The 215,329-nt window shown below is 39.2% G+C and overlaps 6 protein-coding genes across 11 annotated transcripts; 3 read left to right on the forward strand and 3 right to left on the reverse strand.

Annotated features, from left to right (window-relative positions):
• Nucleotides 1-7,014: 7,014 nt before the first annotated feature.
• On the forward strand, nucleotides 7,015-64,383 carry jag1b (jagged canonical Notch ligand 1b). 3 transcript variants are annotated; one of them, XM_057848146.1, is made up of 26 exons: nucleotides 7,015-7,389; nucleotides 7,498-7,803; nucleotides 20,093-20,144; nucleotides 26,677-26,928; nucleotides 27,308-27,368; nucleotides 32,307-32,437; nucleotides 32,631-32,750; nucleotides 34,560-34,673; nucleotides 37,582-37,695; nucleotides 37,808-37,921; nucleotides 38,301-38,347; nucleotides 39,373-39,546; nucleotides 39,863-40,013; nucleotides 45,097-45,261; nucleotides 45,551-45,664; nucleotides 45,755-45,868; nucleotides 46,034-46,147; nucleotides 46,489-46,605; nucleotides 48,873-48,900; nucleotides 50,875-50,960; nucleotides 51,532-51,645; nucleotides 53,888-53,997; nucleotides 54,792-55,031; nucleotides 57,501-57,641; nucleotides 60,032-60,173; nucleotides 61,863-64,383. In XM_057848146.1, exons 1-26 carry the CDS (start codon nucleotides 7,333-7,335, stop codon nucleotides 62,336-62,338), a joined length of 3,654 nt encoding a protein of 1,217 aa, XP_057704129.1. In that variant the 5' UTR covers nucleotides 7,015-7,332; the 3' UTR covers nucleotides 62,339-64,383. The 3 variants fall into 3 exon arrangements, with proteins under 3 accessions (XP_057704129.1, XP_057704127.1, XP_057704130.1); XM_057848144.1 differs by having other exon boundaries at nucleotides 7,016-7,389; nucleotides 26,671-26,928; nucleotides 61,863-64,381; XM_057848147.1 differs by lacking the exon at nucleotides 34,560-34,673 and having other exon boundaries at nucleotides 7,016-7,389; nucleotides 26,671-26,928; nucleotides 61,863-64,382.
• Nucleotides 64,384-76,071: 11,688 nt separating this feature from the next.
• slx4ip (SLX4 interacting protein) lies at nucleotides 76,072-133,457 on the reverse strand. Of its 2 annotated transcripts, none has more exons than XM_057848321.1 (8): nucleotides 130,086-130,127; nucleotides 129,957-130,011; nucleotides 107,483-107,572; nucleotides 107,164-107,290; nucleotides 91,251-91,328; nucleotides 90,424-90,512; nucleotides 77,988-78,094; nucleotides 76,072-77,911 (listed from the first exon to the last, which is right to left on the reverse strand). In XM_057848321.1, the coding sequence occupies exons 2-8, from the start codon at nucleotides 129,981-129,983 to the stop codon at nucleotides 77,269-77,271; spliced, it is 1,161 nt and encodes a 386-aa protein (XP_057704304.1). In that variant the 5' UTR covers nucleotides 129,984-130,011; nucleotides 130,086-130,127; the 3' UTR covers nucleotides 76,072-77,268. The 2 variants fall into 2 exon arrangements, with proteins under 2 accessions (XP_057704304.1, XP_057704302.1); XM_057848319.1 differs by lacking the exon at nucleotides 130,086-130,127 and adding an exon at nucleotides 130,144-133,457 and having other exon boundaries at nucleotides 76,074-77,911.
• Nucleotides 130,609-135,480, forward strand: mkks (MKKS centrosomal shuttling protein). The gene is made up of 4 exons (XM_057848318.1): nucleotides 130,609-131,641; nucleotides 131,810-131,991; nucleotides 132,942-133,052; nucleotides 133,122-135,480. Exons 1-4 carry the CDS (start codon nucleotides 130,669-130,671, stop codon nucleotides 133,542-133,544), a joined length of 1,689 nt encoding a protein of 562 aa, XP_057704301.1. The 5' UTR covers nucleotides 130,609-130,668; the 3' UTR covers nucleotides 133,545-135,480.
• srd5a2b (steroid-5-alpha-reductase, alpha polypeptide 2b) lies at nucleotides 133,597-143,256 on the reverse strand. Of its 2 annotated transcripts, none has more exons than XM_057848323.1 (6): nucleotides 143,137-143,254; nucleotides 141,497-141,820; nucleotides 141,245-141,405; nucleotides 140,619-140,720; nucleotides 138,781-138,931; nucleotides 133,597-134,019 (listed from the first exon to the last, which is right to left on the reverse strand). In XM_057848323.1, exons 2-6 carry the CDS (start codon nucleotides 141,766-141,768, stop codon nucleotides 133,953-133,955), a joined length of 753 nt encoding a protein of 250 aa, XP_057704306.1. In that variant the 5' UTR covers nucleotides 141,769-141,820; nucleotides 143,137-143,254; the 3' UTR covers nucleotides 133,597-133,952. The 2 variants fall into 2 exon arrangements, with proteins under 2 accessions (XP_057704306.1, XP_057704307.1); XM_057848324.1 differs by lacking the exon at nucleotides 133,597-134,019 and adding an exon at nucleotides 135,489-138,522 and having other exon boundaries at nucleotides 143,137-143,256.
• Nucleotides 143,257-143,413: 157 nt separating this feature from the next.
• On the reverse strand, nucleotides 143,414-161,298 carry memo1 (mediator of cell motility 1). Its single transcript, XM_057848322.1, has 9 exons — nucleotides 160,823-161,298; nucleotides 157,248-157,329; nucleotides 157,095-157,163; nucleotides 156,728-156,840; nucleotides 156,400-156,511; nucleotides 155,450-155,592; nucleotides 155,274-155,350; nucleotides 153,657-153,761; nucleotides 143,414-150,818 (listed from the first exon to the last, which is right to left on the reverse strand). The coding sequence occupies exons 1-9, from the start codon at nucleotides 160,881-160,883 to the stop codon at nucleotides 150,687-150,689; spliced, it is 894 nt and encodes a 297-aa protein (XP_057704305.1). The 5' UTR covers nucleotides 160,884-161,298; the 3' UTR covers nucleotides 143,414-150,686.
• A 7,168-nt stretch (nucleotides 161,299-168,466) lies between these two features.
• Nucleotides 168,467-180,910, forward strand: spast (spastin). Of its 2 annotated transcripts, XM_057848427.1 has the most exons (16): nucleotides 168,467-168,819; nucleotides 168,903-168,986; nucleotides 169,052-169,135; nucleotides 171,844-172,010; nucleotides 172,084-172,196; nucleotides 172,275-172,368; nucleotides 174,832-174,906; nucleotides 175,018-175,089; nucleotides 175,202-175,277; nucleotides 178,070-178,161; nucleotides 178,276-178,355; nucleotides 178,429-178,471; nucleotides 178,549-178,628; nucleotides 178,811-178,881; nucleotides 178,966-179,006; nucleotides 180,019-180,910. In XM_057848427.1, exons 1-16 carry the CDS (start codon nucleotides 168,714-168,716, stop codon nucleotides 180,142-180,144), a joined length of 1,404 nt encoding a protein of 467 aa, XP_057704410.1. In that variant the 5' UTR covers nucleotides 168,467-168,713; the 3' UTR covers nucleotides 180,145-180,910. The 2 variants fall into 2 exon arrangements, with proteins under 2 accessions (XP_057704410.1, XP_057704411.1); XM_057848428.1 differs by lacking the exons at nucleotides 178,966-179,006; nucleotides 180,019-180,910 and having other exon boundaries at nucleotides 178,717-178,845.
• Nucleotides 180,911-215,329: the final 34,419 nt, after the last annotated feature.

Here is a 215,329-nt window from a genome sequence, read left to right on the forward strand (position 1 = left end):
GGGTGCTGGCGAAGGTCTAAATTTTTATACTGTAAATGTTAAAGACCTTGCATGTTTGGTCCGTAGAACAATGACTATGTGTGCCTAATTTTACATTCTAAAAATACCCTAAAAGGGCATTCCAGTAACAAAATATGCAAGAACGAAGCAGGCATTGTGATTATTTCACTTATGGAATTTAGTGCATGCACTCCAAGGCTTACTGTTTACTGTACAAACAGATGGCATGAATATTTTTCATATATCAGAAAGGTCTTCCCACAGCCACTGGCCTTGAGAAATAAAAGTAGTAATTCTGAGAACATATAAACTTTTTTTTTTTTTTTTACACTAAAGTTGGCACTTAATGAGAATGAAGAGACTTTTAATTTATTGCGTCAATGTTTTCAGAGAAATAACAATGCAGATTTGGGTGTCATTGTGGACAGCCTCTAGTATGAGTCACTGAGTTCATGAAGTAGCCCGCAATTACTTTAGTGTCTGCGTCCATCCACAATACAAGGAGTCTAAATCTATCAGTACGGCCATTAATTTAAATTTTAAATAGCTTAGATTTATTTGAGTCCAAAAGTCATAAAGTGTTTGGGCCGTGATTCTGCATGGGCCCTGCTGATGATTTGACATGTTTTATCTCGAAAACACAAGACTTTATTTTGGAAAGAATGCTTTTTATTCAAATGTCTAAAATTTTTCAGCAACAAAATTGTCAGAAACCTCAACATTGCTTCTTTTTTATTGTTTTAGGTAAAATGGAACTGTTTTAAAGGGGTAAATAATGTTGTATGAAGTCGATCAAAGGCCCATGAATCGTGGCATATTGTATCATTGTTCAAAGAATCGATATCGTAGCATCGTGAAATTGGTCGTTTACACCTATACTAAAAGTTAGGGTGGCAGGGTTGCCTACATGTTATTGGACACACGTTCTGCGAGTAATAATTATTTGAACATTATTTTTGTTTAAACAAATGTCCCTACAATTTCAACATTATTTTTGTTTAAACAAATGTCCCTACAATTTCAAGAAACGGCAATGAAACAAATAAAAGCCTCGCAAGTTTTTTTTGTAATATTTTGTCACATTGAAGAGAAATTTTCATTTTAGACGCACTCCAGAATAGACATGTGCCGATTACTGGTTTTAAGGTACAGTATATACCGTGGTATGAAAACGTCATGGTTTAAAACAGCAAAAATTGTTCGTCGTACCATCCTTACGGTATTAGCTATTATTTATGTCCCAAAAATGAAGGGACAAGTCCTTCACTTGCAGATGCAAGGTTCAACCCTCCCCCACCAGTTGTTTCACAGTGTCAGTGAGTCAGCTGTGATCCACGATGGCTGGAGGAGGTGAAACTCCTGAACTTTTTCCCCCCACTGAAAAAAACGAAATCGCTGGTATGGGAATACTTCGGCTACAGAAAAGTTACAGACGGCCGCAGCATAGAAGAGGAGGGCCAACTGACATGTAATGCATGTTTGCAGAGGATGGCTGCCGAGAGGCAATGCCACCAATATGATTTCGCATTTTTACAAAATTAAACGTTAGTAAACCCTATCATGAACCTTTCCCACCAGCTACGAGAGTTAACTCCAGCGTGTTTAGTGTGTCTAGCAGTGGTAAAACGTGGTGTTTTTTTCTCTCTAGCAACTGTCTGTGTTGAGAGAGTGTGTGTAAAATGTAAATATGATACGAGTCATACACACGTGCTTTTAATGAAAAATATTTCAATTATTTTTGTTCAGAAGGTAATAATGTTGAGGTTTAGGATCACCTAAAGGGTTACATTTATTTTAATTGAATTTAATATTGATTTTATGTTATGTTAACATTATTCTTTTGTTCCAATTTGCTAATATGTTTTGAAAAATTAAAATCCTGTTCAATGGAAAAAAGTTTTTAGTTTTTTAAAACCCAGATATCTCAAAGTAAAACATTTTAGAACTGTAATTGCAATACTGTGAAACCGTGATATTTTGGCTTAAGGTTTTCATATTGTTAAAATCTCATACCAGCACATAACTACTTCAGACTTATTTGGTATTTTTAAAACTATTTTTCAAACATTTTTTTCCCTTATTTTGAATTTGAAATTACTCAAAAACATCGGTTGTAGTATTTAGCATGCGGAAATTTTTTTATTTGGGTGGGATGTTAGTAGTTAGTAGAAAAGACGGCACTGAGCGTAAACGATCATTATTCTTGTGCAGTTTATTAATTCGGATTCTTTCAGCTGACATGCACATTACAAAAGTGCTGTACTCATTGAACTCATTAGGTACCATTAATGGCACTAGACCTCCAATCCATTTTGACTGGAGGAGGCCCTCCCAACTTTAGAGAGTGACTTGGGGCTGTAACCAGTTTGTATTTCTGCTTTTTGCATTTTAATCTTATCAATTTAGATTTTTATTAACACTGTATTCATTCATAATTTTATTTATAAAGATTAAAATAAATATAAATACAGGTCTTCCCCGGGTTACGAACGAGTTACATTCCTACGCCGGTGACTTATCCCGAATTTCCACGTAAGTCGGAATTAACCCTTTAAGTACCCCTAAATACTCCCTAAATCTCAAAATAGCTAACAAAAACATGTAATATACGTCACTGTACTGTCCTTGCCAAGACGTTGGCGCTAGACAGCGAGCTAAGCTGTAATCTTCCCCTCCTCTTTTCCTGTGCTGCGTGACTTCTTCACAAAACAAAAGTCAACTTTATAGTAAAATACAGGTTTCGCCAAAGTGCAGAATGGAATATTGTTAAAATAAAAAATAAGATGCTGTGAGGCATTAAGTACTTTTAACGTGACGTAATAATAATAATAATAATAATAATAATAATAAATGACTGGAGAAAAAATGAAGGACTAGACTCCGGCGTCATAAAGTCAAAATCACGCATGTCGGGTAGGTCGTAACCCGGGGGCTACTTGTACAATAATAATGAATAATAAAATAATAATTGCTAATATTTAATTTTTAATAGACCAAAATAGTCACTTGACAGTTTCCCTATAATGGGTTAAAGGTCTTAAAGCAACACGTTGTCCCACTCTCCCTCCCTCTCCCTTCTCTTTGTTGTTCACACAATGCACTGGAGTTGCTCATTAAAGTTAACGACGATCGATAGAAGTCTTCTGTTTGATCTTGCCACAGATCCCTGGAAGCCTCAGCACCAAAGCGCTGCATGTGTCAATCATCGTTTAACTTGTTAAACAGTTGCTGTGGCAACTCATTGCGTGTAAGTGAGGAGATGGCGCGGAGCTGAGTGGACACCCTCAATGAAGCATTTAATAAAAAGCATTTTTATACTTTAGTCTTGTTTAAAAATAATTTGGTGGGACAGTAACAAGTTTAATACTTATAATTATTACATTTGAAGTGCTTAAAAACCATTTATTTAAATACAGTGGTATCTCGACATACGATCGCTTCGACACACAATCTTTTTGACATCCGATGTAAAATTTGACTCACCCTTTGTTTCTAGATCTGACGGCATGCTTGAAATACGACGATTTATGACAGCGCCACAGTTCCTTTGTTTTGCTGGAAGACGGACGCACGGGGGATTTTCTTGTGAGGGAAATCAACTCTGGTTCCAAGAAGGTTAGTGCAGGTGTGGGACAAAAGGAAAAGGTGATGCTTACCATTGAAATGAAAATGTGAACGATAGCAAAATGTGAGCATTTTGTGTGCATCTGTGAACTGGGCCGACAATACGGCCCTGGAATGTTTATCTCGGCAGTCCTCCTCAGACCTCCGTTCGCCAGTCTTTATAAGTTCAGGTGACAACTCTTATTGTGGTCACATCGCTAAAGAAATCGCCAGCCTCGTCAGGTTTGTAATCATTTATTCCATCGACTTATGCAACACAACAAGCCTAGTGTCCGTTGCAGTTGACACCAGCATCGAAACATTAAAAGAGAAAGTAAATAGAACCGCACTCTCTATCTCACAGTCATGTCAGCCCCGCGATGCGTTTAGGTACAACAAAAAACGTCCACCACATTAGATACCTTAGGTATTACTATTATTATTTTTCAGACTTTTTCATAATTTATTTGTTTTGCTCTTTGTAATTGGTATTTGCAATAGTAACAGCACTATTTATTGAGGATTTAGTGTAGGTTTTTGGGCTGTGGATCGAATTAATGGAATTATAATGTATTCTTATGGGAAAATCCTGCTCGACATACGACCATTTCCACTTACAAACAAGGTCCTGAAACGAGTTAACTTAGTATGTAGAGGTACCACTGTATACATCATATACTTCATTACCTATTGACATAACACTTCTTCATTCTTCATTCTAACGCCTTATCAGAGGGGGGCGAGCTTCATTTAGTAATAGCCAAAGACTGCACACGCTCATGTCGGATTTAAGCTTGGATTTCTGAAGAACTACGAAAGCTGTACCGCATACAAACAGGAAGGATTGTCTCAGGAGTGATTTGTTCGAGGATTCAAGGTAAATATTATATTTTTCGTACCATGCACGTGTGATTGAAGCATTTATTCGCAGGAATTTTCTTCTTTGTGTACACATGGAGGCGGCTAATTTTCGTAACTGACTAGCCTCATAGTTGGCAATATTTACATGAAATAAATGCTAGCTGCACGTTTTTTTTGCTTTTAACCAAGAATCGAGACTGTTTTACGTCCATATCTATAAATAATTCAGGGATTTAAGCATTTATTCACAAGAATTTTCACCAGGAAACTCTGTTCACGCCAGGCGGCCGCTAGCCTCTATGGCGAACAGGGTAGCATTGTATTTCGACAATATACGTAAACTGCACGGTTTCTTTAACCAAGAGTCGAGACGGTTTTATGTTCATATCTATGAAAAATTCGGGGATTTAAGCATTTATTCACAATAATTTTTGCCAGAAACTCTCTGTTTACGTCAGGTGGCCGCTAGCCTCATTCACTAACAGTATATAGTGTATAATTATCAGTGTTGGGAGTAACGCCGTTATAAATAACGCCGTTACGTAACGGCGTTATTTTTTCAGTAACGGGGTAATCTAACTAATTACCTTTTCCGCCGTTACAACGCCGTTACCATTACTGACAGTCAAAAGCGGTGCGTTACTTACTCTGAATAAATTGAAGAAACTACTAGCCGTGTCGAGTCGACTCTCTGCTCTGTTGATTTGTCATCCAAGACTTGGGGTGCGTTCAGGTTCGAGAATAGCGCACGTACTTCTGACTCCAAGCTGTTTGTCCCTGCTCATTCAATTAGACAATGCTTTCCAAAGTTTGGTAACATTTCTGTGTTTGCTACACCTGATGCTAGCCTCGTTCCCATCTCCCACTGTCAGCCAGCAATAATTCTGCTTCCATCTTGAGGACGGCAGGCGCTTTGAGGTGACGTGAATTGTCGGGAAACGAGCCTACCTAAATGCAGTCCCTCGAGAGATGCGATGGAAGTGATTGTGATTGGCTGAGGGTTAGATTCATGTGTCGTGGTAAGCCAATCAGAGCCGGTGATTTCACAAGCAAACCGGAACAGCGCGTGCGGCAAACACACATACGCAAAACAGATGCGGAGGGTTGGGATGGCAGAGCATTCAGAAGAAAAATTGTCCTTTAAGAGGTGGAGATATAGACACTATTTCAAGTTTGTCAAAATTAAAGGAAATTACCCGCATTTATGTCCCGGGGCAAAGCTTTTGTCGACATCTGTGGTAAGAAATTCAAATCTGCTGAAGCACCTAACAAGTTAACTACCTGTCTGTTCTTCTCTATTCCACTGACTCGAATACTGCTCACAAAATTTCAAATTCTTTGACATACAACAAGTTCTTTTTAAAGTAACGGAAATAGTTACTTTTCCCTGGTAACTAGTTACTTTTACTATAGAGTAATTCAGTTACTAACTCAGTTACTTTTTGGAAGAAGTAGTGAGCAATGTAACTAATTACTTTTTTAAAGTAACTTGCCCAACACTGATAATGATTATAAAGAGCTATTGATCCATTCCATACTAGTGATTTTATATAGAATTTATTAATAATCTATTTACATATTATTTATAATTGATTCTGCATGTTTTCCTCAAGTACTAAGTTTCTGATGTTAAATTGAGTGATTTATTAGCTGTTGATAAAAATGAAGTTGCTATTTTGGTCAAAAACTTATACGATATGTTAAATATTGCTATTGATCCTGAAAATATAGGTGATTATCTCTGCATTTTGTGATTTTTTTTTTTTTTTTTTTTTTTTGTGCATCTCGTGTAAAATCTGAGACTTTTATAGCTATTTTAAGTTGTGTTATACTTACATTAAAAAAATAATAAATAATAATCGGGATTTTATAAGGGAATGACTTTGAATTTTTTTATGTCGCTGCTCATGGAGACATATATGGCTAAGGTGCCTGTTTTGATTTTAGGTCGCTAGCAGCTTTGGTTTTGAAAAGTTTTTTAATATAGGCCCCCTACGAATCGGCCCGTTTCCCGTGTCATGTCAATAGGTTATGAAGTCTATGTACACATATACAAGTTTCTTTTTTAATTATACTTTGGGGGGCATGTCTTATATTTCCAATGCTAAATCTGAATAAATACATTGAAAACACACAAAAACAAAAACTTTTTTTGGGGGGGGGGGTGCTACTTCGCAGTTTTTCACTTATCGCGGTTGCGGTCCCCATTAACTGTGAAAAACGAGGAATCACTGTATTTTATAAAGGTTGAAAAGTTACCTAGTGTTGCTTTAAGTGTCAATTTTCTAATAGCTGTCCACTGTAGTGACCAATGTCCCTGAAAGAGTTAAATGTCCTACAGTTTTGGAATAGATCCTAGTAATTTCTCTCTGTTACTCAAGTAATTATTTGGATGACTACTTTAGATTTCTGTGGCTGCTCTCCCCACCTGTGACGGTTCGGAAGGTTTGATCATGTCAGGATGTTTGTTTAGAAGCGCCAACCTTTGCGGTTTTGATGAGCGTGATCGGCGTGCATTTAACTGTGGGCGGGCCCTGGTGTCGCTCATGAATATGATGAAGGTGGAGGGAAGGCACACTCAGACACTCCCTCTAGCTTGAACTTGTGCAGGCTGTCTCACTCTTCTCACCAGTCAGTCAGTCGGGCAGTCAGTTAACGTGCACCGCCGCATGGCTTGTGTTAGCGCCAACTTTCCTCACTAACAAGTGGAATCTTGTCTCGAGGAAGGAGGAGAGGGAAGAGGATCCGGAGCTCGGCTTGACTCGTGACGTCTTTTCTGGCGTGTCGTGCATGTTTAAATCGGAGCGCCGTGGTGCCGAGTGTCGGCCAGACGAGTAGTTCCAGCAGCGGCCACCTCAGTCCGCAGGCATGACTTGGAGACGGGCCGCCGTCCTCGGTGCCTTTTTACTCACTTTACTTTTAAAGGTACGCAAGTTTGGCGGGGGAGGGAACATGGGGTCACGGGGTTCAAGCTCCGTTAACTTCAAGTGAAGTTTCCAACATGCGCTGATTTGACTCTTCTTTCTCCAACAGGTGTCAGATGGATCGGGACAGTTCGAGTTGCAGATCTTATCCACGCACAACGCGAACGGAGAGTTGCTGAACGGCGCGTGCTGCCACGGCACACGGAGCACCGCGGACACCAAGTGCACGCGGGGAGAGTGTCGAACCTTTTTTAAAGTTTGCCTCAAGGAATACCAGTCGAGGGTTTCGGCGGCGGGGACCTGCAGTTTCGGAACGGGAACTACGCCTGTCCTCGGAGGGAATACATTTTCTTTTAGGAGCTCGGTCAGGAATGACAAGGCCAGGATAGTTTTGCCCTTCAGCTTCGCATGGCCGGTGAGTTGGAGGCTTTCTTTAAAAAAAATAAAATTAAAAAAAAAAAAAAAAAAAAAAAAAGCGGAATTGGGGGGGGGGGGGGGGGGTTGCAAGGCATTTGTATGCAATTACGGTCTGTCAATCACTTGCTTCTCTCAGAACGTTGGCAAGAAAGCAAAACAATGTGAATGTGCTGAAGAAGGACCCCTGGTCCCATTATCTGCCCCAATTAACCAGGTGCAGCGGTATTTATCTCGAGAAGGCCTAGACTGACAGGCTGCTGCTTCAAGGTTCATTTAAGATGGCCATAAATTCTGCGGTCTTCAAAGATGTTGATCGTTTTATAACTCACTGACAGCCAATGGCGGCGCTAGACGTTCAATCCATTTTGACTGTGGACGTCTAGCGCCGTCAATGGCACTGAAACATGGTTATTCTAGATTAAATGGATTTGATGCCTAACGCTGTCAATGGAAGTGACAAGTTAACCCTTTATAGCGCAAGTGATTATTTTTATTCATTTAAAAGCCTGTTTCCTAAAGCCCTGGGGTCACATTTTGGGTCTTGTAGGCCACAATATTAATATTTGGTATACAAGTGTGGCCTACATAGGATGTCTACATATTTTGATGGCAGGTCATATGAATAAATAGAATTGTAAATTAAAATTTTAACAAAAACAAAAAGTGAACAAAAACAGGTACTCTGGTTATAAGCCTGTTAAGTTGATAAATAATAAAATTAAATCCCACAACTAACAATGAAATCACTTTTTTCATTTAATAAAAAAAAAAAAAAAAAAAAAAAAAACTATAAATAGATAATATGGGCAGTTTGTTTTATTTTTTTTTGGAAAGAAATTACACATTTTTTCACCCTTTTTGATAAAATTGTTACAGAAAGCGTAAACATTTAGAAAAAATTAGCATATTTTTAACTCATTGCCTGCCATTGATAACGCTAGACGTCCCATTCATTTAGACTTGGAATACTGGCCGCGAGTACTGTTACACTTCCATTGAGCAAGTAATTGCTACCAGCCTTCCCAGTCAAAATAGATTGGATATCTCCAGCTGTCAGTGTAGCATTTTACATCTGGTTTCGAAATGGCAAACTTTTATTTGCAGAAAAAAAAAAAGAAACTCGCCATCAAAGCAAACGTTTGATAAGTTTCTTTTTCCCAACCTTAATTGAGCTAAATACATATTTGACATTAAATGGTCTCATGACATGCCACAAAACAAAAGCGTCACAAAAACTGGATATGCAGGTTTTGTATTCTGCCATCTAGTGGAAGAGAATGTCATTGTTGTCACTATACGTCATTGGCATAGATAGTAATACTTTGAATTATGTGATGTTGGACAATTTCCCTAGGTTGGCCTGCTGTGTTTCAGCCCCATTTACTCAGGATTTTCATTGCATTTTATTGCACCATTCAACAATGCAACAAAACTCCAGGTGTTGATAATATACTCGGATGTGTAACTGGTACTTTCTTTCCCTTGCGTTTTGCTGACTGGATAGCATTTCTCAGCAATTGCCGGCAATTTGTATTTAAAGAACAACATTGGTTTTCTACTGCCGTGTCGATCCCTTGCCTCCCTGGAAGCTGGTCATGTTCAAAACAGTAAAACCTCAATTCCTGGTTTCCTCAAGTGTCAGCTCTTTCTCACAGCTCGGCCTGTGGGAATGTTGTAGCTTTGTGCAAGATGATTTGCCATGCTGGAGTGCATTTGAATGTTGACTGCACAGACTGACTGGCCCCACCGCTTGGCCCGCAAACAACTCTGCACACACACTCACGGCCTGATGGGTGAAAGGACCAGAGGCTCTGTGTATGTGTCCAATTACTGTACATCCAACTTATTTTTGTCTCAATCGAAGTGAAAGTGGTATAATTTGTATGTGCGTGTTGAACACTGTGCATGCCGTTGAGTGAAGCGCGTTTTTCTCACGTCGTACATTTTTATGCATGTTTCAACAGTCAGCTTTCACTTGAATTACAGACATTTTCAATGATCTAATAGCAAGTTCAATAACTTTGCCAACATGGTAGTGTGCGATATACTATCTTCTGGCGCCTCACTCCCCCCTTCATAACTTTTTCCCAGTTTTAGTCTAAAACTATAACTTTTCACTAAGTCTATCCAACTGATAACACAAAGTTGCCTACTGAACCACAAATTGGTGTCAAAATGTATCTTAACACTTAAGCTTGTTCTGTTTGGTTCAAGAGTACGATTATATTAGAGGTTAAAATTCAACTGCAACTGCTTGGGTTCTGTATTCATCGTTGTTGAACGGTGCACTTTGGGAATGATGCTTTCGTCTGGAGGAACAGTTGAGAAAACAAGCAAGTCTCTTGATGGCTTCTTTCACCCATCATTTCCAGTGCTTTACATCAGTGCACTTAAACAATTGTCAGCCAAGGTATAATATCACACTCATCAAGTGACTGGGTGTTGTGAACGGATAGCACTATGGTGCAATCGGGTTGTTGGGAACCTCGGGTCATGAATTACCCTTCCTCCCCACTTCATTTTCTCTCAGAGCCACATGAAGTTGGCCTCTTGTCCGAGCAAGGGCTTTGTTTAAGTCACGCTCTGTTGGGCCCAAGGCATTTCATCACTTTAACCTTGCCACCCACAGCAACTGCTGCACTTAATGAGGCTGCACACATGTGCTGAGATCAGGTATGGTGAGAGCCAAACATCCAGCTGCATGCCATCGGCCGGACGTCTTTCGACCAGAGTTGCCATGCTGCCCCATGTTGATTCGACTGTTTTACGCCATGCTTTCATTCAGTGCCTGAGTCCAGCCAGCCGGACCCTTGCTGCGTATATCGCTGTGGGACAATTGTGTGTCCTTGGTGACTACAGTGAGGATTACAGAGCACAATGGTGGCAGTGCAGTTCTAATTCCAGTGCAGGACAAGCAACAGGAAGCAGTTGTCATGGACTCAGCAGTGATGATGTTTGCTGGCAAGCAAGCTGGAACCTTGACTCTAAAATCTCACTAGCATTTTGAGACATATCAGTAGAGTCAAGAAGACCTTTTTGATTAGCTGAGTTCAGCTTGAGTCAAACTGTTGTATACCTTGAAGTTGTTATTACTTATGCCAAAAATGATTGAGGAGATTCATACGGTCATCTCTAGTTTATGTTTTATCATATACATCCCTTGTGGCTCCAAAAGTCATGAAAAGATATTTTCATGCAAATAGTTTTGTATTTCCTTCTTTGGAAGATAAGCCAATATTGGAAAGCTGTTCAGCTAATTTTGAGTAATTATGCCTTTAACTTGAGCTTCATTTCATGCTGTAACATAATGTCACTCAGTCTTGTTTTGGCATTTTAGTGATTGATGAACTGGGACCAGCCAGTCAATAATCGGCTCAACCTTGGGAGTGACCAGCTTTTGCAGCTGGGGGGGTAATGATATTTTTGTTTTCTATTGGCTGGTCTGATGTGGCAATAAGTGCAAATGACTCAAATATAAGACTACTATTGTTCTTTAAGTTAGCGATTTTCATTGTGTGCTTGTGGTGTTGATAAAGTTACATAATGCACTTTACAGGGTGGCTTTAAACTGTATGGAAACGTGCATTGAAAACATGTTTAATTGGGTTCAGCTGTTTTTGTTTCCCTATAAGCGCAGTGACCCTCACAGAGGACCAAGGGCCACGCTGCTTGTTTTGGTTCAATCATTTATATGGCTTTCGTTCGTGCTTCTGGGTTCAGGGCTCCATGGCCTTTGGAGTCTCTTGTGCAGTTTTTGTTTTCGTTGGCACAAGTACAGATTCCTCATTTTCCCATCCCAGTTGGTATACCTTAACAGGATGTTTAGTAAGATGCTGATTGTACAACATTGTCTTCCTCCCATTTTCTTGTGATGAAAATCTTTGCAAACAACATAATCCTTCCAGCCAGGCCATCAGTGGCCTCTAATCATTGGTTTGATCTCAGGGTGATGCTTAAGTGATTGACTCAGGAAAACTGATAGAGGAGGTCAACATGTCTTTGTCGCAACTGTTTACATTTCCTCTTGTCTTATCTGTTCTTTATTTGGTCTTAGGATGTGAGCAGTAAGACATATGTTACCTTACTTTTATTTCAATAAACTAACCTGGGAGGTCAGCTTGCTCTAAGAGAAGCGCTGGACTTTCTGAAAATCCCTTTGTGGTAAGACTTGCGTTGTTTTTGTGATTTGAACTGAATGGTTCTTGGCTGCTTATGGTATGTAACTTGTCTTGTTGCATAGTGGCTGTTTGGCCAGGAAAGATAAGACTGCCTAACTCACTCACTTTGCTCGGGAGTGCGCACGCTACAGTTCAAAGACAAGCTACGAGTCAGCTGGGAGTCTGGGGAAAAGTGAACCTGGCAATGGCAGAGAAGCTGATAACGGCCTAAGAGTGATGGAGTGAGGGCCTTGTTCCTATCTTGGTTTTTAGCAAGCATTTGTTTGGCCTGGAACCACATGAATGGCAAACCTACTTAAGATTAAGGTACTGCTGACGTTGTTCACGTTGAACTTTGGCCATGCTTGTGTTATCATGGTTGTCAAGTAAAAGGTATCAACAGAAGAAACAAGAATTGTGAATTTGCCCTTAAATAGAAAAACCCTTTTGAGTGATTAACACATTTTCAAGGCAAAGTTGCTGAAGATTAGCATACATTTTTAAGCATTCTTGCTGTTAACATCACCAAAAAAAATCACTTGTTCCACTTGAACCACCTGTTGCTTTGGTAGACACTTGTCCCTCAGTCAATTTTTGGGTGACCTGCCTAACTGGACAAAGTGGGTGTTAGTGGATGAATATCAATGTTTTACTACAGCTCTAGTCTGTCTTTTTAATTCAAACGAATTAAACAACTTTTTACTGTCGGGGGGAGGGCTCAAGATCACACCTGTTTTGTTCTTCTTCTTGATGAGGACACCAACTACTGCTACTCCTCAGTTATTCATGGCTGGATCAAATTGAAATTTTGTAGTTATATTCTTGAGATGTATATGCCTCGAGTCCATTTTTTAAAATTATTTTTGATCATTTAATTTTAAATTTATTCTTTCCTTTTGGTTCCAAACTTGCCGGTAGAGAGCATACACGCTCTTTGTGTGTGTTTATCATTTCTCTGGTCTGATGAGATGTTTAAAGGCAGTCGTAGTTCATTTTTACTTGTTTAATAGGACTTTTTTTTTTTTTACATTTGGGCTGTTTACGGAGTCAAACTGTGAACCAAAATGGAAAATAAATGGAAATAAATCTTGTCAAATCACTCAAATACAAATAGCTCACAAAATGTGGAGTTGCATGATATTTTTCCTACCTAAAAGGATGATTTTTGTTGCTTCTCCTTGTGTTGGATCATCCTGGTAGGTCTGGCTAAGTGCCGGCCAGCTTTTAAAGCCATCTGTTTTTAATTAATAATGCTACCTGGTGCTATCATTATCCCAAACCATTGACTCAAACTTAATGTTGTATGACGTCAAAGTTTTGGCTGCAGTTGTATTAATATTCAGTGTGTGTTTCCAAAACCTTAAATCAGTTTGGTGAATAGTCAGCCTAATTTCGCTGGTTTGTCTTGGTTGCCCAAGGGCTCTTAGTACTTGCATGTTAAAGTGCTGTAAATTGATGGTAGCACAGTTCTCTTGCCTCCATGTTGAGGCAAGTCTTCAATCCCAAAAGAGAAGGGTGTGTTGAAGATCAGCCTTAAAAAGGAATTTCCCAGGAAAATTAAACATTGTACACCATTATGAAAATTGCATTCACTGTTAGCTTTTTTTTTTTTTTTTTTTTTTTTTATTAAGTGGAAATGGGAAGTTTCTGTTTGTGCACATCCTGCAGCCTCGGAGAAGTTTTGGGTTTGGCCTGTGTTGTGCTTTAGTAACATGATAGTCCCTTAAAACCAGATCCAAAAGATTTGTTTCAGAGCCACTTTAAGGTATAGAAAATCCAGCAGTCATTCCTGGTTTTTTTTCTATCAACCACAGCTACGTCAATGCTCATGTCGCAACCATGACTGATGTGGATATTTTTGGGAGATGGGAGATCTTCTTTGTTTCTGTGTTGATTTAAGTTTCGTGTTTTTTTAAGGGTACACTTGCATTGACAAAATGTGTCACAAATGTCATCAAAAGGGATAAAGCTTAGAAATGAGTAGTTAATTCGTTATAGGGCACTCACTTAACATATTGACAGCACTAGATGTCCAATTTGTTTTGGCTGGGAGAGGCTGGCAGCGAATCGCATGGATTCTCCCGAATCGCTGCCAGCCTCTCCCAACCAAAACAGATTGGACGTCTTGCACCGTCAATCGCACTGAAAAAAAAGAACACTTACAGCCACTCCTTCTAGTTTAGATAACTTGGATGTCTGTCATTGTCAATGGTTAGCAATGAATTAAATGTTATTGAGGGGGGTCAATTTTAGTTAATGGTGGCCACAGTGTGTTTATTAAAAGATTACCGTATTTTTCGGACTATAAGTCGCACCTGAGTATAACTCTCACCAGCCCCAAAATGCGCAATGAAGAGGGAAAAAAAAACATAAGTCGCACCGGAGTCACATTTTGGGGGGAAATTTACTTGATAAAATCCAACACATAGAAAGGATATGTCATCTTGAAAGGCAATTTAAAGTAAAAATACAATAGAGATCAACATGCTGAATAAAGGCAGAGTTATACTTCCGCGTCAGACCTGCGCCGTCAAGGAAGACCCGAGTTACGACCCTACGCCGTAGCCTGACGCGCGCCTCTCGAATTTTCTAACCTCCGCGTCGCGTAGACGTATATGACGTGGCGAAAACAGACCGTGATTGGTCCGCTCAGATTGTTGTTTCCGGTTTAGCGCGAAATCACCGCGATAGAAGAATAGAATCAAACATTATTTTCTACACGCAAAAATGGACCAAGCTGACGGGAGTATCATCGAAGAGCAAGTCTCGCCAAGACATTATTGTAATTGCCAAATGGCAAGGTCGGCGATTGGGGGGGGGGGGGGGCCACCGAGACGTGTGTGTTCAGAATCAAGTGGCCACACGAAGCGGTGACCCAGTCAGCCAAAAACTGCCAACTTTTTATCACTATATGTCATATTTTTGGTTGGTGCACTTCATCATTTATTGTGTACATATGTTTGCTGTGAGTCTGACTTATTTATGTGTCACACTTCAAGTATATGAAGAATAAAGCACAGATTTGGTGTCAGAAGAGTTGTTTTGATCTTTAATTATCAATAACAGACAGTTCACACACGAGACATCATCACTGATTGAGAGTGCCTCGGTGCTTTTTATGATAACGTTAAAATCAAGGCTCCCAACGCAGTTTGGAAAGTTCCATAGACGCCAGAAATCTGCTATGGCTTCCCACTGGCTGGTTGTAGGCAAACAAATCGGGCTGGAGGGCTTTGCAGACCTTGAACGCAGTGCTCGACGCCAGATTCAAGCTAGCCGTCACAGCTAGCTGTCTCCACCCGAGTCTAAAACTCTCTGTGCGGCATCAAAAGTCAGCCAGACCACCTCGAAATCGTCTTCTGCGTCGCCTGCCCCTCAACATTTGTATGTTCAATATTTATTCAGTGTTGATGAGCAGAATATTTACTTTCAAGAGTTCTTCTTGCATTGTTTATTTTTTCTCCGACTAGCACAAGTCAAGAAGCATGCCCCAAAACCGTACAAACATAACGCCACATCCCTCTAGTGGCTTGGTGGTGAATTACAGAGCAACGCATTCCCTCACCGCAGAAGTATCGAATGTCGAATGACGCCGTAGTCGCTGCGCCGTCACCGCAACGCGGGAGGATAACTCGGGCTTAAGTGTACATACATGTATGATAATGTTACATGATGCATGAACAACGAAATGTGAATGTGGCCGGTATGTTATGTTATGTATCTTATGCTATTAAGAGTTATTCACATAATTATAGCATAAAGAACATGCTAACAAGTTTACCCAACCATTAGTGTCACACTAAACCACCAAAATAACATGCAAAATGATATAATAATTAGAGCTGGGAATCTTTGGGCACCTAACGATTCGATTACGATTACGATTCGGAGGCTCCGATTCGATTATAAAACGATTATTGATGCACCCCCCTCCTTTTTTATTTTTTATTTTTATTTTTTTATAAATGTTTTGTACATTAGTTCCAAAATAGTTCAAAAATACTCTCAGGCTAAACCAAACTACTATTTCAGTATCAAGTTAACATATAGCAGTAAACAAATATACAAAAATAACAGTAAATAAAAAAACTCCAGTCCCCATTCTGTATCAGCAGCTTTAAACTACATTCAATTAATTTAATGTTGTCAATCAACCGTTAAAGTTGTTAAAATTGCTCCTGTTATTCCATAATTTCCCTTTTGTCTACTTTCGGCATGTGAAACTCTTAAAACTATTTTAAAGATAGATTCAAGTCAATATTTTACCGATTTAGGAGTATTTTAGATAAAAAGGTAATTAGGTTTGCTTGGAAGGTTCGCTACAACAGCCTTGCAGGGAAGTGTACTGCTTTAAGATGGCGGCCGTTTACTAACGCCCGCATCTAGCTTTTTGTAGATGTGCTGCAACGCTACCGAATCAATGGTGCATCTAGTCCTATATAAATGATATCTATTATCCATTATGTGGCTGTACTTGTAGCAGCTTTTCGGCAGCAGTCAGGTATGTTGTTGTGTTTTTTTATCTCGTAGCATGAGTTGAGCTAGAGCCGTGAGTTGAGCATTGGCATTGCCCGAGGGGCCGGATAATGAGAAGCATGATGTTTAGCTACTCTCGCTCCGTTCTTCCTCATTGCGTACCGAAGAGCGCACGGCGCGCTGAGTGTGTTGTACTTCCTCTTTACTTGGCATATTTCAATAATCGGAATTTGGATGTTTGTGAATCGTTCTCGAATCTTCCACGGCCGAATCGCGAATAATCTAAGAATCGGAAATTTTGCACACCTCTAATAATAATGTGTTAATAATTTCACACATAAGTCGCTCCAGAGTATAAGTCACACCCCCAGCGAAACTAGGAAAAAAACTGCGACTTATAGTCCAAAAAATACGGTATATTAAATGGAGGCGTGCAAAATTTCCGATACTTAGATTATTCTCGATTCGGCCGTGGAAGATTCGAGAACGATTCACAAACATCCAAATTCCGATTATTGAAGTATACCAGGTAAAGCGGAAATAAAACTCAGTCAGCGCGGTCTTCGGGACGCAATGAGGAACGGACCGAGAGTAAATATCATGTGCAGCTAATGCCGCTAGGTAAAAATCCAATAATACCTGACTGCGGCCATCAGCTGCGACAAACAGCGTCCAGTTGCTAGTTGCTACAAACATACGGCAACATACGGCTATGGTAGATATCACATATATCTAGACTAGATGTGAAATGACACTTTCCTGTGCTAGTAAACAGGAGCCATTTTAAAGCAGTAGACTTCTCTAGAAGGCTTTGTTGTAGAGAACCTAATTACTTTTTATCTAAAATACCCCTAAATGGGCAAAATCTTGACTTGAATCTATCTTTAAATGATGAAACAGTTTTAAAACTTTCACATGTCGAAAGTAGACATGAGGGAAATTATGGAATAACGGGCACAATTTTAACAACTTTAACGGTTGATTCACAACATTAAATTAATTGAATGTAGTTTAAAGCTGCTGATACAGAATGGGGACTTTAATATTTTATTTACTGTTTTTAACCGGTAGCTTGATACTAAAATAGTTTGGTTTATTTAGCCTGAGAGGATTTTTGAACAATTTTGGAACAAATATACAAAACATAAAAAAAGAAAAAAATGGGGGGAGGGGGCATCAATAATCGATTTATAATCGAATCTGAGCCTCTGAATCGTAATCGAATTGTTAGGTGCCCAAAGATTCCCACCTCTAATATTAATGATCTAATCAGCCGAATTCAAAGCATTGCCACATTTCTGACCTGTGACCTTTGACCGTTTCTCTTCTCATCATCGCCTAAGCTGCAAATTTGAGGCAAATAGGCTAATCTCCTATCAAAGTATCACAAAATTCCTGACCCTTGACCTTTATTACTCCAAAATTGAGTCACATCTCCCATTTCATATTGCAGTAAAGACATATCTTGATAGTTTGATAATTACTTCATTATTCGTTCTTGATTTATCTTGAACACAAACACATACGGAACCAAATACATAATCTCTGCCTTCTATGTTTCACATACTGGTGGAAGTTAAAAAAAAAAAAAAAAAAAAAAAAAAAAACATGATTATTAAGTAAAAATATTAATAATAATGAGATTTGTCATCCACATATGTGACGTCTACGTATGTGGATGCCAGGTTTTTATGGGGTTCTGTTTTTCCATTGTTTTAATGATCAAAAATAGTCATGTGCCTTATAAACAGGTTAATTGAACAACCATACTTGTTTGCACCGCAATATAAATTTTAAGTCTCTGGTAAGGCTTAGCATAGTCATTATTTGATCATTAGGATTTATTCATTCATTTGTAAAGCTGCTAGCATTGTGCTTGAGAACAATCTGACATCAACTGGAGACATTTGAGTGAAATCTATGCAAGCCTCTGCTGAATCTCAATACAAGTTTGGGATTCAGAACAGTCAGATGTTCTACTAGTCAGTCAAAAAAAGTATGAATTCTTATAGTGCCATTTAGGAGGGTAGTTTTCCAATCAATCATGAATTAGTTTGTCGCTTGTAGATGTACAACTCATTTGAATTAAGAGGGCTGGCAGCGCTCCCAGTTTAGATGGATTGGACTTCAATTGCTGTCAATGACAGCCAATGAGTTTTCTCAATTGTTTTCACGGACATTTTGCCCATCCGTCGCACCTTTATTTATGAATGCATTGCTTCGATGCTCATGTTTGGTTGCAGAATGTCACCCATGATGAAAAAAGGACTTCTAGTCTAAGAGGCTAAGTAAGACCACATGAGGGGAACACCAAAGTAATAACCTTGTTAAATGTTAGAGTGTAGAAGTGAAAGCATCTACTGGGCCCTTGTTTCTAATAATGTAGCCCCTTGCTGGGCGGCAATATTTGTTGATTAGGCCTTGGATTTCCATTGTTACTTAGTTTCTGTGTGTTGTGCTGGCAGCCAAGTTGTGAGTCAGTCTGCCATGCATGGTGATGATGAGTGCTGTGTTTCAAATAATAGCCTCTCTGATTGCAGGATACGCTGGCACATGATGAGACAAATGTCTCCTGGAGAGACGGAAAGTTTAATAGCTGACAAAATGGGGCAAAGCTAAGGAAAAAAAGGGCTGGGTGACTCATTGCCACTCTGCCGCCGATCAGGGGTTTTCCTCTGAGCAGGTGTGTACGCCATGAGGTCATCGTAGCGTCGGCGTTTGCCTCCAAGAGGAGTTGTCGGCGTGAAAATGTGAGAATGAAACATGCCTTTGTGGACGGGAGATTACAGTGTTGTGAGCGCTTGCGGATGTGTTGTGCATGTGGTGCAGGGTGGTGACTCGTGAGAAAGTGTAAACTGATATTGGTGCGAGTGCTACTGACGCTGATCAGTCCTCGTGCTTTGGGAGTGCAGTCGAGCCGGCCAGAATGCAGCATTCTTTCACGGTCTTTACTCATTATCCACATTGTTATTATTTTGTCTGCCTGTCTTTTTGTGACGCTCATCTTAAAAAAACAATTGTCAAGTGTGGGTGGTTCCCAGCCTTCGTAGCGCCACATTTGAAATTAGCGTAAAATTACAGAACTGCAAAACAGACCTGCTTTCTCAGAACTTTGGAAATCATCCGCTGACGTCTCTGGCCACATTTTGTAAACATGTGGAAAACCTTATTTGGGGGGGGAATCTGTTTTCAAAAGCTAGCAAGCTTTCTGTGGCTGAGATGAAGACATATTTTTGGCATGGCTGTCCATATTATCCCTCTCTGTGTATTTTTTTTTCATATTATTATGATTTGTGAAGTCATTACCCTCGAGTCTGTGTCGTGTCATACGGCTGGGTCATTGGGGTAGAGGTTGGGAGGGGGCTGGTTTGGTTGCAGCGCATCAGACTCCCTCCTGCGGGGTTTGTCTGCTCATCTTTCCTGCCGTTTGTCTGCTTTTGTCCGTCACCCCCCCCTCCCAGGAAAACTGCAAGCTTATCCTTCCTTAATCAGATCAACATAACTGTTGTCGTTAGATACACAGGTGGATGCTTGGGAAGCTTATTTTAAACAAGTTTCATCATGTTTCGTTGTACGTAAACAACATTGACAAACCATGTCGGTAGAGATTTTTTTTTTTTCATTGCTAACAATCTTTTATTCTCTTTTCTACAGAGATCCTACACTTTGATAATACAAGCGTTGGACTTCAACAATGAAACCAGCGGTGAGTAAGATGTTTAGTTCCTCATTTCCTTCTTTTTGTCCTGCATGGCGTCTGAAAGGTCAGGAAAAGAAGTAAATTTTTTCAGTGCCCCCTACCAACCCGCTTTCCACACGGTCTCCTGTGTAAGCACGTGTCTGAAAGAAGAAAGTGTGTTGACAGGGAAGTGTCATAAGTGAGAGCAGGAAATGTGAAAGCAAAGAGGGGAGGTAAAAAAGAAGAAATGAAGTGAAAATGTTTGCATTCTGCCCCGATGACTGATGGCAGATGCTGCCCGCCAGGGTATGGGTCACGCCGTCTCACTGTCACCGGGGCGTGAAACGCGGAGTTCATCCGGCCTCCCGCTGGTCCGCCCCTGCTGCCAGCATACTCGCATAGAACAGAAAAAGCAGGGGGGGTCTTGATCTATAATACCAGCTTGTTTGTCAAGGTGGGTTACAGAAGGTGTAACTTGCAGTGAACCATCACCTTCCATGCTATTTACTGTTATTGCTTGTTTACGCAAATCTCTCAGTATGAGGTCAACAAGGTTTCGGTCTTTTCTGCCGTATTTGGCGCTTCCCAGAGAGCCATTAGGGCACTAGTGTGAAGAGCCCCCTTGAATGTACCTTGAGTGCTGGTGAAGCCCCTCTGCGAGCAGGTTATATTCCTACATCAAACCCAGTCAGAAGTACTTATTTCATTGCCACTCTTCAAATAGATTTCAATGAAGCATGTGGAAAAGCAAGTTCCTGTTTGCTGTGAAAAGTTAATATCTTCTGAGTGCTGTGATGTTTTGTTGGAGTGTGGCCTCAACAAATTTGTCTTGTCTATTTTACGCTCTGCCTCGAGCGGGGCAACACTTAGCGGGGATGTGCCAGCCCCAACACGGCAGGCCACCGCTCAGTAGAGAAGTGCCACATAGCTGAGGCACTAGATTCCAGGCCCGTGCGAAATGTTGCCGGTCACTGCGATTCCAGTACTCAAACACTGCCTCCATGCCATCCCATACACATCACTAACATGGTCAATAAATGACAGCGAGCCATGCTTTCTACTCTGGTTCAGCTACATTGCATCATACTACACACAGGAGTGACTCCTGGTCAATAGCCTCTGCTTGTGTGAGTGCAGTAAATAAAAATCTGACACATTTTTCATTCTATCCCAAGTGAAAGATTCACAAGATTTGTGTGTGTGCATGAGAGTCCTGTATGTGCTGTACAGTGTACTGTAATTTTTGCACTATAAAGCAAACCTGACTCTGAGCCACACCGCTCAAATTGTACAAGATTTAAGAAAAAATGCATAAATGCTGTACATTTACAAAGAGAGAAGTAACACCGAAATCAAAAATCTATTTTTCAAATTTTCATCAACAGTACAAGTTGTGTCCTTCTCTTTCATATGCAGCAGCCTGTCAGGGAAGGTCAAACGTTACCACAAGACACAAAATTGTCTGTCTGAGGGTGTCTGAAACAATAGAACACTTACCTCTAAATTAAAAAAAGTTACAAATATAAAATCCACTTTACCTTGGCTTCTTAGCTTGCAACCGATGGAGTCCTTCCTTTAGTGCTTGATGAGCTGTGTTTAGCATTAGCGTAATGCTTGCTAGCTGCCCAATTTCTATATTAAAGAAAAAAAAAAAAAAAAACAGATCTAACTGTTCAAACAAAGCCATGTCGTGGTCAAAGAGTAAACCGTAATGTGCATCATGGTCCCCGATGTGATATCACTTCGCCCTGCTTGCCCAGACTGTCTGTACCCTGCAGAGCTGCTGGATTACAAATGTTGCTGTTCATACTACAATTATTGACATGCAATGGTAAATTTTAATAACTTTATTCTGAAAACATAGCCAACACCAGTGATTGCATGGGTCATCGGTTATTCTCATGCGTGCATGTTTTTTATTGGCAAGCTAGTAAGCACCATTCACTCGAGCTAACTTTGCCACTCTGGAGTTCCGCAACTAATAAACTGCGCAGAATTTGTTGAAACCAACTCCACCGACTAATTAAACCCTCGCTAACTTGAAAATTAAGCCTGATTTCAAGAATTCTGAACGTTCAAACTATTTCTGTATTGGCATCAAGTTTCAAACAGAGCCGCCTTCTTCAGTAGCCGTGTGTTGGCGCTAGCATAGATGCATTTTGTAGCATATTCATTAGAGGTGCAACGATTTATCGATTAATCGACAACTATTTGATTAGCAATTAGTCGACAACTATTTTGATAACCAATTAAATGGTTAGGATCTTCACCTTAAACTTGTCTAAATACATGAAATTATAACATACAACTTCTCAGTGGTAAATATCAGATTTCTTCATTATATTTTTAAAGTCAAAGTAGGACATGAACAAAAATCTTTGGAAATCTTTGGTTTCCAACAAATTTGATAATCTATACAGTTGAAGATAAGTCAGGAAGCTGTAATAAAATATTATTTTTGAAGGAAGTAGTCATCCATTTTGTTTTCATTGTTACTTACTACATGCCTAAAACTTGCCTGGCACGGCCAGACTGTTCGCCCTGTATTTTTCAAACATTGTGAGAATAGTCTGGGACCCAGCCCATTAACGGCCTCTCGAGCAAGAACAGAATCAACCGTCCAATCAGATTCGTTTATTTGCGTCACGTGTTCTTAACGAGCAACGTCACTCTTCCACGTCGGAAGTAGTCTCCATAACAACCCAGATGGCAAACAGGAGAGCCGAGAATATGTTCCAACCCACGGTAAAATCAGTTTCAAATGACCAAAAACACATCGACACAAGTCATTGACAACAGTCTGTCTCGCGCTGGCCATGTTGAATAAACTCCGCTCTCTTCGTATGTTTACTTCCGCACGCAAGTCCCTCATCGCTTTACTAACGTCACGTCCGCCCATAGCTGATTGGTCCACTCCGCTGTCTGTTTGCTGTGGCTTGCTCCGCCCTGGAAATGTTATTCGCTGAATGGTGGCCAGTAGAGGTGGGAATCTTTGGGCACCTAGCGATTCGATTACGATTCAGAGACTCCGATTCGATTATAAATCGATTATTGATGCCCCCCTCTCCCCATTTTTAAATTAAAAAAAAATTTCTTTGTTTTGTATATTTGTTCCAAAATTGTTTAAAAATCCTCTCAGGCTAAATAAACCAAACTACTATTTTAGTATCAAGTTACCGGTTAAAAACAGCAAATAAAATGCTCAAGTCCCCATTCTGTATCAGCAGCTTTAAACTACATTCAATTAATTTAATGTTGAGAATCAACCGTTAAAGTTGTTAAAATTGCGCCCATTATTCCATAATTTCCCTCATGTCTACTTTCGACATATGAAAGGTTTAAAACTGTTTCATCATTTAAAGATAGATTCAAGTCAAGATTTTGCCGATTTAGGGGTATTTTAGATAAAAAGTAATTAGGTTCTCTACAACAGAGCCTTCTAGAGAAGTCTACTGCTTTAAGATGGCGCCTGTTTACTAGCGCGGGAAAGTCTATTATTGCGCTTCTAGTCTAGATATTTATGATATCTACCACAGCCGTATGTTGCCATATGTTTGTAGCAACTAGCAACTGGGCGCTGTTTGTAGCGGCTGACGGCCGCAGTCAGGTATTATTGTTTTTTTTTGTTTTTTTTACCTAGCGGCATTAGCTGCACATGATATTTACTCTCGGTCCGTTCCTCATTGCGTCCCAAAGACCGCGCTGACTGCGTTTTACAGTGCCTTGCAAAAGTATTCGGCCCCCTTGAACCTTTCAACCTTTCGCCACATTTCAGGCTTCAAACATAAAGATATAAAATTTTAATTTTTTGTCAAGAATCAACAACAAGTGGGACACAATCGTGAAGTGGAACAAAATTTATTGGATAATTTAAACTTTTTTAACAAATAAAAAACTGAAAAGTGGGGCGTGCAATATTATTCGGCCCCCTTGCGTTAATACTTTCTAGCGCCACCTTTTGCTCCAATTACAGCTGCAAGTCGCTTGGGGTATGTTTCTATCAGTTTTGCACATCGAGAGACTGACATTCTTGCCCATTCTTCCTTTCAAAACAGCTCGAGCTCAGTGAGGTTGGATGGAGAGTGTTTGTGAACAGCAGTCTTCAGCTCTTTCCACAGATTCTCGATTGGATTCAGGTCTGAACTTTGACTTGGCCATTCTAACACCTGGATACGTTTATTTTTGAACCATTCCATTGTAGATTTGGCTTTGTTTTGGATCATTGTCCTGTTGGAAGATAAATCTCCGTCCCAGTCTCAGGTCTTGTGCAGATACCAACAGGTTTTCTTCCAGAATGTTCCTGTATTTGGCTGCATCCATCTTCCCGTCAATTTTAAACATCTTCCCTGTCCCTGCTGAAGAAAAGCAGGCCCAAACCATGATGCTGCCACCACTATGTTTGACAGTGGGGATGGTGTGTTCAGGGTGATGAGCTGTGTTGCTTTTACGCCAAACATATCGTTTTGCATTGTGGCCAAAAAGTTCAATTTTGGTTTCATTTGACCAGAGCACCTTCCTCCACATGTTTGGTGTGTCTCCCAGGTGGCCTGTGGCAAACTTTAAACGAGACTTTTTATGGATATCTTTGAGAAATGGCTTTCTTCTTGCCACTCTTCCATAAAGGCCAGATTTGTGCAGTGTACAACTGATTGTTGTCCTATGGACAGACTCTCCCACCTCAGCTGTAGATCTCTGCAGTTCATCCAGAGTGATCATGGGCCTCTTGGCTGCATCTCTGATCAGTTTTCTCCTTGTTTGAGAAGAAAGTTTGGAAGGACGGCCGGGTCTTGGTAGATTTGCAGTGATCTGATGCTCCTTCCATTTCAATATGATGGCTTGCACAGTGCTCCTTGAGATGTTTAAAGCTTTGGAAATCTTTTTGTATCCAAATCCGGCTTTAAACTTCTCCACAACAGTATCTCGGACCTGCCCGGTGTGTTCCTTGGTTTTCATAATGCTCTCTGCACTTTAAACAGAACTCTGAGACTATCACAGAGCAGGGGCATTTATACGGAGACTTGATTACACACAGGTGGATTCTATTTATCATCGGTCATTTAGGACAACATTGGATCATTCAGAGATCCTCACTGAACTTCTGGAGTGAGTTTGCTGCACTGAAAGTAAAGGGGCCGAATAATATTGCACGCCCCGCTTTTCAGTTTTTTATTTATTAAAAAAGTTTAAATTATCCAATAAATGTTGTTCCACTTCACGATTGTGTCCCACTTGTTGTTGATTCGTGACAAAAAAATTACATTTCATATCTTTATGTTTGAAGCCTGAAATGTGGCGCAAGGTTGCAAGATTCAAGATTCCGCTTTACCTGGTATAATTCAATAATCGGAATTTGGATGTTTGTGAATCGTTCTCGAATCTACCACGGCCGAATCGCGAATAATCTAAGAATCGGAAATTGTGCACGCCTCTAGTGGCCAGACTCAAAAGCTGGAACAGTGGTGAGTCTGGTGTACCAGGCTAGCCTAAAACAACTTCTAAGTAAATTGTGAAGGTAATAGAAAAAAGTGAAATTTTTCCGATTAATCGACTATGAAAATAATCGTTAGTTGCAGCCCCAATAGTCATCCTTTTTACATCGGTCTACCCACCCATACAGTATTTAGCCTTAAATGGTTCTTCTGTCGTGGGACCCGGGGTCTTCACTTGACACCAAGTAGGTATTAACTGGAGGTTTTCTCATAAACGAAGCAACTAGCCAAGCGAAATATGTGGGAATGTTAATTTTTCATTTTTAACGAGACTGCATGTCCCCACGCCCCAACACACAATCCATAAATAAGTCTCTTCGTTATTAATGCTGCAGGGTTTAAATGGAGAGAAGTCGTGCTTTATAGTGCGAAAATTATGGTATTCTGTACTAAAGCTCCAGTTTAGAGTGTTTGTTTTGTGTGTGTGTGTGTGTGAAGTCCATTGGCCTACCTATGTCCTTGTACTTTTGACAGAGCCGTGACCCCCTCATGTTTGAACTAAAAGTCAGTGCGGTGTCGGTGTAATGTTGTAAACAACGCCGTCAGACACTTGTTCGAGAATATTGTGGGGGTGTTGACTAGAGACAATTTGAAAAATGTATATACTGTAAGCTTGGGGGAAAAAGTGCTGATGGGCACCCTGGCGTTCGCCCCAGTACTGAATGTTGCGTTGGTGTCTTCACACTATAATTTATGGCGACTGTGGTTCTGTCCTGGCCCGAGCAGATGCAAAGGGCAGCATGAAGCTGTAAACCTGAGTTTGAAAATGACTTGGGACGGTTGGTGAGGGAGTGTGAGTGAGGGAAAGAAGACGATTTAAAGTGCTTGTTAAAAGCCGCCTTCTCTTTTCTGCATTTCCTGTAACTGCTCTCGCTAACCAATACACATAGTTGCTTTGATGACATATAATCAGCTATCTTCTGCGATTTGTGCCAAGCATTTTCGGTTAGCCACTGCAAGATCCCGTTCTGCGCTTTGAAAATGCAGCGTGCATTCCAGCACGCTCGTAGCGAAACACGTCGGATTCCTCGGTGTTGATGCCGTCACTTGTTGTGGTGTTCAAGGTGCAGATGGGAGAGTGATAGAGAAATATTTGTACTCGGGCCAGATCAACCCGAGCCCAAACTGGCATAAGAAGACCCACAATGGCCCCGTCGCTCAGTTCGAGTACCAGATCCGGGTCAGCTGCGACGAGCACTACTACGGCTTCGGCTGCAACAAGTTCTGTCGACCCAGGGACGAGTTCTTTGGGCATTACACGTGCGACTACAACGGTAACAAGACTTGTCTGGAAGGCTGGTCGGGACCAGAATGCAACACTGGTAAGAAACTATAAATAATGGGTGAGTGACAACTGAATTCTGAAAGGAAGCTCGGGGAAAGTAGAAATTATTTGTTTTGTGAAAGCAGCCAGACTGCAGTGTGACTCATGCTGATACATGGTTGCTAGGTCATTGCTACTGAATAGATGACTTTGTTTATATAAATACCCCACCCCTTTTTTCTATTTCCATTCAAATGCTGTCATCAGCATGACTAAATAAACTTGTCCTCATTTTCTGCTGTTTTATGAATTCTAACTAATTGACATGTGCTGTAAGTATTTTATAATGACAAATGTTTAATACAGCTAAGCTAAAGCTGGAAAGTTTGTATTTATTTGTTAAGCAGCCGACATGAAAATTCTCCCTTCTCTTCTAGCAATATGCCGACAAGGCTGCAGTACTGAACACGGATCATGTCAGGAGCCCGGTGTTTGCACGTAAGTTGAACTGTTCTCTTCCATTTATTATTGTGTGACTGATATGTTCCCAAGGGTATTCAATTACTGTCATGTTTTACTGAGGTTGTAGTGCATAATACAGTGAGGCATTTGAACTATTGTGGTGACCTTATCTCTCTACATGCCACAGCAAAATGTGTACAATAGATCAGCACGGGAGATTTTTCTAACAAAACTCTTGTTTTATGTGTGGTAGTGGAATGATGTCTTTTTCAATGACGCTTGTGTCTTTCTGGGGAAGGTAAATTGGCAATTTTGTTTCACTTTAATGATTCAATTTTCTTTTATGCTCGTTTTCTGGTTAAGGTAGGTTGTAACAAACTGGAGTGGCTATTTCAGCAACACCAAAAAGGACACTGCAGTATTCAGTGAAAGTACAGTGCCACAAAGCCGAATTACTGGCATTAAACTAATAACAAAATCCCAGTTTTTAATAGAAAATTTATGTAAACCGCTGCAAAACCACGATCTAACAGGTCCATATCAAAGACAAAATGTTTAAAAGAACAAGTCACTCACGTGACATGATTTTTTTTTTCTTTAATTGCACAAAAAAAAAGTTTTAGTTATAATATTGGCAAAAGATTCCAGCACCATCTACCACTTCCGAGTCTATTGTGGCAAGCTGCTAAGCCCTAGCATGCTAACACAAGTAACAACAATAGAATTTAAACGTAACCAATTCCCTCATAGGAGTTGTGTTAACAGAAAATGACCTACCTGTGGTCGAGGCGCCTACAGGTTGACAACATATTAGATGTTGAGGTAAAATACCACTTCCCTCAGTGTTTAACATTGCCTATAGCTGCTCTGAATGCTGCAAGCATTTGTTAACACACTGTTGTGTGTTGCATTCGGGTGCAATTCCAAAAGGGGGGACAAATAAGTGTCCTGCTTGAGGCTGCGCTGTCAATGAAGGACGGTCTCTCATAAATCCGGACATATAATACAGTATTTTTCGGACTACAAGTAGCACCTGAGTATAAGTTGCACCAGCCATAAAATGCCCAACGAAGAGAAAAAAAACATATATAAGTCGCACCGGAGTATAAGTCGCATTTTGGTGGACATTTACTTGATTAAATCCAACACATAGAACAGATCTGTCATCTTGAAAGGCAATTTAATATAAAAATACAATCGAGAACAAAATTCTGAATAAGTGTACAGTGCATTAACCACGAAATGCGAATATACTGTCCTCACCAGGACGTTACGGCTAGGTCCTGGCTATACATCGAGCTAAACTCCCAAATGATGATGCTTGACGTCCGTATAATTTGCGGAATCAATTTCGTCCTCGATACCAAACAGGTTCGCGTCAACGTAAATAAATGATAATTAGGTGCTGTTAGAGCAATGACACAGGTTAGCATTCGTTCGCTAGCATTAGCACATCGTTCAAACAACCACACAACTGGCTTTAAGTGTCCGATCGCGGGTGGAAAACACAACAACAACAGAAAAGATGATACACACAGGTGTTGCCTCTGTAGAGATATTTTACAAGCATAAACTATGAACGTAGTTTCGCAGCCGTGTTTCTCGCTAACTCGCCCACTCACTCAAGCTGCGTAGCTGTCAGTCTTCTTCTGGCTTGTGAGCGGTCTTCTTCACGTAAACAAGTGCGAGTGCGCCCTCACGTGGGCATGAAAGCGCCACAAACTTTCAATATAAAAGCGTCAATAAATAATACAACTGAACACACATTGCCAAAGGCAGAACGCGAACTTGACCATAGCTATTAAGTTATTCAGATAACTATAGCATAAAGAACATGCTAACAAGTTTACCAAACCATCAGTGTCACTCCAAAACACCATAATAACATGTGAAATGATATCATAAAATGTGTTAATAATTTCACACATAAGTCGTTCCTGAGTATGTCGCACCCCCAGCCAAACTTTTGGGGCAGGGGACTGCGACTCATAGTCCGAAAAATACGGTAACTACCCAGTTACAAAGATGAGCTACTTGTAACGCATCCTGCTAAAGGAAAAATGTGCTAATGCTAATAACCCAAAGTTTTTTTTCCTCCCCTTCTAATTAGGCTGACATTATCAGTCAAATCGTGTGTAACATTTGGGGTGAGCTTTTTTAAAAGCGTATTGTTTGTGTAGCTAATGGCTTCCTTAATGCTGTTTATACACACAGCCAGAGGAAAAGACAGGCACAGATGGGTATCGTGCATGGGCATTGTGTGCATCATCCTGTACGAGGCCCCCTGCTCCGTCCCAACAGTTGCTTTCTTAGTCGTCTGCATTGGCTCCAAATCAAGTACAGGGAGTGTGCGGTCGGTTGAATTTCTGCACAAGTGTTTGTTTTTCCTCAAGCTTTTGAACTCAATCGGGTTTCTTGTAAGTGCTTGTGTGGCCACTGGCTGAACAAGAGGTTGAAATGTTTTCCTGCACAGGTGTGGCTCTGTTTGGATCTGACTTGCTCATGTTTCTCATCACAGCTTGTATCAAACCTGCCTTCAGGCAGGGGCAGTCACCAATGCTAATGACACTGTGGGAATCTTGTGTAGTCGCTTAATAGATTGGAAACGGTGTGCCTGTAAACATCTGGTTTGCTAAGCATTATCCGTAGCATTTTAGTGGTCTGCATTCCCAGGTTGAGTAGTTTTCTGCACAAAGTCATGCTGCATTCCCCAGTAATTTAGCTGCGTAATAGCAAAATCATTTGGGAGCCTTCTGGGGAATCCTCCGCCACCACTCATTGAAAGAAGATTAGCACACTTTTAAGAATAGCCTCTTTAATCACAGAGTGAGGTTTACTTAACCACAGGTTTATTTTTACAGTCCATTTCTGGGGGCTAATCACAATGCGGCCCTTAGAGATGACGGTCTCCTGTCGCCACTCGGCCATCTTTTTAAGGAGTGTACTTATCAGCCGGATTTTATCATGAAGCCCGGGAAGAAAAAAAGTGCAGCGTTATTTGTGTAATTATGGATCTGGACATGCTGGCGGTCAGCAAGAAGGAACGCTTTTCTCCTCGTCTGCCTTGAGACAAAAGCCTAACTCCTGACTCATGGGAACCAGAACCATGAAGAGCCCGGTGGGATCAACGCTGTTCTGTGCTGCTGCCAAGCCGCAAGCACACTGTTGGTCAGAAGGATGTGTTGTGATGCTAATGTTAGCCACGGAAAAAGTCTTTGGAAGTAGAATTTAGCGTCAAGCATTGTTGAGTTGTTGCATTATGCTGCTTCAATATGATATATACAGTGTAATTATCAATATTTTAAAATTGACTGAACAGAAATATTAGTGTAATATAAAAAAATAATAAGGAAACAGCTTTTAAAAAAAAAAAATATCAGTGTCGTAGAGACATGAGTCAGTAAAGGCTAACAATTTCAGACTAGCAGCAACATGATCAAGTGTCTTTCTCTGAGAGAAGTACAGTGGTACCTCAACATACGATCGCTTCGACACACGATCTTTTCAACATCCGACATAACATTTGACCCGCCATTTGTTTCTACATCTGACCACATGCTCAAAATACAACGATATATGACGGCGCCGCAGTTTCTTTGTTTTGCCGAAAGACTGACGCATGGTGGATTTTCTTGTGAGAGAACTTAACACTGGTTGCAAGAAGGTTACAGCAGGTGGTGAAAAAAGGAAAAGGTGACGCTTACCCCATTGAAATGAAGATGGAAATGATAGGAAAATATGAACATGGTGTGTGCATCCATGAACTGGTTTACAATACGGCCATAGAATGTTCATCTCGACGGCACTCCTCCGACCTCCGTTCGCCAGTCTTTATAAGTTAAGGTGACAATTATTATTGTGGTAACATCGCCAAAGAAATCGCCAGCTACGTCAGGTTTCTAATCATTTATTCCATCAACTTGTGCAACACAACAGGCCTACTGTCAGCTGCAGTTGATGCCAGCAACAAAACATTAAAAGAGACGGTAAAATAGAAACGTACCGTTCTCCATCTCACCAACAGTCATGCGATGCGTTCAGGTACAGCAAAATACGTCCGCCACATTAGCGCCCGATTCGTTACTTTATTACGGGAATTATTATTATTCAGATTGTTTTTTTTGTTTTTTTTTGTTTTTATAATTTGTTTTACTATGTGTAATTGCCATTTGTAATAGCACCAGCAGTATTTATTAAGGATTTAGTGTAGGTTTTCGGGCTGTTGAACGAATTAATGGAATTATAATGTATTCTTATGGGAAAATCATGCTCGACATACGACCATTTCGACTTACAAACAAGATCCTGGAACGAATTGACGTCGCATGTGGAGGTACCACTGTAATTCATTTACGCTCATCTGAAAAACGTAGTCAACAGTTACATAATTGTGTGCAGATATTAACATTAGCCCAATGCTATCAGTTGGCTTACTCACTATGGCGACACAGAGTTGGCACTGGGTGAAATTAACTTAAACTACAGAGTTACATAATGTCACAATGTACTGTGAACCGTGTCAAAATGAGTCCAGCCCACATGTGTTTAGCAGCATTTATGCTGCTTGCTACCACAGTTAGCCGATATTCTCCTAGACAATAGGCGGTAGTAAAGCTTCTACTGCATAAGAACAACACTACATTGTAACAGGAAAAAAGCGACGACTCTCGCTATTGCCAGTAGCTTGTCTGTGTGGTTAAGAAAAAATAATAGGCATGCAGTGTCTCAATAATGAATTTAAAAAATTAAATGTATTCAAACAACCGGCGGCTAGGATTTCGTAGGGACGGAAACACTGTGCTTCTTTGTTTGCTGTGGATCACTAGTTAAATCCAGATTAGTTTTGCTTAAGTAATGTGAACTAAACAAATGATTAAACTGGTTTTTAGACCGTGCCTTGATCATTGTTGCCAATAACTGTTACGTGCATGTCTGCGCGAGAGTCTAATAGCTTGTCTTGTGTTTACTTTGCAGGTGTTTGTACGGCTGGCAAGGCCAATACTGTGACAAGTGTATCCCCCACCCCGGCTGTGTACATGGCACATGTGTGGAACCTTGGCAGTGCCTCTGCGACACCAACTGGGGTGGACATCTTTGCGACAAAGGTTTGTGTTGATGGTTGAAGCACCTTTAACTCATTGGCGGCGAAAGAACTCCAATCCATTTTGACCGGGATCGCTGCCAGCCCCCAGTCAAGTTGGATTGGACCTCTATCACAGTCAATGGCAGTGAATAAGTTCATTAGAAGCCTTTTGTGCCAGAACAAACTAAATTGCCGTCAAACCCCTCATATTGCAGATCTCAACTACTGTGGCACTCACCAGCCGTGTATTAACGGAGGGACTTGCAGCAACACTGGACCGGACAAGTACCAGTGTTCGTGTGCTGAAGGTTATTCAGGAGCCAACTGTGAGAGAGGTGAGTGCCACCAGATTACTTGTGAGAAATGCTGCTCAGACGGTGTTAGAATATTATGTAATGTCTAAACACTTACTGTTCTTATAAAGATCGTAATGAGCAGTTTTGTTTTGTTACGTTAAGAATTACAGTACTGCATTACTGGCAGGGAGGTGTTTTTTAACGTCTTGATTTTTTTATTTATTTTAATCTTTTTGTGTCGGAAGACCACAATTTAAGATGCAAAATGGTTTTGACAAAAGGAACATTTCTTAGTATTGTATGTTTTGTTATTGAAGAAAATACAGAGCTATTTTTTTTTTTTTTAAACGGTTGTCTTTTTGCATTGGGTTTGGACAGATTTATGTCCTTTAAATGGGAAAACATTGCTACATGATTAAATGCAGTTACGAGCTTGCACACAGAACCAATTAAAAAGTCAAGACTCAAGGCAACTTTGTTATGCTTTCCAACATTTGGCTTCATGAAAGAAAGGCAGATAAGAAACCTAAAAGGTGTTTTCTTTAAGTAATAATTGTGATAATTTCCACTTCATAAAAAAGCAAGCATGCAAGGGTGGGGTTTTTGACATTTGAAAGTCTGAAAGCTATAATAATTATTATCTTGCAATGTTCAAATACTGTAATTGTGGACCCTGCCTGATCTTGTCTAATATTTTAAGTCATAATCTTGAAATCCCTCCATTCTTATTCTGTCAGTGACTCTTGTATGATTTCCCCTTTGAAAGTGTCAATAAACTGTTAGTTGGCAAACTAAAAGGAAAGGATAACAACAACACTTTTGGAATGAAGTTTATATTTCGGAGAATACAGTGGTGGTGTTGATGTCAAAAAGTATTAATACATTTTTTTCTCCTTTTCCCCGCCGGTTTCATTCAAGTTTAAAGTGCAATGTTAGAAGTTGCTCTACCGTGTTACTCAGATCACTTAAACGGCTGCCATTTTATAGTTTTTATGATTGGAATTTGTTTTTGCATATTCCTGCTAGCAAACTAATTGGTAAATAAATATTTACTAACAGAGAGGATGAATGACTTGAACCCACGTAGGTGTGAGAAGGGTGTACTGGCGTCATTTCTAAAGGTGCCCAGAGCCTGGAATCAGTCCCATGTCAATCCAGAGTTTGATCTCCTGTGGCCGATCATCTCGTTTACCCCTTCCCTCCCCCTTATAAGCAGACAGCAATGCTAATGTTCAGCTGCTGCAAACACTTACCACGGAGATGATGGTTCTTTGCTCATTAAATGTAAGCCTCGCGGGGTGCTGACAGCTTAACTGCAGACATGTCAGGAAACCGTGCCCTCCGTGACGGGAGGTGTAGAGGGGAAGGGGGCGACGTCGACATGTCGGAGCAGAGAGGATGTCCTCGTTCATCTTGATTGCTTAGTCATCCCTTAGTAAATCATTTGGGGTTAATTTAGTGACTCGCTCATGGCAAACTTGCTCATAATGTAGTAAGATTGCACTCATCCTTTCCCCCCCCACTCTGGAAAAGATTGGCAGGGAGTCATTGGGAAGTCACACTGTGTTGGTTGGGGTCAATATACCATGAAGGATGATTTCCTGCCTGTTGGGTGGAAGATTTGAGAGGGGGGTAAGGTGATAAGTGAAGGTCACTGTCAAGGACTGTGCAGATGATTTTTTTGGATCCCCAAATCTGATGTTTTGGGTGGAATGGGTCTTGTTTTTGAATGCAGCTATCCATTCAAAGAGATGTAATTACAGAAACGAAAGGCTTAATTGAAGGTGGGGTATAATGAGTCAGAAGGGTGTATTCTGCTTGTGTGTGATTGTGATTTTTGCTCTCTAGCGGAACATGCCTGTTTGTCCAATCCCTGCTCAAATGGCGGCAGCTGCTCAGAAACCAGTCACGGTTATGAATGTCACTGTGTGCCAGGCTGGAGCGGCCCTTCCTGCACTCTCAGTGAGTAAGATTTCCACTCGCAGCCTTGGAGCACCCTGCCTACGGATAGGAATAAGTCTTTTTGAGATGAGAGGTCGCACTTGCGTATAAGTTGCACCAGCCCAAAAAAAAAAAGAAAAGTCAAAAGTCATTCAGACTGGAACTATGCAACTCTTAACCAATTAAAATTTGTAATTTTTAAATTTTCTCTAAAAAAATTACAGTAACCATCGCGATTTCTGTAACGTAAAGCGTAAATAACGTAACTTATATAGGAACATCTATTGCTGTCAGCCGCACTGAAATATGATTCAATTACAGCCATCAGTTAACCCAACCCCCACCCCCCTTTTTTTTTTTTTTTTGTGTAATTTTTTTTAAACCCCTTATAGAGCAATCATTTAACTAATTGGCTGGCACTACCAGTCAAAATGGATTGGATGTCTAGCACCGTCAATGGCATTGAAACATTGGCAGTCCTCCCAGTTTAAATAAATTGGACATCTATCGCCGTCAATGGAATGCAATGAGTTAATTACAATGAAAAACTGTGTTACTTGAGGCCGTAACCAGAGTATTTTTTTATTCATGTTTATTTAATTTGCTTTTATTAATGTTGTATTAATTTATAAATATAATCGTAATTATACAAAAATACAATAATTACTAATAATTAACTGTGTAATAATTAACCTGACCTCTAAGAAGCGTGAGAAGATGTAGAAAAATATGTATAATACTGTAGTTGCTTGTATTAATTAATTTTTTTGGTTAGCAACAAAAATAGTCACAAGGGATCCAGGGATAGAAAGACTTGCAGTGCTTAAAAGATCAACGTTATTATGAGTTAAAATAATTTGATATCTAAACCCCTCTTGATGTTTTCATATTTATACAATTTGTAAAATTAACTAGTGGGTCGCCATTGTTGTTGACGTCGCAGGGTGGTGATGTCATATAGTTATGCTGCATGGCTTCCAGAGTATGACTCAAGTGACATAAACATGTCATCTGTTCAACCCTTGCAGGTTGAACACAAGAGGAACATTAATGAGCATGACAGCACTGTCGATATTTCACAAAATGAGCAGCAAAGGCAAAATGAACAGGAAAGACGGGATGAGACGAGAGTAGGGGAAAAAAAATATTTTCAGCCAAAATATGCGACACCGGAGAAACATCCTACAAGAGGCAAATTTGACACCCAAAGTACTACAGTGCACTTTCAGCTTTTGTTTAGATGCATAGAGACAGAACATACTAAAGATGCCTGAAGAAAATACTTAAACGTAGTACAGTGATCCCTCGTTTTTCTCGGTTAATGGGGACCAGAACACGCTGCGATAAGTGCGAAGTAGTAAAAGACTTTTTTTTTTTTTGTTTTTTTGTTTTTTCGGGCGTGTTCAATGTATTCATTCAGATTTAGCATTGGAAAAAGATACATATAAGAAATGTTTTTTCACTTTTTTTTCCTAAAGTAAAATTTAAAAAAATCCTTAATTACGCTAAGTTTTAAACATGTTACTGTCCCACTGAATGATTCTTAAACAAGAATAAAGTTATAGGAAAATGCTTGGCTTTATTAAATGCTCCATAGTGAGTCTTCTCAAATCCTCTCAACCTGCTCACTTACAATGAGTTGCCACAGCAATTGCTTAACAAGTTAAACGATGATTGACGCATGCGGTGGTTTTGAAGTACGTGACTCTGGCAAGATCAAAGGCAAACATCTGTCAACATCGTTAACTTTAATAAGCAACTCAAGTGATGTGCCTGACGAACAAAGAGCAGGGAGAGGGAGGGGCGGAGCGAGCGAGCGTGAGACTGCGATCGACTAGGGAGATCTCATCTGTATTTTATTTTTATATTTTTTTTGTAATTGAAAAAAAATCTGCAATGGACTGAGGTTGCGAAGTATTGATGCTTCACTGTAATATCAAATAAGACTGGTTTAAATATGCTACGTGACTAATGTGGTTAACAGATCAACAATCTGCTTTAAACCTACCACAAGAAAACACAATGCTTAAAAGTATGACAGGGAAACACATGCAAAACGTATTTTAGGCAATGAAAAGGTAATAAAAGACTCAATAAACACAGTACTTGCCACTTTTAATCGATGAGCACATATGTTGGACGTCTCCCTGTGTAGACGGAATTGCAGTAACCAGGTAGTATTCGTCGAGTGACAGTGACTAAGTCATCACCCAGAGTGCCCATTGCAGGTATAAAAACATGGCGCCCTCCATACTAAATATTATAGATTTTTAAATCAATGGCAATAGTTTACGTGTTTCTAATTACATGTTTAAGTAAAAGAAAACAATTGTGGCTTATTAGAGCCTACAAGTCTTTAAGTATGAGGTTCCCTTTAAGTGTCAACTGTTTAATAGCTGTCCACTGTACTGAACACTCTGAAAGGGTTAATAGGATTTGCTGTCTATCGCTGTCTATAGCAGTGCACTTACATGATATTAAAAAAATAAATACATAAATATAGTGATCCCTTGCTAATTTGAGGCTCAACTTTTGCACCCTCAGTGCATTGCAGGTTTTTCTATCTTGGAATAAGATGTACACTTAGGCGCGCATGTTTCATATGAGGGAATGAATGTACAGTACATTTTTATACCCATACATTTTTTTATGTATTTTATATTTACATGTTTCAAACTATTTAATGTTCTAATGATAACATACGCATTTGTATGGTTTTATATACACTTATTGACATTATATACTGTATACACAAAAAATGTAGGGGGGTCGTGACACTACTTCGTAATTTTTTAACTTTAAGTGGTCTGTTCTGGTCCCCATTAACAGCAATAAGTGAGGCATCACTGTATATCGGGTCTCCATCAGTTTGAGTATTGTACTTTTTGTATTGTACCAGCTATTTAACTCAACTGTTCTCTCCATGCAGATATTGATGACTGCTCTCCAAACCATTGTAATCACGGAGGGACCTGCCAAGATCTTGTCAACGGCTACAAATGTCTTTGTCCCTCTCAGTGGACTGGAAAGACATGTTTGATAGGTGAGCCTTCCTGCCAAAGTCTTTTCCTTACCTCTGCCGCTACAAAGCTGTCAACTGCACATGTAAATACCGAGCTGACGACCTCTTTCTTCCCTCGCCCACCCCCCGCTAGATGCCAACGAATGTGACGCCAAACCCTGCGTAAATGCCAACTCGTGCCGCAACCTGATTGGCGGGTACTTCTGCGAATGCAGCCCCGGTTGGACGGGCCAGAACTGTGACGTCAGTAAGTTGACAGCTGTCGGCTGCAGCTGCGGACCCCGCCGACAGCCCTGCCTTTTTTTTAATTGCTTTCCGGGCGTGCCACAGTGGCTGAATAAAACTCCTGCCTTGTTCTAATAAAGAAAGCAACATACTAACACAAAAGCAGTCGGTCCCTGCAGCACAAATGAAGCTTTAGTATCGCTATCAGGCCCGTGTGTGGCCCAGATCTGTGGTGCTTTTAAAACAATCCCAGAAGTAGTTTTGCTTGGCCGCAAAACCGAATTGCTCAATACTCTGTGCTCTCTGCAGCCACGTTGCACTTCTACAATATCTTCAACTCCTTTTCACTTGAATCGATGAGTGCCAGTTTTACCAAACAAATGCTTTTTTTCCCCACGTAGATATAAACGACTGCATGGACCAATGCCAAAATGGGGGAATCTGCAAGGTATGAGTCAAAAACCATCTTGAGAGTTACCATCCTGATATTTATACTTTGTTGGCAAGGTTATGTTATCGCCATCCCACAATTTATTGATTATCAAATTAGTCAATGACTATTTTGATAGTCTGTTAAATATTTTTCAATATTGTTAACCTTGGCCTTGTCTAAAGACTCTTTGAGCCTCTTAACCCATTGGCTGCCATTGACGCCGATTGACTTGGACGTCTATGAATAGTCCATTTGTACTAAGAGGTCCTGGCAGCGATCTTTCGATCGGAGCCACCCTCATTCTATCATTGTAAGCTCCTCTCAGTCAAATGGATTGGATTTTTATTACAGTCATAGGGAGTGAATGAGTTCATTGAAAATACAGGTAGTCCCCGACTTACATAATTTTGACTCTTCATTTTGTCAACAGTAGTTTTTTTAAAGTCTCATGAGTGTCTCATCCGCCATTTTGTCGCCGGTTTTTACTTTATTTTATTATGATGTATAATACGTGTTTTTGGATCGTTATTTTGAGATTTTGGGGGTGGTTAGGGGTACTTAAAGGGTTAATTCTGACTTGTGCGGAAATTCAATGTTGCGTCGCCAGCGTAGGAATGGAACTCGCTCACTACCTGTATTCTCAAAAATTTTTTTTTTTTTTTTTTTTTAGAAGAAAAAAATATATTAAGTATTTATTAATTTATTTTTAAATTAGTTCGTCATATTTTTTAATCTAAAACATTTTGAAATTTGAGCTATATTTATAAAGATAAATCTGCAATTATCCTATTATATATAATATTAATATTATATATAAATATTTAAAAAAATGAAAATCGAAAACAAAGGTGTTGTTTAAAATATTATTAATTATTGCTTTTTTTTTTTTTTTTTTTTTAATTATTGATCAACGTTAGAGCATTTGTGAATGTGTGTGGCCTACATGACCCAAAATGATCTGATGTCTTTGTTATTTTAAATGACCAAAAATAATCTAGTGCCCTATAAAGGGTTAAAGGTGTTGCTTGTGAATTGTTTAGGACTTGGTGAATGGATATCGCTGTGTGTGTCCCCCCGGCTTCACCGGCGAGCACTGCGAGAGGGACATTGACGAGTGTGCCAGCTCGCCTTGTCTCAACGGCGGGCGCTGCCAGGACGACATCAACGGCTTCCACTGTCTCTGTCTGGCCAGATTTTCAGGGAATCTCTGCCAGGTAAGACGTCGCCGTGCGCACGTGAGCCATTCCCACCCTCCTACATGGCTGCCCTGCAGTATTATTTTTAAGAGAATGCTTTGTTGGAGCTTCCCCTAGCTTAAGAGGGATGCATTCCTTAGTGCTGAAGCCCAGACTCTGAGGACGGCTCCTATGTCTCTGGCTTGTTTTTCCCCCTTTCCTGCATGTACTTTTGTGTGTGTGTGTATTGTTTCCTGGCACGACCTGTAGGGAGGATGCTGCGGCTTTTTGCTCTGTTTAGTGTAGCAGAAAGTATGTCAGCTATCGGGTTTATACTATACTTTCCTTGCCATAGCTGGATATCGATTACTGCTCGCCCAACCCCTGTCAGAATGGAGCACCCTGTTTCAACTTGGCCACAGACTACTACTGCGCCTGCCCGGAGGACTACGAGGGCAAGAACTGCTCTCACCTCAAGGACCACTGTCGCACCACTACATGTAAAGGTAAGTCTTCTGGCCTCCCTTTCCCAAGAATTTCCTGTAAAATGATACACATTTTTATATTAAAAAAATTGGAGCACTTTAGCCGTATTCTTCCCATGAGTGTGATACCTGTTTTTTTGTTATTTTTTTAAGTTGCTCTGCTCAATTTTCTTGGCCAAGGTGAACATACCCCACCCCCTACCTCCACAAATCTTTTCCGTTGATTCCCCTCGGAGTTACAGAAAATCTGGCAAAAAGCACATCGTACTGTGTGTGTGAGTTCATGAGAATGACTTGGTGGGCGACTACCTCTATTTCCTCCTCAACGAATATGAACATTGTGTGTGCATGTGTATGTCTAATTGAGTGGGAGGACCAACCGCAGAGTCAGATACCAAACGGTGAGATTCTTACTGCTCTTGGCAAGAATTAAGTGATTACGGGGGAGCAAATTGAGTCCATTTTCTTAACCTGAGCAGACAAGGGGAAACAAAAGGCTTTCAGCACATTCACTATGAAATTGTTTGATAGCGTAACCATTTATTGCTCTTTGTCATAATCTTGTTTCCTTTCCACATTATGTGCAAAGAATGGATTAGAAAGAACTTTTTGAATTAAAACTACCATCATTTTCAGACAAAAAGCTGCTACTTTTTCCCCTCGTTTTGAACCCTGCAGCTAATAGTCCAGTGCAGGTTATTTGTTGATTTATTTGGGTTAATACATATGTAACATTTTATTTGACAGCGGCGTCATAAAACTGCCATAAGATGGTCATAATTGTGACATGACACTATCATGGGCAATAATGAATGCTTCTGACAGATGTCACTAACTATCATTCGGCAAATTATGTCACCAACTCCATTTATGTCCAGCTCAGATCTTTTATATCTATTCAAAAGTGAGATAATTTGGCGGATGACACAAAAAGACATCTGTCATAAGCATTCATTAATCCTCATGGCAGTGTCATGTCATAATTATGATGGTCTTATGACAGTTCTGTGGCGCCACTGTCAAGTAAAGTGTCACCGAATACTAGAGCTAGCAATTAATGAAACAACTGGAAGAGTAACTGAAGAAATAATTAGCACAGAACATGAATTTTGGATTATTTCTATCTGTAGTGGTGCAATGCATGCTAGGAGGCATGTTGGACAGCAACAGTGTTGACAGCAGGTGGCAGCAGAGGTCGACTGTCTCCTCCAAGTAACCAGTGATGGCCAAATGAAGCTTCTTGAAGCAATAAAGCTTTGCAGCCAATTGGTTCTCAAAGCTTCATGGTGGTTCGTTTGGTCTTATAACAGTCTTGTGATACCACTGGCAAATAAAGTGTTCCCGGTAATATCATTTGGTGTAAATATCCCATAATACAGTGAGGACAGCTGCGATTTATAGTCCAGTGCGGATTATCGATGAACAAATGCCGTTTACATGTCAAATTTGGTGGGTGGCAGTTTATAGTCAGGTTTGCCCTATAGTCCGAAAATTGCGGTAGCTCAACCCAATATACTATTGGAATAGTTTTCCAATTGGTCTCACAAAGTTGGACATTTACTATTGACCAATATGGGAATGAAGGGGTTCATGTGACTCTTGATTCAAGCGTTCCCAATCTCATAAATCCTTTGTCATTTTATCAGGTTTGCAAAACAATTTGCTTTGAAAATGCAAAAAATGTCATTTGTCAAACTATCGTAATTTTAGGACAAACCCACGATCCCCCCCACCCCCATTTTGAACTTTGCAGTTCATAGTCCAGTGTAGTTTATATAAATATCTCAAAAATTACTTTATACGTCGCAATTTCAAAATGTAACTTTGTAGGTTAATTTCCAGTAACTATATACAATATTTTGCGACCTATAAGTCGTACTTTTTTTTTCATACATGTATGTTACACCTGCGACTTATATGGAGGTATGACATACATGTTGATACTGTACTTGAGGCGTGCCCTCAACTTCGAGATGGTGCGGCTGTTCAAAAGTGATGCTGAAGATAGACTTGAATGATTTGGTAGAGATTTGGAGTGAGATTGAGAGGTTTGTTAACTGAATAACCGTAACAGATACCTATTTAGCATTGTGTTCAGTTTTCTTACAGTTATAATGTTAAACGTTTGTGCTTGGTCTCTGATTAAATAAAATGACCTCCCCAAAACCACACATTAAATACTGCATTACATGTAGGCAACTGGCAGGTGTAAATACATGCAGTAACATAAAATCACTATACATAAAGATTGTTAAAGGTCTTTGCCAGAATACCAATGTCATTCCATGTTTGTAATATTTCTAAAAAGTACTATTTATTGAGCCTTGAGAATTTTTTTTAAAAATGTAAAATGGTTTGTCTAATGTGCAAGGTGTGCATGGACTCACCCCCCTCCCACTTAAAAAAAAAAAAACGGCGGTCTCAAGGCCTCAGCTAGAGAGGGTTGTGAGGTCCGACTCAGGAAAAACAGCCTTTTGTCAAAAGTCTCTCTGTACAGGGCCAGTTAGATCTGGAATAGTTTACCACTTGCCATCAGGGAGTGTCCCACAATACGAACCTTCAAAACTCACCTCAAGCAGTGGTTGAAAGTAAACCAGTCCTGTAGCCACTAACCTCAGTTCTTAGTAACCTACTGTACTCTGCTGTTTTATTTTCACTTCTTGTTCTTTTCTGACTTTTTGTGTCCTTCTGTTCCGGTACCTGCCGATGTAAATTAGCTATTTTGCTACAATATTTACGTCTTTTAGATGTTTCTAATAGATGTTCATCGATGCGCACGGTCCCTATCAGATAAATAAAATTCAACTTTTAATCAGTGTTGTCACAGACTACTTGAAAAAGTAATTTATTACTGATTACGCCTCAAAAAAGTAATTACAGTAACTAAGCTACTTTAGTAATTTATCGGTTACTTTTAACAAATTTTTCTCCCTTTGCTGCCTCAACATAAGAATGACAACAGAAAAATGTCATCGCGTGCAATCGACTTTCCAATAATTTAATTTAAAGGGGAAGATCAGAATTTTTCACATAAGGTTAATCTTCGAGTTAGCAGGGATTTAATTAGTCGATGGAGTTGATTTCAACCGCAACTGACACACACTAGCTTAGCCACTCCGGAGCCCTAAAACTAACAAATAACTGACAAACTGCTTGGAATTTGTTGAAATCAACTCCACTGACTAATTAAACCCCCACTAACTCAAAGATTACGCCTAATGTCAAAAATTCTGAACTTAAGGTTAGGGTTTAGGGTTAACAGCATATCAGTGCCAATGTAAAACAATGCAAATTGACTGCAAAATAACCAACAACACACAAATGAATTTAGAGTTGTCCCGACGAGTTGACATAGTCGACGTCATCGATGACGTAAATCCGTCGACAAGCACAACATCCCGTCGACGGTTAATGAAGGCTTAAAAAAATATATGCGTGGAAAGTTCAGAAAGCTCTGTATGCAAGCGGGGAAAGCAGCACAAAGCCAAAAAAAGCGCACCAAAGTGTCCAAAACATTGACTTATTTCAAAGAAACAAAGGAGGGTACACTCTTCTGTCCTGTCCCTTCAATGCCAAGCTTGGCTGCACGTCGGCCGTGAATAAACACCTCAAGCGCCGTCACCCCGTTGTAAATTTGTTTTTGTTTTTTCATTTTTTGTACACCAGAGGGTGCTGTCGCCTTACTAAATAATGATGTTTCATTGACAATAGGCCTATAAGTGCTATTAGTATTGTTCTTAATGCTAATTGAAAGGTTTTTCATGTTATGGTTTATTTTATGGTATAGAAAATTATATAAGGTTAAAAGGTCATAAATATATACAGTATATACAGTGATTACACTCAAGGGAGAGATTGTCAATGATAAGGTAATAATTTAAGGTAAAGGCAATTCATATAGGCAATTCATTGATGTACAAATAAGGTTTAAAAGGAAAAAAGTTTTTGTAAATTTCTAATTGTGTTGTTTTATTTGTGTGCACCAAGGATGGAATTAAAGTTGTAAACCATCAGTTTAAGAGACCATCTTTCCAATCGGGATGCTACACTAGTTAATTCTGTCAGCATTTGAACTCATTGTTTATTTGTGATTTATTATTGTTATTTATGTGTTTATTTGTACTTTGATAAATAATTTAAGTGTTCCAATTTGTTTTTTGTGAATTGATAAGCGTCAACAAAAATTTCATTGCTAAAAAAAAAATTTTTTTTAAATTATTAGATTAGTCAACTAATCGTAAAAATAGTCGGCTGACTAATCGGGAGAAAATTAGTCATTTGGGACAGCCCTAAATGAATTACATAGTGCAATAAACACAAAGGTGGGGATGGGCGCAGAAACGTGCGCACAACCCGGAAGTACGCCGTACACACACGCAGTAAATTTGGCCACGAAACGTGGCGGCAACTACACTTGATCGAACTTGCAACACATCCCATAGATGCTAAATGAACACGTCACCTCACGGCATGAATGTGCGACAGGATTATATGATGTAAACAAAGCTCATTGACTCCCCGCCGTTGCAACGGCAAAGCTACGAAACGGCTGCGCATGTAGCGACTCCAACCTATTGCTGGAACCTTCCAGAATGAAGGAAAAATACGTTCATTCATGGACGCTCCACACACCTTTCTCAGTCCCGAAACACTTAGCGCATGTGACTCGAGACAAAAACAGGAAGTAACTATGAGCGTTTACCACGAAAACGAACACAAAGTTGGAACCTTTCTAACATTTTCTATTCAAAATGCTCTTCGTACATGACTACAATATTCTAAATACATTATGAGGCATTAACAAAATAGTAATGCAAAAACACTAAGGAAACTAACTTTAATCAGATTACTGATTTGGAAAAAAGAACGCGTTGGATTGCTCATTACTGAGAGCAAGTAATCAGATTAGTGACAACACTGCTTATACGCCAGTGCGACTCATGTTTTTTTCTTTTTGCGCATTTGTTTGGCTGGTGCCACTTATGGTACCGCATTTTCGGATTATTTTATTGTTATAAATACTGGAACCACAAGGTATCCATTCATGCTGGTTTGTTGTTTATCAAATGTTTTTTCAATCATGACGGTCTCTCACTGTGTGCAGTAATTGACAGTTGCACGGTTGCGGTGGCATCTAACAGTACGCCTGGAGGAGAGCGCTACATTTCGTCCAATGTGTGCGGGCCTCATGGGCGGTGCCGGAGCCAAGCCGCTGGCCAGTTCAGTTGCGAATGTCAAGAAGGCTTCAGAGGAACCTACTGCCATGAAAGTAAGACCTCATAACTCATTTGCATTTTTGTTCTATTTTATTTTTAAAGGAAACTTTGTCTACTGGCGTCAATGGCAGCCAATGAGTTCATTTATGAAATAATATTAAAGTCGTTAGAACAGTAGGAAGGTTACGTTTCCATAGTGGTAATATGCCAAAGTTACGATTTGTTTAATGCAATAAAAATTGCAAGCAACTCAGATTCGTCTATCACTGTCAATAGCAGCCATTTAGCTAATATATCGTCAACCAAATCCAACTTTTATGTATTTAATTTTTTAAATCCCAGATATCAACGACTGCGAGAGCAGCCCGTGTCGCAACGGTGGCACCTGTATCGACAAAGTTAGCGTGTACCAGTGTATCTGTGCTGACGGCTGGGAGGGCGACCACTGTGAGATCAGTAAGTACCTAACGGCAACACCAAAGCTTATTTAATGATGCTTCTGGAGGTGCGCCGCATTAATTCTGCTTGTCTTCCGCCCGGCACCAGACATTGACGACTGCAGCGCCAACCCCTGTCATAATGGTGGGACGTGTCGGGACCTGGTGACTGATTTCTTTTGCGAGTGCAAGAATGGCTGGAAGGGGAAAACGTGCCACTCCCGTAAGGACCCGCCCTCCTTTTTTTGTTGTTGTTGTTCCCCTTTACTGTTGTGTAGTCTGCCTGTGCAAACTTGTGGTATGTGCTGATGGCTGTATAAGAGCTTTGTGTACAATACAGTGTATGTTTATCTGGTACCTGCAACCATTTTTTATATTCTCCCTCTAGGCGAAAGTCAGTGCGATGAAGCCACTTGCAACAACGGAGGCACCTGCCATGATGAGGGCAATGCCTTCCAGTGCAAGTGCTCCCCAGGGTGGGAGGGGACAACATGCAACATAGGTGAGCCCCACCTTCACATCACTCTTGTGTGGTAGAGGTCTGTCTTCTAGTTAGATTCAAAAGCAGATTTTAGCCCTTCACTCTGTCAACACTGTGTCTCTGCCCATTTTGCCCTCCCACGAGTGCTGACAGACAGATGCTTAAATACCCCCATTGCGTTGACAATACCCTTTAATGTTTTGGAATGTAGACAACCCACAGAAAATGGATCCCTGGCTAAAAAAATAGTCTAAAGCAATAGCGATGCACCGTGATGTTGAAATTGGTACAGCTCATCCCACTGATAAGCATGGAAGTGCTTCCAGACATAACTATATGCTTAATTTGTTGTTTTCATACAGCCAAAAATTCGAGCTGTCTTCCAAACCCTTGTGAGAATGGAGGTACCTGCGTGGTGACGGGGGAGTCTTTCTCCTGTGTCTGCAAGGAGGGCTGGGAGGGTCCCACGTGCACCCAAAGTAAGGCAGTGTTCTCATTACTTATACCAATCACCCCCCCCATTGGCTCACTGGTCTGCACATTGCAGCACTATTCATGTTTTTGAAGGTCTCTATTTAACAAAAGATGTACTCCGAATGTAAAACAAAAAAATCATGGAAGAAAAATGTTCACATATACAGGGGTTGGACAAAACAAAGGAAGCACCTTAAAACAATCAACAAAAACTAATATGTTGTTGGCCCGCCTTTTGCGACACTTACAGCCTCAATTCTCTGAGGTATTGATTCATACAACTTGTGAATTGTTTTCAAATGAATTTTAAGCCATTCTTCTGTTAAAATACCCTCTTACCCATTTAGAGACGATGGCGGTGGAATCGACGTCTTAATTGAATCTCTAAAACTGACTATAAATGCTCAATAATGTTGAGGTATGGGGATTTTGCCGGCCATACGAAATGCTCAACTTCATTAGAATGTTCCTCAAGTGTTTCCATTATTTTGTCCAATCCCTGTACATAACAAGTTGCAAAGAATATGATGAGACCGACAAGAGAGATGGAGTGGACCCAAAAAGTAATCACAGAGCCTGAAAATAAACCAAGAAATTGCGCATTGTTCACATACAGTACTTTGTTTGATGCTCTGTTGAGTCACATTTAGCAGCAGTTTCAGGCTTAAGTACTTTGAATGTTGAATGTCCCAAGTTTGGCCTACTTGTCTTTGGTCAGTTTTGCCTGAGGACATTTGATAGTTTGTCTGTGTATTTAGGATTATTTACCCTCCCAATAAACGGAAATTAGAGCATGTGGACTCCAGTAAAAATGAATAATCAGACGAAACAGGATTAACCAAAGGTCAAAGGGAGCATCATGACAAAGGCTAAGATAGTTATTTGTTGTTGCTTTTATACTTTTGCAAATAGTACATATTGAAATTTGTTGACTTATCGGGTGTGTAGAATTTTAAGTAGAGTTGTCCGATATTATCGGGTAGCCAAAGGTGTCGGCTGATAATAGCATTTTAAACTAATAACTGATTTATCGACATTGTTTTCTCATTATCGGTTTTGGGCACTTGCATTTGATCCAAAAAACTGATGTTTGCACTATTTGGATTTCAACAGTAAATGTAGTGTTGCAATATAGGCACTTTTTCCATCTTCAGTTGTTCTCTTTTGTACATATTGTTTATTTGGAAAACCTTGAAGTTGTTACATTTATCATGATTATTATTATATAAGCATCCAGTGGGGCATCACTATACAATTCACCATCATATGTTAGGTACACGACCGGATATATCCTTATTGGTTTGTTATCTATATCGGATTTTTGGAGTTGGACAATATCGGGTTATACAGTAGGTTAAAAAAGTCATTATCAGACAACCCTAATTTAAAGTTTTTTTTTTTTTTTTTTTTTTTCCAAACAAATTCTTTTGTTTTCATAATATTTAACTAATGATCTGCCATTAACAACAATAGAAGTCCAATTCATGTGTCAGTGACATTGACGGATCCATTTTGACTTTTCATTTCACCCTTCCCAGTCAAAATGGATTGGACAACTAGCTCTGTCAACGGCTGCTAATAAGTAAGATGAATACCGAAACATGGTGAACTGTGGAATTTTAGTATTACTGAAATTAATTAAATAAAAATCATAATAAATCATAGGAATTCTAATGGCAGTACTACAATCTGTAATGATGTTGAATTGGCACTCAGACAAATAGCATACGCCCAGTGAGATGCAAGCCCTTTATGTTGTTTGTATAAATAAATGTTCAAGTCAATCGTCCCCTGGCTGCGGCCAGCCGGCCACGAGAGTAGAGAGAGAAAGGGGTTCAAGCTTAGGAAAGTGGAGACAGATGTTTCTCCCCCTTGTCCAAATCACACCCCTCTCCTTGTTGCATTCCTGTCCAAACAGTGACATGTCTGCTTGTTCTGCAGCAGTGCTCTCTTTCACCGGCCGCCCAGCCCCTCAAACTCATGCACTCCAAAAGAGAAATTCCCCGACATTTGGGGGGGGGGGATAAAACAAAAGGAGGCGGGGGAGAGTGCGGTTGTGAATATGGGTGTGTGGAGTTGTTGTGGTGATGGCGGTGGAAGGGAGGGGTGCTGTGTGGTTAATAAGGCGCAACCATTGGGCGGCATGGGAGCCGGAACCCAATGTACACGCAAGCCTGGACGCGTTCTTTGCTATTATTACCAAACATTCTGACGTGAGCAAAGGAGGGGGAAAAAAAAAAAAAACACCCTCATTAATTTCTCTCTTTTTCAGACACCAACGACTGCAGTCCACACCCATGGTAAGTTGATGTTAAACTAAGAGGCATGTGACTGCCTATCCACCAGCACCTGAAATGTCCAATGTAAAAATGCATAAAAATGAATGTTAAATTAAGATAAACTACTGGCAAATTAATAAGAATTAAAAAAAACAACTACATTTTATCTTTTTACGGCAAACAACTGTAAAAAGTATGCATGCCTTACCTGTCAGATGGTGGGGGGTGACATCACTGCGCTCCCCTTTCTCATTTACGTCATGTCAACACGGCAGTTAAGCGCACTTACTGCAGAGCTAACAGTCCAGTCTAGTTCCAGCTGCTGGTACGCTCTTTTAAGTTTCATTTTATTCGAACATGAAAAAAAGGTCAAACATATACATGTATACATATTCACAACATAAAGGCTAATTTACTTCGCTACTGCAGCATTTCTACTCCACTACCAGCAACTTATCCAAAATAAAATTCCGTTTGAAAAGGTGTACAACAACTTATCCAGTCCCACACCTTTTTCTTCACCGTAATGTCGTTTTAAGTGACCCTGAAACCCTGTTCAGCTTTTAACCAATTACAGGTAGTCCCCAGTTTACGAACGAGTTCCGTTCCTGCACTGGCGATGTAACCCGGATTTCCGCGCAAGTTGGAATTAACTCTTTAAATACCTCAAAACAACCTTCAAATATATATATATATATATATTTTTTTTTTTTTAAAATCCAAAAGCATTTATTATATGTCATTGTACTCTCCTGCCCAATACGTTGGAGCTAAATCCTAGCTAGCTAGACCGTGAACTAAGCTCCAAAATGACTGTCAGACGTCCGTGAAGATTGCTGACTTTATTCAGCTGCTCATGACATCAGCACTTGCAGAATAAAACTAAAATAAAATGAATTTAAATCAGTCTCATCTTCAATAACAACAATTTAAATTTGTGTTTACAAGTAGCTGCTGATACAGCAATAACAAACGATTGGCATGTATCAGTTAGCGTCCGCACATCATCAAAAACAATCGCATAATCTCGCCCCAAGTATTCGACCACAATTGAAAACTCACAATAAACAGTACAAAAGGGACAGAAGTACAACCTGCTCTATGCTTCCAGCACCAAAATTAAAGCATGCGTCACAAAACAAAAGTTAACATTAAAAAGGAAAAAAAAAAAAGATGGGACGCAGGCGTCGTAAAGTCGAAATCGTGTTAGTTGGGTCCGTCGTAACTTGGAGACTACCAGCATTTCACACCATAAACCAGAAAATAACAAACATAACTGAATAAAAAATAAACAAAATGATGCTTATTTTCCTATTGTCCATTTCTTCTATGTCTACTTAGTATTTCCATTTCAAATATACATTTCAGTTGACTTATACAGTAGTTTTATATGGTTTCAGTTCATCAATATAGCCACAGTTCCACAGTGTATTTCCTTTCATTGAGACGTGAAATTTTGTATTCATTCTAACTGGTAGTTTTTGTTTTTTTTTTAAATACAAATTCCTCTGAGGTGGTGGTTGCTATTTCTCAATTGGAAAAAGCTTAGGATGTTCTTTGGTAAGTATAGAGAGTTAACTCATTAAAGGCCACTCGATTAACTCGTTGGCTGCCATGGACGGCATTAGATGTCCAGATATTTGGACATGCCCCCTCATATGAATGCGAAGTCCTCATTGGGTTTAAGTTATTTATTTGTATTACCAAAAACAATGGCTTGCCCAGTAAAGTGTTAACCTTACATATGCACAGCACCTCCTCCAACCGGTCTTCAGTAGCTTTGTAGTCTGCACGTTTGATTACTGGGATGACAGTGTAGGTTCGAATCCCATTTGGAAAAGGAGCACAGTGACTTCACCACCACCATCATCAAGACCGATTACTTATCTGATAACGCTTATGTGCAAAATTGTGATTAGTACATTCTGGTTTAACAATAGAAGCATAAAACAAGCATCGTCTGTAGGAAGTAACGACCTTCTGTCTCTTTTACAGCTACAACAGTGGAACCTGTGTTGACGGAGACAACTGGTACCGCTGCGAGTGCGCCCCAGGCTTCGCAGGCCCAGACTGTCGGATCAGTGAGTATTAAGACCTGCGTTCACCCACCTAGGCACTGTTCGCGTTTGTAGCGGGCATGCGAAAGGACAGCTACAAAACGGCAGGTCTAGCCGGCCAATTATCTAGGCGCTGGGCTGCGAGCCAGTCCGAGCCATTTCGGTGTCACTCCACCAGGCCCCATTGCAGTCCCCGGGGGAAAGCGGCTTAGTGTGCCAACAGCTAATCAGCCATGCTCTCTGACACTGATTACACAGATTGTTTTCCCTCTTAAAGGCTTTCAGATGGCCACATTCTTTCCCATTGCGAGCCCTTTGTTCCGTTAAGTCCGGCTTGTAACTCCTGCAATCTTGCGAGTGACGCTGCCTTTTAAAGCTCAATAAGGTGGGAAGGGGGGGTTGAGCCCATTTTATACACGTTTTTCATCTTTAATTAAGTATTATGCTGTGGTTTGTGCTGTTTAAATGACACATGACCTTCGTGAACTTAGTCAGTGAATTAGAGTTGTTTGCTGACTGATTATCCCCAAATGTTTGCATTCTGTCTGAATGTCTTAAATCCACTAAGGAGGCTTTTCGTCTTTCCCTGCTGCAGATATCAATGAATGCCAGTCCTCCCCGTGCTCTTTCGGATCCACTTGTGTCGATGAAATTAACGGCTACCGCTGTCTGTGCCCACCAGACAGAAGTGGGGCGCACTGTCAAGAAGGTAGGAGATAATGGACCTATTGTCAAAAGCAGGGTGCTATTTACAGTACTGTTAGAGAGAATGGGGTTGGTTGTCACAAGTTGTACTCTTTCATGAATATCGTCCCAACAACACATCTTGGAATAGTCCATCTATCACGGGGAGGCTTAATGCATTGGCTGCCATTAATGGATATCCAATCCATTTTGACGGGGAGGTATCTGCAACAGATAAGGCTGTTTTAGGAGTATGGGATTTGGTCACAAGCTTGGATCTATGCCACTATTTATGGTTGTTTTCAGCACTGTCGCGCTTTTCAGCTGTTGTATATCAAATCACTAGGCAAATGTCAACTGTGTGTGACTATTTAAAAACCAATGATGGTAAAAGAGCATTGTGTAAAATACAGTGGGGCAAATAAGTATTTAGTCAACCACCAATTGTGCAAGTTCTCCTACTTGAAAAGATTAGAGAGGCCTGTAATTGTCAACATGGGTAAACCTCAACCATGAGAGACAGAATGTGTGAAAAAAAAAAAAAAAAAACAGAAAATCACATTGTTTGATTTTTAAACAATTTATTTCCAAATTAGAGTGGAAAATAAGTATTTGGTCACCTACAAACAAGCAAGATTTCTGGCTGTCAAAGAGGTCTAACGAGGCTCCACTCGTTACCTGTATTAATGGCACCTGTTTTAACTCATTATCGGTATAAAAGACACCTGTCCACAAACTCAGTCAGTCACACTCCAAACTTCACTATGGCCAAGACCAAAGAGCTGTTAAAGAACACCAGAGACAAAATTGTAGACCTGCACCAGGCTGGGAAGACTGAATCTGCAATAGGTAAAACGCTTGGTGTAAAGAAATCAACTGTGGAAGCAATTATTAGAAAATGGAAGACATACAAGACCACGGATAATCTCCCTCGATCTGGGGCTCCATGCAAGATCTCACCCCGTGGCATCAAAATGATAACAAGAATGGTGAGCAAAAATCCCAGAACCATACGGGGGGACCTAGTGAATGACCTACAGAGAGCTGGGACCACAGTAGCAAAGGCTAATATCAGTAACACAATGCGCCACCAGGGACTCAAATCCTTCACTGCCAGACGTGTCCCCCTGCTGAAGAAAGTACACGTCCAGGCCCGTCTGCGGTTCGCTAGAGAGCATTTGGATGATCTAGAAGAGGACTGGGAGAATGTGTTATTGTCAGATGAAACCAAAATAGAACTTTTTGGTAGAAACACAGGTTCTCATGTTTGGAGGAGAAAGAATACTGAATTGCATCCGAAGAACACCATACCCACTGGGAAGCATGGGGGTGGAAATATCATGCTTTGGGGCTGTTTTTCTGCAAAGGGACCAGGACGACTGATCTGTGCAAAGGAAAGAATTAATGGGGCCATGTATCGAGAGATTTTGAGTGAAAATCTCCTTCCATCAGCAAGGGCATTGAAGATGTCGTGGCTGGGTCTTTCAGCATGACAATGATCCCAAACACACAGCCGGGGCAACAAAGGAGTGGCTTCGTAAGAAGCATTTCAAGGTTCTGGAGTGGCCTAGCCATTCTCCAGATCTCAACCCCATAGAAAATCTGTGGAGGGAGTTGAAAGTCCGTGTTGCCCAATGACAGCCCCAAATCACTGCTCTAGAGGAGATCTGCATGGAGGAATGGGCCAAAATACCCGCAACAGTGTGTGAGAAGCTTGTGAAGAGTTACAGAAAACATTTGGCCTCCGTTATTGCCAACAAAGGGTACATAACAAAGTATTGAGATGAACTTTTGGTGTTGACCAAATACTTATTTTCCACCATGATTTGCAAATAAATTCTTTAAAAATCAAACAATGTGATTTTCTGTTTTTTTTTTTTCCACATTCTGTCTCTCAAGGTTGAGGTTCACCCATGTTGACAATTGCAGGCCTCTAATATTTTCAAGTGGGAGAACTTGCACAATTAGTGGTTGACTAAATACTTATTTGCCCCACTGTAGGTTAACAGCAGTACAAAAAATATATTATTTACTGGTTGCATCATTTTTAATTGCCTAAACGATAGAAGGTATTAGCTTGGGATCAGATTAGTATCAGGAAAACATATCTTGAATAATCAGATCACAAGTTTAAAAAAAAAAAAAAAAAATGTATCCAGGCATCACTAGTGACAACTAACTTGTGTTTTTGGCTTAAAGATAAACGGCTTGCAAGCGAATGTGAAGCAAAACTATATTTAAATTGTGCTTGTTTTATTCAAACACAGTGACAAGAAAAGCCTGCTCAGTTAATGGACGCGTGATATCTGACGGGGTCAAATGGGATGAAGACTGCAACACTTGCCACTGTTTCAATGGGAAAGTCATATGCACAAAGGTATGTAAAGCATGGACCGTGTGTGTCACCAAGTGTTAATGTTGTCTATTGGGAGTGTGTGGGTGTGCATGTAAGTGTGTGAACAATGACAGGATTAGAAGCAGACTCGGTGTGGGTGTGTGGAAGCATGAAAAGATCTTGGGTCGGGCCACTAATATTCAGTCATGTGCAGCAGCTTTGCTCTGCGGTGTCACGTTCTCAACTGGGATGATGTCGTTTGTTTTGAAAGGAAAATTTGCTTATTGGTCATGTGCCAGTTTCTCGCGCACACGCATTGCAGGAGGACAAGTCATTTGATAACAGATGAGGCCTCGGGTGCCGTTCTTGTTTCCGTATGAACATTAAATAAAACAATGCTGCCATTTCCCCTCAGGAGGAATTGCGGAATCATGAGGCATTAGGAAGTGAAATAGGATTTTTGTAAACCACAAAAATTTTGTAAACCACAAAATGATTCAATGTACACTAAACATACTATCCACTATTCACAACCACAAACAGTGAAAATGTGCATGTGATGATGCTCATCATAATACAAGTTTACGAAAAAAGGGTTCTTAAAAAATAACAATAATTAATGTTTGAATACTGTATACAGGGCCCCGCTATATTTAATGTATTACTTTACAGCTGTAATTTGCCCCACAGGGACAATAATAAAGTAAATGAATGAATGTACGGCATTTCACATTCACCAAAGTTTCAAAGGTGTATGTGGAACGGAAGAGACAGGAAAACACAAGATTTTGAAACACCTCTGATGTACCTAATGTTATTGCTGCTATTCTGTCCAGATGTTGTGTGGTCCAGTAGCATGCCACCTCGGTACCAAAGGCCGAAGCGGCTGTCCTTCAGGCCAGAGCTGCTTCCCCATCAGAGAGGGCCACTGTTTCGTCAAACCCTGCCTCGGACTCGGGGAGTGCTGGCGCCCTGGTCCGATTCCGCCGACCCCCAAATGTCACCCAAGCTCTAGCTACGAGGATAATAGCTGCACCAACATCACCTTCACCTTCGACAAGGATATCTTGTCTAGGGTGGGTTATCAAGTCACATGAAGTTCGATTTTACAGGACACTTTTTATTGTCCGATAATGACTTTTAAACCGATATTCCGATATTGTCCAACTCCAAAAATCTGATATCCATATATGCGGCCGTGAACTTAACATATTATGGCAAATTATATTGTGATGCCCCACTGGATGCTTTATCAATAATGCTCAAACAACAAATCCCAAGCATCTTAGTTTGGAAATATCTAATGGTCAACAAGCATAACTGCTGTGCTAAGCTGTGACCAATCCTTGTACGAATGCAGGTTTCTACATTCACTTTGAAGGCAAAATGCATTTTGGCCCGAAACCGATAATAGAGAAACCAATGTCAATATTACCCGATATTTAACCCTTTATTGCCAAATGTATCACCTTTGATAAACACAAAATTTCATGATTTTGAAACAAATTCAGAATTTTGACATTTCTTTTTGGAAAAAATGATGGATCCGAGTCAACAAATGCATCTGCTGGTTCCATGAGAGAAAAAAAAACAGGATTTAGCTAGGGTTCATTTTGACTTTTCTTTTTACAAATTTGAATTTAAAAAAAAATTTTTATTAGGACCTTATTTTTCAAATTTTGGGATTCTGATAATTGCTTCATGTTGCAGGTATTTAAGGGTTAAAATGCTTTTATTGGCCAACTACTTTTTATTAATGTTTAACCGTTTATAGGGCACTCATTGAACTAATTGACAGCGCTAGATGACCAATCAATTTTGACTGGGGAGGCTGGCAACAATTATTCAATTGTTATACAGCCTGCCACTTCAACAGTCAATGGCGCTGAAACATGAGCAATCACCGCCAATTATCCCAGTTTAAAAAACTTGGATGCGTCTTTGACAATGACAGCCAATTAAATACTATGAAATTTTAAAAAATTAAATCTGGTTTGGTGTTATTGGAGGAAATAACCAGTGTATTTTTGTTTATTTTGGATTTATGAATATTTATGAATATTTATTTTATTTTATTCATTTTATATATATATATATATATATATATATATATATATACACACACACACCGTATTGGCCCGGATATAAGACGGCCATGATTATAAGACGGCCCAATCTTTTTCAAGACTCAAGTTTGGGGGAAAAAAAAGACTTTTTGAACACAAAATTATTTTTTATACAGAAAATAATTACAGTATATCTGAAACAAATGATTATAACAATATATTCGAGAGAAAAAGCATGTTATTTTGCCTCATTCAAATCTTAATATCCGAATATTTAAATATGTAAACTAAAGTGCAATCACATTCGTAAATGAATGGCTTCTGGTTTTTCAAATGTAAATAATCCAATCTATTGTGATAAAACAACAAATTACAATAACTGCATTAACCGTCAAAGTGAAGTCTAACTGTAACTGTAGTCTTGAAACAAATCTGAATGAGGAAAAACATTGCAATAAAATAATGCAAACTGGTTAAACTTGAGAGTAGCTGAGATCTGTCATGACAGAACATCGCTTCAATGATATCTGGCGCCATCTAGCGTCGTGAATGGGTATAATGTCTAGACCGCGAATATAAGACGACCCCCACCTTTTTAGTCTTATTTCAATGCAAAAAACAGTCTTATGTTCGGGCCAATACGGTGTATACCCTCAATGATTGGTAATTAAAATAATAATATAATGGTGATTTGGTGTCCGCATATGTGGACATCACATTTTGGGTCATGTAGGTGGCCAAATGTTGTTACCAAATGTAAATATTGTGGGTGCTAGGTCCTTATGGAGTTATTTTATTTATTTATTTATTTTTAACCAAAAAAAGCTGCTTGCCCTGTAACTGGTACATCCTATGCCATATCACTCAGTCCTAAGTCTCTTTGACAATGACCAAAATATATAAATATATTTAGATTCATACAATAAACAGCTACATTAGAGCAAAAGTTAAAACCTGTTTGGTTAAAAATAATAATTTTAGGTACAATATCACTGCTTTTGGGACCCGATTTAAAAACTTGAAAGGACTGCATAATACTTGAGCGCCCTTGCATTGTGTGGGTTAGACAGATTGCAAATACTTATTTATTTATTTTTTTCCCAAATGCAAATATTAATTTTTTTCCAAATATTGCAGCTTCAGAGCACTGTATTGCCAAGTTGCGGCATATCTCAAAAGTCAAAGCACCACCGAAAACCTGGATTTATTTTTTGGGGAGTTGGATTTTTGGGACTCTGCCAATACACACAAGCCAATGAGATTAGTTTCGGTATCACTTGGATTGAAGAGGAAGACTGGCGACTATCGCCACATGTGCTCATCACTCACAAACATGACAGCAGATAAAGGCTAGCGCCCAATTTGTGGTCTCCAATCTCCACTAGTTAGCTTGTAGAACATGTGCCAAGCCGCCTCCCACTTCCTGGTTGGGCCTCTGTTTTCTATTTGCCTTAACATTTGCCTCATTTTCTTCCCCAGGGTGTGCAGAGCTTGACTGTGGAGAATGTGTGTAACCAGCTGAGGCGCTTGTACGTGGTCAAGAATTTGTCTTTGGAGCATTCCGTGTCTATAACCTGTGACCCGTCATTCTCAGCCAGCAACGAGATCCACGTCTGCATCGTGAGTACAACTTCAAGTTATTAGTCCTATATGAGTGAAAGCAGTGTTATTTTCGTCGATGACTACAACGGAAATATTTTCTCAACGAATAATTTTTCCATGACGATGACGTGACAGTGATGAGCTAAAAATGTGTCTAGGGAGAACATAACATAACCAGACGGATGCCAGTTTTCATCTGACGAGACAAGATGAAAATTGGGCATAGTTTCCGTCATAAGTTCACAATGTGTGACATATTCTTATCGTATTTGTAGTTAGTACAGATCATAGCAGTTTTTGGTCGCCCCACACACAGCACATCCAGACTTTTGTGAAACCCATGTCAGGTATTGCTTGGTTAAGTTATCTTGACTAGATATGCCACGTTGCTTTAGCCTTTAAAGGTCTGTGCTGAGTGACCATCACTCACTAAATGTAATTTGTAGCATTCAGTGCTACAATTAATCAATTAACTGGAGTAATTCGATTAGGAAAAATCTTTGAATATAATTTTGCTGCCTCAAGTATTCCTTAAATTAGAGTGGCGTTGTAATGGTTTGTTTTGAAGGTGTTTGCAATTACTTTTATTGATTTGGGTGGATGCACTGCCCTACAGTGGCAACAATAAATATGACATAAATCATTTCACATGGCTGAATCCAGCTGCTCCCTGTTAAGAACAACATAACGTTCGTTTTTGTTTGAGCTAATGTTTTTTTTTTTTTTTTTTAATGCATTCGTAATCTAGTTTATAGGTATATTTAGCTGTTTTTGTGGGAACATATATTAAGAACATTGTTTAAAAAAATGAAAATAAATAAAAATTAGCATTTTATAGCATTTAAGCTAGTGGACTTTTGCTATGCATGCAGGTTAGCTAATTGTTCTTTTGTTGTACTTAAATCCTCATTATTTTATACCGTTTGAGGCTAAGCGCAGGTATTTTGATTTTTTTTTTTTTTTTTTAAATGAAAGTGCGATTCTGCATAGATGGAAGAAACACTCAGGAATTTTATTTTGTATTCACATTTAGTGCTCTCTTGAAAGTGCAGTCTTAGCAAGCCTTTGTTTTACATCTCTTAAAATGTATTCTGCATCGCATTAAATGTTCCTAATGCAGTTACCCGATTATTCGAACTAACTATTGATAGATTAATCGACTACTAAAATAATCGATATTTGCTACCCTAGTAGCATTTGCAGTAGGAGTGGGAACCTCTTGGTACCTTACGATACGATTTGCGATACAAAGCTCAAGATAACGATCATCTGACGATATAGCGAATAGCGATACAATTATTTTCGATATATTGGTCAGGAAATCCTTCTAGGATATTCTACAAAAAACTAATAAACAATAAAACAAGCATCTGCTGTGAATTGGAATGGGTTTATCACTAGTAAACGTCTAATTCATTTGAACTGGGAGGGTGGCAGCGAATTAACATTCGTTCATTCGCTGCCATCCCTCCCACTTCAAACTGATTGAACGTCTATGGCCGTCAGTGGCAGCCAATGCAAGGCAATGAGTAATTTTGGGCCATTTAACGTCATTTACCTGTTGATTTTCAGTTACTTCCTGTTGATTTTGGGGTATTTTATGGTTCACTTGCAGTTTATTTTGCGTTACGGAACAGGAAGTGAACTGGGAATCACCCAAATGAATAGGCAGTGACTCAAACTCAACAGGAAATGATCTGTAAATGCCCTAAAATGGAAAGCAAGTTACCTGTAAATGCCCTGAAAATCAGACCGAATGACTGTGAATGCTCTGGTTTTGAATGAATGAACGTTCCCAGTCTAAATGGATTGGGCGTCAAGCACAGTTAATGGAAGCCATTTTTTTATGTTTTATTTTTTTTTAATTGACACCTTTCTAAAACGATATCTCGATTCCTGACAGGAGCATATCGATAACCTTTTGGGATACAAGGTATCACGATATATCACCATTTCGATATTTTGTCACGTCCCTAATTTGCAGTGAGTGTCATTTTAAACTCTTGGAAAACTTTTTACATACAGTTCGTGGTGTCCAGGTAAGTTTAATTGATTCAAATAATGTACAGTTTCCCTAATGGGTGTGTATTTTCATGATGAAGATGGCGATGTCCTTGTAGACTCTACAATTATGTGCTCGTCCTTCACTGTTCATCCGAATTTGTTGGAAAACTTTTATTTATTCATGGACTAAAACTTTTGAAGTAGTTGACTAAAACTAGACAAAGACACATTTTCAAATGACAAAAAAATAAGACTAATAAGTATTTTCGTCCAAAAGACTACGACGAAAATTAAAAACTACACTGTATGCACGCTGAGTTAGTCTTCAGGTTTGAATGTGTTGCTTGGAAATCAAACACAATCATGTTCCCCATCCCCCCCCCCCCCTTTGTTTGCACGTGTAGTCAACAGAGGACCATCGTTTGGACCGGAGTCCTATAAAGGAGATCACCGAGCGGCTAATTGACCTGGTCAGCAAACGCAACGGGAACAACACTATCATCGCTTCCATCGTGGAAGTGTGCGTGCCGAGCCCCAGCAAAACTGGTAAGGACCTCAGTCAAACAAACACAAACATTTCAGAGACTTATTTGTCGTGCACGTACTCGCGTGTTAACTCATTCACTGCCATTGACCTACCTTTTTTTTTCTTTAATGTTTTCCTTCATTTAAAAAGTCTTTTGGTAAATTAAAAAAAAAAAAAGTTGAAAAAATAGGTCTTTTGGGTTCACTGTAATTTTTGTCTCATTTTTTACTTAAACAATTTAAAAATAAAATACTTTAAAAAATATATATTTTCATTAGGGCTGTCAAAATTATCGCGTTAACGGGCGGTAATTATTTTTTTTAAATTAATCACGTTAAAATATTTGACACATTTAACGCACATGCCCCGCTCAAACAGATTAAAATGACAGCACCGTGTCATGTCCATTTGTTACTTGTTTTTTGGTGTTTTGTCGCCCTCTGCTGGCGCTTTATGGGTTTCAGCACCACGAGCATTGCGTAATTATTGACATCAACAATGGCGAGCTACTAGTTTATTTTTTTGTTTGAAAATTTTACAAATTTTATTAAAACGAAAACAGTAAGAGGGGTTTTAATATAAAATTTCTGTAACTTGTACTAACATTTATCTTTTAAGAACTACAAGTCTTTCTATCCATGGATCGCTTTAACAGAATGTTAATAATGTTAATGCCATCTTGTTGATTTATTGTTATAATAAACAAATACAGTACTTATGTACAGTATGTTGAATATATATATATCTTTCCATTCCAACAATAATTTACATAAAAATATGGCATATTTTAGAGATGGTTTCAATTTCGATTAATTATGATTAATAAATTTTTAAGCTGTGATTAACTCGATGAAAAAATGTTAATCGTTTGACGGCCCTAATTTTTATTTAAAAAAATATATATATATGCAATCTGTTTTTTAAAAATCCCATTTATAGCTTTTATCTAATTTTTTTTAGGTTAACAATAGTTTTTAGCCAGTCATAAAATGAAAGATATCCACTGTAATTTTTCTTTTAAAAAATCATTTTAAAATTTCTAAAATCAAAAATTTACAGTATTTTTTTGTTTTAATCAATACATATTTATTTTTAATTAAAAAGTTAAAGAGCATATTTACTCTTCTTTCGTTTTTTCATTTTAAAAAATTAAAAATTTTCAAAACTAACAAATGAATCAAAAGATTTTTTTTGATCGCTGCCACCCCCTCCCAGTCAAAATGGATTGGACTGGTGTCATCATTAATGAATGAATTTAGAAGAAAACATTAAGGCCGTTAAAACAGTTGAAAGGATGTTGATCTGTTTCCTTAGTTTCAGTTGTGTTTTATAATGTAAGATACCAAAGTTATACAGTGTGGTCAACGTAAAAACAGCACATTTTTGAGCGACGCTAGTTCGTCTATCGGAGTTAAAAATAAAACTAATTCCTTACGCCGACTGCAACGTCACGTCAGGTGTAATTCAGTTAGACGAGAATGTCGTCCGAACTAGGGATGGAAAGAGCAGTGCTGCCAGGCTTTGTGCCTCGTAAGACTCCCACATGTCCGCCATTCATCAAATGGGTGACAGCTCAAAGAATCCCCTCCCCCACTCTGGGAGGTCAGGTTGCAATGGCGGGTTGGGGCAGTAATACATGAAAAGCCCCACCCGCTGTTATCCTTTTTCACTTTGGATCTCAGTGACCGTTAAATTTCCTGTCTCTCCAGACTACCTAGTGCCCCTCCTCAGCTCCATCTTCATCGTCCTGTGGGTCCTCCTTCTCATCTCCATCCTGCTTTGGTGCATGCGTCGCCGGCGGAAACAGAGTAGCCTCGGTGGCGGGGCGGCAGCGGCCGCCGGCTCCGATGATAATACCACCAACAACGTGCGCGAGCAGCTCAACCAGATCAAGAACCCCATCGAGAAGCACGTGGGCCTGTCGGTGGCCATCAAAGACTACGAGCACAAGAACTCCATCATCGCCAACATGAGGACAAATCACCCCGAGGGGGACGAGGACGACAAGGAGAGGCACCTCCAGAAGGGCCGCTTCGCCAAACAGCCGGCGTACACACTGGTGGAGCGGGACGAGAAGATCTCGGGCCCCAACTCGGCCGGCAAACACCCAAATTGGACTAATAAACAGGACAACAGAGACTTGGAGACGGCAAACAGCATAAACAGAATGGACTACATAGTATAGCGGACAGCTGCGTTGCTGTGCAACCGAGCCTGAGACGCGGTCACACCCCCGGTGGCGGGTGAACCAGGGGAGCTTCGGCATGCCGTGTCGGTCGCGGCCCCGCAGTATTTTCATATTTTCCCCGTGTTAATTTAAGTTTTTGACAAGCTGGCTTACACTGGCAGTGACGGTTGCTTTGGTTGGCTGGAAACACAAGGCACTGGTATACATTTCACTGTAGAATGTTAACTCATGGGCTGCCATTGACGGCAATAGACGTCCGATCCGTTTGAACCGGGAGGGTCGGCGGCGTCTACTAGTGATATTTGAAATTCACAACAGAAGGATGAAACAGTCACATTCGGACGTCTATCGTCGTCAGTGACACTGAAAGAGTTAGGTTTACTCCACCGCATTTCAGCCCCGCCCCCTTTTGTCTTTTTTTTTTTTTTAGTGGACACGTGGAACGGGCTCCTGTTGTAATTGTTGTACAATGACTAAAACAACCCTGTTGTGTTCAGCACTAGCGCTAATCATTTTAGTGAGTGAATTCTTTCTAGTACCGTTTCAGAAAAAGTGCCTTTTCAGCTTTAGACTTCGCCACTGTCAAATGAGGAAAACAAAAAAAGAGCAAGTTTATTATTTATTTTTATTTTGGGGAGGGGCGGGAGGCGGAGAGAGGGGCGGGGTGGGTTTAATGTCAGCAACGGCTGCCAATATGAAGAATTTATGTTGATTTAGAACATGTAGATATGTACATTTTTTTATTAATCATTGTGTATATTTGATTTATTAATTTAATAATCAAGAGCCTTAAGATATCATTCCTTTTTATTTATATGTTGTCTAGTTTGAAGGTTTTGATAGCTGTGGAAGCTTACCATTTCTTTCAATGACTGTTTTCTCCAATGCGTTCTATAAAGCCAAATGTCAGAATTTCAAAGACAAACAATGGGCACTTTTGGGCCTGAGACTTTTTTTTTTTCGTTTTGTTTTGTTTTTTAAACACAATTAGACATTTCATTTGTTGCCAGGACATTGACTGAATGCAAATGCTTGCTGCGAAGGATGGACATGTTGGCAGACATATTGCTTGCCATCAGACGGTAATTAAAATTAAGGGAACAAAAATGTCCTTGAAAGCAGCCTCAAAAGTTCGACTCACATTTCAAAGGTGACGAGGCAGGTGACGAGGCAGGTCACGTGACTGCGACGAGCGGGGATTCCCATCATAAGCTAGACCGTGAGTACTTGAAGAGCAGATTGGCGATGGGAACACTGTAGGAGCACGTGAAATATACTGCCTCCCTTGACAAGTCATTGTTTGCATCCTTTCTGTGCACATTTCTTTTTAATGAGGCTCTTAAAAAGACAAACATGGTTATCTCATCTGTTAAGGAGATCGTGGCAACATTTTTGTCCATTTTTGACTTGTTTGAACTTGAGAACAATGTGTTGATCTGGCAATATATTTTTTGAAAGTTGTATTTATTAAATATTTTGTATGAAAAGAGAATTAAAGAAGTCTTTGTTCTGGATTGTGTAGATAGCGTCGTTCTCTGAGATTCCGAATAGTCCAAACGTTCCTAAATCCGTGTTATCAATGTACATGTGGAAGTTGGGTTGGCAACTCGATGAAAAAGAAATAATGGACACCTCTGGCCAGCTGGCCCGATAGCCATCACCCTAGAATTATTTTTTTGTATGTGATTTTATTTTTTTATTTTTTTAGTGTATTAATAACAAGGTTATAATTTTACTCAAACCTGAATTAGGTACATATTTGAGTGGTATAAGCACATGGAAAAACAATAATTATCAGCAATTCATTTTTTAAGACAAAAAATACTAGAATAAAAACATGTTCTGCTAGATTTAAAACTATAACCCTTAAGGTCCTGAGCCTATTGTGTGTATGTGTTTTGTTGGCTGATTCCCCCCCCCCAACTTGGGTGCGTTCAAAGTCCCCTCAGCAATAACAATTTTGCAAATGATTACTCTCAAATTAACAGGACACAAAAATATACCGCTATTTTCGGGCTATAAGCTGCTCCTCTTTTCCCAAATTTTGAATCCTGCGGCTTGTGACAGATGTCATAAAGTGTCATCTGGCAAATTATGTCACTAATTCAATTTATGTCAAACTTAGATCTTTTATAACCATTCAAAAGTAGATTGTCAGATGATACTAAATGATATAAGCATTAATGCTCATGACAGTGTCGTCATAATTATGATTGTCTTAAGACAGTCTTTTAGCGTCACTATCAAAGTGTTACCAAATACCAGCAATTACTAGCAATTAGGAACAGTAACTGAAGAAGTAATTAGCACATAACATGAATTTTGATTGCTATTTAAATCTGTAGCGCTGCAATGCACGCTAGGAGGCATGTTGGACGACAAGTATTGACAGCCCGTGGCAGCAGAGGTTGACTGTCTCCCCCAAGGGATCAGTGATGGCCAAATGAACCTTATTGAAGCAATGAAGCTTGTAGCCAATTGGTTCAAAACTTCATGGTTGTTCATTTGGTCTTATGACAGTCTTATGATGCTCCTTTCAAATAAAGTGTTACCGGTTAATATCTTTTAGAGTAAATATCCTATAATACAGTGAGGACAGCTGCGGCGTATAATCCAGTGCGGCTTAGCCATGAAAAAAATGTTTTCATGTCAAATTTGGTGGGTGGCGGCTTATGGTCAGGAGCACTTTATAGTCCGAAAAGTACCGTAATTTCCCGAATATAACGCACACTTTTTGTTTTTCCCCAAAATCAACTCGTAAAATCATGGTGCGCATTATAAACGGGTACATGGATGGAGACAGAAATATATATATATATATATTATATATATATATATATATATATATATATATATATATATATATAAACCGATTTTTTTTTATTTTTATTGACACTGCCACGTTGTGTTGAAGAAACGTATGCGGCGACCCGTTGCCGACCATTACGGTACTTGACGTCACCATTTTGTTTCGGTAATTCTTCACTCTGATCGGCCGAATGATTTCGTCTCTGTTAAATTTTGCTTTTTTCACTCTTCATAAAGCACATAATTTAGTTTCTTGAACTCAATTGAGTCAATCTTTATTGCAGCTCCGCAATTCGGACCATAACAAACGTAACAACACAGACTTCCTGTGTGTGTCCGTCAACTATATCTATCCCTCGGGAAACTTAAACCCAAATAACAATAGTTCCTATTGTTACTGTCCTGTTCTGTTTTATCTTGTCTTGAAAAAAACTACAATATTTCAAGTGCCGTGTTCAACGTTTTATTTCTTGCTTTCAATGAACTTAAATGCCGACAGTCCGGCTATAATGCGGCGCTCGTTTGTCTAGCCTCAGCGGCCCTCTGGCTCATAGGCAATCACAACATAGATATGACAATACAGCAGCATGGATCCACCAGTGCCACAACATAGAACAACATAACATAGAATACCAATATGTCACAGTGTCGACAGCGATGAGCTCTCTCGGATTTCAGACTTACGTTCTCACTTTCATTTTACCATATCAATCCATGGAAGAAACATTTATTCATCATGATGCAACGAGCAAGTTATACAGCAGCCTTTAAAAGAAAAGTCACATCTGTTTTGTTTTCTCCTTGATTCTGGTAAATTGGAGAAATTGTCAAATCATATTATTACCATAAATATTGTCAGTTTATGGTAATGTTTTGAACTACCAATATGCTGCAATGCTTGTGCTGCGTTTCACCAGTCAGAAAAATGACATTTCTATATCTGTACACGAGCTCTGTTTTCTTGTATTGTTCTATTTATTGGTGCTAAAATTAGGGTGCGCGTTATAAACGGGTACAATAATTTTCCCTTAATTTTACAAGTAAATTAGGGGTGCGCATTATACACGGGTGCGCCTTATATTTGGGAAATTACGGTACTGTAATACAATTAATGAAAATAAAGTACACAGAGAAGAACAAGAAAACACATGATGCTTTGAACATGCTTTTTACTTCACATGAATATACAAACATGCTTCACTCACCGTTCCTTCTTTCACCTTATGTTTTCTTCCGTTATCATCATGGCAAGCAACAGTACCTAGACCAATGAGATGAGTGGGATTTCGAATTGTCATCGTTCCATCAGCTCATTGGTTAAAACGTAAGAGAGGCAGGGGGATGCATTTCCCTACATATTGTTCTCCAAATAAGGACTGATTGACAGTAGCACTGTTTGGTCCGTTTAAAACAGACCAGAGTTCTTTTTGTGAGATAGCCCACTAATGTGAATGCGCATTCAAACTCTAGTTCGGACCAAACAACCGAATTCTGGTCCATGTTTTGCTGTGACCAGGGGCGGACTGGGACTAAAAGTCAGCCCTGGACTTTGACTCGGCCCAGCCCACAAGAATCGCTATACGAAGGGAAACACAGACCTCCAGGGGGCATGCCCCCCCCCCGGGAGACTTTTTTTTTTTTTTTTTTAACATTTTATTGTAAAATGCATCAATTTCGTGCACTTTGAGAGAAAATGAAGAAAATGTGTCGAGACTGTGACTGTCTGACTTGGGGCGCTCAAAGTATTGCAAGGCTGAACTGGAGTTGGGTTCATTTTCTGTTCTAGCTCTATGATCAACCTGAAAAAACAAATGAAAGAATTTATTTTTCAAAGCAAGTTTTATGTATCCAATTGATTACAATATATCTCTATATACCTCTGTCTATAAAATGATTTCATTTCATTGTTTATGCCATAATTCAGTGGTCTCCAAACTATTCCACATAGGGCCGCAGCGGGCGCAGGATTTCATTCCAACAAAACAAGACAACACCTATGCTCCAATCTGGTGTCTTTCAAGTGTAATCAGTTGATTGCAGTCAGGTGCTGCTTGTTTTAGCAGAAACTTCATTGGTTCAACTGTCGGTTCTCGATCGGTTGAAACAAAAACCAGGCCCCACAGCGGCCCTTGAGGACCGGTTTGGAGACCCCTGCCATAATTAATCTTGCCATACAAATAATAAATTTCAATGAAAATACAATAAACATTTCAAGACAAATCCTGGATACATAACCTTCATTGGAAAGTATTAACCAGAAAACAAAACGATATATACATGATTAAAAATATATATATCAATTTAACTAACTAAACTTTAAAGTAAAACCATTCATTTTATTAATATTCTGTTATATTTCTTCTGAATTAATATTGCTGCTGCATGTGCATACGTTGTTTTACAGCTAAAATATTTTTCCTTAGGAGAGTGATAGTAGGACTACCATACTGTAACTAGACAACGGACTAGCTGGCACTAACCCTTTAATTGTCATTTATTTCATTTAAAATGTAGCTACCTGGTGGATAACAATTGCCAGTATAGACCCCACCCACCAACGTCACACAATGACGTGTCGCTGTATCATACCATATCGTCCGTCATTGTTTATCCGTATTCTCAATGGTTTCAATTTGTCATGCAATTTATTGTGCAATTCATGGAAGCCCCGGTGCTTTCAGACGCTGTAAACTCATTGGTTGCGTTGCATAAAAGGCGTTATGTGGAAAAGCTTCAGTTTATCCATTCGCCAGATCCATATTTGATGCCTAAATCGATATTTTCCGACCCGCTGTCTTCGCCGTCTCTGCCTGACATCTGCTACCCTGATATCTACAACTATCTTGTCCACAGAAACTCAGCCTATTCTCACGAAACTTTGAAAAACTTTAAAAGCAGCACTCTAAGCAACATTACCCCGTGTGACCCTTTACTTTCAATTTTCTAAAATGGCGACAATCAATGAAAAAAAAATTTGACTGCGATGGCCGACGCTTCAAGGATAGGTGGATATTGGACTATTTTTTCAACACAATACGCAACAACTGTGTCTGCCTCATTTGCAAAGAGACAGTCGCTGTTTTCAAAGACACGCTTACATGTACGACAACATTACAAGGAAGATACGCAGCGAGAAATTATAGCAACTTGAAGCTAGTTTAATTTCACAGCAGCGGTATTTCACAAGAGCCCGAGTGTCGAAGAGAACGCCACAAAGGTGAGATTGTTGAAATTATGAATTAAAAAAAATAATAATAAAGCAAATGTGACACACAGAAGGGCTTGCTAAAAATTGTTTAAATATATTGTTCTACGTAAATCAGCCAAGGTAGCCCCCTACATTTTACCACACCAAATCTGGCCCCCTTTGCGAAAAGTTTGGACATCCCTGTTTAACTGATGATCCGTAGACGAGGCCAGCTTCTTTCATTTGGTACCAGCTAAATATTATTCAAATAATAATCATGGCGGAAGAAATAAACATCTTGAATTTGAAACTGTATGTTGTTGGCGATTAGCCTCGCAATGATCTTAATTGTGGTTGTCAGCCCAAAACCCTCTAAATATATATAAATGCATCTTACCAGGTATAAAATGACTAATACATAGTCTGTGGTGATCGTTTGGTGCCCAGTTTTCTCGTCGAATTGCAGCAGTCCATCTCGCTCTCCTCTCCGGGTCTCTCGGAATACGGTAGAACTTCAAGTCTGTCCGTCTATCTTCTCTGTTACTGCAACCAACCGCCACACACGCCTTCGCCATTTTGATTATTAGTGTTAACGAGCAGAAAAACACGCCATAATAGGAGGAATTTACGTAGCGGTAATGCGTAAGCATGACTAGCTGACGGACAATATGGCGCGGAGGCGTGGTTGTCATGCGTCATGTGAGTAGGGTCTATACCGAGCAAGTGACCCTCTTCATCCCATTTTACTTGCCCTGCGCTTGTCTAGGGAACTTCCACCAGCGTATCATTACACCCTCACTCTTCTTTTCTCTCTCCCTGCACCGGCTGCACGTCAGAGTGGCTCGCGCTCCCCCTCTCACCATCGCCGGGGGCTGGGCTGCCGTTACCCGACGTGGCCGTTGCAGCCAGACTGCTGCTTGCGAAAATATTTGTCAACTTATGACATTTAAATGCTTCGCTCTCCAGTTTCTTTCTAATTTTTTTCTCCCTAACCTTCTCTGCGCCACCCTTCTCTTTTCTTTTTTGGCCACCACCATCCATATTGTGCATTGACGCTCGTCGCTAGTTTGCTTCCACAAAGAACCAATGAAGGTTACTTTGTGCTTTCTTCGTTCTTCTATCAGACTGGCGATGAACAGCCAGGCGCATTGCTGCCACCTGTCGGATTGGATGCGAACTGTAGATAATCAGAGGCTAGGGGGGATAAAAACAGTGATGTATAATGAATGGCGGACGTCGGACATCCAGGGCACCTAGCCGTTCTGTGATCCTCCAGAACCCACAGATTACCAGTCCGCCCCTTGCTGTGACGCTCCAGGCTGTGAACACGCATGCTATCCTTGGAAGCGGAAGTACAGTGTGGACGCAATTCAAACTCAACAATGGCAAGATGACAGACAATTAGCCAAGGCCAAATGTTGTTGTGCTGCGCTTAGCAGTAGCATTTCATACACAGAGTTGGGTTCTAATGTGGCGATTGTGTTTTGTATGCTGTTGCTGAACGTACCGTGTGAGAATGACTGGCCGAGAGAGGTGGAGCCCCTCGGGGCGGCCGTTTTGTGAGTCTCGCTCTTCTGGAAGCAGCGACAGTTTGATAGTCCAAAAAGTCAAGAAAGTGAAAGCGATGGCACTCCTGTGTGGCTTGGTTTCACTTTCGTGGTTAATTTTCCAATATGCATTTTTATGTTCGCCAGTTCGCTCGGGATTAAGTCAGGAGGGAGAGACCCCACCGCCGGCCGAGCGGCAACTTGCTAGTTACTATGTTAGGCTACATTGTTTTTTGTTTTTGTTTTTTAATTTATATGCATAACAACTTCTGCTTCACAAATCAGTTGGCAAAAAATTGACACATGCAGATGCACGGTTATATTACCATTGCAAAATAAAAGAGTAATTTAAAAATAAATAAATAAATACAGTTCAGCATATAAAAATTATGCTACGCTACTTTACGCAGGGTATGTTAGGAGCAACTTTTTATTCATTTCTGTGAGCTTCTTATACTTTGTCGTACGTCGTATTGTAAGACAAGTGGCTGATTAAAACTGAGGTTGAAAAATTCTTCAGCGTTGTACCCCCTCGAGACACTTCAGCTTAACATATTTTACAGACGGCTATCCGGTATATTTCTATGATATTTCAAAATACTTTGACATGTTGGCTTTGAGCCAGCAGTGTTTGCAAGACAGCAGCCGTCACCGTGTTGCTTCTCGCCATATTTTGATTATGTCATCACGAGAGGCCTAAGGTTATTCACACTATTGGGTGGTAAAAGTTCGGTCTTCAAAACATTTTAACCAAAAACCGCATAGTTAGCTATTTTCGGCCGATAGGTTTCAGTCACATCTCTAGTCGCAGCACTTCCCCTAAGTTGTGTGCCACCATTTTGGCTGTCAAACAAAATAAATACATAGACGCATTGCACTACACATTTATTACACTCTTTAAAAGTTCATAATTTTTTGCGGCTTTTGACATAAGCTCAGTCTGAAGAACATAAAATTCAGAACCCAAATGTGCCAACAATGAACAAATTCTAACGGTTGCCAGGACCAAAGTCAGAACCCCCTCGTTTTTTTCAAAATTCGTAGTCATTTTTAAAACAAAACTGCCTACTTAAGAACAGTGTACTGTATTTTAATAACTTCCTTTCACTAACAAGCAATCTAATGCGTGATTTTTCCAAACCAGAATCTGATTAAAGTTAGTTTCCTTAGGGTCTGTGCGTTACTATTTTTTTATTGCCTCTATTTTGTTATTGCCTCAAGATGTATGTAGAATGAAGAATATTGTAATCATGTACGAATAGTATTTTGAATAGCCAATGTTAGAAAGGTTCGTTTCCATGGTATCCGCTTATAGTTACTTCCTCTTTTGGTCTCAAGTCACACACGCTAAGTGTTTTGGGACTGAGAAAGACGTGACGAACGCGGGTGCAGATTCGAGTCGAGTGCAGCCACCTGTTGAGATGTTCTAGGAAATGTTGATTTATGTGCGTCCATGAATAGATGTATTTTTCCTTCATTCTAGAGGGTTCCGGTGACGGGTTGAAGCCGCTACATGCGCGGCCGCTTCGTAGCCTTGCCGTTGCAACGGCGGGTAGTCGGCGAGCTTTGTTTACATCCTATACGTGTTGCACATTTATGCCATGAGGTGACGTATTCGTTTAGCATCTTTGGGATGTGTTGTAAGTCTGATTGAGTGTAAATGGCTTGGTTGCCACCACATTTTGTGGATACATTGACCGTGTGTTTTTACGGCATACTTCCGGGGTATGCGCACGCATTCCCACCTGCCCCACCCTTTGTGTTTATTGCACTGTTTTTTGCACAGTTCATTTGTATGTTGTTGATTATTGTACAGTCAATTTGAATTATTTTACATTGGCACTGATATGATGTTAACCCTAAACACTAAACCGAAGTTCAGAATTTTTCACATGATGCTTAATCTAATCAAGATTAAGCCTTGTGTAAAAAATTCAATTATCTGAAAGTCAATTACATGTGAAGACACTTTCTGTTGTAATTCTCATGTTGAGGCAGCAATGGAAAAAGGTATTCGATAAATTACTTTTAAAGTAAGTTACTTTGATAATAAAGCAATCAGTAAAGTAACTAGATTACCTTTTTTGATGTGTAATCAGTAATCAATTAAATTACTTTTTAAAATAATCTGTGACAACACTGCTTCAGACATCCTAGTTTCGGAGCTATGTACACGTAACGAATGACATACAGGCAAAATGCGGCATTTTGGCAGCAATATGTGAGTCGTTGTAGTATACAGTGGGGAGAAGAAGTATTTGATACACTGCCGATTTTGCTGGTTTTCCCACTTGCAAAGCATGTAGAGGTCTGTAATTTGTAACATAAATTCTCTTCAACTGTGAGGGACGGAATCTAATACAAAAAACCAGAAAATCACGGAGGATGATTTTTAAATAATAAATTCGCATTTAATTGCATGAAATAAGTATTTGATACATCACAAAAATCGAACTTAATATTTGGTACAGAAACCTTTGTTTGCTATTACAGATACCAAACGTTTCCCGTAGTCCTTGACAAGATTTGCACACACTGCAGCAGGGATTTTGGCCCACTCCTCCATGCAGATCTTCTCCAGAGCCTTCAGGTTTCGGAGCTGCTGCCGGGCAACACGGACTTTCAGCTCCCTCCCTAGACTTTCTATCAGGTTCAGATCTGGTGACTGGCTAGGCCACTCCAGGACTTTAAGATGCTTCTTACGGAGCCACTCTTTAGTTGCCTTGGCTGTGTGCTTTGGGTCGTTGTCATGCTGTAAGACCCAGCCACGACCCATCTTCAGGGCTCTCACTGAAGGAAGGAGGTTGTCAGCCAAGATCTGGCGATACATAGCCCCATCCATCCTCCCCTCAATACGGTGCAGTCGTCCTGTACCCTTGGCAGAGAAGCAGCCCCAAAAAATGATGTTTCCTTCTCCATGTTTCACGGTTGGGATGGTGTTCTTGGGGTTGTACTCATCCTTCTTTTTCCTCCAAACACGACGAGCCGAGTTTAGACCAAAAAAGTTCCATTTTGGTCTCATCCGACCACATGACCTTCTCCCATTGCTCCTCTGAATCATCCAGATGGTCAGTGGCAAACTTCAGACGTGTCTGGACATGCACTGGCTTCAGCAGCGTGACCTTGCGTGCGCTGTAGGATTTTAATCCATGACGGCGTAATGTGTTTCCGATGGTTTTCTTCGAGACTGTGGTTCCAGCTCTCTTCAGGTCATTGACCAGGTCCTGCCGTGTAGTTCTGGGCTGATCCCTCACCTTCCTCATGATCACTGATGCCCCACGAGGTGAGATTTTGCATGGAGCCCCAGAACGAGGCAGATTGACTGTCAACTTGAACTTCTTCGATTTTCTATTAATCGCTCCAACAGTTGTTACCTTCTCACCAAGCTGCTTGCTTATTTTCCTGTAGCCCATCCCGGCCTTGTGCAGGTCTATTATTTTATCCCTGATGTCCTTACACAGCTCTTTGGTCTTGGCCATTGTGGAGAGGTTGGAGTTTGTTTGTTTGAGCATGTGAACAGGTGTCTTTTATACAGGTAACAAGTTCAAACAGGTGCAGTTACTTCCGGTAATGAGTGGAGAACAGGAGGGGTTCTTAAAAAAGAACTAAGACCCGAAATATTTACTTGTTGGTAATGTATCAAATACTTATTTCATGCAGTTAAATACAAATTTATTATTTAAACATTATACAATGTGATTTTCTGGATTTTTGTATTAGATTCCGTCCCTCACAGTTGAAGAGAACTTATGATACAAATTACAGACCTCTACATGGCTTTCAAGTGGGAAAACCAGCAAAATCGGCAGTGTATCAAATACTTGTTCTCCCCACTGTAGCTATTTGTTTAAAACATTGAACTTAAAGGTGTTTTTTTCTGTATGTTTTTAGCCATACAGGCATAGTTTACAGATGTCATCACCCACCGACTGCTTAGAAAATACAAACAATTCAAGCCCAACAAACATAAATGTAGACTGGTAAAGATATTTCGATAGCATTTACCAACATAATAATGGCCCATAATTTAACAAGAAAATATACCGTAATCAAGAAATCCAAGGACCTTTAGACCCTGCATCTCCAGTCATATTTCCATACGCTCATATATCATAGTTCTTTACAGGGCATCTGAGGCACAGTTGCTAGCTTGAGTAATCCTGGACCTAGGAGTCAGGGGTTTGATTCCTGGCTACGACAGCCCACTGTTGATGTGTCTTGGGCAAGACACTGAACCCTAATTTGCCCTCAGTGGGTTGGCAGTACGAAAATGCGGTCTAAAAGTATTCCCAATTTACCACTTTCATGAATTCAAGAATACAACTTATTACTGCCAAATGCAGAGGGCAAACGTCAAGAACAGTTCTAAATTTGCCTAAGACTAGATTTCTAGCTTTCTAGCTGTACCTCATACCCACTGTGAAGTATGGGGGTGGGTCAGTAATGCTGTGGGGCTGTTTCGCTTCCAAAGGCCTTGGGAACCTTGTTAGGGTGCATGGCATCATGAATGCTTTGAAATACCAGGACATTTTAAATCAAAATCTGTTGCCCTCTGCCCGAAAGCTGGAGTTGGGTCGTCACTGGGTCGTTCAGCAAGACAATGTCCCTAAACATATGGACAAATCTACACAGAAATGGTTTACCAGACACAAAATCAAGCTTGTGAAACATTATAGGAGAAGATTAGGTGCTGTTTTGTTGGCAAAAGGGGGTTGTACAAAGTATTAACACCAGGGGTGCTAATAATTGTGACACAATTATTATGATGTCAAATAATTATTTCTTTATGTGGGATTTTTTTCCCCACTGAATAAATGCACTTGAAGGTAGGATTTTTCTCTTTTTTTCCATTAAGATCCCATATTATTTGAATTTTTAAAAAAAATATTAGAAGCTAAAAAACACATCTTAACCAGGGGTGCCAATAATTATGGAGGGCACTGTACCGGTAATCCCCGGTTTACGAACGAGATCGGTTCCTGCGCTGGCGATGTAACCTGGATTTCTGCGCAAATTGGAATTAACCCTTTAAATACCTCAAAATACTCTCTAAAAAAAAATAATAATAAACTATCCAAAAACACACATTATATGTTGTTGTACTGTCCTCGGCAAGACATTGGAACGAAGTCCAAGCTAGACAACAAAAATGATGCTGTCAGACATCCGTGTGGTTTGCCGACTTTATTCAGCTGCTCATGACATAAACACTAGCAGAATGAAACTAAAATTAAATTTTAATCAGTCTCATCTTCAATAACAGCAATTCAAACTGGTGTTTACAAGTAGCTGCTGATGGAGCAATAACAAACGATTAGCATGTATCAGTTAGCAGCCGCACATCATCCAAAACAATCACATTAATTCGCCCTATGTATTCGACCTCAATTGAAAACGCACGAACAGTACAAAAGGGGTCATGGTAAATGGTGTTATACTTATATAGCGCTTTTCCACCTTTCAAGGCGCTCAAAGCGCTTTACACTATCTCACTATTCACCTACTGGTGCCGCAGCACCAGGAGCAACATGGGGTTCAGTATCTTGCTCAAGGATACTTAGGTGAGTTCATCAGGGCGAAGAATCGAACCCACAACCTCTGGGTTGGGGGACAACTACTCTACCATTGAGCCACGCCACCCCGTACAATTGTCGCATCTGGATGCTTCACAAGCAACAAATGTGCGCGCAGGCTATCACTTCTTCACTTGGCTGCGGCCTTCCTGATATCTGCATGCAGTGTGTGGGATTGGCAGTGTGTAAATGCTCTCGCATGCGGAAGTACAACCTGCTCTACGCTTCCTGTTCCAAAATAAAAGCGTAAATCACAAAACAAAAGTCAACGTTAAAAAAAAAAAAAAAAAAAATGACGAGACAGGTGTAAATTCATCCGGGGGACTACTTGTACAATGGTGGTATTAAAAAAAAAAAAAAAAAAACATAAAAAACAAGTTTTTTTTTTTTTTTTTTTTAAATTGTGAAAAAAATTGGACGGTAAGAAAACAAATTCGATATAATAAGATCTATAATATAATAAGAAAGAATATAATAACAATCATAGGATATACTGTATTTATTAAGATCGCCCGTCCATGTGTTTGATGGCCAATGTGGCAGATGTTTCTCATTGGGATGGAGTCGCGTGACAATCATGATGGTGAAAAATCTCCATAGCAACCAACAGTCTAAAATGTCTTTTGTTTTTATGTAGCTGTAAGAAATCATACATTATATAATGTATAAAGAATTTTGTGTGTAATAAAAAGAAAAAAGAAAAAAAAGCTCTTAGGCTCTCAAGCTTGAAAGACTTTGGGGGGTTGTTATGCTTCTACAGTTTCTGTAAAGGATTAAGAACCAACGTGAGAGATTATCACCACCTCTTGAAAACAATTTTAAAACATAAAACCTTTAAACATTTGGAAGAGTTACTCAAAGATTTCATCTTAGTTCTCTGTATTTTAGCTCCTTGTGAGGAAGCCACCACTGATCCGACAGTTAGTGTTGGACAGACTTTCCCAGTGAGCATCGGACTTCTGGCCCGCATGAGCGGACATTGAACAGATCTCAATCATATATCACCGAGGTTGTTTTCCAGCGACAACTGAGCAAATTGCGGGACTGTCAAAGACTCAGTGTTTTTTCCCCCCTGTGGAAAAAAATGAATTATTCAGATCATAAAATGTCTGTCCAGTAAAACCAAGGTTTATTAAAAGAGTATATTATGAGGTGACGTGTCATCAAGTAAAACATTGCCAAATAAACTGCCAATATTTCAGATCTTTGCATTTATCAAAGTCAAAAGTGAGAGGCTACCTTTTCTCACGCTGCACAATGTGGTGAAGATGCTTCAAATTTCATGCGCTTGGATTGTAAATCGAGAAATGAGCATGAATGGAAATCATCTATGAATGAAAACGCTCAAAGAATTAGAAAAAAGAAAAAACAAACAGATGAACTAGAGCTGGAAAGAGCTATCAATCAGAGCAGAGCTTGAGCGGGGAAAGTGGACAGTTTACAGACACATCGGAGCCAGTATTTCAGCCTAAAAGCCATGACGTACTGCGTGGCTCCTGCCTGTCTGAAATCCCCGATCTTTAACACAAAACCCGAGTCTAAACTCCAATTAAGGGTTTTCGACTTTCATTTGCAAGCCTCACTTGACCACCGCTACTTATGGGTGGAGGCGAAGTCTGTTTCAAGTATTTGACAAAACATAACTCAAAACTCTCATGTATCAATTATGTGCTCTGTACTGGAGCTGCATGTGTGGCTTTGTGTGAAAAGAATAGACATTGTAGTAAAAGGCCATGTGTGTGTTGCAATGACACCATTTCGTATGTATCTGGATGGCGTCAGGCATTTTGACGTTAAGCACTCTTGTCCCCCTCAGGACCTCTTGAGTCGTAATCTGGAGGTTCTGGGCACATTTTGCCTTTGCTCTGGCTCGCCTGTGGATCTGGAACTAATAGAGGAGCGGGAGGATGCGAGCTTGACAGATAGGCCCCTCCGACTTGCGGCCAGCCTGTTTTGCTTCGTCTGTGCTGTGTTATTGCTTGCCAGGGGGAGCCTCTGGTCCCGTTTCCCTGTAGTAAGCAGCTCCACTTCCACTGTGGTTTTCTTGTACTCGGAGACCGGGAAAGCCTTGGACGTCAGCTCGCTTTGGGCTGGAGGAAGAGGGTCGCGTTGGGATATTTGTATGGACTGAGGTTGCGTTGCGGCCGTAGGGCTAGCGAGGCCTGTCCTCTTGGCCTTAAGTGGGCGAGGGTCTTCTGAATCACTGGGTTTGGTCCTCTTACTCCGCTTGCTTCCTGGAAGGATTTCATGTGGGCGCAAACCTACTGAGGGCAGGTCTGGAGAATGAACAGCATTTGAGCTTGCAACCTGTTGCTCCGTCTTTATAGGTGAAGTCCTCCCAACACCTGTGACACTGTCCAAGGACCTTGTGTCTGGATTTCTGAGCCCACTTTGGTCTTCAACCTGGGCTATTTGCTCAATCTTCTGCTCTTGCTGGACATTGACGTTTTGGGCTCTGAACAAGACAAGCAGATACTCCAGCGTCCTGTCTGACCAAGGGGTCGGAAAGTTCTGAATTAGATCATACTCACATCTTTTGAAGCGCAGTCTTCTTTATTTTTGCGGCGCAGTTGAAAGACTCTTGGATTTCTCTGTCTCTGGAAAAATATTCCGATTTGCTTTGTTCGCTCAGCTCGGTCTAAGAGGACAAACAGAATCCATGTAAACAAAAAATATTATCCCTGGCATCCTTGGGAAAGTTTTGGCTCCACCGCAGACAGCTGTCATCTTCTGGCAGTGTCAGACAACATTCAACAGACTGCAGTAATAACAAAAAAATTTGAACGCAATTAGATTAATCGTAAAGGACTACAATACATGACTCTAATTTGATATACGTGCAGTACATTAAAAAAAGCTTGACATGCTGAGACAAAAGTGATAAAATGTTTACGTCACAACTCACCTCATGCAAATACTGTAATTTGTCCGGTGATCCTTCAAGGGGAAATTCAATTCCCACTCTGATGTATACCTTGTGTGGCTCACCATAAATAGGGCCAGATCCCACATGCAGCGATTCAACCATCATGAAGTAACTGGTGTACTTGTAGTTAAATGTCAAATTGTTCATTTGGAGAGTAAGAATCAAGCTTTTTCTTGGTGAAGAAGATATTGATATTGTAAATACATTGTAGCTTCAGAGTCTTCAGATGAATGTAGATGTTCAATATTCAATGAGAGTTAATTTATCTGTTGTCATGATTTTGGGTCCTCATACCAAACATAAAGCATACTACGTTTAAAACAACATTTTTCAGATCATCACTACTCTATGAAGTGGTTAGTAAAGCGATCAATCCGATATGTGAAAAGTCAATGTGGCGAGTTCTGGCTTGGCAACAGTCTACAAACACACCAGAGGAAAATGATTTGTGACAGTTACATGTAATGAAGGAATATGTGAGTGAGCGTTCAAGCATTGTTCTAAAACGTCTTTTCGGCAATGTTGTTTTTGTTGAATTAAACCAATTCGTTCTATCCAAACGTGCTCATAAACACAAGAACATCACAGATTGAGTCACGGGGTTGGACGCAAAACATCAGTCTTTTCAGCTCCTTCTGGTATATAATGGGTTTTAACTGCCTTTGAATAGGGGACAATGAGCCACATAAAAAAAAAATCTCCACAAAATACACACATAATTCTGAGAAAGGTGTGGGTGCATTCAATTGCCCTGCAATGCCTTGATATGCGATTTTGTCCCATGGCTATGAATAAGTGGCGCTTGAAAATAAACATGAAAGAAAAATCAACAAGAGGCCGATGGGAGGTTCTCTGAGAACATTTTAATTCTTGTCCGTTCCTGTCGGCGGAACTTCAAAGAGTGAGACAAAGGAAGGAAAGATGTTTGATATATAAAGAGAAAGAGAGAGAAGTGAAGCGGGATGGCCAAAGTGGGTTCCTCAGCAGGGGTGTTCAGGAATTGCACTTTGGAGCAACTGGAGAAGTGAGGGGAAAAACAAATGCTATGTAATGTGTGTCAAAAAAAAAAAAAAAGCATTTACAATCAGGAATGTTAGTTCAATTGCCTTTACTGAGGATCTTTAACTCATTTGCTCCCAAAAACGTATAAATACGTTCTATTTTTAATTGTTTCAGAGTCCCAAAGACGTATTTATACGTCTTTTACGTTTTTTTTTTCACAAGAGACATCTCTATGTTCTGATGCAACTTAGCTCCAAAGCACAATGCTGAAAATCCATTTTAAAGCAATAAAACTGGCCACTGGAGGGCAGTAGCGCATTTGGTAAGATCTGCAACCCAATTCAACGGAACGAGCGGCCGGGCCGCACGGCCGGGGCGCCGGCGGAAGATGACCGAATGGACGTCCAGGATTCCAGGCGGCGGACAACCAAGTAGAACAACCGGGAGGGCGCCCGGGATACCAGGCGCTGGACGACCGAGCACAACAACCAGGACCACCAGTGCAGCGGACGATGCCGTTGAGTCCGTGCTGCTCGCCGAGCAGAGCCCACGCCGCCGTGCTCGGCCGCTCGCATCCCCCGCACCCTCCAGTGTCCCGCGACTTAGCCGGAAACGCACACAGCCAAACTAGTTCCGTCCCAGGAACACAAGTTCCCCAGGCGAACTCCGCCAAGAGGCAGTGGTCACCACAAAAGAAAGATTAAAAAAAAAATCCATCTTGTTGAGACAGGCGGCGATGAGGGAAACGTTTACCCCGGCTGTCGCCGCCACAACAGCGTCATCTCTCAGTTCAATAGTTTAGTTATGTGTAAATAAATTGTTACTTTGCTATTAAAAGCTTTATTTGTATTGTTGTTTATGTTATTTTGTAGAAGGAAAACATTATTCAAATGTTTGGGATGTCGCAAAGCAAAAAAATAGCTGTGTTAAAGTCAATGTTTGAAATGTATGCTTTTACAAAAAGGTCAATTTCTCTGTTTTTTCATCAGAAATTGGAAAATTGCTCAAACTAAGCTATTTTCTAATACTGATTTCTAAAGAATGGAAAAAGATATGAACTAATTTTTTTCCTGCTGAAAGAAGAGAGTCTAATCTTTCTTTTGGTGGGTTCCATGTTTATATAGCAATAGAACAGAACCCTTGCAAAATCAGTCAAAATCAAGTAAAACGGCCGGGAGCGAAGGGGGTTGCACCGGTGAAAATGGCTGGGAGTGAATGAGGTAACAGCCCTTGGGCTTGCAAATTCAAAGGAAAACTCAAAACTTGGACCCAAACCTATTTGATGAAGATGATATAAAACAGGCAAGGAGAAAAACAGGAAATTGTCTAATACACAAACCTGCAGGCACACAATGAAACGAACTAAATATTGTAATGTTATAAGCCCTAATCCAATTGGAGTTTTGAAAATTTGTGTTTTTCATTCAAATGCCTAAGAGCGAAATTAGCATGACAACTGTAGAAAACGCTTGATTTGGCAAAAAACACTGCTGCTTTAGAAACTCTCCTGCAGAGAAAAGAGTCCACTGAATCCAACCCTAGCCCATCTAAAGAAGAATGCCCTGTTTGTCTAAGCTCACCACATCTCCGCTACAACAAGGTCCACGAACATGCACGGGCATGGAGTTGTTGAAAAATGAAGACAGTTCTTATCCCTTCAACAACGAGATTCGTGGATACACCCATATTGTATGGATTAACGTAAGCCGACCAGTATGCGCTCACGTTGGGCAAAACAATCGAGGCAGCGACATGAAACGGGACAAAACCACGTGTTATCTCGCCCTGCGCTCGGCCCAGGTGGAGAAAACGCATGTGCTGGTCCCTTGGGAAAGTTGCGGCGCTGGCTGTTGTTAGACTGGAACAACTGTGGCGTGCTGAGGTGATGAATAAACACAAAAGCACATCCAGAGCGCAAAAGAAGTAGGGAGGGGGACTGGAAACACATCTGCTCTGCCTTTGATCCAAACTTCTGCAGCCCAGCACGTCGCTCACCTCCGCTGCCCACTCTGCACCAGACTCCAAAACAACGGCCACAATCCTAAACACTTGCTCTTCCTTCCCATGCTGCCCTACCCACTGCCGGTGCTGACTCACCATAGGAGCGACTCTTTAAACAGGATTTGAGTGGAGAAAGGTCAAGGGAAACTCTCTCAACAAAGTCCTTGTCTCGCGTGCCCTAATAACCGCACTCGTGTAGAGCTTTTGCAGGAATCCAACCGAATAGATTCCCTACACAGAAGGAATGGCTTTCAGTCAACACCTCCAGGCAAGAAATTGAAACTGCTAAAATAACTGTCACATTCTGTGAATCCCTCATAATGAGTGTTACTTTTTTTGGCAGCCATATTAGTTTGAGTCTTGGTCACATCTCAGTCATCTCTCTGTCATACTTTTAGTCCACTTTTAGTCAATGAAAACTTAATTACCTCCACAAGTCAGTAAAACCTACAGAAGGGAAAATGCATTTGTGTCTGTCAGTATGTTTGCTTTGAAAATAACTCAAGAAAGAATAAAGGGATTGTTATCAAACTTACAGGATGTTTGTAATACAAAAAGGTGATTACATTTGGGGGCAATAAGCTCACAATGTCTGAAAAGGAATTTTGCGATAACTTGATAATGACTTAGCTTGTTGAGTTGAAATTTGCAGGATAGGTTATAGGATGAGGGGGAAGAGTGTATATTTTGGGGCATGAGACAAAGATAAAGAACTTGTCTGGCTAGGCAGAGGTCTGCTCTCTCAGAGAGCTCCTCTAGTTTTCTTCTATTTTTAGTAACAGATTCATATTACCGTAATTTTCTAACTATAAGGCACACCTGACTATAAGGCGCCAACCACCAAATTTTGACACGAAAACGACATTTGTTCATAGATAAGCTGCACTGGACTATAAGCCACAGCTGTCCACACTGTATTATGGGATATTTACAGCAAAAGATATTAACCGGTAGCACTTTATTTGACAGTGGCGTCATAAGACTATCATAAGACCAAATGAACCACCATGAAGCTTTGAACCAATTGACTTCAAAGTTTCATTTCTTCAAGAAGCTTCATTTGACCATCACTGCTCCCTTGGGGAGACAGGGTTGCACCCCCGTGAACCTCCTGAGGATAAACCACTCGGGAGGTGAATGAATGAATCACATGTCATGATCTTAACAAAATACTACAATTTTAACAAAATAGAATAGGGGTTAACCATCAAAGAAGAAAAACAAATAGGCTATATGACAGCATAAACATGTGTAACACCCACCCAATTAAAATGCTATTTCATGTTTTTCTCAAGCAATTACCAAAAATATCTGTACTATTGGGTTTGTTGTTTTTTGTGTGTGAATAGGAGCAGGTGTAAAAAAACACATTTGCCCCGAGGTTTCAGACAATCACTCAAAAATGTGTTAATACGACAGATTTGAAAGCACAATAAACTTGCTGCCCAGCCAAAAATCCCTGCATCCCAGCCATGCATCCCATGCATAACAGAATCGTAAACATTAGCATATCAAAGCTACCTTTAGCTTTAAAATAGCAAGTTGCCAAGTAAATACATAGAAGGTGGAAAAGCGCTATATAAGTATAACACCATTTACCAAATGACAAACCTTTTAATAAATTTAACACTCCGTGCACGTCACACAAAATTAGCGAATAAAAATGGTTCAAATACTGCATTAAAGTGCCTGTGACACGAAAAAGCATGTTTATTTCATAATACACGCGGTATTTTATGCCCCTGAATGATATGGACCGCTTGGATGTGTGTGGAAGCGATCGCTATATTTATTTAGTTTTTTGAATCCCGCGCCAGGAAAATGAGTGACTTCCGGCTTCGGTCTTGCATTAAGGAGGAGGGCGCTGTGACGTGTACGGTAGAAGACGTCCTCTTCACGCTACAGTGTACTGTTGTGTATGAGCACGAAGGATTCAGCTGATTTTGCGGATTAATACGTTTATTTTTCGCATCACGCCAGCCCAACGGCTGCAGAAAAATCATTCTTTATGAGGGAGAGGCGCCTTTTTAGAGTTTCAAAAGGTTCCCATTCACCGTGGATATTTACTGTGGGACCATTGGACTTACGAGGAAGTGAGTAAACATCTTGTTTTGTATTATGTAAAATACGAATACAGCGATTACAAAGTAAACACTACAAACTTCCTTTAAATGAAGGACTACTTACGTTTGATCATTGATAGGCATGTAAAAAGCTCTCCTAATGCATTAGCAGCAGCATGTTAGCTGCGTTAGCTCCAGCCGCCATCCTCCGGGGAACGAACTGTAAATTGCTCTCCGCCGGGCGGTTTGCCGTTCCGCTAAGACATTCGATAACCGGGTCGTCATGTCAAATAATCCAGGATAGCTATGTGTGATTTTCCGCTTTGAAGACTTTGAAACATCACTCGGTTCGGGTTAGCATGTCGGCTAGCTGTCACACCTTCTGGTTTGTTTACATTCTCCGAAGCCAGGGAAGGGAAATGACATATGTCCGATTTAAGTGTCATAAAATATCGTTCGGGAGGTGCGACAGTAAAGGTGAAGTCGACAGTTTTGACCATTATGGAGTAATTTTGCCATGTCCTGAATAAATGCATTTTTATTATTTCATATTCCATTCAGCACAAGACTGTTATTTGTCATGACCATGCCATTTATTTAGAAATTGGGGAAAATACTTGGATAAAAAGAGTATCCTGTAAAAATATTGAAGTAAAGAGACAGAAACAATTACATTTTGCCGCTCTCTTCGTCGCGTTTTCCTCGTTGTGAATAGTTCCCCCTCAACGGGCTGACTGGTCCTTCTCAAGCCATTTATATAGCTATTGGGGAAAAATACTTGGGTAAAAAGAATATCCTGTAAAAATATTGGAGTAGAGACACTGAAACAATGACATTTTGCGGCTTTCTTCGTCGCGTTTTCCTCGTTCTGAATAATTTCCCCTCAATGGGCTGAATAGTAAAATCGATGAGCCAAGTCTACCGCTGACGTCATCCACCTGTTGGGGACGCTAAAGCCCTATAATGGTAGGCGTGGCTAACCGGCAGATTAAAAGACTAATTTCTCGTCATCTGTGCTTTGCTAAATTGTTGTATATAGTCGAATCGTCTCAATATATGATTCTAATTCACATAATAATGACATTTTAGACTTTTTTTCTCGTGTCATATGCTCTTTAACTGCAATGTGCTAATGTGTTCACCAACAAATTGTATTGCTCATTATTACAAAAAAAATGCTCATAATTACCGGCATGCTAATATCAATATCGCTTATCTAATGTTGTATTTGTCAGCCAACCAATGACTGGTTGTTTTATGACATCTTGGGATAAACTACGCATTTTTCAATGAAACCAGACATTAATTCTAAATGTCGCTGTATTGTTAGCAACAGTGTTGTTTTCATCAACGATGACTATAACGAAAATATTTTATCAAAGAACACTTTTTTCGTGACGACGAGTCGATAATGAGCTAATATCGTGTTTTTGGAGACAAAAACATAACGAGCCTAATGCCAGTTTTCATCTGACGAGACGAGAACGAGACAAAAATACGCAATGGTTTTCCGGCACATGTTCACAATGTATGTCATTTTATGTGTAGTTAACCTGCATCGTGGGAGTGTCTGGTTGTGTCACTCACGTGATGTGCTGCACTCCCAACCCCATTCACCAGCGCAAAGCCCTCTCTGATCTCCAGGCACACACGGCAAGATTTGTTTTCTTATCTTGGCTAGCGAGAATATGCAATGTTGCTGTATAGCAGGGGTTCCCAAACTATTCCACGTCGGGCCGCTGGGTGCTGGATTTCTTTCCAACAAAACAGGACGACACACGTGTACCAATCTGGTGTTTTACAAGTGTAATCAGTTGATTGTAGTCAGGTGATGCTTGTTTTAGCATAAACCTCCTTGGTTAAACGGTCTGTGCTTGATCGGTAGGAACAAAAACCAGGACCCACAGGACTCCTTGAGGACCGGTTTGGGAACCACTGCTTTATAGCCTTTGAAGTAAATTTCTTTAATTTTACAGACAAAAACATTTTTAGCAAACGTTGACTAAAATTAGACTAAATTAGTCTTGAGTTTTTGGCAACAAAAACTAGACAAACACATTATGAGATGCCTAATATATGACTAAGACTACTAAGTATTATCGTCCAAAAGACTAAGACAGAAATTAAAAGGGCTGTCAAAAAAAAAAAAAAAAAAAAAAACACTGGTTTGAAATATATCTTAAACAGGCAAAAGATAAATGAAAGAACAGCCGTTGTGATGCAAACAAATCACTGATTTTGTCAACCATGTTGGAGGGTAACTGAGTGCGAGGTCCACCACAATACTACTAACATCCAATCCCACTTTAAGTACTGTATGAACCACATCCTGAGGGGAACACCATCGACAGCACTGTATCCTTGAGCTGAAAAAACTGGTTATACATTGAACCTTTCCCTGATGACTGAACCCCGCTAAAAATATTACAATTGCCGCTTTCATTGAAAGCCAAACTGCAGAGACGTTTCAAAGGGAAATAACAGAAAAAGAAGCTCATAGAAAGCAGCAGGCCATTGGTCATGGAATGTAATGAGAGAAATGGAAGTCCTTGATGTGAGTGCCAAGGTGAGAAGCTACACCAGCAATTCTCAGAATACACGAGGGAGTTAAGGATCAAATGAGTACTGGCTAGATGACTGCTGTCCCCAATATGAATGAACAAGAAAGAACTTGAGCGTAGGATACAGGCAAGAGTGCACCATGACATACGCTGCTTGCAGCATGAAAACACAGTACTCAAACCACTTGAAGTTTCATGTCAGCCGTTGAATTTGCCAAATTCCTCTTTACACTGGAGCATGTATTGTAAATTCAAAGTACATTTCATTTTTATAAGTGCTAAGTATCCTGTATAGGTTATGACAGTTCATGGGGTGGACTGACAGTTTTCTATTACTGTGTATAATACATAACAAATGTATTCCTGAATTGGTACCCTTGCATTACAGAACGAAAACCCACAATGGTTAGCGAAAGAATTTGAAACTGACACGAGTAATACAAAGAAATGTTCTTTTTTAAAACTATCGTGTTTCATTTTTTTTTTGTCTGTAAGAATGAAGCTGATGTGACTTGCCAAAATGCCCCCATTTTGTTTAATCTTTCAAAACGACATTCTCCCAGAAGTTTTGTGGCATGTCAACAAGCATGCTGGCAATTTCAGTCTCGTCAGTTTTATTTCAGTCTCCATTGTGAGTTATTCTTTGTTTTACAGAAGGCCACAAACAGTTTTTGCCTGAGCAGTGTGTACAAATAAAAAAACACTGCGAAAAATGGAGGAAGTTCAATTGGTTTCAGTCATATATCATTGGTAGGTACTCTGGAGTCGAACAAGTTAAAGACCCAAAACACAGAGATAAAAACACTCAAGAATGCTCAGAACAAAATATTGGAATGTATTGCTTTGGTGAGCCCTTATCTAAATCCTCATCCATTTCCCTATCTGTGGAAGGAGCTGAAAAAGCAGTCTGTAGAAAGCACGTTTCAAACGTTAAAAATAATACCCAACAACTGGTGCAGATATCTCCTGTTACAGAGATCATTTCATTGCAGCGGCTGTCTCAATAGGCTGTGCAACAGAATATTACACTGCTGGCCAAAAGTATTGGCACCCATGCAATTCTGTCAGATAATGCTCAATTTCTGCCAGAAAATGAATGAAATTACAAATAATTTGGTATCAATGGCGTCATTTATTTTGCTTGCAATGAAAAGACACAAAAGAGAATAGGATTTTTTTTTTTTTTAATCATCATTTTAAACAAAACTCCAAAAATGGGCCAGACAAAAGTATTGGCACCCTTTGAAAATTCATGTAATGCTTCTCTAATTTGTGTAATTAACAGAACCTGTAACTTACCTGTGGCACATAACAGGTGGTGGCAATAACTAAATCACACTTTTGTGATTGGATTAAAGTTGACTCAACCTCTGTCCTGTGTGGTTCTGTGTACCACATTGAGCATGGATAAAATAAAGAAGACCAAAGAACTGTCTGAGAACTTGAGAAGCAAAATTGTGAAGAAGCATGGTAAATCTAAGGCTACAATTCCATCTCCAAAGACCTGAATGGTCCTGTGTCTACCGTGTGCAGTGTCATCAATAAGTGTAAAGCCTATGGCACTGTGGCTAACCTCCCTAGATGTGGATGGAAAAGAAAATTGACGTGAGATTTCAATGAAAGATTGTGCGGATGGAGGATAAAGAACCTCGACTAACATCCAAACAAGTTCAAGGTGTCCTGCAGTCCGAGGGTACAACAGTGTCAACCTGTACTATCTGTCGGCGTCTGAATGAAAAGGGACTCTATTAGGGGTGTGACAAAATATCGAAATGGTGATATATCGTGATACTTTGTATCCCACAGGTTATCGATATGCTCCTGCCAAGAATCGAGATAACGTTTTTAAAAAGTTGTCAATGTCGAAAAAAAAATAAAAAGGAACCAACAAGTTGCTACCAAAATCTTCCACCATAATAGTGTCTCAGTTAACTCTAAGGCTGCATTGATTGTGCAAGACGCCCGATCCATTTAGACTGGGAACGTTCATTCGAAACCAGAGCATTCACAGTCATTCTGTCCGATTTTCAGGGCATTTACAGGTCACTTGCAGTTCATTTTAGGGCATTTACAGGTCATTTCCTGTTGAGTTTGAGTCACTGCCTATTCATTTGGGTGATTCCCAGATCACTTCCTGTTCTGTAACTCAAACAGGAAGTGACCCATAAAATACCCCAAAATCAACAGGAAGTAACTGAACATCAACAGGTAAATGACCTTAAATGGCCCAAAATTACCTCATTGCCTGGCATTGGCTGCCACTGACAGCCATAGACGTTTATTCCGTTTGAAGTGGGAGGGATGGCAGCATCCTTGCCAAACCGCATGGATGCAGTCCTTCAAGCCCATGGAAGTCATACAAAATATTAAATTTCGATCTCACAGCACCACTACTTAATTCGCTTATGTTATGTAACATATTTTTGTATTTGAAGCACATTTTTTGTTCAATTTTCGCACTACTTTCTGTAGGCGACAAAACTTTTGTCTTGCCAAAATTTGACCTTTATGTCTTCATTAAATGATAAATCTTTTTTCAGTGAAACAAATATATCCTTGTACATTCATCATCATTTGGGAGGGTCTTACCTTTCACATGAGCCATTTCTGAAACCAATTGAAAAATTAAAAGTCAGGTTATAGCAATTGTTTCTATAAAATGGATAAGCGACAAGACTTTTGTCAGGGACTGTACTAGCTATATACTCATTCCAATTCACAGCTAAAGCTTGTTTTTCTGTTTATTAGTTGTTTGTAGAATATTCTAGAATGATTTCCTAACCAGTGTATCGATAATCGTTGTATCGCCATATCGTCAGATCATTGTTATAGTGATCTTTGTATAGCAAATTGTATCGTATCGAGAGGTACCAAGAGATTCCCACTCCTCGACTCTATGGTAGGATACCCAGGAAGACCCCACTTCTGACCCAGAGACATTAAAAAAGCCATACTGGAGTATGCCAAAACTTACCTTAGAAAGCCAAAAACATTTTGGAAGAATGTTCTCTGGTCAGATGAGACAAAAGTAGAGCTTTTTGGGAAAAGGCATCAACATAGAGTTTAAAATAACAAGGCCTTCAAAGAAAAGAACACGGTCCCCACAGTCAAACATGGCAGAGGTTCCCCGATGCTTTGGGGTTGCTTTGCTGCCTCTGGCACTGGACAGCTTGACCGCTTGCATGGCATTATAAAGTCTGAAGACGACCAACAAATTTTGCAGCATAATGTAGGGCCTAGTGTGAGAAAACTGGGTCTCCCTCAGAGGTCATGTGTCTTCCAGCAGGACAATGACCCAAAACACACTTCAAAAAGCACTAGAAAATGGTTGGAGAGAAAGCACTGGAGACTTCTAAAGTGGCCAGCAATGAGTCCAGGCTTGAATCCCATAGAACACGTGTGGAGAGATCTGAAAATGGCAGTTTGGAGAAGTCATCCTTCAAATCTCAGAGACCTGGAGCAGTTGGCCAAAGAAGAATGGTCTAAAATTCCAGCAGAGCACTGTAAGAAACTCAATGATGTATACCGGAAGCGGTTGTTCGCAGTTATATCGTCTAAAGGTTGTGCTACCAAGTATTAGACTGAGTGTGCCAATACTTTTGTCCGGCCCATTTTTGGAGTTTTGTGTAAAATAAAAATGATTTTAAAAATTTTTTCAGTCTCTTTTGTGTTTTTTCATTGCAAGCAAAATAAATGAAACTATTAATACCAAAGCATTTGTAATTGCAATCATTTTCTGGGAGAAATAGAATATTATCTGACAGAATTGCAGGGGTGCCAACACCTTTGGCCAGCAATGGATGTCATGGGTTTGGTGTACGGTAATTTTTGCCCAGGCTAATTTCAAGTTATTTCCACAACCGTTACGTTTTTTCTGTGTTTTTATTTTCCTCTTGACTTGGAGACCATATGTTTCAAAACTACTTTGGATCAAACTATAGAACTAAGATGTCTCTGCATCAAAATACTACTTTGGTCCTTTGACCAAGGTGCCAAACATGAAATAAGATATAAAGCAAATAGAAAAACAAATTTTCCCTTTTCATGTATATGATCTGATATTATGAATATAACTTTAGCTTTACTGGTTCTTGATACAAGTTTCTTAGTAGGGTGCAAATTCCTCACATACCCAGAGTTTCTCCTTGGCAGAATTGGATTCAATTAAATTTCAGCCTTACTTCTGTCTGCCTAGTAAGGTTGTATTTTCAAGTTTAAGTTATGTATTTTAAAAAATGGTTGATTGGCAGGAGGGACTTTATACAAACAGTCTGACTCCAAATTATCTGTCAACGTTAACCCATGTTAAGACCGCCATATATAAAGTGAGAGCAATGATTGGCAACATTTTTTTTCTTTGCAGGATGTTCTGCCAGGCGCCTGGAAGAGGAAATATAGTATAAACAACACTCACTGCGGTTGAGCTTGGTTTTGTATAGTTCGCTGTGGCATCCTCTGGACGGCTCACACACACAACGTAGCGCTCAGGAAACACACGCAACTCTGCAGACAAGCAAAGTGGTAACATAATAGTAAATTTTGTGGTCGCTGCTTTAATCATGAATCCATGTCAGACACACAGAATTATGGTGATAGGGACAAGCCGATACTGGTTACTTTCCCTCAGAATGAATAGAAAATGACAGAGAAAGTCCAAAGCTGCAAACTTTATTAAGCATGAAAATACATGCTCTCGAGAGTGGAAAAAATATTGTATAACCACAACAGGATTAAATTCATTTCTGTTTGATTCAAATAATCAGTTTTGATATTGTACATTCATTATGGTTGTTTTATCTATGTACATCATTTTTGAGCCAATTAGAAAACCTGACTAATTTGATTTGGAACAGACTTGCTGAGAAACTCATAATCTCAGTCTGTAGAAGTTCAGCAATGTCTTAACATCCCTTCCCTGAGGGATCAGATATTAACTTTATTGACAGGAAGAGAACAGTGTTGGTCCCATGAAAAGGTGGCTAAGGGTCATGGAAACTAGATGGGCCACATTTCCCCATTTCTCCGACTTCCATTGGCTTCTCGCGGGAACTGCTTAATGTCTGCTAGTTCCCAACGACAACCAGAGCAGGTAAAGACATTACATAGAAATAAATTAGGGGAGAAACATCAACATATAGAGCAAAAAAGGCTTGGTTTTACTGTGGGAAATTTGTCTGAATCTCAGACATTGAAAGGTCAAATTCTGATTCAGTGGAAATCACAAACATAAAGGTCACATACCACCATGGTGCTGCTTGACAATACATCGAAGGTTGATGTGGCGCTTCAGAAAATTGGCAACTAGGTTGAAATATTTCCCTAAAAGAATAAGAAAACATTTGCAATGAACACATAGGGTCCATTTGAACAAAAGCCGATGATTTCATAGAATAGAGGAGTAGGTATGGAAAATCTGCGGTACTTGGGATCCGCATTATCTGCGGTTGAATGGACAGGATTGCTTAACTGACAGACTGAATGACAAAAGCAGTAGGAAACGAGAATAAATGGATGAATGCTTCATGCACTGAAACGGCACTCAGAACAGATTTTGCACAGTGAAATGGAATATATTTTGAAGCTCACGTAAACATTGACTGTTTGAATTATAAGGAAATCAATAAGTAGCCTAACATAAATGGACAAAAATAAGTCCAAAGTGCACATTGGCATGGAAGATGTTTTGCACCACCCCATCAGAGCAAATAAAACAAAATAAAAAAATAGTCTCTTCAACTCTTACCTTTCTTTTAAAGATCTGATCAATTTTCTGTTGCATTGCCACTTTTTTTTTTTTATTCACATTAATTGAACAAGTTTGTTCCTTTTTCTTTTTTTGTTTGCTGTTCCAGAAAACATGTGCATTTGAACCAATCAGAGCTAACCATCAATGCTAATCACATGTCAGTATGTCAGCCAATTGAACGGACAACTGAGTCCGGGGTAGTTTGCTGCGCGTATGTGCATACTGACGAGACTCATGAGACTCAGATACACTGCCGTGGAACAAATAAACAATAAATATCGGTGGGAATGGATTACACTAAATAAGCACTCTATTATGCTTGTTGTTAACACTTGTGTATGTAAATCTGACGTTGGTTGATTGTTTTCTTATTGGTGATGAGATGTGTGTGTGTGTGGCAGCCTGGCTTTTTTTTTTAACATTGGGTTTTGATAGTTGCTGTCATATTTTCGGGATCAAAGCACCGTTCTGCCCCGTTCCGGCCCTGAATCCTTTACCGGAATGGTGTTTTGGACTGTTCCGGCCCACTTTCACCCCTGGTCATAGGTGGTTTGTGATTTGATTGCAATTGCTTTTTTTCTGAATCAAACCGCATTTCCTAAAGACTGGCCGTAAACAATGTTCACATTTCCGATATAAACGCATACGTGTGCATTTGTTGTGGTTTACTATAATACTTTTGACTCACGGCCCCTTCCTATCTTTATTTATCACTTTTTTCCTATTTAATGGCTAACATTCTCTAATAATTACTGAAAGCTTTCGTTGTGATGTAAATTTGCCTCACTATATGCGCTGTAAGCAAAGAAACCTTTCCCAAGGCCTCAGCTCTGCTTTAATGGAATGTTTCTCATGGTATGCAAGATGCACTGGGTTGACACAATGGCATGTTGCCTAATCTGGTAGGAATTTGTTGACTAAAAGCATTGGTCCAGCTAATATGTTATTCAGTCATCTTTGTAAACTGTTCAATGGTTCAGGATATCAGAGTAAACTAGCTCATTTCATTGAAAAGACAAAGCGCTGAAGTGAGTTAACCTTTTTCCTAGTGAAAAAGCAGAACATTTTCTTTCCCCCAACCATAAAATACAATTAAGATGATAAGCCTTTACCATAAGGAAAGCAACTAATCCACTGTCCAAAAATGGCTGTAGCAATATTTAGCATAAAGCTGCTTAACACAATAGCACACCAAAGAATAATAAGAACGTTTCTCTGTCATTTGAGCTCAATTGCAGTACAAAACCTCTAATTATCATCTAACCAAAAAAAAAAAAAAAAAAATGAAAGAAAAATATTGTTATTCTTTAGGTAATTGTGTGCAATTACCCAGATCGCATACCACAGAATTGCCACAGGTTTATGGTTAAGTCTTCAGTGGAGTGATAAATGGCTGCTTTTTGCTTTTTTTCATTCATGAGTTTTGGGCCCGTCTCTAAGTAGTAAACAATGTTACAAAAAAAACAACATTGACATTTTAACCATGTACATTTTATTTTTTATTAATTCTAAATGGCTTTTTTCCTTGCTGAATCTCATTTGAAAGGAAAAATCACAACACTTAATAAATAAATAAATAATTTCGTCAAAATTATTTTATACTCCTATAATGAGTGAGCGCTAAACTTTCAAATGTCCCAACTTCAAGAGTTAACTGATAGTAACTTGTTGCTATACAGCAGGGGTTTCCAAACCGGTCCTCAAGGGCCGCTGTGGATCCTGGTTTTTGTTCCGACCGATCGAGCAAAGACCGTTTAACCAATGAGGTTTTTGCTTACACAAGCTTGACCTGACTACAATCAACTGATTACACTTGTGAGACACCAGATTGGTGTAAAGTTGTCCTGTTTTGTTGGAAAGAAATCCTGCACCCACTGCAGCCCGGTGTTTTGGGACCCCTGCTATACAGTGATGAATTACATTGTTTTCAAAAGAAAATTAATAATAATTACACCATCCATCAAACAGAAAGGAAAATTTGCCGTCAATATGTTTTGTTTTCCCTATGTGACAGCCTTGAACACGTCAGATTATTGCTCACTGGAATGTTTCTGATGCCTTCAAAGTTTTTAGTACAACTCACGCCTAGAGCCAAACTCAATTTGGACAGCTCAGTTGAGAATTATCAGCCTCCAAAAGCAGGAGGACTTCTTGGCTCTATTAAGATGAAATTCCCCTGAAATTTATGAAAACGTGACAGAAAAAAAATTGCATGTACAGTATATGTGTTTTGTGATGTAATGACAAGGAACCAGCACTTAAACTGGATGGATGGAAAACACCATTTTAATGACAAATAGTCTAGAGAAATTTGGATGGGTTGGAGAACTAAACATTTCAGTAAGTTGACTGAGCCATGCTTTATTTTCTGTTTTCAATACATCAATCCTTAAAATGACATTATGGAATACCAATAGCAATGTTATTGTACCCAAAGAAAAGTACGGTAGATTAAAGGTGGAGGCTACAATAATATAACGAAATGACAGCTTTGGATTCATTTTCCTAGGAGTGGCAAAAGGAAATAGCATGATCTCACACATAATATATGATAGATGGCATAGTTGCCCATAATATAAAGGTAAATGGGATTTAACCAAGTGGTAATCTTGGAAGCCTTAGCTATCATTAGTCTTAGTTCATTTCTAAGGCTGAAGTCTGATGATTTTGTAGTAGTTTTCCCTACCCTTGGAGGCAATTGGAATGTTTGGTAAGCAAGTTTCCTTGCAAATTCATGACTTCCTATGTTTGTAGAAGCTTTAATTTAATCCATTAGTTTTATGTTTAGTTCTACAAATATTCTCATCACGTTCCCTGGTGGGTTGAGTTTGCCAATTCCCAGGACAAGCTTGACGGGGATGTCTGGACACAGAGTTGGGAACCATTGAACCACCGTGGCCCGACACATCAGCTGTTTCTAACTTCATAACGTTCTGCACATCAGAGTTGCTCTTGGCCCTCTGCCTGCGTTCTCTCATGCAAAGCTTACATTCATGTTTCTCTCCCACAGATATTATTCTGGTGCCTCCTATTGACAATGTGGGGTCCCATTCTGTGGCAACTGTTCTGAAGAATACACAATTGCAAAGCATAGACTTTTCATTTGTAAATGAATCAAGAGACGATAGTGTTGTTTAATTTTTCTGAAACCCTGTACATAACAACATTATGCCGGGTTAATTAAACTATAAGCAATACATTGTTCCATGTTTTTAGATATGTGGTAGTTCTGTCATGGTGTAACATACCACAGGACAAATACAGAAAGTGCACTGGGGCCAAGGTTTGGAAATTGTACTTGAAGTACATATGCTGTACAACCCAGCAAGCACACATCCCTGCAGCTTTCACCACTTCCTTGAAGAACAATGAAAGGAAAGGAAAGTCAACAAACCCAGAGGCAAATAGACTGATTAGGGCAATATAATAAAACGGACATAAGACAGAGACACTTGCACTCTATCAAAAACTTGCAATGGGATCAAACTTACTTTGCATCATTCATATCCTGATGTATTTGAACACAGTAACCCCACAGCCTATATGTCACCACCCTCCTTTCTGCCAGATCCTGTTGCAGCAACAACCCTTTCTGTGAGTCTTGTGTAGTATAATCTTAACACTGTGTGTGTGTGTGTTTTTTTCTAAGGTTCTTTTTAGTTGTCCGTTTGCCATCTGCTTCAACTTATGTATGCTGCACAATCGGCATGAGTGATCATTTTTTACACACGTCTTATGATCAACATATAAGCACCCTTTAAATAGCACTATTTGGCCTCCTGCGCTAGTGACTGTTGGCAAATTTGGGGGGGTCAATGGCATAAATATTTTGCAATGCTGCAAGATACAATTGCACCACCAATGCAATGTGTCTGTCCAAACATTATTTTAAGATCAACACACCCATGAACAGTGAGATGATAGCAACAGCAATGTGGGTGCTAGGCAGAAAATGGCATGGTGCTTTAACTTTGTTGGCCTTTGATCTGGCCGTGAGTTTCTTTCACCTAATTAATGTACATGTGACGTAGGGCGTTGAGTTAAATCTGGCTGACAAACATTCTATATATCATTTAAATGCAGAAGTGGCTCTTTAGATTAAATATTACTTGCAAATTGGCTCAAATTTAAATATTACTTGCAAAAGAATGATCGTTCGAACCAATTCTTGAATATGATTGGAACTAAACAATTTTTTTCAAATGGGTGATTTTTTTTTTCAAATAGAAAAAACACCCAAATCGATATAAATGGAAGTAAAATGAAATGTTTCCAGAACATATGATTAATGCCATGACATGTTGAGCAAACAAAACCATGTGGATTTTATGGACAGGAGTTGAATCAGCAAGACAGTCAGACATCAGCGCTTAAGAATCCTGCTCTTTTGACACAGCAGCTTTGAAGTGGACCCCCTCCCTCAGCCCTGAAGTGTGGGTGGAGAGTTGGAGCTTACAACGAGTGAGAAATGACAGAGGGAAGGATGAGAGAACATGAGGAAGTTACCCACATGTAAGTGGGGGCTTTCCTGGAAGGACATCACCCTCTGTGTGCAACTGTGCTGTAGCAGAGCACTCTGCCTTATCATCCTGCACAACGACCACCTGAATCAATATTTGCACATGAGCGCTCAATTTAACATTTGGGTGACCCCATAGACGCAGTTACAAAATACGCCCCAGCATGGTAGCTCAGGCCAGCCTATAATGGAGCATATGACCAAAGTAGCATGAAACGATTTCACAAATTCTACATGATGAGTTTGGGTAACAATAGTTCATAGTATTGAGATACTTAAGTTTCATGGGTTTTCATGGACTGGGCACCAGTGTCAAACAGGAGTTGCCTTTAATTGAAGCACGGCCAGGCAATCTAGACTAAAAAAAAAAAAAAAAGAATCACAATCCCTAACCCATCCCAACCCCCATTTTGTCCGATCTCCATTATTTTTAAGATTTTTTTTTCAATTGGTTTAAATATTGTTGTTTATGACCTGACCGTTTATGTACGATGGCGTCTACCATCATATGTTAGCATAAAGTTAGCAGGCGCTCAAAAAATGACACGTTTTGTATTTTAGTCACAATATGTGTCATTTTCTTCGTTCAGTATGTTTAGCTTTAGAGTTAACCTCATCTGGAGTTAGACATGTGCCTGTTACCGGTTTCACGGTTTACAGTGGTGTGAAAACGTCGCGGTTTCAAAACCACTAAAATTTTCCGTCATACCTTAGTACGGTATTCGCTATTTTTCATGTGCTAAAATGCAGCCGAAGTGGCTTGGTGCGGCAGCGCTCACCCTTCCCGTTTGTTGACGTGAGTGTCAGTGACGCTATACTGCTAAACAGCCAGCAAACCCAAAAACAAACCTTCTAAACACAAGGCGTACTTTTCTTCAATTTATTGAGCTCTCAAATCGTGGTGAAATATACAAATGAATACATTTAAAACGTTGTACAATTCGATTTTTCCACGTGTGATTAGGTTCAACAGGATAGCAGTAGCAGCATTAAAAAGTTCGCCAAAAACAAAACACACATTTTCCTTTCAAATTCAATATACAAACTAACTAAAACTTACAAAGACGAATGTTAGCCTAGGCTAAGCTGGGAGAGCAGCTTTGTTGAGGTTTTATGTCTCACAGACGCTGAGTGAGAAACATGCTTGAACCAAGGGGGAAAGAAAAAGGACCGCGTCAAAGATCGCTAATTGTGAAAGGAGGTCTCCCTCCTCACTTTTTTTTTTTTTTTTTAGATGAAACCTTTCCTCAACAATATTTACATTTTAACTAATTTATAAAACTAACTTATACATTTTTAACTAACTTATTAACTTATGAATTCTTTGTTCTTTTTAACACAAAGGCATGGCATCATGTAGACTAGAGTTGACACAGTGGCTGAAAATGGCGAAACTTCACTTGTGCTTCCCCCCCTCAAAAAAAGTCATACAGTATATTTTTAATTTCATTTAGAAGTGTTTTTACTTTTTTACAGCAATTATTTTGTTCTTACTCTAATATTGAGCAACTTGAGCTGTGGCTGTGGGTATAGTCTAGGTTCTATTTATTTTAATTTTATATAAAATATTTGTTATTTTTTGTTAATTTTTTTATTTTCACATTATATTCATGTTCCAATTTGCAAATATGTTTTGGAAAAAATCCTGTTCAATGGGAATTTTTTTTTTTTTTTTTTTTTTTTTTTTTTAAACCCATACATCTCAAAATTTTGGAGCTATAATTGCAATACCGTGAAACCGCGGTATTCTTGCTCACAGTTATCGTACCGTCAAAATCTCATAGCGGCACATGCCTACCTGGAGTGTAACAGATTACATGAAAACCATCACCATCGGACTCTTTGAAGCACTGTTGAAAATCTGCCAAACTATTTTGCATCTTCATATGTTTGATCTTAAAATCATTAAATAGTCTTTGCAAAGAACACATGAACATAAAATGTTGTAATAATTTCAGTATTTGGTTTAAATTAGGCCTGCAGCTATCGATTATTTTAGTAGTCGATTAATCGATAAACCATTAGTTCGAATAATCGAGTAATCGGATAAGGAACATGAAAAATTAACTGAGCTGAGCCTCAAACGGTATAAAAAAGATAAATAAATGAGGATCTATGTACAACAAAAGAACAATTGGCTAACTTACATCGCAAAGGTCCGCTAGTTCAAATGCTATAAAATGCTAAAACTTTTTTACAAGGCTCTTAACAAATGGTTCAGACACATATTCCCACAAAAATAGGCTAAATATACCTATAAAATAAATTACGAATGCATTAAAAAAAAAAAAAATCCTCAAACAAAATTTTGCTTATGTTGGTCTTAACAGGGAGCACATGGATTCAGCCATGCGAATTGAGGCTGAATAGAAGGCAGTGTATCCACCCTAATCAATAAAACTAAATGCAAGCACTTTCAAAATAAACCATTACAACATCACTTTAATTAGACGAATACTCGAATCAGCAAAATTTAATTCAAATATTTTTTTCTAATCAAATACTCGAGTTAATCGATTAATCGTTGCAGCTCTAGTTTAAATATTTTCAATTATGCTGTTTCTTCAGTATTGTCTTGTGGAAATTAGCGCAAATTTGGCACGCTGCCCTGAAGTGACACCTGTCCAAAAACAAAGTCACGGGGCTGCAGGGAGCACATGACAGAGGGATATTTCTCCAGACCTTTAGTAATGGACGGAGAAGGAAAACAAGAAAACACTTAACTTTAGTTCAAGACAGCGTGTGCAATACACCCAGATAGTTTGTGGTGACCGGTCACATGAATGTGATTCGTGCTAAGGATCAAGCCCTAATTATATGGGAAAAGAGTGTAGTGTGACAGCTATGGTAGGGATTGTGGTTATGTGCTAAGAGAGTGCAGCTGACCCTGAGGACGAGGTTAAGAAGAAAAAGTGAGAAAATTTCAAGTAAGAACAAGAGAGGAACTTGGAAATACTGACTAGCGAGAGAAGTGCAAGTCACAAAAAAAAGTGAATTGTGCATCTTAATTTTTAAAGGGGAGTGGTCAACAGAGGAGTCTGACCGTCCAATTGGAAATAGTGCACATACAGGCGAGCTTAAAGAGCCACATCAAAACCACATAGCATTGTGAGGAAGAGGGTTGCCCAGCAGGGGCCAGAGACAGGAGGGTGAGAAGGAAGGAGGGAACGCTAGCTGCAGCGCCTACGCTGACCAAGATCCATTTTGAGCCCAGGCCTTGGAATTCCTTTGTTCCTGTCACAGGTCTCTGTTTCACCCTTGCCTTAATCCCAGGCTGCCATGCGCCTAGTAACATACAGCAGGGCAGGTAGAACTGCCACTGGCATGCCTCTCTATTTACGGATCAGTCCCTCACATTACAGCCACTCACATAAATAGTAAGTAGTTGTGATGGCAAAGGGAGAAGTGCTGAGTCTCAATTCTTTAGAAAACAGTACTCGACAAAGAAAGAACATGGATTACTGAATATTGCAGTATATCTTTTTAAAATTTGACAAATGATAACGACACATCCGCTGCCTTCAGTGTGGGCGAAATGGTCATTTGTAACACATTTTTCAGGAGTAAAGAAATCCTACAACACTTGTGCTTTTCCTACAGTGACCATGGTCAGGCTGCCTTAAGCCCCCTTCATAGGGCTGCCAAGAGGAGTCAGTGGTACACTGAGCAGCACTCGCAAAGCCCTCTCCCACGGCTATTAGTGACCATTCATCTGGGGAGCCTGGGAAAATGCCTTTCTAGCCTGTAGTGACCATGGGGAAAGAGACTGGCAGGTGTCCTAAGCCCTGGCACCTGTGCAGGAAGAGGAAGAAGTGCCCAGCTCTGCCATGGGATGAAATGAACTCTTCTGTAAGTACCACCAAGAGTCTCGTCGCACCACTCTTAACGCTGCTAGGACTGTTCTCAAAGGCAGGTTTACATGTACATAGAGAGCTTGTATTGAAATAGACTAAATCAACCTGGCAAGGTAGATATCAATGAAATCTTTGTTTGGCAGGCCTTCAAAAATGATAGCTGACATAACTAATGTTAAGATGTTTGAATGGACTTGGTAGTCTGGCATCCACACAAGGCTGGCCGTGAAACTCTCACCGTCACAGTTAATAATCACTAACGCCCTTCCTTACATATCATATCAGATAACAGAACAGTAATGCTAGAGATACAGAGATACACAAATTTTTAATGTGCAATTTCTCAATGAAATATTTTGTTCCCTATGGTGAACCAAGGAGATCGTCAGCCTCTCCCAGGATCTCATTTTCCTAACCTTATAAGAGTCTTGCATGTCCATTCTGCTTGCAGAGCCAAGCCTTTTGGTGGGAAAAGCTCCCCCTGTTCAGCTCTCTAAAAACATAAATAAATCACATCACTATGAGCTAATCATGGGGTCAAGTAGCCTGATGAAAAAAGATGGGTAATGCTCTCCGAATACATGGAAGGGATCTCATCACACACAATTTCATTGTCTACTTTTACAGCAAAATCCAAGAAAAAGAAAATATCCTAAATGTGGGATGAAATTAGTCATTGATTGTTGACCTGTTGTCCATTTTCAACACAATTGTCAAAAAGAGAAGGCAATTCTTTTGGAAGATTTTTGCTCAATCCAGAAAGGCTTAATGGAAATTTGGTTGAATCTCTACTTAAAACCATCAAAATGTTTGCTTTTTCATGGAAATCTGTCCTAATACCAAAACTCAGAAACACTGGCACTAGAACTTTTTTGAATGTTAAAGGCTGTTGATGGCTTATTTGAAGTGCCAGCAGCTGAAGTTGGTACACTGTCCTTATAGACGTAAGCTTAAATACTACCAGAACAGCAACCCTCCTTAATTGCCAACCTCCAGCTGCCTATTGTTGGCAACTCTGCAGTGTAATTCTACAGAACTGATTTTCTGTACATCAAAAGATACAACAATGTCCATGCGTGGCTTTTAGCATAGTATCCACCGAACAGCCGAACGGGCCGGAACGCGTACCGGCAAGAAATTTGGCGCCGGAACGGTGCTTTGATCCCAAAAATATGACAACAACTGACAAAACCCCATGCTAAAAACAACCTGCCTGGCTGCCACACAGGTATCTCCAAGAGTAAAACAATCTACTATTGTCAGATTTACATACACAAGTGTTAACAGCAAGCATTATAAAATTGTTTGGGTAGCGTCATCCATTTCCACCGATATCTACAATCTCTTTATGCCACGGACAGCACGGAGTTCTCCCAGCATGTGTCTGATAAGTCGTGTCGATGTTGTGCATGCGCTCAGCTAACCACCCTCCCTGGCTGGGACTCCAGTTGCCGGCTCAATTGGCTGACATACTGACATGCGATCAGCATGGATAGTTAGCTCTGATTGGTTCAAATACACATGTTTTCTGGGACAAAAAAAAAAGAATAAGCTTGTTGAATTATTGCAATAAAAAATGGCAATGCAACTGAAAATTGATCAGATCTATAAAAGAAAGGAAAGAGTGGTAGAGACTTATTATATTTTCTCTGATAGGGAGGTTCAGAACATCATGTTAATCCTATAATGCCAGATGAATGAACAGATAATTTGATTTTTTTCAATTTAAAAGCTTTATGTGGTCCTTAAACGTAATAAAAAAAACTTTTTTTTTCATAAATTTGTATACATATGTTCTCTAATTTGTATCATCAATGATACATTAAGCATTGCATGCAGTTCTTGTGGTAAAACAAATATAACTGAAGTGGGATTGAACACAATAAGGTTTTGAATATATATATCAGGCATGAAAATGGGTCAGGGGTTAAAAAGGTGAGAAGGGTGTGGAGGAAATATGTTCCAGTACACTGTACACCCCAACAAAACATTGAGCTCTGTCGACCCACACTGTGTTTCAGCAGGGCCATGCAGAGACCGGTGGAGGGGCGGGTGCTGGTAGATCAAAAGGGGCACATGAACAAGTATTTAATACACCTTAAAACAACATAACTTCAATTTTAACCAGCTTTAGATAATAATTGGCTGCGACTGTGACATACTTTAAATGGGAGGGGGCAACAGTGAATAGAAATTAAAACTGTCATCAACACTTTCTGGCTGTGACTCAGTCAGTCCGCCTCTTTTCTTCCTTCAACCTCTCCATCAAAACTTCCTTCCTCAACTTGTTCATCTGAGAACAAACCACATCAGATGGTCACTGAGCCACCAACAGCACAGTTTTCTTAAAACTATTTTTTCATTATCCATACTTAACAACTCTAGCACCTAATAATTAATAAAGCAATGACATAAAAATCTTATAGAAAAATAACATTGTAATTGTGTTTATAATTGTATTTAATACCCGACTATCCTTGCAAACTTGTTCTTACCAGGTCTGCTATTCACCCAGCTAATGAGGTATTCACTGCCTTTAGCAGCCTCATCTAACTCCTTTTTTTATCCCTCCTTTTTTTATCCCTCAATCTCCCTTCCCTACGACGCATGTCTATGTAATGAAATATAAATATTTAAAAAAACAGACTCCCCGGTGGCTTTTAGTTTTAAAGCTTTCTTAATTTCTTTCTCTCTCAATAACGATGGAGGTAGATTTGTGTTTTTATTATTCAATCAAAAAACAAAGTTACTTCTATCAAAAACAAAGTTGCTTCAATCAAAATACAGTATATACTTTTAATCCCCAAAAAGTCACTTCAATAAAAAAAAATTGTTTTTGATTGCAAAAATAAATTTGAGACAAAAAAGCATTTGAAAACTATTTTTCTTGATTGAAACAAATTTTTCCATTGAAGTAATGTTGTTTTGCATTTGGGCCACATTTTGGCTAGGACATTTGTGTCTTTATTATTCAATCAAAGAAGTTGCTTCAAACAAAAAAATATATATAAAAAGAAAAACTTTGCACATGTGTCAATCACCGTTTACCAAAGCCTGAGAGGGTTTGAGTAGACTCACTATGAAGTATTTAATAAAGCCAAGCATTTTCTTACTACTTTATTCTTGTTTAAAAATAATTCGGTGGGGCAGTAACATGTTTAAAACATCATAATTCTTACATTTTGAAGTGCTTGAAAACCATTTATAAATGATACTATGGTGAAAAAAGTGAAAAAACGTAATATATATGTATCTTTTTTCCAATGTAAAATCTGAATAAATGCATTGAACATGCACAAAAAAATGGGGGGGGGGGGCGCGGTTTTCACTTATTGCGGCGGGTTCTGGTCCCCATTAACCGCGAAAAACGAGGGATCCCTGTATTTCTGAAAAGCTTTAAGAAGCAGGACTCATTCCCACCACTCGTCAGTGTTGTGCCGACACCGGCCGTCAGCTCAAATCCAAACCGACAATAACGCGTCTCCGGCGGACGACGGGAGCGATGTGAGGCGCCCCCTCCATCCGAGAGCATGCCGCTTAATTTGACTCAACAGTGTGTTTCTTCGTTTGTATAACCGCTAAATACAAAAGCTTGACGCCAATTTAACGGGAGCTATTTTTTTTCATGGGAGATTTGGCTAGCTCTGGCAGTGTTCAACGCAAGCTGCAACGAATGGCAGTAACTTTTTTATATCGCAAAATGTGAAAACGATTGAAACCATTACTCACCAACTTCAATCTGCTGGCAAATACAGGCAAGTGTGTATGCTGCGCTCTGGTCTGCCCCGGTGTGGATAAGGCCTGCTTTTTGTTTTCGCAGCTTTGCAATGCAACCAAAGGCTCTCCGAGCACTCCATGTACAGTAAGGAGTGCGCGCGTTTGGAATAATGGAACGCAGCTTGGGCCGATGATTGGTTCTCGTCAGCGAAGCATCTAGAAGGATTTGCTGACTGTGCTCTTAAGTGCTCAGTTTACGTACTAAGTTAATCACATGATGATAATAATAATAATAATTAAATAAAACCTCCCAACCCCCCCCCCTCCCAAAAAGAATTTCTCCTCGGATCTACGCAATTCACGTAGGTCGCCCTTTTTGACTTCAAAACGGCGAATTTCGCCGAAAGGTGAGAGATTTTCATGCCTGATATATTTTTTTATTATTACTATAATTATTATTATTATTTTTTTTTTTTTTTACTGCAATGAGGTCCACACATGCTTGTCTCAAATGTGATACATTTGGCAGTATAGTTTATGTGCACTTTGGACTTATTTTTGTTCATTTACCTATGTTAAGCTACTCATTACCTTATAATATAAAAAAGTCAATGTTTGTGTAATCTTCAAAATACATTCCATTTTACTATGCGTAATTTAAGTCATTTGTACTTATTTTCTTAATGTATTTTACTTTAAAATACAATTTTGAATGAAAATCAGTTTCTCGTGTATGGCTTGTTACATACAGTAAGTGTAATGCAGTAGCCTAATGCATGTGTAAAACCTGTTTGTTTTTGTTTTGTTTTGTTTTTTGCATTTCTGTTTTTTTTAGGAGGTTTGAGGTCAGGTAAGTTGCGTTCTCAAATAAATTTACTTTAAGTAGGCTGTGTACTGAAACAGATATTTAAGAAACTAGTTTCCACTTTCGGCCACAGAATTGAAAGCACTTCTGAGAGAAGGCAGATTCTTCCGTTCTTTCTAGCATGGCTAGAAGAAGCTTAATCATTTTAACACATATTTCCCTGCTGACACTTTGTTCCTTCCCTTGTTCACACGATGGCTACTGTATTTGTGCCTGTTCGTTTGCAGGACCTCTGCCTATGATCTTCATCGTTAAAGATCTCTCTCCTAGTAAGTCATGAGGGATATGAGTTTCAGTAACCTTACACTGTGCTTCTGTTCACACCTTGCCCGGAGGGGGATATACTGCAACTTGTCAACTCATGAGCACTGTCCCTTGGATTCATAATTGTTCTGGAGAGCACACCTAAAGTTACATAAGCACATTACAATCATTATAATCCATTGCCTATTTAATTAATGTACTGTATGTTGCCTTACAGCGGGACCTCCAAAGGCAAATCCAATTGATTGTTGCACTGATTGACTTCCAAGATTTTTTTAATTTGAAACAATTACCAGAGTTTATTTCTGGTTTTATTGATTTTAATTTGATCAAATTTGTTTTAATTATTATTTTATGAATTTACAATTGTATTCATTCATAAAAAATATGCATAAAATAGTATAATAACATACAATGATGATTTTTAATAAATATATATATATATAATTTCATAATTGAGACCTGGCTTCCACATACATGGACTTCTTATCTTGGGTCAGGAAAGCCACACACGTCCTAATGGAGTTCAGTTTTTTTTCTTCTTCTTTTTTTAATGACAGAAATAGTCATTTGCCCTATAACAATAACTATAATTAACCCTATAAAGGGTTAATATTTGAATTTAAACTAAGGAAGCATAAAGTGAACTGGTACTTGCATACATATGAGATGGAGTATGACATCACACCATCACAATCTGAAATCTGCTCATTCACATAATTTACAAAAGCAGTTGCAATCAAATCATAAACCACATAGATACCAAACTTCAACCATGTCACACTCTCATTTAGAGTTTAAGCATGAAACAATGGGGGAAAAAATGTACTAGTTAGTTCGAATAATCGAGTAATCAGATTAGGAACATTTAATGCGCTGAAGAATACATTTTAGGAGATGCAAAACAAAGGCTTGCTAAGATGGGAACTGCATTGAAATGTCCGCTAGCTTAAATGCTACAAAATGCTAACTTTTTTTTTTCCAATGCACTTAACAAATCGTTCCAACACGTATTCCTACATGAAATGGCTGAATATACCTATAAACTAAATCACGAATGCATAAAAAAACAAAAACAAAAAAAACATTAGCTCAAACAAAAACTTACTTTATGTTGGTCTTAACAGGGAGCAGCTGGATTCATCCATGTTAAATCACTTATGTCATATTCACTGTTGCCACTAGAGGGCAGGGTATCCACCCAAATCAATAAAACTAAATGGAAACATTTTCAAAAGAAAACTTTACAACGCCACTCTAATTCAACAAATATTCGACACAGCAAAATTTGATTCGAAGCTTGTTTCTAATCGAATTACTTGAGTTAGTCGATTCATCGTTGCAGCACTAAATTCAACGAAAGTGAAATTGAGTAGAAATGGAAATATTTACTCCGCAAATCAATTTACATTATTTGCAGCTACGATTTCACGTTAAAGACTAATATATTCCTAGTAAAAGAGTTAGTGTGGAACCCTGCCAGAGCTTTGTCCTGGTGTCCTTTTAGCCAAACCTGGTGAAAGTGCTTCAACCTGTTCTATTAAATTTGGCATTTGTTTGCGCGAACACGTTACCACCTTCTAGTTGAATGAGACTACATTTCATGTGATGTCATGCACGATGAGGATTTGACCTCCTAGCTTTTATCTGAGTTTTTCAAGATTTATCTTATTTAATGGCATTTTAAAACAAAATTGTTTTGATCGTGAAACTTCAGTTAAGTTTGTGTTTACTACTTTCATATTTAGGAAAAAACAGTCAAGGATGAAAGTCGCATGAGAGGCTGTGCTGTGGCCACAGAGCAACTTTATGGTGCTTGCTGCTCTATAATCCCACTCTCACAATTGGTGTTGGCCTGCTGAGTGAGCTCGGTGAAACTCCCCTTAACTGCTACCTGTGAAAACCCAATCTGCAGTTTGACATGCAGCTGTGAGATTGGTGGGCTCCTCAGAAGGTAGTAGATCAAATATACAGTTATACTTGTATGTGTGGTGGTTGGCAACTGATTTTGATAAATATATACTAGTACAGTAAATCAAACCTGACAGCATCTTCCACATACACACACTCATAATTATTATTTTTTTTATTTGTTTCTATGATGGCTGTCAAACAAAAACACTGACATGGCAAACAAACAAAAAACAATAAGTATTTTACCATTGAAATGTCTGTCGAAAAATGATTACCTTTCACAATAAAAGCTGCAGCAGGTACTAGCTCCTTTTTGTGTTTTGGCTGTCTTCCGTTTTGAATGGACTCCATATACTGCTGAACTCTTACATCCACAGCACCACGAATCAGAGTTGTTACTTCCTACGTAACAAGGACTTTTCATTAAACTGTATGTTGTCATTGCACTTGTGACATTGGACAGCCAATAATGCCCCCCAAATTGAAAACATAAACCCCCATGCTGCAGTTTTTTTAAAGGCCCCAAGCCATACTGAATCTAAATATTCACTCACACGCTTAATCACACGCACACCCTTCTCATTGTGTCTCTACCTCGATGTGGCTTGTAGTAAACCAGCTGGCGTCCTCTTGGCTGCCCAGGGGCAGGACGTGAAGATCCACCAGCACAGCAAAGTTCCCACACTGTAACACAAAGACCAAGGACAGCCACAGGTTGCTGTGAGGCATTGAGCTAAGAGACAACAAAAGGAATCAGAATGTGAGTGATTGACAGCGAAACAAACCACGAATGACCCCCCTATGTACTCGAACATCACCCCGGGCCATTCAGAGTAGTCCCCTCAGAGCTCTTTCTCTCTCTGGCAAACTCTCGTCTAAATTTTAAACGCGAATTTTGGCGCTATCTGCCATCTTGTTTTCTCTCTAACAGGATAAAATGTTTGCTGCCGGTTTTACAACTCTGCAAAGTTTAACCAATGACATTTTTTTTTTCGAAGAAAATCTGAAAATGGGTGCTTTGCCTCAAAAAACGTTAAAACCATTTTCTTAAATGACAGTCTAATGCACATGTTGAGGTCTCTAGAGGGCTACTAAAAACATGGATTTAGAGTACATTTCAGAAGCTCTTCAAGTCTGTATCATTGTGTCAATGACAATAAGCTAAGAAAGACAGGGAGGCCAGAACTGACGCAGCTAGTTAACTAGCTGTTACATCTTTCTCAAACTGGCCTGATTATGGTTTACACATGAGTGCAAAATCTGCCTGCTGCAGAGAGTAACTGACTAGGAGTCTCGTGTGAACCTCGCCTTTCCCTGGACAAGCAAACCGAGGACTGAGACCACCCACGACATAAAACAGAGTAGTAAAATGACTGCCCTGTAACTGTCATATGCAAAAATGTATCAAACAAGGGAAAAAAATGTTTTTAGGTTTGTTGTGGAGAATTTAAATCTACTGTGTACAAACAGAAAATAGTATTCATTGAATAAATAGCATAAACAAAGACTTGTTTTGAGCTAGGCAAAACCCCTTTACTGAAGTTGCACACCGAATGACTTAACTTAATAACCTAGTCCTAAGGGATGTTCCCAAGGCCTTGTACTAAGAATGACGTGAGTGCAGAAAAATAACGGGGTAAGGTCCAAATTCTGGGCACCAGCCAATAGCAAACCCCGCATTTGTCTGGTTAAACTCAATACACTGTCAAAACTAAATGTGGCTGCTGGTCCTTCAAGGTTCCAATAATTTCCTGCCTCAATGATATCATTGATATTATAAACACGTCTCACAATGTACTTTGGCAGAGAATACTAATCTCTAAATGATAGTACCGTAGTAGATTACAAGACTGGTATTTTCAGTGGTCTGAACAAAATAATAAATCTGGTAAGCACAGCAAGTTGCAAGAATGATGATAAGAGTCCTGGAAATCCAGCAATTTGTGCACAGATTTGGGCAAATTTGGGGTCAACATTTTTTCCCCAGAGTTCAGTTCGGTCATGTGATGGAAAATACATTACCTTTATCTGTCTTCAAAATATTTTACACCCTAGGTTGTTAGCCCATCGAAAGGCATTCAAATCTAGTGTTAAAACCTATGCATGCTGCCGATCAGTGTCTGCTTTTCTCTACATATCAGTATTCTTTCCACCCAGTGCTCTTTGTCTCTCAGCAGTCCACGCTTGACTGGTGGTCTTAGCTGACTGCCTCCAACAATTACGAGTGCGTGGGAAAACCTAGCAACAGAGGGGCAGGCCTTGTCCCTCAAAAATGAAACAAAGACAGGTGGGGTTCCACAGTGGCTTCTTGAGCTGCATTTGACACCATGTCAGCTCGTTTGAATATCTAGCCTTAACTTTTCGGACCTTCACAGACATATATATATTATATATATATATATATATGGGTTTTCCCATTGGCAGTGTATCAAATACTTGTTCTCCCCACTGTATATACATATATATTATATATATATGGAGGACAATACAGAGAAGACTGAAAAAGCAGTTTCTGATCTTGCACTCCTCTATAAAAGAAACTGCTGTATTTTAAGCCAAGACAACTCTTGTGTTTGATAGAACAATATGTCAATATGCTGCCATAGCAGATTCATGGCGCATTAAGCCCCCAAAATATTTTTAATTTGTGCCTTTTACCCTGGAAACCCCCATTTACAGACGTCGCACAACCGCTTTTGTTTCAACCCAGCCATAAAAGGAAGGTAATTAATTATATTTTTTATTCAAAATGTTTGTCATGTTTAGCTTAGAATCATTATTTGATGTCTAATATTTCGTTTAAAAAAAAAAAAAACGACTTTAAAAAATTATTCACTCACATATTTTTAATTTATAAACAAATTACGTCATAATGAAAAAAATGGCGTCTGTAAAAAAGTCACGGATATCTACCCCATAACTATCGCTTAATTGTATTTTTTTGTTACTGTCGCATTTTCTCCGATATGTTAGATGATAAATAATTGATCCAAACAAAGAAAACATTGGGGGAAAAAACGTTTAAAAGGTTAAATATATGAAAAAGAAAATCTCGACCACTCCTTGATGTCTGCGATTTTTGCATAGCCACTTGTTATATTATCACGTTTCACCCATAAAATCCCCCCAAAAATCCAGCTGTGGCCATTCACATCTGTATCTTGACACTCGATAATACATGCTACATGGAGTTTTTGGATCGAAACAAGGTATGCAATAATATCTCGTTAAAATTATGGCGTCTTTAATTCTGCTCTTGCATGCTCTCACCTCCAGTTAGGGTTTTGCTGTTTAATTTTTTTTTTAAATGCCCTCTTGTTCAAAAATTTTCTTCCCCCAGAAAATTGAGATTTTAAGCTTTCCAATGATGTATCACACATTCATATAGGCCAATTTTGAAATTTGGCCAAATTGGGGGTCTCAGAGCAGTGGCCTATACTACGAACTGAGTTCAACCTCCCCAGAAGTAATCCAGTTTACCAGCGGGTAACCAGAGTTGACAAAACCTGGTTGTCTAGTTTGTGGTCAGTCGGTGCTACGACGCTGATTATGAGGTTGATTAGTCGAACCTGTGTCAACCCAGTCAGAGTTACTGCGCGTTCACATAAAAGGGGGCGGAGACCAGAGTCAAACACTACTTGTGACGATGGCACGGGCACCTTACTTCACGGAGGAGGAATGCGCGATGATCATGCGGAGTTATGAGGAATTAAAATCCACCCTCACCGTGAAATCGATCACCGTTTCAGCGAGTAGAGCGCGACGGGTCTGTTGACAGCGAATTTACAGATCGTGTGATTTGTGAATGCGTCAATATGCCAGTTTACTTATGTCCATGCAAAGAAATAAAGCCTGCTGTCAGGACAATAAAATAAGATTTGGTACGTTAACAGTAAGAAATAATTTATCGCGCATCACCACATGAAGCAGGATAATTGTATGTTTAGTCCCATTGACTGTATGAATACGTATGTCCTTTTTTTCCCCCCTTAGTTTGGGCCTAAAAAATCAAGCCCGACCCAACCCGAGCCCGATCAATTAACTTGATTTGCTGGCCCGAGCCCGACCCAACCCCCCCCCCCCTCCAAAATTTTATGTTATCTTTGTGAGGACTCAGGAGAAGAAGGAAATGCGGGGATGCCATGCGTTGTTGCGTGAATTAAAGCCCGTCTTTTGTAACGAATTTTCACAGTTAAACAAGACTGTAAGATGAGTATTCAATAAACATTTATATCTTTTATATTTGTGCATCTGTCCTATCAGTGGATTTGACATTTAATTTAATCTCTTCGAGTTGGCAGAAAAAAACGCAAGTTTTCTCAATGTTTAAATAGTCTACATATTTCTATGATTATTATTCATTATTCATCATTACTCATTTACACAACGAAATAAAGCTGGAAAAGTCCGTTAAATATATTTCTTGTATATGAGAGCAAAGCTCCGCATTCGTTTACATTCAGCAATTTCAACGATCAATTTGAAGCGTTTCCATACACCACTTCGAATCGCACGGCATACAGTGTTCTCACGCAGATATTCAGCATCACCATTGGAATGTATATATTGTCCCTGGCGAAAGAGCGCATGGAGAGGCACACAATCTGCCCGTTTGTGAGGGCCTGACTTCGGCGGGTTACATTATAGTGACGTCCGCCTCGATCAGTTGGCACAGGTAAAGAATTCCCTCAGCTGAAAATCTACATCTTTCATGGAGAACATCTTCCGGGTACACCAGCGGATTCTGGCGGTCTCCAAAAACCCGTGCACTCCGAAGAGAGCCCCTCACAATCCGCGCGCCAATGTCGTATGGGTCGTCCAGGTACGCTGTCATTGTCAGGAGGACACTTCCGCGGAGGAGTGCTGTTTAATTATAGCGTGGTTAATTAGAATTCTGGGGTTAAGCAAGATCTAACTCTGAGACGACCAGGTTTGGCGTGTGGCGTGTGTTGCCATGGCAACACTTCTCGGTTCCAACATATCCACCTTTCGTAGTCTCGCTTACAGTGCCTTGCAAAAGTATTCGGCCCCCTTGAATCTTGCAACCTTTCGCCACATTTCAGGCTTCAAACATAAAGATATGAAATTTAATTTTTTTGTCAAGAATCAACAACAAGTGGGACACAATCGTGAAGTGGAACAACATTTATTGGATAATTTAAACTTTTTTAACAAATAAAAAACTGAAAAGTGGGGCGTGCAATATTATTCGGCCCCTTTACTTTCAGTGCAGCAAACTCACTCCAGAAGTTCAGTGAGGATCTCTGAATGATCCAATGTTGTCCTAAATGACTGATGATGATAAATAGAATCCACCTGTGTGTAATCAAGTCTTTGTATAAATGCACCTGCTCTGTGATAGTCTCAGGGTTCTGTTTAACGTGCAGAGAGCATTATGAAAACCAAGGAACACACCAGGCAGGTCCGAGATACTGTTGTGGAGAAGTTTAAAGCCGGATTTGGATACAAAAAGATTTCGCAAGCTTTAAACATCTCAAGGAGCACTGTGCAAGCCATCATATTGAAATGGAAGGAGCATCAGACCACTGCAAATCTACCAAGACCCGGCCGTCCTTCCAAACTTTCTTCTCAAACAAGGAGAAAACTGATCAGAGATGCAGCCAAGAGGCCCATGATCACTCTGGATGAACTGCAGAGATCTACAGCTGAGGTGGGAGAGTCTGTCCATAGGACAACAATCAGTTGTACACTGCACAAATCTGGCCTTTATGGAAGAGTGGCAAGAAAAAAGCCATTTCTCAAAGATATCCATAAAAAGTCTCGTTTAAAGTTTGCCACAAGCCACCTGGGAGACACACCAAACATGTGGAAAAAGGTGCTCTGGTCAGATGAAACCAAAATTGAACTTTTTGGCCACAATGCAAAACGATATGTTTGGCGTAAAAGCAACACAGCTCATCACCCTGAACACACCATCCCCACTGTCAAACATGGTGGTGGCAGCATCATGGTTTGGGCCTGCTTTTCTTCAGCAGGGGCAGGGAAGATGGTTAAAACTGACGGGAAGATGGATGCAGCCAAATACAGGAACATTCTGGAAGAAAACCTGTTGGTATCTGCACAAGACCTGAGAAGACTGCTGTTCACAAACACTCTTCATCCAACCTCACTGAGCTCGAGCTGTTTTGCAAGGAAGAATGGGCAATAATGTCAGTCTCTCGATGTGCAAAACTGATAGAAACATACCCCAAGCGACTTGCAGCTGTAATTGGAGCAAAAGGTGGCGCTACAAAGTATTAACACAAGGGGGCCGAATAATATTGCACGCCCCACTTTTCAGTTTTTTATTTGTTAAAAAAGTTTAAATTATCCAATAAATTTTGTTCCACTTCACGATTGTGTCCCACTTGTTGTTGATTCTTGACAAAAAATTAAAATTTTATATCTTTATGTTTGAAGCCTGAAATGTGGCGAAAGGTTGCAAGGTTCAAGGTGGCCGAATACTTTTGCAAGGCACTGTAGCTGCGAACTTAGGTCGCACGTGATGAAGTTACTCTCGAAGTTACCCTGCTAAGCCAGAAAACTGGCTTCGTAGTATAGGCCACAGATTTTCAAGTCACCTGACTGTTTTCTTCCATTTATATATTAAAATTAAACCCAGATCCTTTTCACCCGATTCCAACGATCCTCTGAAAAATGGTGCGATCGGCTTGATTTCCAATCACGTGAGTGGATCAGGGATATCCCTAATAATAATTAAAATAATAATGATAAATCAAAAAATAAATAAGCATCTTTATTGTCACCTTGTATTGTTATTTACATAAATATCCCGCAGAACTATAGTTACGGTTATGATGTTCCGGGGGTAATGTTTTTGGTTAAGTAAAAAGCCGGCGGTTGTTAGTTTTTGCCTGTGTCCATGCTGATTGAGTTGTGTGTAACATTTCTGCTGGAATGTCAATAAATTATCACAGTTTGGCTGCGAATTTTGACACACCGCCTCAGACTGACGTCGTTGCTCTGCGCTACAACCATAACATATAGAGACTGGCGAACAGAGGTCGGAGGAGACGGCGGGTGGAGGTCTTTTTAGCCTTAATCCATATCAGCAAAAGGCTACGACGCTTATAGAGAATAGTCGTCCCCTTGGTTGCTTTGACTATTTTGATGGCCTCCATCTGCTAAAAGGACCATTGAGATCGTAGACATATTCCGGCCGTATTGTTGAGCCAGTTCACTGACGTACACACAACGCTCATATTTTTCTATCATTTCCCTCTCAATTTTGATAGGAACCATCACCTTTTTCCTTTTTTTACCACCTGCACTAAACTTCTTGGGACCCATTTTCATTTCTCTCACAACAAAATCCGCTGAGCTGCCCTCTTGCAAGAAAAAAATTGCAATGTTGTCATAAATCGTTGTCAAATTTTACGTCAGATGTCGAAAGGATTGCATGCTGATGCGTTCGTAGGTTGAGGTACCACTGTATCTATCTATATTATATACTGTATATATACATATATATAATATACACTACGGTTTAAAAGTTTGGGGTCGCTTGTATCATATGGGATTTTTCATTATGTACACGGTTGTATACGGTATGAGCAGGGGTCGCGTTAACCGAATATTTTCCGTCGTTGACCGGTTTTTTAAAACGGTGACGGAAAAAACTGAAGTCCATCCGTCATTTTGACAGGTTTCAATTCACACCCCAGACCACAGGGTGACCATATTAATTAGCTATTGTCTCTCTTGATGCATGTCGTCGTTGACCTTACTCGGAAAAATGTCAAGGCAACTGAGCGTCCGAACTAAGGCTATGTTCATACTACAGGTCTTAATGCACGAATCCGATTTTTTCGTGTTTTTCCGACTCGAGTGAGGCATTAACTTGACTGTCTGAACGTGACAAGTCGCATAGAACGGGACCATTTCAAATCCGATCTGGGTCACTTTCGTATGTGGTCTAAATTCGATCTGGGCCACATTTTTCCAGACTGTCGCGGCGGTCTGTACTGTCCAGTCCCGCAAATCGGATTTAATGCAGCAATTACGTCATCAAAAAGCGAGAGACGGTGCGGTAGCTACGGTAGCGATGCAGCTGTGCGTTATTAGCGCCTAGCTTGCCTTGAACACGGCTTTTTAGGAGGGGTTTTCTCTCTGCTCCATATAAGCAATATTTCAACATTGCTTACACGGCCGCGAGTCGGGGCAAACTGCCCGTATGTGTGTGTGACATGCACGAACAGTGCGTGCATGCTATCGATCCATATACTTTGAATATAAGCCTAAACAGGGATTATATATGCCTGTTATTTGTGTCCTCTTTTTAACAGCAACAAGCCTATGGCTACGTTCATACTACAGGTCTTAATGCAAGAATCCGATTTTTTGTCATATCTGTTTTTTTGGCGTGCCCGTTCAGACTGCCTTTGTCCATTGAGACCATTCAAGTATTATGCATGCGCACTAATTCGCAGTCCGACATGCGCTGAGCAAGACCACCCGCATGCGCAGAAGCATCAAAACAAATGACCATACAATCACACATGCTGGCTGTCATCCGTCATTCCAGGGATAGCATATTTTGCCTATTAAAAAGAGGACACAAATAACAGGCATAAATAATCCCTGTACAGGTTTACATTCAAAGTATATGGATCGATAGCATGCACGCACTGTTCGTGCATGTCACACACACACATGCTGGCTGCCATCCGTCATTCCAAGGATATCATATTTTGCTTATTAAAAAGAGGACACAAATAACAGGCATAAATAATCCCTCTACAGGTTTATAGTCAAAGTATATTGATCGATAGCATGCATGCACTGTTCGTGCATGTCACACACACATACGAGCAGTTTGCCCCGACTCTCGGCCGTGTGAGCAATGTTGGAATATTGCTTATATGGAGCAGAGAGAAAACCGATCATTCTCAGGCTTATCCTCAAACCCTTTTTTTTTTTTTTTTTTTTTTTTTTTTAAATGACTTGTCAAGTCCGACCCTTCCTAAAAAGCCGTGTTCAAGGCAAGCTAGGCGGTAATAACGCACAGCTGCTTGATGTGTGATGGCGCGTTGTGGATTCTCTGTTAAGCCTGTTCGGACAGAATATTAATTAAAGATGAATGAAAACTAAATACTATTGAATATGTCATTATTAACATTTTTAAAATTTAAGTGACGGGTAAAAATAGATTATGACCGGATTTTTATGACCCTGTCAGTCAAAATGACAGACAACGAAAAAGTGTAGCGCAACCTCTGGGTATGAGATATACTGATATATATATTCATACATATAAAGGTTTACCCTTATTGGAAAAAACTGACATACATTGCGACTTTTTAGGGGTTTGCGATAAATTGCAATACATATTGCGATATTAAAACTAGAGGAATTTTCACCAGATGACTTGAATAGCTCTGTTTGTGAAGACTTTGGATGACTGACCATACAACATTGTATTCCCATGATACCGGTTAATCCTGGCTAAGTGGGTTTATGTGTGAATGATGAAGATTGCTGCTTTTATGAAGCAAAACAAGTTTCCATGTACAAAAAAAAACAATCGCACAACCTGCGATGGGACTATTGCCAATGCGTACATCGCAATGGTGATGTTCAAACGATACATTGTACAGGTCTAATATACATATACTAGTATATATTAGTTGTTGACCGATATGTCGGCTGGCCGATATACTGGGCCGATATATGGACATTTTTCCAACATCAGCCATCAGCCAATTAACAAAAAAAAAAGGATTTTGATCAGACAATTGTGTGGGCAACTGCGGCCGCTGCAGACTGACGGTAGGACCATGTAAGGACCCTGCAGCAGCTTGAAGGCAGGCTGCTACAGCAAACTTCAGGCTTGCCTGATTTGTAAATATTGTAAAAAAAAAATTACAGTATATATATCTTGCATGAGAGAATATGCAATGTTGCTTTAGCCCAGGGGTGCCCAATCCCGGTCCTCAAGAGCCCCTATCCAGCTTGTTTTCCGTGTCTCCCTCCTTTAACACACCTGATTCAAATGATCAGCTCATCAGCAAGCTCTGCAGCAGCCTGATAACGATCCTGATTAGTTGATTCAGGTGTGTTAGAGGAGGGAGACGTGGAAAACAAGCTGGATAGGGGCTCTCGAGGACCGGGATTGGGCACCCCTGCTTTAGCCTTTTAAGGTGTTTACTGAGTGATCCTTACACTCTAAATATAACTCGTAGCATTAGCATAGCATTCGCATTAGCTTTGGCATGGCAAGTAGCCTTTTAAACTCTCGTTCTTGCTGAGTGTGTATAATCATAAAAAGAAGTGCTGCGTTCGTTGGTTGGTAGCACTAGACCGAATTAATCCTTTAAGTCTCAGGTCATCAATGTAAATTTGAATATGTTGAAGCAATTTTCTAAAAATTGCCTTTCATCATCTACGTGCTTTAAAAAAAAAAAAAAATTGATATCGGTATTTGAAAATCCTATATCGGTCGACCTCTAATACATATATAAATTTTTTCATAGAGACTTGTACTGTAGCACTGCATTAAATGCTGTACATCTGTGTTGGTTTACTCACTAACACAAGGAGCTGTACATATTTCCTACCAGGGATCACAAGATCTAGCCATTAGATGCATGGCTTCAATTTAAACACGCTAATATGAGCTCTGAGGGAGAACACAAGGTGAATTTGATCAATATCTTAGGGGAAGCAGTAGGGATTTTGGGGGAGGGGAGGGGCATTATTTTTAAAGACATAGCTGGGTGAATACCCTTAAGTAATTTCCTAAGCTTCTAAGCTTGAATATTTTACTTGGCCAGGTATCAAGCAAACATTATACAAAATAACTTTTATCATATTAAAAAAGCAGACAAGACGTGGTGTAAATAAGGCGTTCATGATAAGCATCAGTCTACCTTCACTTAAAAACAGCATGTGATTTCGTCTCTAGGGCACTGGAATGTAAACTAATGCAATCACACTAACGAGAAAACTATTAATTTACCAAGCAAAGCTTTTCAGCGGATGCACAAAATTCCCCTTCCAGTGACAAGGTTAACTCATTGGCTGCCATTGATGGCCAGTCATATCCAATCCATTTGAACTGGGAGAGGTTGGGATCAAATGATCACTTCCCTTCCAATATAAAATGTGGACTACATGATGCAAAATGTGGACATCAGGTCTTCTTTATGAGTTTAAGCTCTTTTTTTTAAATTACCAAAAACCATTAAATTGCCATTTAAAGGGTGAAATAATTGCACAAAAGAACCTGAAAGAAACCACGATATTTCAATATGCTTGTTGAATCCTCACAGTTTATTAGGAGCCATCTCAGATCTCAGACATCTTCAACAATCATTTCATTAAACCTGACAAACACATGAATCAAAGTCCCATTAACATTCTATATAAAAAAAAAATTCTTTATTAGACAATTTAAATGTAATTGAAGGCTGAGGTTGTTTCACTTGTTGGAAAGCAAGCTTTGATAAAGGGCCAAGTTCGACAGGAAGTTAATCTTTTCATGCATACTAAAGAGTGGCGGCACTGCTTTGTTCTCTGTCTTGCACCGGCCTTTTTAGCATTATGGACATAGTCTGAAGGCTGAATAAGAAGCGGGGGGAACGCTACTTAATACCAAATCCTTTGTTGTGCCATCTTTTGTGTGCTGACACAATGCCCATGAATAGGAGTGCGTCTTCCTGCAGGCAAGGCTAAAACTCTCTATCCTAATTCTCCCTGCTGCCAATCTTATAACCATGGTCTGGATAAAAAGGAAAACAAAGACAACAGAAATATCTTCAACATAAGCTCACCACTGTCCACCGCAGGCAAAACAAGAATCAAAACAACTCCATCATATTTTCTGCTCATAAATAAACAATTCTTGTCACGAAGCCGCTGATGGTTCCCTTCTGTTCTCCAGGGCTCTGGTCTATATCACTTTCAGTTCAAAAAACACTCTCTACCTCTTCTTATCTCTCTGTCCGATTCGGGCACGGGGCCCGAACACAACGAGCAGCTTCACCCGCCTCCCCACCTCTCTGCCCTTTGCCTTCGCTATCGCAGCATATAAGAGCCAGACCTTCTCAGACTGCACTTAGCTCAGAGGCTAACACTAACCAGCCACAGATGTTTACATTAGATGAGAAGGGGCAGCAAATGTGGTCTCATTCAGTAGAACTTGCATCGCTCCCTTTTTCGGACATTCTTTTTCTGTGGCCTGCAAACAATCCGGTGGGAGTTCGCTGCATTGGTGGGCGTGACAAGTTTTCTTTTTATTTTGACTCATTTTCAATGCTCTCTATGAGTCACCTGGGTTTCCCCTTGAAAAAAAACTAAATAAATAATTTCTACTCTAAACAGCCAGATACTGCTCAGGCTGAAGAATGTATGGCTGGACGAATGGACAACTAATTAATATTACTGACATCAGAATGGTCCCGAAAAAAATTTAATGAAGAATTTTACTATCTGAGCCTTTGCAAGGCAAACCCCATCTAATTATTGGCTGCCATTGACTGTCAATAGCAGCGTAAGAGCTAACAATAAAAAATAGATATTGTAAATTATATATATATCTATTTATTCAATATTATCGGGTGGCCGATAATATCAGCTGATAAAAGCATTTTAAAATGATATCAAATAATATCGACATAGGTTTTGGGCCAATATGCATGTTACCTTCAAAGTAAATGTAGAAGACTTTTTTTCAGCCATTGTACAAGGGCTGGTCTCTGCTTAGCACAGCAGTTATGCTAATTGACTATTAGATTATCTCCTAACTAGGATGCTGGGGATTTGTTATGTGAGCCGACCATTTGCATTCATGGTACAAAAATTAAACGAACAATAAATGATTGAAAAATAACTCATATGGTAAGTTCATGACCACATATATCGGCATCACTTTGATATCGGTATCAGATTTTTGCAGTTGGACAATATCGGGATATTTATTTACTTTTTAAAATATTTTAATACATTTTCTAAATAGTAAAAAAAACTGGAAACACAGTATTAATTTTACTTATTTAAAAGAATAAACAAAATGAGTGTTTTTTTTTACTTCTCAAGTTTGATTAAAAATATATATATTTTTGATAAAGAAACAAACAGAATATAAAAACCTGTAAATATTCTCAGAAAACTACATTAATAATGTGATTTGTATATATACATATATATATATATATATACAGTGGGGAGAACAAGTATTTGATACACTTTGGCAGTGTATCGAATACTTGTTCTCCCCACTGTATATATATATAATATATATATATATATATTAGGGCTGCAGCTATCGAATATTTTAGTAATCGAGTAATCGACTGAAAATTCTATCGATTAATCGAGTAATCGGATAAAACAAATATATTTTTAGGTGAAGAGCAATTATAAATATACATGAGAAAACAAGACATTTAATCTAATTTTGAACCATTTTCAGTCAATCAATGTCTTTATTTTCGATGTATATTGTTGAAAACAGCCAACAATTGCATCTCAGATGTAACTAGAATTAAAAAAAAAAAAAAAAAAAGACTAATTCACTGCTTTCACTCAAAAAACTTTAGATCTTATTACAAAAAAATATATATATATCTTACCTAAAAATGCCGTTACGCTTGATAACACACATCACTTAAAAGTTTGGATTTTTTCCCCACGTCTTTCAATTGAATTTCTCTTTGTGTCAAGCCATTTTTAAGTTCTAGTTAAGTTTTAAGTTAGTCTAAACTGTAAGTCCTGATAGGATTTAGAGTTTTTGCAGTGTTCAAAATAAATGTATGATACAGGCTGTATTGGAGCAAATTAGCACCAGTGCTACTTGGTGTTTTATCCAGCAATGACTACTGAGCTAAAATTGATAGTTAGCATGATTAAGTTTTTATTTTACACCCTCATCACTCCACAATGCTATGTTATGTTAAAGCCTGTATGTAAGACACGTTAGCCAAGCATCGACAGTGGTCATAATTAATAGAAACCTAGCCCTCCGCAGGGCTAACGTGACTTCAGAACAGGAACGTTACTCTTATTTATTAGCGCTTAGCGCTCTTTATTAGCGCTTAGCGCTCTTTATTAGCGCTTAGCGCTCTACTGCTTTAAGATGGCGGCTGTTTACTAAAGCTGCCCAGACGCGGCCGAGTCTGTCATTTAGCATCTAGTTCAACATACATGTGATCTCTATGAGACGCATGAGACGCTACCTGTACCAACGTAGCATCGTACGGGCTAGTATTTAGCAACGTCGGCGTCGTTTGTGGCGGCTGTCGGCTGCAGTAAGTTTTTTTTTCCCCCTTCTTCCTCTCCGCACGTGACAGCGCGTTGTCCCGCATTAAAAGTAGTCCGAGCAAAACGTGATGCTTAGAGCTGTCAAAATAAACGATTACTCGAGGTGAATAAAATTACTCGGATCAGTTTTTAAACTCGAGTTACTCGAGTTGCTCGAGTACTCGTTTCAGCTCTAATATATATATATATATATATATATATGTAAAAACCGACCTGTCGACTAATCACGGATTATTTTTGCGATTAGCCGATGATCAAAAATGGTTTGCAGCGGCCATTATTCCAGGATAGCAGACAGACGTTGAAATGATGATTTGTCATCACTTTTGCACCCTCGATTAATGTTGTTCCAAAGTTGAAAATCTTACAAAACACATACGTCATTTCAATTATTAATGATATTGGAACAACACTGAATCAATGTTATATTTTCCTTCATTTTCAGCCATGATGCAATTAATGCTTTCAAATATGCCCTTATTTAGTGGTCCTGCTTTATTTACAGACAGAAGAAACAGCTAGGCTGACTAATGAAATATTATACATGAACGATTAAAAAAAATACATATATATATTAGGGCTGTCAAAATTAACGCGTTAACGGGCGGTAATTAATGTTTTAAATTAATCACATTAAAATATTTAACGCAATTAACGCATGCGCGGAACGACCCACTCAAGCATCGCTGCAAACAGACTACAATGGCGCCGTTTGAAGTATATTGAGAGCTAAGGGCAGAGAAAAGCAAGTGGAGTTATTGCAGGTGTTACCGGCACCCGCCAAGGGGGCCGCTGTTATTTCCAATGTGACCGGCATTGTCAGATTGAGCAATGAGGAAGAAAGTGGTCGAGCAAGAGAGGGAGCGAGAGAGTAGAGAAAGTGAGCAGTTAGCGCAGGCCCGAGTGCTGCGTTCCCCACATGCTTTTGTTTTGTTAATAAAAGTATTCACATAAAGCCATCTGCCGCCTCTCAGTGTTTATACTGGACTGTCTCAGAAAATTAGAATACACAATATTCTAATTTTCTGAGACAGTCCTGTATATTGTTCTATGTAAAGGACGTCAGCCAAGGTCGGCCCCCCACATTTTTACCACGCCAAATCTGGTCCCCTTTGCAAAAAGTTTGGACACCCCTGCTTTAAATGGTGGATTAATGTACAGGACTGTCTCAGAAAATTAGAATATTGTGTATTCTAATTTTCTGAGACAGTCCAGTATGTTCGCCGCCGTCTTCCTCAGGAGGTAATCGGCCTAACTGGGCCATCTGACGACAATGAGCCAACATGATTCACCGGTCCAAGGGGGTCCATAGCACGACCAATTTCCTAGCAATTTGAATTGGTAACGCAGACATTTATTGGAACCGCGCTAATTAATGGGTTACGTAGTAGCATCCCTTCCACAATTGTTTAACTTTTGTGGCAAGCTACATGGGGAAGTATAAGTAGAGATTTGTACTCAACGCAGAGAAGATATATCCTTTGCAGCAACCACTGTGACTCATGGTTGCTCAAATTCCCATCATGCATTTGGGCAGTTAAGAACATTTAAATCGCTAATATTCCTATCTCTCAAAAATAAAATAATGTTAACAAAAAGAAAAGCACTCAATGCAAAGAGATCTGGCATTCCCAATCAAAATAGCTATGCAAAATAATACGCTATTCAAACATTAAGTTTAGCTCAAAAATACATGAGATGGCAATATTTAGTCACAATATACAAACTATCAAAATTACTATAACTTGTACTCACATTTATCCTTTAAGAATTAAAGGTCTTTCTGTCCGCGAATCCCTTTCACAGAAAGAATGATAATGCCGTCTTGTGGATTTATTGTTATAATAAACAAACACAGTACTTATGTACAGTATGTTGAATGTATATATCCGTCTTATCTTTCCATTCCAACAATAATTTACAGAAAAATATGGCATATTTTAGAGATGGTTTGAATTGCGATTAATTGCGATTAATTACGATCAATTAATTTTTAAGCTGTAATTAACTTGATTAAAAGTTTTAATCGTTCGACAGCCCTTACATATCATATATATATATCAAATAAATAATAAAAATAAAAATTTGGCTAGATTTCAAATTAGTTTGAAATGAATCACAACAATAAAAACTTAATCATCGTGCAGTAAAGTTATTTCAAACTTAAGCCTCCTCCTCAGTCAGACTAGCTTCGCTGCGAACTTTGCCACCAACGCGTTCTGGGGGATAGCGTAGCCACTTCAGCACAACAGGTGCAAATGCATATTGTGACGCGTCCATCCCTATCTGCCTATTAAGTGAATCTGAAAAATACAAACAAAACTGCATTCACTGTTAATTCATATCAATGAATTCGAGCAGATAACAGGGGTTAGTTTAACATGCTTCAGTGTTTTGTGGTGAAGTGAGTTTCTCAAACCAAATTAGGGTTACATATGGGAACGGAGCTAGCCAGTTAGCAAGCTACGATGGAAAAATGCCCGCACTGTCTTGGTTTTCAATAAAATAATTTAGACATGGCTCAATTGTGTCACATCTAGTGATTTTAGCGCTGTAATTGGAAAAAGAATTCTTTGCCTGAACTAAGTTCTACTTAGCTAACATCCAGGCTAAGTAGGTCTTCGCTTTTATGCCAATTACAGCAAATGCACCGGGTGTTACAATTTCGGCAACTTTGTCACGTTGTGTCAGGCAAACCGTTTTATATACATCTTTGATGACAAACGCGGTTTATTCTACCGTAACACATCATTGCTGATAAAGGCTCTGGAAAAAAAGCAACAGGCTTACCTTTAAATATGGCTATCCTTAAATGAGCCGTTTCTAGTGGAGTTCTTTTGAGGTGATACGCTGTCTTCAAGCTCAACCACGAACACAACTATTTTTTTACCATAACTTGCGCTCATCCATAATTCGAGGACTTTTCAATCATATTTCCCGGTCAATCAAAGATCAACTATTTGTAAATATCCTTTCATCAACTATAAAACAATGTTAACCCAACCACCGTCTGACACACCATAGAACAATGTTGTTTCAACGTAACTGTCAGGTGTCATCAGTATTTGCAACGTTGATTCAGCATTGTTTATTGTTTAAAGTTTCAATGTCAATCATACTGATGATTTTGATGGAAAATCAACGTTTATTATTATTAACGTCGGTATGCTATCTGAGATATTATTATTATTGATACAGTGCCTTGCAAAAGTATTCGGCCCCCTTGAATCTTGCAACCTTTCGCCACATTTCAGGCTTCAAACATAAAGATATGAAATTTAATTTTTTTGTCAAGCATCAACAACAAGTGGGACACAATCGTGAAGTGGAACAACATTTATTGGATAATTTAAACTTTTTTAACAAATAAAAAACTGAAAAGTGGGGCGTGCAATATTATTCGGCCGCTTTACTTTCAGTGCAGCAAACTCACTCCAGAAGTTCAGTGAGGATCTCTGAATGATCCAATGTTGTCCTAAATGACCGATGATGATAAATAGAATCCACCTGTGTGTAATCAAGTCTCCGTATAAATGCACCTGCTCTGTGATAGTCTCAGGGTTCTGTTTAAAGTGCAGAGAGCATTATGAAAACCAAGGAACACACTAGGCAGGTCCGAGATACTGTTGTGGAGAAGTTTAAAGCCAGATTTGGATACAAAAAGATTTCCCAAGCTTTAAACATCTCAAGGAGCACTGTGCAAGCCATCATATTGAAATGGAAGGAGCATCAGACCACTGCAAATCTACCAAGACCCGGCCGTCCTTCCAAACTTTCTTCTCAAACAAGGAGAAAACTAATCAGAGATGCAGCCAAGAGGCCCATGATCACTCTGGATGAACTGCAGAGATCTACAGCTGAGGTGGGAGAGCCTGTCCATAGGACAACAATCAGTCGTACACTGCACAAATCTGGCCTTTATGGAAGAGTGGCAAGAAAAAAGCCATTTCTCAAAGATATCCATAAAAAGTCTCGTTTAAAGTTTGCCACAAGCCACCTGGGAGACACACCAAACATGTGGAAGAAGGTGCTCTGGTCAGATGAAACCAAAATTGAACTTTTTGGCCACAATGCAAAACGATATGTTTGGCGTAAAAGCAACACAGCTCATCACCCTGAACACACCATCCCCACTGTCAAACATGGTGGTGGCAGCATCATGGTTTGGGCCTGCTTTTCTTCAGCAGGGGAAGGGAAGATGGTTAAAATTGACGGGAAGATGGATGCAGCCAAATACAGGAACATTCTGGAAGAAAACCTGTTGGTATCTGCACAAGACCTGAGACTGGGACGGAGATTTATCTTCCAACAGGACAATGATCCAAAACATAAAGCCAAATCTACAATGGAATGGTTCAAAAATAAACGTATCCAGGTGTTAGAATGGCCAAGTCAAAGTCCAGACCTGAATCCAATCGAGAATCTGTGGAAAGAGCTGAAGACTGCTGTTCACAAACACTCTTCATCCAACCTCACTGAGCTCGAGCTGTTTTGCAAGGAAGAATGGGCAAGAATGTCAAGTCTCTCGATGTGCAAAACTGATACAAACATACCCCAAGCGACTTGCAGCGGTAATTGGAGCAAAAGGTGGCGCTACAAAGTATTAACGCAAGGGGGCCGAATAATATTGCATGCCCCACTTTTCAGTTTTTTATTTGTTAAAAAAGTTTAAATTATCCAATAAATTTTGTTCCACTTCACGATTGTGTCCCACTTGTTGTTGATTCTTGACAAAAAATTAAAAATTAAATTTTATATCTTTATGTTTGAAGCCTGAAATGTGGCGAAAGGTTGCAAGGTTCAAGGGGGCCGAATACTTTTGCAAGGCACTGTAAGTAGGCACGTGTGGTCGTAGCACCCTTCAACGCAGGTGAATGTTATAGCACACCTGAGTCGTCTTTTTTGATAATAAAAAGGAGACACAACCCAGGAGTGGAATTCGAACAGCAAGAACGGACAGGAATATCTCCAGGAAACACAGCAAACAAAGCGCAGGGAGACACTGCCTCCAGAAATTGGTGGATACAAATTTCTGGCTTGGAGGTATTTGGTTTCTTCATGGAAACTAAATTACGTACACTGTAGGACAGTGCTAGATTCTTTTTTTCCTCTACCGATGTCCCCTTCTTAAGAAGGTCGGAAAATGTCCAAATGTTTGCCCTGATAGTGTACAGAGACTTGATGTGTGGTCCCACATGGGCTCATCTACAAAGTGACAACAACACTAAACAGTGCATAAACCCCTGACATGAAAATGTTCTGCAGTACCTCAAACCTTTTCTACTTAAAAACAACAACTGGGTTTTATGCCACCGCGTACTACATCAGATGTTTAGATGTCAGCGGTGCATTTTGCTAATAAAAGGCAGATTGCTGGGTTCTAGAGGGGTAATGTCCTGGCAGCCAGCACTTCAGTGGATCAGTGTTTTTGCCTGCAGGCCCTGTTCGGGAGGTCTATGAAGTGGTGGGTGACTACATGGTCTAGGCCTATAACAGTGCTCCCCCTTTAGTTCTGCAGACGAGGGAGGGAGTTGCTTTGTGAAAAAAAAAAAAAAAAAGGCTCATAAAACTCGCGGGTGAACAGCCTAGTAAACACAGCAGTGTGAATCAGAGAACATGGAGAAATGCTTTTACTATACGCGCAAAGGGCAGCGGGCAAGTGACTTACATGCGTTCCAAAATATAATGTTTCCATGGAAAATGTTGTCCGAGAAGTTGATCCACCCATTAAAAAGACGGTGACAGTGGTGTTGGTTTTGTGAAAGAGGAGCCAGATGAAGTGCCTTGAATGCTATTGTTTAGCCTGATCCCTTCTTACATGCTTGTTTGTGGTTAGTTGGTTGAGTGTGGTTGAGGCTCTGAGCATTTTCTCAAGCAGAATAACAAAACTGTGTCATTATGTGCCCAGTGGGAAGGAACCCGCCGTGAACCTCTAGCGTTTTACTCTCCCACAACCAACTGATGGTGGGGGGTGGCCTTTATGCAGGCATGCATATGAAACAAATAAGGGGGAGTCAATGCAATATCTGGTCAACAGGGCACACATGGAATGGAGGAGGATGTGGAGATCAGTGCAAAATGTCTGAAGCCCTTGTTCAAAACTCGCAATAAATGAAACATCAACAAAAGAGAGATCAACAGCTTTGCCTGCACTTAACAAAAACATCTGAGGTGCATTATACTGACAGAGAATCAGACTGAGGATGAACAGCAATGATTTTTCTCCAATAAGTGTTTCCTGCCCTGTACGTAATGACAATCATGTTAACAAAGACTCCGGGAGCCAAGCATATTTGACATTTGCTTCAATGTTGACAAGAAACTCCAAAGAAATTGCATTGACGTTAACAAATTCTTCAGTCTTAAACAATTAGTTATACAGGAACTCAATTTGCAGGAACAAAACCATCAGTCTGTTTTGGCAAGACTGTTAAACGTGCAGTTGTACTTCCCTCTAGTGGTAAAAGATGGTTACTATGATGTGTTTTGCCTGCTTTTAAGCCTTTTGCCTGCTTTGGCAGTGAAATAGACTTTGGGGTCTTGAGCAGGGGTGAAAGTGGCTAGAATTTCCCGACGTGAAGGAGCCAGAAATTTTGTTTATTTGTTTTCGGTTTTGTTTTGTTTTGTTTTTTTTGGGGGGGGGGGGGGGGGCAACCCCCATAAATCTACTGAAATCCAAAGACTGTTTTGGCTCAGGTATTTCTATAACACAAAAACTTATTTTCATTCAAAATTGTATTTTTTCAATGATTTGCAAAATAAAAGTAAAAAACAAAAACAGCAATAACCCCAACCTCCATCTCCTAATTTTTATTTTCCCTCATTTCCTCACTTACTAAATGTCAAATCTCAATTTTAACTACTTAAGAAAATAGGATGTATATTAAAATTGAAGTTAATGTAAAAAATTACTTTTGCTTTCTTTTTGTTTTTTTAATAATGAAGATATAAGTAACATACATTCAGAAAAATAAGTACAAATGACTGTTTTATGCACAGTGAAATGGAATATATTTTGAAGATCATGCAAACATTGCCTTTTTAAAATCATAAGTAAATGAATGAGTAGCCTCACAAAAATGAACAAATATACAGTGGGGAGAACAAGTATTTGATACACTCTCAATGGGAAAACCCATTGGCAGTGTATCAAATACTTGTTCTCCCCACTGTAAGTCCAAAGTGCACATTGACAGTTAAGATGTTCTGAACCTCCCCATCAGAGCAAATAAAACTATATATGATAAATAAGCCTCTTCAACTCTTTCCTTGCTCTTAAAGATTTGATCCATTTTCTGTTGCATTGCCCTTTTTTGTCGCATCAATTCAACAAGCTTTTTTTTTTTTTTTAAATTGCTTTTCCAGAAAACATGCACATTTGAACCAATCACAGTTAACCATCTCTGCTGATCACATATCAGTATGTCAGCCAATTGAACGGATAAATGAGTCCAGGCGTTTTGCTTTGCTGCGTGCATTCGCACATTGACATGACTCATCATCATCAGACTCAGATAACTGCAGCATCTGGGGAAACCTCCATGCCGTCTGTGGAATAAAATAAATAATAAATATCGGTGGAAACGGATTACGCTACACAAGCACTTTATTATGCTTGTTGTTAACACTTTTGTATGCAAATCTGATGTTGGTAGATTGTTTTCTTCTTGGAGATGAAAAGCATGTGTGGCAGCTTAGCATTTTTTTTATATATAGCGTTTTGACAGTTGTCGCCATATTTTTGGAATCAAAAAACCGTGTACCGGAACAGCATTCAGGCCCTGAATCTTATATCGAAACTGCGTTCCTAACCATTCTGGCCCACTTTCACCCCAGGTCTTGAGTATTATACTGTATATGTGGAACAGTCAAATGAACTACAAACAGTCGTGTGATATGCAACGCTTTTTGAAAGCTTCCATTGTAACAATACAGAGTGTCATTGACATAGACAGACATCTAATCGTGTGGCTCTTTTCATACTTCTGCTGTGAAGTTAAATTAGTTTGTTGTTGAACATTTGTTAATTCGCTGGCCACCCTCACAGTTCAAATGGATTGGACATCTATCACCCTCAATGGTAGCCAATGAGTTAACATCATTTAGAGAGTACTTTCTTTGATTATTACCACTAAGTGAATACACAGTGTATAATAAAAGATAATCTGAGCATATTCGTTCAGTTAGATTTGTGTATGAAATTGCTAGCACGTCACATTAAACAGTACCCAAGTAGCTCTCCTTTTTTTCTTTTTAGTTTACTTCAGTTTATTCACGCATCAGCCAGAAAATACAACACACGGGGATGGTGTAGACAAAAATAAAAGTTGGTGACTGATTCAAAGTTTTAAATTGCCTCCCTGCAGCTGGACAACACCTTGCTGCAAGTCAATAATTTCTATCCATATCTGAATACAGGATACAACACACATTTTCATATTGAACAATATATATTGATAAAGTCTAATAGGTCAAGAAATCTATTTTATACTGAAACATTTTTGAAAGATCCCAAATCCTAATACATTACAAGGCTTCCTAAACTCTGACACCAGGAACAGTAGTACCTGTGCACTCTCTAGTGGTCCAGAAAAGTAAAAGTAGCGATCCATACATCATCACTCTGCGACCAACCCGAACTGAAACGTTACAGTAGCTGTCAAAATACATTACCGTTGTTTGCGTGCCATTACACTGAAAATTATATTAGTCTTTTGCACTATTGGTAAATATGGTTTTTAGGAATAATTTTATAATATTTTACCCAAAAAAGAAACGACTCTCTTACCTTAATGACAAATTTGAGAGGCGCCATTGCAGTTATTGGAGTCTAGTCGTTTCGCCTGAAAGTTAACAGTGCAGTATTATTCATTTCTCCGAAATCCTTAATTTAGTAAAACCATGTCTCTTTTCATACTTTATACTTGTGCAGTTCTCCGTATTATCAATATTCAGTAACAAAGGCATGAACTTACTGTAAAATACGATGATTTCCTACCGCCAATAGTTTTGAATCTGTTGTTCACTGATTCGTCTGCTAAAGATGACGTCAAATGACTTAAATTAGCGTAATTTTGCTCGCATTTAACACAGTGAAGACCAGAAACCTGGACTTTTTCTTTGTAAACCTGATGTCATTGAAAGTTTAAATTACACGTGAAATCTATTTTAACTAACAAATTCGAAACATTTTCACCATGCGACCGCTGGACAAGTAGGACCAGTAAGACCCAACGCTTTCAACGCTGCTATGGAAACCAGTATTCCGTATAGAAGCCTGTACTGTATTTGATTAGAGAGTTCGTCTAAGTGATTATATTTTGACCTACTCTTACCACTGCTATGTTGAATTAAACATTTATATCATTATCTATGAATGGTTTTATTTATTGACCTGTACGAAAGATTTTTCCCCCCCAGATAGCGTGTTAATTTTGATCTGGCAAATCTCTCATTAATTGACCAGACTTGCGTAGTGCTCCAAAAATGCAGTGATTGCGATGTCTCGACTCGTTAAGAAATCACCAGCCCTTTGCACTGATCTACCACTGGAAAATAAGGAATTCTTGTATAAGCTTAATCTTTTGGGACAGCTTTTTCGATCATGTTATGGTCCTCTGGGTGGACTGAAAAGCATCCACAATAACATCGGAGGGCAAGTTGTTACCACGTCAACATCATCAGTGATACTTTCAGCCATTTATTCGTCGACACCAATTCTAAATCTGGTTTTAACCTCCATTCGCGGTCACATTTCTCGTTTTAGTGACTGCGGCTTGTTTGCAGCTATTCTTTGTGTGAGTCTCTTTGAACACATCAAGAAGATAGGTCTAAAAGGAAACAAAGCTATAAGGGTTAATAAACACCTGCTGGGCATGTGCATCAAATACCTTCACCAAGAAGAATGTGATTGTAAAGTAAAACTCGACTTTTGCACAACTCAGAACTTAATCACGTTGTCCCGCAGTATTCTCTGCAGCAAACCAGCCATAATGCTAAAAGATTATGAAGCACTTCACATCAGTGAGTTGGCTGTTCAGGCGTTTCTGTTGACAGTGCCATCCCACAGTGGTGTAGTTACTCTGGGAACGACAGTAATTGTGCCTATTGAAGGGCCTCCTGTAATGGACTCTGCAGTATTTCCAGGATTATTAGTTGATATTCCGTATGGTTTGGAGATGAAAAATGTTCCATCAAATACCCTGCGTGTGCTATTGTTCAGTACGTCCCTTGCTGGAGATCTTTCTGAAATAGGAGATGGACAGATTGAAGTCCTGTATGGTGCTGACATGGACTCTCAGATCCTTGATGTTCTCCTTGAGATTGGCAAACAGGCGTTAAGAGATGATGTGAAGCTATGCGTTTGTCAGAAAGTCATCCATCCAGTTCTTCAGCACTTCTTGAGGAATCATGGCATCTTAGTTGTGGAGAGAGTAGGGATCAACTATATGCAGCCTCTTATTCAACTAACAGGTATCCACAACCTGCACATCATTTTTAAAAAATGTCTTGGTTACTATTACATCTTTGTAATACTTCAATTTATGGTAAATGTTAATTACAGTTTCACTGTGTATTGCATGTGTAGCCTGTACTGAATCATTTCGTGGGACCTCACTCAACATGTCTTTACTTACACAGGTGCCCAGCCTGTGGCAACCTTACACACCAAAATCCCTCTAAATGCCTACGGAAAGGTGGGAAATGTCACATCTAGACGGATTGGATCTAAGATGATGCTGCATTTATATCCTGACGAGGAATCCACCATTTGTACTGCAGTTCTCTGCCACAGGAATGAGACTATGTTAAATGAATTGAAGGTATGATTAGATTAAAAAAAACATTACTGGTGACAAATAGGCATGATGATATTCTGACGGTATGATAACCTTAAGCCAAGATATCACGGTATTGCAAATACAGCTTTAAATGTGTTCCTTTGTGATATCTGGGTTTATAAAAAACTTTTTTCCATTCAACAGGATTTTTAACATATTACCAAATTGGAACATAAGTATAATGTTATAATTAAAAAACAAATCCAAATAAAATTAAAATAAATGCAGTCCTTTAGGTGAGCCTAAACCCACAGCCCAACATTATTACCATCAGAACAAATTTTCCATAAAAAGCATGTGTAAATGACATGTATCATAGTTACATTATACACACACTCTCTTTCTCAACACAAGAAAAGCCCGAGAAAAAAAAAAAAAAAAACACATATTTTACAACTGCTAGACACACTAAAAACGCTGGAGTTAACTCTCGTAGCTGGTGGGAAACGTTCATGCCAGTGTTTACTAGCCTTTAATTTTGTATAAATGCGAAATCATATAGGAGGTATTGCCTTCTCGGCAGCTACCCTCCTCAAACATGTTTTACATGCCGGTTGGCCCTCCTCCTCTATGCCGCAGCCATCTGTAACTTTTCTGTAGCCGAAGTATTCCCATACCAGTGATTTTGTTTTCTTCGATGGGGGAAAAAAGTTCAGGTGTTTCACCTCCTCCAGCCATCGTGTAGCACAGCTGCCTCACAGACACTGAGCAACAACAGGTGGGGGAGGGTTGAGCCTTACAGCTGCAAACAAGGGATTTCTCCATGCATTTTTGGGACATAAAAAATGGCTAATACCCTAGGGACGGTATGACGTTAAATTTTTGCGGTTTTGAAACCTTGATATTTTCATACCATGGTATACCTTGAAACCGGTAATCGGCACATCTATAGTGGAGGATAATTGTAATTTTTTTCTGTGTGACCCTGACAGGTGGCATGGCAAAAGACAGAACACATATTAAGACTTACCCTGAGGGAACCATTTGCATTACTTGGAGGTGGATGCACTGAGACCCATTTAGCTGCGTACATTAGACACCGAGTAAGTGCAAAACTTATTTAGGTTTATTTGTTATTTCTTAGCTTCTTAATGGTTTTATTTGAATCCTAGTGTGACACTACTGTAAGCGCCTCAGCGCTAGGCTACTCGCAAACAGAGTACCTGCTTGGTGTGGAGGCTTTCTGTAAATCTCTCGAGTCAGTGGCTGTGGCACTACAGCACGATGGTGGGGATTCTCTCATTGATATGACCCACGGTCACCACTGGACTCTTCCAAAAGATGTGATGCAAGACGACATCGGGACTTGCGTTAGCAGGTGTGGCTGTGGACTGATGGAGAATAGCAACACTAACAAGTGGTGTTACTTGAACACTAACTATCCGGTGTTCTCACCTGTGTCATCTTGTGAAAATGTTATCGTGCACGCGAGTGTGCTTGACTCCTTCACTGCAAAACTCAATGCTCTCCAAGTTGCGGTAGAAACTGTAAACGTTCTCCTCGATATACGATATTTAATACAAGATGTGAACTAAATCAAAATGTTAATAATTGTTTGTGAGCAGAAAAAATGTGGTTTTTACAATATATATTCAGTTCAAACTTTATTCAGGACACTTGGTCCAATTGACGACCATTAAAAATTTAGAAACATGCACAGAGTGAAGAAGAGGGACAATGACGAAGAGGAGGAGCTGGAAGACACAAATGAATCTGGGTAATCAAAAGACCGGAAAAAAATCAAGCAAACCTCAGGATTCCTTGCACAAATGTTTTGCAACATGATTTTAAGATCTACTAAATGTATTCAGCCCTGACTGCCAGCAAGACAGTTCTTGCCAATAAACTTACTTTTGAACATGAACAGAAAATATTGCAAATTCATAGTTCATATAAGTTCTGCTGGTCCGCCCATGGTTGTCATATCACAATGGGATGTTTTTTCAAAGTAAAAATGGAATCAAGGCCTTTCGAGACTTGGGGTAGTGCTTGAATTTCTTCTTGTAAAACCTTTAGGAGAAAAAAAGGGTGGGGGGCAAATGATTCAGTTGGTAGGGGAGAGCGGGGTTTGTTGTCCCATGAGTTGGTTGTCACTCTTTCCATAACTCCAGAGGACGGTGTTTAATCTCATAATATCAGTTCTAAAATAATATTTGTGTCCAGAAAAATATCAACCCAATTTTTAATGAAAATCACACATCACTTTGAAGTATAAGGCAAATAGTACTTTCAAAATGTTATGGTTCACTAATTCTTTTTAATGGCTTTTACATAATAGGTTTATAAATATGAAAGTGTTACCATAGAAAAGTATTAGGGCAAAGCTAAAAGTTAGCAAAAAAGTCCACCCTCGTTGTCGCAATTTGGATGGGGATGGTTGTCACATCAACCTATCCTAATTATTAACCCTATATTTTAGCCTACAATGAAGTTTTCAAAATATTATTAGCCATGGTGAGGAGTAATGCATCACATTTACTACGATACATTTACTTGAGTAACGTTTTGAGAAAAATGTACTTCAAAGAGTAGTTTTACTAAGCCATACTTTTTATTTGAGTAGGTTTGTAACAAAAAAAAAGCTACTCTTGCTCCAATACTTTGGGCTACACTAGTTGTTACTTTTTTGTCAACATGCCAAAAGTAGCTCTATGGGACATCGCAACAATAATCACATGAATCCATTATACCAATCAGACTCAAGCTTCCCGTTTATGATCACGCAGGCCTGTTCAATCACGTTTAAAGTGAAGTAAGAAATTATTTGAAAATTATTTGTCATCAACATGACTCGAACGTGCAGATTTTAACCTCTTTCCCAGTTTTTAATTGGCACCGATCAACCACAGAAAACTGGAGATATTATCCTTTTAATTTCATAATAGGAACTATTCACTATTCAAGAAACTATTTTCCCCACTAGAGGGCACACATGCTCTTTGGACGAATGGTGCTTCAGTTCTGTATTTTTTGTTTCTCTTCCTGGAATTCAATGTTTTTTTTTTGTTTTTGTTTTTTTTTTTTTTAAATTTGGTTTAATGTGGTTATGTAATGCGTTATTGTACAGAATAATAATAACAGTTCATATAGATAACTGTGCTGGGGGAAAAGTTACCATCGTTTAAAAAAATAAATAAACATCATATACAGTTACAACATTACCCATTGCTTGAGTATTCTTTTCACCAAATACGTCTATTACTTGTAGTTAAGTCGATTTTTTTGGATTACTACTTTTACTTGAGTAATATTTTGAAGTTACGCTAACGTTACTTGAGTAAAATTTTTGGCTACTCCACCCACCTCTGGTGACAAGTCTGACAACCATACCCATTCACAAAGTGTCAGGCTGTCAAGTGTACATACAGTATACACAGTATTACCTTTTATTCATATAAACATATACAGTGGGGAGGTCAAGTATTTGATACAATGCCGATTTTGCTGGTTTTCCCACTTGCAAAGCATGTAGAGGTCTGTAATTTGTATCATAAGTTCTCTTCAACTGTGAGGGACGGAATCTAATACAAAAAAAAATCACGGTGTATGATTTTTAAATAATAAATTTGCATTTAATTGCATGAAATAAGTATTTGATACATCACAAAAATCAAACTTAATATTTGGTACAGAAAACTTTGTTTGCTATTACAGATACCAAACGTTTCCTGTAGTCCTTGACAAGGTTTGCACACACTGCAGCAGGGATTTTGGCCCACTCCTCCAAGCAAATCTTCTCCAGAGCCTTCAGGTTTCGGGGCTGCTGCCGGGCAACACGGACTTTCAGCTCCCTCCATAGATTTTCTGTCGGGTTCAGATCTGGTGACTGGCTAGGCCACTCCAGGAGCTTAAGATGCTTCTTACGGAGCCACTCTTTAGTTGCCTTGGCTGTGTGCTTTGGGTCGTTGTCATGCTGGAAGACCCAGCCACGACCCATCTTCAGGGCTCTCACTGAAGGAAGGAGGTTGTCAGCCAAGATCTAGCGATACATAGCCCCATCCATCCTCCCCTCAATACGGTGCAGTCGTCCTGTACCCTTGGCAGAGAAGCAGCCCCAAAAAATGTTTCCTCCTCCATGTTTCACGGTTGGGATGGTGTTCTTGGGGTTGTAAGTGTCTACAATTTCTTGCTGGAACTCCTCGACGTGAAGGTCGCCACCGAGCAAGAAATTTAATTAATTAATTAATTTTCATTTTTGGGGGGCGGAGGGTCCAACCTCCTAAAACTACTGAAATGCAAAGAAAACTTTTGGCACAGTTATTTCTATAACACATACAAAAACTGATTTTTTTTTCAAAATTGTATTTTTTCAATGACTTGCAAAATAAAAGTTAACAAAAACAGCAATAACCCCAACCTCCATCTCCTAATTTTTATTTTCCCACATTTCCTCACATACTAAATGCCAAATCTCAATTTTAACTACTTAAGAACATAGGATGTATATTAAAATTGAACTTAATATAAACATTTACTTTTGCTTTGTTTTTTGTTTTTGGTTTTAATAATAAAGATATAAGTGACATACATTCAGAAAAATAAGTACAAATGACTTATATTATGTAAAGTGAAATGGAATATATTTTGAAGATCGCGTATAGACTTTTTTAAATCATAAGGAAATGAATAAGCCTAACATAAATGAACAAATATACAATGTCCAAAGTGCACATTGACAGCTAAGATGTTCTGAACATCCCCATCAGAGCAAATAAAACTAAATATGCTAAATAAGCCTCCTCAACTCTTTCCTTGCTCTTAAAGATTTGATCCATCTCCTGTTGCATTGCCCTTTTTTTGTTGCATCAATTCAACAAACTTTTTTGTTTGTTTTTTGCTGTTCCAGAAAACATGCACATTTGAACCAATCAGAGCTTACTATCTCTGTTGACCACATGTCAGTATGTCAGCCAGTTGAACAGATAAATGAGTCCAGGCATTTTGCTTTGCCGCGTGCATTCGCACATTGACGTGACTCATCATAATCTGATGTTAGCAGGTAGATTGTTTTCTTCTTGGAAATGAAATGCATGTGTGGCAGTTTAGCATTTTTTTTACATAAGTTTTGACAGTAGCAATCATATTTTTGGAATCAAAGCAGAGTGTACCGGAACAGCATTCAGGCCCTGAATCTTATACCGGAACTGCGTTCCTGCCCTGAATCTTATACCGGAACTGCCTTCCTGACCGTTCTGGCCCACTTTCACCCTTGGTTGTACTCATCCTTCTTTTTCCTCCAAACACGACGAGCCGAGTTTAGACCAAAAAGTTCAATTTTGGTCTCATCCGACCACATGACCTTCTCCCATTGCTCCTCTGGATCATCCAGATGGTCAGTGGCAAACTTCAGACGTGTCTGGACATGCACTGGCTTCAGCAGCGGGACCTTGCGTGCGCTGTAGGATTTTAATCCATGACGGCGTAATGTGTTTCCGATGGTTTTCTTCGAGACTGTGGTTCCAGCTCTCTTCAGGTCATTGACCAGGTCCTGCCGTGTAGTTCTGGGCTGATCCCTCACCTTCCTCATGATCAGTGATCCCCCACGAGGTGAGATCTTGCATGGAGCCCCAGAACGAGGCAGATTGACCGTCAACTTGAACTTCTTCCATTTTCTAATAATCGCTTCAACAGTTGTTACCTTCTCACCAAGCTGCTTGCTTATTTTCCTGTAGCCCATCATAGCCTTGTGCAGGTCTATTATTTTATCCCTGATGTCCTTACACAGCTCTTTGGTCTTGGCCATTGTGGAGAGGTTGGAGTTTGTTTGTTTGAGCATGTGAACAGGTGTCTTTTATACAGGTAACAAGTTCAAACAGGTGCAGTTACTTCCGGTAATGAGTGGAGAACAGGAGGGGTTCTTAAAAAAGAACTAAGAGCCGAAATATTTACTAGTTGGTAATGTATCAAATTCTTATTTCATGCAGTTAAATACAAATTTATTATTTAAAAATTATACAATGTGATTTTCGGGATTTTTGTATTAGATTCCGTCCCTCACAGTTGAAGAGAACTTATGATACAAATTACAGACCTCTACATGGCTTGCAAGTGGGAAAACCAGCAAAATCGGCAGTGTATCAAATACTTGTTCTCCCCACTGTATCTGTTCATTTCACAATGTCACACATAATCATTTATTGTTCCCATAACACTATGTTTTGTCCACTTTGTGGACACCGTGGACAAGTACTGTTTTCCTTACAAGGAGTCATTCTTTGTTCAAGGTTACTGATAAAGATGGACAGTGAATTTCTATTTTCCTTCTTTTCCCTGATGTCCACATTTTCTTCACTCGCTGTTTTTCTCATGAAGGGGCTGGCACTAGTCTGCCGCCTGGTATAACGACAAATATAAACTGCATGATCTCGAGGGTTCGAGACAGATCTTCTTGGGGGCACCTGCGTGGGGCTCTCGGAGCCTTTTGAAGACGAATAAAGTCGATTTTCTCTCTCTATTTTTTTTTTCCCCTAATTGTGTGTCATCATTTTCTGTTCATTAAGAGAATAAAATAACCTGTAAACAAAGAAAATTGACTTTTTTCTTCTTCACTAACAAAACAGTATTAAGAGAATGAAAAAAATAAATAAACTGGAAAATTAAAAGGATGTTAAATCCAAGCCAAAATACGAAGCTTCCCTATAATAAATGAATTATTGTTCTATTTCTATTATTTGGAAGATATTCATAAAAGAGAAAAATGTGGCAACCAGCCCTCTTCTCCCCTACATTATATAGTAACATTTGTTCTGTTGAGTTTCTAGTAATTGTCACCTGTGATGATAAATGGCTCTTGGACCAATGAAGCATGCAGCAAATACAGCAAAGGAGAGTGATGGAATGCTCCAAGTGGCTATGGCGTAGCCAAACCACTCAAGGATCTCTCCAAAGTAATTTGGAGCCGATATATATTCAAAAAGGCCTCCTGGAGGAAAAATGAAAACGTCAGTGATTCTATCCATACAGTGGGGCAAATAAGTATTTAGTCAACCACTAATTGTGCAAGTTCTCCCACTTGAAAATATTAGAGAGGCCTGTAATTGTCAACATGGGTAAACCTCAACCATAAGAGACAATGTGGATATAAAAAAAAAAAAAAAAAACAACAACAACGGAAAATCACATTGTTTGATTTTTAAAGAATTTATTTGCAAATCATGGCGGAAAATAAGTATTTGGTCAATACCAAAAGTTCATCTCAATTCTTTGTCTTGTACCCTTTGTTGGCTATAACGGAGGGCAAACGTTTTCTGTAACTCTTCACAAGCTTTTCACACACTGTTGCTGGTATTTTGGCCCATTCCTCCATGCAGATCCCCTCTAGAGCAGTGATGTTTTGAGGGCTTTCGTTGGGCAACACGGACTTTCAACTCCCTCCACAGATTTTCTATGGGGTTGAGATCTGGAGACTGGCTAGGCCACTCCAGGACCTTGAAATGCTTCTTACGAAGCCACTCCTTTGTTGCCCTGGCTGTGTGTTTGGGATCATTGTTATGCTGAAAGACCCAGCCACGTCTCATCTTGAATGCCCATGCTGATGGAAGGAGATTTTCACTCAAAATCTCTTGATACATGGCCCCGTTCATTCTTTCCTTTACAAAGATCAGTCGTCCTGGTCCCAAAGCATGTTTCCACCCCCATGCTTCACAGTGGGTATGGTGTTCTTTGGATGGAATTCAGTATTCCTTTTCCTCCAAATACGAGAACCTGAGTTTCTACCAAAAAGTTCCATTTTGGTTTTATCTGACCATAACACATTCTTCCAGTCCTCTTCTGGATCATCCAAATGCTTTCTAGCTAACCCCAGACGGGCCTGGATGTGTACTTTCTTCAGCAGGGGGACACGTCTGGCAGTGCAGGATTTGAGTCCCTGGCGGCGCATTGTGTTACTGATAGTAGCCTTTGTTACTGTGGTCCCAACTCTCTGTAGGTCATTCACTATAGGTCCCCCCGTATGGTTCTGGGATTTTTGCTCACCGTTCTTGTTATCATTTTGACGCCACGGGGTGAGATCTTGCATGGAGCCCCAGATCGAGGGAGATTATCAGTGATCCTGTATGTCTTCCATTTTTTAATAATTGCTCCCACAGTTGATTTCTTTACACCAAGCATTTTACCTATTGGAGATTCAGTCTTCCCAGCTTGGTGCAGGTCTACAATTTTGTCTCTGGTGTCCTTCGACAGCTCTTTGGTCTTGGCCATATTGGAGTTTGGAGTGTGACTGACTAAGGTTGTGGACAGGTGTCTTTTATACCGATAATGAGTTAAAACAGGTGCCATCAATACAGGTAACGAGTGGAGCCTCGTTAGACCTCGTTAGAAGACGTTAGACCTCTTTGACAGCCAGAAATCTTGCTTGTTTGTAGGTGACCAAATACCTATCTTCCAATCTAATTTGGAAATAAATTCTTTAAAAAACAAACAATGTGATTTTCTTTTTTTTTTTTTCCCTCATTCTGTCTCTCGTGGTTGAGGTTTACCCATGTTGACAATTACAGGCCTCTCTAATCTTTTCAAGTAGGAGAACTTGCACAATTGGTGGTTGACTAAATACTTATTTGCCCCACTGTAAGTATAACATGAGTTAATGGGAGAGTAATACTTTTTCTCACCTCGGGGAACCTTGTACTTCACTTCTCCCTTTTTCCTTAGTTTACGAAGGCAAATATCACTGTGTATGTTGATTGCCATTCCGATGTAAAATAGGAATAAACCTATGAAAAATCTTCATCAATTATTCATTGTAAAAAATATGCTATTAGTACACAGGTGGACAACATTAAAGCATTGGGTGCCTCTGACGGTGCCAGACTTCCAACCCATTTTGACTGGGAGAGGCTTATAGTGAATGATCCCTACTAAGCATCCCAGTCAAAACGGATTTGACGTCTAACCCCGTCAATGGCACTCAATCAGGAACATTCAGTCCATCCAGTCAAAATGAATTGGACATCTATCGACGTCAATGAGTTAATTCATGGAATAACATTAAATCCATTTTTAAAAAGTAGGAATGTTGTTGACCTCGTGCCTTTAGTTTCTGTATCGTGGGCTTTGATATTTCATGCATTACATTTTTACAGCAACTATGTTCATCCAGCTAGTAACATTAAAGCGGCCAGTGATTTAATTTTCATTTATATTCACTTTTCTCATTTTCTAGTTATTACAGCGATCATGTGTAATATGAAAGGAATGCATACATAATGTAAAAGCTTCATTATTGTTTGGAACCCACCAATTTTGAGGCAGTTGTAAGTTTCCCACTCCTCAATTTGAGCACAATGCAGCAGGTAGTGACCCTGCAAGAATCCATTCACCGAGCAAGACATAACTGCTTTTACCATGATGTCCAGAGGGTAAGGTTGTCCTTTGACCAGGAGTGAATAGATGAATGTTCTGGAAAGAAAGATCAATTACTGGCTGTGCAGATTATAACTAAACAAATGCAAATAGGTATCTGATCACTCGGAAAGTGTTTTTCCTTTACCTGTGAAAGTAGTGTGGGCAAAATGTTCCAAGCAGTAGCACCTTCCCCAAACTGTTACGTTCATGTGAAGTGAACATCAGTAGTAATGGGATTAGAAAAGACGGTAATTCTTGGATGAACCAAGCTAAGCGAGCAGGCACCATCTTGGTGTTTGTGGGTGCCATGTGGCGGCCATAGCTTTTTTGGCATTTCCTGTGGAGGTACAGATGCATTATACCTGCCAGGAACATGGCCAAGCTCAGATAGTCGAGTAAATCCTTGTTGCACTGCATCCTGGCAGTTTTCTTTCACTCTTAAGAAGTCATGAAAGATCTCTAACAGCCACTGTGGAGACGCAAAAGCAAAGAGAAAACTGTCTACCAGGAGTTTGTTGTTTGCATTAAACAAATGTGAATTTGTTAACTCATTGGCTGCCATTGACAGATGTCCAATCCATTTGAACTGGAAAGGCTACCAGCGAAGGAACGAACGCCAGCCCTTCCAGTTCAAATCGATATGACGTATACTCGTCAAAAAATAAGTTAAATTCACAGCAGTTTGGACGTCTATCATTGCCAATTGTGCTGAAAGTGAACATTTTTCCTCTTTGAAGGTGTATAGTGAATTATTGAGTACAACATTGATCTTCATTTTATGAATATATAGTGTAAGGCAAGTGTAATAAGTCTTTAGTCACACCAGTGGTATTGTTAGGATGGCGGAAGAATAAGTCATGGCTTCCAGTGAGTATATCAGCTTTGTGTCCAGTAAAAAGCCCTTTTGTTTGTACATGGAAACACCAGCATTATTTTTCAGTAATTTTATTTTGTGGTGTGCCATCACATTTTTCTTACGTATACGCAGAATTTAAGGAGGGACCAGGGAGGGGGGGGTGTTATAGTCCTCCCCTGGCGGCCGAAAAAGTCATTGCATGTAACTTTCCAGCATATGAATTTAAAATTGACTTTGCCGGTAAAATGCTGTCTATAAAAGTTGTAAAGCAATAAAACAAACAATCTTTTAAATCTGATTTTGAAGTTTTATTAAGTACGTTCAGTGTGGTTAATTATACTCTGTTCACTCTGTTAGTTATATAGCAAACAAATTAATTGAATTGAATAATTTCAAAAGGTTTATTCGTTAAAATTATAGATTATAAAAGTATTTAAAAAATCATGTTAGCTGTTATGCTGGCAAAGCTAAGCTGAGGGTTAACTTTAGCACAAAATGTCCTCTCTGTTAGTGTCTACTCTGCTATGTCCAAATGGCACCCTACAAAGACAACTCATTTCTTATAAAATGAAAAAGCATTTCACTCGTTAATATAGATCCGATCCAAGTTTGAATATGGGAATGACTGCAGCAAAGTTCTGTGTAATGATGCTTGTCTCCAAAACATTTTGTATTTGACTCTTCCTACTAGACACTTTTCAAATGGACTACAACTATAATCTTGGCCAATACTGTATCGCCATGGTTTCAATCCCAGAGCCAGTCCAGTTCTGGGGGCTTTGAAATCTCCAAATTTGTCTAGCAATCATCTTGATAAATAAAACTGTTTTTAGAAAACAAAACCAGGAGATGTATCAGAGCCAGTTCGGTAGATAACATTGGACAATCCCAAGACATGAACCTTTCATATAAATGATCCTATAAATTACCTTGGCAGTTGCACTGTTGATAGGCGGGTCAAACTACACTGTGTATTGTACAGTCAGATCAACAAGGAATACCCAAGTCTGAAGGCTATACTCCTCCCTGGCTCCCCCCAATGTAGCTATAATTCTTTTATTGAAAGCCTTTGTATTTTTTTCTGTTGGTTCACCAGGCTTTGAATCTAAGACAAAAGGGTTCAAAGCAACATTGACAAGCTCAATTTCTCCCTTGATTGTAACTATGTGCAAGCTTGCTCGTTCTTTATAGTTTGCAGAGGAGCTGATCTTATTCACGTATGATTTTCATGAGTGAAAAATAATAGGCCTACATACAAGCAATGTTCATTGCTCAAGACTTATTTGAGTCAAACTTTTATTTCAGAGAGGGTAATGATTAGAAAACGCCTTCCCAACCTTCAAGCCCAAAAAATATCTTTTTTTAAAAAATACTACGGTATGGCCAGCATACTACTTGTGCTGAGTTTTTGAAGCCAAGGTTTGTTAAATCCACACATAAGAAACCTCGAAATCAGGGCTTCCCCATGATTTTTTTCCTTTGTATGCTGGATGAATTTATTGCGCAGTATGACCCAGCGTTGTTCAGAGGAAAAAGTGAAAATTGGCATTATTTTCTGCTATGTTTTTGAGTTTCGAATTAATTTTCTGCACTAAATGGAGGCTTACATAGATCAAACCTACTGTATCTATGAACACTCTCAGACACATAAAGTACAACTGTGTAAAATTTCGTCAAAATCCGCCCAGCCTTTTCGGCGTCTATAAAACACAAACACATTGACCAGATCAAGATATCCAGCCTAAATGAATCCCTTATTAATATTCCGGAAAATTTTAATTTTTTTAAAAAATCCCATCATTTTGTTGTCGAATACTCAAAGCCACAGCGTATCATCACAGCACATTTTAAATTTTTACATGAAACTGTCAAGTGTGAAAGCCAACTGCGACATTGCAATCGCAAAAGACGTGTTTCTTGCCAAAAGGATGGCGCTATTGCCTACACAATCAATTTTTGATGTTTCAAATAAATTTCCACACTAAGTAGAAGCTTACTGATATCAAACCCATCTAAGAACACTCCAAGACACAAAGTAAAATTGTGTAAAATTTTGTCAAAATCCGTCCAGTCGTCTCGGAGACTGTAGAGAACAAATAGAAGTATATACAATATAAGTATAGACACGTGACTAGCAGCAAGTGGTAATATGAAAATATATGACAATTTAAAGTACTCGGACAAGGAGGCAGATGGCTGACTTATGATAGTGCAAATGGCAGTTTGTGCATATTGATGTAATAGTGCAAAAATGCTATAATGTAACTGCAAATATTGCAAATGCAGTACCCATATTATGCAGTACCCAGATTGAGACAGATGTCTGAGAACATATTAGTGACATGCATGTGACAATGTTGTGGCATTAGCAATGCAATGACAGTGACATTTAAGTGCAGCATTGAATTGACTATGTCTCATTCTGTTTGTTTTGGATGTTATGGCCCTGTAGCGCCTGCCAGATGGCAACAGGTTGAAGAAATGGACGCTTGGTTGTGTATAATCTTTTATGATGCTCCTTGGACACAGATTAAGATGGCATGCGCTCACATGTAATAAGAACACTCCCAGACACAAAGTACAACTGTGTAAAATTTAGTCAAAATCCACCCAGCCGTTTCAGCATAGATTTTCACGTGAAATACTGGCCTGTTTAATTGAACACTAAGTTGTAATTGTACAGGAATTCATGGCTGATATTGTATGAAATGGAACACGCAGTAAAGCTGAACCAACATATTCTTCCATTTTAATAATACTGGAAATTAGAATTTTTTTAGACATGGGGTTAACTCTACAAATAAAAATATTACCTGCCTTCACACAATGTTGTGAGCTCCTGCTACGTTTGCTCAAGTCATTTGCATCTACTAAGCTGCCTGTGTCCCAAGAAAGTCAAGATTTTTTTTGATGAATCGATTAAATCTTTCATAGTTGACTTTTGGCAATTGATACAACAGTCTCCCGCAGTCTTGCTAAATATATCATGCTGGTATTTCCTTTTCTGTAATAAGTCAAAGTAAGTATAAGAAAACACAGACAAACAGACTTGCTTTTCAGTATATTTTACTTGCTTTTTAACATAAATCCTCTGCCTCATCTGAAGAATCTCTTGCGATGCTTTGCCAGTGGAACCTGAGATCAAAAAACTCCGTTTATGGAGTAGTATATTTTCCGATAATGATGTAAGTTGCCAAGTTATAAGCAAGAAGAAAAAAAAAATACAAAATCTAGAATATAAATGAAGATAAAAACAAAAGAACAGTGTTGAGGTTCAGGCTTCCTTGGAAATAGGTGGGGATAAAAAGTAACCACCACTCAATTCTGGAGATGTAAAAACAGTAGATGCCATTGAATACCAATAAATGGGGGGTTCACACATTTTGGGGTAAAAGAGGGTAGAGGTGGGGCAGTAAACAATATGAAAGCAACTGAGAACAATATTTTCTAGATAAGACTACTTGTGAGAATATATGTACTTTAATGTGTTTGTGCAACGGTGATCAAAAGGCACAATAACACAGTGTGTCATGCTTTACTAGTTTGAAATTAACACCACGTCCAGAGAATTGGTGATTGAGTTTTCAGTCAGTCTCTATGTAGTTTAAACCTTAAATTTCTTGAAACACTTCAAAGGCGATGAGGATAACCAATGTCAAGAGGACAGCATTCTCTACGATGTTTGACATAAATGAGTAGACCCCAATTCAGATTTATTGGAAAACCTTCAGTTTACTTTGTTGGAAACATTATTTTCTACTATACTGCCACAAATGTGGGCCATCAATTGCACATGCACATCTGCATGTTTGTTTTTTTTTCAACAAAAAGGATCGGTACACACAAAATTAAAATTCCAGATTAGAAAAATATACAAATCACAAAAATTCCACCACATCAGCGTACTGTTGATCAAATCTGGAAAATTGTTGCAAAATCAGTGAAAAAAATGAAAAAAAGTGTACATTTGACAAGGGGTTACAGTTCTCATTTATGTTAAGCATGTTAAGAGAAAAAAGCCAGAGGAGAATCACCCCCAACAGTAATCATCCGGGGGGAAAAAAGGCATGAGCTGCTCAAAAATACTGCAATTAGGTCATGGTGTCATCCAAATTCATCAACTGCTGGCATTCAGTTTCTGTATGCACTTAACGCCCTCTTTATGATGCAAATTCCATTAAACAGTCAAAATTGCAGTATTCGAAATACAGGGAGTCCTCAGGTTACAATGTCCTCGACCTCCAACGTTTCGACTTCACGATGCCCGTGCCTCATCCGCCATTTAGTCCCAAGCATCAGTCTTTCTGCTAGCTAATGTTTAGCGCTTGTCTTTTTCTTTTGCGCCGGCAGGATATTTGCATTTTTTTTTTAACCTCTTTTGCCTTTTTTTGACCTCCTTTTTTACATTATAGCCCTAAATAAGAAAGCTAGTTCTTTGCATTGAAACGAAACAACATCATGAACAGATCAGCGAAAGGAGACACACCAACGAACATCGGTAAAGATATTCAGACCAAATGTCAGTGCACGTGCAAACGAGTCCTCTGGAACAGCTCTCACAGCCTCCTCCTCCTTCTCCATTCACCTCTTATCAGTAATAGTTATGTGCAGCATAATTTCTTTATTTTAATGTATTGTAGCATCTACAAGGACAATGGCAATTTCATTAAGAATTTTCAACGGTTTATTTGCAACACGCAAGCACGGAACACAAATACTGTAAGCAGTAGCCAGAGGTGGGTAGAGTAGCCAAATATTTTTACTCAAGAGTAGCATCACTTCAAAATAATATTACTCAAGTAAAAGACGTCATCCAAAAAATGTACTCCATTAAAAGTAAAAAGTAATGAGTAATATTGTGAGTGACTGCTTCCAATGTAATTTTAAAAACTTTTTTCAGCCCAACATTGTATGAACTGTTATTATACTGTACAATAACCTATTACATGACCATGTCAGGAGAAAGAAATACACAAAAATCCAATTCAGTCTAGAAAATTCTACAGAAATGAAACATCATCCATCCAAAGAGAATGAGTCCCCTCTAGTGGAGAAAATATTTTCTACCAGGAAATTGAAACTGGTATATCTCCTCCAGCTTTCCGTGACCTGTCTGTGCCAGATAAAAACTGGAAGAGGTTAAAAACTGCCACTTTCGTGTAAAGTTGATGCAATAATGTAGCGCTCTCTGCAAAATAGTTCATTCTTTACAGTGCTTTATCGACGCCACGAAATCGAACAGATCAGTGTTATCATAGGACTTCAGACTGCAAGCTTGCGTGTGGTTACTGGTCATGTGACTGTATTGTTACCTCTGATTGGTATAATGGAGTTGTAGTTATTGTTGCGACGTCTCATTGATGAAAATGGTAGAACTACCGTGGAAAGGAAAAATTAAAAAGTAACATCTAATATGTAGAATAAAGAGGAAAACTGTAACGACTCTAGTATTGCCCAAAGTAGAGAAATAGCAGAATTTCTTAACAAATCTGCTCAGGTAGAGTATTGCATGGTAAAACTAATCTTAGAAGTACATATTTCTCCAAAAGTTACTCAAGTAAATGTAACGAAGTAACTGTAACTCTTTACAACCCACCTCTGGCCTTAGGGGACGCCAACAAAAACAATAGCAAAAGAGCCTTTGCGCACCCCTCCCTCTCTTCTCTCCAGTAGTCACGCAGTGCATTTAAAACACTCCACACATCAACATTGCAACCTAAACACATGCAACTGACTCGTTACAGTCGTTTAGTTTTTTTATACCAAGTATTTTGACATAAATTTCCCCTTTAACAATGAAATCAGACTTGCGCGGAAAGTGATTACGTCGGCAGAGTTAGAATGGAACTTGTTCGTAACTTGAGGACTCCTCTTACAGCAAAGTATCATTTTGTGCAGATTAAAAAAAAAAAAAAAAAAAAAAAAAAACCTTCAATGCCACCAATTTTTCAATTTCTAATGCCTCGATTCTATTCTTCATGCAGAGCAAAACATCCATTGATAATTCCAGATTTGAAACTAGGGTTAATTTTTTTTTTTAAATAAACATGCTGATGACATGTTACAAGTTCCTACTGTTCGTGAGGAACATAACAAAAACTTTTTCTTAGCAAGGTTGGCAATTTTCAGTTTTGGTGTAAAGCACTTGGTTAAAGGGAACCTCAGACTTAAAGACTTGTAGGTTCTAATAAGCCACAATTGTTCTCTTTTACTAAAAATGTGTTATTAGAAACACATAAAATATTGCCATTGATTAAAAAATCTACAATATTTAGTACGTTTTGACCTATGGAGGGCACCATGTTTTAAGTGTGCAATGGTCGCTCGAGGTGATGACGTATTTGGCCTGGACTGGGAGAATAGCTGTGCTAGCGAGACGACTGGCGACCAGCATTATTTTGTCACATTCTGCTGCTGGTCAGATTGTTTTGTTACAGAGGTGTGGGATAAATTCCCAACGTCATATCTACACCAAGTCTAGTTCATCAGCAGCATCTTTAAACCGATCCTAGGCAGATTGCCGAGATATTGACTTGCTGCAATTGGACAGTTTGTATTCTCGATCCCTTAATTGCTGGCCTTGGATTTTTACGCAGCGAGTCGTCCAACACATGCGCATATCTAGCCTGGTACACCAGACTCAACGCTGTTCCAGCTATTGAGTCTGGCCACCATTCCCACGGAAACAATTTCCAGGGCGGAGCAAGCCACAGCAAACAGACAGCGGAGTGGACCAATCAGCGACGGGCAGACGTGACGTTATTAAATGGCGACGGCAGGACAAGGGACTTGCGCGCGGAAGTAAACATACAAAGAGAGCGGAGTTTATTCGACATGGCTAGCGCGAGACAGACTGTTGTCAATGACTCGTGTCGATGTGTTTTTGGTCATTTAAAACTGATTTTACCGTGGATTGGAACATATTCTTGGCTCTGCCGTTCACCATCTGTGTTGCTGAAGAGACGACTTTCGACGCGCAAGAGTGACGTTGCTCGTGAAGAACACGTCACGCAAATAAACGAATCTGATTTGTCGATTGATTTTGTATCTGCTCGAAAAGGCCGTTAATGGGATGGTTCCCAGACTATTTCTCTCAGTGTTTGAAAAATACAGGGAGAATAGTCTGACAGAGCCAGGCTAGCGCATATCAGTTAAAAGCTGTAAGTATTAACTATGTGTGTTTTTGTTGAGTCGTATTACCTTTTCAGTGCCTCAAAATACTTTTTGCATGCGTTTCCCTCTCATACTTTTAAGCATTGTGTTTTCTGGTGGTAGCTTTTAAAGCATATCGTTGACCTTACATTAATCACGTAGCGTATTTAAACCACCCTTATTTGATATCACTACTTTTAAGTATTTAAGTATTAAGGCATCTAGTCCAGTGACATCACCGCCCTGCGATGTCAACAACATTGGCGACCTACTAGTTAAACTAATTTTACAAATTGTTTAAAAACGAAAACATCAACAGGGGTTTTAATGTCATATTATTTTAAATGGTGTTATACTTCTCATACTAATTTTTATCCTTTAAGAACTACAAGTCTGTCCATGGTTCCCTTTAAAATCTATAAACAGGACATGTTACATCATGTTAATGGAACTTTTAAAATTTAGTGCGCTGCTAATTTACTGGTTAAATTATACTGATGACTAAAAAGCATCTGTAACAACACTGCTTGTGTCCAAATCCACACGGCACTTTGTTAAATATCACATCAACTAAAACGAGCTAAGAGTAAATAAGATTAACAATATGAATAAAATGTAAGTAATATGAGGTGTAACAGTTTTTGGTTTTGTAAAGCGAGGAGGGCGGGGTTAGTGAACATAACTGAATGCAGCCCTTTAGTTAGAAACTAACACTATGTCGACTCATTACTGAAGAAACTGTTATAATTAGTTACGTGTTGTTTGAAGCAGCCATTAAAAAGACTACCGGTTACTTTTATCCCGCAACATAACATTTATTTTGATTCCCATGAGGATCTGCAAATTTATTTTAATTCCTTTTCAGAGGAAGATAACATGAGCACAAAACACCAAGTGTGTGATGTAGATTGCTCATTAAAAATCAAAATCTATGATGTCATAAAACATCAACATGGGACAGGTTTGGCCCTATAAAGGGCGCATGTAACATCCCCACATAACTCCATTCATAATGTTCACCCTTTACAGTTCCTCTAAACTTTTCCACTGACCCATTGTCTCAAAAATACACTTTAAACTGAAATACTCCACCTAAAGTTTTGAGACTGACGGCAAACAGAGGAGTGGAAAAAGACAGGAGAGCTGGGAAGGTGACAAATAGTGGGGGACAATTGGCTTAACGTGGCTATGTCCTTCCTGCAAATAGAAGGCATTGGTTGTGGGGTCGGCGGGGCAGAGGTGGGGGAAGCGGGTACGGGTCAGGTTATGGCGATAGATAATAAATGGCAGGGCTGCGATGCTGCAGTGACCCCTGCGTACATCGACCTCAATGAACGATGAGCGCCCCCGCGGCGTAACTCACGGAGCTATCCTGCCAGTTTCTGCACTCACTCGACTGAGCATAGTTCAGAAAACTGAAGTTCATGTCTATACCACTCTTCCTCAGCTCAGCTACAGCCTGAAACAAAACAAATAAAACAGACAGTTCATTCTTAAACTTTTACAGAAATGTATGTTTTTTAGACATTAAAACTTATTTTAATGATTTGTTTCTAAATACATGAAATGTTTGTAGATGGAGAGGAAAACACTCAGGTGGCTTGAAGTTCTGTTTCGAGACCCACAATTTGTACTTCAACTAACTTTTTCTAACAGAAAAATATTCAAATCGACAAAGGGGAGATAATTGGACAATTTTGAAGCGGTGGAATTGTATTTATTTATTTTAAAAATACTTGAAAATGACATTCAAGGAACTTTTTTTGTGTTTTTTTTTTTTAAGCAGGAATGCCTTCACCCTTTTAACATCCGTCCATTCCTCTTCTCTTGTTACGTGTTTGTTCCGGTTGTCGGCATGAACCTCACAACAACTGCCACCGAGGCTACTGCAGGTGGCATTTCTCATGAGGCTAGTGACTGTTGTTGCCTTTGATCAATTTGAGCAATTGCATCTTCAAAACTACATACCGTAGAGTGGAATGGATAGTCTTGCTTCATGGCTTGTTTGCTCCGTAACGCTCAGTTCAGTTCTCTCCCAAAGCAGGGCCGGCCCAGCCTATACGCAGACTATGCAGCTGCTTAGGGCCCCTGACCACTAGGGGGCCCCCGATCTGGCAATTGTTTAATTTATATTCTATTTTGTTTACTGCAGTTTGCTTTATTTGACTTTTGTGAGTTTTGATACTTAAGCTTAAAAAAATAGAAGTTCTTCCTTAACTTCTTTCTTTCCTCTTTTAGAAAAAGGTTTGGCACTATCTACTGTAAGTACATACAATCATTTGGGGTGAGAAGTTTGAAGTATGCAGAGCAACAAAATCTGATTATTGTACAAAATATGGACATATGGGTTGGATTGCATGTATGGGTTTCACAGTACACTGTGACGAAATTGTGGGCCAAAAATATGGGCGCCTTTGCATTTTTTTGCTTAGGGCCCCCAAATGGCCCTATCCCCAAGTCAATGGCAAAGTGCAGTCAGACACACGGACGCGTCAGATTTCTTATTCCTTGGACACTTTATTTGAAACCGCCAAACAGGTGGATACAGCCAGCCAACACACCACTCTTTTTTCTGAACTGCCCACAACCTGCCTGCTCTCAATCTTGGTTGCCCTTCTTCTACACTCAGTAGTTCTGTGACAATGGTCCTAGTTGAAAAGAATAGCGGCCCTTGGTGGCACCGGTAACACAGTGTTCAGTTATGTTTTTGTGATTTCCCCGGCCAATACATCATATGGTGTCTTAAAGTGAATTGGCTGCCTTCTGATGCCAAGCCAATCTAGTGAAACAGGCGAGAGCTACAGATGTCACCAAGAAGCGACTATCTGCATGAAAGTCAAAGGATGGCCGCGTGCAAATCTGTTCTAGTTGATATGTCAATTTCCGAAGTTTTGTTAGAAATACACTTAATTTCCTTATCATGAAAGGAAGAAAAAACCTCACCAAAAGCTTTTTTCGAAATTTATAATTTTTAAAATGTTTTTGCTAGGGCTGTCAAACGATTAAAATTTTTAATCGAGTTAATCACAGCTTAAAAATGAATTATTCATAATTAATTGCAATTCAATCCATCTCTAAAATATGCCATATTTTTCTGTAAATTATTGTTGAAATGGAAAGAAAGATGTATACATTCAACATACTGTACATAAGTACTGTATTTGTTTATTATAACAATAAATCCACATGATGGCATTAACATTATAAACATTCTTTCTGTGAAAGGATCCACGGATAGAAAGACTTGAATTCTTAAAAGATAAATGTGAGTACAAGTTATATCAATTTTGATAGTTTGTATATCGTGACTAAATTTTGCCATCTAGTGTACTTGTTGAGCTAAACGAAATGTTTGAATAGAGTTTGACCAAACTGAGTATTATTTTGCATAGCTATTTTGATTGGGAATGCCAGTTCTCTTTGCATTGAGCACTTTTCTTCTTGTGAACATTATTTTTTTTTTGAGCGAGAGGAATATTATTTTTGTTGTGCTTTCACTAAATTATACTGTAGCGACTTAACTGTTATTAACTGCCCAAATGCATGATGGGAAGTTGGCAACCTTGACTGTCAGTGGTGGCTGCAAATGGTAATAATTTCAATAATTTATGGTGGTAATACTACTATACCACTTTCATTATATATGACGCAAAAACAGTCCTCACTGCAGCAACTGAGCATTGTTTTAGAAATTATAGTATTTTAAGCAAGAGCAGACCTCCTTTTTGGGTCACTTTAGAGTTGACTGTCTACAAAATTACTAATAACATCCAGGAAATTATGTTTGACCTTCATTCTTCTGGTGTTCTGGTAGCTTCTTGTGAGTAAAATCTGGTAACACTTTATTGGAACTCAACTCAGTCTCATAAGACTGTCATAAGACCATCATAATTGTGACATGACACTGCAGTGAACATTAATGAATAATTGTTATGATAGATGTCATTAGGTGTCCTAAACCTCACAGTTCTTAAACCATAATTCCAACCCGAAGACATTTGAAAAAATGTCAATAATGCATCAAAAGTGACGTAATATACTAAATGACACTCAGTGACATCGGTCATAAACTCTCATTCATATTCATGACAGGTGTCATGTCATCATTATGAGTCTTATGACACAGAGTTCAAATAAAGTGTAACCTAACAGGTACAATTCTCTTACTTTCAAGGTTCTACCGGTTGACACCAGCAGCCTAGTAGCTAAAATCAATAGAATCTTAAAGGCCAATAAACTGAAAGAGAGATCGATTTATCTGACTGTAGAAATAAAACTTTTGTTATGTAGTACTCACATTTAAGAGCACAGCAATGGGGTGACGTCCACAGATGGTATTGTGGTACTTTTTCAAGTAGTTTGTGAAAGACATGGGATCCAGCTGTTCTATAATGCCCATTCCCTTTAGAAACACAAACAAGTCAAACACAATCTTGGATTATGTTGGGGTTTCTCCATCCAAAGACGATGTGTGTTCTGTTTTGGACAAAAAACACCATATTTTCCGAACTATGAGTCGCACTACTTTTCCATGGTCCTGCGAGTGAGACTTGGAAGCGACTGATCTAATCTTAAAATATAGAATCTTACATTGTCAGAAATTTTATTCAACACCAGCCAATCATGGAGAAAACATTACCGACAACCACCTGTTTTTTTTTTTTGCAATTCTAGTGACTGTGCTAGTATATAGCTCAGGGGTCGGGAACCTTTTTGACCAAGGAATTTTTTATTTATTTTAAAATTTGATTCCATGAGAGCCATAGTGCGTGTGTGTGTATACTCTATACTGTATATAGTACACACACACTCTGTATATTCCTATGTTCTGTTGCCAGCTTGTTTGAGTCAGTTTTGTGAGCACTGTTTCTTTCATGAACGCATTTGAATGAATCACTCAGGAGGGAGAGCGTGGTCATGTTCTGCTTTTACGAGCAGTCGCCGAGTTGCCATCAAAATAAATCTTTAGAAAACGGCAAAGAAAGTCTAAAATCGTTACTTGGGATGTTACAATTATAGCGCAGTTGAGCACTCACCACTTGGGAAATAACAAATTGAAACATGGTGTGGCGCTGCGTATATTTACGTATATTTATACAGGCGGAGCTTCTCGGGGCGGCAGTTTCATGTGTCTCGCTCTTCTGGAAGTGGCGACAATTTGACAGTCCAAAAAGTCACAAAAGTGAAAGCAATTGCACGCCTGTGTGACATGGGGTACCACGCGATTCCCTTTCGTGGTTTAATTTTCCCCTATGTATTTTTTACACTCCGGTTTGGAGGGGCCGACCCCGCAGCTGGCCGAGCGGCGACTTAACACACAAGGCGATCTCAGCCATCTCCCTGCGACCCGCCGACGGGCACAGAGTTAAGGCATATTATTGTGACACACGTTTGAAGTGTCCATGATCAAATGCGAATGTGCCATGAACTCATCACCGCTCGTTCATGTCAAATGAGCCGGACAGTTCAACATTTAAGATGACGGGTTGGCAGAGAGCCAGCTGCGCTCATCAAAAGTCAGATATGGCTCATACATAGGTTCCTGACCCCTGGTATAGCTAGTTAGCGAATGACCTACGTTTTTTTCCAACTAGAGCATGGGTTTCCAAACCTGTCCTCAAGGGCCGTTGTGGGTCCTGGTTTTTGTTCCTACCAATCGATCACAGACAGTGTAACCAATGAAGTTTGTGCTAAGACGAGCAAGCACCTGACTGCATTTAACTGATTACACTGGTGAGACACCAGATTGGTGAAAAGATGCTCTTGTTTTGTAGGAATGAAATCCAGCACCCACTGCGGCCCTATGTGGAATAGTTTGGACACCACTGAACTAGAGTGACTTAAACTCAGTAGTGACGTATAGTCCGGAAAATATGGCATTTCAATAATTTTATAAAAAGCTGATGATCATTACCATTTTATCAAGATGTTCAATAGACCTATAGATTTCCCCTTGGGATTCATCATAGTACGTGTATCGGAACCGCTGACCTTCGGAAAAAAGAATCAAGTCATGCTCTTTTTAAAAAGCTTAATATCACGAAATGGCTGCCTGTGCCATTTTCACTTTTTGTGGTCATCGGAACTGACCCCAGTGGCAGAAGTCCGATGAGATGATGAAAAGGTTGGAAGGGTCTGCCAGGTACTTGCTGAGCAACTTCCCATATTCTTGTTCCTTGGATTCGCTCAGAGCGCCCACGAGCACCGGGACGATGCTGAATTCATCTTTGTGGCTGGCAAGAAATGGAATCGGTAAGTGAAAATGCCTAAAGTTCAGGGATTAGGTATACATGAATAAAGTTTTTTGGTATGCTAATGTGATTCACAGTTGCAGCATGTAAATATAACGCAGTGGTGTACATTAGCCAGATGTGGGTAACGTAATAAAAATTTTTACTCAAGTAAGAATAGCGTTACTTCAAATTAGTATTACTCAAGTAAAAGTCATCCCCAAAAAATACTCAAGTAAAAAAGTATTCAGTAGAAAAAAAAAAAAAAAAAAAGGTAATGGGTAACATTGTAACTGGTTACAATGTTTGATTTTTTTTTTCCCTCAGCACGCCGCCGTTGTCTGTACTCTAGTAGTGTTCATCAGATAATAAGCCAATGAAACGCTCAATAGTGCCCCCTGTCAACTCGCCATCTATATGAACTATTTTTGTAACCAGCCATGCCCTCTACTGGAGAAAATATATTTCCTACCATGAATTTAAAGCAATCAAATATCAGGTTTTCTGTGGTCTATTGATGCCCAATAAAAACTAGGGGAGAAGTTTTTACGACGCCAAAGTAGCAGAGTAAGAGCAGCGTTTCTTCTTCACAAATCTACTCAAGTAAAATGTATGCAACGGTAAAACTACTCTTAGAGGTACATTTTTCGCAAAATGTTAACCAAAGTAAATGTAACGCATTGCTACATACTTCTGATATTTGCTGACAACACAAAACCAGATTATGCCATTCGGGAGTTAACAAATCCTCAAAATTGCGTTCATTAACTTCAAGCCGGCCAAATTCTTGTGACGTGAACCTTGAATTACCTTTCCATGGCTTTAGCAGTATAAGGCAAGTGCATTTCAATACTGTGCTCATCTTCGTCTGTCTGCATGCTCATCCTTTCAAACAACCCTGTTTTCCAGAGGTCAGTATAAACTGTCAATGAAAATACATTTTAATTAGTACTTGTCCCAACAGCTTTTTTTTTCTTACACCAAATGATTGATAAGTGTCGAGCTGAAAAGAGGATCAACTATCTGTTATAGACCAAGGTTGTTTTCATATTTACCAATTAATTACCCATCTATGAGAAGGACTAGTAACAAAATAGTATTGTGTGTTGAAAAATAGGATTTGCAGGAATGAATATACCCTTCTGGTCGATTCTCAGATCATACAAAGGTGTTCTATAAACATCTGCTGTTGATAGGGCACAGCGGGAAAGGGGCACGTGGTGAGAAGGTCCCAGGATGAACACCCTACGACTGAAGGGTAACAGTCATGTCACTCCGCAGGTAGTATAATTCAGTGGCGTGTCAAAAACATTACTTTCATGCATGACTTTATACACGATGTCCCCACACTGAACGAGCCTTAATATATTGTATCTAACGATTTTGAAGTCCAACGGGCCTCAAACAGTGTATTTCATCACATTCATTTTAAATACTGCCAAAGTAATTAACTTGTTTCACTACACTTTCAAGCAAAAACATCTTCGGAGAGGTGTGAGACTTACGTAACAGAAGGGTCAACCTGCTTGTAGGCATGTGCGGCACACGCACCACAGTAGGTATACCCTGCATGCCTGCAAACAAAAAATATGTCACACTCAATTGAGATGTCTTAGATGTCTAGTCGACGTTCATAATGAATCTTTCAATGTGATTACGGAGCTATGATGGCTCTGGCGGGGTTGATTGTAGACTGTGCTTGAGACAGCCAACCTTCTAGTTGTGCATTCAACTGAGATCCTGAAAGTAATAAAATATTTGTTTTAATAACTTCAAACTCACAATACTGTAACACTGCTACTATACTGTATTAATCCATACAATCATCAGGAATTGGACCTCTATGACGACGCATTGATTCATGTCAAACTTACATTGGTATGAAAAAGTATCTGAACATTGTGGAATTTCTCACATTTTTGCATAAAATCACCATCAAATGTGATCTGATGTTTGTCATAATCACAAAAATGAAAGTACAGTGTCCGCTTAACTAATACAACCCAAAGATTTATAGGTTTTCATATTTTAATGAGGATAGCATGCAAACAATGACAGATTGGGGGGGGGGGTAAATAAGTGAACCCTCTGCCTAAAGAGACTTAAAGAGCAATTGAAACCACATTTTATCAAACATTATAAGTCAGGTGTGTGCCCTATAACTGATGAGTGGTTTAAAGCTGCCCTGACTACTATAAAACACACACCGGCTTCATGGCTCCGTCAAAAGAGCTGTCTGAAGACCTGCGATCAAGGATTGTTAATTTGTATAAAGCTGGGAATGGATACAAAACTATCTCTAAAAGTATGGATGTTCATCAATCGACAGAGAAGTTGTCTACAAATGGAGAGAGTTTGGCACTGTTGCTTCTCTCCCAAGGAGTGGCTGTCCACCAAAGATGACGCCAAGAGTTCAGCTCAGAATACTTAGAGGTAAAAAAAAAAAAAAGAACCCTAGCTTGTCTGCTAAAGACTTAAAGAAATAAATGGCACAGTCAAATATCTCTGTGCACCCATCAACTATGTGTAAAACAATGGCCAAAAATGGTGTTCATGGGAGGACTCCACAGAGGAAGCCACTGCTGTCTTAAAAAAAAAAAAAAAAAAAAAAAAAAAAAAACAATGATGCTCGTTTAATGTTCGCAAAAAGGCAGTTGGAAACTCCACAGAAACTTTGGCAAAATATTTTGTGGACTGATGAAACCAAAGTTGACTTGTTTGGGAGTAACACACAACGTCATGTGTGGGGTAAAAATGGAACAGCTCACCAACATCAACACCTCATCCCCACCGTGAAGCATGGTGGAGGGAGCATCATGATTTGGGGCTGCTATGCTACTTCAGGGCCTGGACATCTTGAAATAATTAATGGAAGAATGAATTCAAAAGTTTATCCAAACTCTGTCCACAATACTAAATAAGAATATTAGCATCAATCCTATCCTTGCTCTGTTTGGTATGTTTGGTGAAGATAATGGTCACTTGTCATTTAAAGAACACCGTTTGGTCACTTTCGCCCTGCTCCTGGCCAGATGCACTATTTTAATGAGATGGAAGGGTACTGCCCTGCCGACGCTTGACCAGTGGCTTCCTGACCTGATGTCTCGTCTCAAATTAGAAATGCTACGCCTCTCCACGGCTAAGTCAAGGAGAAGCTTTCATATGATGTGGGACCCTTTTTTGGATTATTTCCACAACACTCAAACAAAGCCTAGTTCTATACCAGATCTATGGTATGAGCTATGCCTAGATGTGCGGAGATGGCCCTCGAGTCGCTCTAAAGGCCAAGGTGTTTACATATACATACATTGACATTAATACAACAGCATTGATTTTGTGTAATGCACTGCGAGTATCCCACTATTGTCATGCATGGTTTGCCTAAATAATGTTGGTTTGTGTTTCTTTTACTTTATTTTTTGTTGTACATTTTCATGACTATTTTGTTTTTAATTTTTCCATCTATCTATGTACAATAAACTTGAATAAACATATCTGAAAGAAAAAAAGTTTATCAGGATGTTTTGCAGGAAAACCTGAAGCCTTCTGTCAGACAGTTGAAGCTAAAAAGAGGATGGATGCTGCAACAAGCACAGAGTAAATCAACTTCAGAATGGTTTCAGAAGAACAAAATACATGTTCTGGAGTGACCAAGTCAAAGTCCAGAGTTGAACCCTATTGTGATGATGTGGCATGACCGAAAGACCGCAATTCATGCCAGACATCCCAAGAATCTGACTGAACAACAGCAGTTTTGTAGAGAAGAATGGGCCAAGATTAGTCCAGATGGATGCGCCAGACTGATCTGGAGCTACAGGAAATATCTGGTTGAAGTTATTGCTGCCAAAGGGAGGGGGGGGCACAAAATATTAAATGTGATGCTTCACTTTCTTATTTTTCCTCCATTCTGTCATTGTTTGCATATTATCCTCATAAAAATATGAATACCTATAAATGTTTGGGTGGTTTTAGTTAAAGCAGATACTGTTCTTTTTTTCCATCTCTGTGATTTTGACAAAGATCAGATCACATTTGATGGTGAATTTATGCAGAAATGTGAGAAAATCCAAAAGGTTCAGATACTTTTCATACCACTTTAAGAATGTACGGCCATGTAACTTCTCATGTTTTAATGCTGGCTGATGTTATATCAATGACAATTAAAGGCAATATGCTGTAAAGACTAAAAATGTTATCTTCCCAATTTCACTTTGTTTCGTTTGTCCATATTAGAGCATGTAGCAGCTGATTTTAGGCAAAAGTTGGAGTGCAACCCTAACTGGTCGTCATTCATCACAGGACATATATAAAAAACTATTCACACTCACATTTACAACATGCATATTTTTGGAATGTGAGAGGAAGAAAACATGCAAAAAATGTCAACTGAAAGCAGTGGATGATCACTGCCACGCCTTCCTTTTCAAAAGAATTATGCATATACAGTATTGCTGTCAATGGAAGAAAATGAGTTGAAATGTTTTTTCCTCACAATCTTAACAATTAAGCAAAGAAAATAACTTATGATACGAGATGTATAGGAACATTCAAGTGACATTAAACAGTGCTGTGGTTGCATTAATTCTGAGCACGGTATTGATGCAGGTTTTCTTATCGAGCAATGGACAGGACCTATAAGGGCAAACAAACTAGCTATCATCACAATGCAGACTGGGAGGCTTAAAGGGATAACAGGCAAACGGCTGGCTGCTGAAATGGGGGAAGGGGGTGAAAGCGGATGCTCGATGTTATTACTCTACCTAGCTGTTTGATGCTAAGGTTAAACTGTTAAACAGCATTAACTAGAGCAATCGAGTGCAGAAACGAGACCACGACAACGCTTGCATCTTCATAAGAATTGCTGCCATAGTGGTTCCGGAATGTTTTATAAAGCTAAGCTAAGCAGATCTGTAACACTGGCCTTGTTTTTTAGCTTCGGCTTAACGGTACATGTATGCCTTGCTCAACACGAAAGCGAATATTCAACATAAATCACGGAAATAGAAGGAGTGACAATATTGAGCGAATTTTCTCTATCCATCAGCTGAATCGCAAACTGTCACTCGCTGTTAAAGGCTTCATAAAACGCTTTTTGGTTTCTGTCACTGGATATGAACGACGAAACCAAACGACATGTTAAGCAAACCCAAAATATTGAGTGCGAAAACAAAAATGCCAAAAGCCAGCAATCACACTGTGTGCTAACACGGCCGGTTGCTGCGTTGACAATTACCCGAAGCAGAGTACCAGCTCCCGGCGTGACTTGCTTCTCTGCACACCACTCGGTTGGACATCTTGCTTCCAAAGCCACCTATTTTGGTGTAGTTAAATCTTGTCAGTCAGGTTAAAATGAGATTGTAAGCCAGTGTCAGCGAACACGGCTTTGAATTGGCGGCTGTGGCTGACTGGTTCGTAGAGAAGAGACAAAGAACAGTTGGGACAGGAGGAACAGCCGGCTAAAAGGCTTGCAGGCTAAAGTGTTCCGTCAGCTGCTTGTTGTTGGTTAGAGGGAGAAGTTGGAGAACCTACGTTCACTCAGCGGTTCAAACTACAATGTACAAAGAGTGTGACGGAGAGGGTGCAATGAACAAAAAGAAAACTAGTCTTTCAGATAGTTGTCACGGTCTAAAACTGAAGAAAAATGTTGGTTTGATTGACTAGCAAATCGGCCAAGGGGCGTCACCGAAGTGCTCCTAAGGATGACTTTCAAGCATTTTGATTGGTTGAGGCAGATTACAGAAAATGAAAAGACCTCGTGGGGGGAAAGGTCATATGGGTGGTGCTCTTATAGGCATCATATATGAAGCTAGATGTATTACAAGGATTTGGTAGCGTGAATAACTGGTGGTCATCTTGCATCAGGAATCGTCTCCTCTCGAGGGCCTAAACTGAGTCATTTTCTTCTCTTAAATAGCATGAACTCACGGACTTCTTTACGAAGTAATTCGGTTCGTAACAAATCGTATTAAAGTGGCTATGATTCAGGTTGGATGTTTGGGGGGAAAAAACATTTATTGTTTTTATGCATGCAGTGATACTACTGCATCTCTGACGTTTATGATAATCCAAGCAGTTTGGAAGTAGGTTGAAATTGAGCAATTTATAGCTATGTCAAAGCACACGCTTTGTTCACTGTAACGTTACTTTTATTAAGTTCTCCGACGTAAAATGGCGAATAAGTGATGACGCGCATTAGTCATCTAGCCTTATACATATAATAATTATAGTGCCTCTACCGTTGCGTCAAAACTTCAACTTGTTCGAATATTTTTTAAATATAAATATTACGATAAGCACCAGTCTTTACTTTACTTGACATAGTCATATTTTAGATTAGTTTTCAAACAATTATTCCAATGCAATTTGTGTTTCATTTCATGTTTTGAGATTTAAAATATATATATATTTTGATGTAAGGCATGAAATGTCTTTATTTTAATGAAAGTTAGTAAAAATTTTGAATTTTTACTTTATGGTTTTGGTTTGTAAATAAAATTAAATAATTTTTGTTAATAGGGAATGGGACGTACTACGTCATTGTTTGGACGCGCCTCCATGCTGGTAATATGATTCACTTCCAGTCCGGCAGACTCAATGCGGATTGTAACGTGTGGTAGTGCTAAGCTAATTCCTTCGGTGTATTAGAAAGAAATTATGAGTGTGTATTGTTGTGTTACCGGGTGCAACAGCTTCTCCTACGACAAAAAAAAAGGGCGAGGAAAACTGGACTCACTTTTCACCGTTTTCCTGCATGGAGGACCAAATATCAGATCACGAAGGCACGACGGATGGCTGGGGCGCAGCGGTTCGTCGGAAAAGCATTTCTCTTGATCATATTTCTGCTGGAATGAGAGTGTGTTCCCGTCATCGCTACTCTTGTAAGTTGAACGATTTATCCTTTTTGGTTTCAATACGTTTTTTTTTTTTTTTTTTTTTTTTTTTTTACCATTGTGTAAATCTGCCTCGGTAGCAATGCTAACCTACTCCTCCTCCTCACCTACCTGTTGTGTTCCTAGGAAAACCTGCATATGAAATGCTGACAACACATCCCGATTGGTCACCATATCTCTTCTTGGGTTATTCTGAGGTCAAGCGCACCACATCGGAGCGTTATGAGAGGTTGGAAAGGCGAAGAGTGCGCGCTGAAACTTCTGTTTGCTGTGCTCTTACAAACACGAGCCCAAGTGTTGTTGTGAAAAGTCAATAAAATATGAATACCAAAACATGACTCGAACAACTTCTTGACAAACTGTAACTGCTTGTTGTTTACTTCAGGTCTTCATAATAAACAGGTGTAATAATTACAAAGTCAGGTGACTTAATTTTGTTATTCTATTTGGAATATGCATTGACAATTTTTGGACAGTGTTGTAGACAAGAATTGGGATTGATAAATTGCAATAGATTTATTTCAAGTAATGCAATTTCTTCAATACGATATTTGAATTGACAGTTTAAAATCTTTAAATTAGTGCAAACAAGGCCCACCCTCTGACGGGGGCAGCAAATACTATATAATAAATTATAAGTAATACACAAATACAAGATTACAATAAACGTGTCTTTGTCAAAGCAGTTTAAAACACTATTTACTGGCCTTGGGTAAATTGCCAGACAGAATAAATATGTGCTTTAAAGTTCTTGCATTTCCATTTTAAGTATTGCAAGTACTAGTCTCCAACACAGTATTTGAACTGACAATTTAAAATCCTTTTAGTACAAAATGGCCCACACTCTGGCAGGGGGCAGCAAATATTATAATACATAATATAATACATTATAAAAAGCTATATACTATATAAATACAAGATCACAACAAAACCTGTATTTTTCAAAGCAGTTAAAAAACATCCAGTGGCCTTAGGTAAATAATGGTGTATAAATATGTACTTTACAGTTCTTGCATTTCTATTTTAGATATTGCAACTTTTCCAACACTATTTGAATTGACAGTCTAAAGCAGGGGTCCCCAAACTTTTTCCTGTGAGGGCCACATAACCCTTCTCTTCTCTGATGAGGGGCCGGGGTCAGTTTGTAACAGAAAAAGTGTGACGATTGCAGGAGTGCCTAAATGTAAAAATGTATTGTTTTTCAGAAAGCCACAATCAAATAACCCTTTCTGGATTCTTCACGGAACCAAAGTAAATAAAATAAAAATGATATAATATAATATAGTATAATATAATATAATATAATATAATATAATATAATATAATATAATATAATATAATATAATATAATATAATATAATATAATGAGGGCTGTCAAACGATTACAATTTTTAAGCGAGTTAATCACAGCTTAAAAATTAATCGTAATTAATCGCAATTCAAACATCTCTAAAATATGCCTTATTTTTCTGTAAGTTATTGTTGGAATGGAAAGATAAGACACAAGACGGATATATACATTCAACATACTGTACATAAGTACTGTATTTGTTTATTATAACAATAAATCAACAAGATGGCATTAACATTAATATTCTGTCAAAGCAATCCCTGGATAGAAAGACTTGTAGTTCTTAAAAGATAGATTTTAGTACAAATTATAGAAATTTTATGTTAAAACCCCTCTTAATGTTTTCGTTTTAATAAAATTGGTAAAATTGTCAATCAAAAAAATTAACTAGTAGCTCACCATTGTTGATGTCAAGAATTACACAATGCTCATGGTGCATAAAATCAGTCGCACCCAAGCGCCAGCAGAGGGAGACAAAAAACACAAGTAACAAGTGGACATGACACTGCTGTCATTTTAATCTGTTTGAGCGGGGCATATGCGTTAATTGCGTCAAATATTTTAACGTGATTAATGAAAAAAAATAATTACCGCCCGTTAACGCGATAACTTTGACAGCCCTTAATATATAATATAATATAATATAATATAATATAATATAATATAATATAATATAATATAATATAATATAATATAATATAATATAATATAATCAGGGGTGCACATAATTTTTTTGCCCAGGTTCTCAGAGGAGGACCTGGAGATGTGACTTGGTCCTCATTGAGCTTGAGAGCCGACCCACCTGATGCAATAAATTTATGACAAGCTTTACTTAGAGCCAATTAACTTTGATTAATTATATTAACAGTTAATGCTTGATTAACATCAACTGGCACAACAAAATTGCCATTACTTTGAAGTGAAATGTAAAGAAATAAACATAAAAGCACCAATTCAAAATAAAGGGCATTATGCGGCTCCCACATTAACTCCAAGCCTTTTTAAAAGTGGGATGTCCTCCTCATAAGACCTCATTGAACGTGCATGTTTAGCTTTGTAAAATGCGAGCAAAAACACGTTTGTCAGTGCATGTCGCTGTTCATTACCTTTATTCCGCCCTATTCCGCCACATGTCCATAGGGCGAGTGGGGTCCTGTTTGACATCGATAGTTTGCTTAATTGCCACATGCTCTCTGTTTTTTTCGTGCTTTTCAAAGTTTGGATGGCTGAAATTCTTTGACCCTACATAAAATGCGTTGCTCTAATCGGCGACATTGGGATTCTCACGGCACATTTTGTACCGCATTTCCGTGCGAGCATCATTCCTGTAGCCACTTTTCAGCAAAAGTCCTTTTTTTCGGTAGCTCCGGTGACGTCTCTGTCATCTGTCTGTCTTTTGACGGGGGTGGGGGAACACGGAAGTAATTACTCAGTGTGGCCTGCCTCATCGACATTTTGAGAAGTTATTTTCTCGTGTCCGCCGCAAATAGAGTGGTCAGCCATCGGTACGCAAAAGCGTATGGAAGCCGTTGAGGGCCAGCGCGTTTGTCTACGTCCAGTACGCATGTGCGGACCACTTATGTGCACCCCTGAATATAATATAATATAATATAATATCATGTAATATAATATAATATAATAATACTGTATTAATTAAATAGATAATAACCAAATAACCATTGCTCAGTTCTTCACAGAAAAAAGCCAGGACATAAATAACTCTATTGGGAAAAAAAAAAAAAAAAAAAAAAAAAACTTTTTTTTTTTTTTTTTTTAAACAATTTTTTTTTTTTTTTTGTTCAGGGGGCCGGACCAAATGTGGCTGCGGGCCGTATCCGGCCCGCGGGCCGTAGTTTGGGGACCCCTGATCTAAAGTCTACATTAGTGCAAATAAGAATATTATAAATTAAAAATAATAATAGAATATATAAATTCAACATTACAATGAAACGTGTCTTTGTCAAAGTGGTTAAAAAAAAAAAAAAAAAAAACACTTCACTGGCCTTAGTTAAATAGCCAGGCAGAATAAATATGTGCATTAAAGTTCTTGCATTTTCACAAGTTAAAAGCCCGCAGATTTTCGACAAGAAGGGCAGACCCAGATGGCGTCTGCTGCAGGGGCTTGTTTGAGTCCGACACAGGACAAATGGAACCACTCCATTGAACAAATTTTCTATGTCAAATGATCCAAGAAGAGAGATGGTGACCAATCGGGATGTGTGGTCAGCAGGTTTACCTAGGAACACAACAGGTAGGTGAGTCGTAGTAGGCGAGCATTGCTACCGAGGCAGGTTTACACAACGGTGTAAAAAAACAAAAACGTATTGAAACCAAAAGTGGATAAATCGTTCAACTTACAAGCGTAGAGATGACAGGAACACACTCTCATTCCAGCAGAAATATGATCATAAGAAATGCTTTTCTGACGAACCGCTGCAATCCAGCCATCCGTCGTATCTTCGTGATCTGATATTTGGTCTTCCATGCAGGAAAACGGTGAAAAGTGAGTCCATTTTTCCTAACCCCTTTTTTTTGTCGTAGGAGACGCTGTTGCACCCGGTAACGCAACAATATGCACCCATTTTTTCTTTCTAAAACACCGAAGGAGTTAGCTTAGCACTACCACACGTTACAATCCGCATTGAGTCTGCCGGACCGGAAGTGAATCATATTACCAGCATGGAGGCGCATCCAAACAATGACGTAGTATGTCCCATTCCCTATTACAAGCGTCACCAACGCCCTTCAAATGCATAACTGTGCATTTTTATGCATCCGGTGCTCAAAAAAATACTAAAGCTGAAATCTTGCGCATGAAACGATTTGTTGTCTCAATGAATGAATGAATGAATATTGTTATTACGATGATGATTGTAATTGTGATGTTTAATATTATTTACTACAACTACTGTACTGCTTTGGCTGCAACACGTTATCTGCTGCTAGCCTGTTGCTAATCGGTACGTGTAGGATGGCACAATTATGTAAACGCATAAAACGCATAAATGCAAGTGTTACAAGTTTTTTGTTCATTTGTTTACAGGTGGAAAACGCTGTTAGGCAAGGGAAAACAAATTGATGTGCCTCACAACAACACTTACTGTACGTCGATGGACATATATCAAGACTTCGAGTGTTCTACTTTGTTGATGAAAGGCTGGACTTATACTCCACCTTTATTAATATTTTTCTAATAATTTTATAAATTGTAATTCATTGACCTGTTTTGTATATGCACCAATCTTTTTAAATAAAACAAGAAATGGAATTATGTTGTCCAAATATTTTATTGCGATCAATATCTGGAATATAAAAGAATGACATACTGTACTATTTTTCTTTATACATACCTTGTAGTGTTTCCTTGTGACGACAAAATCTGTGTAAGCCCTTCTGCATTCAGCAACTATAATATTATTTGTAATTTCACCTCATTTTGGTCACTCAAGTGGCCGGCGTATCAATCTATACCTCACGTCAACATAGACTGACAGGTTGTTATAATTTTGTCCACGAATGATCAACAAAGTGATAAGAACAAACATACAATCTTTTAGGTAGATCATTAGGTTTAAAGCACACCCTTAACTTATTCTCTGCAGCTGGGTTCGATTTAAGGTGTATGGCGAGGTAGATCCCCACTGGCACTTTGAAGCTGGATGTTGTTCAAAACATTCCACGTCCAACTATACAAATAGGCGCTTCCAGGAGTTCACGCACACCAGAGAAAGTGTCGGAGTCTCATCTACGTCGTGCTGAATCCATTTTTGGAGATTCCGTGGGTTGCTCTGATTTGATTTTGCGGTTTTAACTTTGTCAACACACTGCTCACTTCAACAGCACCTCATGTTGTTCTGTCTAAACTGGACGTTCAGAGCAAAAATTATCAAAGATGGTGCCACGGATGTTTTGCTCAGGAAACTTGTCTATAACAAATGTTTATATCATGGCCTATACATACCTAGGCTGTAGATGCCAGGTATCCTTTCATTCATTCATTTTCCATGCTGCTTCTCCTCACGAGGGTCGCGGAGGTGCTGGAGCCTATCCCAGCTAACTACTGGCAGAGGACACCCTGAACTGGTAACCAGCCAATCGCAGGGCACAAGGAGACATACAACCACGCACACACTCATACCTACGGACAATTTAGAGTATTCAATCAGCCTACCATGCATGTTTATGGGATGTGGGAGGAAACCGGAGTTCCCGGAGGAAACCCACGCAGGCACGGGGAGAACATGCAAACCCCACACAGGAAGGCCGATGCCCGGGATTGAACCCTTTATCTCGGAACTGTGAGGCAGACGTGCTAACCACTCAGCCACCGTGCCACCATGCCAGGTATCGATGAAGTTTATTTATTTATTTATTTTTAATACCACAACTATTTACTTGCCTTAATAATGGTTAAATGATCACAGAGGTGAAAAGGTATGTATATGTATATATATATATATATATATATATATATATATATATATGTATGTATACTGTATATTTAATAAATTGAACATATTGAGCGATCAAAAATAAAACGGGTTTGTTTTGAAGGACAAAATTGCTTTTATGTTGAAATTTAAAACGGAAGTAGCTCTACATATGTTTTCCTTCTGCAGCAAGAGGGCGGGGCTTGACATGCGAAAGCGGAAGCTAGGTATCATTTTCGGAATTGCAACTGTAGCAAACATATCCCGCCGACAAAAACATTGTTTTCGTAATCGTTGTCAGATGAGTAATACAATAATATATTGATTCTACCGTAGTTTGAAAGCTGCACGTCTCATCGATCCAAATTTGTATAATGGTTTAGTCCAGCTCTACCGCATAGCCTAAAATAACATGCTTAACTCAAAACTATAGAGTGCGATATCTGTGAAAAAATGAACGCGAGTAAAGGCAAAGACAGCGGCGAAGTGGTGAAGAATTACCATAAGCAAGCGTTCGAGTATATCTCTAAAGCACTGAAGATTGACGAAGACGATGCAGGTGTGTTTGCTGTGTCCATGGGTTGGTTACTAGCTGCGGTCCTGTGACAGCTTTGTAAGAACTCAACTCATCTGTGTTGGCAGGGGAGAAGGAGGAGGCTCTGCAGTGGTACAAAAGAGGGATTGTTGAGCTTGAAAGCGGCATCGCAGTGACGATCACAGGACAAGGTATGAGCCGAACGAACAGAACAGCTTTGGCTTGTGTTTATGCTAATTCAGCTGTTTGTTAACAGGAGACCAGTATGAGCGAGCCAAGAGACTCCAGGATAAAATGATCACCAACCTCACCATGGCTAAAGACAGACTTGCCATTTTAGGTAAGAAACAAATATGCTGACGTAGAACCGAACTAATAAATGTTTGGGGGATTCTTTTCTGTTTCACACTGAACTATTTCGGGGGTGTCCATTTTTGTCAAGGTCCACATGTTAGTTATGGTTACGGCCATCATGATTGCGAACCTAAATGTATGACCGCCTCATATTAGGCTCGAGCGTTTACGTCACAGCAGCACGGGATCATGCGAGATTTGCGACAATGCAGCCATTTCGGAAGCACGTCTGCATCACGGGACATTTAAACTTAACGGCAAATACAATTCAACTACGAGTGTCAAAGATGGAAAAAAGTAAGGAAAACTTGCCAGTTCGATACAGAGACAAACTTGTTACCACGGCGAAGGACAGATATGTGAGCAATTTTAAGGATGTGAACAATGTTGACCCTTACGAGCAAGCTGAACACAAATGGAATAAAGATGTCGACAAGCTTCCACCACTGCGCGAAATGGACATCATGCTGTATTTAGTGTTTGGTGTAAGTTACTACACTTTCAGCAATTCCAAAACTACAAATCGCTACAAAGCTACAAACAGTTTTGCTGCGGATGGGTGCAGGATCTGCACATTATGACCATAGTAAACGGCAACACCATCTTTCTAGCAAAGGTAGGCAATGTGTGTTTACATTAGTCTGTGACCACGGATGTACAAATTTTTTGTTGCAGAAAATGCAGCCTGTGTACAAATTCTTTGCCACTCTCTCACGTCAAAATATTACAGCTTTTTCATTTAGGAACGGCAGGAATTATGTCTTATGAAGACAATGCACATGTATGCATGCTAGTTGTTTAGCTGTAGCTATAGCTAACAACAGGCCGACTTAGGGCACAAAGTTACCGAAATTTGCGTAAACAAACGAAATTAACTTACCGGAGTGGAAGTGCATAGAGCAAACTCTGTGTGTAACTGGAGAATCAAACGTTATGCCCTTCCTTCTGATCGAAGCCACCCGTGCCATTCTTCGACGTTTGTTAAGTTCAGATATGACCTTTCCCTCGCCTTTTCTCCATGTAGGGATCCGGAAGAAACTCAATGGTGTTCCGTCGAGCTGTACGTTCTCCTTTCTATTCGATCGGTTGTTGCAATTCTTTACCGCACAATAATTTCCAACCATTTTTAAAGAGCGACCTGTGTTGAAATGCCTGACTGTTTATGTTTCCCCCTTCCAAAATGGCGATAGCGGCGGAAACCTCGCGAGTGCCACGTCATACGCTCGAGCCTAAATTCGATTAGAAAAAAAGCTTCAAATCAAATTTTGCTGGTTTGAAGATTCGTTTAATTTGTAGTAATGGTTTCGAAAGTGTTTGCGTTTAGTTTTATTGCTTTGGGTGGATACACTGCTCTCTAGTGGCAACAGTGAGTATGCCATAACTCGTCTAACATAGTGGAATCAAGCCGCTCCCTGTTAAGACCAGCATAATGTAAGTTTTTGTTTGAGCTAATATATTTGTCTATGCATTGAATATTGAGTTTAGAAGTATATTTAGCAGTTGTTTTTTTTTTTTTTTTTGTTAGGGTTGTGTTTGAATGATTTGTTAGCATTTTACTTTATAGCATTTAGGTTCGCAAACTTTTGCTATACTAGTACAAGTTGGCCAGTTGTGATTTTGTTGTACTCATTTATTTATTCATTTATTACGGGTTCTTTGAGGCTAAGCTCAGGTGTTTTTATGTTCAAATGCATTTATTGCTTTTGTGAAATGAAAGTGCCATTCTGCATAGTTTGAAGAAACACTCAGGAATGTTTGCATTTATTGCTCTGTTGACAGTGTGATCTTAGCAAGCCAAAATAAATATTATTGCAAGCATAAACACTTGTTGATTTGTTTTACATATCCGAAAATTTATTCTGCAACGCATTAAATGTTTGTAATCAGATTATTTGATCCAACTAATCGATAGATTAATCAATTATCTAAATAATTGATAGCTGCAGCCCCAATTACATAGTTCATTGAATGATACCTGGTTTTGACACCAGAAGCCACTTTTCAGGGTTCCCACAGAGTCTTGAATATGGAAAATGGTCTCAAAAGGGTCTTTAATAAATTACATTTTAAAATGCTCTGCATTCAATGAAATTGTGTCTGAGAAATATTCCGCCATGCCAACATGGTACTGATTTTTTTGGTGAGGTTGTTTATTAAAATTTGGCCAGGAAATGGCAATACATTCTTTTCTCAGGGTTCTTTAAAAATCTTAAATTACACTTAAAGAAACTTGTTGGAACCCTGTTTTTGGCGATTAACAATCACACCTCAAGATATTTTTCCTAATGGGGTCAGCCATAATTTCTGGTTTTTATTGTGTTGTTGTAATAAACAGGCCAGTAGATAAACTGTCAGAAAGAGCTCAGGACAAGCCAACTGATATAATTTGGTTATTGTGTTAAATTCATGTTTCTAATGATTTAATGTGCATAGTCCATAACAGTCCAGTCAACCTTTTGAGTTCCACAGCTGCAGCAGTCTGACATTAGACTGGCGAGTGGCGTGGCCAACATATTTATGGGAGGGTGTGGCCCTTGGCAATTAAGCACGAAAAATGAAATCCATGCATTTGCTTTAATGGACACACAAGATAATGTGGCAGGTCCTATCTGGCCCCCAGGCTTTAAGTTTGACACTTGAGTTCTACTTACTTGTACAAATTATTTATTACCACTCCTGATTCTGTTTGTACAGAGGCAACATTGGCTTCAAAAAGCAGGCTTCAACCCCAGAATGCTTCAAATAATGCTCAAAAACAAACAAAATCCTTTCCTAAAAGTCTGCCTCCAGTCCGAGGAGTAGCCAAAAACAACAGGCCCTCCACAGCAGGAAAACCACCTTGTCGAACCTCCGATTTCAAGGTAAAGAGCCTTCAAAACCATTTGTCCACTACAGGTCCTTTTACGATTGATGTATTCTTGCTGTGGTTCTAAGGTCACTCCCCAAGCGGGTAGACCTTCCAAACAGCCCCAGAAGAGGGAGTTGAAAAATTTCAAGAACGTGGACAGCAAACTGGCAAACATGATTCTGAATGAAATTGTAGACACGTAAGTTGAAATCAAGCACAAAACTTTTCGGGAGAAGATACTTTGGCATATTTCCATGTTTTTCTGTTGTCATTTCAGCGGAGTGTCTGTAACATTTAATGATATCGCGGGGCAGGACCTGGCTAAACAAGCACTACAGGAGATTGTCATTCTTCCTGCCTTAAGACCGGAGGTGAATTTTAATAGTTGTGTCATAATATATGCCACATTTAACCCTTTATAGGGTAGTCATTTAACTCATTGGCTGCCAATGATGGCGCTAGTCGTACAATCCATTTTGACTGGAAGAGGCTGGCAGCAAACTATTGCTGTCAGCCCTCCCAGTCAAGATGGTTTGAAAATTTAGCACCGTCAGTGGCACAGAAACGAGCATTCAAAGCCACTCCTACCAGTTTAAATGAGTTGGACGTCTATCGTTGCCAATGAGTTAATACTAGTACTATGAAATTAGAGTTAAAAAAAAAAAAACATGGTGTCCACTGGAAATACAATTAACTTACTACTATACTACTATATTCATAGTTAGTGTAGGCATTTAATGCATTTTCCTTTCTGTCCCCCTATAACCACTTTCTGCTCCCTGGTTTCTCCTAATAAATGAAACAGAATGAATAATTACAATGGGAGTATATCATACTTTCAGGTGATACATTTAAACTGTTCAGACCAATAGGACACTCAGATTCCCATTCTCTGTATCAAGCAGCTCAACAGGACACATTCCCATTCTCTGTATCAAGCAGCTCAACAGGACCGATTTAAAAACAACAACAACAAAAAAACAACCTCAAAGTATTATTGGGGGCCATAACTAGAGTGCATTTGTTTTTATTCATTTTATTTGTTATTATTTGATTTGTTTATAATGATTAATATATATAATTATTAAGACCTTGCGTCAGTTAGGCCACACTTGGCCAAATGTACACCAAATGTTAATATCGTGGCCTACATGACCCACAAGGGGAGTCTCTGTAAAGTTGCGGCCCCACCCCTGCAGACACAAATTTATATAAACATGATGTCAATCGCTTGTGCTGGGAAATGTTGTTTTTTTTTTGTGTGTGTGTGCTGCTATCCTTTTTGAGATTGCCAATCCTTTTATAGGTCAATCTGAAGTCAACCGGCCCGTCATTTTAGTTGAAATGGCTCAAAATGGTGTCAATTGTTTCTGCAGTAAAATCTTCTGTCTGTGCTGCTGCAACGATTTTGTAGATATTCAACTTTTAATTTGTAGTGATGACGTCACACAGCTCCCCATCTATGATGGAATGGAACCGTAATGTTGCTGTTTGTTTGTGCTATGTTTGTGTTGTAAAGTTTTTTTTCTGCTATCGGTTTTTAGATCTTTACAATATCTTCATAGTTCAATCAATATCTCAATACTTTATCGATAAAATGATAGCAGAGCAAATGAAATTTTTTACAGTACAAACATAGCACAAACAAACGTACCATTGTGAATCCGTTCCGCCATAGATAGGGGGGCTACAAGACACCAATACAAATTAAAAGCACAATATCTACAAAACCGTTGCAGCACATACATTTTTAGTGCACAAATGATTTGACAACATTTTTATTGAAAATGGGGGAGCTGGTAGACCTCAGATTGATCTATAAAAGATTTGTAAATTTTGGACTATAAAGCGCACCTGACTATAAGCCGCGACCCACCATATTTGACACGAAAATGGCATTTGTTCATACAAAAGCCGCACTGGACTATAAGCCACAGCTGTCCTCATTGTATTATGGGATATTTACACCAAAAGATATCAACCGATAACACTATATTTGACGGCGGCATCATAAGATCAAATGAACCACCATGAAGTTTTGAACCAATTGGCTGCAAAGCTCCATTGCTTCAAGAAGCTTCATTTGGCCATCACTGCTCCATTGGGGGAGACAGTCAACCTCTGCTGCCAACTGCTGTCAACACTGTTGTCGTCCAACATGCATCCTAACATGCATTGCAGCGCGACAGATGTAAATAACAATCAAACTCATGTTCTGTGTGTGCTTTTTTTTTCAGTTACTGTTCTAGTTAATTAATTAATTGATCGCTATCGTATTTGGTAACACCTTACTTGAGAATGGCGCCATAAGACTGTCATAAGACCATCATAATTATGACATGACACTGCCATGAGCATTAATGAATGCTTATGACATGTCATTTGTTGTCATCTGTTAAATTATCTCAGCTTTGAACGGATATAAAGAGCCGAGCTGGACATAAATGGAGTTAGTGACATAATTCAAAATGTCTTTATTGCCCATGATAGTCATGTCCCAATTATGACAGTCTTATGACGTCGTTGTCAAAGAAAGTGTACCTATTAACCCAAATAAATCAACAAATAAGCCACACTAGACTAAAAGCCGCAGGATTCAAAATGAAGGGAAAAAAGTAGCGGCTTATAGTCTGAAAATTACAGTACTTTATCTCAAAACCGATAGCAGTACAAATGATGGACATAAATTTGCGTCTGATGAGGGGGGGCATCTACACAGACGTAAAATGGGATGTCAACATATGTGAGCGTCAAGTCGTTATGTTTTCTTAATGACCAAAAATAGTCCCTTGCTCAATGAAGGGTTAATGATTTGACAATCTTTCCTTATGTAGCTTTTCACTGGTTTGAGAGCTCCAGCACGAGGTTTGCTCTTATTTGGCCCACCTGGAAACGGGAAAACCATGCTGGTGAGTGAAGGATTTCACTTCATCTCAATTTCGATTTCATGCTTGAAGAAGAATGAATTTGCTTGACTCCACATGATTACTTAATCAAAATATTTGCTTCCATCTTGCCAGGCCAAAGCGGTTGCGGCAGAGTCTAACAGCACCTTCTTCAACATGAGCGCAGCCAGTTTGACGTCTAAATTTGTAAACACAATCAGTTTGTTCATGTGATGATGTTAGTTTGTACATGTTTCTGTGGTATATTTAGTGGGATTAAACTGAATATGATCACTTTTTCACTGTCCCATCTTCCCAGGTGGGAGAGAGCGAGAAGCTAGTCCGAGCATTGTTTGCAGCTGCCAGGGAATTGCAGCCATCTGTCATCTTTATAGGTTTGTCTTGAGCACTTAAGATGGAAACTTGCACCCAAAACATTGTTGTTTTTGTTGAGGACGAAGATAACAAAAATTTCTTTGCCAAACATTTTTTTTCATGACAATGTCGTGACGATGACGCGCTGGTAACGTGTCGTGGGTGACTAAAACACAACAACACGAATGCCAGTTTTCTACTGGTGAGACGAGAACGAAATTGAAATGCTCACATGTTCACAATGTGTGACATGTTCTTATTGTATGCGTAGTTAGCCTGCATCGTAGCAATGTTTGATCATGACACTCATCTGACGTGCTGCGGCCCCCGCCCCATATACAAACACTCACCAGTATCTTCTCCAGGCTCCAGACTTGCTTGTTTTGAGACAAAAATATTTGTTTTCTTAGCTTGGCTAGAGAGAATATGCCATGTTTCCTTTGGCTTTAAAGGTCTGTGCTAAGTGATCATCACACACTAAATGTAACTTGTAGCGTTCGTGTAGCATTAGCATTTAGCGTGGTGAGCGTCTTAAGCTCTTGGACAACTTTTTTTTTTTTTTTTTTAAATCACACAGTCATGGGCATCGCCAGACATATTTCACCAGTAAAATTAATAGAAATACATTGTAGTTTTAAGTCTACATAGCATAAATCTATACATGGCTGCACATATAATCTGCACATGGCACCTTAATATGGTAATTTATGCACTTAATTTTGGCTGTGATGGGCAAATGAGTTGATACCCCCGCGAAGCACATTCGGGAGATATGATGCGTTAATATGTGTCAGGAGATCTGAGTTCCCAAGTTGGAAATTGTTCTAATGTCTTGCAAAGTCGTAATGTGGAAAAAAACATGGTTGCTACAGAGAGTACCCAATTTTAATGCTCCAACGAATCAACGATACATCACAAGTTGAGTGACTGTTTGGCGCGTTTTGTAGGCACTGTAATAGAGATTCATTTTTTTGATTACTCCAGCAACACATGAATGCAGCATCAATATTAAGGTGCATGTGCCAAACTGCCAATCATACAGTCGAAGGCGCTAATAACATCTTCCCACATGTTTTACATGTTAGTGCCAGATAACTGCCCATCCTTGTTATTCGTTTTTACATTTGTGTTGATGTTTGTTTGGTCGCTAATTCCCATGAATTGTGCATTTAAATGGTTCAACTCTACTCTTTACGCATCAGTCAGCTAACTGAAGTAAACTACTCTGGTCGCAGATTGAAGTGGCAGATTAGCTGCAGTTTTTTTTAAGCTAACTGGCTATGAATACAATGACAGTTAAATGTGTACATTTGAGTGAGAGGCTCACAAGAGCTTTGTCTAATATTTGTCATGAACGAGACGGAGGAATCAGTTGCACATAACAGACACAGGATTTTATTAATGTTGACAGGCAAATAAAACAATCACGTCAAGCGGTAATTGTTGGTTGGCATGCAAACGTATGATGAATCGCTGACGACCTGACACTGAATGCTGTGTTTTCGTGCCTTATATACTGGTCTGAGTTGTTCTTTGTAACACATTAAAGAGCAAACTGTCCTTGTGACGGAAACCTTTGTGATGCAATATGGTGGCACATGACAGAACAGACTTTGTGATGGAAGCCTGATGCAATATCAGGCAACATGCTAGCACATGAGCGCACGTTGAGCACACGTGACATTATTGTCTTCATATGATATGTGGTATTTGAACTGTATCAATACTGATGCTATTTATTGCTATTTGTTTAGATGACCAAAATGAATATAATCAATCTGTATGAATTAATTGCTTATCTTTGGGATATAACCTCTAACAATTTTGAATGGCTGCTCATCATAGTTTCCAGCTATTTTACAAGCGTTTTATTCGTTACTGCAGTCCCTGTAATCTGTAACAAGATGTCATCTTTTTTTTCTATTTGTCTCAAACAGCATTACTCTTGCAAATGGATATTAGAAAGTTATTTGCGCTTATCAAGGAGGAATGAGAGGGGTAAGCTAGGTAACCCACCCAGACAACATAAACCACTTTTAGGTCACAACCTACCAGTTGAGAAACTCTGATTAATTGCATAACAGTTAAAGTGATGTATCCCCATTTCTGTCCAGACAAAGTAGAGCAATAGAGTGTAGAAAGAGGTGAAGGAGTGATTGAAGTTGTTGAGCATGAGCAGAGGTGAATTGACTATGAACAAGGGATGTCCTAATTTTGATTTTGAATACCTGCAGGCTAAAAATAAAAAATCATTTTAAAGTCACTTTTTACAGAAACTTGTATTTTAGTTGTATTATATGTAGTTTAAAGCGCTATTTCTGACTTTTTATGATAGATAAGTGCTTAAAAATTTTTTTTGCTTATTCGCCAGTGTCCCAGTATTGTATTAGGTCTAGTGAAGCCCCTGCATCCAGGAGAGTTTAATTAATTGAAAATAATGTACTAGTGTTTTCCTGCTAAGTGTGTATTACCATCCCGAAGATGGCAATGTCCTTGTAGACACTATAATTATGTGCTCTTCTGTCATTGTTCATTTGAAATTTTTGGAAACTTTTATGTATTTTTGGACTAAAACTTTTGAATTTTACAAACTAAAAATCTTTTAATTAATTGTCGACTAAAACTTAGTTTTCATTGCCTAAAACTAAAGACAAACACATTTTGAAATGACTAAAATATGACTAAGACTAATAAGTATTTCCGTCCAAAAGACTAAGACAAAAATCAAAAGGGTTTCCAAAAACAATGCTGCACCCAAATTGTATTCCTTTATATTTCAACATCAATATTTAGTTTTTGTGTTCACTTTTAGATGAAGTCGACAGCTTGCTTTGTGAAAGGCGAGAGGGGGAACAGGAGTTCTCACGTCGATTAAAAACAGAGTTCCTCATTGAATTTGATGGGGTAAGAAGAGTACAGTGTTTTGTTTTTTTGGTATTTGAAATATAAAAACCTAAACACGTGGTTGAAAATGGTAAGTTTGAGCACTGACATTGGTGTGTTTTTTTTGTGGCTCAGGTACAGTCTGGAGGAGATGACAGGGTACTTGTTATGGGAGCTACCAACAGACCTCAGGAGCTAGATGAAGCAGTTTTAAGGTAACAGTACCTTTTTACCTTTTCTATTATTGCTAATTTTGGTTTGCTCACATAATCAAAGTGTTGTTTACAGGCGCTTTGCAAAAAGAGTCTATGTGTCATTGCCTGATGAGAAGGTATTTGCTGTTCCCTTTAGATTTTTTTTTTTTTTTTTTTTAATCAACCTTTAAAATATATTACAAACTCTTTTCAGACAAGGGCAACACTTCTGCAACATCTTTTAGCAAAGCAAGGAAGTCCGCTGAGCAAAAATGAATTGAGCCTTCTTGCAAAGTGAGTTTCTTATCATCAGCACATCTACGCTCACAACTTTACTCCTCATTTTTATGTTAACTTCCCCCTTGTGCTCTTCTCATATTAGAGCAACTGCAGGATATTCTGGAAGTGACATCTACGCTCACAACTTTACTCCTCATTTTTATGTTAACTTCCCCCTTGTGCTCTTCTCATATTAGAGCAACTGCAGGATATTCTGGAAGTGACCTGACATCCTTAGCTAAAGATGCTGCACTTGGGCCAATCAGGGGTAAGAAAGCTTTAACAATTGCATAAATTCATAAGTTTATAGGTTCATTCACGTTACTTAATGTGAATATATTTTCCTACTCAGAATTAGGACCAGATCAAGTTCGGCACATGTCGGCTAGTCAGGTGGGTTCACTGTTACTGTATATATCTTCCTTCTACTTGTTAGCATTGAAGTCAACCTTCTGAAACATGGATGTGAAATTCATCTTTGTTGCCGGCCACATCGTAGTTCTGATTTTGTCAGAAGGCCATAATGTCTGCCAACTACAGCTGCCATAAATTAATGACAATAGGGATGTCCGGATCGCATATTTTTGCACCCGAGTCAAGAGTCACCTGATTTTGAGAACATGCCAATACCGAGTACAGTGATACAGAATTTTTTTTGTTTTGTTTTTATTTGAACAAAAGTTCCAAACATGTTACAGTACTGTAGTGTGTACAGTACTTCCTCTTCCACTTTTTCCAAGAGTGTTGCAGAATATAAAAAATATATATTTTTGTATCTTTTGGCAATGCCATTGTATTTCTGGATTAGTTTGTTACTTTTTAGCCCTTTTTTTTTAACCCCAAAAATGGTCAAAATCCTTCTTTTTAAAGTTATTGACACCAGATATTCTATTCATTTATTGTGATACCTTTACATTTTTAGTTATATAAAAAACGAAAGGAGCGGAACAGTAAACATTCTTCTTTTGTTTGTATGTATACTGTATATTTTGATGATTTTTAAAAAACAAAAAATAGGAAAAACAATCATCCTTAATAATTTTTAAAAATTATCTTTCCTTTTTATTTTCCTATTCATTTAAATCTAAACTGAAAAATGAAAGAAACTGAAAAATTTTGGGGGTAATTTTTTTCAAATAAAACAAATAAACAAAAAAACGAATAGCTGAAATTCTGTATTTTTTAAGTTTAAAAAAATATTGTAAAAAAATATATAAAAGGCTAAAAAAAACATTCTCTGATTTCGCGAATCCTCAATCATTCATTGAGAGCTACAAATAATGTCTTAACATTTTATTTTAGTGAGAAGAATTAAGTCAATACACATGATTTACTTTTGTGAGGCCTCACAAAATGATGTGGCGTGCCGAGTTTGAGTTCTAAAATGTCCTCTACTCATTCACAGATGCGAAACATCAAGATGAAGGACTTTGAGGATTCCCTGAAGCGCATTAAGCCCAGCGTCAGCCCAGCAACTCTCAATATGTACAACCAATGGAACAACGACTTTGGTGACACAACTGCATTTTGAATTTAGTTCATTTAAATTAAAAAAAAGAAAAAAATCACAACACAATACTAACAACTGGGATTTTTTTTTAGCAAATCTTTTCTGTATTAACTGACTGGAAGTATTGTTTGAATTTCCTACTTTACTGGGAAAATTTGTCGATGCAAATTTCTATAATTGTCAATATTTGATTACAGCACTCCTCCTGTATATTACTCATATATATTTTTCAGCCTTACCTCAAAATGTCCTTTTACTTCTTGCCACGAGAGGGCAGCACACTGGCGTAATGCCTCGAGTAGCTTAGTGTTTCACTTCCATAAGCCACTGCTCAACAAAAAGCAATGTAATGTTTGATTTTATTATCATTTTTAGAATCAAGTACGACACCTTTCAGAGTAACTTTTTTTTTTTTAAATCATGTTTCCTTTGACCAGATATGTGTACAATTGTGGATCAAGAAGATAGATTTTAGCATTGAAATTTCAATTATTCCATTTCTGAGTCGGTGACATAAATAGAGCTGCTCTACAACTCTGAAGTGTTGCTGCATCTGGAATCAACCCATTTTACAAGCAGCCGCAGATGAGAGGAATGCTGTAAAACTGAAATAAATATATTCTTCTGCATTGTTGCCCATCATATTGATGAATTACTGTAAGTGTCAACTTTGTGTCTTGGGTGTTCACGCACATATGTATTTGTAAAGTTATGCACCTCTGGGCAAAACCTGAGGACCAGATAAAATGCTAACAACAAATTTGGAAATGAAGGTGCTTGTTTGCTGTTTAACTGTTGTGGGATCATTTACTAGGATGTAGTAAATGTGCATGTGTGGTCATAGATCTTTATTTCCGTGCTACTTTTCCTCCTCTTAAAACTTTAACAAATGTGACGTTATTCCCTTGGTTAATCTGTGGTTTTTAACTGTAGTTCGTGTGGCCCTAGCAGCTGCGTCGTCGTCCTTGCAGATGTTTTACTAACTGCAAAATAGAGCTGCCAGAAAAAGTCGACTAATCACCAATTATTTCTGCGGTCAATCAAATAATTGCCCCATATGTTAAATTTAAAAAATCTGGTTTATTGTTACAAGCATGAAAATCTCTCACCTTTCGGCGAAATTCGCCGTTTTGAAGTCAAAAAGGATGAGCTACGTGAATCGTGTAGATCCGAGGAGAAACTTTTTAAGGGAGGTTGGGGGGGGGGGGGGGGGGGTTGTCAGGTGTAGGCATGTGCCGGTTACCTTCACGGTTTACCATGCTATGAAAACGTCGCGGTTACAAAACCACTAAAAATTTTCCGTCATACAGTAGTACGTATTCGTTATTTTTCATGTGTCAAAAATGCAGCCAGCAGTGGCTTGGTGCGGCAGCGCTTACCCCTTCCCCTGTTTGATGCTGCGTGTGTCAGTGACGCTATTCCAGCAAACCCAAAAACAAACACTCCAAACACAACGCGTACTTTTTTTCAATTTATTGAGCCCAAATCGTGGTAACTGAAATATACCAAATGAATACATTTAAAACGTTGTACAATCGTATTTTCAACGTGTGAGTAGCTTCAACAGTTTAGCTTCATGAAAAAGTTCGCCAAAAACAAAACACACATTTTCCTTTCAAATTCAATACACAAAGTTACTAAAAACTTACAAAGACGAATGATAGGCAAGGCTTAGCTAGGAGAGCTTAGCTAGGAGAGCAACTTCATTGAGGTTAATCACAGCCGCTGAGAGAGAAGTTTGAATGCAGGGGGTAAAAAAAAGAGAGCGTCAAAGATCGCTAATTGCGACAGATGATCTTGTCCTAAGCACAAATTCACGTTCGCTGGACGAGGAGAGGTCTCACTCTCAATTTTTTTTTTAGATGAATGCATTTGCCAGCATATTGAAATTGGTGAGTAATGGTTTCAATCGTTTTCATATTTTGCGGTATGACAGCTAGCCAAATCTCCGGTGAAAAAATAGCTCCCGTTAAGTTAGCGTCAAGCTTGTGTATTTAATGATAATATAAAAGCAGTGCTGTCAGTAACGCGTTATGTGAGTAATGCGTAACTGTAATCTGATTACTTTCAGTAAAGAGCAATGTAACGCGTTCATTTTCTAAATCAGTAATCTTATTAAAGTAACTTTCCTTGATGCCTGTACGTTACTATTTTGTTATTGCCCCATTATATATGTAGAAAGAAGAATACTGTAGTCATGGGAGTGACATCACATGTCACATTTTCTAATCAGAGATGGAAAAAAAACGGGTCACGTGTATTACCATGATGCTTGAGCCATGAGCGCTGGGAGTTTGCGGCCAAAACAACATAGCCTTGCTACCTTTCCAGGATACAATGAAATAGGCGGGAGATATACTACAAACGGCTGCATTTGCACACTGGAAACACAGCCAGTACTTCACATTTTTGTCCAGTAAAGATGACAAAAATATCTCTGTGCGCTGCGAACTTTGCGCTAGGTCAAAAAGACTGTCGACCGCTAAAAGCATCCAATTCAAGCACCACTTGGAATTACAGCACAACAGGTAACAAGACAGCCAGGACTTTTAAATACTGCTCGTGCTCAATACTCGGTTCAAGCTCAGTTGTTGTTGAAGGTTTTGAAAGCTTAGGTATAAAGAAATTCTAAATATCCATCTTGCCTCCTCAGCTGTGGGTTTTGGCTAAGCAAAGCAAACGGCTGTCTCTAAGGTGCTATAGTAACATGATCTGTTCGAAAAATAATTTGGACCCATTATGAAATACTTTCAACGATTCTTGTTCATTTCATTCATTTTTGTTGTTTGTTTTATTGCTCTAAAACTTTTATAGACAAGATTTTAATGGCCATATTCAATGGTCTTTATTTTAAAGGGGAAGTTAAGAATTTTTTACATTAGGCTTAATCTTTGAGTTAGCTGGGGTTTAATTAGTTGTTGGAGTTGATTTGAAAAATTCTGTGCAGTTTGAATGTTATTTGTTAGTGTCAGGGCTCCGGAGTGGCTAAGCTAGCGCGAGTCAATGGTGGTTGAAATCAACTCCTTCAACTAATTAAACCCCCGCTAACTCGAATAATAAGCCATATGTGAAAAATGTAAATTTTCAAATTCGCCTCATGTAGGACGTTTTGCCGACGGAGGACATTTTGGCAGAACGCCGGAACATATTTCCTCCACACCCTACTCACCTTTTTAACCCCTGACCCATTTTCATGCTTGATTGTTATACTTTGTAATGCTCTTATTGGTTTGCAACGCAAATGTTTGCAACGATTTGTTATGAAGCTAATCGTCTGCTTTTGTCACGTAGTGCTATAAATAAATATTGCTTTTTTGCTTTTTTCATTACAAATTTAAAAAATAGACCAGTAAATATTTACTGTTTGTTTTCCTTTTTTTCCAAATTGAATATATTATTTCGAAAATAAATCCCCCCCCCCCATTTTTTTCCATTTGTAAAATACAAATAAAAAAGTTTAATAAAAAATGTTTTTATTAAAAAAATAACAGACAATAATTTAGTGGTTTTTTTTATTTTATTTTTTTTAATTTTTATTTATTTATTATTATTATGAATGAAAAGGAGAATATTTGTTTTTTCTCTTTTTCCTAATTTGAAGAAATAGTACTGGGGAAAAAAACATTTATTATTCACTCATTGCCAGTGACAGTTATAGGTGTTACACAAATATAACAAAGATAAGTAAAGGTAACTTTAATAATGATTTTATACACATTCATTGCCCTTGAACACGGCAGGGCCACTTCAAATGGATTGGATGTCTATTGCCGTCAATGGACTCCAATGAGTTTGGAGCATGGGAAAAAAATTATTTGGACAATTTTTAGTTCAACTATGTCTAAACAATTAATCGACTATTAAAATATCATCGATTATTTGATCATGGCAGACCTACCGGTATTTCAAATTTATCCTCAAATTAGTATTTGAACTCTATCTCACCTTTGCTTTTTTTTTTGTTTGTTTTCTTTTTAACATTTCATGCCTGAAGAGCTTCTTTCATGTTGCCAGATGGGAATGGAGCAGAGGCTTTAGTCATCACCTTTTTTCCTATTTTCTCTCCACCGACAGAATCCTGCAAAGCAAACACAAGACCTCGATTTAAGACAGACAAGATGGATGAGCTCATGATGTTTTCCAGCACATTTCTGTAAACAACAGACAGGCATACAGTTGGAGCTCTAGCGTGTGGCCCTAAACATTCCTTGCGAGAAATGATGAACAAATAATCGTGTATTTAAGCAATCTGTCTGAACTGACAGATGTAGGGTAGATTGAATACCTTCACATCAACATGTCTTTGAATAGGCATTCATTTATCTCAAGGAAGCTTAATATGAGTTAGTTTTGGCAACCTTTTCAGTTTTCAAATCTTTTTTTCTATAGCAGTTTATCAATCAAGGACATCCTGACACTTTGTGACGACCATCCCTATTATGGTGTTGGTTGCCATTTGTTATTTAAATGGCATTTTCTTATTTTAAAAAAATGATGACAATCTTTTATTTTATTTAATTTTTTTTTTATAATCCTTAATAATTAAGGAACATTAACAAAAATACATTCTAACATAACTATCAAAACAAGAGGTTTAGAATTGCAATCAAGAATTTTTTATTTAGAGATATTCAACACAACATTAAATTGAGTCGAAAACTGAACATCAACATCTCTAATAGCTTGTAACAAACATAACCAAATATGCAGTTTGTGTGCACATTGCCCGACACATTCTCACAAATCTGTTTTTTTTACATGTGTAATTTTTTTTTTTAATTTCATTGAAAAGTGGGTTAGAGGGGCTATTTTGTTTAGAAAATCTGTTGAAAAGAATGATGAACATGAGCTGCAAAGTTGAATAGAATGTACTAAACGAACAATGTATTTTTCCCGCCAAATAGAACCGTTAGAATCTCCGCTGAGCAATAGCCTACAATGCTCTCCGCCATACTGCTGAGACTCGGACCCCAAGAAAGATTGACAAGCATGCAAAAAAAAAAAAAAAGTTTTACAATGCAACTTTCTACCCTTCTCTCACATTATTATGCCACCAATCAATTCTGATTATTTCAATACAGATAATCCCCGGGTTACAAATGAGTTCCGTTCTTACGATGGCGACGTAACCCGAATTTCCACATAAATTGGAATTAGCCCTTTAAATACCTCTAAAATCACACAAATCTCAAAATAACTATCCAAAAACATTATTATACGTCATTGTACCGTCCTCGCCAAGACGTTGTAGCTAAATCCTTGCTAGACAGCGAGCTAAACTCCAAAATGACGATGTTAGACATCCATGTTGTTTGCTGACTTTACTTAGCTGCTCATGACATCAACACTTGCAGAATGAAACTAAAATAAAAATTAAATTAAATCAGTCTCATCTTCAATAACAACAATTCAAATTTGCGTTGCGTTTATAACTAGCTGCTGACACAGCAATAACAATCTACATAAACGATCAGCATGTATCAGTTAGCGTCCGCGCACATTATCAAAAACAACCACATTAACTCGCCCCAAGTATCTGACCACTATTGAAAACGCACAATAAACAGTACAATAGGTGTTATATACAGGTGTTCACTCTGTGTATGCAATGTGCCTTCAGGCTTACAGCTGTAATCTTTCCCTCCCTCTCTCTCTCTCGGGTGCCTGACTTCTTTGTCGGAGCAAATGTGCCCTTCCTCGTGTTTGCGCGAATACGTTGTTCGTATATAAATGCGCTCTTACTCGCGTGTGGAAGCACTACCTGCTATATACTTCCTGTGCCAAAATAAAAGCCTATAAAAGCCTATAAAAGTCACAAAACAAAAGTCAACAATAAAAAAAAAAAAAAAAAAAAAAGACTCCAGTGTCGTAAAGTCGAAATCATGTACCTGTAGGTTGGGTACGTTGTAACCCTGGGACAACCTGTACTGGGATTGCTCAACACCCCCCTCTGGTGGTCGAGTTATAACAAGTGTGACAACCAACCCCGTTCTTCCTTATAACCAGGGGTGCACATAATTTTTTTGCCCAGGTTCTCAGAGGAGGACCTGGAGATGTGACTTGGTCCTCATTGAGCTTGAGAGCCGACCCGCCTGATGCGATAAATTTATGACAAGCTTTACTTAGAGCCAATTAACTTTAATTAATTATATTAACAATTAATGCTTGATTAACATCGACTGGCACAACAAAATTGCCATTACTTTGAAGTGAAATGTAAAGAAATACAAAGCACCAATTCAAAATAAAGGGCATTATGCGGCTCCCACATTAACTCCAAGCCTTTTTAATATTGGGATGTCCTCCTCATAAGACCTCAGTGAATGTGCACGTTTAGCTTTGTAAAATGCGAGCAAAAACACGTTTGTCAGGGCATGTCGCTGTTCATTACCTTTATTCCGCCCTATTCCGCCACTTGTCCATAGGGCGAGTGGGGTCCTGTTTGACATCGATAGCTTGCTTAATTGCCACATGCTCTCTGTTTTTTTCGTGCTTTTCAAAGTTTGGATGGCTGAAATTCTTTGACCCTACATAAAATGCGCTGCTCTTATCGGCGACATTGGGATTTTCACGGCACATTTTGTACCGCATTTCCGTGCGAGCATCATTTGCTTCTATCCATGGTACCTCCTGTAGCCACTTTTCAGCAAAAGTCCTTTTTTTCGGTAGCTCCGGTGACGTCTCTGTCGTCTGTCTGTCTTTTGACGGGGGTGGGGGAACACGGAAGTAATTACTCAGTGTGGCCTGCCTCTTCGACATTTTGAGAAGTTATTTTCTCGTGTCCGCCGCAAATACAGTGGTCAGCCATCGGTACGCAAAAGCGTATGGAAGCCGTTGAGGGCCAGCGCGTTTGTCTACGTCCAGTACGCATGCGGACCACTTATGTGCACCCCTGCTTATAACAAACACTCCAATTCAGTGAACAAATGTGAACAGGGCCCGGGTGCAATGAGCATAAATTCGCATGCGCACTAATTCGCGGTCCAACACATGCTGAGCAAACTGACCTGCATGCACAGAAGCATCGAAACAAATTAAATTCTAGAGTGATCATATTTTGATTTGAAAAAAGAGGAAACAAATAACAGACATTGATAATCCCTGTTTAAGCATATTCAAAGTTAATATTGATTGATAGAACGCGTGCACGCACTGTGCGTGCATGACGCAGTTTGCCCCGACTCGGCCATATAAGCAATACTGAAATATTGCTTATTTGCCGCGGAGAAAACAAAACCAAGCAATATCAGGCTTGTCCTTTTCTTCATTTTATTTTTCTATGACTGTGGTCAAGCCTGCCTCTTGCGTAAAAGCAGAGTTCAAGGTAGTCGCTAACGCTCCGCACAGCTACATCGGTGCCATCCTGCCTGCCGCTCTTTCTCTTTGCTGGCGTAATTGCTGCATGAATTCCGATTTGGGAGACTTGACAGTTCAGACCTCTGCTACATTCTGGAAAAATTTGGCCCAGATCGGATTTAAACCACACATACGTAAGTGACCCAGATCGGATTTAAAATGGTCAACTTCTATGCGACTTGTCCCGTTCAGACCGTCAACTTAATGCCTCACTCGAGTCTGAAACACGCGAAAAAATCGGATTCGTGCATTAAGACCTGTGGTAGGAACCATGGTTTTGAGGCATGGGCCTGGGTGCAGTCGCACCCCAACAGCCCCCCTAAATTCTGCCCCTGCTCCAAATTAATATTTGATGTCTTGGGAAGATTATAAATCTGGCTTCATATTCTCTTCCAGGCGTTCTTATATATACTGTATTTCTATCTTTAGACTGAATACCCTTGTAGGTGACTGACAGCCTCCCTTCAGGGTTGCGTGTCAGAGGCATCCACCTCCATAGTGGCTCATTGATGCTTTGACCACAACACCCACTTGAGGGAAACAGAATAGGTAATCATTTGATACCACCAAGTAAGTGAAAGAGCCCACCCTGTAGTCAGTAGAATAATAGTCAACAGTAAGAATCCCTAACGGCTTGAGCAAACAGTCTGGCCATGTTTCTTCAAGTGGCTCCTTAGGAACGATGTGTGGTTAAGAGGGTGTTGTTGAAATGCGTGCACGTGCATCGCTTTAACGCCTCTAGAGCTGTAGGGATTATTTTCTGTGGAGGCATTAATTACACTGGAAAATCATGCCCTTCAAGTTGCACAAAAATGTTGAGGTCAAACAATCATCAGAGCAAAATTTGGCAGAATATTTTGAGGGCGTTCAGATCAGTGGGAAATACTAATCTCACAAGGGTATTTTGCAATTTCTTTAGCATGTATGTGATCAACATATAATTAAATATGTGCATTTGAGCAGTTCACTTGGCACTAAATCAAACTTGAGCTCTTTAAACTTGACCCATTTTTTATTGTACAGTAATTGCTTGTTTTGATATAACTGAAACGACTTCTACACTCACACCATCTTAGCATATCCTTTGGAAAAACTGCTGTTCAAAAGTAACATGTTGTGGTTTGTATCTGTTGTCATTCTATGTCTACTAACCCGTAGAGACAAGCTCAGCATGTTTCCTTTTCCTTTCTGCCAAGCCAAGCGAGCTCTCAGCACTGATATTGACATTTTCATCGAAATGTCTGCATGAAAACAAATAAAACAATGTCTTACAATCTTGAACTTTGTGTTTAATTAATACAATCATCATCAAAATGAATTTAAATAATCTTCCGGTCATCATTAATACCGAAAAGCTTAGTCTGTTTTAATTACAAGGTTGTGTTGCAATATAAATAAAAATGACATTTCTGCTTCACTGTGGATATATTTATTCAGGAATGTTTTAATTTGGAGAAAACTTTTGTATTGTCATATATATTTAATGTGCTAGAAAAGTTTTTTTCTCTATTTTGTTTATCTAAAGACTACTCCCTAGATGTTTATTGGGGTCCACTAAGGATTTTGATTGGGACTTTATCCACATTATGTTAGAAAGAATGTATAATTTATCTTCATTCCTTGCAGTGAAGCAAGTTAAGTATACGTATTTCCTCTCCAATCAGAACCGCAAAGCTGCAAAATGCGGTGGCCGTGAAGATCGAACTCACTGTCGTGCCCACACAAGCCTCGCAAAGCCGTAATCTTGGTTACGTCTGAGAGATTATGTGGAGCCAAGTCACTGCAAGCATTGACCTTTTGAGGTGCAAACAGGGACTATTTACTGAGAAGATCTTATTTCATATGCATGCAGTACTCTGCTGTCCTTATGTCGCTTAAAGTGGGTCAAAAGTGGACGTGTTAGGACGAGACCTTGATGCTTAAGGGGCACTGTCATGTTGTGCTGCAGGCTACCTCACTGTGCATTCCTTTAACTCATCTGCTGCCAAGATTTTCCATGAAAAATGAAAGCGCTGCAAGGCCTGAGCGTTTTATAAAATTAATGTTCTTTTTATAATTCAACTGTATTTCCCTTTTTATTATCTTTCTGAAATCCTCCCATCAGTGCTCATTCATGGATTAGCACCACCTCTAACCTCGCTCAGGTAAATTGTTTAGCATTTATACAATAAGAGCAAAAGTTAGTGTTAGAACATCTTGAAATATACAGTGTAAAGGTATTACTGACTGAGCACTCTTGTAGTTAAATCACGATTTTTTATTTAGTATTTATAAACTGCTGCTTGGAAGCATCATTTGCAAATATAACACTAGCTTTGTTATGCTCATGATAGCCAACTACGTATATTAGGGTGTCCATATTTTGATTTCCAAAAAAGAGGACACTCTGCTATGCTTCAAGATACCTACATTTTACTTGAATTTCACTCAAAGATGCCTTATGAATATAATATATTAAAAAGTGTGCCTCCTCCGTCTCGATAGAGGAAAATTCAGTTTTATTTACTTTTTTTCTTTGATTTTTTTTTTTTTGGGATTGAATAATAAAGACAAAAATCTACCTCCATATTATCAGTCAGCAACATCATCATTACGCAGAAGTTGCTCAAAAACCAATAGCTAATTATTTAATGAACATAATGCAGACCCGCAGCTGAGTGTGAAGCGGTTGGGATGAAGATCAGCACCTCCAAATCCGAGACCATGGTCCTCAGTCGGAAAAGGGTGGAGTGCCCTCTCCGGGTCGGGGATGAGATCCTGCCCCAAGTGGAGGAGTTCAAGTATCTTGGGGTCTTGTTCACGAGTGACGGTAGGAGGGAGCGGGAGATCGACAGGCGAATCGGTGCGGCGTCTGCAGTAATGCGGACTCTACACCGGTCCGTAGTGGTGAAGAAGGAGCTGAGCCGAAAGGCAAAGCTCTCGATTTACCAGTCGATCTACGTTCCTACCCTCACCTATGGTCACGAGCTTTGGGTCGTGACCGAAAGAACAAGATCCCGGATACAAGTGGCCGAAATGAGTTTCCTCCGCAGGGTGTCCGGGCTCTCCCTTAGAGATAGGGTGAGAAGCTCGGTCATCCGGGAGGGACTCGGCGTCGAGCCGCTACTCCTCCGCGTAGAGAGGAGCCAGTTGAGGTGGCTCGGGCATCTGGTTCGGATGCCTCCCGGACGCCTCCCTGGAGAGGTGTTCCGGGCATGTCCCACCGGTGGGAGGCCCCGGGGACGACCCAGGACACGCTGGAGAGACTATGTCTCTCGGCTGGCCTGGGAACGCCTTGGGATCCCGCCGGAGGAGCTGGTTGAAGTGGCTGGGGAGAGGGAAGTCTGGGCTTCCCTGTTAAAGCTGCTGCCCCCGCGACCCGACCCCGGAACAAGCGGAAGATAATGGATGGATGGATGGCATAATGCAGACCCATGGAAGTGTAGTCTAGTCAATGGTAATACGCACACGCAGTAGGCTATGTGACAACTAAACATTTTTAGAAATTACTATCAATACAATTGTCGTTGACAAATTGTTATTCCCATTCAATTATTATCCTCATTCACTGTTCTAGTTCGATCAAACAATAACCAAAATAAACTGACCAGCATGTTTCCAAACACAGCAGTTCAAAACGACATTTCCCATAATGCCTAGCACGATTTAGCTCACTGACAACTACCCTATTAGTGAACACTTGTAGCTGAGGCAAAATCAAACATTGCTGTAAAAGTTTACAATCATCGGCAGCGCAATGATGCGACATCAAACGGGATTTTACAGATCACACCAGTACAAAGCTCAAACAGAAGTCAACAGTTGTCAAAAGGTAAATTTAGCAAGTGTACATACTGATAGCTTGTGACCTCCTGACGTGACGAAGGCTTGTTTGGGAATGACGCCATAATAAAGCCAGTCTGTGACTGCGCACATATGCGCAAATTGGTATCTGAAGTGGAATAAATATATTTTCGACTTAAATACTCTTTTGGGTACATGAGCATTTGATTATATACCTATTGATTTTAATAAAAGTCTTAACAACTGGGCAGGCTCTCTGGGAACATGTCACAGGCAGCACAGTACCATAGTATTCTGTGCAAAGCGTCAGTCAATTTCAACACACACTAATTGGTCCCGTGAAAAATAATAAAAACGGGACATTTTCATGATTTAAAAAAAAAAAAAAAACGCCAGACACCACAGACAGGATGTAAAAAGTGGACATGTCCTGGCAAAAAATTACGTTTGGTTACCCTAAACTATGTATTCCCTCAAAACGAACTAACTCTTGCAACTGAAGTATTCTGGAGGCGTGTCTCTGAGATTAAACAATGGATGTCCTGTAATTGTTTTGCTTCTTAATAGTGAGAAATCTGACATAGAATAAATTACTCAACAGAATTCAAAACCGGCCCACCACAATGGCACAACTCAGCTAAACATGAGGTTTATCCTTATCTTTGTGTGGTTTCGTGGGCTTTTGTGGGCAGTCGCAGGGCTTCACATATTGTGTCCTTGAAATTTGCTAGCACCTTTTGTCCACCTGGGTCGCCGCTTCTTGTGGTGTTTTTTTCAGAACATGTTTGTCGCGAAGGTTCTTCACTTTTTCATACAATCTGCGACCTCCAGCCCAGTGTTTTCAGCGATTTCTCGCCACAAATTGTTTGCTTTTTGGCAGTCCTTGTAGTGTTTCGAGGCGGAATTTTACAGATGGTTAGACTTCCGACCTGATCCAATGATGTTTTGTGTGGACCAGTCACAGTCCTTGCTGTTCACGTTGCAACGTCAGGCTACGGCATAGGGTCCAAGCAGGGTACGCCGTCAATGACATAGCTACGTACAATGTCGTCCTGACGCAGAAGCATAACAGCCCCTTTAGGCTACATTCACACAATTTACTTTTGAAATTCGGTTTGCTCAGAAATTAAATATTGCCTAGAAACTTGATAATGCAAGTTATTTAAACTTAATTGGTACAGTTAACAATGCTAACTGGACCAAATGAGTTTTGAGGAATATTCAAAACAACAAAGTACTTAGGGGAATTTAAGAATTTGAGTTATGACTCAAATTCTCACACTCAAACTTGAAATTCGAAGCTAGTATGACTAATAGGAAGTTTTATTTTTTACTGTGTATAACATATCATAATAATATGATTACTCAAGGGCACACAGCAAAATACCATTATTTTTCAGTTGCATATTAAGACTGAAACAGCATTCTTCCATTTTATGCACTAGTCATGATTAGGTTAGTTTAGCTCAGTCATGGATGATTGCATATCGTTATTCATTTTTATTGCATTTTATTTTATTTTATTTTATTTATTTATTTTTTTTAGAGATTTTTACTTGTAATATTTAATCATTTTGATTTACTGTTAATCCTTGTTTTAACAAGTTAATGTCAACTGTCTATGAAGCCCTTTGGGATCTTTTGATGATTTAGCGCTATAGATATTAAAAAAAAAAAAAAAAAGCTTGACTTGACATTCCAATGGGCGCTGAAATAAATGTAAAATGAAATGAGCGCCATCTCTCCGTGAACGTGTGACAGAGAATAAAAGACAGTGAGGTAATTATACTGTAGTAACAGTGCGTTGGAGGCGATGATGAACTTCAGCTGCACCTAGTGAACTCTTGAAGTGAAGGGGGCGGCCCCCTTTATACTTTTACTGCTCACAGATCACTGGAAGGTGTTGACACGCACTCTACTAAGCTAACATACCATATGAGTCATTAGGATTTTATTGTCTAGTATACATAACGATGTGGAATCTGAGGTATTTTCAAAGTTTTGCTGTATTATTTTTAATTGAAGTTCAATCTGCACATTTGTGCAGAATACAGTTCATTTGTATGAGATAATGAATATGTTTTGGCAAGTTTTTAGAGTGTAAAGCAAACCTCACATTCCTGCCTTGGCATTAGGGTTAGGCCTGGAAGGACTGAGGCAGTTTTTCAGACTCAGGGCTTTGCGGATCTGAACATGTTGGCATACTCGGCTTGCAGGTGTATCAAATTGACATTTGAAAAGATACTTACACCATCCATATGTAGCAGAAATGTAGAATAGTTGAGTTTAGTTGGTACTTTAGAGCAGGGGTGGGCAAACTATTCCACAAAGGGCCGCAGTGGGTGCGGGTTTTTGTTGCAACCCATTAAGAGGACACATTTTCACCAATCTGCTGTTTTACAAGTGCAATCAGTCGATTGCAGTCAGGTGCTTCTCATTTCTGCTGAAACCTCATTGGTTATACTATCTGTGCTGGGTCAGTTGGAACAAAGACCAGGACCCACTGCGGCCCTCGAGGACCGGTTTGCCCACCCCTGCTTTAGAGCCTCTCAGGACTGAGTAATTGTTGAGCTAAATTGTGTTAGTTAAATGTACTTGATCACACACAAAAAACATTAAATCTCATGTTCACACTTACTATGTCCTTAAACAGCTTTTTTTTTTTTTTTTTTAACTCAATGCATGCCATTGACCGCAAAAGATGTCCAATCCATTTTGACAGGAAGAGGCTAGAAGTGAATGATAGCTGCCAGCCCTCCCAGTCAAAATGGATTTGATGTCCAGCACCGTCAATCGGATCGAAAGATGAGCACTCACAGTCTGTCCTCCAAATTTCAGAGGAATCTGGACGTCTATCGCAGTCAATAGCTGGCAATGAGTTAAACTGTAGGTGCTATCAATTGTATCCTAATTGTAATGGTGTAATGTTTGCATTGTATTTAATGATCTGTTTTTATGGCATGTTTGTAACAGTGTTTGTTATGCTGTTGCCTCTCTGCATTGAAAAATATATATATTTTTTTCATCTCAATGTGACTTCTTGGTTAAATTGAATTTAAAAATATATATTTTTTTAGTTTTTCTACAAACTCATTGAAAGGTCTACACTAAAGGTGGAATTCATGAAGTAAAAAATTATCCTGAGGCATAACAGGGGTTTTGCAGAGGGCACACACACGTAAAGGTCAAAAGGACAGCTAAGTGTTGTCTCCCTAAATAGGTGCAGGCATGTCTCATGGGTCAACACTTGCAGTCAGGGTGTCATCTTTGTGTGTAGCACGCGAAGCACCCATCACACATGGGTCGGCTCAGTGACCCCGATGGGATGTCAGGACAACTGAGGTGTTATTGATGAGGTTATGGATTTAAAATGGATTCAGAATCCCTGCATGATGTAACTTTGAGTCTCACTAGAGGGGTCACGCTCGGTGAATCTTATGCACTGCAGACAGACCAGCCTTGTCACAACACATTACTTTGACGGACAGTGATCACAAGAACGCAGGGGTCACAAGGTGTGATCAGGCTCACGCAGCTGCAGAAGAGCAAGGACACTAATCTCCTCAATCCACAGACAGTCTGAGAAGAGAATCCATAGGACAGCGTCACTTCATAAACCTTTCATTATTAGCTGCTAGGACAACGGAGACATTCATATTACTGCATGCAAAAGAACCACATCTGAGAAGGTTTTAGTCCCAGATACCTATTTCCGCATGGAAATCTCTCCATATTTTTGTTAAATATCCTCTCGTGTAAAGAGCCATGTGCAAACCTCTGGGGAAAAGGTAACTTTTCCAACCTTAATTAGACCTCCTTACATAAGTAACCTGCATAAGTAAACACACGAGAAGAGAAATGTTCAAACTTGTCCAAATAAATGTTTGTATGTGGTTTTGGACCACAGAAGCAACCCAACTCACCTCCTGGGCTTCACAATTTACAGCAAGTTTATTAATGGAAACAAAAACGAAGGAAACGATGTGAATCAAAATTGAAAAAAAAAACATTTTAGATAATAGAAAAATGGAAAAAACTGAAAAAAAAAATAGTTTTGTATGTTTATAAAACAAACTAAACATACTGAAACTAAAGACACAATAAACTTCCGATTTTATGTACGTTATTATTTTGTCAAAATGACAGAATTCAAAATGAATGACAAAATTGAAATAAAACATGTCAAATAAAATATAAATAACACAAATCATATATGTATAAGGCAAAACTGCCTACAGCCATACTATGATACATACAGTGGGGCAAATAAGTATTTAGTCAACCACCAATTGTGCAAGTTCTCCTACTTGAAAATATTAGAGAGGCCTGTAATTGTCAACATGGGTGAACCTCAACCATGAGAGACAGAATGTGGAAAAAAACTGAAAATCACATTGTTTGATTTTTAAAGAATTTATTTGCAAATTATAGTGTAAAAAAAGTATTTGGTCACCTACAAACAAGCAAGATTTCTGGCTTTCAAAGAGGTCAAACTTCTTCTAACGAGGTCTAACGAGGCTCCACTCGTTACCTGTATTAATGGCACTTGTTTTAACTCATTATCGGTATAAAAGACACCTGTCCACAATCTTAGTCAGTCACACTCCAAACTCCACTGCGGTCAAGACCAAAGAGCTGTCGAAGGACACCAGAGACAAAATTGTAGACCTGCACCAGGCTGGGAAGACTGAATCTGCAATAGGTAAAACGCTTGGTGTAAAGAAATCAACTGTGGGAGCAATTATTAGAAAATGGAAGACATACAAGACCACTGATAATCTCCCTTGATCTGGGGCTCCGAGCAAGATCTCACCCCGTGGCGTCAAAATGATAACAAGAACGGTGAGCAAAAATCCCAGAACCACACAGGGGGACCTAGTGAATGACCTACAGAGAGCTGGGACCACAATAACAAAGGCTACTCTCAATAACACAATACGCCGCCAGGGACTCAAATTCTGCACTGCCAGACGTGTCCCCCTGCTGAAGAAAGTACGCGTCCAGGCCCGTCTGCGGTTTGCTAGAGAGCATTTGGATGATGTAGAAGAGGACTGGGAGAATGTGTTATGGTCAGATGAAACCAAAATAGAACTTTTTTGGTAGAAACACAGGTTCTCGTGTTTAGAGGAGAAAGAATACTGAATTGCATCCGAAGAACACCACACCCTCTGTGAAGCATGGGGATGGAAACATCATGCTTTGGGGCTGTTTTTCTGCAAAGGGACCAGGACGACTGATCTGTGTAAAGGAAAGAATGAATGGGGCCATGTATCCAGAGATTTTGAATGAAAATCTCCTTCCATCAGCATGGGCATTCAAGATGGCTGGGCGTGGCTGGGTCTTTCAGCATGACAATGATCCCAAACACACAGCCAGGGCAACAAAGGAGTGGCTTCGTAAGAAGCATTTCAAGGTCCTGGAGTGGCCTTGCCAGTCACCAGATCCCAACCCCATAGAAAATCTGTGGAGGGAGTTGAAAGTCCATGTTGCCCATGAAAGCCCCAAAACATCACTGCTCTAGAGGAGATCTGCATGGAGGAATGGGCTAAAATACCAGCAACCGTGTGTGAAAAGCTTGTGAAGAGTTACAGAAAACGTTTGGCCTCCGTTATTGACAACAAAGGGTACATAACAAAGTATTGAGATGAACTTTTGGTATTGACCAAATACTTATTTTCCACCATGATTTGGAAATAAATTCTTTAAAACTCAAACAATGCGATTTTCTGTTTTTTTCCCCCCCATATTCTGTCTGTCATGGTTTTTTATTTATTTTTTTATTATTTACATTCTCTCTCTCATGGTTGAGGCTCTTACCCATGTTGACAATTACAGGCCTCTCTAATATTTTCAAGTGGGAGAACTTGCACAATTAGTGGTTGACTAAATTCTTATTTGCCCCACTGTATGAGGGTGTACTACATATAGGGGGTGTGACAATATATCAAACAGGTGATATATCGCGATAATTTATAGCCCAAAAGGTTATCGATATACTCCACTTCCCAATTCACAGCAGAAGGATGAAAATAGCTGGTTTTTCTGTTTGTTATTTGTAGAATATCGTAGAATGATTTCCCGACCAATGTGTTAATAATTGTTGTATTGTCATATCGTGAGATCTCGTTATCGTGAGCCTTGTATCGCAAATCGTATCGTATCTTAAGGTATGCAGAGGTTCCCACCTCTAACTACACACAATCATTTTCAAACAAATTTGCAGGCCCTTTTTTTACAGATAAGAGCAAAAACCAAAAAACTTCTTTCCAACCTACAATTTAAAGCAACTTAAACTGACGTTTTAGGATTTCAAGTAATTGTAAGTTAAAGCAGAAGCCTTGACTATTGCTGGGAAGTGAAAAACAATCGACTGTTTGTATTTGAGGCTGAATCGCTGCCTGAACTGTGAGCCTCACACATGGAACAGTGCTTTCTAAGGAGCTGAGGAGCTAAGGGCACGTATCATGTTCAGTGCAATATCCTGATTGCATCAACTGCAAGGTATTTGGGGAGAAACCTCATCTACATGAAGCATGGCTGTAACGTGAACGTCAAAAATGTGATGACGGCCCCGCCGTCAAGATTTGACACAAGTCCTCAGAGAGTCGGAGTCTTTGAGAATGTGGACGCATGCCAGGGTCAGGAAGTTGTGGTTTATAAGTTTTTGTTATTGGACGTTTGCCATCCTCACCTGTAGGCCAGCTGGGTGCTCATTTAAATTAGTCCGCTGCTCTTGCAGAACCCTTCACAGAAGGAAGAATTAGCTCTGAAATCTTAACATTTATTAACAGTTTTTAGTCTGGTTTATCGTAAAATTTTCCTTGAGAAAACCCTAATCAAATTGTGAAAAATCTCAAAATTGGAAATTCATGCTGTCACACTCTTATCTATGGCGTCAGACAATTGCAAATTCAAAACGCTCTGCAAAAGAAAAAAACATGAACGCTATTAGCCGTAACAAAAACCCAAAATTACCGCAAGGAATGCAGACTTATTACGGACACAGGATAAAAAATAAAATAGATCCACTTTAGTTAAGGTTTCTTTGTGAAAATCTCTGCCCTTGGCTTTTCAGAAATAGTCATCAAGTCGAGGTTGCTGTATGACCTCAGCTGCTAATGCTAAGTAAGACCACACTTACGTCTGACTGGCTAACGGTACCGGTGTTCTGCCAAAATGTCCCACACAATGTAAATTTGACACCTACAGTACTACCGTGCGCTTTCAACTTGTTTTTTTTTTTAGAAAATACTTCCCGTAATTTTCAGACTATAGGCCACTACTTTTTTCCCTCATTTTGAATCCTGTGGCTTATGGTCCAGTGTGACTTATTTATTGATTTATTTGGGTTGATAGGTAACACTTTATTTGGCAGCAGCGTCATCAGACTGCCATAAGTATTATCATGGGCATTAATGAATGCTTATGACAGATGTCATTAGGTGTCATCTGGCAAATTACGTCACTAACTCCTTTTATGTCTTCTGTTTTTTTGGGGGGGGTTTTTCGCAGTTTTTTTTTTTTTGCAGTTTTGAATATACAAATTGCCATTTAGTTTAACCCATGTATTTTTACAACTGGATCTAATATGACCTGTGATTTCACCAAAACACGAAGCCTTTGCAGTACAGTATATTGTATTCGGGTCAAGACTGACCCATTTTCAAGTTTAGGTATGTAAAAGGTAGGGGAGACTGGGGCAATGTGAGACACTTTTTTTACATATTTCCCACGAATGGCGTACTGCAAGCAACACGTCACTTCCACTCATTAATATTCATGACATTAGCTACTGTTGCTAAGTAGGGACAAGTCACCGTCCGTCCCTAATAGGAAATGAATGGAAATCGTGTATGAAGGAGATGTTTACAGAGCTAAACCTACCAATTATCTCAGAAAATGATGTGCCTGGTGCAAAATTCACTGGCAAAGATGTGGAAGAAAATAAAAATGTTCAGTTAAAGAGATGGCTTGAGTGTCGAAGGCTGAAAAAGACGAAAAAAACGAGCCGACCTAAGCATAGCCTTAGCTTTCTTATCGACGCGACTGACAATGACATTCTCCTGTTTCAACAAGCTATCCTTTACCATCAGCCCTGTCTTTCTTATATATCCTCTGGTTGTCCTACGTCTCTGACCGTTCTTGGGGGTAATGTAAGCTTTGTGTAGTGATTGCAAATGCTACTCAGTGACACCCAACGAACACTTTTAATTTTTTCATTGATAACAAATTCTGATAACAAAACAAATGACTAAAGTGGTAAATATATATATACATATATACAGTATATATACAGTATATATATATATATATATATATATATATATATATATATACAGTATATATATATATATATATATATATATATATATATATATATATATATATATATATATATATATATATATATATATATATATATATATATATATATATATATATACAGTACTGTGCAAAAGTTTTAGGCAGTACACCTGCCTAAACCTTTTGCACAGTACTGTATATTTTTATTATATTATGTATATACAGGATATACTGTGTGTATCTATTTTCCCCAAGTGGAAGTTTCCATGATCCTAATAAATTTAATAATTAAAAAATATATATATCCAGATACCGTTGTAATTCTTTTCAGGTCATTCATTGTCAGACAGAAGCAGTACGGCACAACGTGACGCTAAAAAAATAAGTTAAAAAAATAAAAATGGCTTACCTCTTTGTCCTCTGAAAGACCATGCCAACCCAACAAAATGTTTACTGCATATGAAATGTGAATGGATTCAACGAGCTGGTGTTAAAGTGATCCTCTACCTTAAATACATGTAGGCTCTAATAAACCACAATTGTTCTCTTGTACTAAAATATATTGTTAGAAACACATAAAATGATAAATCACTGGCAATATTTTATAATATTTAGAACACATATTGACCGATAGTTGGCGCCATGATTTGCGGACTCGCAGTGATGACATATAGGGGGATCTTTCCAAATGTGTAGCGTATATACAACAATTGCGTATTGCTGCCTAAACTCGCAAACTAAAATGCCACGATGTGCTGCTTTTGGATGCAATTTCCAGTCAAATTGAAACAAGGAGAGTGACGTGAGTGGTCAAGGTGGAATTATTATTTTTTGTGAATAAATGTGCATAAGTGGAAGCTTCTCCCCTTTTTGGTCCCTGTATGCACGTATCCTACCTACCAAGCGTTACAACTGGCGCACGAACATTTTTCCTGGATCCTTAGTCAAGTAAGGGATTTTTTTTATTTTCTGTATCCTACGGTCCCACCGTGGCTGCAATATTGGTTTCGGATCTGTCCATTTATTTTATGGATTCAACGGTCCCACAGCGGCTTTTCGGATCAGTCTATTTTGTGGATTCGATGGCCTGATCGCGGCTGCAAAGTTGCCATGGGATCGGTCTAATTCCTGGGTCTTCGAGTGAGTGAAAAAACGCGGATTTGAATTACTATTGATATCTTTTTTGTTGACTATTCTTGGTGAGAGTTTTCCCCAAATCATACCAAATAATTAAAGGACTAGGGCACGCTACAGTGACGACAGTGACTCTGACATGGACATTATTTTTATGTTGGAATTCGTCTGGGAACGCGTGTGTGTGTACCGCTGAGCTCCCGAGTGACGAATGGTCAAGGTGGAAATATTAGTTTTTGTGAATAAATGTGCATAAATGGAAGCTTCTCCCCCTTTTGATACTTTTATTCATGTATCCTACCTACCACGTGTTAAAATGTACAAGACATGGATTACACTCGATTCCAGGATTTGTTCCCGTCAGATGACGAATTTAATGAGGACAGTTAGCACACGACAGCTCTGGATGCTAACAATCTACATAATTGTTTGAAAACGCAATAGCTTACCTTGAGGAACATAAACCGGTGTTCTCAACAGCATACACTCTCTAGCTCCATTGTCATTGAGACACACTTGCCGCGAGTACATCACCAGTTTTTCCCAACTCGTCTTATCAGGTACTGTATTTCCTGCTCTCCTTTAGCCTTTGCTGCTCATCTTGTTAATGACCGACAGTGCTTTCCTGCTCTTCACTTTTCCGATCTGGTTCAAATTGGAAGGGCAGAACCGACGACAGGTTGGGGTAGCTAAAGAGTGACACGCTGAAAGTTCGGCAACGGGCCAAATGACGTCACGCACTGTGACGTAACAAGAATGGCAGCCTATCACTTAAAATAATTTTACAAACTTTGTTAAAACGAAAACATTAAGAGGGGTTTTTATATTAAATTATTAACTCATACTAACATTTGTCTTTAAGAATTACTTGTCTTAAAGATCGAGGATCACTTTAAAGTCCGCGCAAGTTGATCCGGTCTTCACATTTTTCCCTCCCGAGTTTTTGGTTTCCGGAAACGTATGAAGAAAACATCCTTCAAGTGTCGTAATGTCTAGAGTCGTTTCTACAAGTTCCAGAAAAGCAATGCATGATTGGCATGTTAGTTTTTGAAAGATTACCGGCGAAAAGTAGCACAAATTACGTTGTTTCTATGCGAGGGCGGGTCTATAATGTCCCACTTCGGCTTTACTTCTGCTTTACGATGCGACGTCACGGTCTAAAAATAGCATGCGTGCGGTACGCCATTTAGGATGTTCTTAGCAATAGAAATGATCAGAATGTACTCAGGATGAATATTAGTGAAAATACAACTAGTTTTAAAAAAGTGGTATTGTGTGTTACATTACCACATCTAAAGTGCAAACTGAGACACACTAGAAAAAAAATAAATGGGTAAAGTGAACCAGTGAAGGGTAAATTGATTCAGTTACTTTTTCCATCTTAATATGAAACATCATAAAAGCAAATGTTGTGAAAGTTAGAATCCTAACAGCCAGCTTGACAATAAGACCATTCAGAATGATTGTCAGAGTACAGTCCCTGACAAAAGTCTTGTCGCTTATCCATTTTGTAGAAACAATTGCTAATACCTGACTTTTAATTTTTCTCTTGGTTTCAGAAATGGCTCATATAAAAGCTAAGACCCTCCAAAATGATGTTTAATGTACAAAAATATATTTGTTTCACTAAAAAAAAAGATTGATCATTTAATGAAGACATAAAGGTCAAATTTTGGCAAGACAAACGTTTTGTCGCCTACAGAAAGTAGTGTGAAAATAAGTAGTGTGAAAATTGAACAGAAATGTACTTCAAAAACAGAAATATGTTACATAACATAAGCGGATTAAGTAGTGGTGCTGTGAGATCCAAATTTAAAATTTTGTATGACTTCCATGGGTTTGAAGGACTGCATCCATGCGGTTCGGCAAGGATTCATACAATTTATTGATGAAGTCATCAGGAACGTCAAAGAAAGCAGTCTTGCATGCCTCAAAGAGTTCATCAACATTCTTGAGTTTCGTCTTCCATGCTTCCTCTTTCATCCTGTTCATGTCTGGTGACTGGGCTGGCCAGTCCTGGAGGATCTTCTTTGCCTTGAGGAACTTTGAGGTAGAGATTGAAGTATGCGGTGGAGCACCATCCTGCTGCAGAATTTGTCCCTTTTTATGGTTAGGAATGTAAGCGGCAGCTAAGATTTGTTAATATTTCAGACTATTTATGTTGCCTTCCACCCTGCAGATGTCTCGCACACCCCCGTACTGGATGTAACCCCAGACCATGATTTTGCCACCACCAAACTTTACTGTTTTGTGGCAAAAGGTGGATTTTTCAGATGAGTCTTCCATTGAATTACTCCACAGTCGCCGCAAATATTGCAGGAGACCTACTGGAGCCCGCATGGATCCGAGATTCACTCAGAAAACAGTGAAGTTTGGTGGTGGCAAAATCATGGAGTGAAGTGAGACGTCTCACTTTACCCCATTGCCACAATTTGGTTTAAAAAAAAAAAAAACTCTCCTAGCAACACAGGCTAATCTTAAGATAGCAGCATCACATGGTTTTAAATGTTGTTAGTTCATCAACATGTGTGATAAAATACAGGGTGATTCAAAAAGAATGTGACAAAATCATCACGCATTTATACATTTTAAAATAATTGAAATTGACTGAATTATTAATACATTAATTAATTATTTCATAAGAATTAAAATAGGAATTAAAAGTCTTTTTAACAAGTATGTAATTATAACAAATTAAAAGTCATATCGACTTGATGTTGTCCGTGTCGCTGGTGGTGGTCACATTGAGCACTTGTAAAGCATGAAATAAAAAGCTATATACAATACTTGTATCCATCTAGTTATTAATTGTAGTTGGTTTTTTGTAGTTGTTTTTTTGTTTTGTTTTTGTTTTTTAAATATACCACAATGGTTTTGGCACGTTCATTTTGAATTTTGTATTTTCAATGTAAATCAGTTTGCTTTAGCACATCAGCTGATTAAGTTGACTGAAAGAAAATGTAATTTTACACGCAAAAAATATATTCTAGTGAAAAAAAAAAACATGTTTACCAAAGTGGGAGGAGGATGTCTTCTTCATGGACACGGTGAATTGGTAGGGGCTTGAAAACATGATAGATGCGTGATCAGAAATGTCTCACATTACCCTGTGTCTCACATTATGGGTGCTTTATTTAGTTAATTAGTTTTCACTTTTTTTTTTTTTGATTGAAGTGACATTTTTGATTGAAAATACTGTTTATATATTTTGATTGAAGCAGCTTTATTTTAAATTGAACTTTTTTTGATTGAATAATAAAGACACAAATCTACCTCCATAGCTATTGAGAAAAATTAAGAAAGCTTTAAAAATAAAAGGCACCAGGAATGTGATCTTTCAAATTTAAGGTTTATATTTCATTTTGTAGACAAGCCTCGTAAGGAAAGGGGGTTGATGGATGAAAAAAAAAGCTGTGAATGCCTCATCAGCTGGGTGAATAGCACAATTGGTAAGAATAACACAGTTTGCAAGTATATTCAAGTATAAAATACAACAATTCTAAACACAATTACAATAAGTTAAATAATAATAATAATAATCTTATGTCATTACTTTACTATGTGTTAGAGTTGTCAAACATGGATAAAAATGAAATGGTAGTTTTGAAAAACTGCTGAAGGTGGCTCAGTGACCATCTGATGTGGTTTGTTCTTAAAAAGTTGAAGAAAGAAGTTTTTGATGTAGAGGTTGAAGGAAGAAAAGAGGCAAAGACTGACTGAGTCATAGCCAGAATGTGTTGATGACAGTGTTGATTTCTATTCACTATTCCCTATTCCCTGTTCCCCCCCTCCCAGTTGAAGTCACAGTCACAGCCAATTATACTGTAAAGCTGGGGAAAATGGAAGTTGTTGTAAGTTGTATTAAATACTTGTTCATGTGCCCCTTTTCATCTATGAGTACCTGCCCCTCCATCGGTCTCTGCATGGCCCTGGTCAGAAGGCTAAACACAATCATAGGGAAAACAACAAATGTGACAATTGTCCAAAGGGAGGTCATCGACCCCTTCAAAAGGGGAGGTTACATAACAGTCATTGCTAAAGAAGCTGGTTGTTCAATTAACCAGGAAATGTCTTGCATGCTTCCTAATGGATGGACAAATAAACATTTTTTTCCACACTGTTGTTCACACTTGTACTTCAGTGGAGCACAGCACTTCATTGAGCGTCATTCTGTTTTCTCACTGTGAAACACATGAAATGACACCGCACCAATATCGTACGTAAGGACCGAGCCCAAACTGACAGGCAGGGCACTGTGTAGCGGGTCAGAACAAGCACTCTCTGTGTGGAGCAGCCTCGTTTGGAGACAAGGATAAAAAAAAGTGTGTAGACTTTTCAAGGAGATTCTGTATTGCTCTCTCGAGCGAGTGTATGTCCCGGTGTGAAGAGAGACTTTGTTTCCCTTACTGAGTTTGCGCCCATTTAACACACCTCCATAATAGTATCTATGTCTGTGATTTTCCATTTGGAAAACTGCGACTATTTATCATCGTATTCCAGCCTCACGGCGACAAAGTAAACGAGAAAAAGTAATCATCTTAAACTCAAGTTACAGTGACTGACTGTTGGGACACACCTTTTGGTATTCAGGCGAAAATGTACCTGATCTTTATCATTAGCATGTCTTTTTGCACAGTTTGGACTGACAAGGCAGACAGCATGGAGTACGTTCATCATGTGCAGCACCTGCTGATTACGATTTCCCTGTTAAAAGTTGACCTTTTAGCTTAGCGGCTGTACACTCTCAATCAGCTGTGCTCAGCTCTAACAGACAGCACGCGCTTCCGCTGACTCGCATTTTTATTTGTACTGTCACTCAGTCGTACTTCAGTTATGTATTATGATTGCTCAAGTAATTACACTTGAATTAACTTTGATCAGTGACCTTTGGGCGACAGATTTGAAAATTGTTTTCAGTTCAACAAATGAAGAAATGTGTTTCCTCTTTAGGACCTATCCATTCATTTCGATACCACTTATTTATTGATCGAGGACACCTAAAATATCGACAGCAATAGTTGTCAGAGTTGTACTGTTAAGAAGCGGGAAAACCGTGAATGGTATACTGTAAAATCTAGCAATAAACTACTGTAAAAGAATGACATTTTTACTCATTTTACAGCAATGACTGTAACATATACAGTAGATCACAGTATAAAATAATTACGATTTTTTTTTGTAGCATGACCCTCAAATAAAAAAATATATACAGTGGTATCCCTACATACGAAGTTAATTCGTTCCAGGACCTTGTTTGTAAGTCGAAATGGTCGTATGTCGATCAGGATTTTCCCATAAGAATACATTATAATTCCAATAATTCGTTCCACAGCCAAAAACTTTACACTAAATCCTTAATAAATACTGCTGTTACTATTCCAAATAGCGATTACAAAGAGCAAAACAAATAGATTATGAATAAAAATCAGGATAACAATAATATAATAATAGCAATAATAATAATAATACCTGTAATAATGTAACGAATCGGGTTCTAATGTGGCGTACTTTTTTTGCTCTACCTGAACGCACCACGGGGCTGATGTGATGGTGAGCAAGAGAGCGCTATTTTACTTTCTGTTTCGACCCTGGCGTCAACAGCAGCGGATACTAGGCGAGTTGATGGAATAAATCAGGGGTCTCCAAACAAGTCCTCGAGGGCCGCTGTGGGTCCTGGTTTTTATTCATACTGATCAAGCACAGACCTTTTAACCAATGTGGTTTCTACTAAAACAAGCGACACCTGAATGCAATCAGCTGATTACACTTATAAAACACCAGATTGGTGAAAAGGTGTGGTCTTGTTTTGTTGGAGTGAAATCCTGCACCCACTGCGGCCCTATGTGGAATGGTTTGGAGACCACTGGAATAAATGATTAGAAACCTGACGAAGCTGGCGATTTCTTTGGCGATGTTACCACAATAGGAATTGTCACCTTGACATATAAAGACTGGCAAACGGAGGAGGACCGCCGGCCGAGATCGACATTCTACGGCCCTATTGTCGACCCAAATCATTGACGCACACACCATGCTTAGATTTTGCTATCGTTCACATCTTCATTTCAATGGTACAGTGGGGCAAATAAGTATTTAGTCAACCACTAATTGTGCAAGTTCTCCCACTTGAAAATATTAGAGAGGCCTGTAATTGTCAACATGGGTAAACCTCAACCATGACAGACAGAATATGGGAAAAAAAACAGAAAATCACATTGTTTGATTTTTAAAGAATTTATTTGCAAATCATGGTGGAAAATAAGTATTTGGTCAATACCAAATGTTCATCTCAATACTTTGTAATGTACCCTTTGTTGGCAATAACGGAGGCCAAACGTTTTCTGTAACCCTTCACAAGCTTTTCACACACTGTTGCTGGTATTTAGGCCCATTCCTCCATGCAGATCTCCTCTAGAGCAGTTTTGGGGCTGTTGTTGAGCAACATGGACTTTCAACTCCCTCCACAGATTTTCTATGGGGTTGAGATCTGGAGACTGGCTAGGCCACTCCAAGACCTTGAAATGCTTCTTACGAAGCCACTCCTTTGTTGCCCTGGCTCTGTGTTTGGGATCATTGTCATGCTGAAAGACTCAGCCACGTCTCATCTTCAATGCCCTTGCTGATGGAAGGAGATTTTCACTCAAAATCTCTCGATACATGGCCCCATTCATTCTTTCCTTTACACAGATCAGTCGTCCTGGTCCCCCATGCTTCACAGTGGGTATGGTGTTCTTTGGATGCAATTCAGTATTGTTTCTCCTCCAAACACGAGAACCTGTGTTTTTACCAAGAAGTTCTATTTTGGTTTCATCTGACCATAACACATTCTCCCAATCCTTTTCTGGATCATCCAAATGCTCTCTAGCGAACCGCAGACGGGCCTGGACGTGTTCTGGCTTCAGCAGGGGGACACGTCTGGCAGTGCAGGATTTGAGTCCCTGGCGGCGCATTGTGTTACCTTTGTTACTATGGTCCGAGCTCTCTGTAGGTCATTCACTAGGTCCCCCCGTGTGGTTCTGGGATTTTTGCTCACCGTTTTTGATATCATTTTGACACCACGGGGTGAGATCTTGCATGGAGCCCCAGATCGAGGGAGATTATCAGTGGTCTTGTATGTCTTCCATTTTCTAATAATTGCTCCCACAGTTGATTTCTTTAAACCAAGCGTTTTACGTATTGCGGATTCAGTCTTCCCAGCCTGGTGCAGGTCTACAATTTTGTCTCTGGTGTTCTTCGACAGCTTTTTGGTCTTAGCAATAGTGGAGTTTGGAATGTGACTGACTGAGATTGTGGACAGGTGTCTTTTATACCGATAATGAGTTAAAACAGGTGCCGTTAATACAGGTAACGAGTGGAGCCTCGTTAGACATCATAAGACCTCGTCAGAAGAAGTTAGATCTCTTTGACTGCCAGAAAGGCTGGGAATCAGCCGTACGTCCGTCTTCCGGCAAAGCAAAGAAACTGCGGCGCTGTCAAAAATGTCGTGAGCATGTCGTCGGATGTATAAACAAATGGCGAGTCAAATTTTACGTCGGATGTCGAAATTGTCATGTGTCGAAGCGGTCGTATATCGAGGTACCACTGTATATATAAAAATCACTGAATTATTAGACAGTTTTTATGTGTAATCGACGGTTTACAGTTTGTTTTTACAACAGTAATATTCTGGCAAACTCAGCCGCCAGTATTTTACCATACATTTTACAACTTTTTAAGAGATCCGGAGGGAGTATAAATCTAGCACATTGATATTTGGCAACCTGAGCAAGGCTCCAGAATGCAATAATTCTCACAATATTTAAACTGGAAAGTTCATTTCTCAGAGGAATCAGACACGCTCCGTGACATGGCGTTGCTGCAAACACAGTGATCAGTGCAGAGCTTGTTTGTCACGCAACGTCTTAGTTGAAGGAAAGGGCTGAGCGATGACTGGGCTCTTGTGTCTGCTGCTGGATGGGTGACAGCTTGGGTCAGAGGTTCACTTTCCTCTTAGCTCCCTCTCTCTCTCGACCCATCAGCTCAAAGAAAGGGTTCGATGGGAGGAACTTCGGAAGCTCCGAGGCGTCTGGCAGCAGCGGCGGCCTTCCCGTCTACATCCTGAGGGCCGGCAGAGCGGCTCTCAGGAGGCCAGGAGAATGAAACAAGGTGCACACTGTGATTTAAACACAGTGAACGGTTCGGGTGCATGAGGTTACCTCTTGGTGACAGAAAGTATTACTATAAGAATGGAGCAAGAGGGAAAGGAAATTAAATCATCCCAAATAACAAAACCCACCACCCGCAGATTTCTTTTTCTTGTTTTTACTGATTGTGACAGAGCTTGCAGGTGGGGAATCATCATCATCGCTCATCTAATCAGTCGGACAGTATGAGAACATTACATTCGTCTTTGATGTAAAATTCTGGCAATACAAGGGTGACGCAAGCCATTACATAGGTAAACCCTGTCAAGTGGAAGTGATTTCACCTCTTTTGAGGAAAACGGATATATCATACACCAAGACAAAAGACTTTTACTAATGGCTTGGACAGGGCTGAAATTATTGCCAGACCACACAACGCAGTGAGGGACCTTTGTTCAGCAGTTCTGCTAATGACTTCCTCACTTCTCTAATGATGAATCATGACAAGATGTTTTCCCAGTGCTTCTCTTTAAAATCTGTATTGTTGCATCGCGGTGTCAGTGTAGCTGAGGGAACAGCTGCTTCTTTTCCTCAAGTAACATGACATGAAATTCACCGCCAGCTGCAGAATGGTGTCCTTGTGGGAAGAGTCCAAACAGAGGGAAGCCGCTTGTATGGCTTTGTCTTAAGGGTTTAATCACTGATATTACTCCTCCCAGTTAATCCAAACAACCTGTAGGCTGCACGTTATGTTGGTGAAGTTGGGTTTGGCAGCTACAGTATGTGGTGTTTGGTTTAGGGTCTTGCTGCTGAAGCCAACACTTACATACACACAGACCGCAAAGTCCAATTTTTAACTCATTGGCTGCCATTGACATTGAATGAAAAACCAGAGAATAAGAAAAAGAACCTAAGAATAAACTCTTTTTATATTGACTAGGGGTGTAACGGTACACAAAAATTTGAGGTCACGGTTCAGTTCATTTTCGGTACAGTAAGAAAACAAAATGCAAAATATAAATGTGCAAGTTGTTTATTACACACCTTTGTGCTTTCAACAATAGGAACATTAGCCTATACAAAGCTAGAATTCTGCTCAAAAAGTAGCGGATATTTAAAGATAATCCAACACAATTTGCCTTTCAGACACTGAGTATTGGTCAGCTTTCTTTCTGAAAGAAAGAAGAAAAAAGAAGTCCTGTGCTAAAGAGAAAAGCAATCCTAATGACAAAGATTTTAACATGTATTTTACTAATGAAATGCCTCAATGAATCATTTTTTTCCCTTATGAACGGTTTTCAAAAGCTTTATTGGTGGATTTTCTCAAGTGAAAGCGCCACACCAAAATTAATAAATTTAATTGTGTAAGCAGGATCTGCGTATTATTCTTATTATTTAATTACAGGTGTTTTAGCTCATTTCAATTTATTTTATTTAAATGGGCTATTATTTATTTTATTATGTGTTTATATTTTACAAATGTGATGTAGTATTCATTTATATTGGATATTTTATGTTGTATAACTTTAGTTCCTATGTGAATATTAGTTCCTACTTGTTTTGTTGTGGTAGGAGGGTTTTGTATTGAACACGGGGCCGTGTTGGTTATTATTATAGCAGAGAAGACAAGCAGTAAACAAAGTCAAACAAAGTCAACAAAGACAAGTCAACTTTGCCCTGATCTACCACTCAAGAGATCTGATGGACTCAAAAAGTGGGTTGCGATTGCATATTAGTTTGAAAATCGACCGGATCCACCGTATTTTTACACGAGTGACTTCCGGTCTGCCCGATCCTAGCTACCGATAGTAGTATTGACGCAGGAAGGTCGCGTCTCGCGTCAAATAATAAACTCTGCCGTTCTTTTCGCGTGCGTCGTGTTGAGCCACTTCTTGGACGCGTCTAACAAGCGGCCGCACTGCGACTGGTGTGGATTGGCTGATTGACTCTAACGCCCGCGTTTCCCTGCGTTCTCGCGGCGGCCACGTTGTTGCGCCGTTGACGTTTCTGGGTTATACTGTCCTACCGTGTTGGTCCTCATTATAGTAGAGAAGACGGAGTAAATATAATCTACACAAAGAAACTGAAACCCGATCGACTCACAGCCTCGAAAAGTAAGGGTTACATTACGTCAGAAACTCGTTCGATACGCCTCCGTTCCGAACCGAGCACCACGTACCGAAACGGTTCAATACAAATACATGTACCGTTACACTCTTAATATTGACCAAACAGTAACTTTGGCATATTACCACTTGATGAAAACACATCAACAACCTTTCTACTGTTCTCACATCTTTAAAGCTATTTCATAAATTAGCTCATTGGCCACCATTGACAGTGACAGACATCAAATACACAGAAACATGATCATTTATTGCCAGTTGAGCTGGATTCGACATCTGTTTCCGTCAATGGCTGTCACTTTCATGTCCCAGTAGTAAAATCAGTATTTTCTAATGAATTCTGTAACTTTTCCAGACCTTTTTCAGAATGCTTAGAATTTTATGCCTGTTCTGGTGCAAGTTTCATGGTTAACGTAGCTTAAAATCACTTTTAGTAACTTTAACATTCACATCCGGAGAGTCCATAGTTTGCTTTCTTTGGTCTGAACAAAGATACAATTTATTTTTTTAGGTTTGATGCAGCTCCTTTTCACATTGCAATTTTTACAAGAGTCCCAGGATTTCACAAAAAAAAAATACACAAGTGAAAACACCTTTCAGTCATTGGACAAAATGGTCTGAGTGGGTAACACAGTAAAATACAGAAGTTATCCAATTACAAGCATCTGTGGGAAATATGGAGCATCAGATGCTTTTGATGCAAAGTCATTTTTACAAGGATATATTTGTCATTGTACAGGAGCGAATACGTTTAGCAAGAAGGCTACGTAGGAGAGCTATACAGCACATAGCTAACCACAGACTGTAATGCTAACCAAACAACATTTCCCATAATGCCTGTATCTACGGAAGCCTGCTCCATGCAAAAAGTTGTGTGAGTTCAGAACTGGTTCGAACACTGGTGCGGTCACTTTCACACATAGAGCGAACCGCCCCACAAGAACATCTGTGTGAACCCAGTGAGGTCTCGGACCCGCTGCTTGCTCTGCAGCAGAGTTTGCTGGTTTGAATTCACACCAGCCCAAAAGGTGCGCACCACCAATTTTTTAGATGTAAAGTGATCCTTTGCCACTTCGCGCTTCAAACTTTGCACCCTCACTTTTTTCAGTTCATAAATAAATAAATATAGATGAGGTGTCCCAATCTGATCACGGAGTCTCCCTCTCCCTCCTGCTGCTTTTCTTGGTCTGGCAGTGCATTGGAGTTGCTTATTAAAGTTCACCATGATTGACAGACGTCAAGGTTTGATCTTGCCAAAGACGCTTGGAAGCTGAAAAGCACCGCATGTGTCAATCATCGTTTACCTTGTTGAACAGTTTCTGTGGCAGCTCATTGTGTGTAAGTGAGTAGCTTGAGTAGATTTGAGTCGACTCAGGAAGTTTACATGGCAACTCTGCAATAACAAGACGCAATTACTGGAATGGCCTCGCCTATATATGGTGTTGGTGTAAACGGAAGGCGAAGACGTAAACCTTTGAATCCGGGCTCCAAAGTGGAACGATTCGACTGAGGGGGCTTGCTCCGCATCTATATCAATGGAAAGCTCCCGCGCCGTAATGTCAGCACTCGCACACGTCACATTGGGTGTGCGCTGCGATGCAACTAAACATTAAAAACAGCAAATATAGCGGAACGTCGGCTTTTATTTATTGTTTTTATAATATTTTTAATTTAAATATGTTGAATGTTTCCATTTTTGTGCCTTTGGGAACAAAATTAAAATGCCATTGCTCGTAGTGGGCGGGTATGTTGTCTTTTGGGCTGAGGAGGTTGTTGGTGTCAAAGTGCATCATTGGCTGTCGCCTTGTAAATCTGCACTGCCCCCTGGCATGAATGCTACATCGTTTTCACGCGGAATTGCGACGTAGTTGGAATGGAGACGGAACCACATAAATGCAAATTTGAAATTTGTCATATTCTCGGAGCGTCACCATGTAAACTGCCCCTCACACAATGATTTAATAAAGACAAGCATTTTTCAACTTTATTCTTGTTTAAAAAAAAAAGAATTTGGTGGGACAGGAACATGTTTAAAATGTATCATTATTATACATTTGCAGTACTTAAAATCCTTTTATTCAAATAAATACATAAAAGTTTATTTTTAATTATTCTTTGTGGAAAAAGTGAAAAAACATGTCTTATATATATATCTTTTCTATGCTGAATCTGAATAAATACACACAAAAATGTTTTTTTTTTTTTTTTTTCTGGGGCGCTACTTCGCAGGTGGCGGGTTCTGGTCCCCATTAACCGCGAAAAATGAGGGATCACTGTAGTACATTCTGAACCAAATAGGGCAGGTGTGAATACGCCCTTAGAATGCCCGAAATTTTTTTCAACACAATCTCGTGCAATGTTAATTTGCATTTTAAATGCAAGGAATTTAAGACCAACCAGATCATAGGTGGCGGCTTTTTTAAAGACATTATGGTAACACTTTATAATAACTATCCGTTTTACTAGTTAATAGATCATTAGTAAACTGTTGATAAATGATTTATTGTTGATTTGTGAAGTATTTGTTAACAGTTTGTTAAGCATTCGTTCTTAACCTGAAACACAGTTTGTGTAGAAACGTTTCAAGTTTCTGTGTGTAACGTTTGGCATTTCTATCTTTTCAGGTTAAGAAATGCAGTTCACTTCAAAAGAAAAGGCATTTTGATAAGGCATTTTGCAGGCAGCGCTCATGTTGCACATTTATGAAAATCTGCCATAGAACCAACAAATATTTGTACTTTCTTTGTATATTTAACCAATAAAACTTATGACCTTCAACATAAAGTATATAGTTTTATTAAGATCCATCAACTAGCATGGGCATTTAGAATGGGGTCAACCATATTGGAACACCCTGTAAATGCTTAACAAGCATTTAACAAATACTTCACAAATCAACAATAAATCATTCATCAACAGTTTACTAATGATCCTTTAACTAGTAAGACGGATAGTTATTATAAAGTGTTACCGACATTATATCCAGATAGGTAAATTCAAGATTTTTAAGACGCCGGTGATGTGATAATGGGTATTAATGACATCACTAGGAAGGGTGGGCAATCTGGGATACTCGAATTTTATTGGCTAATACACTACCGGGTCCCCATGTTGGGTGGACACTATCTTGAAATATTTGCTTTTATTTTACATTTTTTTTCACTGTTATATATCTGAAAAAGAAAAAAAAAACAACTAAGATACTGACTTTTTTCAATTCATTAAACAAGATTCTTTCTACCGTGGTGTACATGATAAAAGTGCTGTCTTCCTGTTTAATCATGGAATTTTCTGCTACATTCTCAATACAAATACAGTGGTACCTCTACATACAAAGTTAAATCGTTCCAGGACCTTGTTTGCAAGTCGAAATGGTCATATGTTGAGCAGGATTTTCCCATAAGAATACATTATAATTCCATTAATTTGTTCCACAGCCTGAAAACCTACACAAAATCCTCAATAAATACTGCTGGTACTATTACAAATGGCAATTACAGATAGCAAAGCAAATAAATTATAAATAAAAAGCGGAATAATATTATAATAATTATCATTCCTGTAATAATGTAATGATTCTAATTTTTTTTGCGTGCTGTACCTGAACGCACAGCGTGGCTGACGTGACAGTGAGATAGAGACTGTGGTAGACATTTTACTTTCTCTTTTAATGTTTTGTCGCTGGCGTCAACTGCGGTTGACAGTCGGCGTGTTGTGTTGCACAAGTTGATGGAATAAATGATTAGAAACCTGACGAAGCTGGCGATTTCTTTGGCAATGTTACCACAATAATAATTGTCACCTTATCTTATAAAGACTGGTGAATGGAGGTCGGAGAAGGACTGACTGTAGACATTCTATGAACGTATTGTGAAGCCAGTTCACAGATGCGCACACCAAGCTCATATTTTTCTATCATTTGCATCTTTATTTCAATGGTAAGTGTAAGCTTTTTCACCACCTGCACTAACCTTGGAACCCGTGTTTTCTCTCAAGAAAATCAGCCATGCGTCCGTCTTCCGGCAAACAAAGAAACTGTGGTGCTGTCATAAATCGTCGTATTTCGAGCATTTTGTCGGATGTAGAAACAATTAAATGTCTTGTCAAATTTTACATCGGATGTCGAAAAGATCGTGTGTCGAAGCGATCGTATGTCGAGGTACCACTGTACTGTAGACCCATTTACCGTATTTTTCAGACTATAAGTCGCAGTTTTTTTCATAGCTTGGCAGGGGGTGCAACTTATACTGAGGAGCGACTTATGTGTGAAATTATTAACACATTATGATACCATTTCACATGTTATTTTGGTGTTTTGGAGTGACAATGATGGTTTGGTAAACTTGTTAGCATGTTCTTTATGCTATAGTTAGCTGAATA

This window comes from Corythoichthys intestinalis, chromosome 10 (assembly GCF_030265065.1).
Source record: "Corythoichthys intestinalis isolate RoL2023-P3 chromosome 10, ASM3026506v1, whole genome shotgun sequence".
In the NCBI taxonomy this organism is placed as follows: domain Eukaryota; kingdom Metazoa; phylum Chordata; class Actinopteri; order Syngnathiformes; family Syngnathidae; genus Corythoichthys; species Corythoichthys intestinalis.

Excerpts from the sequence above, each read along its gene's own strand:
- memo1 (XM_057848322.1), bottom strand. The coding sequence starts at position 160,883 with ATGTCCAACCGAGTGGTGTGCAGAGAAGCAAGTCACGCCGGGAGCTGG. Across the intron at positions 155,351-155,449 it reads ATCGGACTTCTGCCACTGGG|GTCAGCGGTTCCGATACACG; the intron begins GTCAGTTCCGAT and ends TTTTTTCCGAAG. Across the intron at positions 153,762-155,273 it reads TTGAACATCTTGATAAAATG|GGAATGGGCATTATAGAACA; the intron begins GTAATGATCATC and ends GTGTTTCTAAAG.
- srd5a2b (XM_057848323.1), bottom strand. The coding sequence starts at position 141,768 with ATGCAGTGCAACAAGGATTTACTCGACTATCTGAGCTTGGCCATGTTC. Across the intron at positions 141,406-141,496 it reads TGCCCACACTACTTTCACAG|AACATTCATCTATTCACTCC; the intron begins GTAAAGGAAAAA and ends CTTTCTTTCCAG. Across the intron at positions 138,932-140,618 it reads GAAGTACAAGGTTCCCCGAG|GAGGCCTTTTTGAATATATA; the intron begins GTGAGAAAAAGT and ends TTTTTCCTCCAG.
- slx4ip (XM_057848321.1), bottom strand. The coding sequence starts at position 129,983 with ATGGCGCCTCTCAAATTTGTCATTAAG. Across the intron at positions 90,513-91,250 it reads TGTCAAGCAGCACCATGGTG|AGTTGCGTGTGTTTCCTGAG; the intron begins GTATGTGACCTT and ends GCTTGTCTGCAG. Across the intron at positions 77,912-77,987 it reads AAGACTGCGCTTCAAAAGAT|AGCCCAAAACGTCAATGTCC; the intron begins GTGAGTATGATC and ends TGTCTTGTTCAG.
- spast (XM_057848427.1), top strand. The coding sequence starts at position 168,714 with ATGAACGCGAGTAAAGGCAAAGACAGCGGCGAAGTGGTGAAGAATTAC. Across the intron at positions 172,011-172,083 it reads GTCGAACCTCCGATTTCAAG|GTCACTCCCCAAGCGGGTAG; the intron begins GTAAAGAGCCTT and ends TGTGGTTCTAAG. Across the intron at positions 178,162-178,275 it reads TCCTCATTGAATTTGATGGG|GTACAGTCTGGAGGAGATGA; the intron begins GTAAGAAGAGTA and ends TTTGTGGCTCAG.
- jag1b (XM_057848144.1), top strand. The coding sequence starts at position 7,333 with ATGACTTGGAGACGGGCCGCCGTCCTCGGTGCCTTTTTACTCACTTTA. Across the intron at positions 46,606-48,872 it reads GGGTCCCACGTGCACCCAAA|ACACCAACGACTGCAGTCCA; the intron begins GTAAGGCAGTGT and ends TCTCTTTTTCAG. Across the intron at positions 60,174-61,862 it reads GCCGAGCCCCAGCAAAACTG|ACTACCTAGTGCCCCTCCTC; the intron begins GTAAGGACCTCA and ends CTGTCTCTCCAG.
- mkks (XM_057848318.1), top strand. The coding sequence starts at position 130,669 with ATGTCTCGACTCGTTAAGAAATCACCAGCCCTTTGCACTGATCTACCA. Across the intron at positions 131,642-131,809 it reads GCCTCTTATTCAACTAACAG|GTGCCCAGCCTGTGGCAACC; the intron begins GTATCCACAACC and ends TTACTTACACAG. Across the intron at positions 133,053-133,121 it reads CTGCGTACATTAGACACCGA|TGTGACACTACTGTAAGCGC; the intron begins GTAAGTGCAAAA and ends TTTGAATCCTAG.